The sequence below is a fragment of the Python bivittatus genome, unplaced genomic scaffold, assembly GCF_059951505.1.
Source record: "Python bivittatus isolate LINGU-HERP-01145 unplaced genomic scaffold, Pbiv_v1 ctg000580_np1212, whole genome shotgun sequence".
In the NCBI taxonomy this organism is placed as follows: Eukaryota; Metazoa; Chordata; class Lepidosauria; order Squamata; family Pythonidae; genus Python; species Python bivittatus.
The window spans coordinates 15,651,753-15,901,364 of NW_028277087.1; the positions used below are offsets into that span (position 1 = coordinate 15,651,753).

A 249,612-nucleotide genomic window follows, 5' to 3' on the forward strand; every position below is an offset into this window, starting at 1 on the left:
GCACATTCCGCAGCTTGATGTGATAAACACAATCAAAGGCCTTTCTATAATCAATGAAGCACATACTAACTTATTTTTGGTATTCCTTGGCTTTCTCATTTATCCAGCTTGCATCAGCAATAATGTCTCACGTTCTTCAGCTTTTTCTAAAGCTAGCTTGAGCATCTGGCATCTCTTTTTCCATGTAGAGCTCTAATCTGCATTGGATAATCCTAAGCATTATTTTGTTCAGCATGTCAAATTAAGGCTATTGTACGATCGTTTGCATACTCTGTTAAGTCTCCTTTGTTTTTCATGTCCTGAGTAATAAACAGTGTGATCTGACTGAAAGTGTCCTATCCCATCAACTTGCTGATGCCTAACATATCAATTTATCATTGTTTCATTTCATCTTTCACTGTGTGGAGCTTTCCCGTGTTTATGCTTCTTATGTTCCATATTCCCATTGTAATTCTGTCTTTGCAGCTTTGGATTTTCTTTTCCCGTATGAGCAACATCAACAGCTAGACATCCCAAAGGCTTTAATCTAACCACCTCATAAACACCGTTAGTACTCCAAAAGATCCTCAGCTCTTCCTCAGTAGCATGTTCAGGGTCATCTGACCTGAGGGGTCATCTGACCCATATGTGCCATATGATGAGGGGCCCATCATATGGCACATATCATCAATCATTTAATAACTTCTATCCATGTGGTTTTCTTGATAAAAACACAGGACTGGTTTGCCATTGCCTTCTCCCATGAATTGATGCCTTTGCCATTGTCACTAAAATGATCATCTGCCTCTGGCATCTTCCTCTGTCTCAGCTGCCCAATCTAGGTGCCTGTTGGCTTTAGCTGGGCACCTGGGATGACCTTCACCCCTTGGGTGACCCTGCTGGGAATGTGTACTCTTGGCATGCGCTCCCAATGTTCTTCGCTCATCCCTCTCAGCAACACTCTTCTGCCATGATGAGGCAGCACAGCAGGACTTGTGGGTGGGTGGGGTGGGGGATTTAATTGTTAACTAAGGTTAAATACTGTATCCAAATAGTAAAGAATTAATATTAGCTAATAGAAATAGATTCTTTCGGATTACATGCTCCAGATCAGCACTTAGAGCTGACTTTGAGAAAAAGGCTTAAACTTTGCGGCAGGCTGTGTAATGAATGTATTTCCTCCTCCTCTCTGGATGTCAGACTTCATGAGTTGACTGTCCCTAACATGATGATTGCGGGCTGGGACAGGCCTAGGTTGCTTTACAGCCACTACTATCTGCTCAGTATTGCCACATTGCCTCTTGCTACAAATGGCAGAAATATACGTACAACTCACAACATACAAACTTATCTCTGCCCTCCAGTCTCTAGTAACTCATTTAATCACCTTGAACATGTACCAGCACCCAGAAAAGTGTAAGGCATAACATGTGGGGAAGGATTCCCAGGCCCATCTGTTGCAATGACAGATGTGATTGATCAGCTGTGCTGATTCAAAATGTATCTCATTTGTAACCCATTTCCATTCAAAATCTACAGAAGGGATTGCCCCAGTGTTTTTCAACCTTGGCAACCTGAACATGGGTGGACTTCAACTCCCAGAATTCCCTAGCCAGCATGAGGCAGTAGGAATTCTGGGAGTTGAAGTCCACCCATCTTGAAGTTGCCAGGGTTGAAAAACATTGGTTTACACAAACATAAACATTGCAATAGCATGATGGAAAGATGGTAAAAGCCAGTGATAATAGTAGATGTAGGAGGAAAGGGGAACATATTAGGTATTAAACATCTGGGACAGTGGCACTGTCAGGTTTGGGGATCTTGGGCAACATGTCCTCTGGACCCTCCTTCTCCTGATCTTTCTATTCTCTCATTTTTGCTTACTCACTGTCCCCTTGCCCTGCCCTGCCTCCTTGCACTCTCTTTCTCTTTATACTTTTCTTCTCCTCCCCACTGACCTGGGGGCAATTGAAAATGGTTTGTACACTGACCTAGGAACCAACTACTTCTCAAAATGCTACACAGGATCAGAGCTAGTCAGGAGACCAGCAGGAAATCTCAGGGCCACAAGCAAAACAGACATAAAAAAGGTCCCAGAAGAAGCCAGTGGCAACTTATTTCCATATTATTGCCAAATAACTACATGGAAGTGCCCTGTGTTCAAAAAGATGAGCTCAAGGCTGTCTTCATTTTATTAATTTATCATTTATTAAACTTACCGTGATGCTTAGTCTATTGATTGTTGGGCTGATAATCAACCTATCAATGTTTTTATCTCACCTGTCTTCACATTTGTGGAAGAGATCATCTACTTGATGCAGTTCTAGGGTGCAAATAATCCTTACACACATTTGGAACTCAAGTTTATTTGCATTGCTTCAGCTGGCTGACATCCTCCCCACTGTCACAGAACGGTTACAGCGGTTATTTCATCTACGCGATAGGCTTAACCGGATCGATTAAAAACTAAGCCGTTTTCTCCTTAGCAGTTGCCTTTTTGTAATTTAGGATGTTGTATGAGCCCAATGATAAATTATGGGGGTGCGCGGGCGGGCGTGTATGTAGGTTTTATGACACTGCACCACCAGTATCATACTGATAGGCCACCCCGATGATACCCCGCACGCCCACTATAAACGGGGCAAAAGTTACGAGAGCGGGCAGAAGCTCGGCTCGCGGTCTACGTGCTCCTTGGGCGTGGCTTCTAGAGACTGGCTCCGCCTCCCACCATTCAACCCGCGTTGAAGGCGTGGTCTGCGACGCCGGCTCTGCCGAAGCCGCAGGTGAGCAGCTCTGTGAGGGGTTGCCTCCCATCCGCCGATTCGGACGACGTGGGCTGACTCCAGCTCCAGTCCGCCCCTTGCTGAAGGCGGAGAGTTGCTGATTCCTGCCTTGCCGGCAGAATATGAAGCGGCGGGGTGCAGAGGTGCCCGCGTCCACACTACCTCTGGGGCGTCAAGAAAAGGGGTTCGCTTCCGCTTCCTCCTCCTCTTCCATGGGCCAGGCCGCCTCCTCCGCGATGCTCCCCCAGCAGTTTTACGGGTAAGGCCCTCCTGCAAGGCGCGGGGAGCGATGGGGGCGGCGTTGCTGCCTCCAGGGCCAGCCTCGGGGGCTCCTCCTTGCGCTCGCCCGTCTCGCCGTCGCGTCGCTCGGCATCTTCTCCTTTTGCTGCCGATTTCATCAGGCGATCGCGGGGAGAAAGGGCGGGCGGAGGAGATGTGGAAGCCAGGGCGAACGGAGCTATTTTCAGAATTAAATTCCAAACAGGTTTTCGAATGTATAAAATTAAACCCCGGCGCATGGCGCAGGATGAGTCGCCTTTGCACTCGGGCTGAGGAGCGCGATAATGAAGGCGGTGGAAGCAGATCGAAACGCGCTCCTGACGCTCGGCCCGCGGGGCGCCAGGGGGCTTGCTTTGGGCACCGCGGTCGCTTCTCCAGTTCGAATCTCGGGCTCTTTCCAGATTAGTGTAAATGGGAGGGATTCTGCCTAACCCTCATATTAGCCTAATGAAGTGAAGGGGAAGCTGGCAAGGCTACCCACTGAACTTTGACCTAGAAAGTTTCCAACCCCATTATCCCTGGTCCAAGCGAGCTGTTGCGATCACCATTTGAAGTACACAGGTTGCCCCAAATGCACCAGCGCCTTTTTTGTGTCCTTAAGTTGTTATATACAAAGCACTGAGTGGACAAAGACAAAGCAGGACGTGGCAGACTCTAGCTGGATTGGAACTGGGTAGTCTGTGGATGGAACCCCACCAGGAAATGTGAGGGCTGAAAGCTAGACTGAGAAGTGGCCAGACTCAGCGTGTCCAGGAGGTCACTGCAAATGGAGTTTGCCTGAAAGGAAGCGTTACATTGCATGTCCTGAAAGTTGAATTGGTATGGGAGGTTTTAAAATACTTTTAAGCGGTCTGAACAAAGAGGCGCACTGGCTGTGTTCACATAATGTGTTCAAGGAGTTCAGTTACAAACTTGTTGCTGTGTTTGCATAAATGTGTTAAACTCATAATTATCAACTGATAATTTGTTTTGGTCAATGGATGTGTTAAAAGAACCCAGCTCATTTGATTAGCTTATGATTCAGCATATTGCATAAATGGGTTATTTCAGTAACCCAGTGATGTGTGTCCTTTAAACCCAGCCAATGGTGCAATCTCATTATCTCATTACTGTGCTCAGATGCATCCTCCAAGGACTGTCAAGGGGAAATAGGCAGTTCTTGACTAAGAACAGGTTATACCCTCAAGCTTAGCGGCTGTTGGTCCTCCAGCAGGCTGGGGAATTCTGGGAGTTGAAGTCTACATATCTTAAAAGTTGTCAAGGTTGAGACATCCTGCTCCAGTACATGTGTAATTGACAGTGCCCATGACTTTTTTGGAATAGAAATTTAAAATAGAACTTTTTCCTTCAGTTTTAGTTAATTTTAATCACTGTTATGTATTATGTAGATTAATGTGTTATGTAGATTAATATTATACGATTTGTTTCCCCTTCCATTTTAGTTCATTTTAGAAATTCACTCAATTGTGGCTTGTTCAACTGTGTGTGGTTAAAACAAAACTATGGTTTAGCATGATATTTGAGCTTATTTCTAGTATATCGTGGATATGCTTGTGGGACTATGATAAAATTGTCCAAAATAACCTTCCTTAATGTACTGCACTCAACTCCCATAATCCCCTGCCAGAACTCAGTTGGAGTTTAGTTTAACTGAATGTATATGGAGGACACAGAGTTGGAGATGGCTGATTTAGAAGCTGTCCTGTTTTAATCCACTATCACCTTATTACCAAGGTTTGGGGCCTCATACATTTATTTGGAATAGTAAATTTGCAGAATGCATGCTGGGGAGATTTGAAAATATGCAAGGCGTGCCCAGTGATATGCTGCCCAGGTGTGCTGAGATGGGAGTCCTGATAATGCAGGAACTGCTCACATTAAGGTGCCCCTCTGATCTGCTTAACTCTTGATAAACACATTCAAGGCTGCTTTGAACAATTAAACTGCTCATAATAATTGTTTAGGATATTTTGGCAAGCCAAGGATGATCAAAACGATGATTATACCAGAGCAGCAACGGTTGAATGATAACAGTAAGTAGTGTATCAGTATGTACATTTTCCAATGAAGCAACCCAGCCTGGCAACCAGACAAAGGATGGGCGCCTCTCCCTGCTGGCGTGCCATCTGCTCTTCCTTCACTGGCATGGCTCATAAATTGGTCCCTTCCGAGTCTGTTTTTGTGATCCCAGTTCTTTAGATCTATTGAGCCTGGTCAGATAAATCTTTTGAGCTGTGTGAGAATGCTGTCTTGCACCTTTCTCCAGGCAAAAAACTGGCTCTCTTATGTCATACCAGAAAGGGGGAGCCCAAGATCCCCAGGGTTGCCAGCTAATAGGAAAATTCTCCTCCTCCTTGATCATTGCATTCAAAGCTGACTTTTTTCAGCCTATGGATGTAGGGATTAGAGCAGTGGTTGTTTGACCCAATTACCCCTTTTCTTGGTCTCAAATAACGTCATTCCCTCTCCCCCACCAACGCCTCCCCCAAGACTTTTGTTTTATGCAATGTCTCAGGAGTGGGCAGTCCTAAACAGGATCCTCCACTCACAATTACAGATTGCTCCATTACCCCCAGGATATGCCCAAATTACCCACAGTTTAAGAACCACTGGATTAGAGTGTGGAGTTAAGCTTAGGTTCAAAAGTGTCCACAGGAGTGTGTGTCAGTTGCATCAATAACACGCCTTTTTATGGATGGAGTTGAAATCCACCCATCTTAAAGTTGCCAAGGTTGAGAAACACTGTGCTAAACCATCATAAAGTGTGCATGTGTGGGTGAAAGAGAGATAAAGCACAACACTTTGAGCAGCTGGAGAAAAAGTGGATGGGTGGGGGAATGGACAGCATTCATACTGAGGATCTTTTTTTATTATTATTGTTGGATGTCTGCCCTGGGATATGCAAAGCATTACATGTTTGCCCCTGAGACTGTGCAGAGTGCATATGTACTCTTTTACAAGATTCCTTCTCTTTTCCCCTGACCTTCTTCCTATTTCTATTTTCTAGCTTAGTCTGGTTATCTGATCTCAGAAGATTGGGAAAGTGGGGTGGCTTGTCTTGATTCACTCTTTTGAGTAGGACACAGTGCAAATCACAGATGTTCGTGATGTATAACACATTATGACAAATCATGTTATGCAATAAGACAGAAGAGATCTTGTGCAATCTGGCACTCTCCAGATATGTGAGGACAACTGTCATCATCTTCAGCCAGACCAATTACAGTCTCTGCTAGTTGCGGGTGATAAGAATTGTAGTCCTGGTTGTAGAATTGTAGTCCTGGAAGCTTGACATTCAGACACATCAGCCATCAATAGACACATAGAGATAAACCATATTTATACACCATGGAAAAGAGACAATAAAAAAACTAAGAACTAAAACGACCAGAACACATCCTCTCCAGCAGCCTACATCCAGATAAGCAGGGGTTAACACCAGACAAACAGTCAAGCAGAAAACAATATCCTAATCAAGGAGCTCCCAAGGAGAAAACCATACACCCACTAACACTGGCAGGGCAAGCTACTGTATATTAACAGGGAGCAAACCCCACACTCACTAGCACTGATGATGTTATCTAGTTGGGTAATGAAATGTCTGCAAGCAAACAACCAAGCTCAGAGAGCACCAAGGATTCTACAGAATTGTAGTCCGGCCCATCAGGCAGGCACTTAATGGGTTACATTATATCTTCTTAAGAAACTAGATATAATGGAGAATAGATGTAATAGACAGTAGTAGACTGTGGCTACTGACTTATTAGCTATATGGGGAAATTTGTTGTTCAGTCGTCAAGTCGTGTCCGACTCTTCATGACCCCATGAACCATATCGCGCCAGGCCTTCCTGTCCTTCACTGCCTCCCTAGGTTTGCTCAGTTTCACACTCATTGCTTCAGGGATGCTATCTAACCATCTCATCCTCTGCCGTCCTCTTCTCCTTTTGCCTTCAATCTTTCTCAGCATCAGGGTCTTTTCCAAAGAGTCCTCTCTTCGCATTAGGAGACCAGAGTATCTGAGCTTGAGCTTCATTATCAATCCTTCCAATGAGCAATCAGGGTTGGTTTCCTTTTGGGGAAATTAAGAGAGTCCTAATAGGATTAGGATAACTCCTTAATCACAATAACATCTTCTGCTTGCCCTGGTCTTAAGAGAGTCCTCTGTGCTGCAGGGCACATATAATAAAGACATTTGCTGCTGGCAGAGGGAGAACCAATGTTAACAAAATTAAGTAGAGATGTTGTTGTGGACTAAATATAACTGGAAAAATCTATTCTTAGAAAACCAATTACCATGTCTTCATATTGGTGTTGCATTTTTGAACAACACTTTTCCTGGCTCTGCTAAGGAAACGTGTTTTCAAGAATTTCATTTTTTGGCATAATCAAGGACCTATGACTCTTTTTTTTTACCAGGATACACGTTCCAGAGTTCAGAGATTCTTACCTCTGTGTGTTTATGTGTATATATATGTATGTGTCTGTCTGTCTATCAATCCATGGATGTCCAAGGTAGGAGGGAATGTTAAAAAAATCAAGATGAATATGGCCATGCAATTCAAGCTCTGCCACTTTTGTATGTGTGTCACATGCATCCAGGCTAATTGCCAAAGAGGTGTGTGTGTCACACATTGTGCTAATCCTTCCTTCCTTGGTAGTTTGCTGTGGTTGCTTGTCTTTTATTTTTTATAATAATTTTATTGAACATCTATATACTACTAAGACTCTCATGTCTGTAATCTTCAACTGGGTGAAATGGTGCATCATAGAGCAACAATTTTTGAACCAAGGTACCTCAAATGGGCTAACTTACAGAATGTGTCCAAAACCCAGGACCCATCACTCCCAGGGGATTGAAATTTGGGAAATTTGTGGCTGTGTCAGCACTGCTGCACTACTGTGCCGCTGCAGTCAGCCCAGGTCACGTGATCATCATGGGCATATCCCCGACCTCTTTCCTACCTCCCTCTGTCCCCTGTGCCCAATAGGCTGGTGGCAAGGCCCGACAGGTGAGTGGTGATTGGCTGCTTTGGAAAAAAGGCAGAAATTTGAAATCTCTTAATGGTGGTGGGTGTTGAGGGAAGGATGAGGGAGCGACCTGGGTGCTTGCTGGCAAGATAGGGCTGGCTGGTCAACGGGTGAGCCCTCTTCCTCCCTCAAGGGAGGGGGCCCTTGGGAACATGCTGGAATGAGGAGCGGGGGTGCAGTTTTCCTTATGGTCTGTGACTCTCTTTGTTCCACCTCCCCCCAGCCAAGTGGCAGGCAGTTCCACAGGTCAGCTGAAGAGGAAAAGGAGGCTTCACTGGGACTCTCCTGAGCAGAGGGCAAATGGCACAAGCCTATATTACACATGGGAAGGAAGGAGGGAGGGAGGGAGGGAGGGAGGGAGGAAGGAAGGAAGGAAGGAAGGAAGGAAGGAAGGAAGGAAGGAAGGAAGGAAGGAAGGAAGGAAGGAAGGAAGGAAGGAAGATTTCTGATGCTTCCTGATGCTTCCTATCAGCTTCCCACAAGCAAAGTCAATGGGGAAGCCGGTTGCAAGTTGCTCACACTCCCACTGCTTTTTGCCCTTGGTCATTCTGCTTCTCTGTTTAGGTAAGGAAATATCTCTGAAATGATGACCCAACGGCTCATGGGTTTCCAGTTATAATTTAAAAGATAAAAACTAATACAAAAAGATAAAGGAAAGGAAAAAATTGAAAAATAGAAAAGAAAGAAAAAATAAGTATAGTAAAGAAAAAGAAAAGAAATATATAAACAAATGGCTTCCCTCTTCATCACAAGTATAAATAATTTTAGTAACTTATCACCTTAAAATATAACAAATGATATCTTTTTCCTGTATCTCATCTCTTATCTATAAACAAATCCTTAAATCCTCATCATTCAGACCTGGACAGCAAAGGTACACTAAGGGTTACCAGAGATAACAACTTATCTTTTTTAACCTTGATCAAATAATCCAACTATATATTCCTTCCTTTTACTTTTAACAGTCTTGATATTTAAACCCTTCAAATAATGTCCTAGAACTTGATTTCTTTTCATTTTTTTCTTTATCCCTTCTCATAAAATCCTTCAAAATATTAACAAGTTTCTATAGAAAATCCAGGTCACGCTCTTGGCTTGTTATTTGTATATCTCTATCAGCCAGTTTCTTTTGTATATCCAATGTAGCATTTTTTCCCATGTCATTCTTGTAGCCTGTCATTTCTAAATCCACTTTCAAGTCAGTCTTGTCCAGTAAAACTTGTTCCTCTTTCATAACATCGTTTAAACACAATCTATCTATAATGGCAGACATCGTTAAAGTTCATTTCTGGGTCCATTGTTCAGAAATATCCTTCAATATGTCCAATGTTAAAGTATTTTGTTCCATTCTGTATTATTAAGTCAGATTTAAGTGTTGTTCTCCTTTAATTGTAATCTTTAGTTCCTTCGGGTTCTCTCTAGTGTCCAACCGTCGAAGTCCCATCCTATCACTTTTTTTTAAGAATTCAAAACAATAGCATTTTCCCTTGGGAAGGATTCTTATAATTAATTTCAAAATCTTATTTCAAATCCATCTGAATCCTTAGTCCATTTGTAACTTTCCAAAATCTACGTTCTAATCATCCTTTTGCTGTTTATTCTAGTTCACCATGAATCCTCACTGGAAGTGTGTTTGCTTGCTTTTTGATAAAGCAATTATTTGAACACAACTGCACAGTTTTTGTTTATCTTGGTTAAGCGAATTATGGGTTAGTATTATGTGAGAACTTAGTCTGAATCATTTTGAGGTCTTAATGCTCCCTCAGGTGCTCTGTCCACTTTTATTTTTAATTACTTTTAGAGGGAGAGCAACATATAGGTCTTTGTAAGCATAGATGGTTATCTTTTGTATTGGCAACGACGACAACAGTAGCATACAAATTATAAATAGCTGCCAAATTCTGGAGATAGGACAAAGCATCATGAAGCTGATTCCACCACTAGAAGCCATATAGGCAGGCTTGGGTCATAACTAGTTTGCTCCAAATATGCTGGGAACAGCAGATTTTAAAATTACTTTGTTGCTCCTAAAACTATATCTGTCTTCAGCCTGAGCCTGCAATACAGAGTAGGTTCACACTAAGGCTGTGTGGAACTTTGACAGGGCCCTTTGATTTGATTAAACTTTGATTGAAATAGCATCCCAGATTGAAACAGTATTTTCCTTTAGTTCAGTTGCCAAAAGATGCTTCTGTGCACTGCAGAAGAGCAAAAGCTCAGTTTGGTGGAGTGAAATCAAGCTGGCCCCCTGGAGGTATTGACATGGAGCTCCTTGATTTTTTGAGTCAGTGCCACTTCAAATTGGATCATTACCAAGGTCCAGATCAGAGCAATAGCTCAACATGGAGTGGGCTGCCCTGTTTAGGACTGGTTTACATCTTGTAGTAAACCAGAGTTTGTTTAACCATGCTTCTTATATAAACCACTTCCACTTACTGGAAGTAATATATAACCATCACAACTAGTAGCCTTTTGTCCTTGAATTATTGCTGTAAGCAATATAATAATTATTATAAGCAACAATAAATTAAATCTCATTCCATCTTTTTTTTTTCACTAGGAGACTTCTGGATTATATCCCTATAGTCAAGAAGGTGTTACTGAATCTATTTATTATGTATGTCTCTATACCATTGGCTATTCGACTGTTCCCTTCACTGTTAACAAAGTTTGTCTATCTCAATTTTTGTAAGTATTCCTGTTGTTTTATCCACGTGTCGCCATTGAAAGTAGAAGGATCTATAAATTTCTTCCTGTATGCCTGCAGTAATTCACAAATAGATTACTAATTAAGGACTTGTTGGAAACTATTCACAATTTCTTTGTTTTTACCAACTTGACTAAGTTAGTCTCTGTTGGAAATGTGTAATGATATGAGAAAGACCTTGAGAAACAGGACAAAGAGATGCTGCCTGGGGAACAATCAGATAAGAGAGGGCATAGCCCGCAGCTGCATAATGGGTAGAAAAAAGCTCAGAAGGGATCCCTTCTCAGGCTGTAAAGGAGACAGCAGGAGATTTGTACTTTCAGACTTGCAAGATTCTGTTAATGTAGCCTTATAATAAAGTAGAATTAGCTCATCTGGCCGTGTTTCCTGCCTGATCTACCTGGGAAGGCTGACAAACTGTGGATAATGCAGTTATAACTCTGATTAAAACACAGGGTGGATCTACTTTTTGCTTAAGAAATCCATTCAAAATATTGTTGCAAAAGATTAACTTAATAGCCTCCCTAAGATTTCTAAGTTACTGTATTGTTAAAGCATCCATACATCCATATATGAATATACTTTTTTACATAAACATTTCAGTGAAAGATGATCACATTTCATTATAAGCATTATATTTCATTCCATGTTCTCTCTTTTCTCTTTTTTCTGTATAATTAAAGGCAAAATATATTTTTAAAAATGCTTTTTTGTTCCTTTGAGTCAATCTTGATTGTAGCAAATATGTGGACAAGTCCATGCAATTTTCTTGGCAACTGCAAGACAGAGTGACTGGCCCAAAGCCATTCAGCTGACCTTATGCCTAAGCCAGGACTAGAATTTGCAGTCTCCCAGTTTTTAGCTGCGTGCTTTTAACCATGACACCAAACTAGCTCTCCAAAGTCCTTTCTTACAAAGTGCTAATACTTAAAAGATGCTTGCTTAAATAAGCATTGATATATTGTTAGTATCACATAGCATTTGTTACTAAATATACTCCACCAGTAGAGGTAAGCATGAGAAATAAATGAATGGGGAGGTAGGCTACAGTTGTAGATAGAGGAAATGCCCTTCTTGTTCTTGATATTTTTAATGCTATCTTTCATTTTAAAAGAAGCATCTATCTTACTAGCCTACTAATTGTTCCATGTGACAGAATTTAAGGTGTTTCTCACCTGTGTCTCATTGATATCATTTTGATTTTCCAAAGCTGGGGACTGGCAATATGATTGGCACGATGCCAAGATCACTGTGACAGCTTCAGATTACATCCATTTAAATAAACATGAACTTAAAAGATGAAACAACCAAGCCCACATCAGAATTGTAAAACTGTGTGAGTTGAACAGGATCCTTTGAGATTGCGCCATTCTTCCAGGTGTGAGGTCACCTGGAGATCACAGCATAAGATTTGTTGATCCGATGTGAGATCTTGGCCCTTTTAAATATATTTTCAGAACATTAGGTGCCCCTACTTTTGAACAAAATCACACAAAAATTCTTGGCTCATGCAAATGTTGCTGGTCTTTGGTCCAAAATATCATCAGAATTGTAGTTGGATAACTGTGTGGATCACTCTTTCTCTGAAGGATCCATGGTCCTGTCCATTCCAATATTATTAATTCCCAGCATTCTCTGGGTGCAGAAAAAAACAGGTAAAAGCAATTTAAGTTTTTGATGTCTTCAAAGTGTCATGGCATGGGGGGCTGAGAGTGGGGAGAGGAGGACAACAGACTTCACTCAAAGGAAACTATGGCATGGTTTTCTTTTGCAGGGACTTCTCCTTTTGGAGTGGATTATCAGAAGCCCGAGGTATTTCTAAGTCACACCAAAAATTTCTATCTCACTTCTGAACCAGGAATCACTTTTGGCATTTGGTGAGTAAGTACCTGGCTCCATCAGCCTCTTTTGCGTAGGTTATATAGGTCCAACTTGGAGGTCTCTTGGTCATGCTCACTTCAGATCAGATCTGGGGCTAAGAGAGTAGTACTTCAAAGCAGCAAGGTGGGGCATTAATGGAAGAGTAAAAAAAGTCAAGACAGTGACCACGGCTGTACAATTGACCCCTTCTCCCTTTATGCATACATGAAGCATCCTTGATTGCATGGTTGCAGTTGCCATATTGACTTTTTTGACATCTCCTGTGATATCCCTGGTAGTGAAGAAGCTAGATCAATGTTACTCCCATTTTTGCATTGTTTCTGTTGATGTATGTGTGAATCTAATTCTTTTTTAAAATAAACATCTTAGCTTGTTCAGTTCATTTGTTGATTTGATTCATTAAGTAATTTGGACAAAGGTGGCTTACCTCCTCTTTCTTAACAATGGCAGGCCTGATGTTCTGGCTGAAGAGGTGTAATGGTATGTGAGAACGACCTTGGAAGACAGGAGGAACAGCCACAAACTGGACAACCGGGATGTAAAATATATTTCAGCTCACAGAAGGAGGGAGGGCATGGGAAACATTTCAGAAGGGACCCTCCCTAATATTCCAGAGACTAAAAGGAAAGGAGGGGAGAAATAATTTCTGTCTTGCAAGATTCTGTTAATGTAATCTTACAATAAAGATAGAGCTAGTACTCCTGGTTGTGCTTCTTGTCTGGACTACCTTGCAGGGCTAACAAGAGACCTGTCTGATCTGTTGGCTTTGTGTCTTAGGCATGCTGTACCAGACAGCAGACGGAAGGAAGCTGAAGGGAAGGACCTCAGCTGGTATGAAGAGGCCCTTGCAGATGATAATCCCATCATCATCTATCTCCATGGCAATGGGGGTACCAGGTGAATTTCATACTTAAAAGCAAAAAGGGAACATTAGTGCTGAGATTGTCTTGAATATGTGATCTGTGTTGGGGTGGCAATCAAGGGAGGGAGACAGTAGCTTCAAGTCTCTGCTGGCACAAGAAACAAGGACTTCAGCCTGCTTTATCATGGGCTGGATTTCTTAGCATTAGTTGCCAGCATTCTAAAACTTGCGATATTGTGATCCCATAAAATGCTAAATTAAGCAATATGACCTTCCCATGAATAAGGTTAATAATTTCATTAGTGCTAGGACTGTGCAAGAAATAAATATGCCATTTTAATCTATGTATTGTAGGGTTTCTCTTTTTTGGTAGTAATTTTATTAAATACAATTAAAAAGATAAAAACTAATAAAACTAAAAGAATAAAAGAATAAAAAAAGAAAGTGCAGAAAAGAAAAAATAGAAAGAAAAAAGAAAAAATAAGACTATACTAAGAAAAAGAAAAGAAATAACTTCCCCTTCATCAAAACAAGTATAAACATAAAATAAGTTTTAGTAACTTATCACCTCCTCTTAAAATACAACAAATAATTTATATTCCTTCCTTTTACTTTTAACAATCTTGATCTTCAAAAGCTCTTCGTAATTCTTTTCTGGGCAAGGAGAGGACTTGAGATCGTATTGTAGGGTTTCTTAAACTTTGTGGTATGGCAACTGTCCATTGCAGCTTGCACAGGCAAAACTAAGACTAAAGCCCAGAGTGAATTTGGATAGTTAGCTCGCAATCACGTTGAAAAAAAATTATGACTCCAAGTTGTTTGTGAGACCTCTGGAAGATCCTAACCAACAGATCAAGATCCCTGAAATAGACTGATGGAAAGCCAGCATTCTGCAGAGGGTGGTCTCAGATATAATCTTTCTTCCAAGAAAGCTTCTGGGATACGTAGAGAGTTCCAGAGGTGTTCTTGGAAAGTTAATGTAATTGAGGGCTACAGCCCAGTGCTCTGTTTAGAAGTGGGTTTCTCTGCTTAGTGAAGAGGCAGAGGTAGCTGAGATGAGAAGGTAACGGGCAGCTACCTTATCAGTTTGTCTGCTGGTAGGGGATATTCTGTGAGTCACCATTGTGACCACCATTTTGGGAGAGTGTCTGTAACATGATGTCAGAATTGCCGATCTGCTCATTGGCTCAGAACAGTTGGGGTTCTCATATCAGCATCATCATAATTAATAGCAAAAACTCAAACACCACTCTGTCGAAACATACAGAGTACGAAGAATTTCAGAATCTGGTGGAACTCGAGTCCAAAAGCAGGATATGGCTAGAATGATGTAGGGCAAGTTTAAGGCCTGGTTAACCCAACAGATAGGAAGCTCCAGTCCTATCACCCCAGAATCTCCCAGATTCCATATCATGTTATGCACACTCTTTATTTTCTCTCAGCCTTTTCACTGTCACAAGGGCTAAGCAAGAAAAGCTTTGGAGGAGTTGAGGAGTGACTTCAGAGGCAAAACTCTTGTGAAACCTCAGCTTTTCTACAAGGCTAATAATTATAACCCTGGGAACAGCTACAGCCAGGATCTGGCATTCATAGTCAGTCAGAAGAAGCTGGAATTTCGTTCATCTAGGCTTTTATTTGTCTGGAGGGAGAACAAAACCCTTCCCACTCTGGAACATTTAAAAAGCATTGTTCCAGTTTCCTTTACAAGAACACTTGCACAACCTGGGTACAATCTGGGAAATGCATCCGGTTTCTCATCCAGCAAGACATATACACCCAGAGGCCTGTTTCTGCGTAAACAGGAGCCAGGTCTGGGACTTTAACATGACTGACATTTTAAAAGGAAAGGAAGAGGAAAGAGATGGTTAGTCATCCTTCATCTTGCAGAGGTCTTCATTATGTTGGCAAACAAAACCTTGTTTGTCTCAACAAAGGTTCTCATAACACCTGCTCATTTTGCAGATAGCATGAGCCTGAACTTGTGTGGCAGATTTAGTTCTTTTTGGTGATTGTCTGCCATCTTTTTAGTTTTTTTAATGGTTTCTTTCAATTGTTTCATTACTGTGTTTTATTTATGATGTGCTTTAGTGTTACTTGATTTTGTTCATATTTGAAATCTTTTTAAAAATATTAATTTTATTAAATATTACAATTAAGATAAAAACTAATATAAACTAAAAAAAGAATAAAAGGAAAAATAGTGCAGAAAAAATAGAAAAAAGAAAAGAAAGAAAAAATAGAAAAAAGAAATATATGAAGAAATGACTTCTCCGCTTATCACAACAAATATAAACAATTTTAGTAATTTATCACCTTCTCTTAAAATACAACAAATGATTTATATTCCTTCCTTTTGCTTTTAACAATCTTGATCTTCAAATAATGTCCTAGAACTTGATTTCTTTTCATTTTTTCTTTGTCGCTTCTCACAACATTCTTCAAAGCTTTAACAAGCCTCTTTTGTAAATTCAATATAGGAAAGTTATCTAGGACACTTTTTGGTTTGTTATTTGTATATCAATTTTAATTATTAAGACATTAGCTGGTTTAATTTGTATATCCAGTATATCATCTTTTTCCATATCAGTCTTGTAGCTTGTCATTATTAAATCCACATTCAAATAATTCTCAGTCTTGCCTGGTAAAACTTGTTCCTCTTCCATAACATCTTTTAAACACAGTCTGTCTATAATGGCAGACACTCTTAAAATTATGTTCTGGGTCCATTGTTCACAAACATCCCTCAATACATCCAATGTTAAAGTATTTTACTCTGTTCTGTATTAGTAAGTCAAATTTAAGTGGTGTTCCTCTTTAATTGTAATCTTTAGTTCCTTCTGGTTCCTTCTGGTTCCTTCTAGTATCCAGCCTTCAAAATCCTATCCTATCATGTTTTTATTTTAAGAATTCAAAACAACAGCATTTTCCCATGGGAAGGATTCTTATAATTAATTTCAAAATCTTATCTCAAATCTATCTGGATCCCTAATCTGTTTGTAACTTTCCAAAATCAATGTTCTAATCACCATTTTGCTATTTATTCCCGCCCCCCCCCTACATTTTTTTAAGTCCTTAAACCTGTAATTCAAATTTCTTTTGTGAAGGATCGAAGGAGACTCACCTGGTGCTGTAAAAAACCTTGTTGTTCCAAAGGTTCCTAATAGCTGAAAAGCAATTAATAAACAATTTCCAAAGGTGATTAGAAAAGGAAGTATATGAACTCTGTGTCCATAAAGGCACCAACTGCGGTTTGGGCTGAGATGGCATTCCCTCATCTCCCAGAGCTCTAAACTCACTGGAGATCACTGTTTTACAGTCTCCTTGTGAGGTGCAACTATCTGATGCACTTATGGGTGATCCCAGTTCTTGTCTGGAGAGGAATCCCAAAGTGCTGGTCCCTTCATCAGCTCTTCATTCTGCTGCGGTCATCTGCTCCGCTCTCAGTGGAGCCATCTTCAGTTCACCATTTCTTCCTTGGAAGTCTTCATATTTGAAATCTTGAAAGACTTTTAGTGTTTGTTCCCCAAAACTTACAAGACTGAATATGGCAACACAAAGTTTTTTTTAATAATAATTTTATTAAAGATTACAATTATACAGAAATAAACTAATACAAATTACAAAAGATAAAAGAATAAAAATAAAAAATAGAAAGTGCAGAGAAAAAAATAATAGAAAGAGAACAATAGAAAAGAAAGAAAAAGTAAGGATATAGCAAAAAGAAAGAAAAGGAATATATAAAGAAGTAACTTCCCCCTTTGTCATAACAAGTATAAATAATTTTAACAACTTCTCTTAAAATACAGCAAACAATCTTTTCATCCCATATCCCATCTCTTATCTATGAAAAAATCCTTAAAGCCTCGTCATTCAGTCCTAGTCAGTGAAAGTCCATTAAGGGTTACCAAAGATGATAACATATCTATTTTAACCTTGATCAAATAATTCAACTATATCAAATAAGCTCACTCTATATTCCTTCCTTTTACTTTTGACAATCTTGATCTTTAATCCCTTCAACAAATGTCCTAGAACTTGTTTTCTTTTCATTTTTTTCTTGGCCCCTTGTCACAAAATCCTTCAGAACTTTAACAAGTTTAACTTTGTAAATCCAATACAGGAAAGTTATCCAAGTTCCTCTTTTGATTTACCATTTGTATATCCCTTTTAATTATTAAGACATCAGCCAGTTTCATTTGTATATCCAGTGTAGCATCTTTTTCTATATCATTCTTATAGCTTCTCATTTTTAAATCCACTTTCAGATCAATCTCAGTCTTGTCCAATAAAACTTGTTCCTCTTCCAAAAACACATTTTAAACACTATACAGGCAGACACTATTAAAATTAAGTTCCGAGTCCATCACTCAAAAATATCCTTCAATATATCCATCTCCTTTGGAGATGTCTAGTTCACCATAAATCCTCTTCAGAAGTCCGGAACACGAAGTTCTTATGATGCTTGGTGATCCCATAGAATTTCATCATTCCACTTTTTGAATGGAGAGCCACAAATGCCGTGTCAGTGATATATATTCCAGGGTGATTTCTATTTTTGTTGTGGTCCTCAGAAAAACTTTTGATGATGAAGTAGCGGTTTGAACTAAGGAAAAGGTTGGGCACGGGAATCTTATCTGTGTGTATATTCATACATTTATATACCTAGTCAGAGAGAGGGAATATGATGGCTTTAGCGCTGCAAGTTATGCTATTTGTTTGTTCTATCAACACAGGGAGAAGAAAGTGTAGATCACAGAGTAAAGTCTAATTATATCTTTTCATATTGACATACTGTATATATTGCTGGGATAAAATTTGACTGTAACCTAGTTGGATAATTTTTGTTCTTGGCTTGATGTTAGAGCCTGATTTTCTTCTTGCGGGCTTTTTTTTTTAAACCAGGTTAGGGAACATCATCGGTGCAAGGTTTTCCAATTCAAACACTTACATTAAATGGAACAAAATAGCTCCTTTTCTCCTTTTCTCCCTCTAGAACCATTCATGAAATAAGAACTTTAAAATAAAACCAACGGTTATTCTGAGGACATCAGCACAGCTTGCCCAATCTGATGCCCTCCAGTTGTATTAATTTTTCATTCCCATATTCATTAGGCAGCATGGCCATAATGGCTACATCAGTATTTCTCAACCTTGGCAAGTTTAAGATGTGTGGACTTCAATCCCAGAATTTCCCAGCCAGCAGAATTCTGGGAGTTGAAGTCCACACGTCTTAAACTTGCCAAGGTTGAGAAACACTGGGCTACATTATGGAAGCCAAGACATCTGGAGGGCACCCAGTTAGAGGAAGGTTGTCAAAGAACATCTGAAGAGCTTGGTTGCCAGATCAGAACCAAATACCCACCTAGACCAGAATCCTGACGATCGTTAGGGTTAACTAGATGCTTCTGGAAGCAGTTAAGTGGGCAGCTATAGCATCCTCCAGTGCTTGTTCCTTAAGTATTCTAAGACAGCTAATTTCTGAATTCTCCTCCAGGGCAACAAGTCACCGAGTTGATTTCATAAAGGTAGGTGCTGCCCAGAACTCTTTAAATAATTTGTGTATTGCATGATTTGCTTGGGTTCCAGTGTCTCTGTTTTTCACAGTTCTGTGCCTTGGCATGTCTTGCTCTTTATTCTGGGATTGGCTAGCTTATTCGTGCATGTGCCAGCCTCACGGGCAGATGGAATAGTTTTCTTGATGTCCTACTGCTATTTGCAACCACTTCCATTTTAGCTACCTGTTCTGTGTATTCATTTTCACTCTTTAGGACTGGATCTTATTTTTAGCAGTTAAACAAATTCTGTACATTGGTCTGTCTGCTGCTAAATCTGCACGTACAGGTCCTTTTATTGTTATTTTTAAACTGTGCATGAAACTAGCATTTTATTGTCTCTTCAAAAGTCTGCCCTTCTTTGTACTGCAAATACTCATTTTGAGCATACGCAATAGAGTGCTTCTGTGTCTAGGCCTCCCATATGGAATTGGCCAGTAGATGGCAGCAAAGAGGTGCAGAAATCCTTGTCTCTTTGGTGTCATCTGGTGGTTGTCTGGATTATTTGATTGTTTCAGTCCAGGCTGCCTATGGAGTTGTATGTTTTTAATGTTTTTTAGTGTTTTGTATTTGTATTTGTAAGCCACCCAGAGTCTATGGGAGTGGGCAGCTATAATAAAATTAAAATAATGATAAACTGGAGTTCCCTAGAATTTTTGGTTGTGGCTTGATGTAAATTGTCAGCAATTTCCCAGGTGAAATTGACTACATGTTGAGAGAATTATCCTCTTCATCTTAAGCATCCATGAACAACAATGGGCAGTCAGAAGACAAAATGAAGATTCTTTAGACTGCCTGTTGATGTTCATAGATACTTCTGGGTGGGATCCAGGTTAAAAAAAACCCCAATTTTAAAGAAGGCAGTAGCTAGGGACTAAAACACCTGACATACTGATAAATTCCCACAAAGACACATACCCCCTAACCCAGCACCTGAGAAAACAGCCAGGCCTTCAAAGCCTATTTATAGGACAGCAAGGGTGGGGCAACTGAAATCCATGGGAAATGCTCTTCCAGAAGGCAGGTACTGCAACAGAGAAGGCACGTCATTTGGATCCCATCAGATGACACTGTTTTAAAGATGGAGCCTGGAGGATGCCCTCTGTGCCAGGCAAAAACAATAAGATAAAGGTGGTCCCTCAAATAACTAGGCCTATCTCATGAGGGGCTTCATAATCACAACCTGCACCTTAAATTGCTCTCAGAGGTTTACTAGTAACTAACACAGCTTGTACAGCAAAGGTGTTACATGGACATGTCAAGTTGTGAGCACTTTTGCTGGCCAAACCCTGACATCCATTAAGGAGCACCATTAAGGTAGCTGCCTTTCCTGCTGCCAGATGACTCTTGGTGGGAGGGAAATGAAGGCAGGGGAATCCATCAGTCATTGTCCTGCTTTAAAACAGTAAGGAGACCAGCTTTCTCTAATCTTGTAATTGAGACAGAGTAGGGATCAGCAATCGGAGCAGTGACATTCTACCAGCAATTGGTGGACTTTAATGCCACCATCTGGCTGTGCCTAGAGTTTGAATTCTCCACTTCACTAGATTGTCTAATCAAGTTTATGTTAGCTGCCAAGAATCTTTTTCATTGCAGTGGGGTAGAAACATGTTTAATAAATAAATAATCAAGTCCCAACATCCCCCAGGTTCAGTGAAGAAAAGCAATGGAGAAAGATGGTTTCCTACTGATTTTTCTTGGGTCCTGGAAAACTCTGAGAAGTCATTTTCTCCCTCAGGATGTTGGCTGAAATGGATGGCTGAAACTGATTGCCACACAATTGGACTACTGGAACACACTTTGGAGGTGACCCAGAAGCTGGGTCATCTTGCAGCAGCAAAATTATTTGTAGGACAACCCCACCAATGTATAATTGTACCTTTATTAAAGTCACTCCTTTGGCTGCCAGAAGGTTTCCATATCCAGTTTAAAGTATTGGACATTACCTTCAGAGCCCTAAAGCAGTGTTTCTCAAACTTGGCAACTTTAAAATGTGTGGACTTCAATTCCCAGAATTCTTCAGCCAGCCACACTGGCTAGGGAATTCTGGGAGTTGAAGTCCACACATCTTAAAGTTGCCAAGTTTGAGAAAATTGCCCTAAACAGTACAGCACTAGGATACATCTGGCAATGCCTGCCAGAATTCAAAGTGCCCGTCTGGTCCAGTCATCTAAAGATGGCCTGCTCAAATTTCCCCCTCTTCATGGAGTACATGGGGTGTGGACAAGATGGCACACCGTTTTCTGGAATAACTCCCTATTTGATGGAATACCCTCCCTGCAGGAGTTTGTGCAGACCTAACCTTACTCCAATTCTATAAACAAGTTAAATTTGTGGAGTCCTTGGAGTTCTCTGAGCTTGCTTGTTTTCTTGCAAACATTTTGTTACCTAGCTGGGTAACAAAATGTTTGGAAGAAAACAACCAAGGTCAGAGAACCCCAAGGACTCCACAGTTCAACCCTGAGCTACACATATTCTCTTCTACAAGTTAAATTTGTTTTATTTCAGCCTTTGACCTCATCTAACTGATTACCAGTGTTTATCTTGGGTTTTGATTCAGTTTTCATTATTAATTTTTGTATTATTTGTTCTAATGTTGCACTCTGCCCAGCGTCCTTTTGGACTGAGGTGGATTATAAGTGCTACAAACAAACAAACAAACTATAAGGGCTCTTCATAAGTTCTTAAACTGTGCCGCGTAAAAACTACCCAGATCGGCATGGGGGCAGCTCGCTCCTTCTTCCTCAATGGGTTTCATGCAAATGCATTAAAATGGTCCAGGGTTGTGATGAGGTACTGATCTGGTTACTTCTGGTGAGGGAGATATACTTACAGAAGTCTGGGAGAGGGAGAAATGTGTTCGTAAGTTTCATGCCTAACGTTGGTTTATGTTAGTGACACAAATAAATCTGGATAGCTGGAGTTTTTGGCTGGGCTTATGCAGTACACAAAATTGTAAGCCGTGTTTTTTCTTCTAAATGTCCAGGTGGACAATGTCATAATTCCAGCCCATCCCAGCCCAACCCAACTGCTTTATTTATTTATTTATTTATTTATTTATTTATTTATTGTCAAACTTGTATGCTGCCCATCTCCCCCAACGGGTGACTCTGAGCGGCTCACAATAATAAAAAAGAAAAAACACAAGTCCCTCCAACCATGGATAAAATCTATAAATAATTAAAAAACATATATTAAAAATGCCCTAAAACCTTCTATAATTTTTTGGCCCTAAAAACCTGCAAGATGCTGGGGGGGGGCAAACCCATCACCCCACCAGCCATCTCCACAGGTGCAGGCCCCCCTCCGGCCCCCATTATGTATAGAGGGAAGTAGGAATGACCTTGAGGGACAGGAGGAAGAGCCACTGCCTATGCAACCATCAGATAAAAGGAACAGGAGTCCAGGATAGGGATGTAACCTGAGTAAATGTCTCAGACAAGACCCTCCCTAGTTCACACAAGGATAAAGGGAGGGAGAGGGGAAACACATTCAGACTTGCAAGATTTTGTTACTATAGCTTTACAGTAAAAGTAGCACTGGCTTACATGACACTGGATTCCTAATCTGATCTGCCTTGAAAGGTTGACAGTATATCCTAGTGCCAGCATTTTGTGAACAGTTAACTTTGTTTTGGATCTCTCTTTCTCCCTTTTAGAAAGCGGTTTGTGTTTGAAATTTGTCTAACTTTTAAAACAGGCAATGAGTGATGGTGGCTTCCATGTCTTGGCTGTGGACTACAGAGGTAAGTTTCAATGCAAAATTGATTTCTAGGTGTTCAGTGTATTTTCCTCTAACCCGCCACCTGATTTCTCCCAGGCTATGGAGACTCTACTGGCGAGCCTAGTGAAAAAGGCTTTACAACAGATGTTCTCTGCCTTTACAACTGGGTGAAGGCACGGAGCAGGAATAGCACGGTCATCTTCTGGGGACATTCCCTGGGCACTGGGTAGGTTTGTCATTTTGAGCTCCGGCACAAGAGCAAACATTCCTTTCTACCTGATATCTTGAAAGTTGATGACTATGATTTGAACATTGATGTGCCTGTGTGTGTGCGTGTATGTGTATGTGAGTGCATGTTCTTTATAAACTTATGTTTTTTACGAACCTAAACTAAAGCCACTATAGTATTATCAAAGTAAGGAAGACTTGAAGTAATATATAAGCTTGGGATCAGGATTGCAAAACCTGCTGAACTCTGACTTCAATATTAAAATAAAGTTAACCTTTTTGAACTCTAAAACGCTTACTTTAAATGGCTGAAAAATACTAAGATCACAGATTTCATAAGTTTTCAGTGGGTTTGAGGGGGGCCTCTTTGGCAATCATGAAACGAAGTGTTTAAGGCTGTAGCTCTTCCCTAATTTTTGTGGAAACAAACCCACAGATGGGACTGACTTCAGAATAGATGTGTTAAGGCTTGCTCTTCCCTCACGATTGCCTCTTTCCTTGTAGAATTGCTACCAATACTGCCAGAAAGCTGAAAGAACAAGGTAACTACTGATATGTGTGGAAAAAGTCACATCTCTACGCTGAATTGTGGTGGAAGAGTTTGTCTCTTTTTGTATAGTCTATATAACCTAGAATAGTGTTTTTCAAACTTGACAACTTTAAGATGTGTGGACTTCAACTCCCAGACTTCCCCAGCCAGCATGCTGGCTGGGGAAGTCTGGGAGTTGAAGTCCACACATCTTAAAGTTGCTGAGTTTGGAAAAACACTGGTTTACACAAACATAAACATTGCAATAGCACAATGGAAATACGATAAAAGCCAGTGATAAAAGCAGATGTAGGAGGAAGGAGGAACAAATTAAGTATTAAACATCTGGAACAGTGGCACTGACAGGCTTGGGGTTGCTGGCTGGAGAATTCTGGGAGGTGAAGTCCACACATCTTAAAGTTGCCAAGTTTGAAAAACACTTATCTAGAAATTATCCCCTGCAGTTCATCTGTTATGGCTGAGCTCCCAGAAGGCTACTGAGAATCTGTAAAACATAATGTTCTTTCTTGTGTTAATGCTCACTTTCCAAGTTCCTTGTAGCTTCTTCTGTCTCTCTCAGCAAAGTGAAATTGGTACTATTATGCAGGTTTTTTGTATGGTTTCTCCCTTCCAAATGCATCATGGTAGATCCATGAAGCTCGGACAAGCTCAAACAAGATTTCCTCTGCAAAATAGGCTTGGGAATGAGTTTAGTGCAGGGGAAGGCAACTTGCATCCCAGGGAGACTGATAGCTTTTACTGTGTGCCAAGGACATTCTTTTTTCATTTTTTTTTTTGCCATTATAAGGCAGGAAAAAAAATGAAAATTGCAATATAAGTTTAACACAGGTAACAAATATAATCCAAATACCCGCAAACAGCCAAAAAATCAGAAAATCTAATGCATGATTAGCTTCATCATTTTGCATTGTTTCCCATCTGTGCAAACTGCCCTCCCCAACGCCATAACATGTGGCCCTAAACACCAAAAGACTGCCCAGTTGGGTGTTTGTATGTCTGTGTGCATAGTTGCCCTTGTGGCCCATGCTCCTTTTTGCTATCCACATTATAGTGTGGATCATTTACTTGAGCAGACTGCATGTGCTTAGGGGCCAAGGCTTTGATTATGTGATCAAGGCTGCCATCTTGACTTTTTGACATCCCCTGCAGCCACCCCTGCCTGTGAAGAACAGGGGACAAGCAACAAATATGGAAGCTCCTAATTCTTACCTGTATCACTTATTTCTGCTGATTGAGCATGTGAACACTGTTACAATGCATTTTTCTCACTGCCTCTATCAACGTTGAATGGAAAAAATGGGGAAGAGCGATGCATGTTTTCTATTGCCAAATTGTCTGCAAATTGCTCCTGTATTTCAAGCAAAGGTGTGCAACCTGTTGCCTTTGGGCTCCTTTGGGTGTGGTTTCACAGCTCTTGTAAAAGCTGCCATCAAATTGTAATTTTCAGGGTGACTGAATGGGAAAATCATGACATTCCCTGAGAGTAATTGTAGTAATTGCATTTGATTAATTTCATACAAACATAATCACATTTCATTTCGATTGAGCTCCACCTACTTTTTTATGCCTACCTTTTGGAGCCCACCATCCAAGGTCCACATGCACTTCTGGTTTAGAAAGATTAGAGCAGCTAGAGTTAGAGAGATGGGAGGAATGCAAGCAGCATCCTAATTTTTCAAGAAAAGTGTGGATAAGAATGGAATAGCTTGTAATAAAACTCATCTCTTAATGGGACTGTTTTGAAGTATTAACTGGGCCTTCCCCCTTCCCCCTGCTTCTTTAATCTGATGTTGGAAATTGTGGATTGTATTCAGCCTTGAGGCTTTGATATACTTTGACTCTGCTAGACCAGTGTACCTTGTTTCTCTGGTTCTTGCATTTGTTTCTCAGGATGAGAGTCTTAGTCTCAGAAAACACACTGCCTCTCTTTTGTTTCTCTTCTTGGATTTTTTTCTGATTCTCTATTTTTCCCCCAGAAGGTATCACCGTGGATGCTGTTGTCCTGGAGGCTCCTTATACCAGCATCCGGGATGCAGCTGCCACCATCCCAATCACAAAAGTAAGTCTTAGCACACTTATTTTTAGTTCCACACATACTTCTGGCACTCTTTATGTGACAGCATGCTGAGCTGTTATGAAAACATGGGCTTGGCTCACTTGAGCTCTGGGAACTCCTGGAATTGTATCTACCTAAGGGGGTTAAGCAAGCTGGACCTAATAGTATGTGTTCAAGCAGAAGAGAAGTGGATATCAGAATACAGTTAGAAGAAGAACAGGGAACCTGAGTCCTTCCAGGTGTTGCTGAACAAAAACTCCCACCTGCCCTAGTCTGTATAGCCAATGAGGAATGCTGGGCATTGTAGCTCAGCTACGATCAGAGCGTCACAGTTACGTTTCAAGAATCTTCCTTACTGTATGGAACACCATTAGCAAAGAAAAAAAGGATACCCTGGATAGAAAGAATAATTTATATTTCTTCATTAATATTCTTCTTACTTTTATTATTAAGAACAAAATAGATACTAGGTTTTCAGTATATATGTGGTATCAATGCATCCTTGAGTGAGGGGTGCTGCACCTTGTCCTCAAAAAACCATTGTTCATTATTATCAATCAGTCTCCTACCTTCCCTTTTTTTGGGACAGGTTGTTGAGAAAATGGTGGGGCTGTAGCTGCAGAGAGCCCTGGAGGAAACAAATTAGCTGGATCGGTTTCAGTCAGGTTCCAGACCTGGGTATTGGAAGAGACCACATTGATCACACTTGTAGTTGATACTTGGCAAGACTGTCATGGGGTAATCAGACTATTCTGGTGTTGCTTGATCTGGGTGAGGTCATCCACTGACATGATACTCAACCTTACTTCTTAGTAGTACTTAGTACTTCTTACCTCTTACTCTTTACTTCTCAGGCCGACCAAGTGATGCTGTTGAAGTGCTGGAGGTTGTTAGGGTCTGGTTGGGGAAGAACAGGTTCTCATCAAGATGGAATAGCTCTGGATTCATAAGCCATCTCATTTTGGAGAGATTCCATCTTGAGTTCTGTTTGGGATTGCATTCCCTACACAGACCTAGATCATTTGAGGGTCCTTCTGGACTCACAGCTCCTGCTTGAGCAGGTAGCAGCAGTGGCCAAGAAGCCCTTCACACACTTCTGCCTTGGGTGCCAGTTACAATCTCCCTTGGAATGAGAGGCTTTACTCATGCCTTAATCACCTCTTGATTGGATCATCGCAATGCATTCTGCATGAGGCTGCCATTGAGGAACATTTGGAAGATACAGCAGGTCCAGAATGCAGCAACTCAAGTAGTTATGTGCATGCTATGATATGCCCATATGAGATCTGTGAAAGCAGCACTGGTTACAGGTTGGCTTCCATGTGCAATTGCAACTGCTGGTGGTCACCTTTAAAGCCCTTCGTGATTCAGGACTTAGGTATCTGGGGGACTGCCTTCTCCCACAACCTGCCTGATAAGATTAAGTAAGGCAGGCTCACTCTGGGTCCCATCTCTCAGAGCCTGCCAAGTATAGAGACCTTGGAAGCGTGCTTTTTCAGTTTGGATGCTATCCTTTGGAATACATCACCCTCAGACATCCAAATGGCCCCATCTCTCCTGGCCTTTTTAAAAAATTTTTTTTATCCTGCCTTTATTATTTTTATAAATAACTCAAGGTGGCGAACATACCTAATACTCCTCCCTCCTTCTATTTTCCCCACAACGACAACCCCGTGAGGTGGGTTGGGCTGAGAGAGAGTGACTGGCCGGCTTTCGTGCCTAAGGAGGGACTAGAACTCACAGTCTCCTGCTTTCTAGCCTGGAGCCTTCACCACCAGACCAAACTAGCTCTTTGGAAAGTCCATTAAAACATGGCTATTCTATCAGGCTTCTGATGTGGAATGATGGCTTAATTGCTCCATTCAGCATGTATTTCCAATTTCTTTTTGATATTATGCTTAATTTTGCTTTTTATCTGAACCTGTGAAGATGGGAATTGCATGCTGCTCAGAGTCAGTTTTGATTGGGGTGGCTTATAATCTTTGTAAATAAGCAAATAAATCAAATTGTTTATTATGGCAATTGACAAAGGAGTTTCCATGAATGGAAAATATCTTTTCTTTCTTACTTCAACCAGATCTACCGCAAGTTTCCTGGCTTTGAGTATTTAATTTTGGACACAATGGCCCGAGCTGACATGTACTTTCTTAATGATGAAAAGTAAGTTCAGAGTTATGCAATCCCAAAGCATCTGGAAGATATCAGGTTATGGAATAAGTTACCGTTTACTATTCTGAGAGTTGACTTTGTACTGCAATCAAACGATAGGCTTGATTTGATTCTTTCAGAATGTTAGATCCAGTGGCATCTGCAGGGAGGGACAGTTTGACAAAGATGATGTTAAAATGCAACCCATCCATTTTCTATGTGTGTGGAGATATTGCACACTTGGCCAAAAGGGGGAGAGCTTGTGGTGTGACACCACAACAGAATTTCATCATTCTGACAAAAGCAGCAAGATCCTACACACACTGTTGGATGAATATGGTAGCATCTGAAAGCATGGGTTCCACAATTTGTCTGCTGGCCCTGCTTATTTTCTCTATGTACCACATTTGTGATATTCAGGAGAGGAAGAATACAGGAGAATCAGATAGATTTTGATGAACTGATGGAGGATAGCTTTGATCCAGTGACTTGAAATCCACTGACTTGAAGGGGAAGAATATCCAGGAAAGATGAGAAATCCTGGGAAATGAGATACTGAAGGTAGAACTGCAAACAATTTGTACTAGAAAGAAAAATGAGTGACTTCTAAAAATTTAAACTTTCTTAAATGGCTGGGAAGTGGTTTCCTAAGTTAAGGTCTCTTCCTGCAAAGCTCCATCTTTAGAGTGGGAGAGCTAAGAAGGCTTCATGGGATACTTTGTCATTAATTAATTAATTAATGGTTAGAAATGTAATTCAGCTACTTGGAAGACAATTTTTGATTGAAAAGCTGGATAAAGATATGGCAAAACAGCTAAATTCAGCTAAAACGTTTTTTCTTGTCCACAGTGTCAAAGTGTTATCTAGTCCTATTTTGATCTTACATTCAGAAGATGACCAGATGATACCTGTACAACATGGAAGAAAGGTAACTAAGCAGTAACTGCAGTCAATTACTCTTTTAAAAAGGTCCTCTGTACACATAGAGAGATACTATACCAATTCTTAGAGATCAATTTCCCTATATATATATATCAGCTATACCAGTGGAAAGCCACTGCATATATAAACAGGGTTTTTTCCTGCTAATTATTTATTGAATTTGGAACAACTACTTTTGCAGCATACATCATCAATATAGTTTTATGCTTCCATAGCAGTCTTGGAAAAAATGCTCAGATGACATTAGCAAAATATACCTGTGGTCATTTGTGAGATGTTCAGATGTTCCTAAAAACAGGGAGAGAGAAGAGGAACAGATTCTTTTCCCATTTAGTTCTCAGGATGATTCTTCTCACTGTAGACCAGTGGCTACAAAATTCAGGTCTTCCTTTACTGTGAAGTGACCCTTTAATAACTCCTTTTAAACCATTGTCCTAAATGCTTGACAGCATAGCCATATCCTTTTTTATATACAGTGGTACCTCTAGTTACAAACGCCCCTACTTACAAATTTTTCGAGATACGACCAGCTCCGGCCCCAAAAATTTACCTCGACTTGCGAACTCACCTCAACTTACGAACCGGATCCGCGGCCATTTTCTGCCTGTGCCACGTGGTCCGCAGCCATTTTCCACCCGTGCCACATGATCCGCGGCCATTTTCCGCCCATTTCGGGTGGTCCGCGGCCATTTTTCCGCCCGTTCCACATGGTCCGCAGCCATTTTTCCGCCCATTCCACGTGGTCCGCGGCCGTTTTTCCACCCTGCCGTGTGGTCCGCGGCTGTTTTTCCACCCCTGACGTGTGGTCCGCGGACGCTGGAACAGATTAACGGTAATTACATTGAACCTTATGGGAAAATTTGCCTCGTGTTGCGACCAATTCGAGTTGCAACCAGAATCACGGAACGGATTAAATTCGTAACTCGAGGTTCCACTGTATATATAATTTTTATTAAAACTTTAAAAAAGACTAATACAAACTAATATATGGAAAAGAAGAGAAAAAGAAAGAAAAGCGAAAGAAAAAAGCGAAAGAAAAAAAATTAAAACTAGAAAAGAAAGAAAAAAAGATACAAAGCAGTGGCTTCCAATATTCTTCACAGCAATTATAAGTACAATGATATTTTAACCTTTCTTTTTAAAGTTACACCCTAATACTCTTCTTTCTATAATCTATCCTGTCTAATCATCAAAACCATAAATTGCAAGTTCATTTTTTTCATTTTGATGCAAAAAGCCCATAAGAGGTTTCCAGTCACCAATAAATGGAGTGTCTTTTCTCTAATCAAAGTAGTTTATCCATCTCAGCAAGATCTGTTAATTTCACCAACCGTTCTTCCATCGTGTGTGGTGTCAAATCTTTCCATCTCTAACAGCATAACCGTATCCTAAACAAACAGAGCAACCCATCTTTTATTTGAAGAGATAATCCAGCTTCCACTGGGAAGGACCTATGTAGGTGTGCATTATATGTAATTTTAAGACACCATAGATTAGCCAGGGATAAGCAGCAGGATTTCAACAGTAGAAATGAGGCCATGGCCTCTGAACATTCAGACGCTGTTGCTCCATAAGCCTTTCAGGGAACTTCCTAGAGAAGTAGTGAAGTGAACAACTTCACTTAGGAAGTTGTTATTCAGATTAGGGGACGTTCTGAGCCAGTTAAACTGGATGGCAGATTGGTTAGTTAAAGTGTTGAACTAAGTCTATATAGAGCCTAGATTTCTAGAAGATTTTGGCAAGTCACTGTCTCTCAAAACTACCTCACTAAGTAGGACTAGGCCACAATTTCAGGCAGCAGGACTTCCATCCCCCCACAAAAGGTCACCTTTTCAGAGCCCCACCTAGAATTAAGATTTTGTAAGATTTCTGCCATTTTGATTTAAAATAAATACTTTTGCTAACCCACAGGCTAGAGTAAGGGTCTTGGGTTGCATGACCAACTTGGTCATAAAGCTCTTGCAAGGACAAAATTTGAAGAAAGGAGGAAAAAGCTTGTGAACCCTTCTCTCAGTTCCATGGAACAAAGGTGGATAAAGTGGTTTTAAATATGACCATTTTCTTTGTAGGCACCAGCAGTAATTTCAGTAGTTACTTCTGTTCTCCTTTGAATGATGCCATGTAGTTGTCACTGGTGGTTTGAGGGAGTAGAGTTGTTATCCTGGGGGCCTACAGAGCCTACTAAGCCATTATAACTAGTAGCTCCCAGGCAACATGGCCAAGGGTAAGAAAAGCTGGGAATTGTAGTTTAGTAATAGGTAAAGCCCAATCATATTTAATTCCATTCTTGAGGCAAAAAAAAAAAAATCAGTTTGCACCAGTACTTAAAGTCCTCTTGGTGATTCATGCTCACTCTTTTTCTACACACACAGCTCTTTGAGATCTCATACAGTGCCTCTGAGAAGAAAGACAACATCAAGTTTCTTTCCTTCCCACCTTCCATGGGTTTAGGGCACGACTACATCTCCTCTCATCCTCAGCTCGCTTCCATTCTAAAGTAAGCACACTGAGCCAAGTTTATGCTGTTGTAAGACTTCTGTTAAAAGAGTTTTCCCTGTTGATGCTTCAATGGCTTGAGATAGGCAGAGAATACAGTCCAACCCAATGCATTACAAGTTTGACTGGATTTATATTAAGCCACTATTTGCTTAACATGGTTTACTGAATAATCCCAAAGGATAGTATTCATGGAACATATTAAGTGAAACCAAAGCAACCACATTATGGTTTCATATGTTGTATAAACTAGGCCACAGTAGAGAAAATCCATTTTAACTGGCAAAATCTAGATTTCTTCTTACTTGATTAAGAGTAGCTTAATCAAGTAAGCAAGCTAGTGCATCTGAGGAGATTTCAATAGACAGCTCATTTTGGTGTGGAGTTCCAGCAATAGTGGCTGAAAAATTATCATGCAATACTTCTGTTCCATATATGCCCAAACTGACCAGTTGTTATTGCTACATGTTGTACTGCTATGTTGGCTGAAGTTGTGGAAGGTGAACCTAATAAGAAAGTTCAGATGACCACCATTGAGTGGTCAGTGGGCTATATATTGTTCCAGCCCTAGTTTAAAATATTATAATCAGATATATTATCATTGTTTTGATGGTTTCTAATTGCTTAATATTTCATTCTGAACTTTTAGCTGCTTTGAGTTCCTATGGGTAGAAGGGCAGGATATTATGTTAAAAAGGCAGATATGTGCATAAAGCTGTTGCTGCCAGAGTTTGTAGGTATTTTCACAATTCTTCTACATAAAATATCCTACCCAACCTTGGCCAAGTGAACCAGACAATTTGAGCAGGAGGTTGATTTTATATGGCACCAAACCCAAGGACATAAATCCTTTCTGTATATTCCGTAACAGAGATTTCCTCAAGAGCATCAAGTGGGATCAGCAATCAAGTGGCCATTGACATTGATAGCAGCCTCAAGGAGACATGAGTTCTTAGACTGATTTGCCATGGATATTAAAGCAGTGAACAGTTAGAAGATAAAAAAGTGGATTTCAGTTTATTTTATCATGTGAATTTCCAGGTGTACACCACAGAACAACATTATTGGGCAAAAATACAGTTTTCGAGCCTTGCAAAAATTGCTTCTTTTTTTATAAATGCATTTCATCTTGGTTACCGAAAGCCCTACTTCAGCAGAACATCCTCTTCCTCTCAGCGTATCTTCCTACTCACAGCTATGTTGCCAGTATGAATCAATTTATACTATACCGTATAGTGCAACTCCCTCAAAGGTTTAGTGCTGTAATCAACACCTGGTGAAAAGCACAAGGTGTTCTTCAAAATATTTCAAATGACTATCCTTGGTAAGTAGGAACAGACTTTTATGCTCACCTCTTGAAGGAAGACCATGTGGTCCAGATTCTATACCACTATACAAATTCTGTTTTAACATCTCTCTCTCTCAAAATGTACTATTCTTTCTGCTAAGAGTTCATTTTATGAGTATACACCTTGCACAACACTTTTCATTTTCTTTAAAAGATTCAGTCTCACTAATGGCATTCTTTATAACATCTACTTATACAACAGTAAAAAAGTGCCCTTTGAAGAAACCAGAGGCCTCTGAGTCAATTTATAGCTATGCCACCCGAGTCAAGCCCCAGCATCCTGGATAATGGTTGGGCAGGGAAACCAAAAGTTGTTAGGGTGGCCTCCCTCAAGCTGGTGCTCTCTAGTTGTGTTGGGACTAAGATCTAGCATGGCCAATGGCCACATTGACTAGCATAAGAGAGATATGGTCCAGCACACTTAGAAGCCATCAGATAAAATAGGACATATTTGAGCAATTATTTTTGGGGAACAACAATTCCCAGGGATCCAAAGGAAGGGAAGGGGGAGAATTGTGATGCTCAAGCCCATTTAAATCTGTGTGATGTATATAATTCATAAGATATCCCAACTGCCCTCAGTGCTTGTAAGCAAAAGAGAAAAGAAGAAGCCATTTTATTACCATTACTTGCTAAACAAATCTCTGCATGCTTTTCCCAATGTACAGTACTGTGCATTATCCATGCAGAGAGAAACCTTGCAGGACTTCTCAGATTCACACACGCAATTTTTCAGCTGAGTCATTGGCCAGCATCTCATCAGCAACATCACGAGGTACATTGGGTGGTGGGATCTTGAGGTCAGAAGGTTCCACGTTCCAGATATCACGGGCATATTCTTTGATGGTCCTGTCACTGGAAAACTTCCCAGAGGCTGCAATGTTCCTGATTACCATTTTGGTCCACTCCTTGGAGTTCTGTAAGAAAGAACTGATTTGAACCTGGCCTTTGAACGACAAAGGACCAAATTCAGGATTACACTGAACATGATGCAGTCCTGTATGACACATCATAATTCACCTCAAGTTCCTTACAAACAAATTTACATGTTAGATCAGGAGTAGGCAAATAATAGCCTGCATGTAACCCCACCCCATTTTTGCAGTCTTCCAAGTATGCATGAAAATATGCCCAAATTATCAATTTTGGGTAGAAAAAGAAGGTAAAATTGGTTCATTAAGCTTCTCCAAGGCTCAGTGACATCCATTTTGCATTACCAAAAAATAACAGGTAACACATTTTTAACTTCCTCTGATAGCACCACATCATTGGCCATATCCCCTGCATTCTGCAGCAAGGACAAGGAAGAAATTGTCCACTCCTTTTCTTGCTTGTAAATGCTCTGAGGAAGAGAATACAGAAGAAAAAGTAAAGAATGGATGAAGGAATGGATGCATAACACAGTGGCCTTCCCCAGCCTGATGGGCAATTACAGGAGTCATTCTAACAAACCTAAAGAAAACCAGGCTGGAAGAAGTTAATTCAGTATATTAGAAGAGCTTGACCAATAGAGGAGTAGAATATATTGTAAGGCTTCAAGCCACTAAAAACTGCCCAGAGTAGTTTCAACAAGATGGGTGGTAACAAATTTGATAAAATAAAATAAAATAAAAATAAAAAAAGATCTCAAAAGGAAAGAGCATAGGATAAGCAGCTGTCCCTGTCTGAGACAGAGGAGCAGAAAAGGGTGGGAGCTGTGAAAATCCACAACTGGACCGCATGTTGGCAGGGGGAAGCTGATGGGACAGGACCTTGTTAGGAAGCTCTTCAGTCTTATATAAACATCATGTTGTTATTTTAGCTTTTTAGGTTGTAGTTAACTATTTTATGAATTATTTCAAACTTTTGGTATAAGTAATATTTTGTTGGAGATTTCCGGTTTTAGTTTTTCATTTTGCTACTTGTCGAGCTGATTGGATTGGATCGGAGCAGGGGGGAAAGAAAGAAGAAACAGTGTGCACAGACCTGCCAACATCCAAACCTCCCAGACATCTGAAAACAGTAGCAAATAAGAAGCTGTCTCCTATATTTAATTTAAGCCCCATGTACTTGTCAATCCAATGCGATTCCCTGGAGTGGGATTTACAAGAAGAGACAAAGTCAGCAGTCGTAGAACTTCTTTCTACATTGAGGGAGAAATCTAATTTACAATAAACCTCTCTGCGACTGTTTCTGTTCAGCAGCAGCATGAAAGGTCCTTAAGGATTGACCTGACCTCTCCCAGCCTGCCACTTGATAAAATGTTGCAATAGTTAGTTAAAGATCATAAAAATCTGGAAAGACAGGCCTTTCCATCTACTAGACTAAGGTGTGTCCCTAACCTGTGCTCCTCTCTCTCTCAGTTTCTCAACTGTGTGCCTCAACAAGTACAGGTAGTCCTCAGCTTACGACTGTTCGTTCAATTAACTTTTCAAAATTACAATAGTGCTGAAAAAAAATGGACTCACGCCTCATGCCTGAAGTTATAGCTGTTGCAGTGCCTCTGGTCACATAATTAACATTCGGGTGCTTGGCACCCTGCCTGTGCTTACAACTCCCCCCCACCTATCCCCCCTGGATCTATGCCCTTTTGGCCACCCTGCACAGTGGCACTTGGCAGCAGCGCTGGGGCTGGGGCTGAAGTAGAGGCCCGGGGCCTTCAGCAGCCTCAGCCAGCTGCCACTGCCCCCAGGCCTCTATTTCAGTCCCAGTGCCACCGCTGCCACTAAGAAATGCCGCCTCAAGCCCCACACCACAGCCAGCCATCCCACCACCATTGGGCAAAGCCCCAGTTGCCCCTGCCACCCTGCCTGCCACAGGCTCTGCTGCGCCCAGCTGACCCTCCCGCTGCTGATGAGGCATGCCCGGCCTGACCCTACTGCATGCCAGGCAGCTGCTGGCCCTGCCAGGCCATTCTCCAAGCCGCTCGCACCATTCCTTCTCCAAATCACACACCCCATGCTCAGGATCCTTCAGAAACCTTCTAGTCTTCCCCAGGTCTTGTGAGAACGGGCACGCTACTTGGAAAGGGAATGGGGCATGCAATTTGGAGAATGAGGTCTTCTGAAGCACTGCAAGAAAAGGGCTCCTGCCAGATCAGATGGGGTGTGATCCGTTCCCTTAAATGCTGTCATCTAGTGGGACCTAGGAAGCATGCCTTCTCTGTTGCTCCCCCTGCTCTGTGGCATGCCCTTCCCCAAACACCCCTATGCTCTTTGCCTTCTGGAAGGCTTTGAAGAGCTTGCTCTTCCCACAACCACTGTGGTAGAATGAGGCTGGAGCCCAGTAAGGTGTTCTGCTGATGAGTAAGAGACTGTTGCCCTGGGGTACCATGAGTTTTTATCGCGGTTGTTCTTTACTGGCTTTTTGTTTTGTGAGCCACCCAGGGTTATGGTCCATAATGTGGGTGGCTATTTAAGTCATATAAATAAATTTGGCCCCTTTTATACAACAATTTTGCCTAGAGCGCTAACCTGAAAGTCGTCATTTTCCTAGCATCTTAGTATTAAGAACAGCTGGAAATTCATTTTCAGAATCAGTCTCTACAGTCTTTTATTTTTTGGGGGTGCCTTCAAATCATTTTTGATTCCTGGTGACTGCCTGGACTAGGCAGTTTTCTTAGCAAGGTTTGCCTTGGCTTTCATCTTCCTAGGGCTGAGAGGGGTCACCCAGCTGGCTTCATGGCTAAGACAGGACTAGAACTCATGGTCTCCTGGTTTCTAGCCTTGTGCCTGAACCACTACACCAAACTGGCTCTCCTACAATCAATATGCAGTTAGATTTAGGGCTTGTCCATGTTAAATGGACATAACAATTAAAGGAGACAACACCTGAGCTGCTCTTCACAGATTGTCTTTATAACAGTTGAAGGTGGGCCTGGGAAATGTATCTTAGAAACCTTATACCAAACTTGGTATAAGGCCAAGAATTTGGTTAGGAAATCTGAACTACATTCAAAGGTCTAGCTTTGTATTCCATCCAGGATCTTCTACTGCTGGAAAAGCAGTACAAGTACCTCCTACAAATTAAGAATATTCTGGCAACAATTAATAGCTGCATCTAAACCTAGGAAACCAGCCTGATTTTGGTACTTGTTAGCTTCTCATTCAATTCTCATTGCCCTATCCCCTACCAGCAACGCTGAGAGATTTGTTTTACAACATTCTATGCACAAGATGGTTTGCCTGGGGTTTAATATCAACCTGCTTTCTACTTGGGCCTCTGCCACAAGTTATGAAATAATATGCCTTATTAAATAATCTAACCATGGTAAAGCCCCAGGCAGTCATTTCATCATTGCTGAAGTCCTATGTAGTAACTTGGAATAGTGGACACTTACATTAGGTTCCCTGTTTATTTACATTGACCATACTTTAGTATTGCACAAATACCAAAGGATGGGAGTTTAGCTATTATAGTCCACATTTACAAAAAGAACAACTGAAATTTGCCTGCCAATATTGGCTCATCAGCCTTTTAAGCATAATAAATAAGCTGTATGTCAAATATTTACATAATAAACTGTCTGATTGGGTCAATTCAGTTCAGAGTCTATTTTGGCAGGCTTTAGAAGTGGACATTCTATTTTTAACCATACCCTTATGCCGCAACACCTGGCTGAAAAATATTCATCCAAGCCAGGCTCTGCATTATACACCATATTCATTGACTTCAGGTCTGCATTGGATCTCATTTCCAGAACAAGCAATGGCATAAACTCATAAACGTTAATATACTAGACAGCTACTTCTGCTAATGTATAAATTTTATGGGAACTCCAGAAAAAAGGTTTGCTGTAGCATGCAAGGCTACTATTCTAAAGACATTCTGACTCAGACTAAGACAGGAATGTATTTTGGCTCTCCTGGTCTTTAATTTGCACATCAAACCTCTTGTGGTCAAAGTAATTTAGAGCATTAGTCCCCTCCCAACTAGCTGATAGGCACATTGCAACATTATATGCAGATGATGTTGTGCAAATATTACCTGGACTAAAATGAGCTTTCAGTGCCCTAGTTCAATATAACTTTTTAAGAACGATATATTAAGAGGGCCCATACGTACCTAAAGTAGTCCTAAGCAGGGAAGTAGGGTTGACTAAAGGAGGAATGGGTGCATGGATTTGTATTATGACCAACTGGTTAACATTATTATTGTTTTCAGAAGATCTGTGCTCTTAGCTCATTGCAGACAGTTATAAGTCAACATGGAAAAGAACATCTCTGAAAAAATGGCAACGCTGTGGGTTTTCAAGAGAGACCGTTCTGATGATGGACTATGACTGAATACTTACTGCCCTTAAGCAACATGCTAGAGATTTGGAATTCCAACTGGATCAATCTGCCCTAGCCAGGAACATATTCCTGAGTAGTCATGCCCCTTTTGTTAGGTTAGCAAGATACTTAAATCACATAACTGTCCCTAAACTTTGGAGAGCGCAAACATTAGCATGTGTCAATGTCCTTCCAAAAACTGTTTTGAGGGCACATGCAAAACCACCCCTTATGAGCTAAGATTGTGCCCTTGTGGAGGAGGAACTATCAAACCCATAGCTTGTGTCCTGTTATATTGCACCTTCTAGAAGAACATAAGGGCTCATTTTATAATTCCCTATCTAATGAAGTACCCAAACAATTGATTTCTTTTATGTACAGTTATTTTTATCAGATCAGTATGCTTTGGTTTCCTTGAATGTGGCTAAATATTGTACTACTGTTTATAAAACTAGACAGACTCTGATCACCTTAATGACTTAGCTATGATTTAATGCTATCTTATTTTATTTTAAGTAAAAGCTGCTTAATTATTTTAGTTATTTGTTTACTTGTAGAATCCTGGTCACCAATTACAGAGTAACAGAATATGAGTTATGGAAAGGCTTAAATAACCACTCACTGATCACTGTAGTGAATAAAATTAGCCACCTCCAGTCAACTTAATGGGCAACAATGTGTATTCTTTTCAAGCCACCAATGCTAAGCAGATGTATGTGTGAGGCATACAAAAAAGTCAAAGTCTGACTAGCTTGGCATGATACACAAATCACCTTTAGTCCAGCTTTTGTGTGAATCCATCCAATTTGGTTAGTCCAGTACAGGTAGTCCTTGACTTACAGACACAATTGGGGCTGGAATTTCTGTCACTAAGCAATGTGGTCGTAAAGTAAGGCATCACATGACCACATTGCTTAGCAACAGCAATCCCAACACTCCCCATTGTTGTTAAGTGAAGTCATTAGCCAAGGACCCACCCCAACCCCAATCCAAGCCATTCTGGGCTTGGTCCCTCCCAGCCCCAAGCCTTGTTAAGGTAAGGGATTGCCTCCAACTACACCCACCCACCTATCTCCCCCCATCTCTGCCCTTTTGGCTACCCTGCACCCTGCCTCATGGGGCAGCAAGCAGCCCCAGAACCACGCAGCTCAGGGGCTTCAGGCAGCTCTGTGGCTGCAAAAAGCCCCTGAGCCACAGTGCAGTGTGAAGCCGCAGCCACTCCAGCCTGCCCCAGCAAGTGCCAGCAAGCAAGCGTTTGTCCAGCTGCCTTCTCTTCCAGTTCCTCACACTGACCTTTCACCTTTTGCACCCAGCTGCTGCATCCGAAGCAGAAGTACCTCACTGCCTTTTCTACCTCCTTTTCAGGCACACTTTTCCAGTGAACGTTTCCTACATGTGGCTCCCTGAGCCTTCAGAAAACTGCACTGTCTTTCTGAAGGCTTTCCGGAGGCTGTGCTGTCTTTCTGAAGGCTTTCTGGAGACAGCACAACTTTTTCCAAAGGCAGTGCAGCTTTCTAAAAACAGCACAACTTTCTGAAGGCTCAGGGAGTCATGTGTAGGCAATGTTCGCCAGAGAAGCTGGGGTGAAGGCCAGCTGGGGTGGCAGAGTACAGGGCGACAGGAGTCTCGGAGTGCAGGGTGGTGAGGGCGACTGTGGCTGGGACTGGGTGGCTGCAGCTTCCCAGGGCATGGCAAGCAGCCCCAGAGCCGCATGGTTCTGGGGCTGCTTGCCGCCCTGCAAGACAGGGTGCAGGGTGGCCAAAAGGGCAGAGATGGGGGGCAAGATAGGTGGGTGGGGGGAAGTGCAGATGGGCTGCCAAGTGCCCAAATTTTGATCATGTGACTGCAGGGGCACTGCAATGGCCATAACTTCGGGGACCAGTCATAAGTCCATTTTTTCAGCACCATTGTAACTTCAAGTGGTCACTGAACAAATGAGTGTAAGTTGAGGACTACCTGTATATCATGCAAACCCAGAAAATTGGGTCAAGTAAACATAGTTAAATTAACTATGGTATGTGTGTTGTATGAATTCATTGTAGGTAAGATAGTTAATCTGTGTGGTTGAGGACACACAAGACAGAACACTGGAGATTTGCAATTTGATTATTCTTTCAGATGCTTATACAATAAACACTGTAAAAATTTTGGATTTGGACTCAAACTAGTTAGTCACAAATCATCAGTTTACAAGTCCTACCTTAGAAAGTTCCCCATACCCAGCTTACCATGTAGAGTTGACTGACACTGTCTTGGCACTTGACATAAGCTTCATAGTCTGCAAATACTTTAAACCTGTCCAAAAGGAAGAAACCAAAAAGTGTGAAATGCTTTCTACTCTGAAGACAAACTGCGATTGCTCTTCCACTGCTTAGTGGAAGATTGCTAGACTACTGCTTAGTCTTGGAGTCCTCAACCTACTGCTCCTAGATGTCTGTAAACACCTCTCTTGACATTTCTGAGACTCCTTGTCCCAATGGATTTTTACATGTATTATATATTATTCTAATTAACTAAATTACAATAAAGAGATGGTAAATGAGTATGCTGTTATTCAAAGTGCCAGCCCCCCATATCATCTTCTTCCAAGAACACCTTTGAGCTCCAAAAACAGCCTTGAAATGAAAACAGGTAATTACTGGAACACATTAATGCATCTGGAAATCTGCTTACCTGCCCAGAAAAAAAGACAAAGGAAACCTGATTTTGTAGGAGGTAGGGATGTGCAAAATCTACTATTCCAGGAACACGTTCTGGATGAAACAGGCCTATCTGATGTCAGACCATCTCTGGAGCCCCACAAACCAACTTTTGTTCAGAGGATTAACTTCTGGGAAATTGCCAGGTTATGCATAGAACTGTTAGGTCAGGATGGTTCAGAGTAAAAACAAATATTCCCGAAGTGTCCAGAACAAAATTTTTTAATATATTGTAAGAAGCATCCACGAGGGCAAAAAAGAATGGTGGGGAACAACCACACCAGTTTCTTTCTGATAACTGGGTACTCTGTGATAACAAACCATCCCTGTATCATCTAATTTGTGAGCACACCCAAAATATTTTCCCAAAATTTGAAATGAGTCCACTGGCCCATAAAGGCATTTAATTCTAATGTAGTCCAAAATCTTATCCAAGAATAGAGGATACTGAAGAAATCCTTTGAGAAATCTCTACTTGGATGGGGAATAACACATATTCCTTAACAATTGGTGATCCCAAACATTAAAAACTCTGATTGTGCCTGCATATATTACCACTCAACTCCATTCTGAGTGTTATTGTTCACTCACACTAGTATATTTCAGAATGATTTAAGGGAAGAACTTCATGCTGGATTTAAGTTTCTTGGGTGCTTTTAAATGACATGGACCAAAGAAAGCTGATCTTACTTGGACTCACATGCCTATCTGACAAATGACAAGTGGACAAATGGCCATTTCAAAAAATCGGTAAGCTGTCTTCACTCACCGGTCATGGTGAAACAACATGTTGATCACATCTTTGAACAGGTCAGGTTGTTTTGGTGAAAAGAAACCGCTCTTGATCTGATCAATAGCTTGCTTCAGTTCAGGCAGCTTGTCATAATATTCCTGAGCATGGTACCTGGTGGAAGAGGGGGGAGCATCCTTATTAGATGAGTAACAGGTGCAACAGAACTTCATATCCCTCTTGAGAGCAGACCAGGAAAGGTGCCCGGAAAGAGAGAGGGGAGATGAGATGCAGAAGGGCAACATCGGAAAGAATCAAGGCCTATTCTGGGGGGTGGAGGCACTGAATCCAAACAATGGTTTATTATTTGAAGTGCTCAGATGCAGTAATGCTTTTCATTCAAAGCAATTGATCCATTAAAATATAACCCCAATATCTATTTCAGCATTTTGGCTTGACTCCATTCGTTCCCCTTTTTAATGGGCCATCACCTACAACGAACCAAAAAAAAAACCCCAATTCAAGAGAACCTTCTGCCTGCAGGCCTAGGTGTCTTAAAAAGGCAGCAAATAGAGCCCCATACATTTTTCACCCCAATAATATAAATTCATAGCACTCATAGTGCCAAACTGTGAGCTCACACATCATTATTCTACTCTGTGTTTTCTTCCTCCATTCAAGTTTTGGAAGCAAAGTTCACTCAAGACAATTGAGGATTATTCCAACACCCACTTGTGCAACAGTTCAGCTGCTAACCAGTCTCACCCTCTCTGGTCCAATTCCACCACATCTTGCACTCTCATGCCAAAGATGAAAAGGTTCTCTTCTCCAGCTTCTTCTGCCATTTCTACGTTGGCGCCATCCATAGTCCCAATGGTCAGAGCCCCGTTGAGCATGAATTTCATATTGCCAGTGCCTGAGGCTTCAGTGCCAGCTGTGGAAATCTGCTCTGATAAATCTGTAGCTGGGATCACTGCCAAGAAGATATTATCTTAGTATCTGGGCACTCCTTTTTCCTTCATTTGCATTTTAATCTTCCTAATTCTAAGGCTTGGAGATAGGCAGCAAATTCACACTCACAAATGCTCCCCAGAAGAATAAATCACGCACTGACAGAAGCAGAATTTGCAATGAAAGGTTACAATATGAAGCGCTCAAGATAACCAGCCAGCATGATCTTGTCCAGGCACAACAGGTGAATCACTTTCCAAGCCGCAGATTGAGGACTTAAATTTTGATGGGGATGGATGATAAGATTTAAATTTAAAAGAGAAGCTTGAAGAGTTAAGGTTCAGATGCATCCAGGAATCAAGCAACAACTAATGATTAGAGAAGGAGTATATCTAGCTGGTTCTTTTGACTGGCCATGTAGCAAGGCTGGTTTCATGTTGCTGATTTGTGCATTTTTTGAACTAGGCCCACCAAAAAGTCAAAATACCTTGTGGTGGGTGCCAGGTTACTTGTGCTAGAGCTGACAAGGATGATAATAACAAAACCTGCCAATTAGTTTGGAAAAGTGCCAAGAAAGCAGATGTTTCTGTTCATAGGGGGGTTGGAAAGAATCTTTCATCAGAATATGATCCAGCATCTTGAAAAATCTTACATTTCTATGCCAGTTTTAATATCTTGGTGGGCATGTATACTTATATCACCCTTAAAATCTCATTTATGGGGCCTAATTAGGGTGCAGCAAAAATATGAGACACTTTAATCCCCTTTTTATAAAATAGTAAAAAAATAAGACAAATTGCTATTATTTATGATTGTGAAATACAAGTAAAAATGATGTACAACGCTCATCTATCTGGGATAGAACACTGCAGAGAATACCAGAGTATTTTATTCTCCTTCTGCTGACTGATGCAATCTAGCAGTTCCTAGAAGCAAATCTCCTGAACTACAAATGATTTAAGGTGTTCTGGGAATGATCTGGTCCTGAAACAAGACTACTATGTCTGGAAAGCCATATCTGGGAACATCTTGAACCCCTTCTAGGTGGGGCTTTATTTCCAAAAACCTGCTCCCATGAATGGTGTGGTCTGGAGGAGGTTCAGCGTAGGGAGTTAGGAAATATTTGTTGTGGTTGTTAAGTACATGTTCTGGATGTATAACATCCCAGGAGTCATTCAAATTCCAAACCCATGTATCTAGCACCCTTCATCGGCTAGATACCACAGCAGCACCCAACTTAATCCTTTGTTCAAGGACTTCAAAGGGTTCCACTGAACATTCCATTCTGTTCTCTCCACTCATCACTCAGTACTCTGGGTTCATTAAATGTACTCTCCCCCACACTGCAATTCTGAAAAACCTTGGAACTTTTCAGAGTGCTGATGACTTTTCTGTGTAGATGGCACTGTGCTGAGAAGCACTTCAGATTCAGTTCCAAAAAGGTATTTTGGAGTTTACAGGGGCATGAAAGTAGCGCCTCTCCACCACTCTTTAAAGCAGCTGCATTTATTCCTAGGATTGCATGGCAACTGGGAAGGGCAGCCACGCATTCCTAGGAAAAGATGAAGTCGCCTGAAAAAGCTGCAGATGGGTGCTGTGTTCATGCTCTGAGGCCCCTTTTGGAATCAAATCTGAAATGCTGCTCAGCCTTACTCATTAATTTCTGAGACACAGCATGACTATTAGTGATCATGAACTCTCTTTCCTACATTTCCCAACCTGGTACCTCAAGATGGATTGTATTACCTTTTTCAGCCAGTGAGACTCTGTAATTCTCCAAAAAGATGACCTTCAGCTTGCTTCCAACCCCAGGATCATTGTTTACTACATGGCCCACAGAAGTGATCAGCTTTATTATCATTTTAGCCATATGATACCCAGGAGCAGCCTGAAAGGAGGAAAGCAATTCAGCAGGAAGGAGGTGAGATTATAACAATCATGACTACCAATTCTACTCCCAAACTGAAGAAAGCTGAAGAAAATCAAAATAAGCAAGCAAGCATGGATCTCCTGCCTAGCATTCAAGAAACTGCCATGTCTTCCCCAACCTGCTATGCTTCAGATGAATTGGGACTAGAACTCCCAGAATCAATCAGTTAATTACTTAATGCTACATACTTGAGTCATTAAAAGAAATGGATTGGTAATGGGTTCTGGACAGAGAGACAGAAAATGGCATTCCTCGCATTATTGGGATTTGCTTTGCAGAACACCCAGAAAGATGAATCTTGGGGCTCAAACTCGTCACTCACTTTGCCTCCAATTATGACAGTCCTGGGCACAAATGGCTTCATTGGGTCTCGTTTAATGCCTGCAAGGAGAAAGAAAGGAGACCATAAGCTCGACTTCTAACCAGAAATAAAGTAGTTGAACTTGCCTCTTCCAGCTCTCTTTGCTTCCCTGGAGCTGCTTCTCCTTCTTTCTTTGAGGCCCATCGTGTCAGCCCAGCCCTTTCTTGAATGACTGCAGCTGGATTTTGCTTCCTTTGCCCTTTTTGCCAAGAGCTCCCCAACTTTGGGGGCCTGATGGACACTTCTGGAATTCTCAGAGAATGTTATGGACACTTTCTCCAAGTGGTTATCATAGTGGGCATGGTCAAACCACAAAACATCCATTTAGCAGAAGGCAAACTGGCCTGGATGCGCCCCACATTCTTCTAGCTTCTCTGCCACCTCAGGTTAACTTTGTCCTTTTTCTAATTGAGAAGAATATTGCCAAATAAAGTGCACAGTTGTAATCACCCACAGTTTTTATTTTCTGTGAAGGCTTTGAGATCTATGTGGGAACAGTGAGCCCAAGGCTGACACTTTGGTCTATATGGGATATGCAACATTCCCATTTATTGCTAATTAAAGAATTTTAATACATTAAATAAAATTAGGGCATGAAAGTTGGCATTTGCCAAGGGAAGTACTGCCAGGGAAATCTGTGTCCCAAAGTTCCCCACTGGGGACTCAGGAAGTAGCACTTCTCCCTGTCCACAGAGGAATCTTGTAGGCATTTAATCCTATCTTAATGATCTCAGGCATTTTCAGGGGTCAGATCCTGAACATAGTGGGACACTGTGTTAAAGGAATCAGGAAAAAAGACAAAACAATGTGTAGCAGAAGGAATCATGAACATGGTGCATTACTGTGCGATCCATGCTTGCACTGTGAGCTTGTACACTGCTATATTACTTATGTCCTCAATGAACAACAATTGTGAACTGTTACATGACTGTACTAGAAATGGGATACCATGTGCTGCCTAGAATTACTGGCAATTAACAATCTCTACAGATTGGAAGTGAGGAGGATCTGGGATGGAATGGAATGTAGTTCTGGAGTTTTTCACCTACATCAGGCAGCTGACGAGAATTACTGGTTTTAAAAAAAGGGTTCAAAGAAGTAAAGGCAAAGAAGTAAAGGTAAGCCACCACGCAGGTAGGACTTGGAAGTAAGCCAGGGAAGAAGTATCTTTTCTTACTACCCCCACAAACAGGATAGTCCCCATTTTACTTTTATAGACTGTACAGCATGATAGAGCTTAAAACAAGCATCCAAAAATATACTATAACTCCCATTCATTGGTAGAGTTTTTGTTTCATATTATACCCTAATTCTTTAAAAAAAATTAAGTATTTTTGTTTCCTCTTTGATTCCATTTTAAAGCAGTGCTGTTGTATTTATGCAAGCAGGAAAGCCATAAGAATGTTCAGGGCTTGGTCTGCTGTGCCAGGCTCAGTTTTACTCACGGTTGTACATGGTGATCACATGTAGGCAATTCATGAGCTGTCTTTTGTATTCATGAATTCTCTTGACCTGCACGTCAAACATGGACGCTGGGTTGATCTTCACTTTATATTCCTGCTCCAGGTACTGGGCAAATTTGACTTTGTTTTCCTGTGAGGGGAGATGGAGGTATGACCACTCTTTTGGTAGGACATCTTTAGGACCACATGAAAAGAAGACAGAACCAGACCATTTGCTCTGAGTGTTCCTTCCAATTCTATTTGCAAAGACTGACTAGACTGACAGTGGAACAAGTTTTTCTACTGTCCCTGAAAGAAGCCTGATACTTAGGGCTCATCTACACAGCCTCCTTGCATCAGCAAAAATATGACATTTACTTTTAGCTGAGGACATGTCCTTGGAAACACTACTTCCATCTTGTAACCAGTCCACCACTGAGGCAAGATGAAGCCAGTCCAAGGCGTTGCAGCTTGAGCATAATGTTTTCCACAGGAAAATGGAGGAAAACCTCCTATATGAACATTCTAGGTTGTGTGCAGGAATCATATTTGGAGTTTGGTGACCTGCTGGCCTTCATCTGGTCCACTACAGGCTGCTGCCTCCCATCTAGCCATTGAACTCTGAGCCCTCACGGCCACTTGTACTTTAGCTGTGGAGAAAGCAGAATCTTGCCCAGCAATTATTTTCTTGTTTGTGTGTACGTGTGTGGATACAGCTTGTCCAAGGGAATATTGACTTTGCAGAAGACCATGAGTCTTCCTTGAGGTTTATATTCCCTGTGGTAAGCAGAAAGCAAGAAATATGGCAGGTTACTCAACACCACCTCTTAAATGGCCCTTATCAGTTCACACCAAAGCTTTCCTGAAAGTCTTATTATATTGCAGTCTTCCCAAACCTGATGCTCTCCAGATTTCCTAGCAAGCAACAATCAACTTGCATCTATCTTCTAATTCCCCCTCTATACAGACAGGGCAAACAGTAATTTCCCAGAGACCTGGGTTCAAGTACCGACTTAAGCACAGAGTTACCTACATCATCTTGAACCAATTATCTGTTTCAGCCTAACCTGATGGTAAAACAAATAGATGATGAGCTACATTTGTCACTTGAATATTCTTGTATTTGCCAGATACAAACAAAATGCAATGAAGGATTATCTATAATGCACTTTGGACACAAAAAATGCTAAAAAGGGGGGAAATTCCCAGCCCCCTTTCCTCTCCCTTACCTGCTTGACCTTAGCCACCTCTCTGATGAAAATCTCATCATTCACAAACCGATGCAGCTTTGTCAGCTGGCTCAAATCCTTCACGTATTCCTCCCCTATTTTCTGTAAAAAGAAAAAAGAGATTTAACATATTCAGCATCTTCTCCAGATATAGAGCCCTTTGGGTATCCATAGTCACTCCATTGTCATTCCCCACTGATATTATAGTACCTGCTGCATCTACACATACAGATCTCTCAAATATATTTTAGGCTCAGCAGTTTGAGACAGGCATTCATACAGAAGAGATTATATGTGGCTCAGAGTTGAACTGTGGAGTCCTTGATTCTCTCTGAGCTTGGTTGTTTGCTTGCAGACGTTTCATTACCCGACTAAGTAACATTATCAGTGCCTAGAGGATGATGATGTTACCTAGATGGAGGATGATGTTACCTAGTTGGGTAATGAAATGTCTGCAAACAAAGAACCAAGCTCAGAGAGCACCAAGGACTCCACAGGCATTCCTCTTTCATGGCCTACAACACACCAACCATCTGTCCTTGTTGCCTATTATCCAACAGGTTCTGCAGGTTGTGGAATGCTCTAAAGGTCTACAAAGTCTATTTAACCAAAAAGATAGTAGATGAGTAGATAGCACAAGCAGAGATCCTGTGTATGAAGTGTTTTCAGAGCTCTGAAAGGAGATGGAAACTTCCTGATTATACATCTGGAACTATTTATTTTAAAAACAAATACAATTTATAAAAAGCAAACAAGCACAAATTATTAGAAAAATTATTTTGCTAAGCAGAACAACTGAGCATTTTTTACCTCTGCAATTAATTCTGCAAGTCCTGGGTTGCAAAGCAGGAGCCAGCGACGAGGAGTGATCCCATTTGTTTTATTCTGAAACTTCTCTGGCTCCAACTCTGCAAAATCCTTGAACCTGAACAAAAAACAAATGGATATTCGTGGCACATCCTCAAAATTTACTAGTTAAACAGAGGTGATAAAAAACATTTGCCATCCAGCATTTTCAATTTTCAATCAATACCAATTGCATAATTTCCTTGCACTTTTTTGTAAACTTAATTTTTGTGTAAATAGACTAAAGGTCCACAGCAAGGTAGGAAGCACCAGTATACTGTTTTTATGTATTTATGTGTAGTACAAAACTATTCCCCCACCATTACTGTACTAATGATTTATTTGCTCACATAAAGGTGTTGTTCACATGATGTACTTAACTAGGTCATTTAAAGAACTAGTAGATTTAGTGGTTGTACTTGCAGAAAGTCTGATTAGTTTTAACCTTGATTGGTTACATCTTGTGTTTTATATATTGGGTAACTTTGGCCCATCTGGTTAGCATATGGTTCAGTGGAACTCTGAAAATGGGTTAATTCAGTAACTATGTAAAGCATGTTGATGAGCACAGCCAGTTCATCACAGAAGACTGAATAGGGCCCATGCCTGAATCTTAATATTTAGCATAACTGTGTAAGATTATACGTGTGGGTATTTGATTGTGGCACCCCCTGCAAACTACAAAGTAAACTGAAAATGAAGAAGCCACAGTACTAGAGATGGGATAACTTGGGGAAAAAACCCAGAAAATTTGTCCTGCAATCTTTCACCTACAGAATGGATATGGCAATAATTAAGGCTTTTAATTATAGAAAACAAGACAAAGTTTGGGAGGGCAGAAAAACACCCAACAGAGCAATAAGCAATAATGGCAACAGATAAGGTTTCATATTAGCACCAGCTCAGTGGCATCCAGAGCTCAGCCCTAAACCTCAAAACTGATCCCACAGTAAAACACTCAAAAGCCTAGATCAAATTTTTGATTTTGGCAAAAGTAAAAGGAAATTGTCCCAGGCTGCTGTATACAAACAAAATATACATCACTACTCACACTTGAGATTTGACGATATCTGAGTGAATCTTTGCAACTCCGTTCACAGCGTGAGAGCCAACAATGCAAAGGTGGGCCATGTTAATACGCTTGACCCCTCCCTCTTCAATCAAGGACATCCGCCTGAGACGGTCGACATCCTTGGGAAACAGGGCTTTGATTTTCTGAGTATGCGCAAAGATGAAAAACCACATCAGTTAATCTCATTCAAGTGCATTCCCAACTATCCAGTTCAGTTTGGATTTAGCAAAAGAGGCCTCTGGATCCTTGGAAAACAACGACCCAAGTTCTAAAGGCAAATGCTGGGCAACTGGCATAACTTTTTCTATTTCAATATGGTTACCTGAGCAGAGAGTTCTTGACTGGATCAAAAGGTCAGTCAAACTGTTCCAGCTTTAAAGGGGGATTGGGGGAGGTGAGTTTTCATAAAACTGTTCCCTTGTCTTTTTTAAGTTCAGCCAGAAAATAAGAGCTATTAGAGAATATTTCACGCAATCGTACTTACATCCAAATGCCTCTGATTGATTTCATAGATAATCTCCAAGTGTCTCGGAAGCAGCTTCTCCACCAGCTCGACTGGCCAGCGCTCAAGAGCTTCAGGGAGGACTGTGTGGTTAGTATAAGCAAAGGTCCTTGTAGTGATGTCCCAGGCCTTGTGTTGGTGAAGAGAGAGACAATAGGACAAACTGAGAAAAACTGATGCAATTATTCTTGAGCATCCTCGCTCCCAACTACTACTGCTAAGCCATGTACTACCTATTTTGTACCTGAGTTTTTCTTACCTAAATACAGAACCTTATGTTACATTTCTCACCATTGAACTGCTTATTGTTTGACATCAAGTTCCTTTTGAACCCTGAGCCTATCTTCTGAGATATTAGCCATCCCTCCCAGCTTTGTGTAATATACAAATTTGATAAGCAGACCTTCTATCTCCTTGTCTAAGTAATATATGATAATGTTGAACAACACTGGGTCCAGGGCAGAACCCTGGGATACCTCACTACACACCTCCCTCAATGTAAACATAGATCCATATGGTTCGACCAACTGTGAATCCATCTGGTAGTGAGGCCTCCATTCCACATTGTTCCATTTTATCAAGGAGGCAGCTATGGTCAACTTTGTCAATTGCCTTAAGAAGTCTAATACCTCCACAGCATTCCCCATTTCAGCTGAGGGTAATGATGAAAGCTGGGAGATAACTAGAATGCATGTTGAGGACTCATCTCAAATCTGAAGATGGTAAGAGCTTGTGATATACTATCATCACCTACTTTGAGGTGGTGAAGGAGGCAAAAAGTAGCATTTCTCCTCCACCCTTGTGTTTTGTCAGCCTCACACGATGGAGCTTCCCCAAGTGGTTTAGGCCCTTTTGAGATCTGGCCTTGCTCAAGATCATATGCAGCCCTCAGTAGCACACTGTGATATATAGGCTAGACCCTCTGGAGGACAAAATCAATCAAATTCATCCTGACAAGATTTTAGAAATATCCAGCCCCTTGTCTGGCTAGGCTTCTTTGGATGATTTTCCATTCTTATAGTCTGAGGATGTGGACAAGTTGACTGAGTTTGGCCAACCATAAATTGGCTTGCTCCTTGATGCTCATGGTTCATCGTATCTAGTAGGTAAGGGTTGCTTAGCTAGGGCCACAAGGTCATAAATTTATCCATACGAGAAGGGATAATCTCAGCCATATTAAAGGATCATGCCTGGAAAAGGCAGAGGGCATCTACACAGTCCTAGGAAGAGACATATTCACTTCAAGGAGTTGGGAGCATGTGTTTTGCTCATTCCCTTGCACCCTCTGAAGCGCTTTTTGGAATCAAATTCAAAATAATTATACATGTTAAAAAAATATCCTAGAAGGTAGCAATGACAAATCACTTCTAAAAAGTAATCAGTGTCCATGTCCATGCAATCATCAGGAGTCAAGCTCAACTCAGAGACTTTACTGTACCACTATAAAATTTTAACTGGGCCAAAGAGATTGTCCAACGTTTTTGGTTTTGCCCTAGAACCCAGATAACAGGGAGTGATGGATGCGTTCTATGACACACGTTTAACTCTAGCAACTGCAGTTCTAACACATCTAGATGTGCAAGTTAGGGAAATGCAATGTAGTATGTGGCAGCAACTGATGCCTTGCCATCAACGTCCAGCAGGTGGAGCTAGTGTGAACTTCCTTGCCACCAGCTGTGCCCTTTCTAGCAGAACTAAATACAGTGGTACCTCGGGATACGAACTTAATCCGTTCCATGACTCTGGTTGCAACTCGAGTTGGTCTCAAGTCGAGGTAAAGTTTCCCATAGGGTTCAATGTAAATCCGGTTAATCCGTTCCGCCCTCCGAATTTGGTCGCAACCCGAGGCAAATTTCCCCATAGGGTTCAATGTAAATCCGGTTAATCCGTTCCGCCCTCCGCCCGAATTTGGTCGCAACCCGAGGCAATTTTCTCTTCAGAGCCTTACTCCCGCCAAGCCTGCTCTGCATTTTCTTTGGAGCCATGCTAACACGCACAGCAAAAACCTTCCCAAAACACCGCAAAACACACCACAAGCCTCACCAAACGTCTCCTTGCTACCGCGACCTCGCCCACAGGAAGCCGCGACCGCGTGGCAGCAGGGAAAACGGCCGCAGATCCGGTTCGTAACTAGAGGCGAGTTCATAACCCGAGGTAAATTTTTCCTGCCGAAGCTGGTTGTAACCCGAAACGTCCGTTAGTAGAGGCGTTCGTATCCCGAGGTACCACTGTACCTTCTGGGCTGAAGGCCTTGAATGGTTTGCTGGGCACCACACCCCACAAAATTGGAGGCTGGGCCAAGTCAAAGATCAAACGTGATTTGGTTTACATCTAAATAAAAAAAAATGTGGTTACTCTCCAGTTTGATATTTAAAAATATCTCCCTTACATTGTATTAAAAATAAGATTTTGATAGCAATGTCTGGAGTTATGCTGGAGCTGAATGCAGCCTGAAGGGTTATTGCTTTACAGTAGCTCTCATCACCAGGGAACTGTTATCATGTGATAAGATCATACTCTGAGATAGATCTGAAGGTATTAATACCCCTAATACCAACATTCCCCAAATGGTGGGATCTAAGACAATGACTGTATGGTTCAGTTTACACAGCATGCTAGACTAGGCTAAAATGAGGTTCAACATGTTGTGTGAACCAAGCCATCACATTACACCATTTATTCGTTTGGGCGCTGCACAACAACTGAATTTTTTTAACCTGGGTTTAGGGTTCAGCATGTTTTGTAAACCAACTTGTGTGTGTCAGCAAACTAGAATAGGAAAACAAATGACAACTCAAAACCATGGCGCAGAGACTACAGAAAGCCCTGGAAGATAGGGTAAAGGTGGGACTCTTGCAAACCCTGGAAACAGAGCTAACAACAGGAAAGCGATTCCAACCTTGGACCACGGCAGCTTCTCTATATCCAAGAATACACGCATCAGCTCAGGAATAGCCATTGCAGGATGTGTATCATTCAGCTGGATTGCAACCTATTGAAAAACAAGAAACAAAATATGTTAAAAATCCAGAGGGAAAAGTTTAAGCAGGAAAATGGATTCAAATCTATCAACTTGCTGGATAATTACAAAAAGCAAGGTGCTGAAAACTTAAGTCAACCTAGAGAAAATAATGCACTTTGAACTGGGATTTGGTTTGCAAAAAAAAAAAAAAAAAAAGATTGCAATGCCACCATTGTTATTACCACACATCTCCCAGAAGAACATCTTATCAAATATGTTCTTGGGCAAAAGCTGCGGGTAAGCTGCATAAGTAGTCAAGTTATTCTCAATTATTTTTTGTTTTGTTATTTATTAGATTCACATCCTGCCTTTCCTCTAGGACTTAAAGTAGCCTACTTAACACTCCTATCTCCAATTTTATCCTCACAACAAACCTGTGAAATTGACTGAGGTGAGAGTGTCTGGTCAACATCACCCAGTGAGCTTCTAAGGTTGACCCTGGATGTGATCCTGGGTCTGCCTGGTCCTAGTCTAACATTTTCCTGACTTCATCCCACTGGCTTTCTACACCCAAGATAGTATCCCACTTCACAACCAAGTTTTGCCTGCCAGATTATGACATGCCACCCAGATATATATCCCCAGAAGCAATGACCTGGTCTGGAAATGAATCAAAAGCAGTCCGGACACTTTCAGTACTTCCAAACTTAGAGGCTTTGAACCGACGGATGATGTCTTGCAAGGTGGCAGCCACCACAAAGTATTCCTGCTTCAGACGCAGCTCCTTGCCTTCAAAAAACTTCCAGATGAAGAAGAATGTAAGGTTGGTTAGAAAAATGCAAAGTGAGACTGAGGAGGATCAAAGTCCATGACTGGTATTTATCACATACTTCTAATGGCAAATAAATACCTGCCTGTAGGCTACATTTGGCCAACATGCCATGTACAAGCCCTTCTTGGTCCCCCAGGCATCTATGACATTATTATATAAGCAGATAAGAAAAGCAGTTTGGGTACAGTCACACTCCTCATACTTAGTTTCAGCAACAAGGACAAGGAGAGGCTAGAAAACAAAGGTGGCATTATCTGTTTGGTTTCAGTAATTTTCCCCTCCCTTGCAGTGAGCCAGCATGAGGCTGTTTCCTTCAGCCAATGATGAGCCTGTGGGCAACTGTAAACAAATCAAATCTTTATTACAGTCATACACCAGCATTCAGCTGTAAACAGATACTGGGAGAGATTGTTTGGGGTACTTGCCCCTCTGTTGTGTCCTGAACCATGGACCCCTCTACAGCAGATGCCAGCTCCTGATGTCCCATCAGTATCATCTAATTTCTATAAGACTTTCCATTTTGAAAATGAGGTAATGACTTTCTAGTTTTAAGAAGAAAGTTAGATAAATTATGGAAAAACAGGGGTCAATCAATGGCTCTTTGTTATTGTGAGAACTACAGAAATATTCTAAGCCTCTGAATGGCAGAGCTAGAAGGCAACAACGTAAGTATGCTATTGCCTTCTTGGCGTCTTCCTGGAGGCATCTGATTAGGCCTTGTGGGGACCAGAAGGCTGGCTTGGAGAGCCCTTTGGCTGGATCTAACCCTGCTGTTACAGTTTTAGTGACTTCATTTCATTAACCCTCTCAACCATCTTGAAACACTGCATGGGCTGGGAGTATGCAGCAACCTCTGATATAGCATCTAGAAAACATTAGTTTTGGGTTTATCTGATCAGATTATTTTAGTTTAAATTCTCAGTAGTGGAAAAAGGAAAGCCAGGTTAATAATTTCAGAAATGAGGATGATTTCTAGTGGTTAGCAGCAGAGGCTGTACGCAAAATAGACCAACTTGTGAAAAAATTCACACGGTTAATATATGCCAGGGATTTCAGCTTTATTTGGCAAGGAATTTTATACTTCTTAGTTGTGGATGCCTTATGAATGTGATCTTACTTAGTAATTCTGTATAAGTCCCTCTCTGTTTCAGCTCCCTCTCTATACAGTGAGATAAACTGTGGTTCCGTTGTGGGTTTGTTAGAGGAAGTGCTGCAACACGTCCTCTAACAAGTATTGTTCAACTTCTACATGAAAACTGCTGGATTCATCAGTTTGGGGTCAGGTATCATCTATATGCTGATGATACCCAATTCTACATCTTGAGCCAGGCCAACCACGTGATACTGTCAAAGTCCTAACCCAGCGCCTGGAGGTGATACAGGCTGGGATGGGGAGGAACAGAATCCTAAGACCATCAGGTGGCTTTGTTTGTTTTACTCCTCTGGATATTCCATATTTAAGGTTTTCAATGGGGTTGCAGTACCCCTTGTGAGACTGGTGCACAATCTGGGGGGTCCTCTTGGAATCACAGCACCTGCTTAAAGAGCAGATGCCAGCTGTGGCCAGGAGGGCCTCTGCACAGGTTCACCAAGTGCACCAGTTGTGCCCGTTTCTGGATTGGGAAGGTCTTCAGACAGCTCTGAAACAAACCTGTTATGACTCAGGCAACCAGGTTTTTGCAAAAAGAGCCAACCTGCTGCCTTGTTTGGTTCTGAATGGTTAGCATGGTGGCGACTTAAAAAAGTAAAGTGATCACAGCCCTCATTCCATTCACTCCCTCCCACCAACAGGCAACACTTCACAGTGCTTGGAACTTACATTATCATTTGGATAGAGGACGCGGGAGATGTTCTCCGCCAAGTTTCTGTCCAACACCGCTTGAATGTAATCACCAACATTAACTGCATAGGGAAGTTGAAATAAAACATGCATGGCTGTTCAGTATCAGAGAGAGGGGGAATGGAGACTTGAAAAAATAACTTTTCTCCTATCTAGTTAGCACTGAATTGTATTAGGAATGTGCAGTGTTTCTTTTTCCCAAAGCAAGACGTTTGCTTAGCTCTTACTTAAACTTGCTCCATAAACCACCAAGTTTTCTTCCAGCTTTCCGAGGAGTTCTTCATCCCAGCTTTCCTCAACCTTGTGTTCTTGAGCTACATTGGGACTGCAACTTCCAAAACCTCCCGCCACTGGTCATGCAGACTGGGAATTTTGGACGTTCAGGTTGGGGAAGCCTGCTCTTGTTTCTCTTCAAACTTCAGTAACCAGCAATGTTAATACACCAGAGGAAGGAAATGGAAGGGACTATCTCCTCACTCTCTCCCTGATGCGGAGCTATTAGATCTTATTTTGCCCCAAGTGCTACCAATTTCCCAAGCAGTGCTGCTTGCTTGATTTATCTATTTATTTCTCACTTTACACAGCTGTCTTCAGCTTTCTCATAAATCCCTAGGCCCCAAGAAAATGCTTGGGAGATGGTTCTTCAGGGCTTGCTGCAAGGAGCAGCTATCCCTACTACTCCATTTAAGGCAAGGTGGAGAAAGCTGTGGCCCTTCAATTGTTGTTAAATTCCAGTTCCCAGCATCTTTCACTGTGTGCAGAGGCTGCTGGGAACTGTAGTTCAGCCACATCAGGAAGACCACAGGTTTCCTGTCTTTGGTTTCAGGGATGTTCTCCTTTCTCTTCTCTCCCAGAAAACAGCCTCTAATCTCCTTAGGAAAAGAAAAACAAAACAAAACAGGGGGGACGGGTGGGAGAAAAATAAACTCCTTTCCCCATTGTTTGTCTGACATTATACTAGTTTGCATAAGAGGAGGAGGAACTCAGTCAGAATTCTGCTTTTCACAGCTATCTGCGGGTTAGAGAAATGCCATATCCTTCCCCTCATCCCTGAAACTCTCCAACCTATGTTTTGATTTGAGAACTGATGATCACACAAGGAACTGCTCCCACACCCTTCAGTGACTAGGTAAAGAAAGTCCTATTTGTTTTATTTATTGGCACATTCATAAGAACTCATGCACAGGCCTCTAGGGAAGATAATTCTGTGAGGATTTCTGCACATCTGTCACCAAGGAACTTTCTCTAAGTTCACTAAGGGCTTTTTAGGTGTCTGCTCCCAACTGTCCAGATGCAACCTCCTTAGTGCCTTGTGGATGATTATGGGCGGTACTCTTCAGTTCTGACATTGCCAAGGACTGCAGTGGGTGGGTCCCTAATGAAGGCACAAGATTCAATGGAAAAGCCCTTCAAAATACAAAACAATTAACCAAAATATTGAATGATACTTTGGACGATGTAGCTCTTCCATTTACACAAATACTGTAGATGTGAGCTCTTCCATTCTTCCACTGTTGTTTTCCAGTAGGGAAACTGCCTCCAAATTTTGGCAGTGTGATCAGGGTGGGCCTTGGTGGCTTGCAAAATTGGGTCTGCCTGTGCCTGAACTGAAAGGAAGAGGACTATTTTCCTAACATTTCCTACAGCAAAAGAATGGGAAATCATTGATAATGCTTACAGTCACGGAGATTAAAGTCGTTGGGTGCTCGAGCAGACCAGAGTCTCATTGTATTAACTGTGTTGTTCATGTAACCAGGAATAGGAGTATCATAGGGCAAAGCCAAAACAACCTATAGACAAAGATGGTCCCAGTTATATTGGTTTTAAAATGTAATGTTATTCCAGAGAAGCCCACTACTGCATCCAATGGTTCCTTCCAGCTACAGCTGCTTTGTGACTCCTGCGCATGTGAGAATCACCATCTCACAGGATGCACTTATGGTACAAAATATAATTCTCATTTCAAACTATATTTACCACTGCAGCAAAAAAGCCAGGCCCAGTATATTGTAAGCCACTTAAGGGTTTTAATGAAAACAAAAATGGTATATGAATTTTAAATTGCAACAAAGTCTACGCTTACTTAGGTTTTCTGATGCATTTGGATATTAATCTTATTTACCCAAAGAATTTGGGCAGCCATGCATGATTCTCCTGTACAAGATGGCTGTGTGGTAGATTTGCTTGGGTAGGAATTGTCTACTGAAGCTTGCACAAATAAGCTTGATGGTTGCAGAAAACATTTGAAACTCGCCCACCCCACAAATATGACTGAAATGTGTTTTCTTTTTCCAAGGCATATTACCTGAGTGTCAATCCATTTCACACCCGCCTGCGTATGCTCCACTCTTCCATAAAAATGAATAGGAAGCATATATTCTGGCCGAGCCTTCTCCCAGGGGTTTCCATGTCTTAGCCAATCATCAGCTTCTTCCACCTGCAAAGAGAAAAGGCCAAATATCAGAAAGATGCTTTAAGCTATGCAGGACAAGAAGAAATACGCCCATTGGTGTTCATTTGTTTTCTAGATAATTTGCAGCCATATCATTTCACTGACATGATCAGTGATGGAACACCTACATGGAAAGCAGAAATTTCCCATTTCAATCACTGGTTATTTTTAACCCTCTTCAACAGCTAGTTGGCACTCAGGAATAGAATATCAATGTACATGGTCAAGAAAGTGGAATTCTCCTCTCCCTGCTCAAGAACAAATAATTTAATTTGCACTGAGAATACAACTACTGTATGTTTATGAATTACGCAACAGAACTTCCTCTCCATCACCAAGGAAAATCATCTCACTGAACCAACAAGAATTAGCCAATCTTCTAATCCTTTCACTTAAACCCCAGTTATCTACTTGTCTAATTATTTTCTGTTAATTATGACCTTATCTTGCCCCTTAGAAGCCTTTGAAAGAAAGACAGCTCACCAATCTGACCATTTACCAGTCTCTCTCTCTTATTTACACAATTCAGGAATTTGGACTTTAGTGTAATGTTCACTCTTTTATATATAGTTCTTTGAATAAATATATTCCTTATCAGAAGATCATTAGCAGAGTAATGAATTTGACTGCAGTATGATGGCATTTGGCATTTTTACCCAAAGTATGTACAACAATTTACAAATCTATCTTTCAATACAAAGCCAAGATAAATTCCATCATAAAAAGAATCTAAAGAAAACCCACACAACCAAATATGGCAAAAAATAATAAAAATATTATGCTAACAAAAGACCACTAAGATAAAAAAATCTCAACTCCATTCCAGTATGTTGACATGGTATAGCTACTTCATTGACAAGACAAAGTTATTTTAACATCCTTAAGGGTACTTCTGATACTAGACTGGATATTTCAGAATCCCACCAAGCACACTTTATTCCTAATGCCTTTTATTAACCTGTAATTTTTAATCAGTCCTTTGATGCTCTAGAGGGGTGCGACTGCATTCAATTTCCCCCACCACACTTCTTTCTGCTCATACAGTCATCTTAAATTCCTTGATTTTGGAAACTCCTGAACCTTAAGACTATACTGCATACAACACTTCATGCAATAGATCAAACAGCATGATCTTGCTCACTTACAGTATGTGTGAAGCCCTTGCATGTATTTTGCTGCTTTCAAACCAAAATCATCACTAAGTTAAAAGAGATGAATGCTCAGGAAAATATGCATTTCTGTAATCTTCATGTGTCACAGGATAGTCCTCTTGCCCAGCACTTGAAGTGATAATGCTGGATGGGAAGAACCTTCAATCGTTTAAGATGTTTAAGGGTTCTTTGTTACCTGCCATCCTTCTCTGATCTTCTGATTGAAAATGCCATACTCATAGCGTATTCCATAACCGTAGGCTGCAAGCCCAAGGGTGGCCATTGAATCCAGGAAGCAGGCTATTGAAGGGAAACAAAATTGGACTCAGTTCCTTGGCAGCATCCACCACACCCCAACACAGTTTTCAAGTCATTCAGCCAAAGATTTAGGGACAACATGGTTCTAGGGTAAGCTAATGGGAGTGGGGAGAAAGAAGAAGTGATACTGGGAGATGTAAATTTTAGTTTCAGTCCTAAGTTGAGCCCCTTGAGAAATATCTCCAGCCTAAGCTACAGGGGAGGAAGTTGGAATCTTCCACCATACATGCTTTTCACTGATTTATTCAAAACTTAAAACCAGGGCCTAGGAAAGACACATTCTGGGGGCAACATATTACCTAAGTGGCATGCTAGGTGGTGCTCAGAAAAGTGGGTGGGGCTAAAAAAGGAAAGTGGGCAGGGCCAAGACAAATCTTTACCAACAAACAGAAATCATTACACATTTTAGCCCTCCCTTCCAAAAGCATTACAATTGCTCAAATGGAATACTATTTCCAAATTTTGATGGCAAATAGAGAAGGTGCTCTGGTGACATCATAAAGGCATCATGGGAGTCATGTGAAACCCATGAATGGCTTGGCTGCCCACCCCTGCTACAGCCTTAATTTGACTTTAAAAGAAGAGCAAGAGTAGTGACAGGCTGTCAATGGCCCATTGCTACATCATAGCAATGATGCATGTATAATGTATAATGTATAATGTATAATGTATAAGCAATGATTGCTTACCTGCCAGCCTGCCAAGACCTCCATTGCCCAGACCAGCATCTTCCTCAATCTCTTCCAGCTCTTCTATGTCCAGCCCTAGCTAAAGAACCACACAGAGACAAATTAAATGCACTAAATATTGTGTTCAGGGATTAAGTCAAAGGGTGTTGGAAGAGCTATTATAAATATGAGAAAGGCTTTTGCCATTAAGATCGTTCAAGCTTGCTCAATTTTCATGGCATGCAGATTCAGAACCATCAGAGAGCTGCACAGTTTGTTCTGAAAGAATTCACACAGTTTGCCTAGAATTGAAATGGGAAAGTGCCAGGAAGAAAAATGCAATTTAATTGTGGGTTAATCAAATTTCTGCAGGGCAATTCAGCTTAATTGCATGTATCACTTGCATATTTCCAAAGTTTCCTTCTGACTATTGCTCCACATAGTGGTTTATTACAAATAACGGAGTCACTCCAAAGTACATTCAGACAGAAAAAATAAGGTAGACTGGACTTGATTCTTCAACAGATCTGCAAAAAATGAGGACATCTGCAAAATCAAAAGCAGTGCTCAGAATTAATTGGGTCAATCATAGAAGAAGAACCATATGGTGCCAATTTGCAACATACATTGTCCTATGTGACCTAGGAAGAGTTGCCACTTAGAGAAAGTCAAGCTCATTTACCCGCAAATTAAAGAGAAAACAAGAGTCACTTTCCAGGAAGGCCTCATTGCAGAAATACTCTATAAACCACAGTATCCTCTTCAGCTCTTCGGTGACCAAGACAAGTTCTCTTTGGCTTTCATAACTGACTTTTCGTGAACATGGGCATATATCTTTCTTTTGGCTACCCTGAAGGCAGCAGGCCTGTTTCTGTTCCTCTCATGTAGAATTTGAGATTCTACACAGCAACCAAGCAGTCTAACAAAGCTGTTTACTGTTAAAAACACACACACAACTTTAGAGCAGGGGCAGGCAATATTTTGGTGGCCAAGTCTACTCTTAACATTTTGGAGAGGTTGAGCAATTTCTTTTCCCCAGAGAATTTAAAGGACCATTGCTTTTGTTTTAACTGTGGTATGCCCATTCTAGACTTTACATTGTATTTCTCATTTGTTTCCCAAGTGAAAATGGCAGGAAATTTTGTGAGAGGTTTTCAGTAATCATGGCTGGTGGCATCTGAGAGCTGCAAAAAGAGCATCTGGAAGCCACATGCTGCCCTGGGGAAATAGGTTGCCCCTCCCTGCCTTATAGCTATTAAGAGAGGCTCAAAGGTAGGTAAGTGATACAAATGGAAAGGATTACCTCCTTTCCCAGAATCAGAGCAGCATTTGCTCTGGATTAAACATCAATGCCCAGCTTGACTGAATTTCCCATGACTAGCAGAATCCAGCTTTGGTAGAAGCTTTTGAAGAGAAAATGATTCCCACGTTGGGAAGATTAGATCACAGGTGGGGAAACTATGGACAAGACATTACTGAACTTCAACTCAAATCAGCCCTGGTCAGCAAGGTCACTAGTAAGAGATGATGGCAGATCCACCATCATCTGGAATGTCATAGGTTGCCCACATCTGGGTTAGCGTGAATCTCATAGGTACCCATCACAGGTTCTTTTTTAAACCATGCCCAGTTAGATTGGCCTGGACTCAAGAGACACAAAAGCACTGGATCCTGGCCCAGGTGGCTTCTTTATATCTTGCTATAAGGGTTGGGGAGATGCTTTATTTTGCAAAACAAAGATATAAATGTGATATGTGAAACTTACAAATCGATATGTGAGTGCTTCCTATTACTTTTTATCCTATATTCTGTTCCATTGCTATTGTTTCTATACTATTACTATAATTACTATTACTATGACAATTTCTATACTCCATACTACTACTATTCAATTACTATTACTCTATTACTTCTATACTACATTCTATACTATTACTATTATATAGCAATCTTTTCCTCTTATCAGGCCTGGTCTGTCTCAAGTCCCCTCTCTTTGGGATTTCTTCTACTTTTTTCTTCTCTGTTAATGGCCAGCGTGTAGCACTCTTCCACCTTTACACGTTGTGCTTTGCCTTACTGGGCCTCTATACTTCTTTTTCCTCTGGACTATCCACTCCTTCTGAAGGAAAAACACCTTCTTTCTTTCGGCTGCTGCACGTCTCTGTTTGTTGGCGGCTGCCGGGCTCCAAAACACACTTCTCCTCCCACACACGTCAAGGTTGCTGCTTTACTGGCAACTCTGCCACGCTGATGTTGGGAAGAAGGCTCAAATAAATGGGAGGGAAAGAAGGCAGCACAAGTGCCTGAAATTTTGTTCAAGCAGCCTGCTCTTCCACAGTACGTAATCTTCTAAAAAGAGGTGGCTATCTTTTCTTTACTGACTGAGGTACAAGAGATACCCCTTCCCTCTTAGCTGTTTGTAGGGGCACAGATCTACCAATTACTCTTCCACTACTTTTATTGAAATAAAGAACAACAAATTCTTTTTTTCTTCAGATTCATGCAAGAATTCTACCATCCCCTTTCTCTTCTTCAACATCAAACACAGTGTGGATCTAGATGTTTACTGAATCTCATCTAGATTATGGCAGTGGTTTTCATGCTATCTCCCTCAATTCACCTGAACCCTAGCCACTGCCATGAACTTGGAATGTTATACACTCCAGGAAACACTTTTGGCCTCTCTCTGGCCTCCCTTGAACTAGTGGATATATCCAGAGTTATATCCTCATGCAGTTGATGAGCTCAGGAAAGGTCACTCATAGTGGAACACATGGCTTGAAAGCCGTTGTTTGAAAGCACCTTTCTCCAACAGTGCTGCCTAGGAATTATGGGAGTTGCAGACCCAAGATGTCTGGCGGGTGTTGAGTTGGCAAAGGCTGCCCAAGAAACCTTGACTTTACCATGTCCTCTACCCAGACAGTAATCTAGTGAAAACTGGACCCACCAAATCCAAATCTCAACTTGACAGGCATCAGAATAAGTAGTTTATCAGAGTGAGTGTCCCCCCGGCACCTTCAGAAGGACATGACTGGAAGACTCCTTTCTTTACCTGATAAATTGCCTCATCACAGGCATTCTGTAGTCCCAGGTTGATCATGGTATTTTGCAAGGTCCGGCCCATATAAAACTCCAAGGAAAGGTAGTAGATTCTCTGGGGGAAAAAGCAGAGTATTTATTATATCCTACTATCACATCCAGACTGGACTTCTGATTCCATGATTGCAATCTGTCCATGCTTGGGATGAACCTACAGAAAAGTTCCTCCAACAAGCCATAAAAAAACCATAAAAATGCCTTGAATGATCTCAGTCAATGGAAACCCAAAGATTTTAAGTCAAGGGGATGCAGAGCATCTTCCAGGGCCCATATAGGGGTGCAAAACTTCTTCAAAGGCCAAATTTCACTTGGCTTTTGAGTGGTGTGCTGGGGCTCTTCTCTAAAAAATAGTCCATGTGGCTGGGACAATATTTGAATTACAATTCAATGTAATTAACATTAAATCTAGTTAATATTGCAGCCATGATGTCGTCCTTTGTCATATTAACTATTACATGCAATAATTATGTAATAATCTCTGGAGTCTCTGAGGGCTACAGCTTTCAAGGTCTGCAAGAAGCCTTGGAAGCTCAGGTATTCAGTGTTCAGTATCACCAGCTAAAGGTTCAGGTAGTAGATAATGGGAAATAGCGTTCTCATCCAGAAGCTCTGCAGAACCATTGATAATTGTAGCAGAGTAGTTAGCACTGGGCTAGACCAGTGAAGAGACTAAGATAGTACAAGATGGCTTTCTGTGCTCTGTGGTCTGTTTCAGAATTCCTGTGGTCTACTTGAGGACTTGCTATTTACTGGGATGAATACAAAGAATGCTGAACTCTGTGGACCTTGTCTAGAAAGAACACAGATTAATTTAACAGACTATTACAAGATTGTGAAATTGGCTCAAACTCACCTTTGGCCCAGATGACTCTGCATTACTTTCAAGGATTAACCTAGCAAAACCAAATGTAATTCATTCATTGCCAACCATGTGCTTAGTGTTCCAAAGGTATCTCCCCAACTAGCTTAGCTTTTTCACTGTTTAGTAAGCAAACAGTTCTTTTGAGACCACCTCTGGAGCCAAACACCCAACTGTAATCTTACTAAGAGAAGAGAATATCTGTAGCTCAGGGTTGAACTGTGGAGTCCTTGGTGCTCTCTGAACTTGGTTGTTTAATTGTAGACGTTTCATTACCCAACTACATAACATCATTAGTGCACTGATGATGTTACCTAGTTGGGTAATGTAATCTTACTGATATGGATTTGTCTGGCCTAACTGAAGTAAATGAGGGGCCAGGCCCTTTAACAAAAGCATGGTTTGACTGAACTTAATTTACTCAAAGGTGTGCTTTTTTCTTGATATCCTGAAGATTCAGTTCAAAGATGGCAGCTGAAAGACAAGGGTTGCATCTTGCATTCCCCAAAATAGATCTTTTTAAAAAGAAAATAAAGAATTTGCCCTCCCCACAAAACCAAGGGGCGCCCCCCCCAGAAAATCTTAGTTCCACCCAGTATGCAACATAATCCCACCCTCTTTTCTTTTAACAATTTTTTACCTCAATCCCCCCAGAACCTACTAATGGACTCCAAGTATCAGCACACTGTTCAGCCCTATACTAGGAACTAGGAGAGCACAGAATCAATCTGAAGTCTGCATTTTAATTCTGAGGGTGAGTTTGCTAAAGCTAATTTTAAATCCAGTATTTCTGTGATCCACTTGGTTGTTATTTATGTATATCTGTTGTACTGCATGTATATTTGCTCTCCCTGAGTACAGTTCTTACAGAAAGGGGGACATTGATACTTGATTTGATGCAAAACCAGCAGTTTTGCTGTCTGCTATAAAAATATGTATTTCCTTTGCTTGCATATTTATAAATGAATTATAATGAAGGGTACAATCATGCCTTAATTTTTTTCCTTTCCAGGTATGCCAGGTGTTTTTTGTATGATGTTATCATTTTTTTAAAAATACAAGTAATAACACATTGTTTTTGTTTTGAGTGATGAACTCCCTTAATCACTTGGGCAAGAAAGGAAAAAAGCTTAGAGTAACTATGTTTCCCATCTAGCAGTTGAACAGACAAGCGGTTTCTATCCTACATGGGAGTCTGGTTTAATAGACTGAGTTCATCTAATGCAGGCCCATTCCTAGCACTAGCCAGATAGGTACTTCTAAGAAGCTTACAAAGCATGGCTTGTTCTCCTCAAAAAAATGGCATTCAAACTTATACTGTCTTTGAATATGTGCCTGTTTCTAATTGCCAGCCACTGCAGTCATGATTTGTCCAGCCTTACCCAACCTGGCACCCCCAGCTGGGCTGAGACTGCAACTCCCAGAATTCCTAGCTAGCAGGGCCAAAGCTGCAAACCATTTTCAGTTGTAAACCCACAGCATAGAGAGGACCCCAGACTGAGGAAGACTGATTTTGGCTAATACCTTTTTAAAATCTTCTAATCTGGTGGTCATTGGATGTTTGGACAGTGACTGAGTATTAATTCTGTCTTGTATGAAGAACTTTCTTACTTCTAAAGCTTGGGATGGCAAATGCTTACTTGCCTTGTCCAACTCTTCATTTTAAAATTTCATTTTATTGATTTGTCAAGATTATTCTTCCAAACTTAACCCTGATTGCTCATTGGAAGGATTGATAATGAAGCTCAAGCTCAGATACTTTGGTCACCTAATGCGAAGAGAGATCTCTTTGGAGAAGACCCTGATGCTGGGAAAGATTGAAGGCAAAAGGAGAAGAGGACGGCAGAGGATGAGATGGTTAGATAGCATCACTGAAGCAATGAGGATGAAACTGAGCAAACTCAGGGAGGCAGTGAAGGACAGGAAGGCCTGGTGCAATATGGTTCATGGGGTCACGAAGAGTCGGACACGACTTAACGACTAAACAACAACAACAATTCTTCCAAACAGAACTCATACTATCATTCACAGAGCATGGTTGAGTTTGCTGCCTAACAATCTCACCTGACATATACCTGGAAAGGAAAAAATTAAGGCATGCTAAATGAAGACTTACATAAAGCTCCAAACCTTGTTCCATGGGCTTTGATGATAGACCATTTGAGCTAAGCAATGCATTTTTAGCTTCCCAATCTCTCCCACTTCACTCGCCTCACCTTGGGGTCCTTTTCATAGTAGTACTGCTGGGTCCGGATCCACCTGCCCACCAGGTGATCCCGTACAGTGTGGGCCAGGGCAAAGTAGTAGTCACGAGGGGTGGCCACATTGCGATCCTTAACAAGGGTAAAGTGTAGATGCCGGTTAAAGCCCTTTTTCAGCTCAGCCACGTTCTCCACTCCAACAATGCCACGGATGCTGATCTGTTTCCGCTTCTCCTGGTCAGTCAAGGGGCGAGACATGGCTGCAAAGGCTGTGAGCTGGAGAAACAGAGCCGAAAGATTTTTATCTGATATGCTTTCAGTGCCAACAGAGCACTGACCTCTAGGTCCTGCAGGCAACAAGCCCCAACTTCTCTCCTCCCCACTTTGGGACTAAGTTCTCATTGCAGGGAGGAGTTTAATGGCAACAGTGTCCAGCTTTAACCAGGCCTCCAAAGCTGAATTACAGCCTGTCTCCAAGGAGCAGGGTGGGGGGCAGAGATCCAGAGTCAAACTCAAATGTATTGGGCTGGGTCCAACTGTAGGTAATTTTTCTTGTCATATTCAAAATGCTGATGAAACCAAGTTTAAAGAAATGCCTCCAAAGGAACTTGCAGCATCTGAATGCTGACCCTGTTCAAAGAGTGCCAGAGAGGCAAAAACGAGTAAACATCCACTCAAAAGGGCTTTTCCTCCAAAACAGAGGGAACCCTGAATTCTGGCTATAATACTGCAGAGGAATGTAGGACAGAATGCACACTACAGAATACTCCCTGCTTATAGAAAATGAGTAGTCTGGGACAAAGATATTAGAGTCTCCTCTTTCTTAGGAGGAACAATGTTATAGGAGTTCTCGGTTGCAGCTTTAGGTGGGACAACCCAGAACCAAGTTGTCCATCTTGGGGAAAAATAGGTCAATATCAGAGGGAAGGGCAAAGAAATCAGAGTATTTGGGAAGAGAACTTTCCAAACTGAAGGCTCTCCAGACTGCAACTCCTGACACATCAAGCCAGCAAAATCATACTGGCAGTTGTTGGAAGCTGTAGTCCAGAATATCTAGTAGACAGCAGGTTGGAGAAAGCTGGGATAGAGGGACAAACTTTTGCTTTGCTGCCTACCTAGAGAGATCAGAAAAAAGATCTAATGTTTTTGTTTTCTGGCATTGAACACACACACACACACAGAGCTATTACTTAAACAAAAATGTTAAACTGGGTATAAGACAGTAGGAGTAGAGCCATGTTAGTCTGTAGCGGCCAATAATCAGGAGGAGTCTGGTAGCACCTTTTCGGACTAACCAATTTTATTAAAAGGCGTAAGCTTTTGTGAGATACAGCACATTTCATCAGATGTAAAGAGTAGATAAACTGATGGAAGATATAGATTGAGGTGAGGGAAGGGAAGGGAAGGGAAGGGAAGGGAAGGGAAGGGAAGGGAAGGGAAGGGAAGGGAAGGGAAGGGAAGGGAAGGGAAGGGAAGGGAAGGGAAGACTGGGTGGTTATGCAGATACAAGTTAAACATAGGAGGCAGATTACAAGTACCATCTCAGTTAATAATTGGAATGTGTTAAAAACTTATGGCGTTTGTTAACACTTTCTGAGATATCCTGAAATCTGATGTATGTGAGTTCAAACATGATAACTCAGTAGAGCCAGGAAGGACATATTAAAGAGGTTAATACCCCAAACCAGGGGTTCTGAACTTTTTTGTGCCATGGACCCCTTTGAGAGTCTGGTGAAAACTACGGATCCTTTCTCAGAAAAATGTATTTAAATGCATAAAATATCAGAGCATTTTAAGCTCCCAAGACACTCCATTACAGTTCTCAATAGCCATTTTGGAAACAAAAAACTTTAAGAGCACAAGCTTATATCTTTGAAAAAAATGTGTTAGTCTAAAAAGGTGCTACAAGTGTCCTGATTTTTGGTTGTAACATACACTCGTTTTGTTGCCTGGCTTGGGGCAACACTATTGCAGCATAAACACCACAAGAAGCACATTCAAATACTGAGAATGCCATAAGCGAGATCAAGTGCATCCCAGCCAAGAGATGTCTGTTGAAAATTGTAGATTTTCCTTTTCCAATGTGGTGCCCTCCAAATGTGTTGTACTACAAATCCCTTCATCCTCAGCTACCATGAACAGTAACGGTAAAAGCTCCTGTTGGGGATAATGGATTTTCAAATAGGAAAACATCTTATTAGAATTACTCAATACACGATTACCGCAGCAAGACTTCTTTATGCACAATTTTGGAAAACCCAGACACTACCAACAATACAAGAATGGTTGTTAAAACTGATGGAAATGGCAGAAAATGATAAACTGACTTGCTTATTAAAAGAAAACTCAAATAACTATTACCTTAAAGAATGGAAACCATTGATGGACTATTTGCAAAATGCAGGTGGGGTGAAGCTTACATGGGGATTTGAAGATTAGATTATAAATGTAATGGGATACGTTTTGACAAAGAATTACTCCTATTTAATGTATTAAAAACTAGCACTTATGATAGTCTACTATTCCTAAGACCAGAGATAGATTGGAAGTGATCTATTTTTCATATCTTTTTTCTTTTACTTTCTCTCACTTTTTCTTTTCCTTTTCTTTATAATTTGTATTTTCAATTTTCTTTTTCATTTCTAACTTTTAACTTTGTAACTTTAAAATTTCAATAAAATATTATTTAAAAAAAAGAACAGTAATGGTAAAAGCTGCTGAAAATGCAAGAACTGCAAAAACCAACTTCAAAGCTGATTTGCAGATATATGACATAGGACATAATCAACAGAAGTGTTAGATTTGAAAAATCCAAAGTGAAGACTAAACCAGTTTAACCAGTTTATGGATCAGGATCCCCTCTGGCATAAAGAATACAGCAGAAACATCCATATACTCTTTCTAAGCACATATATTGAGAAAGAACAAGATGCTTTGCCAAATTCAGTTGGGACTGCAACTATATAGTCCACATCAACAGTTATATTCACTCCAGAAGCTTAACCAGGGCACTGAAAGGCCTAGAGAATGGCTAGCTGGGGAATTCTGGAGTTGAAGTCTGCGCATCTTAAAGTTGCCAAATTTGAGAAATGCTGGCCTAGAGCATTCAACATGCTAAGCTTGCTTAGTTTTAACCTTACTTTGTTTCTTCATAACTTTGTGGGCTGTGCATCTTAATTTATGGTTCAGTGTATTATGTTTACTCAGAAAATGGGTTAATTCAATAAATACAGCCTATAATGTTTACTGAAAAGTCACTCCCACTGGATACAAGGAGGCTTATTTTCCAGCAAGGATGCAGTTATCTGCAGCCTCTGTCTGGGAAACAAAGTTTCCAACTCAGTCCTAGGCAGAAGCTATTTTTATTTATTTTATTATATCATGCCTCTCCTCCAGAAGCACATAATTTCCTCCGTGTCATTTTATACTGTACTCCTATAAAACCTGGTGGGCTGAGGAACAGCGCTCAGCCCAGAGAACCCAATTAACGTCCATATTCAAATAGGAATTTGAACTCAGGTCTCTCCAATCCTAGACCAATATTCTGACAGGGTTTTCAGATTCCACTAAGCCATAATTTTGAGCATGAAACTGAGCAAACTCAGGGAGGCAGTGAAGGACAGGAAGGCCTGGCGCAATATGGTTCATGGGGTCAAGAAGAGTCGGACACGACTTAACGACTGAACAAGCCATAATTTACTTCACCACGTTCTGCTGTATAGGGCACCACTGGGTAGATATGCTCAAGCTAAGCCATCAACCCTGGTTGGAAAAGCACAACGACTGAGTTCATACATGTCAATCCAAACACATTACGGACTAGTGTGATGTGTGCTTCTACTGCGGAAGAGGGCTTTCACTTGGTTACTGCAGAGGTGTGGGCATTGCACAGTCGTATTTACACATCCCTTGTGAACAGTGACACTCCCTACTTGCTCCAGCAGTGTGGGGAGTCCACCTTGGGGGACGCTGCTCTTCCTCCTGGAGGGGCTCCGGTGAAGAAAGCGGGCAGAGCCTCCTCTTCTCCTGCGCTTGCAGGGCGGGAAAGGGGGCTGGTATCAGAGACGGAGAGCGCCCTCCTCACCTGGCCTCCCCCTGCGCTTTTCTCGGGCGCCCCGATGCTAGGTAACCGCTCAGAAGCCTTCGGCGTCCCAAGAGCCTGGGAGGCGTTCGCCTCAGGGTGTGTCCCCAGATCCGCCCTGCCTGCGCCCTCTCTGTGCAAGACAAGACTCCGTGCAAGACAAACGCAGAGCCCGAGCGGCGTTAAAGCGCAAAGCCCCCCACTCTACCTGCTCTGGATCGTAGGACGAGGACGCCTCTTTCTCCTCTCTTCGGGCTCGATTTTAGCCGAAGAAGTTTTCTTCCCGGAAAAGGGGAGAGCCCGCCCAAGTCCTCTTTTTATAGGTTGCCATTCGTCAGGTTCCACGCCTGTCCGGAGGCTGGCACCGCCTCCTCGTCGTTGGATGGGGAAGTTTTCTTGCCCGCGGGATGGGGCGGGAGGGGAGCGGGATGGCGTGCTGGGCTGCTGTTCAGGGAAGCGGGAGATGTATTCGGGGCCCTGGAGGGCGTGACTCAGCCTGCGGGAAGCGCGCCCGGCCCTCTGTTTCCTCCACGTCCCAGAGCTGGGCTCCGGGCCCGTTTGGCGGCATTGAATTGCACGACGTGGGAGGACTGGCAGGATCGCGCCATATCCCGGAGGAAGAGCGGCGGGAGAATGCGTGAGCGTGGAAATCAGGGGCGCTGAAGCAGAAGAGGCGGTTGAAATAAAAGGCGAGCGAGGGAGAAAATGTGGCTCTCGGTAATAAAAAGAGAAGGGAGGAGCGAGCCCTGCTGGCGAGGAGTAGTGCAGAGCGATCTTTTTCAAGGGCAAAAAAAGGTTGCGAGGAAGGGAAGAAGCAGCAAGCGGGAGATAGACCGTCTCAGGGGCCTCAGGTCTTAACGTGGCACCAAGCTATTGAACGGGCAAAAGTTGCCTAAAGTAGTTCACAAGAATCCTCGAGGCTGGGGTATGCAGTGCCTGTTGACTGGAGGACTGCATTAAGATCTGTCTGGCACAACCAGCAAGGCCACACTCCCAAAGTGGCTAGGGCAGTGTGCTCAACCGTGACAACTTCAAGATGTGTGGACTTCAACTCCCTGCTGGCTGGGGAATTCTGGGAATTGAAGTCCACACATCTTAAAGTACTATAAAATGGATACCCTGAGCACCTGTGAGGCTTACGGCACTCATTTTGATCCTTAGCCCCCCAAGAGTAAACACACTCCGGGGCCCAGAAAGCAATGCTAGAGGGCATATGTGGCTTGTGGGCTGTGCCATTTTCATCCTGGCCTTTAAGGAAAGACTGTGGAGTTGGCAGTATGGTGGTCATGGGCACAGAATCCTAGGTTCCTCATTTAATGCCCACCAGGCTTCCTGACCCATCTGACCTTAAAATAAGTCATGAAAAGATTATCTTAACTAAAAAAAAAAAAAAAAAGGAACTGGTATGTTGCAAAGCACCAACTTGTAACTTATTTATTTACAAGACAGCCTTTGGGCCTTGCTAGGATGATATCATCCTTCTGATAACTGGTTTTTGTGACTACAATGCCTGGCATGACAGCCATTTTGTGAGTGTGCCCACTGTAAAATTCATGATACGTTCCCATCCCCGATGGTTGCATGCCACTGTTATCGCAGAATAGTAGAGCACCTATTTTTCATGCAACGGAACTTCAAGAATAGCTGCATCTTTGGCTTTCATTCATAGCTGCAGGAAGCACTGTGTGGAAACACTCTCTGACATCGAAATGCAGAAAATGTAGTCAGAAGAGAAACTGTAAAGCAAAGAACTAGGACCATTTCATTTCATACATTACTTGTAGGAATAAAGGAACAGTTGTGCACCGAACTAATCTGTGAGGTTTAATAAAGGGATAAAGTGTATCTACATAGAAGCCAGGCGAAGCAAGAGTAAGGGACAATGAAAAGTTAGTTGCAGATAAATGTAACAAGGATGGACAATACAATATGTAACAAAAAAAAGTCTTAAGAGTCATAAAACTGATGGTAAAAACTTTTGTAGACCACAGCTGTTTTTGCTATTCCTTAAGGTGTTAGAGGATGCTCTTTTTTTAATCCTTTGGAAATGTTAATAATGATTGGTTGTAGCAGTAACAAAAGAAAGTAGTAACAATTAGTAGCTTGTAACGAGATAAACTTAATATTTAATTAGTTGCCAGAGGAAATCCTGCTAAGAATAGAGTGAGAGTAGTCTGAGCAGGTAGCATCATCTGGCAGACCTTGTCAGGGCTTTGAAAGCAAACAGGGTCTGGCCCAGTTAGCACTTGGACGGGAGACCATCAGAAAATTTAGGAAGCAGGCTACTTTGGGAAGTTGAAAAAACATTCTTCAGTGGTCACTTTGGAGAGATTTTGGAGGCTGCATTCAAAGCTTGGGAGAGCAGCAGGGAGCCTTTTGGCAAAAGGTTGCTTGTTCTCTTTTAGATGCCACTGCCAATCAACAGACACTTTCTTCTGTAAGGTGATGAAATCGGGATAGAAGAAATGATGGGCAGTAAAGAGCAACACATCAAATATGCCAGTGATTGGATCTCTGTAAAATTTAAAAAATAAAGCGGAACAGTTGCGCAATAAAAGTCCTACCTTGAAGTTTCCTCACAAACAGGAACTGATCTGATGGCTGGTGTGGGTCTTCCAGGCTGTGTGGCCGTGTTCTGTAAGTTTTGTTTCCTAACATTTCACCAGCATCTGTGACCAGCATCTTCAGAGGGAAGGAGCACAGACAGGAGCAGTTCAGTCTGCCCTCTGAAGATGCCGGTCACGGATGCTGTGAAGATCTGTGGCCACACAGCCCGGAAAACCCACACCAGCCATCGTATTCCGGCCGTGAAAGCCTTCGACAATACAAGGAACTGATCTACTTGGCATGTTCTGTGGAAAAAAAGTTGTAAGCCTTGCTCACCTAACAAAGAGAGAATGATGTATTTTGATTTGTCATATGGGAAAAAGCTGTAACTCCTGTTAACTCATGAGGCTGAAAGACGTGACATTATAATGCTATGACATTTTGAAGCAGCCGTAGGCAAAGATCGATGCTTCTCTAGAATTACACTGAAAAAATTACATTGACACAGTAAATACTGCCCTGACTTATAGTAGGAGGAAGTTAGAGAAGGGAGGATGACAGTGACCATTAATTTGATTCACATATCTGTTCTGGCCACAGCTGAATTTGCTGAAGCCCCCATCTTTTGAACAAACGAAGATTAAGTGATGGAATGATTGACTGAAGGGGACTTTGAGATCAAGCAACTGTTAACTCCATAAGTAAATGTTTGGGCAAATGTTCTGATGTTAAATATGAGAATGCCATTCTGCATTATGTTCCAAAATTATGGAATTGTACCATTTTTGAGGAACATTACTATACTGGGCATTGGAAATAGCTAGGAGTATTATACTGAGAGATTGGAAAAGCGCTGCTACTCCAGACATCAAGGACTGTATTCAAGAAATGAGTTACATCAATTTTTGAGAAGGACATTTTTTTTCTACTGATCAAAGCATGATCACAATATATTTCCTTTTGGCATAGATTTCATAATATTTTGTAGGAATAGACAAATCTTTATATGTAATTTGATTTATTATTAAATATATATGTGATATATTTAGGTGATTTAAGTCAATTTAACATATTCTTAGACTTTTTGTCCCTTTATTTTTCTTTAGTTTTGTAATATATCTTAACAATTAATTAGATTATCTGTTGGATGGTATATATTATTTTTAATATGTTTTTGTTCATTTTTGTGGCATATTACGTATTGCAATAAAAGAAGAAGAAAAATCTAGGAATGGCCAATTCCTGACTGAAAAGAAGTGGAGGGAGTCATGGTTAATAGAATTTAGATGTTGAAGAGAGGGCAATCTTTAGCCAGCATCAGCATTTAACAGGCACTGTAATTCTGTTTCAGAGGGTCAATTCAGGGCTGCAATGTTGCAGGTGCAAGAGAAATAAGTTTTTCCTGATACTTAACCCATGGAAGATTAAAGGCGCAAGGGACAAGAATTAGAAGAGCAGATGTTTTTAACTGCACTTGAGAGATCGGCAGCAGCAGATTAACTTCCTGCAAATGTGCCTCCACCCAATTCTCCTGAATAGAGAGGTGGCATCAATGTCCAGTTGATAGGGAGTGCATCAAATTACAATTGCAGTGGGGAAATGGATACTGCATGAAGGTTTCCTTCAATGAACCAATCATCTCTGAACATTGAACAAATACAATGTTCAATGTATACAGATGAACTCACGTACCTTTAAGCGTCTGTGTCTAACCACACACAACTCACTCCAGTGAACCCCTTGTTATGTTCATATAATGCTTATTTCTGTGATCTTGTCTGGCCAGTAGGAATCCAAAGCAGGAAGCTAAACAAGCCAAACAGTAACAATATGGACATTACCAAGTCCTAAGTGCTGCTGCTGACCAATGAGAAAAGGTATTTCCCTGCAGGGTAGTGTTGGACCCAAAACGGGGTTCTTAGCCCGGAGACAACTGCCAATAACTTCGCCAGACACGAGAAACTTTTTAGGGCAAAATGCCTTTATTGGTGCGCAACGGTAAAGGGGATACCTCTATCTAAAGAGGCTCCCTGAACACAAAGAGATCAGGGTTTTTATACATTTTGCTTCAAGGAGATATAACATTTAGAGATTACTGATGGTTCAAGAAGTTCTTCGTCACCTTAACTGGGATTTCCCTTTGATCTCTTCTGTGCAGTGGACCCATCCCCATATCTTTTGTTTTCTCAAGAGATGTCAACTACAGGTGAATACAGTTAATAGGTTACCAAGGTTAGAGGTAGGCTAACCTAGAAAGGTCAGCTATGGGTGAATACATCCTTGCTGTCCTGCAAGAATCACAGGCACAATCCTCTTCCATTCCATGCTCCTCAGTAGGCTGCTGTCCGAAGTATGCTGGATAGACATGATAGCCCGGGACTTTTCTATTGAGTCATATGGCCCTTCCATGCTGTCGCCATATTCACTCCCCATCATGATTAATTTCAAGCTGGCCTATGGTAGTCCTTGTTGGAAGAATATGGAGTTCCAACCTAGCCTGCCTCACGCGAGCACAAGGAGGGGCGGCTCCGGTGCGGCCTAGCTTTGCTGCTTTGTGTGGGAGGGGCTTGGAGCCCGCCTTTTCCCTGTTTCCTTCTCTCATTTTCCTTTCTTCTTCCCTCATGGCCCTGCACGAGGTACGAGGGAATCCTCTCTCCTCTCCTCCTCATGGCTTTCTTACTTCCATTCAGGTTGCCTACATTCAGAAGCATGTAGGTTTCGTCCGAACATATTACTCATGCACACAGGACCGTTTCTGCTATGAAACTGCTTTGTATGAAGATCTGAGAATAAACTCTGAGCTATCTTTTATTTCTCCTTTACTAATGTGGGGAGAGTGTTTATTTTGATCTGAACGTAGTTCAGCCTTTGTGCAAGTTTGAACGCTTCTACTCTGCCAAACCACTAAAACTAGCTGAACGCTGTGTGGGATCTTCTGTTACTAGGGCCCTTCCCTCGCTCCCCTTCCACTTCTCTGCTCTTTGCTCCTCTCCGCAGGAATGGAAGGAAGACCATGGGGCGTTTCACCTTCGTGCCCCTGGGCGTGCTGCTCATGGCTCTCTCCCTAAGTGGTGGGTTCGATGGGTCTCCCGTGCCCTCAAGGCCAAGGCTCTTGCATCTGAACCCCTTCCTGGTTTGGCCCCCCTGCGTCCCATGGCTGAATTTGCTTTTATTCGGGTTTGGCTGATTGTAGAGTTTAGATCCTGCCTTGGTCTCAACAACAACAACCCATCTCACAGGGTTGTTGTGGTGGGGAACATAAGAAGAGGAAGGAGTGTTAGGTATATTCGCCACCTTCAGTTATTTCCAGAAATAATAGAGGTGGAATTAAAAAAAACTAAATCTAAGAAAATCCGCCTACTCCAAGGTCCAGCGCTGTTCGCACAATAGAAAAGAAAAAAGAAAATACAGTCAAAATTCAGATTCAGGTTGAACATGAACGCAGCTAAACAGTTAAAAGCTTGGTGAAAGAAACCTGCTTTTATCATTAAGGGTAGAGTGAGTACCCTCCCTTGCTAGGGATTGCTGTCCATGGGATCCACACAAGTGAAGCCCCTTTCCCACATAGGAAACCATGCAAAGGTTAAAGAGGCTTAACCTGGTTCTTGAAGGAACCCGTTTTCTGGCTTTGCACGGTTCACTGAATGATGAACCAACCAAAACGGCCAGGCTCGTTTGCACAGGATGTGCAGCTTCAAGAAAGTTAACCAAGGCTAACCCAACCAAGCTTTGGACATTCTGCAGATGCAGCCTCTGTGTCTGTAACCCAAGCCAGCCTCAATTTATTGCGGTCAAAGAAGTTTGCAACTCAGCAGGTGAGGCATGTACTGCAGACCCAGCTCCCTCCTCGTCACCCCCTTATTGGGCTTTCTCTCTTCCCACACAGGAACTGGAGCCCCAAACTATTGTCCCTTCAGTTGGCTCACCTACAACGATTCTTCCAACAAGATCTTCAAGAAATTCAAGACCTGGAATGATGCAGAGGTGAGGAGTCCTGTGTACCCATGAACATCCCAGCCCGGGCAGAGGAAGATCTAGGCAGAGCCCTTGCCCAGCACCCATGTCACCTCTGGCTGGGCTGAAGACCTGTAAAGGGGGACCCGGAGGCCACCAGGCTGGGTGCATGAGAAGAGACCGTGATTTTGGGATAGCCTCAATGCAAGTGTTCCACGGAGTCTTCCTCACAGCTCACTTAAAGTGCTCTCCTCCACTCCCTGAACCAGCAGGAAACTGGACCACATAAGATTGGCTTCCACTGGCTGCCCATCCTTATCCTGCCTCAGGGCATCGCAATATGGGCAAATGGTACCAGCCTCATTGATGCCGCATGATTTAAGAACAGGGATTTGCACCTTTCCTGGCTTGTTCCCTTCCACTCCTGCCATGCATCTCCCTGAGAAACATCTACCAATTCTGCTCCTTGAGGTGGTTGAGGGTTGGGGAGGAAGCAGGTATTGACAGAACTCAAGAGGAGGGGATTAGACATCTGTCAAGACTCATTTCAGGTCTCAGTCTTGACAGATGTCTAATCCCCTCTTGAGTTCTGTCAATCTGTAAAACAGGTGAGAGGCACAGTGGAGGGTGGTGAATGGAGCTCTTCATTGTGTTATGCAATTTCTCCCTGGTCTAAACATGATCTGAGCACTATGTTAGAAGAGCACTAAACCCATGTTTTAAAATATTGAATAATATTTTATATTAAAATTAAAATATTAAATAAAATTAAAACATTTTAACAGCTGAGAGATGCACAAGAGTGCATGGAGTATTAGGAGGGAAACTCTCGCTGCACAGTGATGCACCCTCCCAGCTCAACTAAAAGGTGAGAAGCAGGAGGCTGCTCCTACAGTGTTGTTTTCATCCTGTGTCACCAACAATGTGGGCAGATTTCTCTTTCCACATAGATGTCCAAGCTGGGACATCTGGCAGGTGCAGGAAGACAGCTTAGTTCTCACTGTTCTGGCTACCATCTTGCCTGTTTTGGCCACACTCTGCAAATGCCCGGTGATCTTACTGCCAACAGATGAAGCACTTCAGATATATCCATGGCAGTAAGTTGGGGGGACAAGGCTGCTCTGACCCTGAAGGATTAAGCAGCTGAGCGGCCTATTAGAGCCGCCTCCAGAAGGGGCTGGAGATCCGAGGAAAGCAAGATTGTTAGGATATGGCTGCAGAAAGGGGGTGCAGGGCATGTTTGGGTCGCAGTGAGATGCAAGCGAGGAACCTTCTGCAGCTGAAAATGGGAGGAATAAACAGGGCAGAGAGCGATTTTAGAGGTGCAAGGTGCACTGAAAAGCAGGGCGGTAGGGGGGTTGGACAACTCCCCAAAAGTTCCAGGCTGAAATGCATTTGGCCATGTGCTAAACGTCACTAACACTTGGCAACTCTGTGTGGGAGGCAAAGGGATGCATCTGGGCATTGGGTTGTTGAGCCAGTGGGACTCCACAGACCATAAGCAGGTGATAGCAGGGCACGTAGGCTCCACTACCCAAAAGGCTGATCCTGAGTTCATTCTGGCGTCTTAGTTATGGGGGTCAGAAATTTTAACTCGCGAATTGAAGTCAGGAATTTCTCTAGAGCCGCATTCTCCAGCAAAGGCGTCTGTGGGGTGTCAACAAGGTCAAGATGGTGGCCATGATCATGTGATCAGGCGCCTGTTCTTTTCTCACATGCACAAACACACACACATGTTCCTTCTCCACTGAACAAGTGCCTTTCTCTGTTGTCACTCTCTCCCAGATGTTCTGCGTGGACCAGGAGACGGGCTGCCACCTGGCCTCCATCCATGTTGCGGCAGAGATGCTTCAGTTGGCCCAGTATGTCTCCCAGCATCTCAGCATTATCAATGTCTGATTGAAATGAAAAATGAGAGCCATCATTCCTACAAAACCTGGGACTGTATAATCATTACAGGAGGATCATCTCACAGTGAAAGAAACAAGCTCCACCTTAACCTGCTTCCAAAAGGCTGTCGATGTCACAGGACGTTAGGCTTTTTGTTGCTTGTTATCAAACTTCTACCCCATCGCAGCCAGGTGGCCGATTTATTAAAAACCCATCACAATCACAAGAACAGCGTAAGAAACCCAGACGAAAACTCTCAAAAACAAAATAAACAAAAGATAACTCTAAGAATCAAAGTCAGAAATGAAAAGTAACAGAGAAGGGGAAAAGATGGCCTCAGATATAAACTTGAGAACCAGTCCTGCAAAAGAATTCAGTTTTTAACATTTTCCTGAAAGCCGGTCTGACCTCTGGGAAAGCGGGGGGTCCTGAGGAAGAGAGGCCTCCTCCTGACCTCAAGAGCCCCCCAACCTCGTCCAAGTGGAGAATCCCCCACTTTGAGCACCACCCAGCCCTCGTTGAGGCAATCCAAAGCCTGTCCTCATTCCTGCCAGATCAGGAGATGAGGAGGAGGAGGGTTTTGACAGATGGTTAGACCAAGGACATTGGCCATCTGTCCAACCCTGCTCTGGTTTTGCAGAAGCGTTTTGCACAGTTCTTTGCTGCCCTCCCGTGGCTGAGCAGAGCTTGACAGGCAAGGTCTGGTAGCCGTGGCCTCACTTGACTGCTAGCTAGTTCTCTGCGTGGCAACAACCTGCTGAAGGCCAAGCCCGTTCTAGCCAATTAGATTCTCCCGCTGTGGTTGCCATGGCCTGGTATCCTCATGTCCTCCCGCCAACAAGGCTGGAGCCAGAGAAATGCCTCTCTGGGACTCTGATGGAGCCACTGCGAAAGGGGATCCAACCTTCTCTTTTGCTGCCCAGGGTACATCTACTGGAACGATGAGAGCTGCAATTCCCTGCGTGCCTTCCTTTGCAAGTACCCACTCCAGCCCCAGAGTGAGGGAAGCACTGGGGAGGCTAGGGGAAACAAGGAAGCCCCCCTGCCTGCCAAAATCTCTGCTCTACACCCCATGCTCAAGGAACGCTTTCGATAGCTTGGGTGAGATTTGGCTGATTCGGATGGGCCAGAATGTCAAATAAATTCTGTTTTGGCATGAGTAGCCTGATTTATTTTGCAGAGCCAGGAGCCTGTGGTGGTCTGAAGCTCAAGACCCCTGAGTCTTCCGCCTGGCAAGGCTTGGTGTTAAGGGGTGGGGGCTTATTCAGAAGGACCACCCATTGAGGCTACGATGCTTTACGGCAAATCCATTTCATTTCAACTGGAGAGCTGGAATTAAGTTTGGAATCTGCTGGGCCCCAACACCCCTTTCCTCCCCCCCAAAGCTGATGGACGCTTGCAAGCCCCACTCTGGGCATCAATGCAGCAGCTGCTAGAACTGTCATGGGGAGTCGGAGCCTGGGGGCTGGGGCTATGCAAGGCTGCTGTGTCAGGGCTGCAGAGATCCAAATGACCTCTGGATGACACCCGAGAGCCTGCCATGCCTCTAGCCCGCAGCTCCATCCAAGAGTCTATGGCCTTGGCAGCCCAGATGGTGTAGCCCAAGTGGGAACCCAGCCCTCAGCTCTACCTCTGCCAGTGGCCTGTATTGCTTCCCCATGGGGAGGGGGGAGAAGAGCCCCACTGCTGGGGATTCTTCCCACCTGGCCTTTAAAGGGCTTGGGGGCATTCAGTCAAGGACTGGATGAGACCACAGAGGCAGAAGACCAAGGAGGTGTTGTGTCCCATCCTCTCCTTCTCTGAAAAGAAAGCACCACAAATGAGATGGTCCCAGCAGGTCCTCGTGATGCCACCAGCGCAAGGCCAAGCAGAAGGTGGAAGAGGGGCAGAGAAGAGGTCCCCATTGGGTGGGGGAAGGATCTGGAGAGCCAAGTGTGGGGAGAAGATCAGAGTATGGGGAGCTCCCCTTCAGCCCCCTCTCCCCACCCCAATTTTGGACAGAGAAAAGCTCAATGCTTGGTGGCTCTGGATGATTCTAAAATAGCCATGAGACACCTCCTACTGTTGGATTTGATGACTGTACCAACACTGTTCTTTCTTTCTTTCTTTCTTTCTTTCTTTCTTTCTTTCTTTCTTTCTTTCTTTCTTTCTTTCTTTTCTTTTTTCTTTTTTCTTTTTTCTTTTTTCTTTTTTCTTTTCTTTTCTTTCTTCCATTCTTTCTTCTTTCTTTGTCTCTCTTTCTTCTTTCTCTCTCACTCCATCTCTGTTTCTCCTTCCTTCCTTCTTTCGTAAGATAGAAGAGAAATTGCAATGATTTTTTTTTTTAGCCTCTGCTTCAACAGCAACCCTTTTGAGACCCCCTTCTTTTTGGGACAACAACCTGAACTCTATTGCTGGGAGAACAATATTCTCTGTCATGTTTCCGTATCAGTTCCCTTGTTCAATGGAAAAGAATCCACTTTACTTCCCAAGGAAAAAGAGAATTTGGAGAAAATTCTCTGGAGAGATGTTGTGGCATTCATTCAGCATGAAGCCCAGCCCTGGATGGGAATATCAGATCTTTGACACAACTTGCTCTTTCTCCAAATGTCTTCAGCCTCCCTGCTTCCGGTCAGTCCCCGGGAAAGTCTCTGGCCTCGCAGAGTGTCTTTAGGAGGAGTCAGAGAAGTCAAGATGGTGGTCATCATTTTGACTTTTTTTACCTCATCCCTGCCCCAGAGAGAATTCCTCATCCAGAGGGGATTTCTGAGAGTTGCAGATATATCTCCACTGCAAATGGGGGAGTCTTCTTCTAGAAAACCAGTTGGTAACATCTACTGGAGAAATTGGGGAAAATCATTTGCTCATCAGTTGCGTGGAAATTGTAAAAGAAAAAAAAAGCATTGGTAACATCCATACAATATTTGGTCTCCAAAAGGCCAAGGGAAGGTTGACCAGACCACCCTTAGTCACCAGAGAAGCCATAACATGAAATGCAGCATTTCCTGTGACTCCAATTTCTTATACCTTAGGAGTTTCCGGGAGATGGATGGAGAAGCTCCATGATGCCTTTTTTTGGGAATCCCAGGTCAATACGGACACCCACGCAAAATAAAACCTTGGCAGCTTTGGGACGTGGACTTCAGCCCCCAGGATTCCCCAGCCAGCCTGAGTTGAGGTCCGCATGTCTTAAAGTTGCCAAGGGCGAGAAGCACTGCGTGAAAGGATTAAAGCAGTAAAAAAAATTGAGCAAATGCCAAAGAAACAAATCTGAGTAACTGCTTGCATATATGCCCTCGTCGGTGGTACTGATTCTCTTATTTCATAGTCCTGCCAACAATGAGCTGGAGGTCATCTCCTGCTCAGGGAACCTTTCCTTGGATGCAGAGCAATTGAGAGCGTAAGTCTATTCTCTGAAAGGGGCCTGGGTGCTTTTGAGAAATCCGCATCTGCTGTGAGACTGGGGGCTCCACAGGGTGTGGTCCGATGCACCTGACGCACATAGAAAACAGGTGGAGCTCTGACCACAGCATTACACCCACCATCTTGACTTCTTCGACCACATCCTACAGACACCCCTGCCAAGACCTCCAGTATGGGGCCAATGGACAGCAATGGCTTTAATTTGGGATTCGGGATGGAACATTCTAGGCATCTGGCACATCCTTAATTTCACGGAAACCGGCCTCTCAGCAATGTGGAGTGTGTGCAAATTGCACACCTGCAGTCCAGGTTCATCTTGTACATCCACAGGACTGATGGTGAGCTACACTCAGGTGTAGAGTCTTGTTTTTGGTGACGGTTCCTTGAATTACTCAAAGTGCAAACAGCATCTTTATCCTTTGAAATTATAGGCTTTGCTCTTTGTTATCAGTATCCCATGGGTTTTTCTGTGTGTGCATGCATGCATGTGTAAATGTATGATTTGCTGAGCACTGGTCTTTCCTCTTGCCTGCACTTGTGTATTTATTCACCCGACAAGTGAGCTGTAGATTAGGGATTAAAGCTTTTACATATCTTTTATATCTGTTTCCTCTTTGAGTTGGACCTGTGCACAAGTTTGCACCTGTGTGTCTGTTCACCCTGCAAGGGAGTTGTATATTCTAGGACTGCAGCTTGCTAGATGACCAAGCCTCTTGGCTAAGGATTTGGAGTGTTTCCTTCGGAAAACCTTTCCTCTTGAACTAAGCTCAAGAATAATATGAACTTGGTGCTTTGGATCATAACTCAGACTCTTGAGTCCAGGGAGATGGGTTATTAATCGGAGCGACTGGCAAGTGCAATGATCGAATATTTTAGCAGAGCATCACACTCTGCCTGATTCTTCTTTCTCCTCTTTCCACTTTTCCACTCTGTGGTTTGCAACTGCCCCGGCATTCGTGAGATGTTAACACAAATACAAAATGAATCTGCTCTGGATCTCCGTTACCATCTGAGAGGTTAGGGGCAGAATGTCATGGAGAAAACCCATCTGTCTGGTCACTGAGAGTCAATATCCCCTTGACACATCGTCCATCAATCCAAGAATGCAGCAGCTCTGTTCACATGACACCCTTAACTCTGTTACTGGGTTAACCCGTTTTCTGGGTTTGCTTAGTAGGCTGATCTGTAAGCTGACTGAATGGACTGGGTTCACACAACATCTTAAATCTAGTCAAGATTAAAACTAATCAAGCTTAGTATGTTGGGCAAATGCCTCTGCTAAGCTGACTTGGTTAAGCATGCTGTGTGAACACCTGTATATTTTCTGCTTCCAAGCCATGCAACCAGTTGCTACCAGAGAAGGCTGACAGGACCTCAAATTGGGGACCGACCCCTGAGTCTTGGACTCCTTCTAAAGGGGTCAGTTGCAAGGCTGCCTCTGAGGCACACACCTGTCAAGGTCTCTTAGCATGGCCAGGTCAGGTTCTCAAAAATGCTCAAGGACAGTTGAGTAGCTCAAGGCTGCCTTTGGGTCTGTGTTCCTGCCTTTTCTCATCAGAGGAGACACACAGAGGTCCCTAAAACAGCTGCCCGCTGGCCAGCAGACATATTTGAGGCCAAAACTCATGCTGCCGTCTTCCTGCAAGACGGCCTGGATCCTAGAAAGTGGAGTCATGACAACTCTTTCAGCCAATAATGTCCAAACAGTTGTTCTCCGCTGACAGTTTATCAGTTAGCCTGAAGGACTTTGTGGCTTTGGTTATTAAAGGCTTAGCTGGAAGTAACAGCTTCTTTCATTGAAGCAAAAACAAAAACACAGAAATACCACCAGCCAGCCAATCCATCCATCTATAAACTCTGTGTGTGCATAGCTGAGCAAATGTCTGCGCTGCACCCATGATCAAATCTATCAGGGAGGACCTGACATTGAAGACAGAAATATTTTGATTTGCCCATCAGAGCGGATAGAGCCCTGCTGGTTCCTCTGATATAAAACCCAACATTGCCCTCAGGAAAATGTGGAAAAGCAATGGCATGAAGCAAGGACAGGCTGATCTCTGTCTATAGCCATGGTTCAGTCCCTGGGAAGCTGGTGAGCACCAGCAGACTGTTGGGGCATCTTTGGAGGACCAAGCAAAGCTCTGGCTCCAAACTCAGATCTGAACAGTGATCAAGCAAAGTGTATCTGCATTGGCCTCCAGGACCCTACCCATCTGTCTACTATGTATCTTCTCCAGGAAACCCATCCCTCAGTTTTCCCATCCTCTAGTGAGGCTGTTTGGACTGAGAGTCAGGAGTGGCCTATCATCCATTGGTGAATATTGTGGCTGAGGGAGGACTTGAACCTGGGTTTTCCTTCACCTTTGCACCACGCTGGACATGGACCAACTGTCAGCTGTTGGGAATGTCATTGACATGTAGGGTGCCCATGAAGCTGCTGGTGATTTTCTCTGGCTCTCCCCCAGGGAGAGTGAGAGGAACTTCGCTTTGGGGGAGCAAGCAACGGAGGTCTTCCAGGTGGGACAGGAAGCAACTGGGATCCAAGGCCTGACCTAGGAATCCTGTCTCTTGGACTCCCTTGAGCTCCACTTGTGGGGGGGAAAGCATCCCTTTTGTCCTCCCCCATGTTCACAGGAGGGTCACTTGGGCTCCCCTTCCCCGGGGAAGGGCCCAGGACACTCCCACACACCCCTTTCACAGATTCCTGGGTCTCACAGTCCCTGTGTGAGTCTTCCTCTCCCAGAAGATGGAGGGTGGCACTGCGTGGTAGCGATTCAGCATCCACCAGAGGGATCGGGAGTGACAAGTGGCCGTGTGTGTGTCAGCCCTATGAGATAGGCCAGACCAAGAAACAGACTCTGGAGGAAGACTAGGACTCTGCTTTGTTGGGACTGGCTCTGTCAACAGGATCTTGCAGACCTGGTTGCGCTCCCCGCCCCCCGCTTACAGCCCATGGTGTCAGGGAGGGGCCAGCCTGGGCCTCTTCCCAACACCACCTCCTTCCCCAGGGCTCAAGGGTGCTTCTGCCCTGGTATCTGTAAGGCCTTCTGAATCTTCCTTCAGGGTCATCTCCATGACTCTGTACCATGTCCTGGAGGAAGACTTGGTGCATGTGCCCCTTCGCCTTTGCCAATGGGCTCCAGGGGGAACAACCACTTGCCTGCAAGGAAGAAGTGGTGGGACCCCAAAACAAACAAAGTGACAGAAAATGAAGAAGCTAAAGTGTCCTGGGACTTTAGGATTCAAACAGACAAGCACCTGCCATACGACACCCCAGACTTAACAATTGTTGGTAAGGAAGACAAAAAAAGTCTGGACAGTGGACACTGCAATACCTAGAGACAGCAGAAGAGAAGAGAAAGACCTGGAGAAAATCACAAAATACAAAGACTTGAAAATAGAAATGGAAAAACTGTGGCAAATGAAAGCAAAGATAGTACCAATAGGCACCTTGGGTGCAATCCCAAAACATCTGGAGCACCCCTTGACGACCATCAGCATTGACAAAATCACCAACAGTCAGTTGCAAAAGGCAACTTTACTTGGAACAGCTTCCATCCTGCAACAATACCTTTAAGACCATCACACAACAACATCTGCCCATCCCAGGTCCTTGGGAAGGACTTGATAGGTGGACAAAAATGCCAAATCCAGTCTAAACATCTGGCTGACTGTGCGACCAACTATCACCATCATCATGCATTATGCATTACATCCCCGTAGTGATATTGATAGATTATATCTGCCCTGCAGAAATGGAGACAGAGGTTTCCTTCAAGTCAAGCAAACTCTCAAGGAAGAAAAACAGGCACTGGCTCATTATGTAAAAGACAGCCGAGAACAAGCCCTGATGGAAGCTGAAAATTGGAACTTACTGAATGTGCAGGAAATAAAACATGACTGTCGAAATAATGCAATAAAAACACGGACAGAATGTGAGACCCCTGTCCTTGCTCTGGACTTCTCTGGAGAAGGAAGTGAGTCACAACAAGTGGGTTGGTAGATAGGAAAGTGAACATCCAAGAATGTAGGGTTAGAAGATGTCCTGATACAAAATCCTGGGTTGGAAGTGGGATACCAGCTCTTTGAAGGGCCCACTACAGGCCACGCAGCTAAGCTCTGTTTCCTGGAAACCTTTACACGTGGTCTTTCATTTAGCAGACGCTGAAGGCAGTTGATGAGAGCTTAGAAGTAGCTGGGGGGGCGGATACACTGGATCAAGGAGTGATTTTGTTTAAACCGTCCAGAAAAAGCTCATTTCAGAGCTTTCCATTGTTTGGCTGCGGTGCCTTCCACGTGCTCAGGTTCTCCCTTCTCAGCCTCAGCTGCACCATAAGACTTAACAATTAAGTTAATTAAGTTAATTAGAAAGTTAGTAGATCCACTTTGCCTTTGAAAGTGCTTCTGGGTTGAAAAACGCACGGAGTGGGAAACAGATTTTGTTTCGAACCAGAACAAATCTTTGCATTCAGGAAATTCTGTCAAACCTTTTGCGTCGGCTACAGTTCAGCAGAAGCAAAATCCAGAAATGTTGGTTGTTCCAACTCCTGGATAAATCAAAGTGGGGAGGGATTCTGGAGTGATTTTACAGAGTGAGCAGGACAAGGCCAGTATGTGCCCCCCCCTTCCCCTCAGTAGCTCCCAGCTTGCATGTTCCTCCACTCATCCTCCTAGCACCTTTCCTTCCCTCTGCCCCAGTTGCCCTTGCGCTGACTTGTTCACTCACTCACTTCGCGGTATTTATACCCTGTCTGTTCCCAGTGGAGTCTGGCCGGGGCACGAGGACAAAAGAAACAAGCAAGGGCAATATTCAAGATTATGATCAGATTAAAAAGAAATGAGCATTGTGGGTACCTGCAAAGCTGAACAAGGGCCAACCACACACTGGAATGAGAAGGATGGGGGGGGGGCATTCCATGCAGTGAGAAGGATCAGCTTATATGCTTCTTTCTATCTGTGACAGGGCAGTAACTGAAGGGTCCGGCATGATGTGTCCCACCCGCCTGCCCAGCCCCTTCCCTCTCCTGCCTGAACAATTCTGTTTTGGTCTGTCTTTGGAAAAAACAAGCGCTGTTTCTTTCTGGGTACAGACCAAAGCACTGGACACATACGTGGCATGGTTTATGCATCCCCGCCATGGTGTAATGGGAAGCAGGAATAACCTTGAGGGACAGGAGGAAGAGCCGCAACCCAGACAATGGTCAGATAAAGAAATCTGAGTCCGGGACAGAAACGTAATTTGAGAAAGCATCTCAGACATGATCCTAGTTCTCATGAAATAAAGGGGGGGGGGAAGCGCGCTGAGACTTGCAAGAGTAATGTCTGCCCTCCGAGGGAGACCAAACTTGGAAGCCAAAGACATGCAAACTGCTACTACTTTTGTTATAAGGTTACAGTAACAGAATCTGAATGCGCTTCCCCCCACCCTTTGTGAGAACTAGGGAGGGTCTTGCTGGAGACACTCTCTCAGGTTACAGTTCTGGCCCAGACTCAGGTTTCTTTTATCTGACCATTGTCTGGGTTGCGCTCGGTGGCTGCGTGCAGCCAGGAGAAGCAGGGAGCTGGCTTTGGATGGGGTGCAAAGAGCCCCGGCAAGCGCCAGCCCCCCTAAAAAAGGGGGGCCAGCAGAAAAGGATCCCCACAGATCCCCTCTTTTGCATGGGGACAGTAGGAGGTGGGGTTAGACGCACTTCTCGCCCTCGCTGGGGCCAGGGGTGGGGGCCCCGAAGAGGGAGCCCCCCGGGCTCAAGCTCAGCATTGCCATTCCCCCAGGCCATGCACGTTCCTTTGGAAGCTTTCACACAGCTGGGAGTTTGATTTTTGGGGCAGGCGCTGACTCCCTGGAGATGGAGCCACTGGGCTGGGCCCCTGCCCCCCACCAAGAGCCCCTATGGCTTTTGATCTGCCCTGGAGGGGGGGTGTAGGGGGGCCCAGGCAGCCCCTTCTCCACCAGACTGGACCATGGGCATCGGCGGCTGCGGACGAGGGCAGCAGGGCTCCCACAGTCTTGGAGCGACCCTGGCGCTGCCCGGGCTGTGAGAGTCTTGAGAAGGTCATGCTTGGAGGTCTTGGAAGGAGCTCCCGGTCGATTACGTGCTGTCACTCTGTCCTGCCTCTCCCTGTCCTGAAGCCCCTCCAGAGGGAAATCTTTTCCCCGGAAGGTGCCGATCACACTTTATGCCAGGGGGGTGAGAAGGCAAAGGAAGCTGCTCTGGAAAAGCTGCTGGGGAGGTGGGGGGGCAGGGGACAAAGTGGCTGGGACAGGCCAGGCTCCCACCAAAGACCCAAAAGCCAGGCATTTGCCACACGCTGCTTGCACCTGGCTGGGTGCGACTTTCCGCCCCATCCCAATTTTGTACCCCCGTGGAGCCAGCCTTTTGCCACAAGGTGTCCTTCCTGCACTACCACTCCCACTGTCCTTGGCCAGGAAGCCAAGAATGCAAGAATCTTTTCCTGTAGCCTTGTAAGAAAAGTAGGATTAGCCTGCACAATTTTGTTTTCTAGTCTGGCCTACCTTGAAAGGCTGACTCACAGCTTCTGTTCTTAGGGTGATGATGTCTTCTCTTCTCCCGCTCAAGATTTCCAGGACCTCCTGCAGTTCCAGATCTGTTTTTCTTCCCAGGCCCCTCTTCAGAGGGAGCGGCTGTGGGTTCAAAGGCCTGCCCATTCCAGAGACCTTCCACCATTAACTCCGAATTGGGTTGTGTTGCTGCAGGTGGAGTTGGTTGGCAATTTGGGGGTCCCCTTGGACCTAGTGTGTCTTAGGCATTCCTCGACTGGACTGCTGCAATGCGCTGTACCAGGGGCTGCCCTTGAAGGGCACTCAGAAGTTACAGCTGGTCCAGAAGGCAGCATCTCCGGGACTGAGGGTGCAACTCGAGGCATCCATGCAACACCTCCACTCCGAAAGCTGCACTGGGTGCCAGTTGGCTTCTGGGTGCAATCCAAGTGCTGGTTGTCACCTTTGGAGCTGCACATGGTTCGGGGCCTGGGTATCTGTGGGACCGCCTTTTCCCAGAAACATTTGCCCACCCAATAAGGTCAAGTGGAGGGGCTTGCTAGGGTCCCCTCAGTCAGAGACTGTCATCTTCAGGGCCCATGCAAGAGTGCCTTTTCAGTCACTGCTCCCCTCTTCTGGAATAGACCCCCCCCATGTGAGCCCAGCCCCTTTCCTTCTGTTTTTTTGGGAGGGTGATAAAGTATGCTTGTTCCACCAAATTAGGGAGTCTGGACTGCCATAAGCACCTCTCAGTCACACAATGGGTTCCCCTTGATGATTGTGATGCTTTTCATTGCAAACCCCAGTTCCTCAGGGACGTTCCCGGTTGCTATTGCTGAACTTGCTCTGTGGTCTGAATCCCAGCTGGGAATTGGGGACAAGACGCTGCTCAGAGTTGGCAGAGGGGAGCAGTCAGTCAGCCCTGAAAGTGAGGAAGTCAAGATCTTGGCTGCTCTCCTCTGGACACGATCCAGGTTGCCAAGGACATGGACATGCCTAGAAGTTGGAGTCCAGAACAGGAGCCAATATTCCAGGTGTGCTCTGAGCGACGCGGAGCAGAGACGAACAATGACGCCTCTTGATCTTGATGCTGGACTTCTGTTGCTGCAGCTGAGGATTGCATTGGCCCTTTTTGGAACGATGACGCTCTCTTGGCTCACATTCAGCTTGTGATTTCCCCTGGTTACTTTCTGCTTATCCTGCTGCCGTGTATGGCCCTACCTCATCCAATATTCACGCCTTGGAGTTTTCCTGTCTGAATGTGGAAATTCGGTTGAAATTCCTCTTGTTGGTTGCTGCCTGTCGTTCCAGCTTGTCAAGATCTTCCTGGATCTCAAGAGTCTTCTGAGATGCTTGCTATATCCCCATCTTCTTCCATCTGCAAATTCTGGCAGCTGGGGATGCTCCTTCCCCCACCAGCCCCCCCCCCGCAAAGACGGACCAGGAGCCTTTGCCAAGCCAACATCTTGGTTGGCCCAGCAGCAGCACATTCAAGGGGGCCAAATCGTGGCCAAATAATCCTCTGTAGCCCAGACGCAGCTCCGGATGAGAGAAAGGGGGAAAGAACCGCATGCGCAGAGCTGTGAAAGCTGGGGATCCCTTGGGGGCAAGAAAAGCCCCGCACGAAAGACCGGGAAGGGCCACTTCCCCAAAAGCCCCACAGCGCCCTCTGGCAGGCAGAGGAGGAATGGCAGCGAGAGTCTCCCCACCCAGCTCAGCTGCTGATGGCGCTCAGGGTGGTTCAGCTCCTCTCGCAGGCACCCCTTCCCACATGCTGGACTCCTTGGACCCCCCCCCCCAGTCCTTGCTTGGGAACATCAGGGAAGTGGATTTGCACCAGCTTCTTTCCGGGACAGTTTTTGATGGGGGAGCCCAGTGCATGGAGGTGTGATTTCTGCATGGTCCCCCATCCAAGAGCGAACCATATCTGACCCTCCTTAACTGAGATCAGCCAGCTCTGCCACGGGATGGGAGTTTGCGCAGAGCCAGGAAGTACCAATTAATCTGCCCGGGAAAGTGTGGATCACCCCCTTTGCAGGGAGGACAGTTTGCTGGAGAGAGGGGGACATTCCAGAATCAGCCCCCAGGCCAGGACCTTCATCCCACTCTCTCTCCTGCCTCAAAGGTCTCAGCTGCCTGGGGTTCAAGGTGGTGGGCAGAAACGCACAGCCTTTGTGGCTGGAAAGTCCATGGGGGCATTGGCGGTTTACACCCAGCACCCCCTGGCCAGCCCCGAGATCCAGGTCGGAGCACCCCATTGGCCTCCCAGTCTGGGTAGGGGAAAACCCCCAAACTCCTGGAAGTTTGTCCATTAAAAATCAGCCGACATGATGAGGGTTCCCTGGCCGGAAGTGGAGGAGAGGCGGGTGAGGGCCAAGAAAGGGAGGGGCGAGCAACAGGGAAGCGCATCACCCACTGATGGGGGGGGGGAAGAGTTTGATTTCTTTCTCACGCTATAGTTCAACTGTCAGATCAAACCAGAACAAGCCGGAGTGACACAGGACTTCCCTAATACACAAACACAAACAGCTTCCGATATACAAACAGCCTGTTGTCTGCCCCACAATATGGTTTTTGTTTCCCCATAGAAAAATGCTCCTCCCCTGTGCATCTGCTGTTCAAGAAGGAAAGCAAATCACATCTCCAGGAGGCACCCTTTATTGTGGGAAAGCACAGACAGAACGCTTAGCAAGGACCCCCGCTGAGGTGGGAGTGGGGGGGTGGGCTGAAAGGGTGGGAGAACATTTACATATATGCAGATATAGTATATACACACAGCCCAGAGGAGAGGAGAGCCACCACTGCTGGCTGAGCAAGGGAGCCGTGTATGTGTGAAAGTGCCGATGGGCCCTTTCCTGGGTCAAGAGACACAGCGCCATGGTGTTGACTGCCTCCTCCAGGCCTGGCTGTTGGGAGATTACACTTGTCTCCTGTTGAACACCTCTCCAAAACTCGCCCGCCACTCGGATCCCAAGGATTTCCTGCCTCTTTGCCCCCAAGTGTGTCAAGAACTCTGCCTTTCTGTTGTTTGGGGTCCCCTTCCTTGGACAGCAGGCACCCAGGGATCCTTGCAGTAAACCCAGTTCTGCTCAGCGTTGTGCTCCTGTCTTTGGCAGGAATTCCATGATGCTACTCAGATGAGGAACGGGGGGGGAGGGATCCCAGGGCCAGAGAATGGGAATTCAAGCAACTAAATAAAAGCTGGGGACCAGCACCTGGGAAACCAGTTCTGCATCACACCAAGGGAACTTCCTTTGCCTCCTGATAAGTCTCTAGGACAGGATTTCTCAACCTGGGCAATTCAAAGACATGTGGACTGGGGAATTCTGGGAGTTGAAGTCCACCCCTCTTCATGTGGCTGAGGTTGACAAACACTGATTTAACCATTTAACTTGGTTCCAAGATGCCCAGCTTGTTCTGGTGAATCCCAAGTGCCCCCATGGTCAACCTCTGCCTGAGTTTTGCTTGAACAACCATCACCCCCAGCTAGCACAGCCAAGGGGCTTCCTGGCCAAGGACAATGGGAGTTATAGTGCAACATGCAGGAGGGCACCTCGTGGCAAAAGGCTGGCTCCACGGGGGTTCCAAAGCCAGGATGGGGCGGGAAGTTGCACATAGCAGTTGCAAGGTGTGTGTGGCGAACGCCCACCTTTTGGCTGTTTGTTGGGAGCCTGGCCTGTCTCTGCCACTTTGCCCCCCCCAACCCCAAGCTGAACTACTGCAAGGCGCTGTACCTGGGCTGCCCTTGAAGACCATTCGGAGGTTTCAGCTGGGCAGAAAGTGCTGGCGCAGGCAGTCTATGGTGTCTCTTTCCGGGTGCAGGAGACACGCTGCTGCCTTGGCTCCCCGCCTGCTTCCGGGGGCGATTCAGGGTGCTGGTGGTCACCTTTAAAGCCCTCCACAGATGGGGGCCAGGCCACTTATGGGACGTCCTCCCCCTGGTTGTCCCATCCGGTATGGCAGGAGGGGCCTGTTTGGGGCCCAGGAGGAGAGCCTTTTCTGCCATGGCCCCTGCCCTCTAGAACAACAGCTCTGTGGAGATCAGACTGTCCCAACCCTGCTGGCCTTTCGAAGGGCCCCGAAGGACCTGTTCTGTGCCGGAGTCTGGGGCCCTGGGTTTTTTACAGAGCCCCTCTGCAAAAGGGTTCCTGGCCTTTTCAAGTGATTCTTCCTGGCTGCTGTGTGTTGTGCTGTTGTTGTGTTGTTGTTTGGTTGTGTTTATTGCTGATGCAGCTGGATAATTGAGAAAGGCAAAGAGCATCAAAAAGAAGCCCATATGTGCTCCCTTGATGATGGAAAAGCCTTCAGTCGTGGGAAGTGCTGAGAAAAGCTGGAATCACAGAACATCTCCTGGTGCATGATGGCAGACAAGCCAGACTAGAGGGGCTGTTTTCTGCCTCCAAATCAGCTTCATGAACTGCAAGGGCTCAGTTCCCCCACAGCCACTCCCTCCTGCCACGAGAGGCTGATTCCCGCCACCCCCAGATCCCCAAGCCCTTCATCTCCTGGAGGTCAGGAGAAAACCCCATTGACCCAGAGAAGCACCCAGATCGGTCCCCCTGGCTTTTTCCAGGAAGGACCCGGTGCCCCTTTGGAGTCCCAGCAGCCCCAGCCTTGAGTACCCCCGGGGGTCTTAAGGAAACTTAAAGGGCATCTAGTCCACCCCTCCAGGCCCACAGAGAAAAGGAGACCCCGGCTGAGAAACCTGGGGAGGGCAAAGGAAGGGGAGGGTCCCCTCTGAGCTGGCAGGGGACCTCCTGGAGCTGCAGCCCCCCAAGGCTGAAAGGATTCCTCCTCCCACTTTCTCCGCTTCTTTCTCCGCTCCGAACTATCTCCTCCACGGGCGAAATCCAGAGAGGCTCTGCCCGGAGACTGATGACGTTGCAGAAGGGAGAATTCCCATTGGCCCGTCTGCTTTTCTGGGCGCTCCCAATGCCAAAGTCTCAGAAAAACGCTCGCTGCCCCCAGTCCAGACCCACCGATTCCGCCTCTGGGCTGGAAGCATCTGCGTCTTTCTCGTCTCTCTTGGGGGTTGCTTGTGGGGCAGCATCCATGGGCTCTGCTGGGGTCCCCCTGCTGCTGCTGGTGGGGGCGCTGTCCCGGATCCCTGGAAGTGAAGGGGGTCGGGAGCCCCCCGGTAAGGAGTGGGGTGCGGGGGGTGGGGGAGGGGGGCTGGGAGGGACCCCATGATGCTGGTGGGGGGAGGGGGAAGAAAAGGGCTGGGACCCTCAGGAGTGACTTTGGGGAAGGGGTTGAGGGCAAGAGAGGGGGGAGTCTGCAGGAGCCTGCCCCCTCCCTCCTCGCATCTCCCCAGGAGGACTGAGAGGGACCCCCCTTCCCTGGCTGGGGCCGAGGTGGGAAGAGGGGTCATGGGAAGGCAGCCGATCCGGGATAAGAGTCGGACCTTCTGGCCCCGAATTAGACCCGGATCCGGAGACCCCAGAGTTTGTCGCGTTAAAGGAAGAAGAAGGAAAGAGGAAACGGGAAATTGCGGCGTTTTCATTCCCAAATCCACGCAACGAAAAGCCGTACAAGAAAAAGATGCATTTGGAAAAAAACCATTTTGCAACTTCAGAAACTTCACTTTTTTTTACGAATCTCCACTTAGAGGCTTTTAAGATCAGGCAAGAGTTGAATTTAGATCCCTTGTTGGGGAAGCCTCTGAATTGGGAAAGAAGCCCCCCCCCCATAATTTCCCATAGCGGAGTCAGGGACTGGAGGGGAGGGGGAACCATGGGGGGAACTGACGAGGAAGGATGTGGGGGGAAGGAGACTGGAGACCCCCCCCTTTGAATTGCTCCTGGGGGCTCTTGAGGAAAGGCAGGTGGAAGGGGGGAGAAGTTTGGGGAAACCAGGGAAGGTGGGGGGTTCAGGTGGGGAAGGGCTGGGAGACCCCAGGATCATCAGTACAGACACCCTCATTGTGCCCCCTTCCCATATCTCCCCCCCAAGGAAGAGGGAGACCGAGGTATGGAACTTCCTTTCACTGCAGACTTGAGAGTTTCTGGGTCTCTTCACCCCCCTCCCCCCATATTTCCTGCCACTTTGTGGGGCAAAGAGGCCCCACCAGGATCCAACATTCCCTGCAGAGAGCCGGGCAGTTTGCTGCACCAGTTGAGCTTCTGCCTGCCTTTCTCCAGGGTGGAGGATGGAAGGGGCCCACCAGGAAGCTCTTCCCCTCCCCCTCTTTCCTCCCCCGTCCAGACCCGCAGCAACTCTCCATCTCCCCCAGGGAGCCCCACAGGGACCGACAAACCTTCCCCTCCCTCCTCCAGGGGGCATCTTGATGGAGCCACAGCCCTGTGAGGTTGGCCACTGTTGCTAAAGGAAGGCGTTGGAGCTTCTCCCACTTGGGGCGGATTGGGGCCCTTCCTCCCCGCACCCCCAACGGTAGGGCATGGAGTGGATTGGGCCAGGGGTCTTTCAGCAGGCCCCCCGCATCTCCCCCCAGGGAGCCCCAGCAAGGAAGGGGAGGGGGGCTGGCAAAGGCCCCCCTGGGTTCCCTTTCCAGCTGGACCCTCCAAAGGCCAGTCCTCAGTCTCCCGCAGCAGGTCTCCCCCTTCCCGCATGGGTCTCTCCTCTACTGGCTGCTGGGAGCGATGGGCCCTGGATTCCCTCCTGACGGCCCTCCTCCTCCTCCCCCTCCTCCTCGCAGCCCATTTCTTGTGTCAGGCAAAGCTCGACTGCCACTTCCTCAACGGGACGCAGCGGGTGCGCTACCTGAAGAGGTTCTTCTACGACCGGCAGGAGATTGACCGCTTCGACAGTGACCTCGGGAAGTTCGTGTCCATCACCCCGTTGGGGCAGGCTGACTATTGGAACACCCGCCAGGACATGCTGCAGGTTGCGAGGGCTGAAGTGAATCGTTTCTGCCGATACAACTACGAGGCAGCCAAGACAGGGCTTGTGATTGGCTGGAGAAGTGAGTCCGGGGGGGGGGGAGGGGAGGCTTGCTGGGGGGAAGATGCCAGGACCTCCCTTTTCATTCATTCCATTAAGGTTCCCCCTTATAAAGATTTACTCCCTATTTATTCTGCGCTCTCGGATCTACAAAATATTCCTCTTTTCCTTCCAGGATCCCAACTCTCCTCCTGCCCTGAATCAGGGATCCCTTTAATCCCCTCCAGAAAATGATCCAAAAATGATTTGGGGGTGGAATCTAGCCATGTCTCTCTCCTCCCCAAAACTGATTCATGGATCGAAGGGGCTCCCCCATCCCTCTGTCCAGCCAAGAGTCCATTTCTCTCCCCCTCTTTTCCTCCCGGGCCCCAGAAATGGGGTGTTTGGCCTTTTAGGATAAAAAAAAAATGAACTTCCAGAGGTCTGAAAAAGGGAATTAGCGAAGGAATTGAGTTTCCAGTCATAAGAAACACATCCAATGTTCATTAGACCCTGAAGCCATTGATGGTTTAATGTAGGATGGCCTGATTCTCTGTTCCAGATTTCCTACACATTGCCTAAATTTGGTTTTGTAATTTTAATTCTTTGCATAATGATAAACTTATCTATCCCTATCAGTCAATAGGGTTTCAGAGCTCAAACATTGTGGAAATCAAGTGTTTTAGCTCCACGTGTTCCAATTCAGCCTTTTTGGGGAAACTCTCTTCCTTTGGTAAAACCTCAAGAGTTGTTAATATTCCCATTCTGAGCCCGTTTTCCAAAAATAATGTGTTACCCCAGAATTAAATAACATGCTTCTTCCATAGAAGGAAAACTGTGACCGTCCCAGGAGAGAAAGTCCTTCAACAGGGAGATCCTGGGCATTTGCTCCTTCCATAAATAATTCAATATTTCAACACAGACGTTGCTCTCCACATATACATTTTCACTCTTAAATTCTTCCCTGCAAACTTAGGAGGATATTCACCTTCCATGTCACTTAACATAATCATTTAGAAAATAAACAATTCATATTCTCTGAAATTTGAGAGATGCAGTTTGAAATGTTCTTATCTATCAAAGAAGATATGTTCCTGGAGGCTATAATCTCCAAGTATTTAATTCCTTCTGGATAATATTCAAAATGTGATTCTTTTCCCTACAACCCACACAACATTTTTGTCAACTGGCATAATATTTCATAATATTAATTCACATTCCCACAATATTTACCATAGAACTTCATCACTTCCGCTAATTTATCTAGTGATTTTTGATAGCCACCAAAAGCCCCCAAAGATCACCTGCAGATTGCTCCAGTTTCCTGAGTTTATCTCGTGAGGCATCTCCAGGCTTCCAACCGCCCTCTCGAAGGTCCCTTCTTCAGGGGTTTCATGCTGCATTTCAATTTCATGGAAACACGCTTGATACGCTGCCCAAATTCCTTCAAAAGCACTTTTCCTTGAATTTTTTACACCATCCTGCAATGACTCCATCTGGCTCAGGGGCCTTTCTGGATTCCACCAGATCAGCAGAATTACCGATTTTTGTAACTTTCGGGGTTCAGCCATGTCTCCTGACTGCATGTCCACAATTTCTGGAAGATTTGCTGCATTTTAAGAAGCCTTTATCTGCTCACTAGCTACATCCAGATGCACAGAATATAATTTTTTACAAAATTCAAAACACTCACCATGAATTTCATTGCCATTAGTATACAGTAATTTGTTCCTGAGGAATCTCTCATCAAAGGTATTATTTTTACTTCAATGAAAATGCCTCCTGAGTCTCTTCTGGGAGATATTCTACGAATCTGGAATATGTGTGATGTGGGGAGATTAAATGTATATTCTTGCTGTTTTCAATCCAGAGATTCTTTCTCTGTATTGTCCAGATCATGCAGGATTTTATTCATTTTCTGGAATCTTGTATCACTGACTTTTTAGTAATCTGATGGCCTTTTTGAGCCTGGTCCAAATCTGCTTAATTCTCATCTTGTCCAGAATCAAATTTAACTGACTCCGCAGTGGACAGCAAAGACTGCAAAAGAGTAAAGTGAAGTTTTTCTCCCTCTCTCCAAACAAAACTCTTGGAAAGGCGACTTGAAACACAGAACATTCCTAAGACTAAGACGGACCTTGGCCTGAACTGACCAACTTGCTCTTCTGTCCTGGGCCCTGTTGCATTTCTCACATCCGTCCTTCTCCCTTCCCTCCAGCCAAGCCCACCATCACTGTCTCCCCCACCAAGATGGACCCCGGTTCCCCCAACACCATCCTCCTTTGCACCGCAACAGGCTTTTACCCCTCAGAGATCGACGTCCAGTGGCTGAAGAACGGGCAGCCAGAGAAGGAGGGCGTCGCCTTTGGGGAGGAGCTCCAGAATGGAGACTGGACCTACCAGCTCCAGGTGATGCTGGAGACCCAGCCCCAGCGTGGGGATATCTACACTTGCAAGGTGGGGCATGCCAGCCTGGAGGCCCCAGTCACTGTCCAGTGGGGTAAGCATTTCCCTTCCTTCCCTGCCCTCCTGGTCTGGGGACACCATCCTGCACGGAGAAGGGGTCATCGATGGGGGGGGCTGGAAAGACCCTCCCTGTGTGTTGAGCCAGAATGGCCCCCTCGGAGGAAGCTGGCCCTGATCCTCCTGCTGATGCAAGGCTCCTTCTCCTTCCCAGAGCCACGTTCCTCCAACGCTGCCAAAAGCAAGCTCTGGACAGGGGCCATGGGGGCTGTGCTGGGGGTGGTCTTCCTGGCTGTGGGGCTCTCCCTCTACCTGAAGAAGAAGAAGAAGAAAGGTGAGTCCATGGGGGTCTGGGTAAGAAGTTATGGGGAGGGGATCATCTAGGGAGGACTTACATCTAGATGGCAAGGTGGGTCCTCTTGGGCCACCCAATCCAAGGCTGAGGGTCTCATTGGGAAATTGGTTTGGAAACATTTTTCTTCTTGGAGGGGTATAAGGGATAGGAGACCCAGTTTGGTGTGGTGATGAAGGCACCAGGGTAGAAACCAGCAGCTATGAGCTCTAGTCTTGCCTTGGGCACAAAGCCATCTGGGTGACTGAGGGCCAGTCATTGTCTCTCAGCCCTAGGAAGCAGCCAATGGCAAACCCCTTCCAAAATCTCACCAGGAAAACTGCAGGGACTAGTCCAGGCAGTTGCCAGGAGTCAACATTGACTCAAAGGAAGAATAAAAAGGAGAGGGGGGGAATGTAATGCCATATGTTATAGGCTGTAGAATGGGAGCTTGACCCCATAAATGCTCCAGCCCTTTATTTATTTATTTATCAAATTTATAAGGCCTCCCCCAAGAAGTGATGGTGCATCATATAAGACAAAATATAAAACAATAAATATGTCAAAAACAGTCATATTAGAAAGATAAAAAAGCACACAACACGCATTAAGATTTCTGAATGCATTTCTCTCCTTTTTTCTAGCAATTCCCATCCAACAACCAGGTGAGCTTCTTCTATTCCCTATTAATTAATAAGTTTTTCTCTTTCTCTCTTCTCTCAAAAAATCTAACTTAAGTAACTGAAAGAGCCTTGAATGACCTGTGAAGCCTCCAAAGATTTTCTGGACTCCCTAAATCCTATTCCAAGATTTTTGGCAGCTTTTCCTTACGGGGACCCCAAAATGTAATGCACAAGACACAACACAACACAACACTAACACAAAAGCAACACTAAAGTCTCACCCGGGATGTTTCCTCATTTTGGGAAATTGACAAAGGGAAGGGAAGGAGGGGGGCCATTCAGGCCATTGGGGGAGGGAGAGGGAGCACCCCAAGTTTGTGGGCTGCCCTTCCTGACTGCCCCTTTTGACCTTTCACACAAGCTCCGGCCAAGGGACACCAGGCTGGACACCAGACACCATTTCTGACTCCACCATCCGAGCACCATCTTCTGGGTTCAGATGAAGTATTTGTGCAGGGGGGGAAGGAGGCCTCCTCTCTTGATTAATCCTCTAATTAAGCCAATTAGGGATGAATTCCATCTTGTCAAGGTCAGGCTGGAGCCTCCCTTTGCAGCCCCTCGGCTGAACTCAGACCCCCTTCGAGCCCCGGAGATGAGATGGGGAGGAATCCCTGGTCCTTCGCAGCCTTTTCCTCCTTGAAAGGGGTGGATTCTCCCTCCATCTGGGCCCTGCCCATCATCCACCCCCGCTGAAGGTTGAGCCTGCCTGGGAGGGTAAAAGGGAGGGGGAGGGGAAGCCCACCCTGTGTGTTTCCTGCAGACTCTCCAAAAAAACCTTATACACTGAAGGTTTTACTGCATATTTTAATTTTCTTCCCCATCTCTTTTTTTCACAGCATTCATGAGTTAATCCTGCTATCCTTTCCTGCTATCAGATGCAAAATTGCTGAAGAATTTCAGTACCTGCTGAATTTCTGCCTTATTTGCAACACTTCAAGGGTGAAGCTACAACATTGGGGAGAGGAGGAGAATCACAGCCTGGATCTTCTCCTGTTAAGACCCACCAGCTTCCTTTCAGGGCCCCTCTGTCTTTTGAGGGAGGGGGAAACAGGGAAGGGGTGGAGACCATCTAGTCTGCCCCCAGGAACTCTTCACCTGCCTGTTGCTCCAGACCCCCAATTTCTCCTGCTCAGCACAGACTCCCATTCAGAGCAATGGCTGCAACCCATCCGCCTACAGCCACTTAACCGAAAATCCATCTGGCGCTTAGCCAAGCCTGAAGGCCACCAGACTCAGAGAGATCCAGATGCTCCACATGTACCAGGCACCCTGGGATCCCCATTTCCTGGGGCATGATCTCAGGGATCTACTGGTCTCTGCCCAGCAGAGCCCTAACCTCTTTCCCCTTCCTTGGATCCCCCCTCATTTCTCCATCTCATCTCTCCTGGCTTTGAATCTCAGGAGCTTCATCTTCTTGCTATTCTCCCCTGGGTCAATTCCCTTGGCTTTTGTTTGCTATAAAACAATAAACTTTAGACTGTAGGAAAACCCTGGAATGATGTGAGCTGATGCTGTCTGAAAAGTCTGGTCGCAGCTCCATATTCCCTCCAGGTCAGACACCATTTAATCAGCTCCCTCCATCCCTGAATATCTGATCCTCCGCAGAAGGGGACAGGTTTCCCACACATATCTGTAGGTCTCCTTGCCAGCATGGCTCCTTTCATCAGAAGGGAGCTCTTCCTTTGAAGCTCTTTCCTCACTACATACAATCATACGGATTCTCTCCAGTGTGGATTCTTTGTCAGGATCCTTGCAATCAATCAACTATCAATTTATGTCAATGATTAGATTTTAGGTTGTTAAGAATGTTAGTTTATACAAATTGCTTGCTGGTTCCTGCCATAAAATAAGAGGGGGAGAGATTTAGGTAGACAGAGACAGACAGACAGTTATCAAGTTCTCAGGAACTCGCAAGGTCATGCAGGTGTGAGACTAACCAAAGATCCAAGAAAAGGTGTGAAAGGGATTTGAACTTGAAAGGAGGGAAATCGCAGAGAGGGGAGTTAAAAGGGAAACACTGAGACTGGGTTTTCAGTTTCAGCAATCTATGGAACGCTGTGTACTTCTTCTCAATAAAGAAATCTTTACTGGAATGATCTAGTCTCCAAAGGGTTTACTTGGATTGGGAATTGAGTGTTGCAGACTCTGACATTCTTTGAGGAAAACTAAGAGGAAGCCTCTCATCCCTTCCATGCTTTCAACACCCATGTTGGTTGTCTCTGGTCCCGGGTCCATAGGGTGGGCTCTCCCTTCCAACCTTTGGAGGAATCTCGGATTAGTTCTGCATTATGAGGCCATCTCAGGTCACAGCTGGGTGCCTGTGCTGGGCCATTTTGTCTTGTTCTTGAGAATAAAGCTCCGTTTTCTCCCCTCTGACAATTGTGAGAAGGAATGAGAGTCCCCTTGTGACTTTTTCCATCCTCTCTGCATGGATGTTCCCCTTGAATGTGGGTTCTGTGATCGTCTTCAAATTGTCTTTGAACACTTTCACATTTCTCCCTAAAGACTTGGTCCTTCTATCTCTGACGGAAATTTGGTGGGCTGGATCGTCAGGACTTTGATCATGCTGAGAAGCTGAAGGTTTCTGACTCTCAACCTTGGACTGGTTCTTGCGTGACTTTTTGGCTCCATCTGATCTGCAAACCTCTCTTCTCCTTCTTCATCCCTGAGAGTTTCCAACAGCAGACGAGAGTCCAAGGGTGCATGTCCTTGCATGTGGATCTGAATCCCTCATGCTCACCTGAGGAGCAAACCCAGCATTCAGGCGGCTGTGAGCCCTTCCACAGGAGCAGAAGATCTTCATTTCAGGAAAGCCTCTTCCATTGCTGGGAAGCTCCTGCTACGAAGAGGTTCTCCCGGTGTACAGCTGGAATCTGCGTCCCCCAAATTTGAGTCCATTTCCTGACCTTCCCAACAACCATGGACAGCCCTGCCCCATCTTGCGCAGGAGAGCCCCGCAGATCCTGGAAGAGGCTCTCCCCAGGCAAAGCACACCCCACTCCTCCCACCCTCCCTTCCTCTTCAGGGCCCCGATTCTCTCAGCTGCTCTCCTCTGGACATCCTCAGGCCCATCCACCTCCCTCTGAAGATGCCAGAGCAGGTCTGGGCACCGAGCAGAGCAGACCTCCCTCGGCTTGACACGAGACTTCCATCCTTGCAGCTGAGGATCACATTGGCTTTTTCCGCAGCTGCGTCACCCTCATGGCTCACGTGCAGCTTGTGATTTGGCCATCCCAGGATGGCCACCAAGATTCACGTGACCTGTGTTGCATGGCTGAGAGTCCACACTGCCCCCCAGGTAGCACCAGAGGAGGGAGGTGCCAAGTCTCATGTAGCCAGGCAAGACCAAGGAAGCAAGAATGGCACAGACTCAGGAAGGCCTCTTTAATGCTCATTGGAAGTAAATGCAGCTTCCTTGGCCTTGCCCAGCTGCATGGGACTTGGCAAATGGGCAAATCACAAGCTGAGCACGAGGATGGAAGTCTCATGTCTAGCCAAGGGAGGTCTTGTTTTGGGATTGCTTGGTGCCCTGACTAGCTGTGGCATCTTCAGAGATACTGTAGGTGGACAGGTGAGAGGATGTCCGGAGGACAGCAGCCGAGAGAATTGGGGCCCTGAAGAGGAAGGGAGGGTGGGAGGCGTGGGGTGTGCTTAGCCTGGGGAGAGGAGATGGTGGGGAGCCTCTTCCAGGATCTGCGGGGCTCTCCTGTGCAAGATGGGGCAGGGCTGTCCATGGTTCTTCAGGAAGGACAGGAAATGGACTCAAATCCAGGGGATTCCAGCAGATTCCAGCTGGACGCCAGGAGAACCTTTTTGTGGTAGGAGTTTTCCAGCAATGGAAGAGGCTTTCCTGAAAATGAATAGAGAGGTGGCATCAATGTCCAGTTGATAGGGAGTGCATCAAATTACAATTGCAGTGGGGAAATGGATACTGCATGAAGGTTTCCTTCAATGAACCAATCATCTCTGGACATTGAACAAATACAATGTTCAATGTATACAGATGAACTCACGTACCTTTAAGCGTCTGTGTCTAAGCACACACAACTCACTCCAGTGAACCCCTTGTTATGTTCATGTAATGCTTATTTCTGTGATCTTGTCTGGCCAGTAGGAATCCAAAGCAGGAAGCAAGTTGGAAGCTAAACAAGCCAAACAATAACAATATGGACATTACCAAGTCCTAAGTGCTGCTGCTGACCAATGAGAAAAGGTATTTCCCTGCAGGGTAGGCTGCTGTCCGAAGTATGCTGGATAGACATGATAGCCCAGGGCCTTTTCTATTGAGTCGTATGGCCCTTCCATGCTGTCACCATATTCACTCCCCATCATGATTAATTTCAAGCTGGCCTATGGTAGCCCTTGTTGGAAGAATATGGGGTTCCAAGCTAGCCTGCCTCACGCGAGCACAAAGGGAGGGGCGGCCTAGCTTTGCTGCTTTGTGTGGGAGGGGCTTGGAGCCCGCCTTTTCCCTGTTTCCCTCTCTCATTTTCCTTTCTTCTTCCCTCATGGCCCTGCACGAGGTACGAGGGAATCCTCTCTCCTCTCCTCCTCATGGCTTTCTTACTTCCATTCAGGTTGCCTACATTCAGAAGCATGTAGGTTTCGTCCGAACGTATTACTCACGCACACAGGACCGTTTCTGCTATGAAACTGCTTTGTATGAAGATCTGAAAATAAACTCTGAGCTATCTTTTATTTCTCCTTTACTAATGTGTGGAGAGTGTTTATTTTGATCTGAATGTAGTTCAGCCTTTGTGCAAGTTTGAATGCTTCTACTCTGCCAAACCACTAAAACTAGCTGAACGCTGCGTGGGATCTTCTGTTACTAACATTTTGGAACCCCAACAGTCCTCACCGCTGCCGACCTCAAGATTCAGAGAACATCTCAGGATACAATCCATGCATTCTTCAGGTGGCCAAAAGGGTGCCAAAAATGGCATCCGACCAGTGCCACACCTGCCGCTGTACATGGTGTGTTGTGTGTAGCATTTGGCAATTTTTTTAATCATTTGAGCATTCACGTTCAGAAGGGACTACGATGCTGCTGTGCCTTGCTCATCTTAAAGCAGCAGAGATTTGCTAGCACGATATTCGGTGGGGAGGAGAGAAAGTTCAGAAACTAGGATGAAGCAAGATTTTCTGCCAGTGGGAAAACAGCTGGTCCCCAAACTTGACAATTGTATTGGAAAAGTGGATTCTTTGTGTTCTCTGGTGAACGGAGGTGGAGCTGAAAATAAGTCAGCTTGGCTGCTTAAGAGAAACCTCAGCATTTTTTCAGTGGTCAGTTTGTTCATGCTTCAAGAAACTCGGTTTCCTGAGTTTATATTAAGCTCTTGTCATTTTGCAAGCTAGGCTTCAGCAGTACGTGAACCGAGAACTACCGGATGTACAAGCTGGGTTTCGAAGAGGCAGAGGAACTAGAGATCAAATTGCCAACATTCGCTGGATCACGGAGAAAGCACAAGAGTTCCAGAAAAACATCTACTTCTGCTTCATTGACTATGCAAAAGCCTTCGATTGTGTGGATCACAACAAACTGTGGCAAATTCTTAAAGAGATGGGAGTACCAGACCACCTTACTTGTCTCCTGAGAAATCTGTATGCTGGCCAAGAAGCAACAGTTAGAACCTGTCACAGAACAACCAATTGGTTCAAAATAGGGAAAGGTGTACGACAAGGCTGTATACTGTCACCCTGCTTATTTAACCTATATGCAGAGTACATCATGAGAAATGCCAGGCTGGAAGAATCACAAACCGGAATTAAGATTGCAGGGAGAATCATCAACAACCTCAGATATGCGGACGATACCACCCTAATGGCAGAAAGTGAAGAAGAACTAAAGAGCCTCTTGATGAGGGTGAAAGAGGAGAGTGCAAAAGCTGGCTTGAAACTCAACATTAAAAAAACTAAGATCATGGCGTCTGGACCCATCAATTCCTGGCAAATAGAAGGGGTAGAAATGGAAGCAGTAACAGACTTCATTTATTTGGGCTCCAAGATCACCGCAGACGGAGACTGCAGCCATGAAATTAAAAGACGCTCCTTGGGAGGAAAGCTATGGCAAACCTAGATAGCATATTAAAAAGCAGAGATGTCACCTTGCCGACAAAGATCCGCATAGTCAAAGCTATGGTTTTTCCAGTAGTAATGTATGGCTGTGAGAGCTGGACCACAAAGAAGGCTGAGCGCCGAAGAATTGATACCTTTGAACTGTGGTGCTGGAGAAGACTCTTAAGAGTCCCCTGGACTGCTAGGAGGTCAAACCAGTCAATCTTAAAGGAAATCAGCCCTGACTGCTCATTGGAAGGATTGATAATGAAGCTCAAGCTCAGATACTTTGGTCACCTAATGCGAAGAGAGGACTCTTTGGAAAAGACCCTGATGCTGGGAAAGATTGAAGGCAAAAGGAGAAGAGGACGGCAGAGGATGAGATGGTTAGATAGCATCACTGAAGCAATGAGCATGAAACTGAGCAAACTCAGGGAGGCAGTGAAGGACAGGAAGGCCTGGCGCAATATGGTTCATGGGGTCATGAAGAGTCAGACGCGACTTAACGACTGAACAACTTGTCATTTTGACTTCTGTAATGCATTTTGCATGGGGCTATCATGGAAGACTACTGTGAAACTCAACTTGTCCAGAATACAGTGGGTTTGAGTAGCAATGGATGCCACTAGTTCGTGGAAGGTCTCTGCTCTGGGAGCTGCCCTGGTTATCAATTACTTTTTAGGTGTAATTCAAGGTGCTGGTTGACATTTATAAAACCCTACATAGCTTGGGACTTGGATATCTTCAGGATCACCTACTTCCATTGGTTTCTACCTGTCTAATAACATTTGAAAGAGTGGGGTTTCCATGGGTCCCTTGTCTAGGAGAATGTCATCTACAGAGATCCCAGGACAAGCCTTTTCAGTAGTGTCCCCTTTCTTTGGAACAGTAGCTTCTCTTTTGAAATTAAATTTGCTGTTTTCCTATTAATATTCCGGAAAGCCATCAAGAGGAATTGGAACTGTTGTGAAGAGAAAGCCACTCAGCTCTAATATGTAGTGATGCGTGTTTATTTCTTTGGAACAAAGTTTCCTATAATTGTAATTGTTCTGTTTAGTTACTTTGATGTATTGTCTTAATTCTCCTATTGGAGAAGATTTTGTAAACTGTTCTGAGCCTTCATGGATTACAGCAGCATATAAAACTAGGTAAGTAGTAAGTAAATATATTTTAAATGGCTGATAACTTGATTGGCATTTTGTCTTAACTGTTGTTGGCAATCATTTTTAAATCTTCCTATATGATCATGTTTATCTTCTGCTTTTTAAAACACAAGTGGAGCATAAATACTGGAAATAAATACATGATTTAGCTATTCAGGAACAGAAGGCTAGAGGAGAAGACAACTAGAACTTTTTTTCCCTGAGAGCTCATATTCAGTAGATATAATTTTTCATCTTGACTTATGTTGATTTTCTAATGGTTTTTGAAAAAAAAACTTGGTTTAAAAATAAAACAATTCCTTAAATATTTCTAAAGTTGTTCATTCTTAAGTCATAAGTACTTTATTGGATTTTTAAAAATTTATCAACTACATCTAACGCTTTCTGATAACTGTACCCACATGAATTTTGGATGCAAAATGAGGAGGCACCAAGGGTGCACCAAACTTTGGTAAAGAGATGCATGCAGACACAGGTTCCTATCTATAATATAAAAGTGGTCAATTTCTCTCCCACTTTGTTTCTATCTACAAAGGAATTTGAGCATTTCATCTAAGATTGTACATGGTTTCAAAAAATTGGGATCAACCATGGTTTGTTTGTTTTTTTCAGCCTAATCGTACTAGAAAAAGCCCTGAATGCAACATTAAATTTTTGACAGCATCCCATAAAGTCTAGGTCAAATGTTTGTGGTCTCCTCAATTTCAAAACAATCTTGTAAGCTTCAGGTTGTTAACATCAAATCAGCCTTTTTTTTCTGTACCTTGCAGTATCTAACACAATGCAGAAGTGAAGCTTTCTAAAGCTGCTCAGCAGGAGTATTAGTCCTATTTCCTTGGGAAAGGATTTCCTAATTGGGGGACCATTACCAAGAGGGCTGTCCTTCAAGTTATCACATCATCGGCTCCACTGTAGTGTATGGGTCAACTGGTTCTGGAGAAGACCTCTTGAGCTTTGAAGACTACTGTGAACATTTTCACCTGGGCCTGGTACTTTAAAAGATCAGTCCTCTACTTGAAGGGCTGTCCAGATGAAGTTAGAAGACAAGTTAAAAAACTATGAGAAGCAAGAGCCAATAGTTGTTCACCAAGGGATAGCATCTTAACAGCTAACTGAGCAGTAGGTGAGAAAAAGAAAGAGCTTGAAATCTCTAGAGTTCTCAAGTTGCTAACTAACTTCCTGCAAAATCTGAGTGGAGTCAGTTTTAGGAGATGTGTTGCAGTTGTTTAAAACATGAAATGTGACTTGTACGTTTGTGAATAAATACAATGCTGAAAAATACTCAGTTCATTTCAAAGGAAGCCAAACAACTGTATTTTGGGTGCTGCTCAGTACTCATAGAATTGGGTGTAAGATAACCAGCTTCTGAGAACATTGCTGATGCTTTCATGTATTTGAGTATTGCCCTGAAGTATTAGAAACTTTCTGAAAATGAAAGCATTAAGTATATTTACCAACTGACATCATTATTAATGCATCTGACAAAATGAATTCTGAACAAAAAAATCTATGTATGTTCATCTGTTATTCTTGCTGTACCATGAGATGCAAGCCAGCAATTCACTAAGATAGAATGTGATTTAATGGCTTTCTCTTTGCATGTTATGTGAACTCAGCGCATTGTGATTCATGCAAAAAACCACAGCTAAATAAACCATGGTTGTGAGTGATAATGTGAATCCAGTCTCTATTTGGAATGCAATAACGATGGTATAAGACTTTGGAAGAAAGCAGAGTGCTCTTTGCAGAACGCCCATATACATAATTAATAAATAAGGCATGGCTACACTGCCATCTTTTGGAAAGCAACAGGCATGAAGGCCATGATAAAATGACAAAACTGCCCTATAGATTTCCTCTGAACCTGGATTTCATTTAACGGGAGAGCACTGAGTTTGTGTTGACCACTGAAATTAATGAGACTGAACTCCTGCCAATTAGTGCCACTAAATACTATTTCCTGTCACTTTGACATTTACCAGTTCAAAAAAACTTCATGCCATTATGAAGTTTTGACACTGGCTGTTCTCACAGGTAAAACTTAAATACCAGTCAGCTACAGTGTGCATCCAGAGAGCCAGTCTGGTGTAGTGGCAAAGGCACCAGGGTAGAAACTGGCAGACTGGGAGTTCTAGTCCTGCCTTAGGCTCAAAGGTGGGTGACCCAGCTGGGTGACCTTGGGCCAGTCACTCTCTCTCAGCCCTAGGAAGTAGGCAATGGCAAACCACTTCTGACATCTTGCCAAGAAAACTGCAGGGACTTGTCCAGGCAGTTGCAAGAGTCAACACTGACTTGAAAACACACATGCGCGCACACACACACAAATATACATCTAGCATTTTAAAGTTGCTTCCTCCCCTACTCTCTTAGGCCTTGAAAATGTGCCCCGTGTAGTACAAGTAGAGGTACGTTATGCAAGAGACATCCAGCTTGCTCTTTCTGATATTTTCCTGGTTGTTTTAATTTTTTAAATTAAATTAGCCATTGGATTTATAAAATGAGGAATACCTCTTCTTTTAGGCCCTAATGTAGGTAATTTAGACTGTTTTCTGAGATTTTATTCATGAGCTGGAGATTCTGAGGATGGAAAGCCATTGGCTGCTTGGTATTTCTGCCATTCCCAAGAGAAAGAGACAGGATTTCTCAGTTTAATGGAAAAGTCCCTGCGATTGTGGAGATTTGTGCCAAATATGTACACTCACTCTCTCTCTCTCTCTCTCTCTCTCTCTCTCTCTCTCTCTCTCTCATTCTCTCTCTCTCTCTCTCACACACACACACACACACACACACACACACAAAGGCTCATTTTTTGCCCCAATATTCATACCTTAAGAATGACCAGGAAAATGAAAGCAGGATGGGACCATCACAGTAGGTCAGGACAGCACAGCCTGGGGCATGGGGGAAGAAGGAGAAACTGGTATGGGTGGACATGGTGAGAGTTTAATAATTTATCTTTTCTGACACATTAACATTACCATTTTGTGGCAATTTTTGGAGTGGATCACGGGGACCTACCTAGGGTGTTGGGGGGTCATGTAACCCTAGAGCTGCAGGTTGCACCCAACTGTTAATTCGGACAAGCAGATACATAAGTATCCTGTTTTTCTTTAGTGTTTGGATATTAGTATTCTTGTTGTTGTGTTTTTATTCATCAAAGAATAGCACAATAAAAAGAAGAAATAAAAAGAATAACAATGGCTGGTGTGGGTCTTCCGGGCTGTGTGGCCATGTTCTGGAAGTTTTGTTTCCTAACGTTTCGCCAGCATCTGTGACCGGCATCTTCAGAGGGCAGGAGCACAGATAGGAGCGGTTCTCTCTGTGCCCAGGTTGCCCAGGCCTAACCCCCAGGAAGATACACACATATGTTGACACCAAAACAAGCAGCCACTCATTAACCCAACCCCAACCCCCCCACACACCCCCCACTTCAGGCACCCTCGCTGATCTCTATAAATACCCACAACAGGGTCACATCATCCTGGGCACAGAGAGAACTGCTCCTGTCTGTGCTCCTGCACTCTGAAGATGCCGGTCACAGGTGCTGGCGAAACGTTAGGAAACAAAACTTCCAGAACACGGCCACACAGCCTGGAAGACCCACACCAGCCACTGTATTCCGGCCGTGAAAGCCTTCGACAATACATTAAAAAGAATAACAACTTGACTGGTGCTCTTTGGAAATTTGAATTCCGGCCAGGAACCTAGGAAATATCCAAGTAACATCTGAACATGTGCCCAGAAAGATGGTTTTTTGTAAATCTAACCAAAATAATTGGTTCTCATAAAAATGTTTAATCTGTTTATTATTCTGTGTAATGCATCAAAGCTATAGGGCAGTGTTTCTCAATCTTGGCCACTTTAAGCTGGGTGGTCTTCAACTCCCAGAATTCCCCAGCCAGTGGATTTCAACTCCCAGAATTCCCCAGCCAGCCATGCTGGCAGGGGAATTCTGGGAGTTGAAGACCACCCAGCTTAAAGCGGCCAAGGTTGAGAAATATTGCTATAGGGTATCATTGCAAGACCTTTCCATGATTTATCCATTTTGATTCTTAGATCTCTGTATTTAAACTTTTTTTTCCATTTCTTTTCATTTGCATTCCTGGTATAGAGGATAAGCTCCATCTAGACACATCCATGGATATTCCTGGGCTTCCAACCTAATTTCAGAAGCATGGGCATCCATAGAGGAGGTTAAAAAAGTCAAGATGGTGCCTGTAATTGGTCATTCTAATCCCTGCCTCTTTCTGAGGCACACACACAAAAAAGGGGGGGGGGTTCAATTGCACAGTTGTGGCCACCGTCTTGACTTTTTAACCCCCCTGAGCATTGCTGGTGTGTTCTTATAGCTCCTTTCTCGTTCAAAATCTGAACACACACACACACACGCACTTCCTCCAATGGTCATCCAAAAACGCGGCAGGAAACTGTTGCAGTTCTCTGACTATTCTTTTTATTAGAACAACACATAGGGCCCCACTGGGCCTGGAGAGCAGCTGTTTAGAGCTAACAATTGCCAATGGCATGTTATGCATCACTAGGGATCTATTCTAAGCATCAGAAACATCGTCGGGAAGCAGAACAGATGTCTGTGGAAATCGGCTGCAGTGGCCCAGCCACCAAGCCTCCTAGGAAATGTAAAACCATGAGGAGATCTGCGTCACCCTGCAACCCGGCTCCTTTGCAGCAAGGAAAGCTAACGATATGAATGCAAAATAGCACCCATTCAAGACATTAGGTAAACATAAATGAGGTAAACAAATTAAGAATACCATCACCACAGGGAAAGGTGGATTCTAACGGGAAGGAATTCTCAATGGGAACCAGCAACTTATTTACAGGCATGTCTTTTCTTGTTATGTTTCAGAGTTTTATTTTATTTTTGCAGTCATGTTTGTGTTCACACGTGATCTTTTTCTTCAGCTCATTCCTGGTTTATCTCCACTCCTCATTAAAATAGAGAGAGAGAGAGGGAGAGCAAGCATCACTAAATTGAAAGCAAAAGAAAACGGAGGCCAGTACGCTGTCTGTGATGGGAGAAAAATACAATGACAGCAACCATAATGAATGAATGTGGGGAATGGATTATGTACATAGTTAGCCTAAATAATCAGTCACCTTCAAGTGAGGAGCAGAATCCAATGGCAGAGACTGATAAGCACAACTTTCAGAGGTGACTTCCTCTAAAATGGCACCAATCTGAGTCCCCCAAATGGGTCACACGCACCGATTCAGAAGCAATGGAAGTCCCAATCTGAGAAGGAACATCCACCATGTTCTCAATGAAAGTGATGTCACAGTCTAAAACCCACAACTTATATGGGCAGCACAATCTCTTTTTGAGCTATACCAAACCACACATTTATGAGATTACTAATTGCCATCAAACTACTAGGCTTCAAGAAGTCCCTCTCTTTTCAGTTCCTCTCCCTTGTCTCCAAGTTGAGGGATTTCAGCAGAATTCAGGGCTGCACCATTAAAACGCAAGGGCTCATTTGTGCTTTGTCTCCTGATGGAACAACATCTCGGTGGTTTCCAAGCTCTCCCAATTTCAACTATCTGATAGTCACTTACTGTTTTGCTATCTTGTTCATTGCTGGACATAACCTTATTACAAGCCACTTTCTTATGGCACTGCTCAGCAAGCCTCTAGATCTTCCAAATAAATTAATTCCATGGAATACATATAACTGTACGAGCGCTAAGGTCATAACTGATTTTTCATGCTAATGAATTAAATGTGCATCGGTCTCCGCCTATATTATGTTTACTTCTCCCATTTTGCACTGCAGCCAGACATGACTCTAAAGTAGGTCTTCCAGAATGATGTTCTGCTGCAAAAGGATTCATTCCAACCCAGCAGAAATGTAGGATTGTGGCTTAACAGTTGCAAAAAATGTTAACAATGCCAAGGTGGGGGAATAAAGTAATGATCAAGGTAAAGAAAATGATCAAGATCACGGAGTATCTTTTGATGACACAACATGAATTGGCCTGGTTTCACAGCAAGGAAGCATGAAACGTTACCATGGCAGAGTTCATTTCTTGAGAAGAGGAATACACAGAGGAGGCACCTTTGCCTTTCAATACATGAGCCAGAAACATGTGCTCAGTCTGATACAGCATGCCCCTTTTTTTAGATGCAAAAGTTTCACTATAGCTATGGAAAATGCTGTTACCTAAAATGGCTAACAAACTGCTCACATTTATGTCTGGGAGGAAAGACACGTGATAAGCGCCAGTCTACAATCAAAAGAAAGTCATACCCATGTATAGTTTGCTTACAGAATCAAAAAACACCCCAAGAGACACTTCCCCCATTCCCATAGTTGTCCATTTAGAAATATTGTCTAGAAACAATGTTCCGTGTTTATAGGGTCAGGGAAATTCCCTTCGTTTAAGAACAATAACAGGATAGCAAAATAGTTGCTTTGTATGTTACAGAAGTGGTAAGGGGGACACTAGTGACATCTGTAGGAAGCCATCAGTCAGTTGGTTGCTTTGCAAACCATCCAGGAAGTCCAGGCATGGATCAGCGTGAAGAGTCCCAGCTGCCCCTGCAGTGAGTTTGAGTCTTGGACAGGGTTCTCCGAAAAGGGTGCTTTCTGCATGTGACCGCATTTTTCCCAACTACCATGGAACATATCAGATTGACAACATTTGGCCTAGAATTAGGCTGGTGTCTCAGTTTGGCTCTTCAGACACAATCATATGCTGAACCTATCTGAATCATCTGTTTTCCCTGTTAGCTTGCCAGCCATGGAGAGGTAGAACTATCTTGGATGGTTTGGGAGTGGATATTGGCTATCTGTGAATGACGCCCAATTATCCTTCAATTGATTTCTGTGGCAGGATGTTGATCTGCAACACAGTCTAGGATTTACTGCATTTGGCTCTATTAATTTGTGGTGGTGGTGGTGGTGGTGATGATGATGATGGTGATGATATAGGAAAGTTTGACTTTGGACCTGTTTCATATGACAAAACTGATACAAACTAAGAATCCAAGATTGTTTATGTCTCCCTTGCTTCTAACACACTCTCAAGGGTTGCATCAAAAAAAAAAAAAAAAAGCTCCACCAGATTATTTGAACAATCAAGAGTATCTAATGGGAGTTGCCATCTCAGAAACGTTGACTAGGTAAACAAGTTATGGTTTCAATTTATAGCCAACTTTGCATTTATCTTCCACTTACTCAGCTCAGTCCATCTCCTGTGGCTTGTGGCTTGTGGCTTGTGGGGGATAATGTGGGGGAAGAACTCCCATGTAAGCCACCTTAAGCTCCAAGAGAAAAAGTAACTCTAAAGCTGTTACAATAAGAAACAAACGCGGCAGCCCCATTATATGTACCCTAGAGATTCATGTTATTGTTCAAAAATAGAATGGTTAGTTTCCCATATTCTGCAGTCTGTGGTGATCTGCCATGGCTATCGTTCTGAACAAAAAGTGGCTCATGAATTAAAAATGAAGAATGAAGTCCTCTAGTAAGTGTGTAGATCAGTGTTTCTCAACTTTAAGATGTGTGGACTTCAACTTCCAGAATTCCCTAGCCAGCATGGGAAAAAGCATGCTCACTGGGGAATTCTGGGAGTTGAAGTCCACACATCTTAAAGTTGCTAAGGTTGAGAAATACTGGTGTAGATGTTGTGAATTCTCTTTGTTCCAGTACAAGTGCTTGTGTACCATTTCTGTGGAAATAACATAATCATCCTTCTCTTTGCTTTGACTGGAAAAAGGAACAGCTGACTTTCCAAAACTGTTAATTCTACATGGCTTTGTATGTAGAATAATGATTCCCAACCTCTAATCTCAGGAAAAGTGATAGTCCATAAGAAGACTGCAAGTCATCCCTGCCATGGGCACCAATATAAACTTATTTTTAAAGAAACTATTAAAAATTTAGAAGTTCCCCATAAATCTGGGCATCCCTGCTCCAAATCTTGTACAATTTCAGGTGGGAACACCAAAGTCTCATAAGATTTGGCAATCTTGTGAGGTTTGGGCCATTTAAAATAATTAATTTCTTATTTAATTCTGGGATCCTGTGGCCACTATGCTCGATGGTACCTGCAGACATCATGTTGCTGATCTCTTGCTTATGTGATGGTCTCGGAAGCTTTTTATAATGATTTTGGGAGACACACATAGGCTTCCATAGCTAGCCAGGATGATGCCAAAAGGAGATATGTGCTGTGATGTTACAACATAAGCTCCATCCCTTCATACTTGCATCACAACATTGCATGCATGTATGTCAAGGGCGGAGCTTACATTGTGGTATGTTTTTCATCACTTGCCCCTACCATACTGACTACATGGCAGTTCAAGGCGGATACTTTTTGAAGAGACTGAGAAAGGCTGCAAAGGAAGAGGTGGTGGAGGTAAAGTTAACTGGACTCCGAGAAAGTAATTCTTGCGAGTCATCAGGTTGTAGAAGTGTTTGGTGTGCCATTTTTGAACTTAATCCACAGCAATATGAACACAGCCATCCATTCTCTTGGGAGTCAAAATGGCTCGACCACATCTGCTATGCCATGAGGTCTGCTTCACATTCAAGAAAAAGGAAAAATCCAAACTAGGAATAAAACCGAACTGGAAAATAGAGAAAGAGTTACACTTCAGGCTCTCCAGGAACTTTGTGATCAGCCAAAAAACAAAAATAGCAAAGCTAACTCACGCACAGCATGTGGCGCTTGAAGAAACTAGGGGGGGAGGGCATCAACTGCTGCACCTTGTTGAGATGCAAAGTCTGGTTTGTCTTTTGTTTTCTTTAGTTTCTGCCCCTCTGCTTTTTTAAAAATTTGGTTTTGCTGCTCTGGAGTTGCCAGATGACCAGATATTGTCCTTCTTGCTCCTATGAGGTCAATTCTTGAAGAACGTCAACGCAGCTCTCTTGATGTGTCCTGAGAAAAAGCTACTGGGCATCCATTTTCTCCTTACTGCAAGGATCCCCGTGCATTATAGAAGTCTGGGACTGGCAGGCCAGTGTGAAGTGTTACCTGTAACCAAGGACAGCTTGGACAGTGTTCAACCTGGATAGCATTTTAAATCACTTTTTCATTAGATAGGTTTTGCTTTCCCATGCTCGCAGAACTAACTGTCAATGCACAGACCCACAAATACACACACATTCTTCCCAACAAATTGATAGTGATTCTGTATAAGAACAACAGTTAAATGGGAAGATATTAAATTATACACCAAAATGTTAACTAAGACACTTTAACTCCCCTGGGATTTTGAGGGAGTCAGCTAAACAAGTGCTTAAATTTTTCTTGGCTTGGCCAACTTTGGCTAGATCAAGACCATATTTTTTAATATCCTTTACTGAATTATGCATAGTTACAACTGTGGAATTTTTTATTTTTTTTTAATCCTACAGAAAAGCACAAAAGTAGGTCTTGAGCTAAAATGGTGCCTTAGGAAGTAAAATGGAGAAAGGGATGGAATTTGGAGGAAGTGGAGACTATTTTGGTCCAGAGTACACTTACTATTCGCAGTATGGAACTACCTGCTTTTTTACCCCCCACTCCTCCAAGCTTCCTGATATATATCGTTGTGGAACACTCTTTTGAGTTGAATTTGGGTGGAAGAGTTGCAAAGGCACTGTTCTGAGGGGAATTTAGAAGGATAATAATCCCAGATATCTATTTGGAGCTTCATTTCCCCATGCCTCCTCCCCACCCCCAGAATACTCCATCAAGGTTTAATGTACTGTCAGCTACAGGGAGCAGTGTGGGAAAAATCAGTGGCTTCCTGTTCATGGTAAGAATTTTGTGTAATGGTATGTGGGAATGACCTTGGGAGACAGGAGGAAGAGCCACAGCCGAGACAACAGTCTGATAAACAAAATGTTAGTCCGAAGGAGGAGGGGTGGCGAAAGCACCTCAGAAGGGACCCCCCCTAGTTTTCAGGAGAGTAACAGTGAGGGACAGGAGAGGTACTTTCAGACTTGCAAGTTTCTGTTAATGTAACCTTACAATAAAGTTAGAGGTAGTACTCCTGGTTGTGCTTCTTGTCTGGATACCTCGCAAGGCTAACATCAATCTTGCAAGTCTGAAAGTACCTCTCCCGTCCCTCACTGTTACTCTCCTGAAAACTAGGGGGGGTCCCTTTTGAGGTGCTTTCGCCACCCCTCCTCCTTCGGACTAACATTTTGTTTATCAGACTGTTGTCTCGGCTGTGGCTCTTCCTCCTGTCTCCCAAGGTCATTCCCACATACCATTACCCTTTGCTGCAAAGCAAATGGTGACAGTCGAAAGGCAAAGGTAAGGTGATTTCCCCCCTTTGCTAATGGTATTTCTGATTTAGAATCATTTTTTGGCCTAACCCTAAATGATACAGAAATGGATTTTGAGTATCAGACTGCACAGTCTGAGAGTTCAGCTTTAATAAGTCCTACAATTGAAATCTGTCTTAAACTTTCCAATATTTGGGGTTCTTGGTGTTTTCTGAGATTAGTTTGCTTGCTGACATTTCATTACCCAACTAGGGCACTGATGATGTTACCTAGTTGGGTAATGAAACATCTGCAAGCAAACAACCAAGCTCAGAGAGCACCAAGAACTCTACAGTTCAACCCTGAGCTACACATATTCTCTTTTACTTTCCAATATTTCTCTTTTTCAGCTTAACACTTTGACCACTAGGCAGCCAAATGTTACGTCCATTTAATTTTCTAATTTGCCTCTGACATAGTGCCTCTCGGATATTTATTTATTTATTTAAATATTCATTCAATTTATATAGCCTTCCATCTCACTTTTACGTGACACTAGGCGGCTTACAATAAATAGATATTGTGGGAGAGTACCAGCAAGATCCAGCTTCCTAGCACTATTCATAACAAACCCACTACTAATCATTCTTGCATGCCTTGTCACCAGTAGAAGAGGAGACCAGGGAATCTTGTCTCCTTTAAATCTGGAGCTGTCTTGGCATATCATAAGCTGGGATGGAGGACTGTTGTTGGGCTCTACCTCCCTCAGTCTCAGCCAGCGTGGTCAAAAGGAAGTGACAGTGGCAAATAACACTGCTATACCTCAGGTTCTTATTCATGGTCTAGGCCAGGCTTCCCCAAATTCTGTGTGTTCCAGATGTGTGGAGTTATTCTTGAAATTTCCAGCCAGCATAACTATTGCTGATCCTGGGAATTGAAGTTTATACATGTTGAAGGTGGTCAGTTTGAGGAAGATTGTTCTAGGTCTTCTGCTTCACTCCTTTTTTTTTCATCTCAGCCCTGCATTTTATTCCTCCCATTCTGTACAGCTGCTATCTATCACCATTGCCACTGCATACCAAGACAGCCTCCGAATGGCATTTCTGAACCAACCAGATCTCATCCCATTCTTACTTGCACATTCCGGTTGAGACTGACAGCAGGAAAGAATATGCCCTCCAGGTTCTCAAAGGCCACTGGTCCTTGCTGATCTTCATTGATAGAGAAGGTCAAGGTTCTCCTGGTCAAATCAAGCAAGATGCCTACAGTAGCACCTTTGGTGATACCTCCTTCAGTCCTTTTGAAAAGAAATGCCAGTTAGCATCTATTTAATTCACACTCCTCTGCCAAATTAAAGGTGGCTTAGATGAGTGGCCATACATTTTGTTTTCACAACAGTTCTGAGAGATAAGTCAGACTTAGAGATAATGATTGCCTCTGGTTACCCAGTGAGACCTATGGCGCAATTAAGATTTAAACCTGACTTTCCACAGTCCTAGTTCAATGTTCTTCACCACTATTGCATGTTGACATTTGAAGGATCATCCTGCAAGCACATCCAAGTTGGTCTTTTAGATGACATGGCTCTTTGTGGAGAACATATGTGTTCCACTAACAGAGGAATGTGTATCATGACTAAATTGCTTAAATGCCCAACGGACATACCCACTGTGTCTGGTTCAGTGACTGCACTGTAGGTGAGCTGAAAAATCTGAAGCAGAATTCAGCATTGGCTTGTTCAGTGAACTTCCTAAACAGTGGCTTCCCGAACAAGCTAGAATTGATTGTGGTAACACATGCCTTAGTTACATCAAAATTGTATGTCTACAGTGGTCTCCACCTGGGGCTGTTTTTGGAGAGTCTTCAGATTTTTCTTGGTCCAGAATGTAAAAAGTTAGTGGGGATGTGCCCATTGGACAATATTATACATTGCTTCAGGCTGAATTCAGAACTTTAATAATTATTCTTAAAGCCCTAAATCAGCTGAAGACTGATTTACTCACTCTTCAGCTGATTTAATTCACTCTGCCTGGGAATTATGATATTTGAGATCCACAGACCCATACACAAAATCAGTTGGGACAATCTACCCACCAAGGGTAGAAATATGGAAGAGGGTGAAAAAAGGGTAAGACCTTCTTAGTTGCTGAATAATATTTATCTTATGGAGTTTAGGTCGTCCCTAGTTCTCATTTCATCAGATGAGGAAAGACAATTTTATTCCCGCAAGCTTTTGCTGAGCTAAGTGCCTAAAATTTTGTTTAAAGATTGCCTCTTATCTTCTGGCTATGCCTTGTTGCATTTTTATTGCAAGTGGAGTTTGGCCTCAAGAAAATAAAAGCAGGCTGAGCATATGTTAGACTCTCCTGCCAAGGTGGAAGCCAGATCAAGGTCCTTTCCCGTGGAATGGGTTCTGGATCTCGGCAAGTGACCCACCAGACTGGCTCCCTTCTAAGAAGCCTTGAACTGGAGACTCTGTACTCTTTCCTTTCTGTCCCCCACCCCAGGAGCGGGGAACTTTTGGCTTGTTCTCTGATGCTCTGAAACTTCTCCACTGTAGGTAGCAAATGGTGATACTGTAGATTCAAATTTGAATTTCCCAGTTCAGCAGGGATCAAGTGGGTCAGGGAACAGAGTTCCCTCTGATCCAAGAAAGCTGCTGACTTTAGCCTGGTTAGAATTATTTGGCCTAGCACATGATGGACTCTCCTGCTCAGTAATACAACGTTGTATGCTTTGTATGAAGAAGACTGAGTCCCTCATCCCCAGATATTTTAATTAAAAAGGTTTCAAGCGGACAAAACAAGAACAGAACCAATTTGGAGCCAGGTACCTGTTGGTATGTGAGTTGTTATGCATGAACCAGCTCCGGTTATTATCCACATACATGGCCCAAGCCTTGTCATCTTTCCCTAGCATGACGTCCTTGAGAACATCCATCCGGGCAACCCCAAAAGCTGGATCTGGGTGGTTGTCATAGCGATCGATGGATAACTCCCAGTAATGGAGCCCCTTTGAGAAGCCAGTTTTGCCCAACACAACTCGGTCATCGTAGCTGTTGCAGGTAACTGTCAGGTTGTCATTGGAGAAGATGATGTCGGAGTGAGCAGTGCTGGGGTCAAACGAAAACCAAGCCACTGCAATGCACACAAGTGTTGAACAGTTATCAGTATGACTGTGATGGTAAGCAGAGACACACAGCTGGTGTAAAAAGCATTGCATGCTGCCATGCAAGGGAGGAATTTGGGTCTGCATTCAGTCAAAGATCCCCCAAGAGGGTTTTGCTGAGTGCTTCTGCAATAAATCCAAAAAGTGGGACAGAGAGGCAAATTGGGTTGGCTTAAAAAGCAAGAAGGAGTGGAAAATGTCTATTCAGAGAAGCCTCTGCTAAAAAGCTTAAGGCTTAGTGAATGGAAGAGCTGAAATGAAATGGAAGCCACCAAGAGCCTGGCTGCATATTGTACCACTCACCATGTGAAGGATATCACATATCAGCAGCAGGAAACTAGGGTGTGTGGAGCTAACATACATAATGATTAACATGGGAGGATTCTATCTGTGGATCATAGAATCATAGAGTTGGAAGGGGCCATTTAGGCCCCTGAGTTCAACCCCTTAATCAGTGCAGGAATCTATATTAAAATGCATCCTACAGTCTCGACTTAAACACACCCTCTCTAGTAATTGGTTCCATTGTTAAACTGTTCTCCTTTGGAGATTTAGTGTAATATTTAGTGAACAGTTTTAGAAGAAGCCATGAACACACAGCCCCGGGTATATTGCAGATACCCACGTTAAATCAGGCTCTGTAAATTCATAGATCAACCTTTCATTCAGTATGTGAGGAAATGGATTCTGGTTCTCAGACAGAAGCACAAAACAACACCATTGAACTCAATGTTGAGACTTTGCAGAGTTCTGAATGTTATTCTATTCTGTTGTTTTTAAAAGTCCTTTTTTTAGGTGGCACCAAGAAAGATAATAAATATTTTAGACCTGGCAAGACTTCAGATGGTGATGAGCCAAGAGTTTTTCAGAAGTGAAAAAGTCATCTCCTAAAACAACTTCTAGGTGCACCTCAAACAATGTAGAATCATCCCACAAAACCTCGTCATTTGCAGCTATATATACTTCATGCATGTCAGTCAGTGTTCAAATCTAGGACTTGGTACTGGAAACAATTGTAATGCTAAGGCTACATGAGGTGTTCAGCTACAGAGCTGGAATGGAGAAATATATTGAGGGCAGGGGAGAGGCAGTTTGCAGAGTGGAATACTAAGGAGAAATGGTAGGTCCTGGAGAGGTCTTAACACTCCTGGCCACCTTTTCTCCTTACAACTGCCTTCCTGACCCTATAGAGCTGTTATGTAGCTACTTAGCAAATTCCCCCCGCATAGTTGAAAAGACACCACCTTGCCTACAACACAAGAGGAACTTAATTCTCTGAGCCATGCCACGAACATGTAGAATAAAACGCACATATCCAGTCAACGCCAATCAATGCAATTTACCTATACACAAACATACACACACATTTTCCCCATGCACCCAAGAGAGTTCATACCTGCTACCATTTTTTTAATATCAACTGTTGTCATTCCAAGTGGAATGCATGAAGGAGAATAAACAATAAGTGAAATTGGCATTTATACAGAGACCAAAACCTCCAATTGTGGTCTTTACAATGTTCAGACATGGATGTATCTGTTAACTGCATCATTTCTCTCTTACAGAGAGAAGCTCTGCTTCCAGAGCTGCTCCATCAATTTGGTGATAACAAAAATCCTGTGTAATTATACAAAAGGAACAATGAAGACCACACAGCTGTACAGATGAGAAGGGAAAGGTATGGGCAAATCAACTGTAAAGCAGGATCTGGATTGTTTGGATCATCTGCCTTTCCAAAAACTCTTTCAGAACCAAATGAGAATTGAACACTCCTCTGTTTCCATATGATTCAATAAAAAGAAAATTCAGGCCCCAATTTCTTTATTGCAATAGCCGAATCCAAGTTCATGGATTCAAACTCAAATTCCTTCTGGACTGCCTTTCAGTCAATGTGGGGTAAAGATCCACCATTTATAGCTACGTTCATTGGCCAAAAGTGGACTCAGGGGTTGAAAAGGAACCCTGAGCCATTACATCTTGGTGGCAAACCACTGTCTTCTTGAGGCATTGGAAATTTTACATTTTCTTGGCTTGTTACAGCTGATCACTACTTTTCCCCAGCCCTACCTGAACTTCCAGTCTGCAAACTAAATATGAAATGTATTTCACAGACTTGGCTCCTTGATTGCCCTTGCCTGTGCTTGCTTTGCTTCCTAATTGTGTAGGCTTCTCACTGTAGAATTCCACAGCTCTTATGCCATTCATTTCCCTATACATGTGTGCTTGGATTTTTGCTTTCCACTCTGAGCTACTATTCTGAATATCCCACTTAGATGACCTAATCATTAGAAAAGCCCCAAATCTCTAGGGAACTAAACCTGTCTCCCGTGGAGGCCCTGACACCAAAAGACAATTCAGGAGCCATTAGAATATAATAAGAGAGTGCAGTTCCACATGTATGTAGGAAGCATGCATGAAGCTCTGGCCACTGAAATGAATGAGGGAGAGTATTAACTAGGTTGTGTATCCATTGGACCCTGATGCCTGCTCTCTCCAACAAACTAACCCTTGTGATTTTCCAAGTCTCTCTCACTCTGAAATCTCTCCCTGGAATAGTGCATCTCACAATCATCACACACTGTAGCAGAACAGACATTGTCTCAGACTGAATGTAGGTCTTTGTACAAACAAGAAAGTTGGAGAAACAAGAGACCAGAACAAAGGCCACATCACTGAAGTGGAACAAATATACTTGCCTAATTGGGAGAAAGGTCCTGACTGAGCCTCAAAACCTATAAAGAGATACTACATTTCACACGTTGACACCAAGAAATTGCAACCAGACGCAGGCAACAGAGAGTGCTTGCGTTTATCAGCTAAACAAGCAAATTGCCAGATTCACTCCAAAGGCTGAAGACCTGGTGCAAAAACAGAGCTGTCTGCACAGGGCTGGGGGGTGGCCTATGGGTGTGCCCCATGAACCAGGACAGCCAGAATTCCCATTTGGGTCTTGGAACTAAGTGGCAGCAGGATCAGAACAGACCAAGGAAATTGTTCTTCACATTGTGCTTCATTAGTTTACTGAAGCTGGAGTGGATCAGTGGAAAGTCTTAGCCATGTGAAATGGAACTGCCACATTCAATGGCAATAGTCCCAAAATATCAATTGCTAGAGGAAGAGAACACCGAATGGCTGAGGCTTTGCTTGTAAGGCTTCCCCAAGGCATCTGGCATGTCTCTATAATGGAATGAGATGCTGAACTGGATGGAATGAGCTGTAGAGTTTGATGTTCTTAACACAGAATACACTGGGAATTTCTGCTTTTATATCCTCCCCCTCCCCCTCCCCCAATTAATATTTTCCAATTAAAGCAGAATTAGAAGAAGTTCCACCTCTTTCTCTACCACTCTTACGTACTTTGCTATTTGTTTTTTTCTGAGCGTAGACTTGGAAACAGTAATGTATGCCAAAGTAAGCAACAGTATGCATAATTTAGTTTGCATAAATATGTGATTAGAAATGTGGCTGCAGAATTTTGCACATGGATATGGAAAATGCACACAGCCCTGTTTATAAGGCTCCCACAAGGCCTTTTAAACCATTTTGGACCTCTACCAGCTTGGAAAATTATGAACTCATATATTATACAGTAGAGCCAGATTGGTCTAGTGGTGAAGGCACCAGGCTAGAAATTGAGAGACATGAGTTCTAGTCCCGCCTAGGCACAAAGCCAGCTGGGTGACCTTGGGCCAGTCGCTCTCTCTCAGCCCTGGGAAGCAGGCAATGGCAAACTGCTTCTGAAAAAATCTTGCCAAGAAAACAGGGACTTGTCCAGGCAGTCTCTGAGAATCAGACACGATTGAATGGAATATATATTCCATTCAGTTGTGTCCATTCAATCGTGTCTGATATATTACAGTACATTTTCTCCATAAAGAACACAAAGAGCAGCACACATCTTCAGTTTAGGAATGAGGCCCTCCAACCCCATCCCCTCACACTTTGTGCCCCACTTTAATACCAGACTACTTGCAAAATATATAAACTCCACATACAGGAAAATGGGGAGAATCATTAACACTAAGTACACTGGACAAGAGATCAAAACGTTCAAGTATGAAGATGTTGAAAGCCAAGGCAATGGGATGCAAAACCCATAGAAGCACAACGGGGAAACAATATAACAAAGAGAACAAAGGCCAGATGGTGGCCCCTTGGTGTAGCCCAGCAACTGAAATGCTGCATCATTCCTCCTTTGAAAGAATGGAGGTGCCAGAACTATGCTCCTTTGCTTATGCCAATGTCAGGCAGAGGCCAATGGAGTTATACTGGTGTAAGCTAGTGATGCAGGAGAATCCAAAAAGGAAAGGAAAGGCAAAACACTGGTTATTGTGCAGAGCTGACCATAACTGCAGAGGAACCTCAACTTTGCTTAAGCCTCAGTGCAAAAATTAAGAGCCGATGGCTTCTTATAGTCTTGGGAACTTCAATGGTGTGACTGTGAGCATCAATTTGTCCACACGCTCTTCCCTTAGGGCCCACCAGGCTTTCTGTCCTACCTGCCTTTCTTGTTTTATGACTCACTGTGGCAACCATTTAATGCTGAAAGCACTGCCCCCAGCTCTGCCATAGAGCCCACCACATATTCTGAGCATTCCACATGCGCCTGCTGACTTAAAAGGTTAGAGACCTCTGGGAAAATCCAATAATGCTTCAAACCTCAGAAAGAAGCAGAGGGTTATGAGTTCAAACAAAAGCACAGAGCCAGTATCTAGAATTGCTTTCCTTGTGGGTCATCCTCTTGCTAAAGATTGAAAAATGATAGGATTTGGCACTGTGGCATGATTCCTCACTATTTTAAGGGACATATTCTCATTATGTTGCCTTCATCTCATTCCCAGCTTAAAATCATGCTTTTCCACTTTTCCAGGCACATCTTTTGCTGGGGACGTAATGTACAGCAGTTCCTCAAGTATATGGTTGATGACAGGGTCAGGGAGTGGGATCTGCCCAGTTCCTATTGGCCCCTTTAGGTTTCTCCAGGCCCTCCGTTGCCATTTTTGATTTGGACTGGAGAGGATCCTGGACACCTGGCTTCCACAGAGTTATCTTTCTACAAAATACCTGACTGGCCCTTCAGAATACATGGGTTTAGTGCTCTCTTGAAAGAGCACTAGACCTATTTTTAAGCACAGGTTTACCAGTTTTTTGAAAGAGTGCTAGATCTGTATTTTAAAAAACAGTGTTAGTTCTGTATCACACAGAAAGTCTGGGAAGGAGGGCTGGGTTTTGCTGGTTCTGTGCAATGAGTGCATTATAGGTTTTCTTCTGGTTCTGCTGAGAAGAGCTTTTGCATGGCTATACTTTGACCTCTTTTTATTACTTTGCCTATATCTGTGACAGTCTGCTTATTCTTTCCAAGTTCAGCCAGCAATGGCCATTCACTCCAGCCCTGATTTTTCCTTGCAGTACTTACCACTTTGGGATAAGTGTGTGAGAGCAATGTCAAGTTTATTATCCTCTTGCAACTGAAATCTGGTATGCAGAGGGGCCCATGTAAAAAGAATTGGGGTGAAATTGACAAGAATGACATGGCAGAGATGAAGTGAAAGAAGGTACCCCAAATGTTCTCCACACTTTCTGACCTGTTAGGTTATTTTTGAACACAAGTCGAGTGGTCTTTCTGAAGACACTAAACTCATGTTCAAAAATAGCCTGACTAACCGATGCAAACATGCCCTATTCCTCCAGCTTGTCACATGGGAAACTTAAAAGGTAGCTAAGCTCTCCATCCCAGGCACTCACCTACCACCAACCACACCCCAACACATTAATGAGAGTGACTGGTGGTTATTTTCCTGAACGTTCTCCAAGGCCTGTGGGAAGCTGACATATCTTGGAGAACCCTTCTGCTCCAACATTTTGTTGTTGTAGCCATGAATGGCAAAGCCATAAGTGATTGGAAAAATCACAACTGATTGGTTTCATACAACACATTAAAATGTAAATCATAATTTCCAATTACCATTACTGTATTATGGCTTACTATGTTTATTACTACATGTTTGTGTAGTATTCCATTACTGCCTTATGACTTAGCATCTAAGTCAGAGTCAGACTTAATCCTGAACACAGTGGGTGGCCTTGGTCAAATTACTCTTAGTTACTCATCTGTAAAATGGGTATATTGATGACCAAACTATGTTTTCCATTCAATATGCACATTTTTAAAAATGCCAGTAGTATCCTTTAGGGAACTACTTCGTATGGGGAATCACTGCAATACAGAAAGGAAGTTTAATTCTTTTTTCCCCTGGTGAGAATATAATGTGAATTCTTCCTTCCAAGCTTACACAGTGTTTGGCTCTAAGATCCTTTTCCATAGATTCAAAGCAGTTTTAAATGAATTTCTGAATAACTGAACACTTAATAATCATATGAGTAATAGCACATATGCGTATGCATCCCAGAGCATACCACCATTTTGGATGCAATTAAATCCAGCAGAAATTAGCCAATAAAAGTTAAATGGATCATGCTTGATCTAATCTGGTCTTATCTCCTGATCCTTCCACAAGTATTAGCAACCTCAACCCTTTCAAGAAAAGAGAGAAAAAGCATATTCCAAGCATTTGGCCAAAACATTTCTTTAAAAAAAATTGTTTGTGCATGTGGTTTTGGGAATGTATCAAGATGAGTTGTGCTTCAGTCTGGACCCTCAGCAGATGCAGTTCTACCAAAACTGTCCTCCCAAGAAACCTTCAACTCATAAAAATAATTTGAGAATTAGGCCTGTGTGGGTAAATAATGGAATGCCCACCACTAGACTGCATTTCAGCTGTAATGAGGAATGGTTCCCCTTGACCTCTGGGGTGGAAAACAGAGAAGACATAAAAGCCATATCTTTCTTCTGCTCCAGATTCTTATGGTGGCTGTAATATCAAGAATGAGTTATCAATCTTGCCCTTCTTCTAAAGTTTTCCCAAAGGCAGCCTTCTCAAATGTGTCCCATAGACAGATCTTATCAATATCTACAGAAAAAAGAGAAAGGAACAACTTGGTCTCTGTGCCTACAATATATGTATGGGTACTCTATATACAGTAGGAGGATGCCAGAAATAAAGGGAGTGACTACATAATGATAACTTCTGCATCTTATTATCTCAAGTGGTATCTTAGAAATCATTAGTATATCTAAGCCACACAGCAAGCAAAGGAAAGGTTATCAGCTGTAAAAAAATGCCAAAATCCCTATTACAGTGTTGTCCAAACTTGGCCACTTTAAGATGAGTGGACTTCAGATGGCTGGCTGGGGAATTCTGGGAGTTGAAGTCCACTCATCTTAAAGTGGCCAAGTTTGGACAACACTGCCCTATTAGGTTTAAACATTTATTAGGCTAACTCTGAGGTTGCAAAATAGAAATCTGGAACATTTTTGGTGACCTACAAGTTTGCCTAATACAGTTGCCTAATGTAGATTTTGGAATCAATATATATATTCTAAATGTAATCTGCACCTTGACAATTTGCATATGTATGTCTGTGGATGTGGACATGGGGAGGGGGGAGAAATGGAGCTTTCTTAATTTATGGAAGACAAACTGCGAACAAGGGATCCGTGCCTATGCAGCCAGCCTGACAGAAGCAGCTACTTCACGAGTTCTACCAGGTTCTCTTGCTCGCTCGCTAGTGCATTTCAATGTACTACAGCCTTGTTACGTAGAGACAAACACGTCACACATCTACATCATCAGTCTCCTCCACAGTGGAAAGCAGCAGGCCACCAACAACACAGAACACTTGATCCCATCTCATATGGATGTCATGGGCAGGATGGGGGCAGGAAAAGGGGACCCCCCCAAAAAAAAATCCAAAAAGGAAAGCAAAAGCAAAACAGCAACAAAACAAGAACCAGACCCTGAAACAAAAACGTCCAGAAGCGCAGCTCAAGAGGCAATTGCTAAGCGTGCTCGGCTCACCCACCGGCCGAATTCAGAGATTGTAAAGAGGAGTGCAAACTCATTTGGTGGGACGAGGATCTTAGCTCAAAGTAGGATCTCCCCGGAAAGCTGTTTTGCAGGTTAAGGGTGGAAGAGAAAGGACTTGATCTACGCAGTGGCAGCCTTTCCAAAGGCACTGGGAAGGTCAGGGCCTGCTCCTCGGGTTCGGAGTCTAAATGTAAGATCAAGGCAAACTCAAGGTCAGAACTCGGTTGGTATACTGTATGCCATTACAAAGACATGTTACCACAGCCACCACTGGTGTAAATGCAATGAGATAGAAGGGATTGATGTTCGAAATAATAACTAAGATTGCGATTCTGGAACAGAAAACATGAAATGTCAACTCCCTGGTGGGTATTTACAGAGCAACCGCCAAGCTCTTGATAAGAACTACCCCCCTCCCCATTAACATGCATGTATTAAGATATTACAGAAGGGGTAGCAAAGTTAATTAGTACAGGGTTTATTCCACTACTTCCCACACAAATCTCTGGTGTGTTTTCCAGTTCCTACTGTTCCTATATTTAAGAATGAAGAGATTTTGATGATAACTAAACTAGAAGAAAACAACATTTCTTTTACACTACTCTGATTTTTTTAAAAGCCTAAGTTGTGAAAGTTCCATTTTTTTTCTCCAAAAGTTGTTCAACACTCATTTTCTTTAGAAAGAACTGTAAGAGGTTCTTGTTATTGCAACTAACATATTAAAGATAGGGAAGAATTCTGCACAATCACTGAATGTCTGGATTCACACTAAGCCATAGTTTGCTTTAAGCATAGTATACTCAATAAGCTAAAATGGCTAGGTTCACACAACATACTACACCAAAAAAATTACGGCTTGGTTCTATGTCCTAACCAAGCCGATACATCTCACAATAGCAACTGTAACAGGATGGAGAATGATTCTTTAGATGACGAGGATAGGATCAGGTCAGTCCAACATAGTTAGCAGATCAATTTTCTATGCACCATTTCTGTGCAGCATAATCTGAAATGGGTATCCCAGGATCCTTTACAGCAGTGCAGAGGATGGTAGAGCGAAGGACTGTATCTCAAGCACTCAGGAGAAATAATGTCCCTTCTCCACCAATCACTTAACACAATGCCCAGTCAGTGCTCATAACATGCATTTTAAGCATGATTTTACACTGTAATCACAACAGCAATGAATCCATTATTCAGGAGGAGAATGTTGCATTTTCCAATGGCGGACTGATGGACAAACCTATATATTTAAGGGTCTTCTATATTTCAACTAAATCAAGTTTTAGTTTGGCTTTCACTCTACTGAGTGAGTCATTGCTCCATGGAAGATTCATAAACTAAGTTCAGGAAAATAAGGTCTTTACTTGATTGGCCTTCTGTCAGTGCTCCAGTTACACCCACATGACTTCCCTAAGCTCTAATGGTAGATGTTGCTGGAATGCTAGAATTTATTGTCCAGTTACCCCACTTTTCTTGACCTAAATGAGCATGCTTCCTAGAGTCCATATAAAATTTCCCATGGCTACTATTTCCAGGTTTGCTGTAGATACTGTCTCTTATGCTGCTCAGCTTTCATTATCAGGAATTCCAACATGTTCAGTTTATTGACAGTTGCAGGTTGACATTTCTAGTCTGGTACCCTTCTCAATCTCCCTGACCACATAGGAGGAAAAAACAAATTATCAGGTGATCACCAATTTTTCAGTAAGGAGTTTGAATCACTACAAAAGCCCAGACATAAAGACAAATGGCCACATTGGCAACCATTCATTGTTCATGCCTACATATCACAGCTTTCCCCTATGTAAATTGCTCACCACTTTACTTGAAGGGTACGATTATGGCAGTTGTTTGTTCACAAGCACCACCACTGGAGCAACATCTGCCCGCCATGGGAGCTGTCTGAGTCCTGAAATGGCTGATATTACCAGGTTTATCTTACCTGTTTTTAAACCACTGACCCTGTCTATTTCAAAATGGATTCTACCACCTATCAATTCATAACCAAGATAGAACAGGTTAGGGGAGCAAAAATCACAGATTAATGATATCAACAACTGGGAAAATGCAGCACTAAAGGGAGACTTTCCCATATGATATACATATTATTGAAATATTATTGATGCATCATGTCCTCCATCTTTAGGAAAGGAACTACTAGGCTGCATGAGAAATGGATCTTATACTGTGGAAGGGTTCTACATAGCTTTCAGAGCAAGGCCTAATCCTATTCTGAGAAAATGGGACAATATAATTTCAAAGTTGTAAAAAATATTTGTAACAGATATAAATGAGATTTAGTTTTAGTAAAGAATAACACTGGAGTTTTTTATGTCTTAACAATCCACATTTAGGAATGTCTCTTAAGTAATATATAGAAAGAGATTGTATGGCTAAACAATGGAAGGCAAAGATGATAACTTGCTTTATACAACACTGAAATGTTTTTTAAAAGTCCCTGGAACTACTTCAGCTAATTGTCTCTTAAAATATATTTAAAATATTAATTTAATTTAATTTATTAGATTTGTTACAGCCACCCATTGCAGAAGACTCAATTTGGCTTACACAATCAATTTATATTAGGTTTTGGTTGTCAAGGCCAATTATATTCTCTTTTCTATATATCAAGGAGACATATTTAAATATGCAATAAGAAAACCATATTGCTTATTTTCTGTAAAAGCTGTGAGTTTGACACACTTGCACACATTTTGCAATATAAATCTTTGTGCAATAAGTTATTCTGCAAATATTATCCTAAATCAGTCTTTCTCAACCAAAGCCCCCCAAATATTATTGGATTACAACTCACATTTTTCTTGGCTGGGTGTAATGTGAGCCCTAATCTGACACATATGGAGGCCCCAGGCTAGGAAAGGCTGCTCTAAATTGCATTTTGTGTATTCTGATGGAATTTCATAATTCAAATACCAAGCAGTAAATCAAATTATTTATTACTATGTAAGTGGAAGCTAAGGCACAAGAGGCTGCCAAAGTCCAAGAGAGGCCAGGGAGAGGTTAAAGAGAAGTCCAAGAGTTAAAACAAACATACAGACAGACAAAAACCCTCCATGAATTTTGGCATATCCACTTCATGCCAAAAAAAAGAGTGCTTATGCAATTTATTTTAAGAATGAACAAAAAAAGTATCCCTTGAGCCATCTAACTTCCATTGGTTCTCTGGTGCTTTTGGGGTTGTGGGAAATGAGACTCCAACTTGGCTAATAGAATAAGGAAACATAGCTGAAACAAGCAGTACTAAGAAGGGCACAAGGAAGTGACTCTCTCCTTGTTTCCTCATGCGCACATAGAGACATGTTTTATTCCCTGAGAAAATCCTTTCAAAAACCCACACTCACTAGCACTGATGACATTACTTAGTTGGGTAATGAAACGTCTGCAAGCAAACAACCAAGCTCAGAGAGCACCAAGGACTCCACAGTTCCACCCTGAGCTACAGATATTCTCCTCCATTGAAAATCCTTCCAACCAGGACTTACCCTCTGAAGTCTGCAGGACCAATGTCTTGCTGTACAGGCTGACCCCTGTCTTGTTGAAGGCCTTGACTCGAGCACTGTAGGTGCTGTTGAAGTGCAGACCATCCACAGTGCACATTGTCTCCTTCCCAACGTAAACCTCCTAAACACCAAACATACAAAAACTGCCATGTAGTGGGTTAGATGACTGCTTTTCCAATTTGTCAAGCACTGACTTCTCTGTCTGGCAGCAGTTCTTCCAAATATCAGCAGGAGTTCTCATGTCTCCCAACATGCCATTCTTAAATTTGGAAATACAAGGGGTAAAATCAGCTTTCCCTAACCTGCTGCCTCTTTGGATGCTATTAGAGTACAACTGCCAGAATTTTCAGCCAGCAGAAGGCTGGATTAGATTTCTACATCAGAGGCGAGCTAGTTTTTCCAGGCCAGGGGTGACACTTGGAGTTTGAATGTGATGCCAGGAGCTACATGCCAAAAAACATACAAAGAAAAGGATGGGGATAGGAAAATTCAAGTAATATAAATACTCCCAACTGACTTAATTATTTTCCCCATCTGTCATAGTTAACATGATTTGCTGGCAATTTTTGGAGGGGCTCTGGAAAGCCACATCTAAAGCTTGGAATTTGGGGATTTCAGGTGATGTAGACTTGTCCTACCTATTTTCTATCACTAAGTGACAAAGCTTCATCCTGTGCAACATTGGTAACAGATGGTGAAACCCATGTACACTGACTATTTTCTGCTAATCACAAATGTGTTCCAGAGTTATTTAGAATTAAGCTGAAAAATAATGGCTCTTATTGCATGCAAATTTTCTGTAGCATAGCAGTTGTGAATATTGACTATGAGTTCACAAGCCTCTAGCTCGGTGTTTTTCACATTTGGCAACTTTAAGATGTGTGGACTTCAACTCCCAGATGTTGACTGGGGAATGCTGGGGGTTGAAGTCCACACATCTTAAAGTTGCCAAGTTTGAAAAACACAGCTCTAGCTCAAACAGTTCAGTCAGGTTTGTTCATCAGATAGTCAAATTCCTTTCCACACTCAACTCACCCTTCTTTATTAATTGCTTACCCTGAACTGACCACCATTCCCATCATCCAGCTCCAAGATGTATCCTTCCACCTGCACTGTGGACAGAGGTGGCTGTTTCCATGACAACGTGGCACTGTTGTTATGGGTGCAACATTCTTCCAGTTGAAGGATTGGGGGGGCTGGCACTGGGGAGGAAGCTAAACAAAAATTAGTGTAACCCTGACTTCTACCTCCAGCCAAGATGAAAATCACGGCGTCTGGATTCCACAAGAGTTAGCTTGGTCCTGAAGAAGAGATTTCACTTAATAGCAAAGAGAAGCACTGATATTTCATCTGGAGAACATCAACAGATCTGTGCTGCTGCAAAACTCTGTTTATATATCGTCTTTTGGAATTTTTTTTGAGAAGTTTTCTTTATTATTAGATTGTTGATTCAAAGCATGTCTGAAGACAGTTTTCAGTATTTCTTTACTTGGCAGCCCTGCCTGTTGTGGGTCATTGTGCTCTGGTGCAAAGGCAGCCCAAGAAGAGTCAGATCAAAGATAGAATATGTGGTTGCTGGTTTGGAAGCAGAAGCATGAACTGGCAAGTAAAGAAGTGCTGGTAATATATTTCCTCTTTTTCCCCCCCTAATATGGAATTCAGAGTGGAAAACACTTTGTATGCCCAACACTGTAGCAAACAAGCTTGGAAGAAAAAACGTGCATTTAGTATCCGGAGAAGCTCAAATTGTTTTTTATGAATTTGACAATTCCTAGGTCACTGAACTGTTGACTACAATTAAGCCACCCTGTGGCAGAAGAAAGACTTATAGTAGCAAGCACGTCCTGTTAAAATCTTCAAAGTCAGAGCTTTTGGAATGGTTTCTTAATGGATTAAAAAGAGCTCACAGTGAGGCCTGGTTAGTATTTGGAAGGGAGGCTGCCAGGGAATAGCAGAGTTTAGGCTAGACTGGGAATTAAAGAAAAAAAAATTCCAGAAGATAATGGCAAATCACTTCTCTATAGTTGCTGAGAAAGTTGCATGGATGTGTCCAGGAAGTTACTAGAAGCAGGACGTGTATGTGGAAGGAAGTTCTTCCTTTTCATGATGTTGCCACACTATTGCAATCTTAGTCCAAGATCAGTAGTAAAAGGGAATTCTTAATATGTTTCCGAAGTAGGCAACTTTTAGCTTGTGGGCCAAGAAAGTCCCCAACCCTTTTTTTCTGGTCTCCAAGAATTCTGCCATTGAACTTCAGTAGCAAATCCCACATTATTTATGTATTTTTTTAATTAATTATCTATAAAAACAAGAGAGTAAATCCCAAATAATGACAAAATTTCGTATTGGTTTCCAAAAAAATAAGACATGTAAGCTATCAGTTTGGCTTAACTCATCTAAAGTGAGTAAAAACCAAAACCTCACACAGGATCAGCTCTGCCCCTTCATGCAACAGGATGTCTCAGCTGTGGATGGTCAGAATCAATTATTTAATTCCGACCATCTACAGCTGAGACATCCTAGAAGGAGCAATGTCTAGCTCAGTGTTTCTCAACCTTGGCAACTTGAAGATGTGTGGACTTCAACTCCCAGAACTCCCCAGCCCCTCCCAGGAATTCTGGGAGTTAAAGTCCACACATCTTCAAGCTGCCAAGATTGAGAAACATTGAGCTAGCTGTTGGGGATTTGATATGTTTATTACATGAGTCCTATTCATACACCAAAGGATTTGTTTGGTCTAGTGGTTAAGGCATTGGATTAGAAATAAGAAGAACTGAGTTCTAGTCCTGCCTTAGGGATAGAAGCCAACCTAGTAACCTTCAACCAGTCACTTCCACCCTAGGAAGAAGGCAATGGTAAACAATTTCCAAAAATTCTGCCTAGAAAACTGCATCAACTTGCCCATGTAATGGCCAGGAGTTAGGACTGTCTCTAAGGCAAAAAACAAAAAAAACCCACTAAACATTACATGCTTATGATTATAGTTGTGTAAGGCAGAAAACAGCAGGATCACACCCATTGGCCATATATCTTCCATTGTGTTCCTGGTGGCTCAGCTCCAACTTAATTTCCTTCTGAGAACTGAAGGAGGGATACTAATAGGCAAACATTGGATTTAGAATCCAGACCAGACAGGTGGGTTGAGGCCAAGAAGGATGTGAGAGTAGGGCCAGAAAGCATAATTCATTCTCCCTTTCACACTATTTAAATCTGCAGTACCTTCTACACTTTAATGTATATTTAATTGTATAGATATTTAAGAGAGCTTTAGATAGTACTGTAAGTCAATTGCAGCTTTGAAAGCACACAGATAAATACATTTACATTTCATCTGCATGAAGTCGAGTTGGTGGATGGACTGCAACAAAGGGGCACTATCAAGGTTGAGGTCAAAGTCTGTGGTCATCCTTGGAGAGAGTGTCCCTTTCCCCCACTGATCTTCAGTCAGGTGCACTCTTCGTATCAGTGCGTCAGAAATCTGTTGACAAAGAAAATCAAAGAATCAATGTACACCATGATCAGATCTATACATAGATCTCTGGGAGAAGCCTCTGGGAGAAGAATGGGTTGGGAGGAGCATAAAACTTGATAGATAATGCAAAACCCATTTTCAGCCCCAGTATGTTCCTGGTTGCACCTAAGCCTAAATGAGGATATGAGTTCTCAGGTGCCCCTATACATGGAATAAATAAATATGAGCGCTTGCTTATCTCCCTAAGTCTTTTCTCACCTAACATCTTTAAACAGTGGATTACAATCCCCATCATTCCCAGACAACATGACCTATGGTTGACCAGACATTACTGGAGCTGACTACATTCCACTTGACTTGTGAAGTTATGCATTGGAGACAGACACTGATGGCAAAGATATAGATTATGAATGGTATTGTTCATACATCAGATTATATTTGAAGACAAAGCCCAACAATTCCAGCATGTTTTGGGACAATGTTTCCTCATTGGGGGAAATGTTGATTTCACAAAAAGGGACAAAAATTTAAGAACCTGTTGCTTCAAGACAGTTAATGGAGGACCTAGCTTAAAATTGATCAGCATGGTAGCTACCATGTATACATGAGTAAGATAGAGATAGAGGGATACCTTCATTCACATGCACAAGATCATTTAATTGGATTATGACATAGCTAGTTAACCCTGAGGATCTTAGTTTAGCCATAAATAGATCCAAACTTGGGGCAGGGGCTAAACTGACTCCCTACAGTCAACCACCTTTTCCTATGTTGTCCAATTCAGTGTCTGTAATTGAGACTAAAATCTCTGTGGCCATTTTGTTTTTCATTCCTACCACCAATCGCATGGGGGGTGGGGGGGAACTAAACATGGTTGGTACAGACCCTCATCATGACATCATGGTTTTTAATTTGGGGGGCTTTTTATTCTCATGAATGGGATAGGAAATATCTGCCTCTTAGAATCTTTTGTGGTAACTGGGAGGTCAGAAAAATTGGCCAGTGGATTACTGATCAAATCATCCAAAGATTGTCTATTGATCTGCAACACTTCCCCAAGTATTTAGAGAGGGGGATTTTACTCCTCTGCCTAAACTGTTTGAGTAAGGAACAGGGTTATCCACTGAGAGGCAGGTCAAAAAAGTCAATATGGTGACCATAACCATGCAATTGAAGCCCTACTCCTTTTCTATGGGTGTCATGACACATGTAAAAAGGGACAAAGCTTTAATTGTGTGGTTGTTGCTTCCATCTTGACTTTTTTGATCTGCACCCTGCAGACACCCCTGGTAAGAAACAAGGACCCAAGTCTTTCTGTATGCTCAACCAGGAACCTCTGTCTAATCCTTGACAGAATGCCTTAAATAGCTAAAAAGGCTAAGTGGTTTATTTTCTCAAGCCAACTCCACTGTTATTTCTGTTCTCAATATGTTTATCCCTTTAAAGAATTTATTTTCCTGAGTCCAACTTGTAAAATAGAAAAATAATCCAGACAAGGAGATGCAAATAAGGATGGAATTGTAATGACTTCCACTGGATTCAGTGGGAAATGGATCTGGGTGTTTGGGGAGATGCACTAAAGCCATCTTGTCAAAGGACCCTGAATAACATAGGTCCTCCCTCCATATATACTTGCATCAATCAGTTTTGAATGAGAGGATCATATCACAATTCCAACCATGGACTGATTAGTTTCCATTCTATTCCTTAGAGAAATGCTGTGGGATCACAAAATGGGTCCGTCTGAAACATCACAACATGTTATTCCACTCACAATGGGTGAAGCAATGAGAAGAGCCAATCCATGCTTCCCTAACAGGAAAGAAAAAGAAGCACGAGCAGTCACCTGCAAAAATCCACTGGGGTCATTCTCTTTGATGACCTCCAAACAGTATTCCATCAGCCCAGTTGTCTGGCGCAGTTTCACTGTGCAGTGAGAGATCTGATCACGTACCACCTGCAATAAAATACACAAGTGAGGTAAGTGCTTAGAGTGGGTAGAGATGCTTTTGCAGATAAGGGCCACGCCTGGAGAATTTGGGAGAAGAGGTTTGAAATGATCAGCCTGGCCAGAAATGCAATAGATCACGTATTCCTCCTTGCCCCTGAGCTGATTTTGCTGGGTCCCTCAAAGTCAAAGAGACTTTAAGGGTTTGGAACTAAAACTCTGGCAAACGTTATGCTGCTGCATAATTCTGGTCCTAGACAAAACCACAACCTCTTCCTCAAGCCATCATTTTGCTAATGTGCTTGAAGGCAGCAGTATGCAGTCCCGGTGGAGTTTGACAGCAGGCTGCTAGGCATTAAGAGTGTGGAAAAGAGAGAGGGTTAACCATCCTGTCATTAGAGATTCTGTGTTTTAACAATTGCTTCTCCCAAAAACAGAAGAACAAGTGAATTGGCTGCATTCTTACTAAGCCATAACACGGTTTATATGGCTTTGGTTTAGCATGTAGGGTGAATCTGGCCAGTGTTTATTTATTTCATCAATAAAAGAAATCATAGCTTGGCAACGTGTAAACCAAATCAGGGAGAGGTTCCTGACATTCCTTCATCCACACTTTCCAGTTTTAGCATTGTCAAAACAAATTTCCAAAGTTGAGATCCTCCAGAGGCCTGGTCAGAAGCTCTGGACCTGCCTCTACTCCACTGGGCACCACTAACAGATCCAGTACCAGCTATATTTCCTCACAGGCAAGGACATTCAGAGATCTGTGCATTGAAGCAAGGGAAGGAGGCTGCCCCAACGCCAGCTCTGAAACGATCTAATCTTGTTTTCCAAACTTTATGAGCTGCCTCTTTGTTGTCAAGCTTCTATCTTCAGAGGCTCTATTCCTGTTGTGTGTCTTTGCCCTCTCTTGAAGGGCAGATCTTTCAACAACATCAGCAAAAGCTTCTGGGCACAGAATGTGTCACTGTGGTTCATTATGAAGAATGGAAACTTGGAGCAGGGTTTAAATAAGTATTTTCAGCCTCTGATAATGTATAGCGTTCATGGTTGAGAAGAAAAAGAGGGGTGTTGAAACTGAGCCCAGAATCTGCTCCAGTTCTCCCACCTCCAATATTCCATTCCTGGTGTTGTTTTCTCCAAACATCCAGGAGTGCAACAAAGAGCTGATGATTCAAGATTAGGCTTGCATTTCTCCCAGACCATACACTCTCTTACTTTGAAGATGCCCATGATTGTTTGGGACTATTTCAGGAACACCTCCTGAATTCTGCCTAGCGGTGTAATTCATTGCTCACCCTGAAAAAAAAAAAAACTTTTGTAGGTGTTACAGTCACATAAACCACTTGAGCATTATGTGCCAACACTCAGAAAAAGCACCAGTCAAGGTCTTCAAGCAGCACTATACTTGCTTTGACCTGCTTATGACTTTATGCTTATGACCACCATAATATTACCTTGGGAGTGGCTAGGTTCACTGCATACATTGGAATATTCTTTTCTGACCTTTTTTTTTTTTTTTTTGGTAAATTCTTGAGGGGAACAGCAAGAGCTGGACACAATTTTTTTTTTTAATTTCCACCAAATATGTGAGTAGAGAAATTGGGTGGACAGTATCTACAGATTTCTCCTAGGGAAAGGAAAGATTTCTCAAAGGCACAATTTCTCCTTGGGGGTGACCTGAAGAAGCTCCACGGGAAAAGTTCTCTCATAATATCCCCCTCCCCCTTGGAACTGAATGAAAATGTAGGAAGCCAGAGAGGCTGTGGGACATTGGAGAGATGACGATACAGGACCCTTCCCTTGGCCATCTTACAGCTAAATACTGTAAGGGAAAGAACACTATCCTCTAGAATAGTATTTCTCAACCTCAACAACTTTAAGATGTGTGGACTTCAACTCCCAGAATTCCCCAGCCAGCATGCATCTTAGAGTCACTGAGGTTGAGAAACTGCTTCAGAATTTCACCAAATTCTCTTCTAAGAGGAAATTTCCCAAGCAAATCCTCTTTCACCAGATTAAATGAAAATGGGTAGAAAAGATGCAGGAAAAGTTCCGTCCCCAACACTAGATGTGTTGTTCAGCCACTAAATAGATAATGGGCAGAGGAAGCCATAGGAATTACTCCAAATAGGAAATGGGCTCCTGGCCTGGTAGAAGGCTCCTGGTCAAATCCAGCTGAAGGAAGGAAGCCAGCTACCCCATCCACCTCTTCCCCTTTCCTGGGTTGCTGAGTGGGAATTTGCTCACGCTACCATTCCTAGCCTTGAAATCAGAGAAGGGAAGCGAGCTACATCTTACACAGGCTTCACTTAGGGATTTGACAGGAAGGTGAAAAGAGTGGCAATGCTTCAGTTGGGGAAGGCACTCTGCCTTGTAATATAATTCTGCAGATGACCACTAGAGGGACTCATATATCATGTTCAATTATTCCTTTTCAATTATGAAACCCAGGAAAATGCCGAGGCCACATTTTAAAGGCTTTCAGGATCAGTGCCAGCTTTTCACTGACCCCATTCTCACAACGTGCATAACCCAATCAGCTGCTACCCCAGTCAAATCTCCTGACTGGTGATTCTGGCAGCACATAGCCACTTTAATGGGTTAAAAAAAAACCCACCATTATGGAGCTACAGAGCCAGTGATGAGTCTCACAGGTATGAATATTTCAGTTCAATGGGAAAAAATGGAAAAAGTCACAAAAAGACTTTTTGAATTCATTCCCACTCTATTTCATATATGATCTGAAAAACACGGCAATGGGCAATTCCTGCCCTGATCAGATTTTGATTCTGATTTCTGCATTTTGTCCAGCACAGAATATGGGGTTTTCACTGCACTTTCCTTATACTCTGATCTCTTACTGTGAAATCTGCAGTCAAGAAATACACAAGGAAGATGTTTTCTTTTTTTACCACAACACTTCTTAGAATTCTCTTCTAGAAAGAAAAGGCAGTCTGTAGTGCAAGATCATACCTATGGTTTGGGAAAAAAACACTCTATTATCTCCTTATTTTCTTTACAGCTTTAAGCTGAGCTTCCTTGTTCTCCCCAGATAACGTCATCATTCCCTTGTTCACATTTTCAGAATATCATTGGAGGAATCACCATCTGCTATATATTGCCCCAAATGTATGCATCTCAGGGTGATAGTTAACTAAACAGAGGTACATTTCTATGATTTTTTAAATCATATTTGACGTTGTTTTAAACTTGTCAAAAATTTGGAAAATGCCTAACTTGACTCTGCTGGAGTGTTATGAGTTGGGTGGCCTATATATTTGATTTATAAATAAAGTGAATATATATATATACTGTATATTTATATATAACCCTAAGGGATTTTTATATATAATCCTAAGGGATCAAACTATAACAGTGAGACTCTGATGACCAGGGCTGGATTTAGACGGTGAGGCCCTAAGCCAGTGATGGCGAACCTATGACACGCATGTCAAAGATGACACACCATGAAATTTTGGGTGACATACCAGTGTTCACCAATACCCAACAACTATTCTCCCTGTCTGAGTTACCAAAGAAACTGAGTTTGTTTCACTAGTATTTCATTTTTGTAATTATTTGATGTTTCTTTACATAATACATAGCACCATACATGATTGGACTGTATTTTTTTAAAAAAATTAAATATGTAAAGAATTTTTCTCTTTTGTTCAGGGGCAGATAACATGCCAACAGAGTCAAGTTAGGCATTTTCCAACTTTTTGACACGCCAAGCCCAAAAGGTTCGCCATCACTGCCTTAAGCTATATAAAACTTGGAGGCCCCTTGTTAAAAGTTACACCAGAAAGTCTCACTAAGGTGCATACCAGAACAGGACCGCCACAAAAAAATTGAAAACATATATATGTCTTTTAATTATTTAATTAAATAGCAAGGTCTTTAAAGTGAAAAATACAAATCATTTTCAGATGAATGCATTTACTGATTACATATTTATCATTTGGCTGGCTCGATCTCTCTCATAGATTATAACAGTTTACCCTGGAAACAATACTTAAAATTATTTTAAAAATTACATTTAAGATACATAAATATATATACAAAAGCCCGACAAAATAAGTAATCAGGATCACTTTTATTAATGTAAGTAATAATGAACTCATCTGCAAAATCAGAAAACTGATATTCTGAAATTTTGTGAGGCCCTGCAGACTGTGAGGCCCTAAACTGTAGCTTGTTTAGTTTATGCCTAAATCAGGCACTGCTGATGACAGAATAGAACAAACTGAAGAGAAGATGCTTTGCTTTTAATGTAGCTAGGCTCCACCTAAAAAAGAAGTACATTTCGTTCAGACGCTGAACTAAGCAAAATAGGTTTTGCTTGTTGGTGGCTTAGATGACATGTGAAATCAGCCATTGTGGTTCATAAGCCATGATTTATAGCTCAGCACAGGTTCCCGACTTCTTTAGTCTCATGAATGTATTTGGAGCATGTTCTGGGTATGCTTGCACATAATTGCTGGAGGTCCTGCTCATTCACATAACGGCAGCCTTTTGAAACTCCTAATTCCAAAGCGCTGATTTATCAACATGCTGCCTGCTGTCTCCTCCAGCTTCCCCAACTCCTGAGGTTCCTCACTGATCCTGCCTACCTTTTCGTCTTTTCTGGGCAGGTAAGCACATTTCCAAACAAAGCACCAGGTCACAACAAGGTTCCATTTTTATTTCTGAATAATGTCTTAATATTGGATGCAGTGACATTCTTTGAAATAAAGATATTAAAGACTAGAACATTGCCTTGCCCCTTTGAACTATTAAACGCTGCCCCTTTGAACTGTTAAATTAAATGCTATCTTTTACCATTTTTAAGACTCAGAATGGAGCAGGATGCCTGGTAGACACCAAAGAAGATGTCAATGGGCACATTTGCCCCATCTGCCCTCCCCAGTAGAAACCCCAAATTCAGTGTATTGTGTGAGGACATCCAGGCCACAGAGCATGGTTAAGCGACTCCTGCCTTACCATGATGGCTAAACCAACTTTCAAAGTCACTTGTTATTAGTCTAGCTGAGCCAGATGGGAATGCCAGCACTAGGGAATTCTTCAGCTCTTAACAGGCACTTAGCATTGATTCGAGAAATGCCAGGGCCAGAAGACCTACTGTTGTTTTTTTAAACCTCCTGTCATTCTTTTAAAAAATGTTTATTGATACAAGCAGTATACTATGAAGCAAAGTAGATGCCAAGGCTGTGCCCATCATCCATCGTCATTTTTCCAGAATGACTCTGTGGGCCTCCTAAATCAGAGCCCAGAGGCATTCTGGGAGAAATAAAGAATGAGGCAGTCGTAGCCTTTGCTTGGAGCAGTGTTTCTCAACCTCGGCAACTTTAAGCTGTGTGGACTTCAACTCCCAGAATTCTTCAGCCAGCATCTGGCTGGGGAATTCTGGGAGCTGAAGTCCATACAGCTTAAAGTTGCCGAGGTTGAGAAACACTGGCTTGGAGTGACACTCAGCTGATTTTCTGAAAAAGAAACAAAGCTGCCCATTCACTGCCTAGTAAAGTCCCTGAATAATGGTGCAGTCTCTGGGGAGCACTTTACTGCTCACAGTATCACTGCACTGGGCCAGGCTATACGGTAACAAGTTGACCTTTTGCTGGTATGCCTGTTACCAAAGAAACTGTTGTGCTGTGAGTAATAATCTGCATGGAAATCATTCAGCTGAGTTAAGAGGCTCCCAATAAAGGGTCACATGGAAAGCACCACCAAACCTTTAAACTCCTTGACCCACTCAGTTAGCCCATCCTCAGTTACACACCTTGTGCAAACATCATCATTTAATTAGTGGTGGGGCAGGAGAGGTTAGTCTTATCCCCAAACAGCCCGGAGTCTGTTTTGGATTAATCTTCTCCCTTTGTCAGCTGTGTCAAAATTGGGGTAATTTCCAACATCCACCACAGTCAATTTTCTAAGAAAAAGAGTTGGAGGTGTAGAAGGGCTGAGAAGTGAGGCTTCCATTACCAATGCCAGTGGCAGCCCAGAACCCGCCCCTCGCAAATGTTAATTGGCTGCAGCAGCCCAGCCACACCTACTGCTGCCTGCCCAGCCAATGCAGAAGGAGCTAGGGATAGAAGGGAGCCTGTCTAGGACTCTCTTGACAGGTTGTTTTTGGAGGGCTCTGTGTTCCCAACTAGGTGACTTGTAGCCTGTTCATACGAGTGAATGCTTTATGGCCTCGACACTTAAGGAGACAGGATGTCTGGCCAATGTCTTTCAGCAATAACAGAAATGAGAGAAATGTGTGAAGGTTCATGAACATTAGTTTCCTTGTTATCCCTTGGCTCCCAAATATAAGGAAATAAAGATGAGAGAAACTGAGAGCCCTTTTTCATAAGGTTTCAGAACCACCAGGTTCTGGCCAAGTTAGTAGCTGACAAGGTTAAGCATGCTGTCTGAACGTGGCTTGCCTGTATGTAAAGTTCATTGGAAGCTTGGTCCAGATGCCATCTGAAGGGAAGAGAGCCAGGCAAGAGGAGATTCTCAGTGATGGCACCTGGACTTTGGAATTTTTTCCCCAGGGAAGAGGTTTGCCCGGCAGCCTTGTTTTTGCAGCATTACGGAAAATATTTTTTCTTCCATAAGCTGTTAAATAACTTTACTTTCTGTAAATTGGCTTTTATGCTGCTTTTATGTCTCTTTATTTGATACTAGCTTGAATCTTGCCAACTTTTTATTGATTGGGTTTTGTTTTTAAATTGTAGAACTGCTGAGGAGATGGAGAGCTTTTAAAAGGCAAGTGATAAATCTTGTAATAAATATATGCCAAATGCACAGACTCTATCCACAGCCAAAACATTTGAATGCATCAACACAGTGATACCAGCAATTTTATATCACCACCAACAGGGCTAATCAGCATGTCTACATACTCTTGAGTTGAGTTCAAGTCCTGGTAACTACAGGGACATAACCATGCAGTTTTCTTGGCAACAATATTGAAGTGGTTCATCACTGCTTATTTTCAGATTTTTTTTTCAGTTTCCCAGACTAGCCTACAGCCCTAGAGTTCCCCATTAGTCTCCAATTACTGAGCAGGTCAGATCCTGCTTAACTTGGGAACCCAGACAAGGTCAGCTAAATATTGCCACCTCCTGAGACCAATATATCTGCATATTAAACCAAATTCCTGTCATGTTATGGACAGTTTTGCAAAATCCCTAGATCACTTCAAAGAAATGGTCTCTTAGCTCTAAACATCTTGATGATGTTTGCTGGGCATTCTAATTTGCTTAAAGAATTGTGCTTGCACTCTCTGGCATGTCATCTCTTTAATCCTGTCTCTAGCTGTACAGAGTTAATAATTTGGCTGGGTATATTTTGCACAATTTTAAGGGATCAAAAAACCTCAACTCCCAAGCCATCCAAAATTGTACTGTAACTAAATGGTGCTTATAAAACACAGCAAATATATTTGCATAATTAGTGCCATACTATGCATAGTGCTTTTTATTGTTCTAATTTATTATGCAAGGCACTGGGGGGCTGTTTGGTAAGGCCTTATACAGTATTCCTCAACCTGGGAATTCTGGAAGCATGGGAATGGGGGGGGGAGGGATGATGAAACATGCATGGTGACATCATCATGCGAATGCACCAAATTATGTACTTGTGCCAGACTTCAGGACAAAAGAACATACAGTATTGTAATTGCCACATTTATGTGAGATTCCAGTGCATGCATATCATTTTGGTCTCATTGCAGTTTGCTGTGAGTGCCGCTGTATGGGAGTTGCAGTCTTAACACATTCGGACACACACAACATGTGTAATGTAGTACATTTATCTGTGGCTTAGTGTACTGGTGAACCTGGGCATCATGATTTGTAAAATGTACTGTATGATAGCCTGTTGGGTAAACCCATCCAACTCTGGTTTATTCAGTAAGGAAACCATAACTTATCATTTTGGGGGAACATAGACATCATTGACATAGATAAATGTCCTTCTGCACAGCTGCCAAACTCAGACTACTGAAAGGTTTTAAATGCCTCTCTCTCTCCCTTCCTCCCTCCTACTTCATTTCTCTCCATTCCCTTGCAATTCATCTCAGCACTTAACAAGCAAGTGGACCTAAGGTGATCTTCAAGACATCTCTCTCAGGCATGGAATTGCAAGGGAGATGATTAATGACTGAATTCCCAGCTAGCTCATTCCACTGAATAGGATTCTGCCTGAGAAGTGGAAGGAAGCTGTGGTCAGAAGCCCAGTTCCCCTCAGAAGGACCAAAAACAGCTCTGTATGTGAGCTAGAAAAAAACAGGTTGATAAATGATTGGGGATTGCCTTGTTCTCCTCTGTAATCTCTCTCCAGAGCTATTAGCATTTTCTTTCCATCTGAAAGGGTAGCTACACCTGGTCATCAAGTGAGCCTTTGGCATCAGACCAAGAAAATGAAGAAAATACATAAATGGTAAGACCTAGCTGCAGCCCAAAGAGGTGGACATGTACAGAATGCTGTCCACAGTTTCAGAACCCATGAGGGTTCCCAAAAAAGTTTGGAAAATCTGTGATCATGTTGAGGTGGTACTGAAACCCTCCAATGCCCTCAGCAATCTTAATGGGAACATAACTGACCTCCTGAGTTTTGGCAAGAGTTTGAAAAATGCCCAAATAAGGCTTTGTTCTGCAGGTTGGAAATGATCAAGGTGGATTCTCAGAGGGCTAAAGTATGTATGTCAGTCTTGTCTTCTCTAACTGGGAACCCTTCAGATGGGTTGGGCTGCAGCACCTTCATCCATGTTGATGAATGCTTCTGCAAGATATTATGTGAGGGAAAATTGATCCACAGGGTTGCATGTTTTATAATACAACTGAGTTCTCTCCAGCAGTGAAATATCTGAATCCTCAATAGTTTTACAGCTAATAAACAACAAACAAAGGGGATAAAAAGCAAAAGGGGGGGGACTTGATGCTTATTAACAAAGGGTGGTGGTTGTGTAAATAAATGCTGAAGGAAAAACCATTTATCTCCAAGGCATTTAAGAGACCACAAAGCTTATTATCAGCTTTGCAGAATTAACTGTTTCTTCCTCCTACACTCCTGTTACAGTATACTAAGGAATCACTCCACTCCATCTATTTCCATGACCTGATTAAGATATGCTAAACCACAGAATTTCATAATTAATGCACTAGCAATGTTCACACAAGACACTTACCAATAATTAACTAACTCTATGTTTATTTAATTGGCCTAATTTTCTGAGTTCACACAAAAGACTGAATCACAAATTAACCACATAGACTGGGTTTGCCAAACACACTCTACTAAAATTGTGGTTGGCTAATTTGTGGTTCAAATGTCATGCCAAAAGAGCCACTTAAAGCAGCAAAAATGTTGGCCTAGCTTTGCATGTTGTGAGAAAGCAGCGTCTGTCTCACAGAACATGCTGAGCTTAATAATTGATTACTGAATAAACCACAATTGGCTGGGTTTGTACAACATGTTAAACATAAAATTAGGATTATAACAGTACTGGCTGGGCTCCCACACTAAACCACAAACTAACAATCCACATACTGGCTTAGCATGTTGTGGAAACTTAGGTTATGTAGTCTGTAAACCATGATTGAATGTTTTGCACGAACCCAGAAAACTCTAACCTTAACCTTAACTCTATATGCCACTTAAAAGGAAGAACATGGGCTATTCCACTCTATAAAAGCCAGTAGTGTTCAAATAGATAAAGGCCTAATGGAATGAGGGGCATACATTTAGGAAATCCTTAAGTGCTATAGCTGAAATCTCCCTGTGTGCAGAGAAAGGAGGCCCAGAAATCTCTGGGTCAAGGCATCTGGGTTAATTGGCTGGGAAAGACCCTTTTTAAAATCCTAGGGAAAAGCCTTTGGTACCCCTGACTCACAGCAGAGAAACTTTCTCAGGTTGCCCTACTTGTCTTCCAATGTAACATCCCACAAATCCTCCCTTCTCCACAAGGCAATTCTTTTTCCATCAGTTCTCTCAGGCAGCCACCAACCCTTCCCTCAAAGGGAGTCATAACCTTTTCATGGCAAATGTACACTGCAGTCAACCAGTTGTCCTCCCCTTTCAAGGTTACTCCTCTGGGCTTATCTGTTGCTGGTCCCTAGCAGCCACTGTGTCATCCCTCCCTCCATCCTAGGAGGTCTCTATGGCAACAGCTGCCATGGCAAATATTCAGGCCCTCCCTCACATGGGCTCATGTACCCACTACTAATTCACTTCAGCTCCCACATCAGGCTGAGTGCTGCATAAGCTATAAGGGTCATCCCTTCCCTTCCCCCCTGGCGGATTCAGAGGTGTTTGGGAGGCAGAGAGAAGCTGGACCAAGGCAGTCCGGCTAAAGCATTAAACCAAGGAGTAAGGGGAAATCAATACAGCTTTGCACGCTTCAGAAAGGATTTGGAAGACGGCTCTGGGCCTCACAAGATGAGCGTAGCATCTTTCTGCTATTCATTAAACAAGCCTTGAAAAAAGGTGCATTCCTTTAAGAAATGTAGTGACATCAAATAGATCCCTGATGCAGACGTGTGAGAAAAGGCAGGCTTCTTTAATGGATTTGGAGTTGTTCCAAATCATTTTTGAAGCATATGCAACCCTAGAGATTAGTATGGAGGTTGGCATGAGTTTCCCTAAAAGCAAATTTGTGTTTGCAGTTCACACACACATACCTCCTCCCATATATATCTACTTGCAATATTCCTAGTCTAATGCTGAAGAATCCTATTTGAACCCAAGTGGGAATCATACAATGTGTTCGCTCATAATTAACTGAACCACCATTTGTTCAATAACCCCATTTTTTGTCTTTGGAAGATACAGTGAACTATAAATTCATCACATGAGCTATGATTGACTAGTTTGTACTTTAGTGTCTGAACTCAGTCTGTGGCTGTGGCTGCACTAAGCCATCATATATTTTATTTGGCTTGATTTAGTGTGTTGTGCAAACCATGCAATTGAGTTTTGTTACCAAATAAATATGGCATGGCTTAGTATAATATATGAGCCCCAAAATGCTGTCTGATTGATTGATTGATTGATTGATTGATTGATTGATTATGTGCCATCAAGTCAGTGTCGACTCTTAGCAACCACGTAGATAGATTTTCTCCATGAGGAAATGGTGTCTGCAGGGAAGGAAATATTTATGCAAGAAACAGGAAAGAGAAGCAAGCAATCCTACTGGAAAAGCAGGTTAGAACGCAGGCTTTTTTTGGTCAAGATTCCTACTGGGCCAGTAGACATAACAGCATATTTTGGCCATTTGCAACAGGACTAGCTGATTCATTCATCCATAAACTGCAACCATATTTCAAGGTGCCTAGGCCCCAGTATCAGCAATCCTGGTTTGACATTCCTGGCACCTTACATGGACACATTCTCAGCCATGTCCATCAGCCTCTTCTACCCCAAGAACAGTTCATGGCCATGTGCTATACAGCATTTGCATATCTTTCATTACCCCGGACTAACCTTCAGTTTGTGCTCATGTTCTTTGTTGACCCGTGACAACAGCTGGGCTTTCCGTCTGTTGAGAGCATCAATAAGCGCATCACACTGGGCAACCAGGCAAGCTTCAAACTCCACACTGTTCTCCTACAGTCAGAATAAAACACTCATCAGTCAAAGCAACAGGAAGGACTAAAACAGCTCTGAAGCTGACTTGTTGGATTTGCTGTCACAGAGACTTGATAAGTACTGATCTCACCCTTTCCGGCAACAGCTTCTTGAGATCTTCAGCATCATCTGGCTTTTTGGACTGGGCTCTTCAGACTGCTTCTTGGGAACCACTCCTGCTGGGTTCACACACTTCCTGGACTTTTTTAGTAATTGTTTTACATAGCTTTAGATTTTATGTAATTGTATTTTATTTATTGTTTTAATCAGTTGTAAGCCGCCCAGAGTCCCTCATTAGGGGGAGATGGGCGGGAATAAATTTAATAAATGAATAAATAAAATGTCAGGCTAAGTTAGACAGTTTCTGCTTCAGTGTGTTGCATGAAACCAGACAATGAGTTTAATTAATGATTCACTGGGTTGTGCAAATACAGGGGCTATTCTTGCAGTACACAGAAAGCCCAGTCTAGCTGTATCCACAGGTAATTAATTAGTGCTAGACAATCTAGGAGTGAGATGGCTGCTCTGACCATATTACAAGCAGCCATCTTTGTTGTGGCTGAACCACTGTCATTTCCTGTATGTGTATGTATGTTGTATATGTGTGTGTATGTGTGTATGTATGTATGTGTGTTTAAGTGTATATGTGTATGTGTGCATGTATGTTTGTGTGTGTGTATGTGTGTGTGTGTGTGTGTATAAAATCACACAATCAGCATGGCCTGATCAGATTTGGAGCCACTCTCACCTCTTTTCTGTCTCTGCTTCATGCCTATAGAGCAGGGTTTCTCAGCTTTAGCAACTTTAAGATGCGTGGACTTCAACTTCCAGAATTCCCCAGCCAGCCATGCTGGCTGGGGAATTCTGGGAGTTGCAGCCCACACATCTTAAAGTTGCTACGGTTGAGAAACCCTGCTATTGAGGTTTGGGGATGGTGGTAGGGAGAGTTGGTAGAAGAAAAAGAAATAGAGTGCTTACAGCAAGCTATGTTCTTATCTCTCTCTGCCTGTCTATCTTCAAAAATAGATGGAAGAGTTAACCCTCAATTATGGAGCCAGACAACATGCACTGGCTGAGTTAGGGTAAGCAATCCTACAACTGACCCTGGGACTTTGGGAGACAGAAGATGGAACCCAGTCCCTGTCTCAGAAATAACTGTTTTTCAACTCACACAATGCACCAGCCTTTAAATGATATATCATTTAATGAATATGTCATGTAAATAGGACCAGCCAGTGGCTGCCGGAGACCCACCCTAATCTTGAAGCAGAGACAGTTTCAGTGATCTTTGCAAGAACTACTTGGTCAATGGATATACAGTCATGAGGACACCTCCATTTTTCACTTTGGAAAGTAACTTTTCCAGATAAAACATCATTTTTAATAAAATATTAATATAAATAAATATTCATATAAGATCTTAAAGATTTTTAAAGCTTGTCTGAAGCATGGAGTGAGAGAGGGAAGACTGATGAACTGATAGTTGAATCACATATACCCATGTTTGTTATTTCTGTCTTATAGCATTTTTAAAAGCTGCTATTCAAAACAGAAGCGTTTTTTTTTCACTTTATAATATTTACTTATAAAAATATCCCTCTCCAAAGAACCTTGCAGAATCAGATGTGGGGTACAACTTGCCCAAAGAGTCTCACAGAACCTCTGGACAAGGAAGGTTTGGAATATTTATCTCCCAAATCCAAATGCAAGTCATATTCTCAGCCAGTAACTCCACAGGACAAAATTCTGATTTTTTTTTTTAGATTTTTTATCCCACTTTTATTATTTTTATAAATAACTCAAGGCAATGAACATACCTAATACTCCTTCCTCCTATTTTCCTCACAACAACAACAACCCTGTGAGGCAAGTTGGGCTGAGAGAGAGCGACTGGCCCAAAGTCACCCAGCTGGTTTTCATGCCTAAGGCAGGACTAGAACTCACAGTCTCCTGCTTTCTAGCCTGGAGCCTTCACCACTAGACCAAGCTGGCTCTCCATTTGGGCAGAATTTGGTTCTTCCAATCCAGCAGTAGTCCTAGAGTTCTAATGTGGCTCAGGTAGAAATCCTCCTAAACCTGAGACATTCCTGGAAACCAAAAGCCTTGACTGAAGCTTTTCTGTCTCTATCTACTCTCTTAGGGGAAAATCACAAGTCTCAGGAGAGATGACTTCCATGGTACATGGACAAAGGGGAGGAAGCAGACCATGGAGAAATGTGTCTCCACTGAACTGAATAAAAAAGCAGTGTGCTGATGGGGGAGGCAGCAACAAGAAAAGAGGGAGTTTAATTTGGCCACAGAGCTGATGTGGCTTGATGGATTAGATTCCTGCTCACTCAGAATGATGGAGGGAGGAGGCAGCGCTGGAGAGAACCAGCGTCCCTAAAGAGCCAAGACAAATGATCTGTGGCACCGAAATTTCAATCGATTCTGACTGAAGACCTGATTCCACCTGAGAGAATGCAAAGCATTAATGCAACAAGCTTATTTATTTGGGGTTAGCAGGCCAGGCGGCAGAGAGAGGCAATGAGGAAATTACACTTAGGCATATGCTGGATCTTTCAAAGAACGTTCTATACCCCGTCCCCCCAGCATTTCTCTCCCCCTGAGTGCTATGTTCTAACAGAGCAGTTTTTTCCATTCTGGCACTCTCCATATCTTCTTGATTGCCAATCCCATCATCCTCAACCAGCATGGGATAATGGCAGTGGTAGTCCAACATTTTGGAAAATGTCTAGTTGGAGAAGATTGCAAGTTACTATCCTGCCTTCAGGTCCTCAACTAGAATTCCCTGAAGAAGTTGAAGATATCCCAGGGAAGTAGGGGTAGGGAATGGGAAGGAGAGTACACAGGATTTCATGGTGTGTGTGTGTGTGTGAACAATCTCAAAATGGTGGGCACCACCAGGCAATCGAAGCCCCACCCCTTTTAATATGTGTTGGACACATCTCACACCTGTAAAAAGAGGTGGGACTTCAATCATCCAGTTGTGCTCACCATTTGGACATCATTGGCCCCTTGTGGATACACCTGGCAAAGCATATAGACCAGCCAGCATATAAGGGACTTCTATATGACACTATCCCCACTCCCCAATTCCTCACAAAGTGGTTTGAATCTGACCTGTTGCAACTGTCACTTATGCTGAGCTCAAAATGTTGAGAAAATACAGGGAACACCATGAGCCAATCAGTGTCCACCTCTAACTGACCAACAGTACAGTGTGAAAAAGTCATCCAGACAGTGTCAGTTCCCAAAGGCCATATCCCATCCACATTTTCAGTCATATTGGCCCCAGTCCCACAACACACTTAAATGGGTTAACGTGGGGGTAAAAGTGTTATGGAAATGCCAAAATGCTAGTCACCTAACTCCTGGAGGGTTAAAGCGTAACTAACTAACTAATAACTAACTAACCAGATCCAACCATGGATAGGATTAAACTAATTCCAGAAGTGCTATGAAGACATCAAAATCCCATTAGTTAACCTGTTTTATATATTCACTCCTAAAAAGAAAAAGAAGCTAGATAGAGTGATGGCCTGAAAAAGTTATGGTTCCATTGTACAGCATCTCACCAAGACTTGCTGGGACAGGAGAAGTTATACCTCCTAAACAGGGAATTACTGTTTACTGCTGCTGCCCTAATCCAGGGGGAAGGGCTAATGGTACCACAGAGCCTTGTGAGTACTCTTCTGATGCAAGGGCACATGGAATGCTAGGCATTTCCTAGGATCCTGCGTTCCCCAAATGATGATATTTGACCCTCTTAGGAGGACTGTGCGCCACCAGAGTTACTAGTAAGAAGATCTGACTGAGTTGGTAGGGGATTTGATTAAGCACGTTGTAGGAACAAGGCTGTTACAAGCATTTTTCTGGTGCTTTGCAATAAATGAATAAATAAATCTGAAAAGTTGTTATAAGAAGAAACTTTCCAGCACCAAAGTTGTCATTCCTCTGCAGCGCTGAAAAACCTCTTGCAGATTATGATGTCAAAATGACAGCACATTGGCATTTTTTGCAACTAGGCATGTTTTCCAATACCTTAATCCTGGTAATTTGCTGCTGTGACAGCTGGAGTGGGAGGAAGGTGGGGAGAGAGGCTTTGTTTAGAATGCTTTCCAATGGGCATGAGGAAGAGATGTACTCTAGGAGTTGGGTAATGGTTGCCAGAGTCCAGAACTCAGGAGGCAGGTGAGACAAGAGTTCCCACCTATAAAATAATGGTCCACTCATAAACTCTGCATAGCAAATGGAAGTAATTGCTTTTAGTGTGATTTCTGATGTAGTGCAGGTAAGCCAGAAGAAAAAAAAAGATCACCTGCCAAATACATATACCAGTGTTTCTCAACCTTAGGAACTCTAAAATGTGTGGATTTCAACTCCTAGAATTCCCCAGCCAGCCATGCTGACTGGGGAATACTGAGAGTCAAAGTCAACGCATCTTAGAGTTGTCAAGGCTAAGAAACACTGACATATACTATTATGAGATGGTAAAGACATGAAAGTACTTTTGGAGGGTGAAAATTAAGTACACTGTTTATATAGGTGATTTCAGTGTGTTAAACATGAATCTATTTTACAAATGGTAGTCAGTTATTCCAATACAGCAGTGTTTCTCAACCTAGGCATGCTGGCTGGGGAATTCTGTGAGTTGAAGTCCACACAGCTTAAAGGTTGAGCAACATTGCAATAGAGAATCATTCCAAGGAGTGAAAATGGACTTATGGAGCCTGACAAATATGTTCCCTAAAGTTCCTAGTCTCTAGGGGAAAAAACACACGCACACACACACACAATCAACAAAAGGATGATATGTTAATACTAACATCATCACCACCATCATCATCATCATCCTTATCCTTATTAGTAGTAGTAGTATCATACAATACACAGTTTAATACAAAAAAGGTTGATATTTATTACTGGCTGATATTTAGTCACATCTGTTCATGTTTGGGTGACGTATTGTGCCATATTGTGGCTTGCCTTATCCTGTAATCCAAATTTAGACCAAGGTCAAGATAATGATTATAATAGAATGCCTTGATCACAATCTGTAATTACAGCCTGGCTTTTGTTAACTTATTTTATCCACAATCTAGTATATCATCCAAAATAGGGATTTAACCAAGAGTCAACTTTACTCTCCATATTCTAGATATAGAACAAAGTCTACTGCAAGAGACTTGCTACTTCTCCAGCTTTGTTTTCACTCTCCACCATGGTTGCATGGAAAGTAAATCTATTTTTATTTATGCAATTTACCCATCAAGGAGACAGAGAGTGGGTGAGATCAACCCTCTCCCACTCCGCATGCGATGAATCATCTCTCAAATATCCCTCCCCCCATTCTTTGGAGTTTTGTTAAAGAACTGGCCATCACAAAGGTGGCTGGCTTATTGCTGAAAAAGAGGAGGACTGGCAATCTGTTGTCAGTTATGGTTTGCTCTGCTGTTTGATCATATGTGTTCTGAGCCTCAGGGATGTGAATGCCACATAGTGGCTCTGCTCATGCTTCTAGCTCTGTTCATGATTATCAGAGTCAACACAGTACCTGGATTTGCTGCACCATGTTGCGTAGCTGTACCAAGAATTCTTTGGCTTCTTTTGCTCTGTCTGAAAGTCCATTTAGGGCCTGGGACAGCTGGCTCTGCATAAAACAAGGAAGGAAGAGGAAATGGGAATCAGAAGAGCATTTATTCCTATATAAGTTTCCTAGATGTACTGATATGTATCCCAGCAGATGATCAGAGTTACTTCTTTCCCATACCTATCCCAAACAAGTTAAGGAACCAAGCCGTCAGTTGAAGCTCAGATCAGGAAATTAATCAGAATTGATCTCCACCTAAAATGTTGAATTATTTAGTTTATTATATCCCACTGCACTCCCTCCCTAAAGAATGTTTGCTATCCAGCTGAAATGTTATTCTCATTCTATTAGCCACTTTTTACAGAATAGCAGGATGCAAAGCCAAAAATAAACTGAGTGATCCCATGAAGACAAGCAGGAAAAGAAAGTGCAGGAATTATAAAATAATTCTGCATGTGCTCAGTCCAAAGTACCAGCACTGGAGGGAGTACAGAGTAGTCAACTGAGTCCTTGATGTAATTCAGTCCATTATAAAGAGAAAACAGAGCAGAATTTGGGGATATCTTCCCTAAATATGATATTATAGCTGAGTAAATCAGCCCAAAGGCAATACTGATTGATGATGTTGGGATCTGTAGCCTGCTTCATTTGGAGGTACCAGACTGGGAAAGGTGTAATGCTGATCTACAAAATAATACATACATTAATTCTGAAACTTTTTCAAGATTTCTAGTTGTTTTATATCAACAGATGAACACAGTTATCCCACCCCAACTCTAGCCACAGAAGTCATAGATCTCCAGTTGGGAGAGAAAAACAGAGACTGTTTTCTTTGATTGCTACAATTAGTACTCATAATATGCTAATAGTGTATATTTTTGAATAATTCCTGTGGATTTTCTAATTATGGCCTTTTTAAAAAAAATGCTTTGAACAATCTTGCTTTCTTAACAACTATGTTATAAGTATGTCTGCAAACATTGTCCCTTCCTGACCTACAGTATGTTGCTCACAATCTGCATTTTCAAGTATACTGTACAGTGTATCCTACAAATTGAACTGAAGCAGGTCATCAGTGCTTCCTTGCAGGGCTGGCTATAAAATTCAATGGGTGACAGAAGATGGAAAGCAGTGGTGGTAGCCACCTGGCTGTTCTTCATAAATGCTTTGGTTGTATTTGCCCTACTTCATGTCTTGAGCCTCTAAACTAACTTGCTATCTAAGGTCTGGATTTTTCAGTGTGATACCCAGGGGCACCAAATACTGGATGTCATCTCCCTTAGCACATGATAGGGTTCTTGCCCTAACTGGTGCCTTCAAGTCAGCCTTGATCCCAGCAACTGCCTGGACTAGTCCCTGCAGTTTTCTTGGCAAGGTTTTTCAGAAGTGGTTTGCCATTGCCTACTTCCTAGGGTTCAGAGAGAGTGACTGGCCCAAGGTCAACCAACTGGCTTTGTGCCAAGGCAGGACTAGAACTAGGTTTCTAGCCTGATGCCTTCACCAAACTGGCTCTCTATTATATTATCTTAAAATTCTTTTAATTACAAAATAAGTTGAAATTGTATAGAACATTCATTGAATATAAGGTTTGGAAAGGACCTTGGAGATCCTCCAGTCTAACCTCTCTGCCCAGTGCAAAAATCCACTCCTATAGCATCCCCAACAAATGGTCATCCAGCCTCTGTTGAATACCTCTAGTAAAGGAGAGTCCACCTCCTCCTGTTTCACTGTTGAACAGCTCTTACCATTGGAATTTTTTCCTGATGTCCAACCAAAAAATACTTCCTTGTAATTTAAACCCATTGTCTCTTGTTCTGTTTTCTGGAACAACAAATAAACATTTCTGCTCCATCTTCTGCATTACAGCTTTCAGCACAGCTATCAGTGTTGTCTTCTCCAGACTAAATATACCCAACTCATCCAACTGTTCCTCAAAAGTTTCTCATACATTTTTCATAATTATCATGCTGCAAAGCAAAGGCTTAACCTCAAATGTAATATGTATTTCCAATAACACTTCTAAGCTTCACATGGAACCTAGAGGTGTGTTTAGAAAAATAAAATGATGGGTGGCTTCAGCACAGTGTTTTCTTTGGAAGAGTGTTCTCCTATCTAGAAAATAAATACATAAATACATTACTGGAAGGCTAGGAAGGTTAGTGCAGTGCAATTTTACCAGTTTGCCTGCTGGTGATTTTTTATGTGGACTATCCCCACAATGGTAACCATTTTGGGTAAGTGCACCCAACATGCTCTCAGAATTCTCCTGTGACAATTGGCTCCAAAAAGTTGGGGGGATCAGATTGAAGATTTAGACAATTTTCTCTTACCTCCCCCCACCCTTTACTGTTACAAAATTCCATGCCAGTCTACTCAGGGTTTATATGGACTGTGACAGGGATGCCATGTTCATCTTTATTTTGCAAATTCTATTTTCTAGAGCCTCCAAGATAGCATCCATTTCAAATCTGGGGGTCAACCCCAGTTAAAAAGCCACATGTAGTGGAAAGTGTCATGTTTCACAGCTAACGTGGCACATCTAACTTGACATTTAACTCATGTTCAGGAACTTACTTGTGGCAGGCAGACACAACACAGCTAGATTAGCCACTTTACTGCAGACAGCAGTGAAGATACACAAGAACTGCCTTCTGCAACACACAGAAATCAAACCCTATGTTTATGTCTCTCCTCCAGGGTTTAAATTCTAGACCTTTTCCTCCCACCTTTCAAGTCAATAGCATGAGAGGTTGTGGGGTGGGAAGGCTGAGACAGTAACAAAAGGAATTGTAGACATATACAACCAAGAGACCGAAGGGGAATCTGTTGGTAGCTTATCTCATAAATGCCAGCTTAATCCAGTTGGTGAAAAAACTTGGGAAGATATTATTAAAAATATCCCAAGAGACTCTGCCTTAACAAATTTACAAATAGAGAGTTGGAAATTCCTCTTGCAGTTTCCAAAATTGTGTATTCACTTCTAATATTAGCTTTAAAGACACCTTACTGAAGTCTGTGTAATTCTTGTTTTGTTGATCTCGCCAAGCTGGTTGGAACTTGGGAAAAAGAAATGTGGCTGTTCTTTCCTCAGCCTTGAAATTGAGAAGCACTCAGCTAATGTCTCTCCTTGTCAGATTCATTCTTTGCAGGTGCTAATGGAGTGCTACATACCTGCTCATTGACTGAGTACTATTCTTAGCCACTCTGTGGTTGAAGGAACCCTCACCATGTGTTTCTTTATTAAAGACATAATTTTATTTTTAATCCCATACAAAATGGTGTGGAGGAGGTACATTTTTGTGGCCTGGCCTCTCTTGGGTGGTTCACTGGGCGATTCTTCTGAGAAGAGGACAGCTGCTTCAGAACTGGAATTTCTTTTTTATAATCTATACACTTTTAGCAGTCAAGCTCTTTCAGTCAAGACAGTGCCTTGATTGCTAGAGGGAGAATGACAAGAAGGCAGCAAATGGGGCTGAGGCTGGCAAATTACCTACACTTTACTATCTGCTCCTTGCAATCAGTTGCTTCCACATTATGTAAATAGGGCAGTAAGAAGATGATTCAGTGTAACCTTTCCCAACCTGGTGCTCTCTTGATATCTTGGAGTTAGCTCCCAGAATCCTCAGCTAGCATGGCCTGAGGAGAGAGACTGCAATCTATCTGGATGATTGAGTCCAAAGGTGCATCAAAAAAACAGGGGAGCTTTTTAATCAGGAGTAACAATCAGCAGGACTCAAAGGCAAACAAGTACCAGGAACTATTAAACTGAATCAGTCTGGCCATCTTCATGTTTTCTAAGAAGTAGGCTGCTGTCTCTTTATTGAGTTGGCCAACCCCTTGCTTAGCTTTCCTCAGCCTGCTGCCTTCCACATGTTTTGAGACTGCAACTTCCAGAATTTCAAGCCATTAACTAGGCTGTCTGGGAATTCTGGGAGCTGCAGTCCACTACGTCCAGAGGGCCTCATGTTCAGGAAGCTTTTTGCTTCATAGTCTTGGCCTGGGCCTGGGCCCTGCCTGGGGGAGAGAGCTTGGCTAGTGGCTGGCAACCATTTGAAAGCTTCTGATTAGGGGGTGGGGGAGTAACAGTGTAGAAAGCCCTTTTAAAAAAAAAAAAGGCCCAGAATAGTTTAGAAAGGAATCTAAAATAAAACAAGCAGTTCCTCCAAAATTTCCCTAATACATCTTTGGGGAAGATGCCTTGGGAATATTCTTCACAACTTGACTGCCCTCTTTTAGAAAATGTTTAGAAGGATCCAGTCTCTTCAGTGCAACAAAAAGGTAACAATCATGGGAATTTTTATATCGCGAGGAAAAGACAACTGAAAGGTAAACTTTGGAAAAGATGTTCATGCGTGATACGGAGACAGACTTTTTTTTAATTCTCTCCCATTTTCATAGTCTAAGATTGTGGTTCCTGCCCTAAAGAAAGTGAAAAGTGTATGATCTAGTACAAAAAATAATGTTTGTTTAGTTTTTGGTTTTTGTTCTGCATTAGATACAATTCACTATCCACAGAATTTGGCAGCAGATATCAGCTTAAAGGAGCTTAAAAAAAGATTTCACATGTTGATGCAGGACAATATCAGGTAGCTCACTTGTGGTCGTTCAATAGAATTCCATGGGTAGAAGCAGAGAATATTGACTACTGAATGCTGAGGATGAGCAGAAGGAAAAGCCCATCATCTTCAGGCTCTTCTTGTTTGTGGGCTCTCAGAAGCAAAACAAAAATGGTACTTCTGGTCTATGCTAGTGTAGCATGCTGGATCAGGTAGAGATCTTGATTGTGTCATTTAGGAGTAAAAGTTCACCTGGCAATCAAACTAAAGCAAGTCGTTGAGAGGGCTGCTAAATTCTGGGATGATTGGAAGGCACAAACAGTGAACAGCCATCTTAGAATTTACATGTGTGAGATGAGTAATCATGTCTTGTAAATAGTGATTGTAAGAGAGAAAGGTGATGTTGGTCACATGTCTTAATATTTTTAACCTATGAAATTCTCCTTAGATGTCTGGGGCTTTAAGACTCATCCCTGGGCACCAAAATTGAGTGCCATGGCCAAGCAGACCTTGGCAAGTAAATGAGTCTGCCTTGCTAGACAAAAAGGGCAAGGATTTTATGCGCAGTAAAATATAAATCTTTTCTTCTTATTTAGGTGTGACAAGTGTCTTGGAATAATCCAGACTGGCTAGAAAAGTTTTCCTCTCCCTGGCTTGTTACAGCCAGAGGCAGCATTTTAATGCTTTTAATAATGAGAAACAGAAGTGAAGAGGCAGATCCATTTGTGTTGCTCAGAAAAATCATGTGCTCCAGAATTAGGGTGAAGGACAAGATGAGAGATTGGCATTGTTGATATGTTCACCTTGGAACCACACAGTGCAGGGGTAAAAAGATTTTTCTCTCCAGAGGGTAGCAAGTCTACTCATAGAGAACATGCTGGTAGTGGGCATAGTTAAAGCCACTGATAGGATGTCCCTTGACTTTCTTTCAGAGATTTTTTGAAATTAGGCCAAGATCAACCTGAGGTTCTGGCACAGTGACAAATATTTCTCCAACCTGATCTTTGAAACATCCACTGAGCTGAGGGAGGGTCCACTACATTTTAAGAAAATCTGTCCTAAGACCTTACTCCCCACTGTAAAATTTATCCCCATCTTTGGAGGGTGGATTTCATTCTTTCCATTTCATTCCCTTTTTCCTTTGTGCAAAGAGAAAGAAAATGAGTCAGGCACAGTAATTGGAATTGGAAAGATCATCTGGTATGCAGCGACTGGAAATGTTACTAGGTAGAAACACTTTTCTTTCTTCCTCCCACCCCATTATCCCCTTCCCACCTGTTCAGAAAAAGGTGCTGGTGCCAGAGTTTTGAGATAAGAGGGCAAAGGGGTGAGGGAGAAAATTAATAGTCAGGAAAATGATCCTCAGCTTAGCTTGGCAGGAAGGTTGAATGCAATACTTTGCTATTTCTTTCCTGGGCAATTTATAGCAACGTCATCATTAAGAGCGAGCTTGCCAGTGGATGGGTTTCTTAATTATAATGACACCATTCATCAGCCTTGCCCCATTTAATTCCCCCACAAAGGAATGTAAAGAACATTATAAGGGTTATAAGGAAGCTTTCTAGGGAGTAAGCTTGTCCAAGAAGTATAGGAACTGGATCTACAATCACTCAAACTAAGGGATAATTGTGGGTAGGGGTTACATAGCCTCATTCCCTTGATTTCAGGAGAGGGGGAATTCTTAGAAATGTAAAGTTATTCTCTGATTATGTTCAGAACTGAAGCTGCAAACCTATATGCATTTATTTGGGACCCACATCCATTTCATTTACTACTGTTTACACCCAAGTAGTCACACGTAGGCTATGCACACTACCTTCTAAGTACCCTTCATTGCCATCAGTAAGACAGGAGATGAGCTCAGTTCAAAGTAGCCTTTACTTTTAGGGTTAGGTTAGGGAATGGTCACCTCCCTGCATTTTCAGTTTGGTTCTTCTCTTTTGTGTAGAAAGCAGCCTTTGGAAAGGAAGTCTTGTGGTCCACTTACTCTGGTACAACCTCTCCTTTAGCAACACAGCACAGTATGAGAGTTAGTTCCTACACCAGTGTTTCTCAACCTTGGCAACTTTAAGATGTGTGGACTTCAACTCCCAGAATTCCCCAGCCAGCCATGCTGTCCTACACTGTCAGTAAAAAACAAGACAAGAACAAATCTGGCCACCACAAAAGGACTGATGGAAAAAGACAAACCCTGAAAAGAGGGGTCCACGTCGTCCATTATGGAGGACAGGAAGAAAAACAAAATGCAAGATGGCTTCAACCTTGTTTCTCTAAATCAGATTTAGTTATTTATATATTAAATTTGTACCCTGCCTGACTCCCAATGATTCTAAGCGGTTCACAAGTAAAATACAGGAAAAAAAAAACCTTAGGCAGCAACAAAACACATCCACACCTTGAAAGGGGCTACTTCCATCCTAGCTAAAAGCCTGGATAGAGAGCCAGGTCTTTATGGCCTTCTGAAATGCTAGCAGGGAGGGGGCCACCTGGATCTCAGGGGGAACCTGATCCCAGAAGACAGGTGCTGCTGATTGAATCAGCCGGACAGAAAATATGGGAGATAGGTGGACCCTCAAGAAACCAGGCCCTATGCCATGTAGGGCTTTATAAATAACAACCAGTGCCTGTCAGAAGCCTCACAATCAATTAACCATCTTGCTAGCTTTCTTGCTTCGTTTCTGCCATTACAAGAAAGGCGGGGAGAAGGAGATGAACCGTTAGGCGCAGATGGACTGTTATCTGTTTCTCAGGAAAGCCCAAGGCTGTACCAGCGTGAGACCAGGAGAGACCTGGTGACATGTGCAAGAAGGACTATGAGATGGAAGGGGGGAGAGGAAAGGGGTAAAATTCTGTTTGGTGCGCAGGGGCTTTTAGTTTCAGCAATGCTCTAGAACTCTACACTGCTCCTCAATAAATGAACTTTTCTTTGAATCTACATCAGTTTCAATGGGAGTTGCTTTTGTTGGGAACTGAACATTGCAGCTTCTTACAGTGCCTTGAATTGGTACCTGGAAGCAAACTGGCAACCCATGAAGCAGGTGTGTCACCAAAGCATGCCCATCACTGCCCACACTGCCACATTCTGGACCAGTTGAAGCTTCTAGGCAGCCCCATGTATAGCATGTGGCAGTAGCCAAGCCACAAGGTGACCAGAGTGTGAGTGACTAGTTCTTTAATCGCTGTGGTTGCTGAAATTCTTTGGGTTATGGCTTCTTAAACTTTTTCAACAGATATTCCTTATTCTCAGTTCTTGGATTTTCTTGTGAGCTTCTCCAAGTGGTTCCGGTCCACTGTGAAGCCTGACCCAAAGCTGCAAAACTTGTGATGTTCCAGAATTGCCATCACAAGGTTTCTGACCGAAAAGGATCAACTGCATAAATATCTTCAACTAATGAGCTGTGTACGATGAGGGCCTGTTTATAAATTTTGAAATCATTGATACAGTTGTATCTAAACTCTGGCAACTGCAGTTTGCAATTCTGAGATTTAATAGAAGGCACAACATTTAGCATTAGAGAACCCCAGATTTTTTTTTTAAGCAATTTGATTGGCCTTTGTAAATACAATTATCTGCAAGCAAAGCGCCTTGAAATTTAAGAAGTCAGAGAACGACTTTTAATTTTAATTTATTTAATTAATTTTATCACTCTTGTGGGTTAACAGCAATACAAATACAGTAAAATGTCTATGGTAAACCCCAAAATTAATTTTAATTAATTAAAATAAAATTCAAATCAAAATATCCATGGTAAGTGAAAATTAAACCCTACCTAAAACTGGAGCATCATTTCAATTGAACCAGCAATAGAACTAACAATGGCAATCAGTATACTATATGCATATTTGCTTTAAAGGTATAATTTAAGAGGGCTATAAAATTTGACCTCTCTTAGCAGGCACCTGAGATTTTAGTAGGCCAAAATACATCAGGGTAGGGCTAAAGATGCCAACCTTTTAAGTGGCATATACAAAGCCACAGTACTCATGACAGAAGGTGATATCTTTATAAAATGTAGACGCAAGTGTACCCAGTTGTTTCTGGCCATTGCTAGTAAAGATGGTTCTTCTTATGCCCATTTTCTGGATAGTGGAATGGGACCATTTTCATAACTTCCAGAAAAAGCCATTCACTGAATGAATGTCTGAACACAGCTTTGAAACCATATATACATACCCACCATGCTCTTCCCTTTCAGGGTAAACAACATTATGCAGAGTATACAGAGGGAATAAGCATAGTAAATCAAAGAAAATAAAGGCCTGATATAAGAAAAAGAACAGAAACATAGCTAAAAATTAGCTCACAGTTTATCATTCACTATATCTCTCCGTATATAGTATTTCTATCCTTGCAAACCATCCTTGCTTCTCCCATGTAGATAAACTCGATGGTGTGTGGATGGATTGGAACCCAGCAGGTTAGAAACTGGGAGATCATGAGTTCTAGTCCTGCCTTAGGCACAAAGCCAGCTGGGTGACCTTGGGCCTGTCACTCTCTCTCAGCCTTAGGAAACAGGCAATGGCAAAACCACTTCTGAAATCTTGCCTAGAAAACTGCAGGGAGTCAACACTAACTTGAAGGCGTGCATGTGCACACACACACATACACACGCACGGCTTTTCAAATAAAGGCTAGGAGACCACTCACAGGATTTAAATGGGAAATAAAATCCAGGCAGGAACAAAGAAGTTCATTATTTCCTCAAGACTGCATGTTAGGCAAGAGGACAACTTTAGTAAGGTTCTCACACCCCTTCTCATTCATTCCAGGCAGCTTTCATTCAACCACTCTGAGGACTATGGGATTATTTACAGAAAGATGGGTGATTTTTGCAGCTTTTGGAGGAGATGAATTTGTATGCTTTATGGTTTCTTCTTGCAAAATATTGCATCAGAATCTTACTAAACCACCCATCGACCTGCTCCTCCTCCTTTTGGCATTTCCCAACTTCTGCTCTCCATGCCTGCCATGCGTAAGGGGGTCCTGAGCTCAGATGACCTTGAAGAAGGTTCTGCCACCCCAAGATTGTAATTAGCAAGCCATCTTTTGTGCCTGGATGCCCACTTGCTTCAGGGAGAAATGAGATTACTGGAGCAGAGTGAAAAGGCCTCTAGGGAGGGGGAGAAGCTAAAGGAAGGCAGAGGAAGCTGGATGGAGGAAGGGAAAGGGCAAGAACGCAGGAGGATTAGTTAAAAACATCAGCAGTTCAGTCAAGGGCTCCCAGCTTCAAATGTAAAAGGAAAATGTAATGAAGAATGAGGTAGTTAAGTGTGTTCCAGAAAGGAACATACTGCTTTTTCTTTGGTGTACAATGCTCTTTTGGCATTTGATAAAGGAGATTAAAATGTGCATGTCTCTCTACAGTACACTGGAATGTATTTGGGGGGTGGAGAAGAGATGTGTGTCCAATTCTACCTTAGTGTTTTCCCTCTCACACCTATAAACATGTGCCACTCACATATGCTGTTCAGACATGGGTCACACAATATGCTAAGCCATAGCCTGGGTGAAGTATCTGTGGGGGAGTGATTACATTCATGTGCACTAACTCCACAACATTTGCACAGTGTTGTGCCTAATACTAATGTGTTTGGCATCCATGCATCGCCTCTCCCCCAACCAAATTGATTCCACATTTAGCTTTAATTATACTTTGCTTGATGAGCAAATTGTACTTTCTCTAGTCCCACTGGATATGTGTCTGGCTGATTGTGGGCTTTTAGAAAAGTAAGTTGGAAGGAAATGCAGCCGTGTGTTTGTGTACGTGAGACAGAAGGAGAGCGTGTGCAACAATAATTAGGAAATATGCTGTCTTTCCACACGGAGCAGAAAATCCAAGCAAGACTGGAAGCCTATTAGAATCTTAACTGCTATATATTTCCACCAATCCCTTGCTATCTCTCAGGGTGTCGATGGGCGTTCTGGGAAAATAGAAATAGTATCACTTTAATTCACTTTAAAAGGATGATTATGTGATTTTTAAGCTGTGCTTATGTGACTTAAGGGTGGGCAACTGTTGGCTGCACTTAGCATATGTGGGGGGAGGGGGTGCTGAGGGGTGCAAAGAGCAGAACAGTCATGCCAAATGAGTAGAACCATACCAAGAATTTCACCAAAGTTAAAATGCTTTTGGGGGGTTTGGAGGAGAAGGTTCTTAAGGAACAGCAAGTAAGACCTATAGTAGCGTGTATATTAAAGTTTTCAAAGCAGGCAGCCATATCACCATCTCTGGCTTTATCACATATCCATGATGGAGGGTTTAACCACCTTTATATTTGCCCAAATATCAGGTGCCAGTGTGGAGAGCTAGTCCTCATGTCCCACTAAGCACAGAATGCCAAGACCTCATTAACCATTCTTAAAGAACATATCAATAAATCCCGCAAAAGGATGGCCATGCTGGCTGCAGTCAGCAGTGCCTGTCAATAGCCCTTGGAGTACTCAGAATGGCAACGTAGTAGCCCCAGTAGAAAGTATGGCCACCCAAAATCCTTTGTTGGCAGAAGCAGTCCTTTGGGACAGAATCAGCAACAAACAGCGGGCAGAACCTGCTTCTTGTTCCTGGCTTAAATTGACCAGAGTGCCAGTGGGTCTTTAAAAAAAAAAAAGACAGGTCTAATGCTCTTTCAAAGTGTGTGTATATAATGCTCAGTCAGGCATTAACAGCTGGAGGCACTTTCAGGAGCTTGGTGCTCAGTTTCTGTAGCAGTCCAAGCCAGGATGGCTATGGAAGGCAGTGCCCAGTGAGTGGAGAAAAGGGAGAATGTGCTTAGGGGCCTGCAGCAATTCCTCACCATGCTTTCACCAACATCATCAATGAACTGTTATCAATGAAGTGTCACAACTTGTAATGGGCTGTGAGAATAGCCTTGAGGAAGAGGAGGAAGAACGCAGCCCAAGGCAATAATCAGCTAAGAGAAATCTGAGCCCAAAGCAGAAGGGGAGGTAGAGAAAGCAATTCAGACTTGACTCTCCCTAGGATAAAGGCAGGGAGGGGGGAAGCACATTCAGAGTTGCAAGATTCTGTCGCTGTAATCCTATCATAAAAGTAGTTTTATTATTCAAGGCTTTGGTGTTCAGGTCTGGTCTAACTCGAAGGGTTGACATAACTACACAGATACATCCATGTAGGGTTGTTGTTTTATGACAACACAAGTAGTTGGCTGCTGCCTTCCTTTGGGGATGTTTTGTTTTTTTGAGACCTCACCTCCTACAGCCTTGGGATTTCCAGGTTCAAACCTGCTAATTGTTTTTTGGGTTCCGCCAAGGATCAGATGTTGCTACCTGTTATCATTTAAACCAGTTTGGATTATGCACTAATATTATTTTGGGGGGAGGGGGTGTTGGTGCACTTCACTTCTTTTGTGACTAATATTTATCAGCTGACTTTAGAAGCATTTCAAACTAAGCTACTTGGAGTAAAAAAATGGGAAGGAATAATTAATCTGGGTCTCATGTAACATACATTTTTTGTGGGGTGGGGAGTGTTTCACCCAGGTGTGGCTGGTGCACCAATTGTAGCCCTACCTGGACCAGGATGCCCTGGTATCCATAATTCATACTTTTATCATCACTTGGCTGGACTACTGCAATGCACTCTGTGTGGGGCTGCCTTTGGAGACAACCTAGAAATTACAGCTGGGACAAAGCACAGCAACCAGAGTCCTGGTGGGACAATCCCACCAGTGCAGAATAACACCTATTTTAAAGTCACTGCACTGATTACCAGTAGACTTTGGACCCAATTTGAAGTTCTGGTCATTATCTTTAGAGCCTTACATAACAAAGCACCAGATTATATCAAGCAACACCTTGCCAGAATAGAATCTGTACACCCACTTTGGTCATCACAAGAGGACCTGTTGAAAGTCTCCTCCACTTCCAAGTTATATGGGAGATAACTAAAGGGCCCGATCTTCTCATAGTAGCCTACACATTATGGAGTTTTTTCATAAGCAGGCTAAAACTATCTTATTCAATTGTGCTGTAAGTCCAATTCACTGGAGCACCACATTGGTTTTTAATAGGAATAGGAAGTCTGTGGTATTAGTTGATATCTTTTAAAATTGTGTTTGTTTTTATTCTATTGTTTGCTGCCCAGAAGCCTTTGGGACTGAGGTGGCTTAGAAATATTATGAAATAAAATAAATACATGAATAAAATAAAAGGCTATTGAAAGTGCACTGATGCTCCAGATATAGTATAAAACATTGTCAACTTGGGAAAGCAGTTGACAGATACAAATTGTGAGGAATTCCTTCCTTCTGCTTGCCTGAGCAGTAAACATTGTCCTGTTTGCCAAGACAAACAGAGCTTTGTTCCTGTGTTGGTTGTGTAGCAATTTCCCATGGTTAAAGCATGTTAACAGGCCCCTGACATTACAGCCAGCTCTGAAACGATGTCAGTATATTCTACAAAAATCAGTCCTAGGCTGTGCTTCCACAGGAAAAGTTTGCTGGCCAGAGGCCACACAAGGGCCTTTTACATTGTACCCTAATGGGCAGAACCAATTGGAAGCAAGGAAAAGAGGTTGAGAAGTTCATTTTTCCTCTCCATTAGCAACTTCAGATTTTGTGGGGCCCTGGTGAGTTGCTCTCAGTCCCTGGTTCTCTGCATGGTTCTTCTTTCTTCTCCTCTTCATCTCTACCCACTTTTTACCCTCTCCTTTCAGCCTTAGTCTAAAACAATTACTCAGAAACAGAGTATAAGGCTATTGGACGATGCTGATTGATTCTTCACAGCGCTGGCATACAGAGTAAAAAGGAGAACCAGCAGCTGGACTAGGAGACCACAAGTCAGCAGGGGAGACTTTGGCAGGTGTCTGACAAGTTAATCCATGGTTTCAATCCAGCCAGCCTGGGCTATACATTCCCAAGGAGTACTTAAACAAGTTATGGTGTCTTCAGGGATGTCTGCAGGGTGTGGTCAAAAAAATCAAGATGGTGGCTGCAGTGGTGCAATTGAAGGTCCACTTGGTTTCCCTGTGTGTCAGCTTCCATGAAGTGTCTTTTGTTTGTTTGTGTTGTTTATTTTAGCCCATTCTGGGCAGAAGTCACTGGGCAGTCACCTCCTGCCCCAGACCCTAGCTATGTCATATTGCAAGTGTCAATCCTATCTCTGTACCTAAACAGCACAGCAAGGAGTAGGTAAAAATGCCTGCATGTTCCATAGGTATATGTGGAATGGGAGGATATCCATCCTCTTTGTAGTCACTTTTCTCTGCCCTAGTTACCTCAGAGATGGGGTTGCTACCATGTAGCCAGATCCTATGCGAAAAATAGGCATGGCTGGCAAGCATGTGGGAAGGGGAAATGGACATTTAATGGGGAGATAAAATCAGATCCTTCTCTCTTCCCTTATGTTTTGAGGGATAACTCAGTTCAAACAAACAAAAAACATTTTACAGAAGCTCAAGGTGGAGGAATTGAGAAAAGAGTAAAATATAGATTATATGTTGTAGAATCCTTTGACTGGAATTCTATCTGGTACAGCCATAAGAATTATACAGAGTGTCCCAAAAGTCTTAGTGCAGTTTTAAGTTTTAAAGCTTAAAACTGCACTGACTTTTGCGACACCTTGTAGGGTCATCTATAAGAGCTAATGTGTTGCTACCCCATGAACTGAAAATCCCTACTTCAGCTTTGCTCAGCTTTGCACATATTGGCCTTGTTTTTAATACGTCATGAATATCTGGCCACTTTGTGAAGAAAAGTGCATTACCAAGTAGCAGAGTAGGGATGGGGAGAAATCAGATGCAAACATATCTAAGTCCACATTTTCAAAGCAATGCATAAACTGAAAGTTATCTTTCAGAATTCAGAATTCTCCCAATTATGCAATCAGTTCACTACAATAAATGTTCATTAGCGAAAATCTGCACAAAAATCCATATATTTGTGAGAATTATATACAAATTTCTATTACATTAGTGAAATGATTTGTAAAGAGTAGGTACATTAAGACAAAAGGCACACATCAGTAGAACTGTGCACCTAAAGAAGTATTTTTTTCTGTATGAACTTTTCTTTTGGAGGATGGGGAATCCTTAAATTCAACACACCAGACTTGACATACAGTACATGCAAAAATTAAAAATGGAGAAACTGAAATGGGCAAATATGCCATCCTCCAGGCAGAGGAAGCAACTCATATTCAGAAAAGAAATCTACTCTTATACAGCTTCTTTGCACCACTGCATTCACCCATTCTGCTACCTTTAAAGTCTCCCCCAACAGGTTTCAAATCTCTTTTTAGTTGAATGCCCCTTTCTCGAAGGGCCTTTCCTCATCAGCTAGCCAACTGAGAGATTAATTTGAGACAGACTGAACCCTGGGATCCATTTTTCAATGTCAGTGCTCAGTGTTAATGCGGGTGAAGGAACTGTATTGAACACAACCTTCCTTTGATCGTATCCAAAATACCTTCTCCATTTATAGAATAAACAGTACACATCACAGCATATTTGGGGGTAAGAAGAGCCATCTTCCATATTCAGGCCAATTCTCCACTAGTGACTTATAATGTTTTCTAACATCATCCAGCCATCACTGAGGCAGTATAAAGTCTGTACTCATTACCGTTATATTAGCACAAAGAGAGTTGGGTAATTATAGAAGCCCTGCTCTTCTCATTTCAGGAATTAGTATATTATCAGCCTCTAGCTGTACAAAGATTCTATAGTGAAGTCCATTATAACATTGCCTAAATGAGGACAAAGGGACATTCAAAAGAAAATGGAAGGCCAGTTAATTTTAGTAATATGAGTATAGGATACTGGAAGGATGCAGCAGTCTCATCCCTGCTTTTTTGCTTTTTCCTCCCTCCACCTGCATTCATCTGTCAGTGTAAAACTCACACCACCAAGCCCCCCAGCATCTTGTTGCTTGCTACTGCAGGCAGCTTGGTGCAAACACTTGAATGGCAGCCAATAAAGAAGATGGGCAGTCCAGACAAAATATGTGGCCCACCAGCTCAGGAATTTCTTGGATACAAAATCAAGATGCATTCTCAGAACACCTAGATTAGTTGGCAGGATAGACAGCTAGCACTCCAGCAAAGAGAAGCGAAGACTGGGAAATGAAGTCTGTTTACAGATAGGGAGACTGACTCATTAGAGGTGGGAGGAAGAATAAGATGGAGGAAATCAAGGGAGAAAAATTGATGAAAAGGTAAGGAAGGAAGAAGCTCTTTGATGAAAATAAAAACTACAAATTGGATAAATGTTTAAAATAGAGGAGGAAGGAAAGAGAGGGAATAGAAAGATAGGCTAATGGATTGATGAATGAGCCATCTTGCCATGAAGGATTATGATTGTAGCATTGGTGAAAAAATCAAGAGATGAGAGAAGGAAGACCAGAACTGTTGCTATGTTTCACAGCGTGCCTTCAGTCATTGTTGGGCTACAACTCCATCATTGGCTGAGTATGATGGGAGCTGTACTCCAGTAAACATTTATGGACAAGTAAAATAGGTACACTAAGACAAAAGGGATTGGAATAAAATTGTTTTGGAGAAAGAAAGACAGCTGTAAGAAAGAGAGAAGACAGACCAGTGGATACTTAGGGGAAAGATGACAGGGACCCAGTGCAAAGACTGAAACAAGGATTTTCATCTTTTGCCAGGGGATTCTATCATACCTGCTCTGTTCATTACCCAATGCCCCTACCCCAGGACTGACCTTATGGAGTTTCCACATGGCGCCCAGCGCCTTCACCTCATGACTGGAATGCTTGCCTTCCTCCAGACACTGGTAACAGACAGGTATCTTGCACTGCACACAGTACATGCTGTGATTCTCTAGCTCATGGTCAGTGCAAGTGGAGATCTTGCGTGGGCTGAGCCTCCGGCTGACCCGGCCCTGAGCTGGAGGCACCAGGCGGTGCTTAGCCAGGGGGCCCCGTGGCGGATGGCAGCGCAGCCGGCATGGGTCACAGTAGAAGACGTCGCACTGTTCACACATGACTGTGGCCTCCTTGGGTGCCTTCTCACACAGTTGGCAGCGCAGAGCAGCTGCCTTGCTTTGCTGGTAGCGATCAATGACACCCTCCAAGACGCGATTCTTGGGGAAACCACGCAGGCCCCGCTCATCCAGAATTAGGCTGCGATGGCACTGCGGGCAAGTGAGGCAGGAATTGCGTGGCACTGGTGCCAACGAGGCAGCAGCTGAAGCCGGTGGGAGATGTGCAGCTGGCGGGACAGTTGGAGGGAAGACACGCACGCCATTGGGTGACTTCTGACATGGTGTAGTGGGCGCACTGGCAAAGCCGCCGTATGAGCCATAGCCGCTGTCTGCCTCACTGTACAGGCTCATCTTGTCCAGGTCCAGGTAGTCATAGTCGGATGAGGAGCCAGCCGACCCTGAGGCACGTCGGCTCTGAGGTGACTCCGTCTCTGGCGTCTGCACCAGGATGTTTCGGGCACACGCCTGGCACAGGTTGTGTGAACAGGGTAGGATTAATGGTTCCCGGTAGAAGGAGCCGCACACCGGGCATTTGAGCTCCTCTTCCATCTCTTCCATGGGGCTCTCTCAAGGCGTTGGAGCCGCGGTCCAGCGGCCGCCAGTAGGACAGCGGGCTGAACAGTGAGCGCGCTTTCAGTACCACGGACAGCGAACCAGCCAGCGAGCCGCGCTCGTCTCCAGCTTGGCTCGCCTCGAGCCAGCCAGATCAGCAATGCCAGCGCCAGACTCCTGCAGCCTTCCCACCTCTCCGTGAGCCCCGCCCTCCTGGCTTGCTATTGGTCGTTTGCGCCGAGTGCTGAGGCGCCATTGGACCAAGGCGGTCGCCTAGACCCCGCCTGCCTTGGGGTACTTCGCTCAGCCGGCCTGCTTCTCCCCCCACCCCCGCCTGCTCCTCTGGATGAATAACGGATAGGCGGAGGTGCTGCTGTGAAAGACGGACAGCGCCTCTGAACCGGAGCGATGGAGAAGGCACAGCCTGATAGACATCCTCGGACATGCAACTGGTCGTCATGGCGGGAGGGGCAGGCAGGTGTGTGTGTGTGTGACGGTGTGTGGGGTTCAGGGATACAACACGCATGCGCTTCTTGCAAATGCCCTGTTCCATTAAAATGAAGAGTTAGTCATTAATCTCGTTAATAACCGCTTCCTTTTTCTACTGCCGGGAGTAGAAGTCTTAATGGCAACAGCCCTCCCTTACTATTTTCTTTCTTTGCACAGGTTGGTATTCAGAAGTACTCCACCCTCAAAGTACTTTATCAGGTTTCTCCTGAGGTATTGGTATCCTCAGGACGGACTGGTCAGAAACTTGCAATTCCCAGCCAGAGACTGCTAGCAGCGAATTTTGAAAGATTTAATCTAGCATATCTGAAAAGCACCAGGTTGGGGAGATTGTGTTTCATTTAGAGATGCGCACTCTGCCATCCTTTTCCTTGACTTTATCTAACTTTAAGTACTCAGAGTATCCATCACACATCATAAAATTCTAACGAATTATGCCACTGGGTAAAAGAGAATCTGGTCTATTTGTTGGAAGTCCAACTGTTATTACAAGAGGGAATCAAAGACAATTCTTGGGCTTTATTCACTCTGCAATTTACCATGTTATAAGCTTTATCATTTTCTCCCCATATACTTGTCTTAGAGGGAAGTCATAGTTCAATGATAGAGTGTACACTTTGCAGACACATAGACTGTTTACCCATTCATTTTTCTTTCTGTTGATTGCAGTAAAAGAGAACTGTGCTGAATGCTGAGATATTGAATTTAAATACATCACTCTTATTTAAATACTTAAATACATACACTCAATACAACATTCCTTGTTTCAAGTTCATATGTCTGCTTGACTGTTGTTTCCATTTTTTCAAAAGGGAAGGATAAGGATGCAACATTATACAAAACAATGGACTTCCATGGTGCCATACTTCCATTCCCTATTCCCTTAAAAGGAATTTGAAGCCAACCTGCAATAATCATAAACTCAAAATGCAGAGAAACATAGAAGAAACTTCAGATCAGTACAAATATTCAGGATAATATGTTCCCTTACCCCAGTTTGGGGTAACAGAACCCCAGTTTATCCCCAGCATTTATTTCCAAGAGTCTCAGGATTGGGAAATACTTCTCAAACATACTGATTTATTATCCTTTAGTAATTAATTTGGAAACTAAATTATTCAACCAAGCAACTAAATAACTATGCTAGAGGAAGTAGCATAACTTCTTCAGATGTAACTCTAACCTACTTAGTAAGAAATGTAATATAGGAATGATGCAAAGACTTCCAAAAAGTATTTGACAATGTTACTTGTTAAAGGCTCCTAAGCAGCCTTGGGAATAATAAGACAAATCTTCTCATGAACTAGTAAGTGATTTGAGAATAAAAAGGAGAGAGTAAAAATACACAGGCATTTTTCACCATGGAAAGATAAAGAATTTAGTTTTGAACTAGTCATCTTCATAAATGGTCTGGAATTAGGTGATCGGTGAGACTAGTGAGATAGCCAAGCTTGTTCATAATGCAAATTATTCAGGGAGGCTAGAACAAAAAGAATGTTGCAACAAGTTCCCAGTTTTCTAACAATAGCAGTATATAAGTTTGGGATTCCATTTTCTTTACCAAGAAAGTCAAAACACATTTTGCTTGTTCTTTTTCCTGGAAAAGGACACCATTCTAGGCAACATCAAGGTCCATAGAAGGCTTTTTTTAAAGAATAGGAGGTGAGTTTAGGCTGGTAGATTAAAAATCTTCCAGTGTGATGGCATTTGGGTGTCTGAAGCCAAAACCCCTAATAGAATCCACTCCGCAATAGGTGTAATCAAATAAACAGCTAAAGAATTGGCAGTTTTGGCCCTTTCATTTGGATCCCAGCCTCTGTCACCTGACATGCTGCCTTATACTTCCCAATTGTAAGGACAACTTTAATTAGTCAAATGGTTGCTTCCCTGATACCAGGAAATTCCAATTTCTTCACTCCATCCTTTTAACTGCACAGATGCTTTAGGGAAAGCATTAGGCAGGAACACACAGCCATTTTTGGCTGGAATCAGCTACAGGATCCTGTGTATGTATTATCACAGTCTCTTGACAGCAGCTTCCAGATGCTCATTTGTAATCATGATTGCTTTTTCTAGTTGCATTCCTCCTCTCATTCTAAACCTGGCTTTCCTTTGGTGAATAGAAGAATCATTTCCCCCCTCTCCCCTTTCTCTTTTTCTCCCCTGAGGATTGCCTTGATCATTTGTCATCAAACCTGGATAAGAAATATGGGAGTGTCCTGTTTAACATACAGATTGGCTACCAACCTGCCAAGGAGTTGCTCTTGATCTAACCCATCTCTTGATCATGTACCATAATCTAACCCTGCAGTTTGCTCCCAGACACAGCATCTCAGCACCTTTCTAAGTAAGCAAGGCAAGGCTTTGGATCATACAAGATGCTGCTGATCCTTCTTGTCACATTTTGGCTATGAAAGCAACAACACTTCTAAATGTGACTGTAATAATTTGTTCCTCTGGTTGCTAACTCTTTGAAGAGACTCCAGAATGAATGGGAACGGGAAAGATTTCCTGATTCCTCGTGCATGCCGTTTCTGTTTTGTTTTTTGTCTTCTCAAGTGTCTTGGTCTAGAAGCAAGATCTTGCTGTTGTGACAGAGCTATAGTATATGTCTCCTTCAGTTTTCTGAAGTGGACACACAACGGCACAGTTCAACTTCCTGAAACTCTTTCCATTTTTAAAAGCAAGTTTCTAAGCTTTATGATCACAAAACAGAGAAGTGACAATGGGTGGGTGCTGTCTGTGAACATCTCAATCCTAAGTAGACAGGGAGGATAATTTATAGAAGTCAGAATTTACATACCTCCTTACCTTTGCTCAGAGGACTGGATAATTCTTGAAGTTCACTGGCCCAATTTATCTGGGCAACACCAGGTTGGAAAACATTGGATTAAAGTATTTGGGAGAAAATTTGGGAACACTCATGTAAGTTTTCTGCACGAAGTACAACAGTATTCTGCTCATTAATTAGATGTGGCAGTAAAGAGGATTAAAAAGTGCCAACTCAAGAGAACAACCAGTTGGCATACAATGTTTTCGAAGAAAATGATAGATCATACAAGCATCCTGACAGCAGTTTGAGGAGGAAGTGGGTTGAGAACACTTTTGTTGGCAGTGAAATGCCAGAAGCATTGACTCTTTGCACTTCTCATCCTGTTGGTCCCTAGAAGGAAGGAGCAGAGATAGCAAGAGACTCCTTTGTTTTTGCTCTGCTTTGCTCTGGTTGGAAGTCCCTTCAAGCTTTTTGTCCTTCTTTCTTCTTCTATCCCCTGCCACAAAAACAACATCTCAGAGATGCAAATTTCTATCATTTATTTAATTTTTTATTTTGGGTGCCTTCAAGCCCCTGCAGTTTTCTGGCCTTATGCCCATGGTGGGACTAGAACTCACGGTCTCCTGGTTTCTAGCCTGGTGTCTTAACCACTGCACCAAAGTGACTCAAGTTTCTATTAGAAAAACCTAATTTTCTTAATTAATTTTACTTATTCTTTGAGACTTTAAACAGCTTTCTCTAGATACTCTTAAAGGACTTGTATTTTTCACATATATATGCTCTGCAAAATACAAACCTTGGTGAATTAATAGAGGGTTCCAATCAAGATTTCTTCAAAAACAAATTCTCTGCAATGTTAAATGCATGGAAACTATTTATATAGTGATATATCACTAGGCTCTGCTGCTTGATATATTTTGAGTTGGTCCTTCTTTCTGTTTAGGAAGGATTTTCAGTCCATTTTTATGTACTGCTTTTGAACCATTGTCCTGTCTTGGATTTTGAGACTGGACCACTAAAAGTATGGTTATACAGTATATACTGAAATGAAAATCTACAAAAAATTGCTTAAAGACAGTGAGATGTAGAGTAGTCAGTAAGCTGGTGCAGAAGACAAATGCCAAATCAGTCTTTATCCTAATTGGGATTACAAAAGATAAAAACAAGTGAGCAAAGGTCAGGGTCCAGAAAATAAACAGCCAAGGTACAGAGAGGTCTATCAGATAGGCATGAATCAAGACACAAGAGTAGCTGCTTCAAACGGAGGGTTTATACAGGAAGCTACAGTTATCCTATAGTTATCCTACTCTTAATTAGTGCTCTTGAAACCTTGATAGCAAAGCCATCAGGATATACTGTGCTCCTCTCAAGTAAATCTTTATTCCCAAACTGCTCCTCTGGTAGTCATCTTTGGGTATTCAATCTGGAGATGGTGCCATTTATGTGAATTGGGTGCTGGTGAATCTAGGTTAAAACCTTTCTGATCTAGATCCTATGCTAGGGCGTGACTCTTACAGTGCTGAGGGTTAAACTGGGTCATCTGAGCCATCTTCCTCTGAGCAATCTTCTTCATATGAGGCCTTGACAACCACCAACTCTTTCTTCCTCCTCCTATTCTCATTTTTGATAATAAAATAGTAGACTGGTCATAATATTGGTGTGGAAAGAAATAGGACATGAACTGTGTGATTATCCCAGCAATGGGGATTAAGGGGAAGGGGGGAACCAGTGTACACTGCAACTACATATCAGCAGTAAAATAGCCATCCTATTCGTCTAGTGGAATAAATAGATTTTGGATCCAGCAATACAAAAGTGAAGAGCCAGTTTGGTGTAGTGGTTAAGGCATCAGGCTAGAAATTGGGAGACTGTGAGTTCTAGTCCTGCCTTAGGTACAAAGCCATATGGATGACCTTGGGCCAATCACTCTTTCTCAACCATAGGAAGAAGGCAATGGCAAGCCACTTCTGAAATCTTGCCAAGAATACTGCACCCAAAAGCGATGTATCCATTCTAGCATACCATACTGAGGTTGCAAAACTATTCAGTGGATCATTAAATAGCAACAAAGGGATACATAAATCTCTCTCTTTGCTCCCCTCTGGTGGTCATCCAGATTTTTGCAGTCCAGATATGGTATGCCTATGTTTAGCATTTTCTTACAGACAAAGGACCAAAGATCCGTTTCCTTAGTGTAGGCTAGTGTTATGATTAATGCTGACTTTTAAGAAGAACAGGGCATCTGTTGAAACATTGTGAGCTTGTTAATGAGTGCCCTCTCTACTCCCTGGGATAGCTGCTTTCCTTGCCAAGATATATGACTCAGCCATTTTGCATGAATCATGCCTCCTTTCCAATTCAGCAGTAAGAGCATTGTGCCCAAAGTATTTGTTGCCCAAACATTCTCCATAAAGTTGGAGTTCACTGTAAAATCACAGATTTTTTTTTTTTTTTAATTCCAAAGGTCCAGATTTAGGTTCTTCATCCTGCCAAAAAGATAAGCAGAGTATGACAGAAATGACTTGTTTCCCCCCAGCATCTGATCATTAGAAGTGAACTGCCCCAGGCAAGGGAAATTCCTTTGCTATCACAGCTCCAAATCATCCATGGAGTTCATTGGGCAGTTTTGGTCAAGTCGCTATCTCTCAGCCTAACCTATTTCACATGGTTGTTATGAGGATAAAATGGAATGAGTTATTGTGTGTGTGTGTGTGTGTGTGAAAAAAAAAATCCTGTGCAGTATCTCACCTGTTCCTAGCACTGCATTCTTCTGGACAGAGAGCTCTGATGTTGTTCCTGGGATCTGTTGGAGCCACTCTCCCAGCTTAGGAGTCACAGCTCCGAGTGCTCCTACCAACACTGGGACAACTTTGGCCTTTACTTTCCACATCCTCTCTCACAAGCTCCCAGGCCTCTGGTAGAGGACCCAAGACTGAGGAAGACATATACCATTCATAGAGGTGAGAGAGGATTTTTTTTATAGTCTGAAAGAAAGGCAAGAATGCAGTAAGTAATAACCACTGGATTCCTGTTCTATGCTATAAATCTGTCAAATTTGCTATTAAAACCAGTAGCTAATTGTCTATTACATTTTAAGACAATTAACTATTAATTATGTACACATATTTTATATAGTTAGGTTTGAAATTTACTCATGTTCCATTCATTGGATCATCCTTTAGTAACCTACCAGAGAAAAATCCCTTTAATCATTGTCATTAATTCACTAACTATGTAAGAAATCTCTATTGTATTGTCTCTTTCTTCTTTCCTAAATGGAAAAGGAGAGGTCTGAGATAGGACTTCCCCAGCTCAAACTGAAGTGCAGGTAAAAGGTCAATCATAACACTACAGTCCATTAATCTTGGAAGTACTATCACTTTCTTGGAAATATTTAGGCACCTTTTTAATTATTCTTAATTTGAATCAAGTAGTAATTAAAAACTGGCCTGCTGGTTTGGCTAATGATGTTAAGTAAGTAGCTTATCTCACTCCAGCAACTGTGTCTCCAAATGTCCCTCTCTCTCACTCTTTCTCGTTAGGAAATCATCATTGGATAAGCCAAAACAATGGTCAGTCTGAACTGTTTTATTTTATCTATCTGGGGTAGTACAAAGTTGTTAGGAGCAGTCTGGGGTGGGATCAGGAGCCAGAAACAAGGAGCTGCAAGACCAGTCAGAAATTGGAGGCAAAAATGAAGTAAAACCAAAGGGCAAACTAGAGGCAGAACTGAGAGCAAGTTGGCATCAAATAACAATCAGGGATACAAAATTCAGGAAAGCCTACATGCTCAACCAGGAAGCCCTTTTTATATTTTGGTGACATTTTTTCTCTTAATAACTTATTCAACTTCAAAGTAAGTTTGAGAAGGATCTGTACATCAGTGGGAAGACATGTAACAGTCTTGTAGTAAGATTCCATAGTTCCAGTTAATCCAGATAGAATGGTCAGATTGTGTAACTAAGTTCCAAGAAACCTCTCAAGGACGGCAATGATTAATTCAAAGGTCAGTTTAGTGCCCTTCGAGGGTGATATTTACACACACACAAACATACACACATGAGGGAATTAAAAGAAGGACTTCTCATAGATTTGCTTCCCTTTAAGGAACTGATTCCAGAAATTAAAGAATAATGCTTTGAATCTGCTCACATTCATAGCCAGAAAAATGGACTCAAACCAATAAAACTTGCAGCAATTGGAGCTTGCAATTGTAGTGCTATAGGTCATCAAAGACATATGGACATTCTAGTGTTGTACTTTCCACCTTTTATAGCGGTAAGATATGTGCTTTGTGTTTAGAGCAGCAATTGGGTTTTTAAAAAGGACCACCGTGATGGTGTCTCACTACATGCAATGAATTCCAGTGTCAGTCCTATCCAGGAATAAAAACAGCATGCTTCTACATATCAGTTGCTGGGGAAAAACAGGGAAAGACAGCTATTGTCTCATAGTTTATTTTGGAGCTTCTTGGAGACATCTATTGGCCACTTTTGGAAACAAAAGCAGGACTAGAAAGGTTTTCAAACAGTTCTTAGTTCTTACTTATGACTGACTTTGAAGCATTTATAGCTACACAATGCCATGACCTAATGAGCTATGTGGATGGATAGAATTCTGTTGAAAATTGGGAGGATAGTCTAAATCAGTGTTTCTCAACCATGGTGACTTTAAGGTGTGTGGAGTTTAGCTCCCAGAATTCCCCAGCCTGGCTGGCTGGGGAATTCTGGGAGTTGAAGTCCACACCTTTTAAAGTCACCGAGGTTAAGAAACACTGGTCTAAATGTTTCATGTAATTCTTTCTAGTCCTGAAAGGATCATTATAGAGGCCTGTGGTGCATGAGTATTGATCCATTAGCTTTCAGCTGCTTCACTGGTGATATACCAATGAAGGAAACACATGAATAAGATTATTCTTTCTAATACCATTCTACTTACCCTGATCCAAAATGTAGTATTTTGATCCTGCTTCCAACAGCTGCTTGCAGGTAGCAAAGATAACCCATGACTTTCAGGACATGACTAATTTTTATAGTCATATCATTAACTCCCAAAAGCACCAATACACAAGAACGAAGCTGTTGGGGAGGTATTCGAAACAACAAAAAATTTTATGGGGAAAATTCCTTTCAGGGAGGATCAACCTCCCCCAATTTGCTCCAAATTAGCATGTTAATTGGATATGGAAGGCTGACTAACTGTAGTCAAGGAGAATTTTTTTTAAGTCTTTGTGTAATTTAAAGAAATAACATATCAAAGTAAGGTAACTACAGATGCATGTAAAATGACTGCCATGTTATTTAGAGCAATTTTCCTGATTTGATGCCCCCACCTGATGTCATGAACTTTCAAGTCCTATGATTTTCAAATAGCATGAGTCATTATTTGTTTTATTTGTCATCCAGCCTTCATCACAGAAACCTTTGGGCAATACTGAATTTTTTTTTTTTTAATTTCCATCAGAGCTTTTGATTGGGCCAAAAACTCTGAGGACAGTGGATTAAATGAACTATATAAAGTAAAAGTGGGTCAGCATGTTAGTTTGTTGGTGGGGAATATGCAGGATGTCTGCAGTCTAATTTTGTTCAATCTGTTCCACTGTAGGATTTTTAGGATACATTGAGTAGGAGGCAACAGAAAAAAAAAAAGTTAATTTTCTCTTCTATCCTGCTGCTGAAATTTTACTGCTGTCATAGCAACCAAATTAGCTAAAAATAAAAAGCACTACCTTAAATGGCAAATTCTGGCACACTTCCTCCTGTCATTGAATATATCCATCTTCAAATCTGTAATCATGGTTCTCTACCAGTGTTCTAGGATGCCACATTTAAGTAGCAGAGGAGCTAAAAGGAAGAGGTTTGCAGGCCTTCAAATTGTCTGCATGTTACAGAACCAGATTCTTTATAATTAGGCATTTGAAATAGCTCTTTCTGTACAGGTTATGTTTAATAAAAATAATTGTTCAGGAGACTGTAGACTCTCATCTCTTGCAAATACATTTGCAAACTAGCAGACACTATTTTTACAGATTCCATGACACACCAGGATCTCATCAGACTTTCTGGAGATTCACTGAGCTGATCTTCACACTTTTTTTCCTTTTTGTGGGGGGGCATCTTTGAGTCAGTTTTGACTCCTGGTGACTGCCTGGACTAGTCCTTGCTGTTTTCTTAGCAAGATTTCAGAAGTGGTTTGCCATTGCCTGCTTCCTGGGGCTGAGAGAGAGTGACTGGCCCAGGATTACCCAGCTGGCTTCATGCCTAAGGCATGACTAGAACTCATGGTCTCCTGGTTTCTAGCCTGATGCCTTAACCACTACACCAAACTGGCTCTCGTCTTCACACTACTCTGTGTCATATTATGCTTGATTTATGGAATACGATAAATCACAGTGGGCTCAGCTTGCACAACATAATAAGCCATACATTTCAAACTTGGGATTGCCCAATCTACTAAGCTAAAACCAAACAAACCACATATTGGATTATTGCACAGTGTGAAGCAAATTAGTGAATAATCAATAATTCTACCTATATGCTTTTGTCCATTTCCAAATGGGTGACAAACTGTGGACCAGAAAGACCTGTCATGACCTCAGAAACAAAGCAGTTTCCTTTACATCCAGTTGAGTTCTTCAAAACGAAAGAGACTCTGTAACATCATACCTCAAGATCTCCAGTGCAAAAAACTGGTGGATTCAGTTACTTGTTAGATATGTAGTATTCACAAAGTAACATTGATTCATGTGATATGGCCATATGCTATAATTTCAGAGTTATAGTTTCTTTCAGAGAGAAACTGATTAGGTGCCATCAAGTTGATGATGATTCTTAATGACCACATAGGTAGACCTTCTCCAGGATGATCTGTCCACAGCATGGTGTCAGTCCTACTAGGTAGACCAGACCAGGAAATCAACTCCATAGGAAGGTTAAAACTACTTTTATTGAGACTGGCTACAATAAAAGAATCTTGCAAATCTGATTGTGCTGTACCTCCTCCTCCTCCTCCTTAATTAATTATTATTAATTAAACAAATTTGTATGGCTGCCCAACTCACACTCCAGGCAGCTTACAGAAATCAGATCCCAAATACAAAACCCATTACAACCCTCACCCCTCTGGCAACAATAACACATTCAGTCAAGCCATTTGATGGGTTCCATATCAACCTGGGATCCCCAGGCCTGCTGGCAAAACCATGTCTTCAGGGCCTTTTGGAATAGTATCAAGTTGGGGGCCAGTGTTATCTCTGGGGGTATGATGTTCCATAGGGAGGGAGCCATCATGGAGAGGGCCTTTTTTTCTTGGTCCCACCAGATGAACCTCCTTAATGTGGGGGACCCACAACATACCCTGCCTCCCTGTTCTGGCGGGTTGGGTAGATGTAACTGGGAAAAGGCAGTCCTTCAAATAATCTGGCCCCAAGCCGTGTAGGGCTTTAAAGGTGATAACCAACACCTTGAATTGGACCCAGAAGCAAATCAGCAACCAATGCAGATCCCACAAGAGAGGTGACACATGTACAAATCTAGACTTGTGCAAAACCACGCAGGCCGCTATATTTTGAACCAACAGAAGCTTCTGGATACTCTTCGGGGAAGCCCCATGTAGAGCGCATTACAGTAGTCAAGACGGGAGGTGACTAGGGTGTGGGTGACTGTAAGCAGGGTCCGTTTGTTCTTTATTAAAGGGAGAATCTGCCTGAGCTGCTTCTGAATGTTATCTCACTGTTCTGGGCTTAATGTTTCAGCCCCTTTTGCCTAGGGAATGGTTCCTGCATATTTTCATCAAAATCACCTAGCTTACTCTCTACATATAGCTTTTTAAGTCTCCCAACAGTACATTCATTGCTGCTGCAACCAGTCCATCCACCTCACAGCTGGCTGTTCTCTTCCATTTCCTTCCATCTTTCCTAGTATTATAGAGTTCTCAAGAAAGCTGGGTCCTTGCATAATGTGTCCAAAATATAATTTGTACCTTGAATGAGAACTCCGAATTTATTTGTTCTATGATCCAATGTTTGTTTTCTTGGCTAACTATAGTATTTTCAAGAGTCTTCTCCAACCATTAAGTTCAAAAGTATCAATACTCTCTCTATTCTGCTTCTTTAAAACCCAGCTTTCACTTCCATAGTGTCACAGAGAAAACAACTGTCTGCATGTTTATGATCTTTGCAGGTATAGACACATCACAGCATCTGAGTATAGGTAGTCCTCAATTTACAACCACAATTGGAACCAGAATTTCTATTGCTAAGCAATGCTGTCGTAACGTAAGACATCACGTGACTGCATCACTTAGTGACCACAATCCCAGCACTCCCCATAGCTGCTGTTAACTGAGAATCACAGGACGTCAAGCAAGTACCCACCCCAATCCAAGCCATTCCAGGCCTGGTCACTCCCAGCCCCGAGCCTCAGTAAGATAAGGGGATGCCCCCAACTCCCCCCACCTGCCTATCTCCCCCCCATCTCTGCCTTTCTGGCTGCCCTGCACCCTGCCTTGTGGGCTGGCAAGCAGCTGTGTGGCTCTGGGGCTGCTTGCCATGCCCCAGAAAGCCACAGCTTCCATCAGGGTAATGGACATTGGTAATGAAGAGTTGGAAACAACCGAACAATTGAATATCAAGCTGTTTGTATAGATAAAACAACATAGTTGTATATGAAATGTCTTATCCTTTGTACCAAATGAAAGCTTACTATTCTTGAGGAACATTAAAACATCTACAGCAATGCTTTCTTGATGGGTGACACACTACCTGAACTCCAGGTCCCCTCAATCAAAAGTTGTCATCTTGTGGAACTGAGGAAGCGGGCCTCTCTGCCACAGCCCTGCCCTCTGGAATAGCATCCCCCAAGAGATATATTTGGCACCCACTCTCTTAGGGTTCTGGAAGACCCTTAAGACCTGGCTTTGTGCCCAGGCCTGGGGTTAATCTTTCTGTGGAGCCCCCATCATGTTTTTGATTGTTATGACTGTTTTTAGTCTGGGCTATTATGTTGTGCTGCTATATTTTTAACTGTTTTAACTGTCTATTTTGATATGTTGTAAGCTGCCCAGAGTCTTTTGGAGCAAGTGGCCATAATAAATTTAAATCATCATCATCATCATCATCATCATCATCATCATCATCATCCCAGAAAGTATGTATATGCTCCAGTCTGCTGAGCATTACATGATTGTTTAAGATCCCTCTGTTTATGAAGGCCTGGGGCAATACGATCAGACAATTTCAAAGATATATAGCTGATTCTTATTTCTGTTATTGCTTGTTTTTGTTCTTAGGTGAATATGTCATTTCTTTTAAATTATATCATAAGACTGATTTGACAATTGGGAAAGGCATACTAGAAATAATGGAAAGCTGCCAATCAATAAATGTTACATATTAGAAAAGAAAGCAGATAGCCTCTCTTGTATGTGCTGTATAACTAAAAGTTAAGATGATTTCCTTAACAGGTCCTACGATAGGCAGGGCTAGCCCACTGGTTAGGTAGAATGCCACAGAGACCCTGTGAGAAGGCAAATGGATACACGCTGTGCTTTCATGCAAATTGCCCATTGGCCTCCCATCTAACTTGCTGCCTCATCGATGTGGTACAGGATGCTGCCCCATGACATGCTGAACCAATCTGCATAGGTTTTGTGCACAGTGTAAGAGAGGTTGACAGCTTATCCATTACACTTTTGTTGGCCAGCCCCAACAATAGAGCAAGTAGCTACTTTCTAGTATTCTTAATCAGCAAGGATGGATTTTTATATCCAAAGGCTGTTAGAATTATGCAAACTCCACCTTGCTAAGAATGAAGGAAGAGAAGAACAATATATTGTAGCCATTTGCAAAGTAGTTAGCAAAAGAGATATTTTTCAGGGAGCTGGCAATGAGAAGAATTGTAACCAGGGGCTCTAAAGGAATGTCTTCTACTTTGCGGAGGATGCTGACACAGCCTTTAAAGACAAACACGTCCTTCTTCCTCTGGCTCATTCTATGTAATTATTTGTAAATAAACCAGAATCATAAGAATGCCTGGATCGCAGAAGGCAATAGCTGCTTCTCCAGGAGGCTGATCTGGAACTTCTACTCCTTGGGAAGATACAGCAATGCGTTCTTCTGCCTTTGTGCCTTACGGAGGGGGGAAACCACACGAATCCCTCTCCCATCTCAGCTCATGTCTGCCGCCTGCTTTGTGGAGTGCATGTTGATTTAGATTATGTTTTGGTGGCCTAGAGAGGCCGACACCGTGACCAGAATCTATTGAGGTTGCCATGGCAGCAGAGGCACCACAAAAGGCTTCAGAGACTAGCTTGGGGCTGCTGATAAAACATGCCAGTTACCAAGGCGAAGACCGCTCCTCTGCTTTCGTCCCTTAGTGGAGCCTGTGTAGCTCAGGATGGATTTGTAGCAGGAACACAAGCCCGGAAGAGGAGGGGGAGGGGGCGCCTCCCTGTATCTCGGCATTTATTTATGGCGCTGGGGCCCTCTTTTCCCTTAGGGAAAAGGACGCCTTGTTGAGCCTCTGCATTTATTTATGGGGACAGGGCTGTCCTCCTTCCTGGGAAATGTCGAGGAATATCAAATCAGACTCATTGAACTGAGCGTGGATATATTTTGATCTGGTTTTCCCAACCTGGAGTTCTCCAGATGGGTTCAGTTACACCCCCCAGAGTCACTTTTGTGAGATGTATGGGCATATAAGTTGTTTCAATCAATCAATCAATCAATCAATCAATCAATCAATCAATCCCACACAGACCCGTCAGCATGGCCAATAAGCCAAACAATGAGGCTGGGTTTACATGTTGCATTAAATCTTTTACACCATTTGTTTGTGTTTCAGAAACATGTATAAAACCAACCATCATATTTATGCTGGTTAATTTATTCTTTCTATTTTTATTTGTCTGTTCTACCCTCAGGGCACTCAACAAAGGATAGAGATAGATGAGAGAGAGAGAGAGACAGAGAAGAGAGAAGAGAGAGAGAGAGAGTTTTAAAAATCATATTTTTGATCTTCCCTGTTGACCGCCCTGACCAGACTTCTATGGCTTATTCAAGGGACCACAATTAAAATAAGTGCTGGTTTAGTATATGGTACAAAACCTACCGTAGCATTTCCTGTATGTCCAAAGAACTGCCCAGTGGGTCACTAAATGATTGGAAAAGGCAGAATTAAAAGTGTCAGTCATTTGGTTGAGGAGGTGGGTCACTCTGCTCCATCATTCTGCCCAGTCATTCTGCCACATTATATCTGCGCAAGGACTTGGTTTTGATCTCAAGGATGGAATAACATCCTGCTCAGTGCAGGTCTCTTTCATGTTCCTAAAGGAAATGACAGCTGTAAGAATGAAATGGGCTTCCAGTTAGAATTAAGGGAAAAAAGGTCTTGCTTGTCAGAGGTTTTGGAACCCTGGCATCTAAACAGAATTAATCCAACAGAAATCAGCTGGTTTGGTCATATCAAATGACTCTCCATTTCTAAAGAAAGTATTCCATTCATTTGGCTGGAACTGTTTATAAAACAAACGCACTCACATTCATCCTTGTGCAATCCAGACAAGACTCAGTTGAATTGCAGGCTGCTCCAAAATGAAGCAGGAAGCCAGACATGGTTCTTTTATGATGCAATTAGCAGCCCACTGGTATCATCCTTTGATGGAATTGCCCATTGCATTTCCAGGAAGAACAAGGAATCTCCTCATGATTGTGAGCAGAATAAATAGGGTAGAAAAGGGGGTTTAGTAAGTAGATTTGTTGCTAAAATAGCACTGGCAGGAAAATACAACAATTGGTTATTTTGTGTACTTGTGTATTTTCTTCTACAAAAGAAGATGTAGAAATGATCTACACACTTGATTTTTTTTCAGTGCAAATGTCCCTGCTTTTTTAAAGCTGCAGCATCTCTGGCCATTGATCAATAGTAGAGTACCTGGTTTGTAAATAGTAGGCTCTGGTTCATTTGGTTATAAGGAATCTCCAATATCAAGGCTGGAGAAAGATTTCTACCAGAGGTTACAGAAAGCGGTGACCAGACAATGGTTTATACTGTAGTTGACTTGTTTGAAACAAGCAACTTTTGTTACTTAATTGGTCACTGCAGATGAAATGAGAAAAATTGTGTTAATATTCCAATCTTGCCCTCCAAAACATACCTTCTGTGGTAAGGAAAATGGTGGAAAAAGTAGTGGGGACTCCAGGTAGGATTACAAATGGTGGAAGATATAATCAGTTAATTAGTTGGGTGCCATCAAATCTGGTCCAAACCATAGCAGCTATATGAAGAAATTGCCTGCCATCTTATCTTATTTTATTTTATCTTTCTATTTATTTATTTTACAAGACTTGCAAGCTGCTCCAGTTGAAGCTCACTTGGAGCAATACAGAATTCCCATATTCATACTTCAAATTAAAATAAAACAAAAACTCCATAAACAATATAAACAATAATAATCCAACAATCCACTGGAAAAAACAATATGTACAAACTGAGAATATAACAATAAATAGACCAAAATTAAACCACCATTCCTCACCAGAAAAACCAGCCGTAGATTTCCAGGCCCATGGCCTGATGAAAAAGCCATGTCTTTATGGATTGTCTAAAAGCCAGGAGGGAGGGGCCAATTCAGATGTCTTGGGGCAAGCCATTTCAGAGGAAGGAGCTGCAACTGAAAATACACACTTTGGAGATCCCTGCAGGTAGCAGTCCCTGAGAAAAAGAACCTGGAGAGAGTCCATCCAATTCAAACTTACTGGGAAGGCAGATGTTACTGGAAGACAGCAGTTCCACAGATCTTGATCTTTCCTTGATAATAATCCATAGGTATTGCAAGAATATTCCAATGATCTCCTTGATCCAACCTGCCCACTTTATCCATTGTCTTCAGTTCTTCTATTTTCCTCAACCTTACCAAACACAGTTATTCTTTCTAGTCTATCATTTGCCTGGATTACATGCTAAAGTATGTGAGTTTCTGCTTGCTAATCATCTCAAGGGAGCAGTCCATTTTTATTTCTTCTGGGGCCAACTGATCAGTTCTTTTTGATAGCCATGTACTCTTAGTAACTGTCTCCAAATCCATCATTTGAAGGCATCTTTTTTCTCTCATTCTTTCTCAGTGTATAGTTTACCACTTGGAAAACCATTGATTTATTCAGATTATTTTTGGCATGCAAACATTCTTATCCCTTATGATGGCATTGCCTTCTTTACTAGGATTAATCTACCTTTTGCTACGCCAGCAAAATGTCCATCTTTACCTATTCCTGAGTCCAAGAAAACAAAAGTATTTACCACTTTTTTGCCCTCTGTGAGTTTATTAAGCACTGATATTTTGAGCCACAGCACATTAAGTCATAAAGTAATTTTTTTGGTTTTAACTAGTGCACTATGTGAACCCAGCCAGTTTAAAAATGATGGTTATTTGAACTCAGCTTATTGTAGTTTATTCAAAACATGGTTAGCATGAAGATATACAATGATCATCTAGATTTTTGCAGACCAGATGTGGTAGTCCTAGCTGGATATGCACTGTGAGCAATGATGTCCAGGGGTATATGTATTCCCATTCCTAATCTCTCTAGCTTGCATAGAAATGTTAATATACATTCAGCACTATTTTATTTCTCCCCCCAAAAAACTGCTCCCCTAAGTCCTGCTCTGCTGCCTCATTGTGGCAAGGGAAGGAGATGTTCCTGGGAGGGATGAGCAAAGAAATCCAGGAGTGTACACCAAGCATCTACACTCCTAGCAGGGCCACCCAAGGTGTGAAGGTCATACCAATTGCCCAGCTAAAGCAAGCAGGCACCTATATCAGGCAGCAGCAGGAAGATGCTGGAGGCAGATTATCACTTTAGTGACAACAGCAAAGGCATCATTCCATACTGTGCAAGAGAAGGCAAGCAAAACAAGAAAAGTCTTCCAAAAGGTCTCTGAACTCAAAAGGAAATTCCAGCCTCAGATTAGTATGTTAAAGGATGCCAATGGACAGATATTAATTGATTCAAATAAGATCAAAGACAAAACATGGTGAAACACTTGCTCCACATCAGCAAAGAATGAGAAAAGCCTATATACCCTCTCCTTATTTATTTAACATATATGCTGAATATACATTGAAGGAAGGTGGATTGGAAGAAAACAAGTGTAGTTTAAAATTGGAAGAAGAAATATCTGTGCTATGCTGATGACACTACTCTGATAGCTGGAAATGAAAATCATCTGCAAGCTCTAATAATGAAAGTCAAGGAGCCCAGTGAAAAAAATGGGACTATGGTTAAATATAAAGAAGTTCAAACTAATGACAAATACAGCAACCTGCCTTAGAACTGACAATGACGACACTGAACTGATGGAAAACTTCTGTCTTTGTGGATTAACTATCAACAGCAAAGGAACCAACAGTCAAGAAATACACTGCAGATTAGCTCTTCGTAAAGTAGCAATGAAGGCCTTGAAAACGTTATTCAGACACCATTATGTGTCTATACCTACAGTGATCAGAATCATCAGCCAAAGGTTTTCCCCTTGACACTCTATGGAAATGAAAATTGAACTTTACAGAAGCAGGAGAGAAAGAATATTGATGCTTTTCAATTTTGGTGGTGTTGAAGACTCTTCAGAATGCCATGGATAGCCAAGAAAACAAACAGATGGGTAACGGAATAAACCAATTCAGAGTTCTCATTAGAGACATAAATGATTAGGCTCAAATGATCACAATTTGGACACATTAGGTGAAGACACAGCTTTCTTGGGAAAGCTACAATGCTGAGAAAGGTGAAAGGAAAGAGAAGAAGAGGATGACAAGGAGTAAGGTGGATGGACTGGGCTAGGTTGGGAACAGATCATCCTGGAGAAGATATATATATACATTGCTAAGAGTTGACACTGACTTAATAGCATATAATTGATCAATAAAACCAAAAACAACCTGGATAGAGTTGGGCAGAAGGCAGGCTTGGGCTAATTGTTCGCACAATTGGTTCCTACCTGAGAAATCTAATTTGTTGCATGACCATGCTCTCTCTAAAATCATGGCAACTCAGTGCCAGAAGCTGATTCAACACCAGTAGAGAGAGGTCTTGATTATATCCTGGAGTTCTACTGTTATTTTCATTCATCAAAAATGTCTTTTCCCTTCCTACATATACTTATACAACACAATTCATACACACACACACACACACAGAGTCTTCCAGATTCAGTTACTGTATGTGCTACATGTGGGTGGAAAATGACTTGTCAGAATTTGTATTGAATGTAGGTGGGAGAGAACTTTTGAAGTCATTTCCAACCAGTTTAGGAGTAGGGAGGCACAGTTTCTTCATCAAATAAGCTTAATTTTTTACCTGACCACCAAACAATAGAGGATGAGAGGCTCTAAAACAAAATAATTTTAAAAGAAATTGAGTTTAATTGCCGCCTTTTAAAACAAATCATTCTGCAATGGGGAGGGGGTCCCCACTTTGCAGCTAGTGTAGTCCTTGTTGTTGAATCTCTCCATAAAACTTTGGGTGAGCCATAGACAATAAGTCACACTAAGTCAAGGCTTTTTAAAGCATAGCTTGGATGAATCCATGCAACATGTTCAACAAAGTGAAGTAAACATTGATCTTAACCAATGGAAATTTGGATACTGTATTTTGGATGTTTTTGTTTACAAACGTATTGTTCTAACCTCAGCAGTTTAACCTCTGTCATTCCTTAATTTTCAGGAATATAAATTCAAAATATATACATTTGAAACATATATTCCTTCTTCAGCAAATGTTTTTCATCACCAGTTGCAGTAGCTATGTTCATGCAATAAGCTTAACCAGGTCACTTAAAGGTTTCATGTCTGCATTCACACAATATGCTAAAATGGATTAGTTATTTGTGGCTTGGCATGTTGTGAAAACCCAGCTTGTTTGCTTATGATTCAAGGCATTCTGCAACCCCAGAAAATGGATAAATTCATTAACCAGATTAAGTGCGCTGTCTGCCAATTAATTCCTTGCTCCTTCTCTCCTGGAGCCTTATGTCTTACAGCTTTAATTACTAGTTTATTAACAGAAGGAGAAGAGTTATTGTTTGGAAACAGACAATTTTGTCTATTAAATATATGTCCTCTCTACCTATTGGGATGGCGAGGTTTGTGGAAAGAAGGCATTGAGATCCTTTGTGGAGAATACTGTGAATCCTCGGGTTGCAGCACAGCTTCAGATATTCCCAACCCTTGGCAAGAAGGCATCGTTATAAAACCAGTCTCTCACATGGATATAACAGGAACGCCTCTTCCTAGGCAGTCCAATGACAGCATTAGCTCCTGGACAAATCAGATTCAACTCTCCCAATTTCCATTTGGTGGGGCACATATGCCCTGAGAGAAAAAGCACTCAGAGACACAATCTGAACAAAATCTATTCATTAGAAACAGAGGAATGACTGTTTGCTAATGCAGCATTGTTTTACTGGAAAGAAATCCAGGCCATTCAGGACCCAAATCCAGGGAGAAATTCTGGAGAAGGGAAGTTTGTAAGGATTCTTAATGCCAACTTAATTCTGGAGTCTGATTCTTGACAAGGAGGATCTCCTTCTCCTTCTAATAGCATTACTTATCCTTCCTGCAAAGTCTATGACCCCTGCCCAATGGGAGGTGGACCATTCTTTTCACATTCAGTTGCAGCCCTACATCAAGAGTTATTAAATTTATCACATTATTTGTGACTGTTCATAGCATTTTAATGGACATTTCCCTTATATTATGTTTTGCCAGCATAGTACAAATACGGAGCAAGGCTTAGTGGGATGAGGACAGGATCTAGTGTACTTCCTATCTTCTCAATTAATGTGTGTGTGAGAGAGAGATGGAGGCAGAGGAGGAAAGGAAAGGAAAGGAAAGGAAAGGAAAGGAAAGGAAAGGAAAGGAAAGGAAAGGAAAGGAAAGGAAAGGAAAGGAAAGGAAAGGAAAGGAAAGGAAAGGAAAGGAAAGGAAAATTAACAGCAGTAACATTGTCACTCCTAAGCAAATTGGTAGACAGATGGGCGTGGGCCTCGAAACATCTTGTTGGAACAGACCAAATGTGGGCTCAGGGATAAAAACACCAAATTCATAGCCCTTTTTAATCATTTCACTGGGACCCTCCTCCCTCAAGCTGGTGACAAAACAACACTTAAATAAGTACTTGCGAATAACTCCGTTAAGGGCAATGAGTGAGAGAGAATGATGCACCATTCAGATCCTTGGGGAGGAAAAACTCAGCTTTAAAAAAAAAAAAGAAAGTGACATTTCTGGAGTGTGGGCAACGCTGGCTGAAATCCCAGAAGTCAGAGGAGGTGATCCTTTCAGGTGCTCAGAGCAGAGTCAGGGCTAGCCTTGTCAGTTAAGAAACAGGGAGTAGTACTGACAGTTTTGGAGGGTGGAATTATATGACTGTAGTTACTTAGAAATCAAATAAACAAACATCTCTGTCTGTGATCTGTTGTTATAGTGCCTGGAGCATTTTTCGGTTATATATGTATATATCTGTTTTTACTTTAATTACTGCTTCTGGCATTTATGCTGCTCAACATTTATTTATGACTATTAGTATGACTATTTATGACTAGAGTAGCTTGTATGTCTAGTAAGTAAGTAAATAAATAAGTAAATCTTTGCTTAACCTAAGGGCTGAATACAGTTGCTTCCTCAACAACTGTAGCTAAGGCATTTGTCTTTTGAAGTGGATTTAAAATGGTGGTTACGCACAACATATAACACTACATTATATTTTATATTTCTGTCTTGGAAGTTGCTTCCTGTGCAGTGATGGCAAGGTATTGTACTTTCATTGCCTGTAACTATTCAGTTCCCATTTACCTGGGAAGCAGGACTTTAATTACTGGCTTCCTGTATGAATTACTATATCACAATTGTAAAAATAATACTAATAATAATACTACTACAACAACTAACAACAATAATAGAAATCACTATCACTTGGGAAAAAGAAATGAACAGGAAAATTAAGGGGCAATTAAGAAACTATTCAATTGCACTGTTGCTGGTACACTGAACAGGAAGCAATTATAGGACCAAAGGAGGTAAGAAGGAAGCTTTCTCTGACCAAAAGTTCTCAGCTTCATTTACTTTGCAGAATTGTTATGAGAATAATTAGATAAGAATTATGTACATTTTAGAAATGATAGATTGTTTTTTATTATTCTGTTTGATGGGATGCTCAAATTATAGGGGCCTGGCTTAACCACTGCACCTAGAACCCCCCCTTAGCTATTGGTTTAGAAGGCTACGAATGAAGTCATGATTTGGCTCAAACTGAGAAGATATAGAAGAGGTTGTGAATTTCATTAAGGCCCCTACCTTTTCATACATAATTCTAGCAACGATGCACCCTCCCCTCTCCAAATGCCTGACTTAATGATAATAATCAGCACACAGAATATATTAGAATAACTTTCTCAGTGTTACCAAGCAACCGATTTAATTATAAAATGCAAAATAACTAACCCATAGCATCGGTTGGCAGCAATAATGAACTGTTAAATACCTGGTATTGCTTGCCTTCAAAATGACACCACTGAGTCAACTAAACAGAACTTCCTGGAGATTAAGGAAACTAGTTGGCTCCTATCTGCACCTTTTTTTTGGGGGGGGGGGACCACTGAAGATCTTTCCAGCTAATCTCCCCCTCAGTTCACAGTACTGCTACCTGTGGCATCAGGCTATTATAGTATCCATGTAACAGATCCATGATAAGGGAGATCCATGTGGTCTCCCTTATTGCAAGATTCTTGTTCCTATCATACAAACACAATGGCTTTTTGTGCTGCTTTATGAATATTGCCTCATATAGAAATATTAGTGACACCAATGGATGTAACGCAGGTGGAGGCAACTTTTTTGAGTTGGAATCATACTTAAAAATATACTTTATTGCATTTATTTTTTGTGGTCCACAAGCTACAGATGATATGGGACAACACTGTTATGAGAGATGGGGGGGGGTGCTTTTTAAAAAATAACTCAAAATAGATGTGTTAAACCTACCAGAGACTTAGTGCAACTATTAACATGGCTTCAGGAACCTTAAAATACCTATTTTGGGTGTTCTTTTCATGAAAACAAATAAAATTGTGCCACCCAAAATTGCCATTTGCTGAACTGCAACTGCAGGGCCTCTCCCACCTGCCCAAGGTGTGTGGATCCTGTAGGTGGCCCATGGGCTTGAGGTTGTCTGCCTTTGATTTAAACCCATGTCTTATAAACCTAGTAGGCCAGTGGTGAGAGATTTATGGTCCACCAAATGATTCTGTTAAGTTGTCAAGGTCCCTTCTTATTACGTATTTGGAGTCAGCACTTCAAGATAGCTACAGTATGGAGGGGGGCAGATAGATGGCAGTGTTCAAGAGAAATTTCATGGGTAGGTTGGACTTGGATTTGGAATGCCCTGAAACCATTGCTCTCAAAGAAGCAACCACTTTTTCAGTGAGCCTAATAGCATGAGAGGGAGGATGCACCTAAGAAGAAAATGTTTAAGCTTAAATGCTCCAGTTTCCCTCACCTCACCCTTGTGCTGAGTGGTGTAAGAGTAAGGAAAATGACCTTGACGGACCTAGTCAGGATCTGTTGCCTAACAAAAGAGGCCAAAGCATTTTTTTTAAGTGCGCAAGAAGATAACATTCAGAAGCAGCTCAGGCAGACAGCTCCCTGATTCACTGAAGTATAAGAAGGAGAAGGAAGTACAGAACAATCAGATGTTCAAGGTTCTGTTATTATAGTCCAGTGTTTCTCAACCTTGACAACTTTAATATGTGTGGACCAACTCCCAGAATTCCCCAGCCAGCCAAGGCATCAGGCCCCAAAGGCGTTCCAGAAAAGCTCTGTCTTTGGCTGTTTTCAGAAGGCAGACAGTGCTGGAGACAAATAAATCTCCAATGGGAATCATTCCATTCTGCCCCACCAGCTGCCTGAAGAAGCTAGGAAGGTCAAGAATATAGCCCACATGTGGTTAAGGACATTCTAGAGAGCACCCTGTCCATTTCCTCAGAGGTAACAGGCCCAAAAGAAGCCCAGATAACCTGGCAAGACAATATCCCAGTCATCGCACAAGACTCTGCTCAAGGGGAGTTCAGACTAGAGCAAATTTGAATGACTTTCCTGGCAAAGTATTAAGCAAACTGGCCACAGTAGCCAGGTGGTCAATTGACAGGATAGCCCTTGCCCAAAAGGGAGCTGGCTACCTGGAAAAGGACTGGTGGATGACAACCAGCCAACGCAATAAGAGAGGAGAAATAATTACATTTTTCCTCTCTTACCAGCATGAAGTAGGCCTGAACCTGAGAACATACCTGAGCTCAGTCAAATTCAGTCTTCATTGTCCTCCACCTGCACTCCAGCCATCACTTCTGCCACTTCATCTCTCAGAACTCCTCAGTGAACTAAGGAACCAACTGGAATCAGCTGACAGAGAGAGGCCACTCAGGAGCAACTTCATCAATGCCCTGGGCCACTGCCTCAATGGACTCACCTTCAGGATTGTCAGGGAAATCCCCAAGTGTCTGCTGAAAACCAGATGGATCCATAAGACATTGGGGCAGACCATCAGAATGGGCCTGGCCCTACAGAGAGAACAGGTAATGGCCAATCACATCCAGACCAGGAAGTTATCTGTCCACAACAAAGGATCAGTATCAATATGAATCCTCTACTTCCCCCAACAGTCTGGCCACCAGCTCTCCAAGCAGAGATGGCTAAATAGAAGAAGGGACTGCCAAGAAATTGGAGGCCTCTCTACTCCTGAAATGGCTCATTAGCATCTCCCATTGTACCTCCCCGCCCAACAAAACCAGGATATTGCAGCCATTGTCCCCCCACTCCAGCTCAATCCTGCCCCAACCCTACCTACCATGGGAGACAATATCCCACCTCTCTTTTTACCCATACTTTACTGCTCTATCCAGCCATACAGGGATGGCAGTCTGGCCACCAGCCACACATACTAACCCCATCAAGCATGTGGGACAAGCATTCAACCTCCCTCACCTTAAATCACAACAAAACCACAAAACCAACAAAAATACAAATCACAATCCCCCACCCCCCAAAAATCCCCCAAACCACACCAAGAATTTAGTGCCAGGAGACATTCCAACCATCACTAAACACTGCAGCCCCGCCCCAAACACTACTCTCACTGCCTGGCAGGCCATCCTCACTATTTTCTTCAGTAGGGTGTATAGATGAGATGGTATGCATGAAATGGGCCAAAGAGATGGCCCTGGCAATTACCAACTTCAAACTCACCCATTTCAGTTTTACTGCCTTCACTGCGGTTCTGTAGCCTTAGCAGGCTTTCACTAAGGTTATGTGACCTTTAGGCTGCAGTATTATCTCCTCTCCTGTGTAGGATCTACACCGAAGACCTTAGATCACAGTTGGAAATATTGCTACGGACTCTTCCTGGCAGTCGACTTGTCTGGGAGACAACATGTAGAATAAACAGAGTAATGTTTTTTTGCCATTCATGCCATTCATGCCACACCCAACACATGCCATTCATGTGTTGAAGAGAGGTTTCATATATGGCTATTGTGAAGATGTTGGCCATGAGTGCCATTATGAGCAATATACTGTAAGTGCCATGGACCCTGTTGGAGTGACTGGCATCGCCATGACCTTACTTCTCATCTCTGTTATGCTGCTTTGGAGAATGCAGGACCTCATCTACTGTACAGTATGTAATGTTAGTCCTGGAGCACCAACCATAACTGTAGCACAGGACTTGCCCGTGCATCCTGAAAGCAATTAGAAGTGCCACAAGCAAAGAAATTGCAAGTCATTTTCCTGGCTGGAACAGCTTTGCTCTTCTCCCAAGCCACATATTAACCACCCTTCAGGCAATGACTCATACCATGTGGGAAGAAACTACTGTGTTGTTTGGCTTGCACAGCTTCTACCAGAGAGGTGGGCAGCCAGCCTGCCTGCCTTGCTTTCAGGAGAGGACTTGCAGGGGAAGGCCTAAGATGCAGGTGCATTAGCCTACATTGTAAACCAGAATTTGAAAATAAATGGGGGGCTGAGGGAAGAAGGGGGTATGGCACAAGATTATGACTCTTGCAGAGGTGAGGAGGTATCTCATCCCTTAGGACAGATTTTTTCAAACTGTTCTGCAAAGCTCTAGGGTTCTGGGAGAACTTGATTGGGTTCTGTGATAAACCAAGCACCTCCCCTGCCAAAATTCATTTGAACGCAGGCAGGGGCATCCAGAACAAATTTTCTAAGGTGTAGTGGAAAGGGCGTGGCTCGTCAGCTGACATTCAGAGCCCCTCATCCCTGTGCTTATGACAAATCATCACTTTGTGTGAGTCTGAGAGAGGCAAGTAGCAGAAGTTCTAGGAATTATTTTTAACTGACAGGTTGGATTGAAAAAGTCCCCTCTCTCTTTAACACCTACATGAGGTGCTGGGGAGTGAGGGGGAGAAGGTCATCTATTGGCATGGGATACAGTATCATCAATATGCTGGTGATACTCAGTTGTATATTCCTGCTCCAGGTCATCCAAGTGAAGCTATCAAGTTTCTGTCCCAATGTCTAGAGACTGTGTCTGAATTGGGAAGAACAGGCTTTAGTTCAACCCTTCCAAGACCAAGTGGCTGTGGGCTAGGGGTCCCATATATCCTCAAACTGGAGACATTTAATCCTTGAATCTGGATGGGGCTGCCCTGCCTTTCTCAGATTCAGTGTGCAATTTAGGAGTCCTCCTGGACTCACAACTCCTGCTTGAAAAGCAGGTGGCAGCTGTGACTAGGGGGCCTTTGCACAACTCTGTCTTGTGTGCCAATTGTTCCTGGATTGGAGGCCCTGTTCATGGTCACTCACACCTTAGACACCTGTTGACTGGATTACTGCAATGCATTATACATGGGCTGTCCTTGAAGACCATCCAGAAGCTTCAATTGGTCCAGAATACAGCAGCACAGGTAATTATGGGCATCCCTCATTATGCCATGTAATAATTCTGCCCTGAAAGCTACAATGCCACCCAGTAGGCTTCCAGGTACAATTCAAGGTGCTGGTTATCACCTTGCAGTTTAGATGAGCAGAGTTCCCACTTGATGAGGTCTAGAAGATTTCAGCTCTGATCACCATTTTATTGCTTTAATCATTTTTAACAAACTTGTTTGATTAGAGAAAGGTCAACAACTACATTTATTAATGACTGGAAACCCCTTATGGACTTTTTGCTGAAAAAATAAAAAAATGAACTTGTGATCTATGGGGTTGACAATTAGAAAGGGTAGCTTATGCAAAGAAGGAAATTATGATGTAACCTTAGAGAAAGAGAGTAAAATATAAATGTCTCTAGAACTGCTATCAACAAGATTAGAAGTAATTTCTTTATAATCTTTTCTTTTTTCTTCTTTATTTCTTTCCTATTTATCTATTCACTATTTTTATTTACTTTGTTTTCTAATATTTGTATTGTTTTTATCTTGCTAAAAATTCTTTAATAAAAATTAATTATATATATACACACACACACATACATATACTATATATATATATATATATATATATATATATATATATATATATATTAACAAGATATGTTGTATTGATTGTTTATGGGGTCTTTTCCCCCCTTCTTTTCTTTTCGAATGCTACCCAGAATCATATGATCTGAGCTGGCAGACACACACACACACACGCACATAAGTAAATAAATAAATAAATAAACAAACAAACAAACATACACACAGTTCTGGGATGTTGTATATGAAATCCAGGATACATTATCTTGTTTCCCAGAGTGGTTGCTAACCAAATAATTTCTGGAAGCTCAGAAGCAAGCCATTTTATTTAGTATACGTTATATTTCTATCCTGCCTTCCCTTCCCCCAGAATCTCACTCACCTCAATCCTATCCTATTCTACTGGTTTGTTTGAAAATGAAAATGGGGTAAATACGGGAATCATATATACTGCTTTGAGCTCACTAGAATGTATAAATGTAATAATAAATGTAATAATAAATCAGAGAATGTATAAATAAATTACAGAATATGGAAAGGTAATAACAAATCAATCAACAGAAGGAAGTCAGAGCACCAACCTTCAGGGAAGTGACCTGTTTCAGCCCTATTAGTTCCCCCTCCAAGCATAATGTTTTTGCCATTTTTTAAAGGGGAAATTCTCTGGCATGGCAGAAGAGAGCTCCCCCCACCCCCATGAAAGTTCATTTACAGAAAGGAAACTTTCTTAACAGATTTGGCTAATAATGAAGAAAGAAGGTTCACTCAATATGCTAAACCTTCAATCCAGGTTAAAATAGTCACTGAACTGAGTTCAACTAAACAAACCACATGATGGCTTAATCTGATATACAAGTTTACACAACATTCTACAACATACCTACTCCTGTTTCTAGCCAATCAACCAAATGGCTGAACTCAGTCAAGGGGTACGATGCTGTTTCCAGTATCTGCATAACTGCAACCCATGTACAGCTTTTTGATCCTTTTTATTTCTACATAGATATGAGTAGGGGAAGGGTCACCCCTGAGACCCTCAGATAACTGCCGCCAGATAGGAGACACAATGCAAAGGATTTTCTTTGTGCTGTTCCCTAAAGCAGGCAGACGTTATGCTTCAAATCTGGGATCCTATCTAATCAATATGAGGACTTTATATGATTGCTCTGAAACTAGGGAAGGAAGCATTTAGCAGAGGAGGAACAAAAGCACTATAAAGAATAATTCAGTTAGGGAGAGTTTCTGCAATCAGAACTGTGTCCTATATTAATTTGGGGAGTAGGGAAGGAGTGTTCTCTGGCACACTACTCTGACATGATGCTGTGAAAGGCTTTGTGAGAGTCACCCACACGATATTTACCCATGAGCACAGGCATTCATGTGTGGGCTGATGCAAAATGTTCCTTCACCCACATGTCCTTTTATGGATCACAGGGGGTGGGCAGAGATGTATCACCATGGAATATATGTCAGAAAGCTCCACTAAAGAAGTCTATTGAAAATTTTCCCTTCCCTAAAGCAAAGCGATGGTCTATCTAGCTTGGCATCTACACCCTCTCTAATTGTAAATACAAAAGTAACTGCTGCGCCTTGTGACCCCCAAGCAACATGACCCAAACACCAAAAGGAGATAGCAGCAAACTGAAGTCTTTTTTATAAAATCCTTCTGTGGGGTGTGGGAAGGTGAGGCTCAAAATACTCTTGGACATGCTCAGTGGCCTACTCAATTTGGAAGGTGGAGGGAATGACAACAGCTTTTTAGGACTTTTCTCCACTTGTACATAACCACAATATAACCATGATCTGGTAAACCTCTTTTTTCTGCTGTGTCACCATGACATTGCCTTCATCTCATCTTCAGCCTATGAGTGAAACAGTAATCTTAGCTGTGCTAGCAATAGTAGCATTTTCCCTCTTAAGTTCACACCATCCAACAGCAGCCACAAGTTGAGTAAAAATTTATTTAACACCCATTATGTTGGAAGTGAGTCAGGTGATCAGTAGTAGGCAGGATCAAAGTGGTGCTTACTTTTCATTTCAGTTTGATGCAGGCACATACCCCTCCCAGTCCAGTTCTTGGTCAATCTTGTCTATTGCCATTCTGCCCTTGCCTTCCTAAAGACCTGGAGGTAGTAATGCTATACTGGTGGTCTATCAGAATTGCATAGTAACTCAAGAGTGCTCAACCAGCAATAGCTTTAACTTTATGGCCCTTACTGGTTTAGTACAAGGCTGTCCTAGCAAAACATTCAGGACCGACTACCATTGTCTTCTACACAGAGCATGGAGTAATCTGATAATTGGCATTTGTTGCCCTATTGTAATGGTATGTGGGAATGACCTTGGGAGACAGGAGGAAGAGCTGCAGACTGAACAATCAGCATGTAAAAAAATCTCAGCCCACAGAAGGAAGGAGGATGTGGGAAACAATTCAGAAGGAATCCTCCTTAGTTTTCCAGAGAGTAAAAGGAAAGGAGGGGAGAAATACTTTCAGCCTTGCAAGATTTTGTTAATGTAACCTTACAATAGAGTTAGTATTCATGGTTATGCTTCTTTTCTGGACTACCTCAAAGAGCTAACATCTACATAAAGGAAATAAAGGAAGTGGAGGGAGCACCTTAGTAAGAGGATGCTCTAACGCCTATTCTGAGTTTTTAACTTTGCTCAATTTTAATTATGATAGAATAGGATGTGGGAGAAGGGTCACTTTAATCAGCAGTGGGGAAAGACCCTTTGTCTAAGTGTGTGGCATTTCTAATATTTTTATTGTAATAGTCCAGCCTAGTTTGGAATGTGTCATATAATATGCTGATTGTCCAGGAATAACAAAAGGTATAATTGCTATGGATGCAGACCAGACCTATAATAATTATCTCTGCAGTCTGCCCTAGAATACATGAAGGTTTTTCTCCTAATCATACCTAGTTCACATAATATGTTAAAGGTTAGGCTTCTAGGCTGCTTGGAGCCCCCATCGCCTTCAGATTCAGAAAACCAGGAAATAGAGGAAGCAATCAGAATTGTTCTAACATTCTGCCCTCTTCTGGCCAATGGAAAAACTGAGATTAATTGCAGATATTGGGCAGTAAACAAACAGCTGAGCATGGCACTTTCTGCTGGTGACCCCATTTTCTTGGGAAACTAAGGCAAATGGATCGTCTGAGTGCTGATAATTGAGGTATCCTTCACCAGATGTGTGAGGAATACAATGTGCAGAATTCCAAGTCCACAAAGATCCTACTGGATAGGAATTCTTTTGGAAAGCATAACCTGGGAAAAATTGTACCGCTATACAGAACTGTCTTTTGGGTAACATTACTGAGGTTACATCACAAGGTTGGCGCATAGGCCTGATCACTAGACTGGATTAAATAGGTAAAAAAAATGGAGGCCACCTCCAAATGGAGGCCTGGAAAATGTTTATTGGTGGCCCAATATATTTGGATGAAGTCCTTTATCAGCTAAAATGAAATCTTTGAGTTGAGCTCAACACTTGGTGACTTCATGGATATGCACATGTACAATTCTTGGCAGTAATGACATGGTTTGCTATTGCCTTCTGTGATTTTTTTTTTTTTTAATTCTCAAATTAGCCAGCAGCCCTGGAATTCCATGGTGGCTTCCTCTCCAGCTACCAACCAGACCCAAACCTGCTTAGTTTCAGAACCAAGACAAGATCAGCCAGATGCTGGAACCTACTGATGCTCCCACTGTCATGGGCAGTGCAAATTAAAAAAACACCAGAATCTACCACCTCTGTTTTTGCCTGCACAGCAGTGCCCATCCCACATGGTTTGAGGAAGGCCATATCAAATTCTGATATAGATACTGCAGCTGTTCTATTGTAGTTTCTCCTACAGAACAGGTTCACTACTTGGCAGAAATATTTGTTAATATATGCTTTGCACACTACAACATAGTAAGATTGACTTTTGAAAGGAAAGGAAATTGTTACTTGGCAACAGAGGATCTATGAAGATTCCCTCCAAAGAAACTAGATTTCCTTATTACAGAGGAAGGAGACACAACTTTGTGATTTTGAAGAAACAGGTAAGTTGCAAGAGGGCAGAATTGAAGACTTACACCAGAATCAAAAAATGTTCCATAGAGCAGACACTTGTACATGATCTAGCTCAGGGGTGACATCTTCTGGGAAAAACAGAGGGTTTTCAGTTTATTGTGGAAGTCAGAAAAAAACACTAAACAATGGAATATATAGTAATTACTGCCATAATCCAGTAGTTAAAATATAGCATTTCTTATAAAATATATAAGTTCTGGACAATGAGTGACCAGATCTGTACCATGCACCTGTCTTCCCTAGTACCTCACCAAAGAAGTAGCTGATGGCTTGCCAGAAGCTTGGGCTTGTGAGGATGTGTAAAACCTTCCAGATGAAGCCTCTTCTGGAGGACAATAGCAGTTTGTCAGTCTGCCAAAGAGCACTATTGCATTGGGAAAGGGTGTACGAAGACACTTTTTTGCACATTCTCTTTCCCAATGTCCTGGAGAGGTTTTATTTTATTTTTTTTCCCCATGTGAAGCATATTTGCGTTTGTATATAAGCTTGTATGTCTGAGATGCATATATGTATATTTTTTCTTTTTTTATTACTGGAGGGGTTTTTGTATTTGTTAAAAAAGAAAATAAAACACAAATGAAACATCAAGCCAAAACCTTAAAAGCAAAAGCAAAAATACAGAAATGCAAATAAAGCAAGGACAAAACCCAAAACAACAGTAACAAAAAAACCTCTACCTAAATATGAATACATTTAACAGAAATAAAAACATTTTAAAAAATTAATATGCAATTTTTCTATCCAGAATGACATTTGTTCACATGAAGAAAAACATAGTAACCATTTTTCTTTGTGCTTTAACTCTTTTAATCTTTGTGTCAAACTCTTTCCCTTTTATTCACTTTCTTGGACATGTTACTTATCTCTGAGTTGCATCAATTATTGTTGCATAAATAATTCAGGGTAGGAAACTCTTTGAAAGAGTGGGTTTATGATGTGGCACTCAGAACTCTGTCTTGATCTTAGGTTCCAGCCCACATTTCGTTTGGTGTAGAGCTGGATATGAGCTGTAGGATCAGGGTATCCTGATCAGAATCATGGAGGATCAGAAGATCAAGAGCTGGAGGATCAGGGAGGTGGAGTGCCTACACACACAGCTGAAGAGGTTCTATCCTCTAGGGATCATCTAACAGCATCAAAGACAGCACCATGATCAGATGGTTGGCAAAGCACATCTGACTGTATCCACAGCAAGATTTGCATTATGATAAGAAGAGAAACACTATTTTAACACTAGTGCAGCTAAGGACTATTTAAAGCTGCCTCAGATATAGGCTGGGGATCAGATGAAGGCAATGACATGAGAACACAACAGAAAAAAGAGACAAAGGTATGAGCCACTATCACCAGGGCCTCCTTTTCCAAGGACAGCTATCAGCAGTCATCTCCCTAGCCATGGCTTCTGCCTACCTAGCTAGCAGTAGTCATGAGCCTAGCAGGACCCGAGCCACAGCTCTGCTTTGGGAGGGGAACACTCCTTTCATCTAGGTCTCAATGCAGGTCAACAACTAGGACCAATTCTGGTTTTAGCCCACACCTGCTATATGAATTGGCTGAATTCATACATTAATCCAGAAGCAGACAAACTTTTTCATTTTTTGTTGACTGTAAAGGGCATCACTAGAGATACTGTGACTTTACTGAGAAGTGGGTTGACATTTTGGGGCTCACCTTTTCAGTTTTGTGGAATTGGGGATAATTTGTGGAATTAAGAGCACAAGGGATATATTAAACGCCATGGAGGCTGAACACACTTATTTTTTCACTAAATCCCACAAATAGTGCTATTAAATGTCAGCATACTGTAGTCAAATTTCAGCAGCACAATTTGGAGGTGCTTTGGGAGCCACAAGAATGGGGCTTGGGGACTGTGGGTAGCCCACAGGCTGTCTTCATTCCTGCACTAAGCCATAAACCCTAGCACCCTTTCTTCCTTTTCTGAAACTATCAATTTATTTATTTACTGTGATACATTTATGGTCTAGATTTCCACTTAGTTCCTCAAGGTGGTTACATGGAGTGATGTAAAATAACTGAGACCTCAGTCTCCCTAGTCCATGTCCAACTTTCTATTACATCACACTGTTTGATTTTTTTTAATGGATTGGTCATCAGAAGACAAGGGCTGGCCCCACCCTTTTCTTTCTTTGGTGTTATTTGACATTGTACAAGTTTTCCTTGCATCCTTGTGAAAATGCTGCTTCTGTCCCAGAGTTTCCATGGATATACAATACCAGGTCCTATGAGCACAAATCTAATCTAGATCTGTACTTTGTATGCTTCTAAACTGGGCTAACTTTAGCTCCCAATATCCCTCAGTACCAAATGCTGTTAGCCGGACATCAGTTCAGCACAACCGGCAAAGCCACATTTTTCTCAGTCCAGTGTAACTGCTGCTAGACTCACACAGAACCCTCTGGTTTTAACTGGGTTCCAGGCCACTGGGCCACCAGTAAGCCGGCACACAATAGGCCACCGGTGAGCCAGCACAGTATGGCTGAATCTAGCCATAAACCACAATGGCTACGTGTACACGCCACGCTAAGCCCAAATCAGACAAACGAAGTAGCATTTCATGTTAGGCTATAATGTGGCTTGTTTGAGTTCATCTTAGACTGAAAGCGTCTGGCTTATTCAACAAACAATTGTTCTTACAATCCATGGCTTAAACACGTTACACCCCGCCCGGGAGGCGCAAAAGGGGCCCGCAGCCCAATCACGAGCGCTGCTCCGGAAGCAACGTCGAACTCCCGCCGAAAGGGGAGGCGCGTCTCCTTCTGCCCACCGTAGACGTGGCGCTTCCACGGTCTCATTCTTGCGCCGTGGGGCGCGTCCCCCTCCCTCTGGTGCGCATGCGCCTTCTCCCCGCCGGCGGCTGCGAACCTGGGGCGGCGCGTGAGGCGGAGCAAGGGCGGACCCCGCGCCGGAGCCCAGACCGGCCGGCTTCTGCACCTCGCCCGGCCTCGGCCTCACCCTCCCTTTCCTGCCTCTCCGGGGCGGCATGGAGAACCCTGAGGCGGCCGCCAACGGGGGCTCCGTTTCGAACCCGCCCGCTGCCTGCCTGGGCGGCTTACGCAAAGGAGCGAGGAGAGCCTGTGATTCTGAGGAGAAACCGCTGATCAATCCTAAGGCGGCAGCGGTGGAGCAGCCGTCGCGCCCGCGCTCTCCTCAGCCACCCGTGCGGTTTTCGTCTTCGGGCTCCGAGGAAGCGGCGCCGGACCACCCGGAAGGCCCGCAGCACCTGCCCCCGCCGCCTCCCCACCGGCGGCCGCATCACCACCACCACCACCGCCGCCACCATTCCCCGCTTCACGCTTCTCCCCCGCAGAGGCGGCGCCGGCGCCGCAGCAACCGCCTCCTGCTCCTCGACCCCGGCGGCGCCGCTCTGATGGACGCGGGCGGCGCTGCCGGGCTGCTCTACCCGCCGTTGGGCCGCGAGGAAGACGGGAAAGATGAGGACGACGACGAGAAGGAGGACGACGATGACGACGAGCTCGACGAAGAGGACGACGAGGAAGGCGACGGCGAGCTGGCCAGCAGCGAGAGCGCCGGCAGCGGCTTTTCTGCCCCCGACTGCGTCGGGGCCGAGCGCCGCAAGCGAGCTCGAGGAACAGGCAGCGGGCTGAGCAGTGGGGCCGCCTCCGCTTCCTCCGGCGCCGCCCGCGGCTACGAGGTCGTCCGCGAGCTGGGAGCCGAGGAAGTTCGCTGGTTCTACCGCGAGGACCGCAAGAGCTGGAAGCCGTTCATCGGCTACGACTCGTTGCGCATCGAACTGGCCTATCGCGCCCTGCTGCTCCTGGACGGCCAGGATTCGTCTAGCCCCACCGGTAGGCCTGAGAACCTCGCGCCTTCTTCGAGCATCCTGATCCCTGAGCCGGTTTGTGTCCGCGGCGGCCTCTACGAGGTGGATGTAGTCCACGCCGAGTGCTACCCGGTCTATTGGAACCGTAAGTCGCTCCCGCTTGCTCCTCCATTTTATCGTTGCTCCGGCTGGATACTGTCTCGGTACAAGTGGCGGCATCCTTTGGGGGCTCCCTGTTATTCTTTCAGGAGGGGGGATTCCTCGCCATCACTTACTGAGGTGCTGAAATTCTTTGCGTGCCTGGTTTGGAGTGAGTCCAATAGAACAGGGTGGTGGTCGGCACATTCCCCAGTTGGCTTGGCTGGGACTGGAGGGCACTTTAACCAAATGATCCTCCTCTAAACCTTGAACAAGAAAATCAGCTCTTTTGTATTCAGTAGGAATTACTTCTCAAGCAAACATACACAGCATTTGTGGGCTTCGGATTCTGTATAAGTGTGTTTGTGCCTTGCTAACCAAATGATCCTCCTTTAAACCTTTGACAAGAAAATCAGCTCTCCTGCATTCAGTAGGAATTACAGTACTTCTCAGGCAAACATTTATAGGCTCAGGATTCTGAATAAATATGTTTGTGCCTTAAAAAATAAAATGCTAGGGTCCTGCTTGTAAGCATATAACATAAACATGATAGGCACAGGAGGAGGTGAAGGATGAAGAGGAATAGATATCCAGCATCTTTTCCCTTAATTGAGTGTCCCTTTTTTTTTCTCTTTGGCACTGGCCATTCCTCAAATATGCACAATCACTGAGCCCTTGCTTCGCCTTACAGACTCACTCTTCATCTGTCAAACAAGAAAGCTTATGTCTTAAGTACATGTCAACATCTCTGTATATCATACTGTTTTCTGTTCTGCTATGGAGCACCCTCCCAAATTAGATATTTTGTTTTGTTTTGTTTTGCTTCTATCCTATATAATAGTATTCATTATTTTTTTCCTGATTGGCGCTGATCACACACACACACACACACACACACACACACACATTTTATTCCACATATAAGTGTAGGTATATCCTGCTAGGATAGGCAGTGGCCTTTTTGGAGTTGAATGTCCTCAAAATCTGTGAAACTAACTAAATAAAAGAATTAAAGTTGGCTTATCCCATTAGGTTATCTGCTGTTTTCTGGTTCTCAAGCACCATTAGTTAGTACCTGTTGGCTCATTGTTAAAATTAGCATCTAGCAATGAGGGATAGTGGGTTGTGTTCGGGTGTAGTTGATAGTATCCTGAAAAAGAGAGAGGTGAGATGTTTAAAGAACAAACAGCATTGTAGGAGCAGTTTATGGACTTGGTGGAAGTGAGAATGGTTTGCAAGACAGAACGGTATGGAGAGGTATAGTGAACGTTGTTGCTGCAAGTTAGTTTTAGCTTTTTTTTTTTATTTTGAATAATTTCTTTGGCTTGCTATTTCTTACTCCTGTTCTGTGCTTGTTCTTTTCATGTATTATTGAGACCTGGTTGGACAAGAATGGAGATGTTGTTATCTCTGAGATTGCCCTCCTGGGTTTTGGGTCCTTTAACAGCCAGAACTGGGGAAGGAACATGGCATGGATCTTAAAAGGATCTTTACCTGTGATCAGGGACTTTGCCCCTGAGATAGTACAATGTGAATACCTATATGTTAAATTAGGCCATGGGGACAAGTTGGGCATTCTGCTGCCCAGCAGGTTCTTTAATGTTGCCAGTGTTGTCTCTTGCAGTGATAGCACTGCTCTTGAAAGAGCAGGTCCATTACATCTGTGTCCTTCTGGACTCACAATTACTACTTAATGGGCAGGTGAATTCTGTGTCCAGGGTGAGCTTTGCCCACCTCCAGCTGTTGTACAAGTTGCAGCTCTACCTGGAGCGCTAGGATCTCTCAAGAATAACACACATCCCCATTCCCTTGTGTCTGGACTACTACAGTGAACTCTACATGGTTCGGCTTGAAAGATCACCCATTCAGTTGATCCAATGCACCATCCTGGGTTTTGACTGGTGGAGGATGACATAAGCACATGACACTTGTGCTCTGGGCCCTGCATTGGCTTTCCATATGCTTCCAAGTGCAATTCATAGTGCTGGTTTTAATCTTTAAAGTTCTACATGGCTTGGCATAGAGGCACATTTGATTCATGAGGCCCAAGAGACTTCCACAGTGTTCTGTGGCATGGGTTGCTCAGGTGGCTGTGGATTGGCCTGGTACCATGGCCTGAGTGCCTCCTAAAACTGTGTTCTATTAAAAGATAAATAATCATGTGATCCTGAGAAGATTAAAATTATTTGACCAAATAGCAAGGACTCATTTCTATGGTGCTATCTGCCACTGCTGTATCTACAATTAGTACTCTCATAATATATGTCTGGGTCAAAGTTAGAACTGGGCTTTAATGTCAGATTAGTATAGGGCTGTAGTTTGCTCCTTTTTGCTCAGGTAGAGACTGGGCAGGGGATATTTTAATATGGATTCTTGCACTGAGCAAGTGTTTGGACCTAAATGGGTCCTTGTTCCAACGATACATTGACATATGTAATTCAACATGAAAAGATTATGTACAGCCCTTCACCTCTCTAAGTCATGTTGGACACAGCATGATTGCCTGCAATGGGGAGTCTTTGCATATTCATGAAAGTTTTCACAAAATCCTGACACAGTAAGATTCCAACTACAGAGGAGGATTTGCATGTATATGAAAAGTATGGATTACTTACATACAGTCATGATATATCCATGAAGACTGGCTTTTCAGCAGTGTTTCCTTCATGACTTGGAGAAGGGAAGGACTGATTCCCCACATTTGGGGATTGTGTGTTGGAATGTGTCAACTTTGAAACAAGTCCCAGTGTGATGAAAGGTGGAATAGAATACTTGTAAGTTGGAGATTGTTTGTTGTTGCATATAAGCTTTCTTGTATTTGCTTTCTTCAAATCAGTGTCTTTGTTTCTGTCTGGGTTCTCTTACTGCTTTATTATCCTTCTGCTATCCAGAGAAATGCAGCCTTTTCCTTTGATATGAAAAGGATATATAGCATAGTTTCATTTCCATTGATATTGAGATATTATGCATGTGTGTGTATTTGTTTTATTATGTTTCTTATTTTCTTTCAGAGGAGACATTGAAAGCTGTTACTTTCTCTAGTTTGATATAAGCTCCCTTTGGTTGACAGTGTAGATCCCTGTAAGTAGAAACTAGCATAACAAAATAGCTTTCCAATGAGACTGATGAAATTTTACCATTATACTGGTTGCTTTTACAGAAGTACGTGAAGGCTGTTTGTTAATTTATATTGTTTCAAGACCAAGAAAGATGCTAGCAAAGGGTTTTATAGTGGAATAAGTTTTGTTTGGACTGTTGATAAGAAGAGAAGAATAATTTGCTATGTATTTAAAAACAGGAAGCTAGTGTCACAAGTTAACAATAGGCAACATGAATACTAAATCTTTTAAATAATTGTTCACTATTCTTAAATTATATTCCACACTAGTAAAAAAAGCCATAAAACAGCCAAAGCAAATACTCTCTCCCCAAAAGTAGATAATTGCTCAGTAGTCTATTGTAATGTCTGTTTAACTTTACTTATTTAGTTTGTTTCAGTTGGTTACAGTTTTACTTTCTATTCTTTCAGTTACTTACACCTCAAGATGTCTCTTCCATTTGTGGTAGTGAAGTTGTGGTAGTGAAGCATATTTTTTAATGTTTTGGAAAAGCACATACAATTAATTTGTGCTAACATTATCAATACTTTATCATGCAGGCATGGAACACCAAATTATCTTTACTTACGTTACTCCTGTGGCAGCACAATGAGCAATGTCCAAGAGATGAGTGCTGCAGCATAGCCTTCTGATTTTCCAAAGAGCCATAGAAGGCTATCCAGGGATGTGGTTATATCACAAAGGCAGGATTGACAGTTTTTGCCCTATGTTATCCTGGGTTTTGTAGATGAAAATGGTGGAGTGGGAGGGAATTTTAGTAATATAGTCTTGAAGTGCTGGAAGGCTATACATAGCTTGTGGGCCATGGGAATATGCAGTACAGGTAGTCTTGGTTTAGAGACTGCAGTTGGGACCAGCAACTCAGTGGTTAAGCAAAATGGTCGCTAAGTGAAGAATCATGTGACCACAATTGTGCTTATAATTTTACTTCAGCTTTCCTTTCTTTTACAGCATCAGAAGGATATGACCCTAAACAGCGGGTGAGCCCGAACAGTGGGAAAGTTTTCTGGAACTTGACTCACAAGGAAGCCGGATAAAAGGGCAAATCTTACAGCCCTTTTCTCCCACACCCCCACCCTTTAGAATGCTCACTCTGGTGCTGGAATAATCAGCAAGAAGAGAATTAATGTTCGTGTTTACATTCATTGGAGAGGAAGGAATTACAAGAGAGTAAGCAGGCACATAATGGGGAATACACATCAAAATGCTTCCCCAAACTGCTCAGGAGGCAAAAGAAAGCCTTCCTAACAAAATCAGTGTGAAACTGATTAGGGTCTTGTCAATTTCAGGCCTATTTGGTGTAGTGGTTAAGGCATCAGGCTAGAAACCAGGAGACTGTGAGTTCTAGTCCTGCCTTAGGCAGAAAGCCAGCTAGGTGATCTTGGGCCAGTCACTCTCACTCAGACCTAGAAAGGAGGCAGTGGCAAACCACTTCAGGAATCTTGCCAAGAAAACTGCAGTTGCCAGGAGTCAAGATTAACTCAAAGACACCCCCCCCCCAAAAAAAAAGATTCAGGCAGCAGCTGCCAGTGGCTCTAATCAACTAATTAAGGTTAGAGAGCTAAGCTTGTTAACTTGTGGTTAGCACATTTTTAGAGTAGGCTGGGCTGTGGAGAAAAGCAGGTCAGGAAGAGATAGTTTGTTTAGGCAATTTCTGCTCGGTGGGGGTGGGGGGTGAGAATAAAATGGTCAGGTACAGGACAGTGCATACTAACTGACTATAATGGTGAACAACTGATTGAGAGACAGACACTGTGAAGGTTGTAAATGTGGGCATTGGTTGCAAAGTTACTTTTTCATCACCATCGTAACTGCGAATGGTCACTGTCCAAGGTAGTCGCTAAATGAGGACTACCTGTATTCACTGCATATACTAGGACCAAAACATAATACTTAAGATTTTGTTTAGATCAATGTTTCTCAAAGTGTGGTCCTAGGACCCCTGAGGATCCCCCAAGACCCTCTCAGGGGTCCTCGGAATCAAAATGATTTGCCAGCCTATGCTAAAAATAATACAATATTAAAATCCCATTAAACAATCATGAGAAGCAGTAGTGGCAGTGAACGCATCAATTTTAATTTTTAATATTGTAAATAAATATAACCCATTCAAACAAAAGCTCTTTTGGGATCCTCCATAATTTTTAAAAGTAGGAAGGGATCCTGAGAGAAAAAAAGTTTAAGAAACACTGGTCTAGATCATTATATTTTGACCCTGTTGATTCTATTGTTCAAATAGTCACTGAGTAATATGAAATCTCCATTGGTTCTGTCAAAATACTGCATGTAAGGGCTGAAGCAGGCAAGGCGAGAACCAGCAGTGTTCAAGCCAAACCCAACTACTGAATAAACATTGAGTAGGTGCCACCTAATCTCAAGGCTTGGAAAAGAATGGCCCAAAGTCCATTAACTTGGAAGGACAGAGTAAAAAGCTTAGGATTTAAACCTTGTGGCTAGCAAGGTTTATATGTAGTATGCAAATCTTTATATGCATAACTTTATTTTTGTCTCCAGTAAAGCAGTTTATCTAGCTGTGACAAGGTTGTGAAGCTTCTGGTATTAGTTATTGAATACACACTTGAGTTTCTGGAGAACAGAGATTAATGCCTCCCTCTCTGAAGTCTTACACTGCTTGCCATGAGAATCAACTTCTTCTGCAAGAAAATTCCTGAAATTTGTGGTAGAATTGGGAATCAATACTTTGTGCTGCTAGATATCACACTGATATTTTTACTGTCTCTTAAGACTCATATGCTTGGAGTTTTATTTGTGACACTTTGGTGACTATTTGTGCTTTTCACTGCTAAATGGTGAACTTTTTTTTTCACTTACTAGGAAAACATTTTACTCAACAGATAACAATCTCCATCTGGGGATTCTCTCATATTTTGCTGTAGTCTTTCTACAAGACATGTCCAAACCATTTGAACTCTTCACTACTTATGACTTGTACCTGTGTTTTCCTAATATCTTTTGAATCATTTGGTGGGTCAGACAAGCAATTCATTTAACCACTCTGCCTGGTTTTACATAGGGGTAAAACAGTGTTAGCCCAGACATCTTGTTGTCTAAGATTATTTATTTAAAAATTCAACCATCATTAGTTCTGTCAATATTTTTCCTAAATGTCTTCCCCATTTGAGATTTCATTAATATCCAAGGTGCTTGGCTGATGACTGGGTTTTCACGGACAAGGCTGAAATCTTTAGGCAGAATCTGTTTTTTATTTGGCAAAGACTTCCAGTCTCATGTACGCGTACTCCACCAAGACTGCAAGTAGAGGAGTATTCCTGACAGCTAACAGCCCTCATATCTGATATCCTTTGAGAGACCTTACAATTTTCCCTTAAATGTCCAGTGTAAAAAAAGAAAAATGCTTGCTTTATGTAGGTCTTTGAATTATCACCTATACATTCACATTATCTATGCTCATTTCCCCTATAAGTTTTCATTGCTGTGACTCAGTCCTTTCTAATACAGCTGTGGCATGTGGATTGTAAGGAACAGAGTACTGTAGAATGAGAACCATGTTCCACTGAACATGCCTTCAAAAAGCTGCTCTTTCTAGAGACATCTGAAAAGAGCCTAGGCACAGAATTCATTTGTGCAATTGCATTGATGATTGGTTAAAGAATTGGGGCTAAAGCATCTTTGATTCTGTCTGTCTAGTTTGAATATCTTGACAGGGCTTACTGAGAATCTCCCTTGCATAGAAAATACATGGAACCTGGGTTAGGGGACAGACCCATATGCTCTGTGATTTCAGTCCCTCTGAGGTACAGTACATGCAGAACTCACCTTTGATTCAGCAAAGTAGATAAAAGATACTTATTCCATCATGCCTTTGGAACTAATTGGCTGATTGTGGGTGTTTCATTTTGGTATGTAGTTAGTTAACCAGTAGTTTTATTTTTCATGCACCTATAATTACATGCAGCATAGGTATTTTATTTATTTTTTTGCTTGCTTGCGTATTAACAGGGCTTATAGGCCATTCCATTCAGCCAATTGTGAGCAGCGTACAAGTCCCCAGTATGTAATTGTGATTAAAATAATAGCTACAAATCAAATTAAAGGAAGCACCATACGTTGTCATCCCATAAAAATGGGAGCCATGATCAAAACCAAGAAAAGCCAATCTGTGATCCAAAGGGATAGTCATAACAACCCATCCCCTTGGTTTAGTGAAACAACTAGCTTTTCACCAATTTTCGGAAGATCAGGAGTGGGGGAGCAATCACATATTGGAGGGATAGTATTGATTGATTGATTGATTGATTGATTGATTGCATTTCACTTGACAAGTGACAGGTATTGGTATCCCCAAGCCTAAGATTATGTTGCAGCTGCCCTGGGATGAAAAAAGATCTAATGTGTAGCCTCCAGCATGTGTCAGGTCCTATATGACCCAGGACAGGTTCATGGCTTTCATGATGTCATGAACTCCAGAGTTGCCTCTGACTCTTCTCCCAGGGAAGGTGAGTTGAAGTTCCCAAAACCAATCAGTCTCAAGAACTCCAACCCTATAGTAAATTCCAGTAGCTCATGCAGGGAAATCCCCCTGCAGCAGGGAGAAGGATGCAGTGGATACTCTGTGCGGTATTTTTAATTTACATTGATCACTGTTACCACTTTCATCCTTATTGGGAATCAGACACAGGTAGCCTAACTTATAAATAACATTATCTTTTTCATTTTGCAGTTTACTGATTTTTGCAAGGTAACATGGTTATATACTCTACTGTGAGCCACCCCGAGTCACCCTCTGGGGGAAATAGGCAGCATACAAATTTAATAAATAAATAAATAACCTTAGGGTTATGTTGTAATTATAATTTTACAATTTTAATGTTAATTTAATGTTAATTTAATGTAAATGTAAATTTACATTGTAAATGTAAATTTACAAGTTTAATTATGTTACAAATACATTGAATTTGCTGAGCTATCCATTATTATTTAAATAGATTCAACCACATTGCTCTAGCCTATGTTGAATCTTAATATTCTGTTTCTTTCCATTTTAGAACCTGAAAAGATTCCTGTGATGCGTGGACAATGGTTTATTGATGGCACATGGCAACCACTAGAAGAAGAAGAAAGTAATCTGATAGAACAGGAACATCTCAGCTGTTTCAAGGGGCAACAAATGCAGAACTTTGACACAGATGTGTCAAAACCCGTAGATAGAAAAGAGGGTAAGATTTACCACACAAAATTTCCAGATACTCTTCTTGTTATGATGGTCATAACTTTTGGGGGACATCTGACACTTAATTAAGTAACCGCACTTATATTGTCCACATTGATTGACAGAATCTCTCCCAGAATATCAGAGAGAAGTTTTTCTCAGCCTACATAGAATTGCCAGGAACTGCTCTTCCATGAATGATAGGCTTTTCTCAAAATATATCTGAACATTTTAGAATCAACAGTGTGATGTGACAGTTATATATTAAGATGCAATATTTCTATAAATCAATTTAGTTGCTTGCTTTTGGTATCTGAAAAATGTAGCAACTTGAGTAGTCTTAAAAAAAAACCATTCAGTGACTCTAGTTACAATACATCTAGAGTCGTTTCAATGAGATGGGTAGTGACAAATTTGATAAATAAATAATGAAAATCAGATTTATTAAATCTGGATCAGTCTAGGTTCAGGAGACGTGTTTGCATTTATTTGCTTTATTTTGCTTTTTGGTAGAATGAAATTTTAAATGATCAGATGAATCTTGACAGAGCAGTTAGTATGTTCTGAATAATAGTAGTTTGCACTAGTTTGGTGGTAGAGAGAATAAGTTTAATTAAATATTTATTTGACTGGTCAGCTATTCAATATAGCCAAAATTGTGCTGGTGACAGTTTTTAAATTTCTTGATAATATTAACAAGGGCAGAACTCTGCCTTTAGTTCCAGTGTATTTGGAGTGAACCAAGCCAAGTTGATTCTATTCACTACCTTGCAGATAAAAGCTCAGTGCGTGTTAATACAAACGTTGCTTAATCATTATGTTATAATGAATTGCAGTTTTCTTAAGAGATCATTGTTTAGGTGATCTGTTTTTGCAGTTTACACAAGTGTTAAATCTGGTTCATGATTATATTATTTTCTTGTTCTTTTTAAGGCAGAGTTTGAAAAATAAAAGAACAATTTGACCAGATCTCTCTTGACTAATCAAATTCTTAATCTTAAGATTAAACCTCAGGAAATAGCTACATTTGAATCATTAAGCTTCTTCAGTAAAGTCAGTAGTTATGGGTAAGCTTATCAGCAATGCTGGTCCAGTCTGAAAAACCTGATACCTTTGTGCAATTGTTTAGACATTTAGACCTTCTTCCAGTACCAAACTGAAATTCAGGCTGATAGTTTTAACAGGTTAAAAAAAATATAACATGTTACTAAGCTTATTAGTAGAGGAAAGACAAAGAAATACAGGTAGTCCTCACTTACTGACTGCCTTGTTCAGCAATTGTTCGAAGTTATGATGGTGATGAACAAGTAGGTTTACAGCTGGTGCTGAAACTTGTGGCCATCACAGTGTTTCTGCGGTCATGTGATCAGGTGCTTTGCAACCAGCACACGTTTACAACAGTCACAGCATCCCACAGTTACATGATGGGCATTTGCAACCTTCACAGCTGGCTTCCAACAAGCAAAGTCAGTGGGGAAGCCAGCAGGAAGTTGCAAGTCGCAGTCACATTATGTTGCACTTAATGACCCATGGTGACTTGCTTAATGACCTTAGCGGAACTGATGTAAGTCCTGCATGGTCATGTGACATTTCACTTAGCAACCATGTCACTTAGCAATGGAGTTGCTGGTTCCAATTGCAGTTGGTAAGTGAGGACTACCTATATTTTCATTTTCCATCAACCTACCTGCTAAACATGTGGAATTCTTTTTTCCTTTCTATCTTTCACATGAATTGGTAAAGTACAAGGCTGTATTAAGTAATAAAGTGTGCTTTACTGCTAAAGCCTAGTTTAGATGAGCATAACTTTTGTCTAACCTGAAAATGAAATCCTACCACCAGGACTTCTGGATTTATATACATTGGGTGTGATATTTCTGTAGGGCCTGTGTATTTAATTCAGTGCAGTAGTTTGGATCACTTGGGTTAGACCTCATTAATTTGTCACAGGACATCTGCTCTAAGCATTACTAAGTTTAGATCCAAAACAGATTAGCTTGAAATAGTAAGAAAATGTGTACATGCCTTCTGTAAACTTTGAGTTTCACTCAGAATATTTTTTATGAAGAATCTGTTTCTGGGTTGCATAATCAGTATTGTAATTTTTCAGAACTTAACAAAAATCAAAATTCTCTTTATTTTCCCCTTTGAATTCTGCTTAATATTGTTAAAAAGAATGGGACATTTATTGTTGGGAAGATTAAAAATGTAAGAAGTTATATAAAGTCATTATAAAAATAACTTACCTAAGTGAAATATGATAGATTACTAGCAGAATTTTTTTTGTTTATAAATCATGTATATGTTACTGTCAATGTCAAGATAACTGCAGAGTAGCTTTTACTCATGGAGTTGAATCACCTTAAGTCAAGTTTCACCCATGGACATCTTGCAATTAATTTTTAGAGCCCACAGCATAATAATGAACCCAAGATACCTGAATTAGGAACATGGTTTCTACATATTTGTGTGGAAATGTAAATTTGTTAGAGTTGGCCATTTGACTGGACAAGCAGTAGTTTATCATCCAGATCCAAAAGGCTATAGTTAAAATAGTGTTTCAAACTTAGCAATACCGTGCCTGTTAAAATGATAAATGAATTTGTGGGACACTCCCCCCCCCACTCAGTGAATAAAACAAATGAAATCATTGGGTTTAGGGCAAGAAATATATATGCCACTTACTAGAAATTATATATCTTTGATGTTTTGCCTATGTTTTCCCTTCCCTTCCTCCTATACCCCAGAGAACAAGTCTGAGTCTCTTTCCAATACTTTCCCACCTCCCTAGGCTTAATGTGCTGCTCTACTTATCTTAACCGTTTCTGGGTGGCTTCTCCAAGTCATCTCTGTGGCTCCCTACAACACCACAATGGAAGTCAGAAATTTGTGGGCTGCTGTGATTGTTGGGTTATTTTTGACTGATGGGTAGACCCACAGGTTTAGATATCTTTAAAAGCTTCCTCAAGGCTTTGCTTTTCATTTTTCTTGCATAAACCTACCAAGGGCTTGCCCTGGCAGAACAAGTTTTGAAATTACTGCTTTGCCTGCACTAACCTGAACAGCTTTCAAAAAATGTTGTGACCTCCATCTAAATTAATTGCAACCCATAGTTTAAGAACTCCTGCCTTAAAGCAAAATAAAATAATTAACAAAATAAATATTGTTAATCAGCTACTGGGAGAAATCAAAGAAGGAAGAGACCAATCCTACTCCCAGAATTTTAGCAATTCTGAAAGTGCAACCTTGCATAACCCCAGTGGATGACCTATGACAAGGATTGCATATAGGGGAACTTATTAGTAAACCTTATCTCTGTCCAGCTGGAGGTGATGAATAAAAAATGTCTTGTGCTATAATGTCCTCAGCTGAAAGGCATCACTTTAATGAGACAAGAATTTGTTCATTTATTAAGATATATGGTATTAGTGCAATACAGAGTTGGATTTTGGAGCCATAAAGCTTGCTGGATAAATCCTGAATTGGCCAGAGGATTTATCATTGTTTTCTTTGATTTCTTGATGTTGGGAAGAATAAAATGTAATAAACTGAAACATTTTTTTAAAATAACTTATTTTTTAATTGGATGATCTTTTTATCCATCACCAGGATAGCAAGGCCATTTGAGACTTCAGGAAACATGTTGCGGTCTCATTGCAATCAATTTACTGTGTCCCAGCTTTGAGCCTCACTTGTGAGCAAGTTCTAGAGTCACCAGTGGGCAGTTTTTAGAATGATTTCATTCTAATTCATTACATAGAAGTAGAAACACAAGAGATAGGTATTGTTTTTTCTGCAAACATCAAAGTGGTTCTTGTGTGGCAAAATCTGTGAGTGCTCTCAGTTTCGCTAGTTGTTGTAGATCTATTATTCCATTTATCTGCACAAAGTGAACCTTAAACTACTAGAAATAGAAGATATCACATGATTCTATGCAGCCTAAGAATCTTCTTTTGCTTGTTATTTAAAATGGCAAGGGACATTTTATGTTGTAACATAGGAAAAGCACATGATCATATCCCTGGTTTCCTGTTTGAATTCAGTCAGCATAAAGGATACTGGTAATCTTTAATGCTCTGTGCCCACACTTAATGGAATCAGTGCTGGGAATGCTGCCAACACCATTTCCTGCTCTTTGCTACTACATATGTAGCCCTAGATCCTTCATATTATCTGGCATTAGTTTGGCTTATTGTGTAATCTAGGGCAAAGCTACATATTAAAGTATATTAATAGTGCAGTTTAGTATAATTGTATGATAGCATTTCTATCATTACTTTTTTTCACTTTTTGAAAAACTGTATTGAGGTGTGGGAGCTGCAGACATACGAAAGAAGATAACCAGTCGAGAGAGAAGCTTTCTTTCATAAGCTGTTTGCATGGAACTGAAGCTAGCCCAGGCTTCTCTTCTATGTTAAATAGCAACTGGGGTAGGTTGGAGGTTCATAATAGAACAATAACATAGGAGAAAAGGGCCTAAAAATAACTATTACTATGTATATTGGTAATACAGGTAGTCCTCAGTTAATGATGGTAATTGGGACTGGAATTTCCATCGCTAAGAGATGCAGTCATAAAGCGCAATGGCACACGACTACATCGCTTAGGGATGGCAATCCCAGCAGTCCCCATTGCCATTGTTAAGTGAATCCTATGGGTCATTAGGTGAGGACCCATCCCGATCCAAGCCATTCCTGGCTTGGTCCCTCCCAGCCCTAAGCTGAGTAAGGTAAGGGACTGCCTCCTCTTGAACTCCCTCTACCTGCCTATCTCCCCCCCATCTTTGCCCTTTTGGCTGCCCGCCTATGTGTTGCCACCAGTTGCCCTGCTGCACGGCACACCACTACTGTACCAGCCAGGGCCTTCTTTCACAACAGTGCAGACAGGGCTTCTCTCGTGCCCCGCCAAGGGCCTCCATTCATGTACCAGCCAGGGCCTCTGTTCACGCCCTGCCCAGGGTCTCCGTTCATGCCTTGTCCACGGCCTTTTTTCGCAAAAGAACCTGGCGTGCAAAAGAAGGATCTGGCTAAAGTGCTTTTTTCATGCCGGTGTGGCCAGGGCCTTCTGTCATGCACCGGGCTTCTTTCACGGAAGAAGGTCCTGGGTGGAGAGCGAACAGACACTCTGGCTAGGTGGGGCATGAATGGAGGCCCTGGCTGGCACATGAGAGAAGCCCTGGCTGCACCGGTGCAAAGGAAGGTGGTACAAAAGAAGGCCCCAGCCAATACAGTAGTGGTACGCAGTGCGGTGGTGGGCAGGGCCAGCTGGAGGGGCAGCTGGCGGCAGTGGGTAAGTAGGTGGCCAAAAGGCAGTTGTAAATGTGGGTGGGCCCAAGTAGGCCCGAATTTTGTTCACATGACACGGGGGTGCTGCAAAAGCCAGAACTCTTATCTGCTATTACAATATAAAAGCTAAAAAAAAAACCCTTAACATAAAATGGTGCTGGCTCAACAGCTGAGGGTGCAATATCGAGAGGTACCTGAAATATAGTATTACTAATGTACCACCTTTATATAATTTAATGTTATGATTGAGTATGGTGTGCAGTTCTGGTCATTGCATTACAAAGGGAATATTGTTTTGCTGGAAAAGATACTGAAGATTATAACAGAATGTTCAAGGAAAATTGCAAAGTTTGCTTTTTTAACTTTAGAAAAACATGAATAGGGAGGGTTGTGAGAAGAGTGAATTAAATTACGCATACTATGGGTAGAGAAGAGGGCTTTATGTTTTTATCTTGTAATGCTAACATTTGGGCATAGGTGATTTGGAACAGATTCAGGAAAGTGTGAACAGAGATAGCTTTTTCTTTCAAAGTGGTAAAGCCTGGGATCACCCAACAATACAGACTGTAGTAAATATAAAATTATTAAAAATAAACTGCTTGAATCAGTATACAGTACCATACAGTAGTAAAGGCCATTAGATTATATGACTTTGAAAAAGTAGAAATACATTTATAGAAGATGGACAGTTAATCTTTATCCTGTTTGTTTTAGCATTTGCTGTCTCTAAAGATGTACACTGATACTAAATGGTCTTCCTGAAATAGGATGGGAACAATACATTAATGCCAAACTTAAAACTTATGTGTGAGCTGTGGGGCTTAATTATGGCCTCATAATTCAGTGATGGGCTTGTAAAATCTAAGACAAGAAAAGAATATTGCAAGTTGTTATTTTGGTTAAAAGTTATTAAGAATAACTTGCAACATATTTAATATCTTAGTCCAAGAGACCAACCAAAACTTGTGTTATTGTGAAGACATCTGATGGAAGTATTCATAAGTTTATTGTAGTTTATTGATTTTGTCCCAGTTGTCAAAATTTTCTTATCTGTGCTGGCTATACATCTAGAATTCATTTAAGGATTGATGTGGAGATAAATCTTATAAATTAATACATGATCTGTAAGTAAAGATCTAAATCAACACTTTTGAAGAAAGTATCAGAAGTGACTGAAAGCTTTACATACAGGCTTTTCTGTCAGCATTTTTAAAGGAAATTCTCCAAATACATTGGCAATAATTTGTACATTTTGTATCCAAGGTAGAATCTCTTAAGTTTTTATTTTCAGTTTTGTATGAAGGAAATAGTGCAGTGCAATGTTATTTGCAGTGTTGTTCATTTTGAAGGGTCAGGGTGAATCTAGCCCATGTTACTTACTTAGTTACTTACTTACGATCTCTCCCCTCTCCTATTTAATATCTACATGAGGCCACTGGGTAAGCTCATCTGTCGCCATTGGGTAAGGTGTCATTATTATGCTGATGATACCCAACTATATGTCTGGGGGCTCTGAGGGTCTGGATGGGGAATGACAGGCTTCAACTGAACCCTGGCAAGACTGAGTGGCTTTGAGTTCGGGGTCCTGCCGGTTCTGGGATCATACCATCTTTGGTGCTGGATGGGGTGCATTGCCCCGGACAGACCGAGTGCACAATTTGTGGGTTGTCCTAGACTCACAACTCCTGCTCAAAGAGCAGGTGGCAGTCGTAGCTAGGAGGGCCTTTGCACAACTCAATGTTGTGGGCCACTTGCATCCTTTCTTGGATCGGGAGGCTCTGCTCACAGTCACTCATGCCCTAGTCACCTCCAGATTGGACTCCTGTAATGTGCTGTACATGGGGCTGCCCTTGAAGAATATCTGGAAGTTTCAACTGGTGCAGAATGTGGCAGTGCGGGCAATTATGTGTACTCCTAGAAGAGCACATGTTACACCTCTGCTTCGCAAGTTGCATTGGCTGCTGGTTTGCTTCCGGGTCTAATTCAAGGTGCTGGTTTTGACCTTTAAAGCCCTTCATGGCATGGGGCTGGGTTATCTGAGGGACCGCCTCTCTCCGATTACATCAGCCCATCCAGTTAGATCCGGCAGGGAAGATATGCTACACGTACCAACGGCCAGGGACTTGCATTTGGTGGGCCCCAGGAGGTGGGCCTTCTTTGCTGTGGCTCCCTCCTTGTGGAACATTCTCCCCCCTGTAGTGAGGCTCGCCCCTTCCCTGCTGTCATTTAGGAAGTCCCTCAAGACCTGGTTGTGTCAGGCCTGGGGGTCTTTGGGAACTGGAGACATTCTTAGCTGGTTCTACTGTAATTGATATTCTGCTCTCTCTGTGGGCTTTGTATATTTTAATTTTTTAAAAAAATTGTGATAATGTTTTTATTCTAATAATAACTTTATTTTTTTATGTTGCCTATTTTTATTCACTTGTTATTTTTTAATTGTTGTACACTTCCCAGAGTCGCTTTGTGAGATGGGCAGCTATATAAATGTGATGTATAAATAAATAAATATTTTATTTTATTTAAATTTATGTGCCGCCCGACTCCCAATGACTCTAAGCAGTTCACAAATAACAAGAAAACATACAATAATAGACAAAAATGAATAATAAAATATGGCAAGGATGACAGACAGACAGGAACCAAAAACTAACTGATGCAATCCAAAGGGAGTTTCTAAATCTATGGGAAAAAAGGAAAACACACACATATAAACACCCTGCTTTATCCCTGGCAAACCCTGGTGCACAAAGTTCTTGTAACATTAGGAAGATAAGCATATTAGATGAAAAATGCAGGAATATTGCTGGCTAGAATCTGGGAGCAAACAGAGAAAACGTGTTTCAAATAAAAACATGGTTCCTCTGTGTTTGCTCCCAGATTCCGTAATGAGATAGAAAATTAGTCTTTCATACAACCCATTAGATTGTTCACTTTGGCACAATTCACCCTCCTGTTTCCAACTGTCTCACTAATTTCTTGGCTATCTTTTCAAAACTTGGACAATGGGAAATTGGTAAACAACCAGAGATTTTGCAGCATGATTGCTAAAGATGGGAAGTTGCTTCTTAGTCAATTTCTGTGATCTTAACAGTTAAGTAGCTAGGAAACCAAAATTCAGAGTTAAGAATAACATCTTATCTTAGAATTTCTGAGATTCATGTATTTTCATGTGAGATCACTCTAATCTCACAAGATTCAGCAATCTTATGAGACTATGTGGCCAGAAGAATCCGTAGCCTGAAAAGATTATTCAACTCGGGTCTTGGGCAAACTTCCCCAATGTGGTATTGTCAGCCATTTGGGGACTATACCTTAAGGATGCCCTAGAGTAGCTTTTTCCACTCTGGATATATGAGGTCTGGGCTCTTGACTCATGAAGTATTTCCCATGATGTTCTCTAAGAAAATAAATTATTCTTAAGGCAGGCATTTTCCTTACTCTCATTTGTTGAACCTCTTCTGCCTACAACTGAGCAGAAAGCTGTTATCTCATAAACATGTTGTTCCACACTGAAGAATATTTTCATTTAAAATTAAAAGTACTATTACTTACCCTCCCCCCCCCAATTACATTTAGAGATCATAAGAGTAACCTGCCCACAGAGAATTCTACCCCTTTGTTTCTGCATTAATTTTTCTTGTTGGCCTAGAGCAGAAACTTCTTCAAGGACTTTTATATGCAGCCTCCTCTGTTTGAAAGATAATCTGCTGCACAGAATTCTCTGTATCATGCCAACCACAGCAACTGGAAAAATGCACACAATAACTTATCACCAGTAGTCATTGTTGACTGGAAGGAGATGAGATAGGACAGTAAATGACTCAGCCACATAATAAGCATCTCTCTCTGAGGGAGTGCATTGGATCTGCATTGGTGGTTACAGTTTTCATTATAATGTATAATTTCCATTTGGAAATTATGAAAATCAGAGTAGTGACTACTGAACACTCTGATAGGAGGGAGTCACTTGTGTACAGAAAGCTTTCCTCTGATGCTGCTAATTGGTTGCAGCTACCATCTTCTCTGACCATTCAGAGGTTTGGACAAAATTAGAATACATCAAAATCATCCCAAATCTTGATTTATGTGTTCTTTCTTAGATCAGTTGGGTCCAGTAAATGTACCACCACATCTAGTTCTCAGTTACTTATTTCTTTTAAGATTTTGTTTTTGTTTTGGGTTCAAACAGAGACTTCCAAACTAATGCTCAGTTTTTGAAATTGTCACATTTTGTCTTTCAAGTGAGCTTGACTCCCTGTTTGAATGCCAGCTGACCTTGGTGGTGCTTATTGTTCTCCTGTTTCTTAGGTGGGGCACAGCAGCTTCCTCTTGATTCCTAACTTGCCACTTGTGAGATACCTCAGCATTCATTCACCTTGTGATGTCCCTTCCTACACTGAACAGCACTGGCATCTACCTGTGAGGGTAAGGTAAGTCCATCAAACTACAGCACACTAATCTTCAGGGGTTTCACTTTTTTCAATATCCTCGTTGAATAGCTTGGAAGCTATAAATGAGTATTGAAAGCTTCACAGTGGATGTGCATTTACCACCACAGGGAAACTCCAGTGCTGTTCAGGAATGGAAGTCTTGCTATAGATAATGCATGTTGGGAATTTCCTGTCTTTCTTTCAAGAGTTGGAAAGCCACCAGTGGCCTTTTGCTTTGTTTCCTTAGCGATCTCTTTAGGCTACCTAATATCCTGAGCCTATGTTACAGAGTTGTGCTTTATAGGTGTCCCAGTAAAATTGCTAACCAATATATCTGTGATTTCACAGGTGCTGGATGAGTGCATTTATTTTTATATTGCATACCTGCTCTTTAAACTGAATCTTACTTGTATCAATAAGCATTTCAAGTTTGTTTGTTTAACCAGTTTCCCAGTGTTTCTCTGTTTTGCCAGCATTTATCTGTAGTATTTTTATTCTGTTTTCTGTGTTCATTAGTTTTTACGATAGTGCCCTATAAAATCCGATGAACCTTCTCAAAAGTTCACTTTGAAGCTCGGTGTTTTTGCTTTTAGTTATCAACTACCTCCCTCCCTTCTCCCTCCATTCTCTGTTCAAATGGAGAGGATATAACGAGAATGCAGAGGCGGCAGGGGTTAAGCGCAAGTGGTCTGAAGGTACAGTAATCACAGATTTGTATTCTTATCTTCTCCTTGTATAGGAAGCTTTACACTGTAGCTAGCACCGTAGTGCATTTAGATAACCAAATGCTTTCCCCTCTGCACAATTTTGATATTTCCTGATTCCAAAGCAAAAAAAAAAAAAAAGAGGCTTTCTGAATCTTAGTGACGCCATCAGTGCTTTGTTTCTTACAGAGAAAATTAGAGGCTGGCAGTGCTCTAACAAAGTATATTAACAATTCATTAAAATTCTAAAACATTTTGTACATTATTTATTTAACATAAAAATTAGTCTGTGTCCATGGAATGCCCTCCACTTTCAACAGTACGGCAAGAGTTTTTATAAATCCTATCTAGTTAATGGTTTGTTTAATAGTTGTTTAATCAAAGATTGATATGGATCATATTTAAATGCCTATTCAGCTGTAAAAGCCCATTGGATAGCTTTAATCAAATTGCTTTGATTAAATCTAACAAACCTAACAATTTATAAAATATTGAACTAGATTAATGTGAGAGATTTAAAAAGTGAGGAGAAAAAGAAATGGATATTGGGTCAGATGTTTTGCCCTTAGATATCACAGAAATAAGTTCATTGCTCTTCTTTGCTCACTTGCATTTTTGTCACAGTTGTCATGAATAAAAACAGTGCTCTCATTCTCAGAAATGAAGAAAATTCTCAAAGCATGAAGAAAATAATAGAATAAGTAGGAAAAATTATTTTTCCTATCTTTCCTCATGGACTCCCAAGAAAATAATTGCTGTTTAAACAACTATATGTTGTTTCTGTCTTCATACTTACCACAGATTCAATAAAATAATATTTGGAATAGTCATCACTGTTTGGGCTTGTTCTAAAAATGGACATTCTTGCAAATTGCATCAATTGCTTGGCAGCTTTCTGATTCTTTGTACCTATTTTAATCATTAAAAAAATCAGAGCTGTGCTAAAGGCACTTATTTGGCCTCAGAAATAATTTCTGAAAATCTGCTTCAAAGTGTGGACTTAATCATCTCACTGTTTATCAGCAGCTTTAATGTATGTATGTATGTATGTATTATGTATGTATGTATGTATATCCTGCCTTTATTTTGTACAACTCAAGGTAAGAGTTGACGAGTTAATGATCTGTAAGGTAATTCTACATCTCTGAGGAAACCCTTGGTTGATCATAATGAAATTAGAATGTTTAACTCATGATATTTAATCTTTAAGAAGTAAAGGTCAAAGATTTTTACTATGTAGGCTAAATGTACTTTTGGAAAAAGTGCATTTTAAAAAAAGACTCCAATAGAGATTGGAGAAACTATTAACAGGGAAAGTTGCACACTGCTATGCTATTTCTTACATTCTCTTCCCAAATCTTCTCCTCCTTAGAAAGAATAAAAACGAAACAGGTGGGGTTTAGTCTGCTTTTTTATGTAACATCTAGTTTACCACATCATAAAGTATTATCTAAAAAAGCAATGTCTTCTTTTGCTCCAGAAACCATTCATGTGATTCTCTTGTCACCTCAAAAGATGTGTCATCTTGTTCGTCTCTGTTCTGTCATGGGAATCTTTTAGTAGTACAAAAATATTTCAGACTCCTAGATGATGGCACTAGACTTTTAGAACTGTAGGCAGCTAATGTTTATTTAGGGAACAGCAGAGGAAGAAGTATCTGACCAAACGTTCTCCTATTCTAAATAGCGAGTGCATGCTACCCAGAAGTAAGTGGCAAATATTTTTATGTAAACTGAATAATCTCATCTTCAGTTATATCCAGGAAATGTATATGCTACACACTCTTCATTTAACTATCCAGATGAAAATTGCATAGCTGGAAGTGCACAGTGTTAACTCACAACAGATTATTAAAATCAAAATCAAAAATTATTTTAAGCATAGTTAAAGTGCGATACATAAACATGGTATTACATAATGAAAATAGAATACAGAGCCTGTAGGGAGAGAGACTAAAATCCATGATCACCAGAAGTTTTGCCCACAGGTTTCTGAAACTTTTAGCAAAGATGGATCAACCTTTCTGGACCTTGTCTTTTTAGAACTTTACTGGCTACAAATACATGTCCCTTAAAATATTTTCAAACTGTTTTCATTATTCACAATTTGATATTTGGGTAACATGCCAAGATGTAGAATATATACAAGCCTATCCTTGTTGTGTTTCCTTCTCCCTATTTTTGCTCTGCCTAGTTCTGGAAGAGTACAGCTCTTGCTTTTTTAATTAAAGGCCATCATTTTTTGCTACAGCTGTTCATAGTTTGAAGCTGAGTCGCAACCATGTGGACTGGCACAGTGTCGATGAGGTATATCTGTATAGTGATGCAACAACTTCGAAAATCGCAAGGACAGTCTCTCAGAAGCTAGGTTTTTCTAAAGGTAAAACTAATTAGAGGTTTGTGTGTATTGTCAAAATGTCCTTGCTGAATATATAAATTCCTCAAGTAGTTTGTATGTTTCTGTGAAGAATGTGAAAACTGAATGGTTATTTTTCTGAATTGTACTTAATAATGAATGCATACTACTCAGAAAGGTAACTATAATATTACCTCTCTAACCTAAAATGGTACAGTAGTCTTTTTGTTTCTGCTAAACCTACTAAATGTTTGTGATAAAGGGATGTTTTTCAACTGTAACATAGCTGGCCTCCCCGAGATATTTTGGCTACCCCAAATCTAAGACAAAGAAACATATTTTGATTTGTAATATTATTTATTCCTAGCAGCTATATTTCATCTTTTTTTTGTAACCCAAAGGCTACATGGGTTTCCCGTTCATTTTATTTTCACAAAAACTCTTAAATAGGGTAAGCTGTGCTAAAACAACTGGCTTAAAGTCACCTAGTGAACATTATGATTTAACTTGAACCTGGATTTCCCCAGTCTTAATAGAACACTAAACACTAAACCTTGTTGGCATTTCATTATATACGAATGTTTACTATTGAAGTAATGACATTGCAGGATTAAAATTACTCTTGCTATTAAATCTACTCCACTCAAATTATCAGCCCTTGTTCCTGTAATACACATATGCATCTTGTGTATGTATGTATGCATTGTATGCATTGTATGCATTGTATGCATTGTATGCATACATATGTATGTATGTATGCATTGTAATGTATTTCACATTTAAAGTGAATGAGGAAAAAAAAATTAAAGAAACATCTCTGTTTGGTTACTTGGAAGATGGTTTTGGGCAAAGTAACTGGCTTTTACAGACAGAATTAAGTGATGTCGGTTGCATTCTGCAGCTTCAAGTAGTGGGACCAGACTTCATAGAGGCTACGTTGAAGAAGCTACAGTAGAAGACAAGCCTTCTCCAACAACTCACATTGTATTCGTTGTGCATGGCATTGGACAGAAAATGGATCAAGGAAGGATTATAAAAAATACGGCCATGTAAGCGCTTCATTTGTTTTTTGCAACTTGTAATTTTAATGTACTTGGGATAGATGGAAAGAATGCTACAAAAAATATAAATATGTTAATTTTTCTCAGGTGTACTTAAGAGCTGGGTAAGGAATTCTATATGCTATTTAATTAGGCTACAAAATCTCTGTTTTTGTACTGATTTTAAATTCCATTGTTTACAGTTTATGTTAAATGCTTTTACTGAATTTTTTATTATTTGTCAGCTACCAGATGAACATGATACATGTTACAAATGGTATTCAGAAAAGTTGACCAGAGTCTAGCTCTGATCTAGACCTTTGAATACTACAGAAACCTTTGCTTCTCAAAAGTGAGATTAAGTCAGATTTTTATAAATCAGACTTTGATGAGAGGTAGCGTAAGATTTCATTCAGGATTCAATCGGTGTTGAATGGTCTGTATGGCTAAGCAAAATTTTGGCTATTAAAACATGCCCCAGTCTCAAGAGTTTCAAGGACCAAAGAAAACATGTCAACCAGCCCTAGATCAATGGAGGCATGTTAGATTTCTCTGACTCTTAATTTACTAAGTCCAGAAAAAGTAACCATTTTTTTTTTCTGAAGGCCTCATTTCCTGAGGAATAATCTGTTGGGGGCCACATGAGATAACAGAACCAGAACCAAAAATGAGTTAAAGCAAATAGGGCATCAATAGAGACAATAGTTGGTAGGCTTACCCAGATTGGCAGTCACATATGGACCTGGGGCTACAGGTAGTGCACTACACTAAGTGTCTGCGGCTCTATCTACCTGCTAGACACAGAAACAGAGCCGCCAAGGAAAAGCAAAGATGGGCAAGCTTTCTCTTTGTGTCTACCAGGAATTGGAATTCCAATAACCTAACATGTACTAAGAAAGAGAAAGAATCTTAGAAGGCCTTTCTTTCCTGAAGTATCCTTCATTTCTTCCATCTAGTTTTTTCAGTTGGGAAAAAAATGGGTAAAAGAAGATGCAAGAGCAGTGCTTTTCCAAAGACTTTGGATTGTCTTTAATCTACCACTTTGCCCCCTCCCCCACATTTTCTCTTATGGACATAAAAAGCACTGCTGGGTGCTACTGCCACAAAATGCTCCATTAACTTCTGGAAACATGTCACATCCAAATTAAGCAATCTCAATAACCCAGGTGTTTGTGGGAGAGAGGAATTTATTTACACACACACACACACACACACACACACACACATCTACTCACTGTTACTAGTTCTGCTTGTTTTCATCCTCTGCAAGGATTGTATTATCAGTGTTTCATCCGACCTTTAGAGATGTCATCCAAACTTTCTGGACATTTATGTAATTATTATTACAGTATTTATTTTATCAATCTATATGTCACTTTAATCACCTAAGCAAAGTACCCTATATATTAGGGTTAAAAATAGCAGAATAAAAATAATAAGAAAAACCAAACAATAGTAAACGCAAGGTACCAGGGAATGAAACTAAATCATAATTGAAGACCAAAATGCACTATCCTAGAACAAATCATCTCACCTTATCCCAGGACCTGCTGACAAAGCCAGATTTTTACAGCTTTGTGAAAGCACAAAGGGTTGGGGCCATACAGATCTCAGGAAGAATGCTATTCCAAAGGACAGATGCAGCTATAAAGAAGGTGCATCCCCAAGGTCCTGCAAGATGACAGTGCTTTCAGCTGGGACCTGGAGCATGTCGACTTTACTAGAACTTACTGATCAAGCAGAAACAATAGGAGTAGGTGGTTCTTAACCAGGTTCCAAGGATATCCTATATTGGATAGCATTGGGCAAGATAATTTCCTATAAATGTCTACTTTGCAGATTATTGTTATTCATGAGAAGTACTCTTGAATAGGGTTGCTTATTTTTCAGTCTAACATTTTCTCTTTATTAAATTTTCTAGGATGCGGGACACTGCAAGAAAAATTGAAGACAAATATTTTAGCAACCTTGCAACTCATGTTGAGTTCTTGCCAGTAGAATGGAGATCTAAACTTACACTTGACGGAGGTATTTCTTTCTTTCTTTTTTTTTAACTTGATGATGTTGGTGATACTTGGAAAGTAGCATTCTTTATATTTTCTCTAGCACTGAATTTCAGTCGTTTGGTTATCTAGCAAGAAACCCATGCATATTGTAAATGTTTTTTGTGATACTATCTGTTCATTTTCATTTAGGGTTGTTCTTAGGTCTGTTGGCTCTAAACTTAATTCCAAACATCCTTCAACTCCTTAAGCTGATATTGAAGGAAAACATTGGTAGTGATAGACAAGCAAATTATCACAGCACTTGAGCAATTTCCTTAGTTATGGATTTAGATGTTCTGAATTGTTGATTTTGAACCATTTAAGGTTTTATCACACCTTGATCAAATAGCTGGCTCTCCTTTTTTTTTCATTTTAGACACTGTTGATTCTATTACCCCAGATAAAGTTCGTGGACTAAGGGATATGCTTAACAGCAGTGCAATGGACATAATGTATTACACAAGTCCCCTCTATAGAGATGAGGTATGTGTGTTGTTAGTGTTTTATTAAAAGTGTTGACAAATAATGGGTCAGCAAAAACTGGATTTTGTCAATTAAACATACTTCGGTTTCTCCATCATCTCGAAGAGATGTCTGGCCACTGTGGTTCCACTGTACAGGAATAAAATAAAGATCTGCTTGTCTTCTGTTTGTATTTAATAGCCAGATGCAACCTGCTTATTACCTCAGTAGTAAAAGCACACATGTTCTATATCCCATATTTTTTAAATTTTGTTTTGAGCATGGGTAAACTAAATGGCAACTGAGTATTAGGTGGTAAGAGCAGTACTTAGAGAAATTCAAATAAAATATCAGGTAGGACAGATTATCTTTTGATCAGATTGGCATGATTATATCATTTAAAATGTATTAAAGACAACTGAACACATGATGTTGCAATCCTCCGGGGAATAAATACACAAATGATGTCTTGGGTTGAACAATTCTCAGGGAATTCTCTAATCAGGAAGGAAGGGTGAAGGCTTAGAACTGACCTCATAGTTTCTCTGGTTTGATTCTTAACCTCATGATAAGGCTTCAGGTTAATAGAAGGACCCTAAAAGGGGATTATTCTTGTTTTGGACATTCAGTTCTTTAGTGCCAAACAAGAAACAGAATAGAGGCTGTCTAGAAAGGAAGCAATTGCATAGGGCACCTTTGCACTCATCACTTATTTATTTGAGCCCGGATGTTCCTGCATGCTAGGGATCTGCAGTTGAAAGCCCTACAGTCAAATCACACCCTGTGTAATAGGGTAGGGTCAGTAACTTTTCAGGCACTGTGTGCCAAGAAATAAAATTATGGCATTAGTTGGGATGTTGGAAATATTTTGGTGCCCATAATTTGCTAAACCCTGTCCTAACAAATACTGTTTCAGCTCATAGTCCCTCATTTACCAACCAAGAGGCAAGAGAGAAGTATAGTAAATTATACTGTGATAGTGGGATTTAATAATAGTTAACTATCTCATCCTCTTCTTTGAGTGTCCCTTCCATAGTTACAATCTAACTCTGTGTGCAATGACGGCAATCAAGCCAATACAGGCTTGATTCAGAGCACATGTAGCTTGTGGGGTGGATCCATTAAAATAAACTTCCCCTTTCTTCTATTAACACTGGGGGAATGTGCCATTAATTGTTGTGATATATCAACTTCTTATTAAAGGTAAACTTTTAAAGTCCATTCTTATAATGTGATGGCTGCACAGATTATCAAATATATAACCTGTCCTTCTCTAAGTCAACATATTTCATTTACAACCCTGTGAGTTAGATGAGGCCAAAAGCTGTTTGCCTTAGGCTGTTGTGTTGTTGCAGTTAGATGTAGTTCTGAACACTCAGCATGTCATTAAATTATGAAATTATCACAGATGCAGTAATGACAACCAGTTTGACCTGGAAGGGATTTAGATACATCCATAGAAAATAAATCTATCTAGTAGCTATTAGTCATGATTAATATACATTATTCCATTATTAGAAGTGGCATGAAATGTTGTTTCACCAAGAAACAATAGCAGGAAAGGTTTCTTGCCTTCACACTGTACTTTAGGGTTACCCAAAGGCACTTGCCTGGCTACTGTTTGAACAAAAAGCTGAATGTGATGGGCTTTTGTAGCCAGATTCAGCAGGACTTTTTGTATGCTCTGATGACCGAATATGGAATTAAACCCAACTTTAACTATCCTCTACATCACACAGCTTACTGGGCTTTGAAAAATAATTCTGTATTTTTTCTAATAGAATTCTCACTGATAATTTTCTAATACTTTCAGTATAAGCACAGCAGTTCTTCTGCTACTTGAGTACATTGAATTGCTACTTAATCTAGTAGGCATGGATTTACAGAAGTGGATCAAGGAGCAGTATGCAAATTATGAGATCACAGGGTTTACCCTACAAAGAATCAGTTGTAAGCTGCAACAAAGAGCTGCAATGTAGAAGTAGGAGATGTTTCTTTGAGGCAGTTGCTGCATCATTTTCCCCTTCCAATTGCTACAAACACTCTGGTGAGAAGATAAATTCCCCTTCAATATTTTTGCATCAGGATACCCTATTCCCTCCACCTCCAAATTGAATTAAGTATGTATTGGATGAGAGGGTAGTGATTACCGTAGCCAGAGAGTTTTCTTAAAGAATTCAAAAACGTTCAATGGTTTAAGAAGAGCATCCAGCAACCGGGATGAGGAATTTGATTGTAGGAGTCAGAGAGAAATGTGCTTTTTAAGCTACATAAAGGAAGTTCAGTCAGATATTACAATGTCAGCAGACATTTTAAAATAAAAAAAAAATTAGAGGAAACTATTTTTCATGAACATACAAAAGATAGACTCTAGCACTCAGGGTATTCTTTCACTGACATATACAATATGAGAAATAGACTAAATATATAGCCAAGAGGTGCACAACTTTTGGGAGCCAAAGTTCTGCTCTTTAAATGGCATGATAAATTCTGAAAGCAAAAAGTTAGCAGGGTCTGCCCCAAAACTGAATTTCACTTAGTTAGAAAGGGTCGGTCTAATATTTTTATTAAGATTTCCACAGCAAGGACAGGCTCTAAAGCAGACCTCTAAACTATCAGATTCTTCTAATACACCATGTCCAAAAGTCATTGGATAAGAATCAAATCTACAGAGAGGAAGAATGGAAACAATCAAACTTCACTCATAATTTAAGTCATAAAATACAAAGACTTAAATGCAAGCTAAGTATGTAAATGTCCTGTATGAGTTCATTTGCATCAAAATATAGTAACAGATTTTCCAGAATTTGAAATCTAATATATAAGTGTGCTAAATAAATCTTGTAGGTGGTTTGGATGTGATAGTGTATTTTACTAATTATCTAGGCAGAACCTTTTTGTGTAACTTCATCAGAAAAAAAGTCTACAAATATAGTAACAGTTATAATATTTCAATATCTACTGCTATCAAATTAAGTATATCACAAAAAGTCATTTCTTTTTCTCATTTTGCAATTTTCTCTTTTTCATAGCCAGGCCATTTGTTTTTTTCTCATATCATAAATCATATTTCAGCCCCTGCTCCCAAGCTTGAACTCATGCATCAATTAATTGTTGCCTTTTGAAATGGACTGTATGCTCACCAGAAATAGATAATAAATATGTCTGACAAATAGCTGATTGTTCTGATCTTTTGAGATGGGGCTTATTTATTAAATGTTTACCCTATCTTTATTTTTGGTCAATTCGATATTCCTACCTCCTATCTTTCCCAGAACAATCCTGTGTGGTGTGTTGGGGTAAGAGGGAGTGACTGGCCCAGTCATCTAGCCAGCTTTCATTCCTAAAAAGAGGACTAAAATGGTATCCCAGTTTCTAGCCTAACACTTTAGCTGCTATACCAAAGGGGCTTGCTGCCTGAGATATCCCTTTCCATATTTGTGCTGCTTGATCTGATTACATCAGAGTAGAAGAGCTTGGTGATACTTGCTGCCTCCAACCAGATGTTCCACACAGTTTAGTTGAATTTTCTTGCTGCAAATTACTTTCTCTCAATCTGCCCTAATTTGTTGATCAGATAGCCTCTGGATCTTCCATCTGGAGACAGGTTGCTTATGATTAATATATATTGTTAAATATTTGACATTTTAAAGGATTAAGCTGCAAGCATGATAATTTAAGTAAGAATCTTTCTGTTTTAATTTATTTAAAACACTTTGCTCTTTATTTACTTAAATGGCAAAATTTGGAAGTTGAGTTATTCCACTGAATGTGAAGGCCAAAACTAGTTGCTTTTCATAAGTTTTTCTGTCCGTCCTGATTTGGCCATAAAATTTGCACTTAAGTTTAAGCAGGAATGCAGAAGCTAACAATATGCAGAATATCTTTTAAAATGTGTTCTCTCTCTCCCTGTCTCTCTCTCTCTCTCTCTCTCTGTTCCCTTCCTTGACATTTTTAAAACAGCTGGTAAAAGGCCTTCAGCAGGAGATGAATCGTTTGTACACACTTTTCTGTTCCCGGAATCCAGAGTTCACAGAAAAAGGTGGAAAGGTGTCTATTGTATCGCATTCCTTAGGTTGTGTGATTACATATGATATCATGACAGGATGGAATCCAGTCAGGCTCTATGAGCAGTTACTTGAGAAGGAATATGATGACCTTGAGAACACCTGGATGAGCTATGAAGAGCAGCATTTGCTAGAAGAATTTTACTTAACCAAGAAACAGTAAGAAAATTTCTTTGAATTACTGAAGAGATAACTGATGTGAAGAAAATGTGTGAGTAGTTCCAGAGCCATTTTGAGAAAACAAGATAGGTTTGGTACATATGCAGCTTTTAATTCAGCTGTGCCTTGGTAAAATAAATATTGAAGGTCACTTCTATCCATGGTTGTTTATTTTTAGATTGTATTGGCAGAAGTAATGTAACAATACATGCAGCACTTACTGGGGCTTCAGTCTACATAAAGGCATTTTACGAAGGTCTGGGACATTTTTTAATGATCATTCAGTCCTTCATTAGGGGATGGACCAGATGGACCATGGGGAGAAGAATGATTTTTCTCTCCACTGTTTTCCCAAATAAAATATCTCCTCTTCCACTTTTGCCCTCCAGGATGAAACATATAAATTTTTGAGCTGTGGAAGAAAAAACTCCCAACAGATACTTGTATTGTATATATGTCATATTCATTCTCCTAAGTATTTTAGTCTTAATATACAAAATCTGTCTTGAGAACACTTGTTTTAAAAACAAGCACCATATAAACATATGGAACATAACAGAGCTTTTAAATAGAACTGATTGGGTGTTCTGATTAAAAGCGTTCATGCAAGTGTTAATTTTTTCCTAGGTTGAGGGAGATAGAAGATAGATTGCATGGACTAAAGACATCAACTATAGCCAAAACACCTGCTTTAAAATTCAAGGTATGAATGGATAAGAAATGTTTTTCTTTCTGATAAGTCACTTTTAGCAAACTGTTCAACTCTTTTTTTTGTGGGGGAGGGCAAATTCCACTTACAACTTAATTAGATAAATCTACAAATATTTTTTTCCATATATAAAATGTCTTAATTCAAATCTTCTTAGGAAATAGATTATTTTCAAACAGAAAAAAAGTACCATTGTCCTTATTATATAACAGAGGATAGAAGGAAGCAATCAAGAAGTGAAGGGTGTGGCACCCGTTGACCTGAGTCAGGCTATCAAGCTTCATTTAGCTGGTCTTGGCTGCACTTCATGTATTGTTTTCAATATGTATACACCCAGTAGTAGAGAAGCTGTACAAATTTGGGTAGTGCTTTTGCCTACAGCCTTTTCCCTCTCTGCAGCATTAAAATATAGCATGAATTTACCTTTTTTTTTTTCCAATTATGTTCTCCCTTGCACCTTAGTCCAGCTGGCAGTTCATATGTTTTTTTTTAAAATAATTTTTTAAAAATCCAGTTTATAAAAAGGAATATGAGCTTAATAGGAAGCTGGCATCTATTACCATCAACTAATCAGTGTATCTGCAAATTGTGATCAGATTGTTTTGAACAAGTCACATCTCTGATATTGAACAGAGTTTAATGGCTATAGCTTGATTTTATCAGAAGTTAATGTGCAACAATTACATTTGGTATCATACTTCTGGAGGATTCCTTCTCAGAAAGGAGAAGAAATTCCCGGGGGAAGGACATTTGATATAAAATTTTAAACTCTGAGGTGTTAAGTTGTAGGAAATAAAATCCCTTTTTAAAAGATCTTTAATCATTGTATCCTGGCATGTAATATTTTTGGGGCTTATTCCCTAAGATCTTGGATAATAAAATGTTCAAGACACATTTGTTGTTCATCTTCTAGCAGCCTTGCAAGATAGTCTAGACAGGAAGCACACCCAGATGAACTAATTCTACTTTATTGTAAGATTACATCAACAGAATCTTGCAAGTCTGTACATTTCTCCCCTCTCACCTTTACAGCCCAAGAAACTAAGGAGGGTCTCTTCTGAGACATTTTGATTTTATCAGAAGTTAATGTGCAACAATTACATTTGGTATCATACTTCTGGAGGATTCCTTCTCAGAAAGGAGAAGAAATTCCCGGGGGAAGGACATTTGATATAAAATTTTGAACTTTGAGGTGTTAAGTTGTAGGAACTTCATTCCTGCTGCAGGCTAAGCCGCCTCTTATCCAACCGTTCCCCTGGCTGTGGCTCTTCCCCCTCTCCCCCATGGTCATTCCCATGTACCATTACATCTTCCTTGATGTTTTTTGTTAGGGGGAAAAACAGCTACATAGTGTATTTTCTTAAGTTGCAGTTCAAGTAGGGGTCACAAGCTTCTTAATTTCCCATATGGTCATAGCTAAGCAGATTTCTGTTCTGCTATGGAAGCACACTGAAGAGTTGTTTTTAAGCACCCAAGTTCCCCCAACCTTTTATGCAACATCTCTTTTAGTTGAAATGTCCTCAGGCAACCACGCTATGGTATTTTTGTAACGTAGCTTCCTTTGGTTGTCATATGATGCAAAAAGGTGATTGATTCATTATTAAAAGGTGGTTTTCCTCAATTTGTAATGTGCCTCAAGGCAATGAGATCACAGCTCTTCTTCCTTACCTCAAAGTTTCCCACTATGTGCTAGACCAGCTGCCTATTACTCTGCCTGTTAATATCAAATGAAATGTCTCCATAGGTGGAAAATTTCTTCTGTATGGGATCTCCATTAGCAGTGTTTTTGGCCTTGCGTGGCATCCGTCCAGGAAACAGTGGAAGTCAAGATCACATTCTACCCAGAACAATTTGTAACCGGTTGCTAAACATTTTTCATCCAACAGATCCAGTGGTGAGTGTTAGTATAGTAGCAAGCTTTCACAGAACAGAGGCAACTATCATGAAGCAAGATGAGGTGGCCCCTCAGAGAACAAAATTTTGATGCCATTAAAATGGCAGCAAAGTTCATTAGACCATAGTATGTCAGGAAGTTTTTCTAAAGGAAAAAAGTTGGAAGGATTCCATGGATGGAAGTCCTGAAGGGAAAAACAATTCAAGAAGGTTAGGAAATTCTGAAAAATGAGATAATTAAGGCCCAGACACAAACAATACCAAAAAGAAAGAAAAATGGGAAACAGCTAATGACACCAGTATGGTGGCATAAAGAGCTTTCTGAGAAACGGAGAAACAAAAAGAAGATATTTAAAATATGGAAAGAGGGGCTTATAAGAAAAGCAGAAGATGAGGAAATACCCCAAATCCTTACAGCCTATTTTACAACTTTTAAAAAGGCTAAGGCTCAGAATGAGTTGAGTCTTGCAGTGAGCACATTTTTTTAAAGAAAGGGGTCCTTTGGGTATGCGCAGAAAAGGAGGAAAGTGAAGGAAATAGTCAGTCTCCTGCTTGGAGAAGATGGTGATGGACAATGGAGAAGGCCGAACTGCTTAATTCCTCTTTTGCATCTGTCTTTTTGCAAAAAGAAAAGTGGTTCAGCTTGCCAGGAGCTGCACCATGGGGGCAGAAGAGAAATGCAAGTCAAAATAGGGAAGGAATTTGTGAGATAATACCTAGCTGCTTTGAATAAATTCAGGTCTCTGCGACTGGATGGATTATATCCTAGGGTGCTAAAGAAACTGGTGGATGTGATTTCAGAACCACTGACTGTAATGTTTGAGAACTCTTGGAGTACAGGGAAAGTTCCAGAAGATTGGAGAAGAGATAATGTTGTTCCAGTCTTATAAAAAGTGAAAAAAAGTGGCTCAGAACACAGTCCAATAAGCTTGACCTTAATATCTGGGAAAATCTTAGAAAAGATAATCAAGTAGTGGGTTTCAAGATCTTAGAAAGAAACAGAGTGATTACTAGAAGCCAGTATAGTTTGTTAAAAATAGGTTGTATCAAACAAATTTTATTACATTTTTTGACGAAGTGACTGGATTAGTAGACCAAGAGAATGTTGTGGATGTAGCATACCTAGACTGTAGTAAAGCATTTGATAAACTGGACCATAGCCATTTTTGATAAAATGGAACAATATGGGATGGATGGCCCCACTACTAGATGAATTCAGAGTTGATTCTGAATTCTGATTCTGAATACTGAAGGACTTGAAGATAATGTGCAAGGAAAAATCACACATACATAACCCTTTTTTGAAATCAGATATCACAGGCTACCAAGTAATTGTCATAGCTACCTTCTAGCTGGAACTTGACAGAAACATTTTCCTTAATTAATTCAGTCATACAAAAGAATAGCATTTTTAAATTAAATTCTGCAAAGGCACTTACATAGTAAGACAATTGTTCTAACATGTTATGTGTGTCTTGACCTTCAGTCTTTCTTCAGGGTCTCTCTTTTTTTTTCTTTTCTTGGTCATGTGGACATTTATTTATTTATCAAATCTGTATGCTGCCCAACTCCCAACAACTCAAATTGGTTGGAAAATATGAAGAAATGTTTGAAGATCAGAAACATCAACTGCATGAACCAGATGTAGCATATCATTAGAAAACTGAAGCAGCAATTCTTTGGTTTTCACAGATATGGGATGGCTGTTTTTGAAATGTTAAAAGAAAAAAGTCTGTTCAGAAACTTACTTTATCCTTAATGCACTGATGGCCTTAGAAAGACTTTGGAAAGCAAAGAGCTCATGATCTCCCCATATATCGGTGAAGTTTCTTGGCCTTGTCCAAGTGTGCCAAATCAGCATATGTTGCTTATTTTTACACAATGTGTAGAACAAAATAACTTAAAATATTGTCAATTCTAATATAAACAAAAATGACTGTTTATATGAAGCTCATATGAAGCTGCAGGACAGTAATGGTTCTTTTTTTCTAGGCATCGGGGCCAAAAGTATAGTCAGGACCAGAAATATTGGAACAAGGATAACTGTTTTGGCATTTGGCCTCTGTACACCACCACATTGAAGTTGAAAGAAAACACACCCAGTTGGGAGCAAAGTCAGGACTTTCAGCTGTAATTCAAGGTGTTTGACAAAAGTGGGGCACTAACCATTCAGGAAGTACAGCCAATGGCATACACACACACCCATCGTTGGTGGCTCATAAGTAATGGAACAAACCAGCATCTTAGAAACATAAGGATTGCCTTTAATACCTGGATGAAAATCCTTTGCAGTCAATGACTGCCTGAAGTCTGGAACCCATGGACATGACCAAATGCAGAGTTTCCTCCCTCAAGATGCTTTGCCAAGCCTTTACTGCAGCTGCCTTCAGCTGCTGCTTGTTTGTGGGTCTTTCTGCCTTCAGTCTTACCTTCAGTAAGTGAAAAGCATGCTCTATTGGGTTGAAATCAGGTGACTGACTTGGCCATTGAAGAACATCCCACTTCTTTGCCTTGAGAAACTCTTGGGTAGCTTTTGCTGTATATTTTGGGTCATTATCCATCTGCAATATGAAGTGGCGTCCTATCAGTTTGGCAGCATTTGGCTGAATCTGAGCAGAAAGTATAGCCCTATACACTTCAGAATTCATCCTGCTGCTTTTATCAGCAGGTAGGTCATCAATAAACATCAGTGACCCGGTTCCATTGGCAGCCATGCATGCCCATGCCATAACCCTGCCTCTACCATGTTTGATAGATGATGTGGTATGCTTTGGATCATGAGCTGTTCTTTTCCTTTTCCATACTTTTCTCTTCCCATCATTCTGGTGCAAGTTAATCTTGGTTTCATCAGTCCAAAGAATCTTATTCCAGAACTGGGCAGGCTTTTTTAGCTGTTTGCTGACAAAGTCTAATCTGGATTTTCTGTTCTTGAGCGTTACCAGTGGTTTGCACCTTGTTGTGAAGCCTCTGTATTTACATTCATAAAGCCGTCTCTTGACTGTAAATGTTGACAATGACATGCCTACCTCTTCAAGAGCATTCTTGACCTGGCTAGATGTTGTGAAAGGGTTCCTCTTCACCATGAGCAGAATTCTGCAGTCATCCACTTTAGTTGTCTTCTGTGGTCTTCCAGGCCTTTTGCTGTTGCTGAGCTTGCCAGTTAATTCCTTCTTTTTCAGGATGTTCCAAACTGTTGTATTGGCCACTCCCAATGTTTTTGCTATCTCTCTGATGGGTTTATTTTGTTTTCTCAGCCTAATGATGGCCTCCTTCACTCGCATGGACACCTCTTTGGACCTCATGTTGAGAGTTCCAGTGAACAGCTACGAAATGCAAATGTAACACTCAGAACCACCTCCAGGCCTTTTATCTGCTTGATTGGTCATGGGGTACCCAGGAAACAGGCCACACCTGGCCATGCAGCTGCTTGTCAGCCATTCGTTCCATTACGTATGAGCCACCAACGATGGGTGTGTGTGTATGCCACTGGCTGTACTTCCTGAATGGTTAGTGCCCCACTTTTGTCAAACCCCTTGAATTACAACTGAAAGTCCTGACTTCACTCCCATCTGGGCGTGTTTCCTTTCAGCTTCAATGTGGTGGTGTACAGAGGCCAAATGCCAAAACAGTTATCCTTGTTCCAATATTTCTGTCCTGACTGTATGTTATGAAACATTAGATCTTTAGATCAATCATATTGTTTAAAACTTTTAAATGGAGGTGAAGAGAGAAGAAACATTACTTAAATGTTTAAGTTTGATAAAGGATAGATATTTGGCTAGATGAAGAATGGACCTCATAAAAAGTAAAATGTTCCCTGTCACTCATAGTTTCTTTCCTTGTCTTTTTATTTGCAGGCCTATAGACTAGAGCCTTTAATTCTGAAGCACTACAGTAACATTTCTCCTGTGCAGATACATTGGTATAACACCACAAATCCACTACCTTATGAACACATGAAGCCAAGTTTTCTCAATCCAACAAAAGAATCTACCTCTGTCTCTGAGAATGAATCTCTTCCAACATTACCCAGTCCAACAACATCCCCTGTCATGTCTCGGCGGCATTATGGGGAGTCCATAACAAATATAGGCAAAGCAAGCATATTGGGTAACTATTCTAGACATTTTAAAAATCTTTCTTTGTTGGTGTGATTGTCTTCCTTTAAAGTGGTGGTTCTTAAACTGGGGGTAATACCAAGGGGGTAATTTAGGCATATCCTGGGAGTAATGGTACAATTTGTAATAGCTTGTTTGTGAGTCAAGAATCCAGTTTGGGACTGCTGCTGTCAAGACGTTTGTGTAAAAGAACAGAGTTGTTTTGTTTTTGTTTTTTGTGGGAGTAATGACATTATTTGAGATCGGGAAAAGGGGTAATTGCATCAAACAGTTTTAAGAGCCACTGCTCTAAAGAATAGAATTCCTGGAGCCATGAGGCTTATAGGTCACATTGGGCCAACCACTGTGTCTCAGATTAATCTACTTCACAGAAATAATAGGGGAAGAGCAAGCACAGGATACAGATAATTTAGATTTTCAACTATGGTTGTCTTTCATATTTTCTCTTTTTAAAAAAGATATACATAAATTAAAAAATAAAAATATGAGAGAATAAATGTGCTCCCACAATTGGTGCTGCAAGGAAGAATAATTTTTTAACCATAATGTACAGGTACTCCTCATTTAGCAACTGCCTTGTACAGCAACTGCAGTTATGATGGTGATGAAAAAGTAACTTTGTAACCAATCCTCGCATTTATGACCTTCGCAGGTCTGTAAAGCAAAAGAAAGCTGAAGTAAGATCATAAGCACAGTTGTGGTTTCGCTTAGCAACTGCTTCACTTAGCGATCAAGTTGCTGGTCCCAATTGTGGTTGCTAAACGAGGACTACGTGTATCATGTTTCAGTCTCATTCTTTCTTCAAGAGTTGCAAGACAGCATATATGGTGGATAATTTTTACCTTCAGTAGGTATGGGCTTAAGTTACATCTTATAATCCTAAATGATTATTGAAGTTTGCAACATTGCATTGTGGACTAGTGGATGATACTACTTTTTATCATTTGGGCTATAGGTGTTGTCCCCTAGATGACTCTTGTGCTACTCAATTCCACATCATGTTCATGGTTCCACTAAGTGGAGGGGAAGCTTTATTACTTTTGTCTTAAGCAGACTGAAATAAATGGGATTCCTTTCAGTATTAGCACATCTCTGTCAAAAAGCCTGGATTCCACCCCAAATAAACAAGTAACAACTTATTTTGTTAGGCATGGGCTTGCACTTCACAGAGCCTGGGGTTTGCTAAAACCTGGGCATTCAACAGGTGCAGCAGACAGTTCCAACTGATGCATTTTTAAGTTGACCTAAGAATGAAATGAGTGACATTGTGAATATAGAATCCCAAGACTGGCACCGATAGTTTCAGGCTAAAACTATCCACCTGGGGGCAGCAGAGACAAAAGAAAAACTCAGCATTATAGTTCTTAAAAGTGACTGACTGACTGACTGCAGATTTCAGTTACAGTATTTTAGTCAGACTAATACTTCTGTGGGCATGATGAAGGAAAGCTCTGGGGTGGCAATGGGGAAAAAAGCAGTTACACAGCCACTGAATATTACAGTCAAGAGTGTGAAAATGTGGTCATGAGTAAGGACGCTGGTAAGTTATACTTGTAGAATGGCATTTGGGAAAAACCTGTGGCTTCTGTTACTGGCAGCAGTTGTGAGCTTATCATAACCTGTCATGAATCCTGCTGTGCGACTGCAGAATTACAGCTCCTGTTATACTGTGCTCATTGAATACAGGGGCGGCTAGCATTGGAAAAGGGCTCGGAGGGATGCTGTTCTCAAGATTTGGACGTTCCAGTGTGCCCACCTCACAAGTGCCTGAGCCAGGAAAAGAAGGAGCAGAAATGGAGGACAAGAAGTCCACTCTGAGTCAGGCATCAGTCGGGACTCAGACTTTTCCACACAGCAGTTCCGGCTTCCTAGATCCAACAAGTAAGCAGTTCTCCTTATTTTGCTAGTCATGTTTTCACCTTTCTATCTAGGGAAATGCTTCCCCCTGACCTGGAAACAGGATTTAGATTAGCAGCAAGCAGGTCTTATTGAGCTAACAAGAGAATGAATCATGACAAGCTTTAATGTAGATTTCAGTTCCAGTTCATTTGGCTCTAGAAGTTCTGGCCTCCCTAAAATCCCCAACATTCATCACCATCGGCCCTACTAGTTAATGGGGGTGGTGGTTTAACAATATCTAAAGACTACAGGATCTCACTCCCCAGTTTTTAGCTATGTTCTTATCTTCAGAGAATTGTTGCTGCTTTGTTTTTTTAGTCTTACTGATATTTCCGTGTTCTCCAAGTGCTCGTATTCTGAAGGCCATCATTTTTTAAATCCAGACAGAACCAGCATAGCTTCTTTGGCAATTACGTAGCCTCTAGTATTTTGGCAGAAGCCTCCTTTCAGGTTCTATTCTGGTGGCACTGCCGCCAAGCCTAATAATTTCCATTTTGTTATTTGGGGCAGGGGCATTCTTTTGAGATCTGTAACTAATCAGCAGCTGTAGGAGATGAAGGATGCCACTTAACAGTGCTACTTCAAGTCTACTCTCCCCCCAAAAATAATGTTAGGTAGGTGTGGAGAATAAAAAGTGCAGCAAAGGACTAGAGGGCCATTTCTCCTGCAGTAATAGTTTTGTTTCCTGCCTAGTGGAGCTGGAGCACCGGATCGACTTTGAGCTCAGGGAAGGCCTGGTGGAAAGCAGGTACTGGTCTGCCGTTACATCGCATACAGCTTACTGGTCATCATTGGACATCGCTCTCTTCCTTCTTACCTTCATGTACAAGCAGGACCAAGGGGAGGATGGCATCAAGTCCCACTTAGACCCTGTTTGATTTGGGATGAGGTGGGAATTAGGAAGGAGCGGGAAGGGGAGAAAGGATGAAACATGACAATTGGCACAAAAACAGTCAGACAACATCTGTTTTTAAGGCATGGTGGTTTCAGTTTAAATGCATGTCTGGTTTTCTTCCTTCCAAGATTATTTGTCCTTCAGTGCACATATCCATTTCTGTGCTAATTGAGGCCTTCTTGAAAGATCATTCTCAGCTCCCACCCTTCCAGCTATCAAACAAGCCAGCAGTAGTTGTTTTAGCATCCATGTAGAATAACATCTTTGCAGATTAACATATCTGTTTAAGAGTAGCTGCTTTTTTAAAATACAGAGATTAATCTGCTATAATGGAATTTGTTTTCATTTAAGAAAAATGCCTGCAAACCTAAAACAGCCATGTTCTGTGTCCTTTGTATTGGTAATTAAGAAGCAAGTGGGTACCATTGTCCTAATCTAAAGTCTGTTGCCCTTGATTGTATTGAAATTCCATCAAGTAAGCGGCAGATTCAAAGGGTACAACACAACTCATTCCATATATTAAAACTGGCAAGCAGACATGAATGTTTGGAAATATTGTAACAATAATTTATTATTACCTCTTACTATTTTGTTTTCTCCAGTGTATTAAAAATGTTACTTTTCTACTGTTTTTTCCCTTTTTGTTTTCTTTGAAGCAGGGGAACATAATTTTAAAAAACCACATTTATTTTCTACAGTGTTAAGACTTTATTCCTCAGATGACATAGGACATACCTTTGTACTATTTCAATGGAGCTATGGACACTGTGGCACACTTTTCAGTATTTTTTTCATTAAAAATAAACTTTTGTGATATCACACAAGCATTATTTGTTAAATCCTGTTTCTCCAAGATCAGTCAGGCTCACTCTGTCTTTGATTTTGGCATATGTTCATTTTGCTGTCTTCCCAAATTGCAAAATACCTGCACTCGACATCTTGGAGACTAAGTAGTGGAAAATAAGTCTTAATTTGCGGTTCCTCAATATCAAGCAGATTCTTAAGATGAGTGTGTGACTTTGAACAGTTAGACCATTGTTAAGATCCTTTGATACAATGATGCTGGCCAGGATCCAAAGAAGAGGCATTCATACTCAACGTATTTTTCTCTCAGCTATTCAGGCTGTAAATGAAGCCATCTGCTTTTCAAACTGCAGGGTGTTTGCTTCTTCACAAGGGCAACTGCTTCAGTCCAAAACAATAAAAGTGCTTCTTCCCTCCTCCTTCATTGAGACTCTCAGTTCATTCCCCCACATGCATGCTCCTTCGCTTCACATGCACAGTTATCCCTAAATCCATAAATGTGATACTGTATGTACTTGATTTATATATGAATTTAGTCTCCATTCTTCTTGTATATTCAGGGGGACTTGGAAAATACATTGATTAAAATTCAGAAAAACATAAAAACAGGTTCAATGATATAATTACCATCACTACTTGGACAGAAGATTCTAAATCATAGACCGAAAAGCCATTACTCAAAACCACAGAGCTTCCCTAAGGAATGGCCTCCACAGAGTCATGCTTGACTCTCCACAGGGACAGGGATCATGTGGTTACATTATGTGAATTGGCAGTTAATGGCGCTTGTAGTAGTTTATGTGAGGACACCAGCACTCCTCCATTTCTGCCATAGTAAAGGGCAGGCGTTTAAGTAGCACAACTTCTTCCTTCAAGAGTTAAATGCTTCATGTGTGCTGGAACGTTAAATTGGCTTCATTTTCCAATATTATAGTCATGACATTACTAGAGTCCATCACTCTAGTAATCTTATGAAAGAGCTTAGATTCCTTTGAATCCTTCCGGGATCTCTATCTCAGTTCCTAAGATAATTTTTTTTTCTGGAGTCATTTTGCAAGATGAAGATGCTAGAGACTGATAGGGGAGTGGCTTATGGGACTAAGATGCCCCATAAGTTTTCTATCTCAGTATCACCCATAATAATACATAAGGGAGGGGAAAAACAGTAAATGAAAGCACTATTGAGTATGTTCAAAGTCCATTTAATCTTACCACTAACTAAATAGAATCCACAGTCCTCAGGAACTAGAGCCAGGAATATATAACTTGGGTGTGTGACATGGTGCCTCTCAAAGGCCCTCCAAAAATCTGCAGCCAAATTTTGGTGACACTCAAAAAATGGTAGCAGGGAAGCTTTCACTTTTCTGCGATGAGTTGCCAGGGACCTTAAGCTCACCACTACCTCTTGTCCTCCTCCCCACTCCTGTTTTCACAATTCCTGCCATTGCCAACTTTCCTTTGTTGCACCTTCTTGATCTCTGACTATCATGGTGTTCACCAGCATCAAGTACTCTATGATCGTTTAGCCAGCCAGCCAAGTTTCAGGGCTTCTGTTTTTTTTGCTTTTGTTTTTTGTTTGTTTTTGTTTTTAGGGGGTGCAGACAGCATTTCAAATTAAAAAATTTTTTTGCTGCAGCAGTTGAAGATAAATTGGGAGCTTTAAAATAAAATGTAAAATGTAAAGGCAGGAAAGTGGCAAAAGAATGGATTGTATTTATGTGAAACAGAGGAAAAGATTAAGAGGTAGTTGTAGTTTTGTTTCTTTGTGCGGTTTACTTGGTCTAAAGGTGCCCCATCCAAGATAAAACAATGATTGATTCTCCAAAAAAGCTGGAGGATGCAATACTACTTAACATCCATAAGAGCAAGCTCTTCATGAAGTCCAAGACACATCCGACAAGTTTGAATGTGACTTTCAACTTAGGAAAGGTTGTACATCCCAGAACTCAATAATAAGTGTCCAGCTTTTGGGATGTGATCATTCCCACCAGATGACAGTGTTAGAATGTGCTTTCTGTATTTAGGGATGAAGCTCTCAGGCTGACAACTAGGACTTCAGTGTGGCTATTTCTTAACTGTAACAAAGATGGTAGCATCCATCTGTAGCAATGTATCCATCTGTAGTTCTTGCAGATGAAAGCATTATGTATGGAACTGTTGTAAGATGCCTTGCAATAACTTGGTGTCCTTATCTGTAAGTGCTAGGGAAGGAAGAATATGTCTGTTAGACAAAAGCAAGAGTTTAAAGAAAGTGCCTCCCCCCAGGAAAGTCAAAATTTTGGTCTGGGTGAAAGAGTAACTGGTTGATAGTTTTTACTTACATAGACCTTAGGAGGCAGTACATGACCCAGGGGTTCAATCTGCTAAAATTCTAGTATTTGGTATGTGAATCTGGCTAGAACTAAGTCTATCTTAAATATTTTGGTGTAATTAAACAAAGGAATTAAATGTGTGTATGGACTTATTTTCCTTGGGCATGGTACTCATCATAAAGATGAGACCTGTACCACAGTTATGTAGTTCACTTCTGTCCTATATCTTGACTCTCTGTTGGCAGTCTCAAGCAGTCAGCTGTGCTTGTGAAATTATTTATGCCTGTTAGATATCATATGTAGTTAGGTTCTTCACAGTCTGACGGTAGTTTTCTATGCTTTCAAACTTCTGATAGCCTGTCCCAGGATATTTTAGTCAACAAAAGTTAGTCCGTGTGTGCGTGTGCGTGTGTGGAGAGAGAGTGAGAGAGAGAAGACACTGGCTTTGTTAGAAAACTAGAGTACAATATACAAAATGTTTTACAGCGACTGCAGCTCAAAGTCTAGCTATATTTTGACTTATCTCCAAATCCCTCTACTAAGCAGAATGTCATTCTCTGCTAGATGACTAGGCCTGGTCAGCTGTTTTTCTCTGATCCACTTTTGTATTTATATGGCCAGGAAAGCTGCCTCTTTTATCTCTGCCCCTTAATAGAACACCCATGAGTCATAGGAGACTTTCCTCCAATTTTGGTTTTGTCTGGGGGGACATTCAGCTTATTACTACCTTTTGGCTCTTTCATTAACTAAAGGGTGCAACTTTCTGTTTCTCCCGCATCTCCCTTGCCCTTTTCTTGCTGATTTATCTTCAAAAATGTTTTCTGTCTAGGATTTTTTTTTTTTTCCAGGATTCTTTAGTTAATAGTGAATTTTCCCCTTTTCACTGAAAATTATTATCATTTCAAAAGTGTGTGTCTTCTGTAATTCTAGTCTGGGTGAACTATAATCCTGGTTCCCACGTAATAATCCATTTGGAGGACAGAAGCAACATAAAAATAAATAGTACTGTAAATATAATAATCCTAATCCATGGGTAAATTGTGAGGGATCTTACAAATTCTATTTTTGTGGGTTCCACTTCAGTATAAGAGATGCGGCATTTCATCAGGGGTAACATGGCCCATAGGCTGCATGGAGGCCTGAACCCCAAAGGTCAGTTCTCAAAAATTCAGTGATAAAACACCAATTTATTATTTTCCTTTCTTTACTGTGGTTTGTATAATAATGAAATGCCCCCCTCTCCCCAGGAGCCTCTGGGGGAAAAAATGCAGACCAAAGGATTTAGCTTATCTGATGATGTCACTGATCACATTCTCAGGCAGTCAGTAAGTAAATAAATCAATAAATCAATGAAGTACTCCTGCAGAAAAATTGCTGTCTGAGTTACACACTGCTTATAAGTAGTGCTTCCTAAAAGTATGCCAACAATTGCATGTTTCTTTAGTTATTAGAACCAAGCACAAACAATTGGGTTTAAGGTGTGGGGAAGATTTCAAGGAACTTTTAAATTGTACTTCTTACATTTAGAACTTCTTTCCCCAACCCTCCAAATGGCATATCAACAGCTTATTTTTGAAAAAAAATCAGTGTAGTTCTGTTATCCTTCATACTTGTGCTATGGTCAACCATCTAAAAGAACTGCAGTCTTAAGGAACTGCTTGCAGACCACCTAATGGCAGATTGCTATTCGTTATCAGACACACAATTGTGATCCATCAACAGATTTGTCAAGTTTCTGACCGAAAATCAGCTCTCCTATTAACTGACTTGCAACTGGTGTGATGCAAGCACTAATCATTGAGTTCTGAGGTTCAGCAAATTAGAAGGATGTATTAAGATTATTTATTTTATCTGAATACAACTTCCCATGTCAAAAGAGTGAATATATATTTCGGTAAAACATTAAACTTAATTGGTAGGATACATTTAAGGTGCAGTTTTTTTTATCAATATAAAACATGGTGGATTAGCAGTTTCTCCTTCAAGCAGAAATAAGCAGAGGAATATCAGTAATTTAAATAGCCAGTTTAGTGTAATGGTTAAAGTGTTGGACTAGAAGCTGAGAAACTCTGAGTTCTATTCCTCCCTTAGGCATGAAAGCTGGCTAGGTGACTTTGGACCAGCCACTTCACTCAGCCCAACTCACCTCACAGGGTTGCAACTTGAAATATGAAGAGGTTCCTTGTAACTGCTACATTGTGGGCATTTCCCCCTTTCCCTGAAGAACTGCAAGAAGTGCCTGGCCATTGCAGCCAAAATTGTAAAAGTACTCACTGGCAGTACAGGGAGTCCCCAGTTTAAGAACAAATTCTATTCCCAAGGTCTGTCCTTAAGTCGAATTTGTATGTAAGCTGGAACAGTATTATTGCATAATGCTGTATAAGTAGCATTATGTAATTAATTCAAACCATTGTGTAATTAACTCGAACCATTGTGTATTTAATTCAGATAGGCTTTCTTCTTAACTATGGGTTGTCCTTAAACTGGGCGTTCTTAACCTGAGGACTATCTGTATCTTCAAAGATTTCAAAAAAGTATTATTTGATTACATTTAGATTTCAGTCCTAGTTTTTCTACCATTGAGAAGCTTGAAAGTATTTGCTGTTTGAAATCATAGCTTCCTGAAATTTGTTTAAATTACATGAAACGAATTAATTGCACTATTAAAACATTTCTTAAAAGTCAGCCGCTAAAACAAAGTAACTCACTGAGCTAGATCCCACAGGATCCTGCTGTTCACTTTCTGAGCTGTTCTCAGGACCATCCCATGTGGCACAGTACATGTTAGGGATACCAGGATGTGTGTAGAGGGCATAGGGAACGGCCTTGAAGGACATGAGGAAGAGCCACTACCAAGGCA

At 42.0% G+C, this 249,612-nt stretch overlaps 6 protein-coding genes across 13 annotated transcripts; 4 read left to right on the forward strand and 2 right to left on the reverse strand.

The window, feature by feature from the left end:
* The first annotated feature begins 2,712 nt into the window (after positions 1 to 2,712).
* Positions 2,713 to 32,327, forward strand: ABHD12B (abhydrolase domain containing 12B). Of its 3 annotated transcripts, none has more exons than XM_088149654.1 (13): positions 2,713 to 3,021; positions 10,631 to 10,758; positions 12,552 to 12,654; positions 13,436 to 13,555; positions 19,015 to 19,045; positions 22,772 to 22,817; positions 22,892 to 23,021; positions 23,528 to 23,565; positions 25,553 to 25,632; positions 27,707 to 27,789; positions 28,627 to 28,705; positions 31,092 to 31,216; positions 32,087 to 32,327. In XM_088149654.1, the coding sequence occupies exons 1-13, from the start codon at positions 2,885 to 2,887 to the stop codon at positions 32,133 to 32,135; spliced, it is 1,149 nt and encodes a 382-aa protein (XP_088005780.1). In that variant the 5' UTR covers positions 2,713 to 2,884; the 3' UTR covers positions 32,136 to 32,327. The 3 variants fall into 3 exon arrangements, with proteins under 3 accessions (XP_088005780.1, XP_007437359.1, XP_088005781.1); XM_007437297.4 differs by having other exon boundaries at positions 2,719 to 3,021; positions 25,550 to 25,632; XM_088149655.1 differs by having other exon boundaries at positions 2,740 to 2,762; positions 25,550 to 25,632.
* On the reverse strand, positions 32,206 to 70,509 carry PYGL (glycogen phosphorylase L). 2 transcript variants are annotated; one of them, XM_007437295.4, is made up of 21 exons: positions 70,249 to 70,509; positions 65,975 to 66,235; positions 62,853 to 62,954; positions 59,822 to 59,900; positions 59,011 to 59,114; positions 57,517 to 57,648; positions 56,890 to 57,001; positions 55,191 to 55,273; positions 53,195 to 53,338; positions 52,477 to 52,569; positions 49,560 to 49,706; positions 49,055 to 49,218; positions 47,968 to 48,082; positions 47,158 to 47,259; positions 45,932 to 46,079; positions 44,448 to 44,506; positions 43,942 to 44,083; positions 42,010 to 42,217; positions 41,284 to 41,418; positions 40,044 to 40,110; positions 32,206 to 33,480 (listed from the first exon to the last, which is right to left on the reverse strand). In XM_007437295.4, the coding sequence occupies exons 2-21, from the start codon at positions 66,215 to 66,217 to the stop codon at positions 33,280 to 33,282; spliced, it is 2,580 nt and encodes an 859-aa protein (XP_007437357.1). In that variant the 5' UTR covers positions 66,218 to 66,235; positions 70,249 to 70,509; the 3' UTR covers positions 32,206 to 33,279. The 2 variants fall into 2 exon arrangements, with proteins under 2 accessions (XP_007437357.1, XP_088005779.1); XM_088149653.1 differs by lacking the exon at positions 65,975 to 66,235 and having other exon boundaries at positions 70,249 to 70,506.
* Positions 70,510 to 70,611: 102 nt separating this feature from the next.
* On the forward strand, positions 70,612 to 79,606 carry LOC103053866 (C-type lectin 1-like; the record flags this gene model as incomplete). The annotated part of the gene is made up of 4 exons (XM_088149909.1): positions 70,612 to 70,729; positions 76,474 to 76,571; positions 78,327 to 78,439; positions 79,314 to 79,606. Coding segments are annotated over 4 exons (543 nt in total), but the record flags the coding sequence as incomplete, so codon positions are not given.
* A 13,672-nt stretch (positions 79,607 to 93,278) lies between these two features.
* LOC103054877 (H-2 class II histocompatibility antigen, E-S beta chain-like) lies at positions 93,279 to 100,775 on the forward strand. Of its 2 annotated transcripts, none has more exons than XM_088149657.1 (6): positions 93,279 to 93,469; positions 94,988 to 95,254; positions 97,508 to 97,711; positions 97,889 to 98,008; positions 98,650 to 98,670; positions 99,525 to 100,775. In XM_088149657.1, exons 1-6 carry the CDS (start codon positions 93,385 to 93,387, stop codon positions 99,536 to 99,538), a joined length of 711 nt encoding a protein of 236 aa, XP_088005783.1. In that variant the 5' UTR covers positions 93,279 to 93,384; the 3' UTR covers positions 99,539 to 100,775. The 2 variants fall into 2 exon arrangements, with proteins under 2 accessions (XP_088005783.1, XP_088005782.1); XM_088149656.1 differs by having other exon boundaries at positions 93,280 to 93,469; positions 97,430 to 97,711.
* Positions 100,776 to 114,350: 13,575 nt separating this feature from the next.
* TRIM9 (tripartite motif containing 9) lies at positions 114,351 to 170,454 on the reverse strand. 2 transcript variants are annotated; one of them, XM_088149927.1, is made up of 13 exons: positions 169,615 to 170,454; positions 153,345 to 153,440; positions 147,644 to 147,766; positions 136,064 to 136,174; positions 134,070 to 134,223; positions 131,802 to 131,959; positions 130,728 to 130,866; positions 127,217 to 127,405; positions 121,990 to 122,025; positions 120,690 to 120,713; positions 118,959 to 119,262; positions 117,260 to 117,422; positions 114,351 to 114,905 (listed from the first exon to the last, which is right to left on the reverse strand). In XM_088149927.1, exons 1-13 carry the CDS (start codon positions 170,452 to 170,454, stop codon positions 114,843 to 114,845), a joined length of 2,400 nt encoding a protein of 799 aa, XP_088006053.1. In that variant the 3' UTR covers positions 114,351 to 114,842. The 2 variants fall into 2 exon arrangements, with proteins under 2 accessions (XP_088006053.1, XP_088006054.1); XM_088149928.1 differs by lacking the exons at positions 121,990 to 122,025; positions 127,217 to 127,405.
* Positions 170,455 to 204,188: 33,734 nt separating this feature from the next.
* DDHD1 (DDHD domain containing 1) lies at positions 204,189 to 244,265 on the forward strand. Of its 3 annotated transcripts, XM_088149658.1 has the most exons (13): positions 204,199 to 205,272; positions 213,412 to 213,582; positions 223,884 to 223,985; positions 226,245 to 226,373; positions 227,251 to 227,398; positions 229,311 to 229,417; positions 229,811 to 229,917; positions 233,860 to 234,122; positions 234,750 to 234,825; positions 236,576 to 236,725; positions 240,582 to 240,834; positions 242,529 to 242,723; positions 243,435 to 244,265. In XM_088149658.1, exons 1-13 carry the CDS (start codon positions 204,327 to 204,329, stop codon positions 243,617 to 243,619), a joined length of 2,832 nt encoding a protein of 943 aa, XP_088005784.1. In that variant the 5' UTR covers positions 204,199 to 204,326; the 3' UTR covers positions 243,620 to 244,265. The 3 variants fall into 3 exon arrangements, with proteins under 3 accessions (XP_088005786.1, XP_088005784.1, XP_088005785.1); XM_088149660.1 differs by lacking the exons at positions 242,529 to 242,723; positions 243,435 to 244,265 and adding an exon at positions 239,979 to 240,230 and having other exon boundaries at positions 204,189 to 205,272; positions 240,582 to 240,716; XM_088149659.1 differs by lacking the exon at positions 223,884 to 223,985 and having other exon boundaries at positions 204,200 to 205,272.
* The last annotated feature ends 5,347 nt before the right edge of the window (positions 244,266 to 249,612 follow it).

What these genes read in the sequence shown, in the direction of transcription:
- ABHD12B (XM_007437297.4), top strand. Translation starts at nt 2,885, where the DNA reads ATGAAGCGGCGGGGTGCAGAGGTGCCCGCGTCCACACTACCTCTGGGG. An exon ending in CTCCCCCAGCAGTTTTACGG is followed by an intron (nt 3,022 to 10,630) that starts GTAAGGCCCTCC and finishes TTTTTTCACTAG; the next exon opens with GAGACTTCTGGATTATATCC. An exon ending in GGAATCACTTTTGGCATTTG is followed by an intron (nt 12,655 to 13,435) that starts GTGAGTAAGTAC and finishes TTTGTGTCTTAG; the next exon opens with GCATGCTGTACCAGACAGCA.
- PYGL (XM_007437295.4), bottom strand. Translation starts at nt 66,217, where the DNA reads ATGTCTCGCCCCTTGACTGACCAGGAGAAGCGGAAACAGATCAGCATC. An exon ending in AGATCAGAGAAGGATGGCAG is followed by an intron (nt 57,649 to 59,010) that starts GTAACAAAGAAC and finishes TTCTCTTTGCAG; the next exon opens with GTGGAAGAAGCTGATGATTG. An exon ending in TTGATTCATTTCCAGACCAG is followed by an intron (nt 52,570 to 53,194) that starts GTCATTGCTTCT and finishes GTTTTTCAATAG; the next exon opens with GTTGCAATCCAGCTGAATGA.
- LOC103054877 (XM_088149656.1), top strand. Translation starts at nt 93,385, where the DNA reads ATGGGCTCTGCTGGGGTCCCCCTGCTGCTGCTGGTGGGGGCGCTGTCC. An exon ending in AGGGGGTCGGGAGCCCCCCG is followed by an intron (nt 93,470 to 94,987) that starts GTAAGGAGTGGG and finishes TCCTCCTCGCAG; the next exon opens with CCCATTTCTTGTGTCAGGCA. An exon ending in CCCAGTCACTGTCCAGTGGG is followed by an intron (nt 97,712 to 97,888) that starts GTAAGCATTTCC and finishes TCTCCTTCCCAG; the next exon opens with AGCCACGTTCCTCCAACGCT.
- TRIM9 (XM_088149927.1), bottom strand. Translation starts at nt 170,454, where the DNA reads ATGGAAGAGATGGAAGAGGAGCTCAAATGCCCGGTGTGCGGCTCCTTC. An exon ending in CGACTTCATGCAGATGAAAT is followed by an intron (nt 131,960 to 134,069) that starts GTAAATGTATTT and finishes ATTTTTGTTTAG; the next exon opens with CTTCCTCCCCAGTGCCAGCC. An exon ending in TATTAAAAAAATGGTAGCAG is followed by an intron (nt 119,263 to 120,689) that starts GTATGAACTCTC and finishes TGTGCATTGCAG; the next exon opens with TGGCTTGGTTTTCGTTTGAC.
- DDHD1 (XM_088149658.1), top strand. Translation starts at nt 204,327, where the DNA reads ATGGAGAACCCTGAGGCGGCCGCCAACGGGGGCTCCGTTTCGAACCCG. An exon ending in ATTATAAAAAATACGGCCAT is followed by an intron (nt 227,399 to 229,310) that starts GTAAGCGCTTCA and finishes TAAATTTTCTAG; the next exon opens with GATGCGGGACACTGCAAGAA. An exon ending in TTTTACTTAACCAAGAAACA is followed by an intron (nt 234,123 to 234,749) that starts GTAAGAAAATTT and finishes ATTTTTTCCTAG; the next exon opens with GTTGAGGGAGATAGAAGATA.